Source organism: Natator depressus, chromosome 1, assembly GCF_965152275.1.
Source record: "Natator depressus isolate rNatDep1 chromosome 1, rNatDep2.hap1, whole genome shotgun sequence".
NCBI classification, from domain to species: Eukaryota; Metazoa; Chordata; order Testudines; family Cheloniidae; genus Natator; species Natator depressus.
Window position 1 is genome coordinate 182,001,898 of NC_134234.1, and position 288,358 is coordinate 182,290,255.

Below are 288,358 nucleotides of genomic sequence, written 5' to 3' on the forward strand. Positions count from 1 at the left end.
GCTCCTAGGGAACACAGGTAGTGATACTGACATCTTCCCTCTGAGCGCCACTAGAAGAAAACAACTTTAAATCAAGCTTGGCTTTACAGAAGCTGTGCCAGAAGAGGCTGCCCAGGACAGGCGCTGAGTCAGGGCGTCTCTCAGCCGGCATGGCAGCGTGAAGATGGTCCCTTTAGCTGCCCAGCCCACAAAGTAGATGAGGCTGGGTCAATATACAGGCCCACCAACAGAGCTGTGGTTGCCATCAGCTTGTGCTGCAGTGCTCTGCTTCTGGCAGACTTCCCACAGCCACTGGACCAAAGCGTGGGTTCCTGTGGCACAAATGAATCCAAATTGCTGCATTAAATTAAAATATTTAAATTATTTTTGTTGAGGTGCGATATAATGAAGGATCAGGCACACTGGACTTAGTGTGAACTAGAGAACATATTTTGAATATATTCGAATTTATCTAGTCTTCATTGTTGATATTTCCGTTGAAATTCTTAATGTTTCTATTTCATTAATAGAAAAATATGGGGAACCTGTTCACCATAACATCTAACCCCAAAAGCCCTAACAAAGGACACGGCAGACCAGCAGCCTATTACTGCAGTGGTACTCAGTTCAAATATTGTTAACGTTGCTAGGGTTGCCAGGCGTCTGGTTTTCAACTGGAATGCCTGGTCAAAAAGGGAACCTGGTGGCTCCAGTCAGCACTACTGACCAGGCCGTTAAAAGTCCAGTCGGCCCCACAGGGCTAAGGCAGGCTCCCTGCCTGCCCTGGCTCCGTGCAGCTTCCAGAAGCAGTGGCATGTCCCCACTCTGGCTCCTAGGCGTAGGGGCATCCAGGGGGCTCTGTGTGCTTACCCCACCCCAAGCTCCGGCTCCGCAGCTCCCATTGGCTGGGAACTGCAGCCAATAGGAGCTGTTGAGACGGCGCCTGCAAACTGGGCAGCACACAGAGCTGCCTGGACATGCCCCCGTGTAGGAGCCGGAGGGGGGACATGCTGCTGCTTCCAGGAGCTGCCTAAGGTAAGCATCACCCGAAGCCTGCACCCCAGATCCCCTCCCATCTCCCAACCCCCTGCCCCAGCCCTGATCCATCTCCCACCCTCCGAACCTCTCAGTCCCAGCCTGGAGCACCCTCTTACACCCCAAACCCCTCATCCTCAGCCCCACCCCAGAGCCTGCACCCCCAGCCAGAGCCCTGAACCCCCGCACCCCAACCCCCTGCCCCAGCCCTGATCCACTTCCTGCCCTCTGAACCTCTCATTTCTGGCCCCAACCCTGAACCTGCACCCCAAGCCCAGAGCCCGTACCCCCCACACACCAACCAACCCCCTGCCTCAGCCCGGAGCCCCCTCCCATACTCTGAACCCCTCAGCTCCACCCCCCCAGCCCAGAGCCCCCTCCTGCACACCAAACCCCTCATCCCTGGCCCCACCCCAGAGCCTGCACCCCAAGCCGGAGCCCTCACCTCCTCCCGCATCCCAACCCACTGCCTCAGCCCAGAGCCCTTCCCATACTCCGAACCCCTTGGCTCCACCCCAGCCCAGAGCCCCCTCCTGCACACCAAACCCCTCATCCTCAGCCCCACCCCAGAGCCCGCACCCCCAGCCGGAGTCCTCACCCCCTCCCACATCCCAACCCACTCCTCAGTTTGGAGCCCCCTCCCACACTCTGAACTCCTCATTTCTGGCCCCACCCCAGAGCCTTCACCCCCTCCTGCATGCCAATCCCCTGCAGTGAGTGAGGGCAGGGAGAGCGAGCAACAGAGGGAGGGGGGGATGGAGTGAGCGGGGGTGGGGCCTCCGAGGAGGGGCAGGGCAAGGGTGTTCGGTTTCGTGCAAGCAGAAAGTTAGCAACCCTAATTGCATTTTTAGTGAAATGTGTATTGAATTTTATGTATCATCATATAAAAATGTGACCTCTTTTAAAAAAAAGTCTTGTTAAAAAAGGATTGACCATTAAAAGGCCAAGTTAAAGAAGAGTCCTACATCTGAGAGTTCTGAACTGGATAAAAGAAACTAAAATAGTCCTAGTTGTACCTTGTTTAACTATTTAAATGTCTCCGTTGAGATTTTCAAAGTGAACTAGAGGGTTTACCCACAAAACTCCAATTGAAATTAATGGGAGTTAAGTGGTTAAATCTCCTTGTTGGCTTTGTAACTCTCAGCTCTCATTTTTATGTGGTTGAACTGTTCTTTTTTTGAACGTGACATGTGTATTTTACATATGAAATGTTTCTGATAGAAATACAGTGCAGACAACGTGAAACAGTTAAGAAGGAAATAGATAGCGAGCGGCAACTATGCACATTCAGAAGTAATCTGCAATAAATCTGGTGCCTTATTAAGCTGTGAAGATAGTGTTGATCCATGTTAATTTTTTTCAATACTGGTTTAAAACAAAGAACAAAGGGAAGACGGATTAAAAGGAAACCAAAGGAGATTAAAAATTACTTGCAGCGTTACTGCTGAAAGTAATAAAACAGGCACATGGGCCTACTACAGTGCACTCTTGCAAAGCATAAAGAACAGAATCAGCCACAAACCATTTGATGCTGCCCTCATGGACACTAGGTGATAAAAAAGGAATAAGCCATTTTTATAATACTTTAGGGCCCAACCCAGCATAAAATATATCGGGTTTTCTGGCTGGGCATGTTGTGAGACCTGATTTTTAGTGATGTCTGTGGCTTTATGGGCACTTCTGCAGTACAAAAGCTAACATATTTTTTGTTGGATTAGGCCTTTAGATAGCTATTTTTACTCTCAAAGGGTATGAAAACTGACAAGTATACAGATTACTTGCAAAATCATTAATCATTAAGAAAAAGACCAAGTTCAAAAATTGTTTCAACTTTTCCAATATCAAGAAACAAAGCTCTTAAAAATCTTATTGTTGTAAGGTCCATATACCAGCTTCAACTAAACTATATCTGAGTGGGTATCAGAATCTTCAGGTTAAAATACAAATTGGGTAGGCAAAATTAATGGTTAACCAATTACTCTGTTTGGGTGTGTGTTTAAAATGCAGTTATATAAGAATTCCATTTCAACTTAGTATGAATGAATGTCCATGGTTATCAGTAAAAAAAAAATAGATTTTTAAATTAGTAGTATCATAATAGCAACTGTGTTTTTTGTGTGTTTGCTTAAGAAAAACAGGTTTTGTAAGTTTTGACTAATTCAGGTAAAAAGAATTAAGTACTAATAAAATTATTTTTACCTAAACTAATCAAAATTTACAAAAACCACTCCCCTATCAAATAGTCATAGAAACAAAAAACGACAGTGTCTATGACAATACTAATAAAATCTAACTGTATTAATTATTCCCCCTTCAGCTTTCTGTAGGGGTTCCCCGAGCTCTATCCTTGGTCCTCTTCTCTTCTCCCTCTACGATTTTGTCTCTGCGTAATCTCATTCACAAACATTCATTAACTCATTCAGCTACCTTTCTTCTCCTTTTGGCAAATTAAAATCTTGTTCTATCTCTCAGATATCTTCTTGTACATGTCAAACCATCAGCTTAAACTTAACATGGCCGAAACAGAATTTGTAATCTTCCCCCCACCCCCAATCCCTCCCTACTCCCTCCTTTCTCAATCACTGTAGACATCACCACCTTCCTTCCTGTCACTCAGACCTGTAAACTAGCTGTCATTTTTGACTAAGCCCTCTCTCTTGAGCCTCACATCCAGACTGTGTCTAAATCTTACCAATTCTTTCTGTGTAACATCTCTAGACGATGACTTTTCCTCTCTATCTACACTGCTAAAGCTCCCATCCAGGCCGTCATCATATCACATCCAGATTGTTCCCACTGGCTTTCCAAAATCTCTTCTTGTTCATATCCATTCAGAATGTTGCTGCAAAGATCATTTTCCTAGCTCATTACCTTGACCATGTCACCCTTCTCTTTGCAACACTCCACTGGCTCTCCTTTCTCTACAGCACCAAATATAAGCTAGATGGCTCTACCTTAACAGCCCTTCATGGCCTAGCCCCACTCTGTCATCTCTCATTCACTCTCAGGATATTGACTCCCACCACCAATCAGCCAATGATGCCAGCCTCCACCACACACTGGTGGAGAAAAGCACGTTTGTGGTTTCTCCCATGCCACCCTTTATGCTTGGGAGGACTCCCCATATACATCCACAAAACTACCTTTTCCTCCTTCAAATCTCTTCTTAAAACTCTTCTGTGCTATGATGCCTAGAAAACATTTGACTATAGTTAGGCCGCAGGTGTGCTGAGACTACTGCCTACCACTTCCAATGGATCCTCATTGTTTCCTTGTACTCTGCTATGATCCACCTATTATCTCTTGTGTTATACTTAGATAGCAAGCTCCCTGGGGCAAAGAGTATCTTTTTGTTCTGTTTGTACAGTGCTTAGCCCAATGGGGTCCCAGTCCATGAATGGGGCTTCTAGGTACTACCACAACACCAAGAAATATTAACAATAAATAACTAAATAAATAAATAGTATGTTTAACTGTGAATTTCTTGGTTTTGTAATGCTTCGTCTAGGGATAATTACAACATCATTATAATGTATTTTACTCAAAATGACTGATATGTGCTCTCATCTGCAACTCTATGTTAATATAGTTATGTGATAAAGCTTAGTCCCTCCCCTCCCCCAGCAGCTTGAAATGTACTATCCTTCCCCTGAAGTATACCTGCTGGGGGGACAAGATGTCCGTGATTTACTTCCATCTTCTCTGAGATCCATCCAGCAAGAAAACCTGGGCAAGACACGATTGCTCACAGATGGCTAATCTTGACAGATCCTATTGGGCTCTGCAGTGTTCTACAACCCCTGCCCACTGGCTGGCTATGCCACTCCCATGTACACCCAGAATAACCAACATTGTCAAATTAATTTTGGGAGATTTGTGGTGGGATAGGGGCACATGACACTCACCTCCCTGATGCATCTCTGCTGGATGTCCACAGCAACCACGGTCCTGGCCGGGAGCAGCAAGGAGATGCTCAGCACCACTTGGAAGCCTATCAACTTCCCCCTCCCTCACCCAGCCGCAGCAGAGCAGGAGGGAGACAGAAAGAATAGCCAGTGCATAGGCACATCTGGTGCTAGGGGCAGGACTAGCTGCATGGGCCAGGTGTGTGTGCTAACAAATTCAACAAACAGGACATGTAGCACATCCCCACTCCTCCATCCCAGCCAAAGAATAGACAGCAAAGAAAGGGATTGGAGTTGCTAGGCAGAGCAGGAAAGGAAGCATTGCTATGGTGGGAGATAACATTATTAAATCAGGAGTCTGGAATTTTTTCTTGAAAATGGGAGTCTCCCTGACATACCAGGAGACTTGGTCAGTCTCTTGAAACCCCCCATTAGTCCTGCCCCTCACATGCTGGTGTATGATGTCACATGCTGAGAGAGGGTGCCCTTGGAATACCTGCATGTGTTAGAACCACTGTGTTGGATCACACTGAAATCCCATGCGGGGGACAGCTGTTGGAAGCAGCGGGCATGTGCTCCCATTGTGGGCAGGATCATTGATGCTCAGCCTAAGCATCACAGAGGAGAAACCTGAAGGCTGGTGATGGGAGCTGCTGCCATACCTCACAGTGGTTGTAACTCAGGTTTGCTGCTACTCCCCTCCTTCCCTGTGTCCTGTGCTTGCACTCCCACCAGAGCCCAGGCCCCAGGGAGCTTTATTTCCCATGTGTTGGGCTATGCCAGGTGGGGGTCTCACAGGTGCAGTGGAGGGGGACGGTCCCTGACTCTGGCCCTTCCAGTGGCCCTTCTCTGAGAGGTAGTAGGACCTATTCTGAGGAATATAACTAGGGTGACCAGATGTCCCAATTTGATAGGGACAGTCCCGATATTCAGGGCTTTGTCTTATATAGGCCCCTATTATCCCCCACCCTCTGTCCCTACTTTTCACATTTGCTATCTGGTCTCCCTAAATATAACATGAACCTGGCCTGGCCTGGCCTCTGGGATGGCCCTTTCTTGCCTGTGGTGATGAAGGGACCAGAGTTGGTCACTTAGGAAAAGGATTCAAGTTCCAGTCACACACATCTCTCCCTTTCTTTCCACCATTCAGGCTCCACCAGAGTCAGTGCACATTCTCAAAGTCCCGGGTCCTCTCTCCTATTTCCAGCCCTTGCTCCAGGAAGGGCAGCTGTAGGAGTGATCAGTTAACCCTCCCCAAGGATTGGAGGAGCTCAGGGTAAATGCAGATACCCCATTTCACCCCATCCCCCTTAATATAGCTTTTGTCTTGGAATACACACACACTATACATAGGTTTGGAAGGATAAGATTTTTATCGGTAAATGTCAGCAAATGTCGATTTCACTGTATGCAAACAAACTGACAAAAAATATTTCCATCAAAAATAATTGAAATTTACAGATAGTCAAAATAAGAAAAATGCTGCTTGATAACTTAGATTTTGGTTTAAGAATATTTACTTTAAATATTTTGACATATCATGGTGACAAATTGTGTTTTAACAGTTACAAAGCTTTAACTTTTTGAATCTCAATATCTACTACCATTAAATAATTATTATCTGACCCCCCCGTAATTTCTCATAACTGAAAATGTAAAGAAAAAAATGCTGAAAAATAAACAATACTATCCATTAAAAAAATAAAAATTAAATTCTGCCAGGCCTAACTATATATTCAATATATGTTTCACACACACACATAGACAGAGAGAGGGAGAGAGAGTATAAACAATAAGAATTATATGAAACAAAGTTTTCTTTGGACTGTAAAGTTTGAGGTTGAAAGCAGATTATTTGCAAGCAATTTACAGAGGCAATATTCAATCAAAACAACTACTATCAACCATAAAATACAGCATCGGCTATCTACCAGGGGTAATAACTCTTGCATATTATTGCTGGGAATTCTTCAATGCCCAAACCATTTTTAGTTTGCAAGGCTGCTTAATTTGTTTGACATGGTTGGGAAGAATCTGCAGCTCAACCAAAAATATGTAGTTTTACCCCCCATTATCTCTGCACATAAAGAGTCGTGGAGCTTCAGGCTAGAATTAACACAAGATAGGCTATTATGATTGTAAGAGCATTTAGCAGCAGTCCCTGTTGACTTTGCAGTTTATAATAATAAATATCCCCCACATAATCTCACTCTCTTTTTTTAAACTTGATGCCTTAAGGAGTTCTTGAAGCTTGTGATAAAATATAACAGCATTTGCCTATTTAGGTGATACCCTTGATTTACATTTCTCCTTGGGCAAAGTCATTTAAAGACAGTGTTTGCAAGTAAATGCCTTTAAAAATATAACCCTTGATTTTATAAATGCCCTACAGAAATATGATTTCCTACTGTACCTGGTTGCTGAAGGTAAACTAAATCTCCTTGTTCAGAACAATGGAGTGCTTTCAAAAGGATTTTTCTTCTTTTTACTCTTTTAGAATGGAAGAAACTTGTAATCAAATTGAAGGTTACAGAAAGTGCACTTTACAACCTGAGAGTTTCTCTTTCTTATTAATATTAAAAGAGGCGAGTATTAAAATAAACTATTACACAGTGGACTGGGCTGTTAAACTGTTTATAAAGCCATACCATAAACAATGAGAAAATATTATTTTTTCATGAAGGAAAGCTGTTGGCAGACTTTTGAAACCAAGATCTCATTCCTGCAGAGACTTATACACATGAGTAACTCTATGCAATTGAATAGTCCAATGAGTTCAACAGACCTACTCAAATGCATAAAGATTTGCAGAAGTGAGGCCCAAATGAACAGGGGAGTGATACATTAAAAAAACTAGAAATCACAGAGCATTGTTGACAGACCACATTAACTGAAATACCTGTATTAAACCATCAAGGTATTTTTCATCTTTGTCTTAAAGACCACTTTTGTACTCACTCGGAATTTCAAGTGAATTTAGTGGGTCTCACACCAGTTTCTAGTGGACACATGTCCACATTACAGAAAACACAATCACAACTGGCTGTGTATAAAGAGAAGACTTCAGTCTCCACAGATGTCAAATCAGTAACTATCACAAGTATTGCATTCACTGAAAACAATTTTTAAAAAATTAAATATGCTTCTTTATCCAAATTTTTATTCCCCTCCATTCTGCACATCTTGCTTTGTTATTGTAAGGCTGCTAATAAATGTTGGACTCATGTCTGTGATTCCTTTTTAGAAAGAAAAAAAGGAGCAATTAAGCATTTATCCCAAATACCTACAGTACACACACACACACATTTAATAAATTCCATTGACTTGCTAATAGATGTCAATAAAACAATCAAATTTCAAGCTCAACAACCTTACCGTGTCTCTTTAAATTACTATAACAATCATTTAAAATACTATTTTTCAGATACACCAAAATTAGTTTGAAATTCTATGTAATTTCCAAATAAATGAACTCCAGATTATTGGCCCAAATCCCATCTCATGCTGGTTTTACATTGCTGTTACTCCTGTGTGACATCAGTGGGAGTAAGAAAAGAACCAGGTCCTGTGATCCTAAGTATTTATCTTTCCAATTTAAGTTTACTTTTTAAGAATGGGTTAATGTCTGAGTATTTGGTGACCCTAACATTTGACTAAATATTTTCTTTCTTTGGTAGCTTTCAGTTCCTATGAGCTTTCATCAGTTCTTAGACACTGTAAATTTCTTTTCTGGGAAGCTGTCCAATCTGTAAGATGAGAAGGTGATGAACTGTTCACAACACTATTTGAGTTCTTAGAAGACAGATGGGAGCCAGTTTACTTAATTTTAAGCAAAGTAGGGGAAGCTTTGAAACAATACCAAGCAAGCAGTCAGTATTATGTTAGTGACAAGACTTTGGTATTTTTCCGTTAAATAAATTCAGTGATCTATCTTTAAGGTGAGGTCTCCTAACAGTTCCCCTTCTTTCAAATGTAAATGTTAAACTAATTAGTATTAAATTAATTAAATAAAGCTATTAGATGTTGTATCCACATGCTGCTCTACAGGCCCTGAGCCTGCAAATGACATCACGGCCTTCTTGTGGGGCCCCATTTCACCAAGTTCAAGGTCAATGGGCACTGAATTTGAATGAAGTTAATAAGGATTGCATAAGGCCAGGGCAAGAGAAACTTCAGAACTCTGGCAGTTGGTGGCCTCAGCATTGCTTATCTGTGACAGCCCCACACACTATTTCTTGTTTCCTTTACACCCCTTTCCCTTCCATCATCTCCCCTTCACTCCTTTTATCTCTCCTCTTCTGCTCTTGTTAACCCTCTCTTCCCATCCTCCCTAATTTCTCATCCTTTTCTCCCTCTCACAAATCTTCAACTCTCCCTGAGCCTCCCCTGATTTCTCTTCCAACGTGGTGCTGACCCCGCCGTCTTCATCCTGACACTCAAACATACCTACATTCTCCTCCCCAACTCCTTCCAATCCCCCAAACTTTAGCCCCTCTACATTTATTCCCAGCTCCTCCCCACTCTGGAACACCCACTCCATCTTAAAGTAAATAAATAAATTAAACAATGGTTAAACCTCATCCAGACAGTCACATAGGCCCCAGTTCAGCAAAGCACCTAAGCATGTGCTTAACTTTTTAGCACACGCCTAAGTACATTATTGAGCAAAAGCAGTTAAAAATAAGCACATAAAAATAAGCACATTCTTAAGTGTTTTGCTGAACTGGGGCCTGACCACATATCACTGTAACACTCTGTCTTCCCTTTCCTTTCTCTCTCCCCCTCCCAACCTGCCACTGTTTGTTATCACCAGTTATGGAGCCCTAAACATCATTAGACTACAATCCCGCAAACGTGCAAGTGCTTAACTGTATTACCACTTGCAGTTAGACTACTCATGGTAGCAAAGTAAGCACATACATAAGTATTTGCAGGCTTAGTGACTTGGGCTGTAAGCTATTTGGGACATGGACCACGTCTTTTTATTTCTTCACTTGACTCTTCAGGCACTGTATAAATAATACATAATAATATATTTATTTCACTCTCTAACCTTTTCTTTCATTCAGCTGCCCCTGATTTTCTGCTTGCTCACCTCTTTATCTCTTCCTTCTCTAGTTTTCTTATGTCTGTGGGCTCAACGGCCAGCAAAGTCTCTGCCTTTCTCAGCCACCACCCTCTTTTTATAATAGGCTGATTCACAAGTGTTCAGTCTCAAATTAGCATGTGGATATTGCATCATCTTCCCAAACCAGTTTGTGTGACTTATTTTTACCTTGCACCCAATAATTAAGAATAATAAGCAATCTCTGCTTTCTCTTTTCCTGAAACTCAGATATAGAGCCATCGGGTGAGTTATTGCTCTCTGAGTGGCTTTAAAGGTGACCTTCAATGGGCAAGGAGAGGGTGAAAGTATCCTTTTTTGTCTTTATGATTTATAAAGAAATCTTTAACATGTTTTGGGTTTGGATTTTTTTCCCCCTCCTCCTGCTTGTTTTTACATTACAAATTCAGGTCTTGTTTATGGTATAACAAGAAAATAAAAGGTGAGCTACTGAGTGCGGAAATAAATTTTAGTCAGATAGTTTAAAACTTTAGTTTTTATTAATAACTATTTAACTCAAATACCTCACAAAGATGGAAGAAATGTTCTCTTTGTGTGAGAGTCAACACAATTACACCTTCATGTGAGGGCTGAGAAAGCTTCTGATCCAGTTCTGGGGTCTTCAAATAAGTCCTTTAGCATGGATACAATATTCCTAAAAGAAAAACAAAAACAAACATAAAACCCAAGAATTTAGCATATAACTGTGTGATTTCTTACCATAAAGCACTGAATGAGCAGTTACCCCTTAATGTTAACCACATACTTAAGTGCTTTGTTGAACTGGGGCCTAGATTTACAAAATGGAGGTGGTGTTTTAAATCGATTATTTGTGTTCCTTATATCTAGATTCCATACATGTCAACAAAGCATGTGACAACATACTACCACATAGGCTTGTGGCATGAATAAATCAGTGGTTACGCATAGATACTTTAAACATTGCAGCCACCTCAAGAATCCTAAAGCCTCTTTCTTCACCTTAGCACAGCAGGACAATAGAACCATTGTGCCGAAGAAATATTGTTTGCCTGCCTTTTTCCTTTAGCTAATTTGTTTAGTTTAAAAATACCCAGTGATAAAGATACACAGCTGCAGAGAACCCAACTGTGTAGACAGATGAATGTCAATAAAAAAAAAAGGAGAGAAAGTAACTGGTTCGCTGTTGATGTATTGGAGAAATTTGAACACTGAATCCAAACAGGAAATGTGGATTTGAATCCAAGTTATGAGCCCCCCTAATCCTCGAGTGTTCAAAACCTAGGTATTGGTTTTACTCCTTATAGTGATGTGAAAATTTGAAATCAAATTCTGTTTTTTCTTTCAGGCCCAATATACTGGTTAGTTATTTTTGTTGTCTCTCATAACCAGCATGCAAATACAGATAAACACTTAGTGAAAAACTCCTGTATCTCTGCTTCCACTCTAAGTATTGGAAGGATATTAGCAGGGGTTGAGCAAGAAAATTGAAATGTGGACGTATACTGGATGATCCATTTTACCCCTCATCGTGTAGCCCTAATTGTCCAAGGAAATTATGACATTACACACAATCGAAACCCTAGCCTACTGGAAACTGTTAAAGATACTTTGTAGTGTACTGATAAAAGGCCTGGACATGTGAAGAACAATGAAAACTTGTCAGTTGTAATAAAAAAATTATTTCCAGGAAATTAAACATATTTCATAAAGTAAATTGCATGTCTACCTTCATCCATGTGTATTGTTAGGATGTGATTAAAATGTGAAGTTGCAATAGAAAAATTATTTCCATGCAAGGTTATGCAGGTCTGTTTGATTATGCTATTAGAAAACAGAAAATTAGAAAATGAATTATAAATCTCTTTCAGTGCAAGTTTGGATCTAGTGATGGAATTCACTGCGGCATTATGACAATATGTTTCTTGTTTCGAAGGCTATGAAGAAACCACTATTTTTTTTAAAAAAATCAGGAATGAAGGTATATTCATGCTATTATTCAGATCAATAGCTTAGCAGCCTGTACAGTAGCTCCAAGATCCTTTACTTTTATGTCACATACTGAGATGCTTGTCCATGATGAACACTAATCCTACATCATGCGCTAGGTTATTAAGAATTATGGATGTGAATTGTCACTGAAAAACAAGAACATTGTTACTAAGTACTCCATACTCATTTATTTTATATCTTGCAGTATGTATGATCCTCAAATAGGAGTTCATCTCAGAAAATTAGTAAATATCTTAAGTGTGGCAATGTCTAGGAACAAAGTAACTAAAATTACCTTGTGTTTGTAAAGATTTCAGACTTTTAAGTTTGTTTGTTTCTTCCATTTATTTAATATTCATATGATGTTACATCTTATTACCTTAGAGTATGATCTATATGCCAACATTGTAGGTAAGGAGTTTATAAATCATACACATGAAAGCTTTATACATGACAATATCTCAAATTTGCAACTCTTTTTTGAATTGTACACAGCTAAACCCATTGAAAAGGTATACAGACAGAAATCTATAACATGTAAAATGTGAAAATCCACAAAGTACAAGATTTGTGTTTTCATTATTCAAATAGGTCCCAAGACAACCAGGACCATTTCTGAGAGAGAGAGAAATAATGGAATGTGTTAAAAGAAAATGTAACTCTAAGGTTTAAATCAAGAAGTCAATAAGAAGTGTGATGGTGCCTCAAGACTTCATTTTGCAGCACAATGTCATTACAGTCGAGAAGCACTCTCCCCTTTTTAGTACTGTGAGAGATTTAGACATGGGACCTTTTTCCCAACCCTGAAATGATTTAGGGACCCATGAAGGTCCAGAAAGCTGTTTTTGTGGGTCACAGGATGACTCCATTCAAAAGTTGAGATGATGCTAGAAAATATCGGGATGGGTGGCAACCCTGTGTTAAGGAGAGAGTAGTGCTTGATAATTTTAGTGATAGTTCTAAAATTACCCAGGGGCAAGTCTCAGCCTCTTCAATTCTCCATCCTTCCTTTACTGCACCAGAGTGTTCCAACTGCTTCACCCACCTCTTGCCAGTGGGGCTCCCACATCTTCCATCTTCTCCCTATTTAACAAAGTAAATCAGATTGCTGCCTCTCCCAGGCATAAGTCTCAGCCACCAAGGGGTTTCTACATGAGAGTCCTCCCAACACCCCACATATGTGACTGAAAAAGTTGCACCTCCCTAGCCTCCCTTGATACAGAGGCCATCCTCTGGTTACAGACCCAGCTCTAATGTCTGAGTTCGAGACACACCTCCTTTGTTTGAGCAGGGGACCACTGTTATGGGAACGGCAGGCTGCATTTTCCTCTGGGGTCTGGCTGATCAGACAGAACCTGGTTTGTGTCACTGACTCCTCCTGCGCCCTTGTGCCCATCCTGCCCGGCGCTAGTGCACCCCCCTCCCTAACATTTACACTGGGCTGCTCATCACCCGGGGCTGCTCAGCTGGGATCAGTGCTTCACCCCCCCCAGTGATCCAGCAGCACCTGTCCTTTCCCAACATGCCTGGCTGCTGTTCTGCCCCCTATAACCCTCTGCTCTGCCCCAGCGGGTTTGCAGGCTCTCCTGTTGGCAAGAAGCTTTATTCAGCACCAAAGGGGGGGGGGGGACGGACAGTGTAAACCGAGGGGTGAAGCCTGGTGGTGGGGGTCATTTGGGGGAGGGCAGGAGGGAAAAGGAGTTAGGAAGGAGAGGAGGGAGGCGGGAGGGGGCGTGGGGGGAGGGCAGGGAGTTGGGGCGAGCTGCGGGGGCAGGGGAAGGGAGGCGAGGGGGAGCGAGGGCGCTGGGGGAGGGGATCGGGAGGAGGACGCTGGGCGGGCCGAGGAACCAACGGGCGCGGCTGCGGGCGGGGCGCTCCCTCCCCAGGCCTGGAGGCGGAGCCGGAGCCGGCGGGGCGGGTCTCTGCGCCGGGGCCGCGCCCGCCTGCCGGCGGTCACGGGAGAAGCAGGAAGGACGCGCGGCGCCGGGTGCGGCGCGGGGGCTCTGGCGGCTCCGAGTCCGGCTCTCGCTGCCCGCGGCCTGCGCTCGCCGCCGCCGCCGCCATGGCCTCGCTCTTCAAGAAGAAGACGGTGGATGGTGAGCGGGGGCGGGTCGGTCTGAGGGGCGCCGGGGTCAGCGTCCGGCTCTCGGGCCTTGTGTCCAGGGTCGGTCTGTCTGGCCGCCTCTCGTTTCCCTCCGGGTCAGGAGGGGGCCTTGTTCCTGCGGGCCGGAGCTCGCCCCGGGGGCCGCTTCCAGCGGAGCCTCCCTCCGCCCGCGGGCTCCCTGTGTCTGCTCCCGGGGTGGGCGAGTCCCCTGCACGCACCCGTCCCGGGCCGGGGTCCCACGGACTCGGTCCCGGGTGTGTGTCGGAGCAGAACGGGGCCGGGCTGGTCGGAAAACAAGGGCGAGGGAGGTGCACCGGGAGTGACTCATCTAAAGCCGTGTGTGTGTGTGTGTGTGTGAGAGAGAGAGAGAGTGAGTGAGTGTGAGAGAGAGAGACACACACACACACACACACACGTACCCTCCCCACGTACTGAAAGCGTCAGGGACCGCTGATAAGTCAGCTACACGGGGAAGGAAGTCTGTAATAAAAGTGGAACTTTTTTTTGCTCTCTGCAGCGTTGGGGGTATGTTTGCATGGGGTGACTCTTAAAGATGGTGCCTCGAGATAATAGTTAAGTCGAACCTAAAGCGAACCCTGTTTGGGGGAGGGGGGTTGGGGTTTTGTTTTTTGTCTTTTTTAACCAAATATATATTTAGTTGTTCAAAGTGATACAAAAATACCTCTAACTTAAACAATCAGCAGAGCCATGGAAACAAGTTGCTCTGTTCTCTGAGAACACTTTTCTGTTTGTTTGGTGAAGAGAAGAGCAGATAAACATTGCTACAGATTCAGTGGTGTCTAGCTGTGAGGTCTTGGTGTTCTGTAGTTATCAAATCACCATTTACTGTCTGTTGTTTGTATATATAGATTTAAAGTGTTAATCTTGCTATTTGGGGGGTAAGTTTTTCTAACTATTGAACCCAGTGCAGAAATAAGAACGTGTCCTTTTTAATACATTAATTTAAAAAGGGCAGCTTAACTCCCCTTGTAAGAACATTTCTTGCACCATCATACATTCTCCAGTAAGCAGGTGGGCTTAGCTGATGGAGAGTTGCTTGTCTGTTATCAGCAAGAGTTTTGAAACTGATTATGCAATACATTCACTGAGCAAACCATGTAGAATCTTACTCTAAAACAGGCCACAAAACGTGATGCTTTGTGTATCAGCCAATTGTATTTCATCAAGCAAAGATTACTATTTTCCATTTCTTGTCTGGAAGAGATTTTGGGCACAGAGCAGGAAGGAGGGCAGAAGTGAGTTTTGCCACCTTTTTATTTGCTTTGATCCTGAGGGCCAGTTCAGTCCCCTTGGGACAGTTGCCAGCCTAGGGTTTCAGGAATGGAAAGTGCCTCAAACATGTCTATGGAATGCACCATACATTGGGCATGAAGGTGATATGAGCAGGTGGTATAGAATTGTCCCTTTATGCTACCTGGTGATCTCTATATGCAAGAAGGGGGAGTTCCTGCTGTTTACAATCTTTTAATCCCTTTTGTGCTTCTGGAGCAGGGCCAAGGACCTCACCCTTTGTTTTATTCCTCTGTGACACTTTGCTGTTACAAGCTCTCATTTTTCTATTGGATTCTCCTTCATTTGCAGAAACAAATGAAAGTGCCTCTAGTTAGTTTAATGCTAGTTACCATGGATCGTCTATTGCTGTAGTTCTTTTAAAGTAGCTGAGAATCTCCTGTGGTAGAAGAAATATAAAGAAAATGAATCTCCTGACTTTTTCCCCGGCTTCTAACTTGTTTAAAATGCTAGTGCCTTTATTATATTTGGGTTCAGTTTCTACTCTGCAAGTTTTCTAACAAAAGGGAATATTTTCTGTAGAGTAAAACATCAATGCTAGTCTCATACATAAATATATTTGCATTACTATTTCTTCTCAGTGTTCTTAAACTGAACTATATATAGTGTAGTTAAATTTTAAATCTCCCCTCCCACCACACCCCCCAGCAAAGTCTTCTTTTTAAAGTCTTTTTGATAGAGCTCATGCTTGATGCTTGTCTCTTGAATTGCTTCCGTTGTTTCTCTGCTGGGCCAAAATACATTGTTTTTATTTGTCAGGCTTTATTTTCATATATTGGCTGTCTACTCCAATGTCCATTGTAAAGTGTTTCTTGAAAATGTTACTTGTGGGGTCTTGGGAGCAGTAACATGACTAAAATGGCCCCTTTCAAGATCACTTTTCTTTTCCGATAATTACTCCTTAGGCTTAAAACAATTATTGAGCATGAGCTTTTTGTGCAGCGTGTGTTCCTCTTAAGACTCCATTAAAATATTTTGTTGGAACCTATTACTGCTGAAATAATTTCAGACTTAGATGGCTTGCAGTGTCTTCGCACATCTGGGAAGGAAGAATCTGAATTGCTACTCTTCTTTTTCCAGAAAGATTGATGTATGCTTTAAAATGAAGACTATGGCTGCAGTTTCTGCTTATTATTCATGCTTTAGTCATCTGACAGTAATTGAGCATGTCTAGATTGCATTTCACTTGTTACCCAAGTAAATGAGGAAAATAGAAGCGTACAAGTATTAGTCTGCTTTTGTGGAATACAAAATCATGATGTAGTCTTAATTATGGGAACATTATTTCCTTTTCAGACTGTTTTAAACAGACTTTTTTAATAGATGGAGGTTGCCCTGTCTTTACAATATAAACCTGAAAAGGGTTCCTGATTTCTCATCACAGCACAACTTTCAATAACTTATTCATCTTTTATTTTGTTACGTTTAAAGGTTTGAGTTTGAAACAACAAATTTTATATTTATTATGGGATTAAATCAGATTAAAAGTCTTGTAAAGGGGCATCATTTTTTAATCTGTTTTCAAATCCAAACTTGTTTGCATGTCTTACAGTGCTAAATCAGTTAAACATATAAATCTAATTCTTATAAAATAGACTAGAAGAAGCCTTCTTACCACACCAAAAATCAACTGCCATTGGTAGTTACATCATTCGAGTAATACACTGTAGTATGTTAGGTATGCAAATTTAACTCTTGTGACTCTCGGTTCATATTCAAGCACTTTTTTTCTCTGTTAGGAAACCCAATAGCATTAAACTCCAGTACCTGCTGACTTTTTTACTCTTTAGAATTCTGCAAAATTAGAGCAATATGGGAGGCTGCTTTGAGTATGCAGCCTATACCCAGGAGAGCTATTTGTCCCTCCAACAGTGGAAAAGGAGTTCTGCTTTAGGAATAAATCCCTCTGTAGATTTTAATATTCACTGTAAGACCTATACAGCCTAACAAATGAAGACAAATCTTTAATGGAAGCTGAAATGACGGGTTCTATATCATACATTGCTTTTAATATTTACACTTTATCAAGTAAATTCCATAAGGCTTCTACATAAACAATAGTATGAAGAAACTGGTCTCTTGCACCGAGTGAAAGCAATTTGCATTATCCTGTAAGGAAGGTAGTTAAGGTACTGTCTCTGCCCTCAGATGTCATTTTCTGTTCTTTGCAGGGGCAGTATACAAATGTCATCAATAGAGCATTGTTCATATTTGTTTCCTAAATGTCTCATATTAAGTGTGATGTTTTGTTATAATGCTAACCTTTGATTTCTGTATGCCCATGCTAAAATTTCATGATCTGGGCTTAGGGAGCTTGTATATGACGATGAAGTAGTTCCATGACGAATCACATTTTGATAATCTGTTGGCAGATGGAATCATAAGACCCAAACTAGTGAGGCACTCATTGTGGAGTACCTGCAGCACCTCACAGGATTGGGCTTTTAATGATGAGTGGGTAAGATTGACTGAAGTATGTTGTTTGTCTAACTTTGAATGTGTAAAAATAGGCTTTTATTTTGTTGTGTGTGGCACTTTACTACTGAAAGTGCCCATCCTACTGGAAGGTGCTCAGGTACTATGGCGAGAGGATGGTATAAAAATCTGTATAGATATTCAATACTACCTTGGCACACCTATTGTTGATTAGGGGTAAAACATTCTAGTTTTTGTGGTAGTTGATATGACAAAAGGGCATTTTGTGGATGGATGTTAGTTTCTGATAGTCTAAGGAGATTGTTGACAGAGTATTGAAAAAGTAGTTTTTGTAGTTCAGTGCTAAATTTCTATACTTGCAGATATGAGGGGTGTTTACTAAGTTTAACCTTTATCCCCAATTCCTTGTTTTTGTTAACTATATGCTTGTAAAGATTCTTAAATTACTGATATGTACTCAAAATCAACTTCAACTTAAAGGTAGTCTAGTTTAAATACATTAAGAAAAAAAATCCTAGCAAGACAAGGGAAAAGGGGCACTTCTCCATTTTCCCTTTGTGTTACATTTAGATACGTAGAAGGGGATCTTAACAGACAGGCACTCAGCATTAGGGCTCACCTGAGTCAGTTGACCAGATCCTAGAAGGCCTGTATGTCTCCCAAGTATAAGTGTCACAGTAGTCAGAGAAACCCTAAGAGGTGCTTAGTGGGCTTTCTCAAACCTCAACCCCCATTGGTGCCACAGTTGCAGACATACTCACCTGTTAAATTCCTTTAATTTTTCTTTTCAAGTAATATTTAGAATTAAAGCTGCTGGCTTAACAGTTTTGGAAATGGAATTCCTTTCTCCTCAAAACAGGTACAGAATGTGTAAAAGCAGTGCAAGCTGCTGCATTCCATCACTGTACATCAATCTTCTTATGCCCAGATCACCTACTAAGGGGTGAGACTAGTAAGAGGTAATTCAGTGATCAATCATTCCTAGTCCATCCCCAGCTTCTCTAAGGCTGCTTATGTGAATAGACATGTCCAAAACTAGACATTGGATTGCGAGACCACTAACGTTTCCCCAAATGGATCACTGAACATCTGGGAGCAAAGCTATATTTTTGGGTGTGCTCTTAAACATTGTTCCTTTTCTGTCTGTCCTAATGGCTGGGGAAAATGTTAGCTAAATTTTAAGTTAAGCTTTGGTTAAGTTATAGGCACATCTTTTAAGTACTGCTATATATTTGTTTAGGTTGGATTACTACCTTATAGAATTGCTGCTCTCAAAGAGGGTGTCAGGAATGGATAAAAGACTTGACCAGTTTTCAGCCAATTCTGTGTCACATCCCTTGTGGCTTGACTTTTAGTTGAATAAGTGCAGCTATGTTGCATATGGGGAAGGGCAGGATTTTGGAGTGGTCTCTGTGCACCTCAGTGAGGAAGGAGGTAAACAGGGCCAGGGGATTCACATCTATGGAAGCTGCTGCCATTTCTCCCTGCTCTATAGAGAAGGTGCAACAGGAACCAATGCTATTGCTCTGTTGAAGCAGCTCTGGAGCAGTCCCATGGTTATTCGGGGGAAGGGAGGATTCCTTTACCCAACCCTATCATCACAGACCTCACGGACCTCTCCACTGGATAGCTTGGCTATGGTGGCTGAGATAAGGAGGACTTGGCTCATATTGCTGTGAAATAGGAGTTAGAGATATGCTTTTCTGCATGGGGAAGTTGTTCTTGACACTTCCTGCATGATTAAAAGAGACATGTTTATGGAATATAGAAGTCACTTGTGCCAAATGCTTCTCTCAGTTACACTGGTACAAACTCCATTGAAGCCGCTTAGGTTTCACTGGTATAAAAGGAGAACTTGGCCTATAGTGTTGAAATTTAAGACAGTATTTCAGACATGTAAATTTATATTCTAACATCATTGCATATATTTGATAGTCCCAGTGGGAGATGCATGCTTTACTCTTATGATAAAAAATCAAATTAATGAAGGGAAGTTTTCTATCATCCAATAAATTGCTGATTTTCATTACATGTTTCAATACTCTTAAGCATTCAGTCTGAAGAATTATTTTACCAACTATAAATATTTCCTTTCCAGATGTAATAAAGGAACAGAATCGAGAGTTAAGAGGTACACAGAGGACTATAACCAGAGATCGAGCAGCCCTGGAGAAACAGGAAAAACAGCTGGTAAGTAGAACAGAGAATTTTAGTATACCTTTTTAAAACACACAAGTAAGTGTTTGTTTGAAATTTTAAATAAATGGCAAGAGAATGTCTCATACCTAAATGATAGTCTTCAAAGTCTTGCTGACTTTCCCCACTATCTACATTAGTTACCTTATAGTGGGGTGGGGTTGTTTTTTTTTTTTACAGTGCTGGGAGACCTCTCTCCCAGTGCTGGTGCTGCGACTACATAGCCATGTTAAAGCGCTGCCACAGCAGTGCTTTAATGTTGCTAGTGAAGACATACCCTTAGTCTTCCTGAATCTCTAATAAGTGCAGAGTCAGAAACTGTGCTGTTTTTCATTATATAACCTGATTCTTTTTTGTCCAACAGCATGGGTAAATTTGGGCCAATGTTTCATAACCTGTTTTAAAATATTAAAACATCAGTTGCCATATGGATGAATTTTTCTGGCAGAGTTCTTTGGCAGCAAGGAAATATACTGTTGACTCAGTAGCCCAGCATTAGTGCTTTGCATTCCAATGTGAGTTGTTGGGAATTCTATCCCAGACATGACCCTTCCATTATAGATAGCAAGGGCCATGAGCTTTGGAGGCAATGCTCTAAGTTCTTGGGTTAGAAAGCAGTGAGAAGGATTAGTATATGTCATTGATGCTCATTTAAATGAACATCAGTGGTGAGGGTTTCAGAGGGAATATTAGGGCTTATCTTCAGTAGGACAGTTCATCTCAAAACACAACATGACTTAACAGCAACTGTAGACAAAGACAAGTCTAACATTGTCACCTGGATGTAGTTATTCCTAAGGTCTTCATAGAATTTCCCTACAACCAGCTGACTTTATTAAACATAACTGTGATAACTCCCTCACTGAACGCTTGATCGTTAGAACATGTCCTTTAGTTTTATGTCGCCTCATACCTATACTGGTGGAGGTATATGTCAAATTACATGCCTTGATAGATGACACAAAAACTGTGTGGAAAAATTCTGTGACAGTTCACTCCAAGGTGTAGTGGTTAATAAGACATTGCCTTGTATGGTGGCATGTCTTGTGGATATACGTTTTGGCATGAGAAAAATTAAAGCGCCTGAAAGATGACTATTCTTGGAAATTTTATCCTTTTGCTAGGGCTTTAAGATGTGTCTGATAGATTGTGTAAGTGGTTAAGCTACCATTATTTCTTTTAGTGCCTTGATTTCCATAAAGAAATTCACCTTGAAGCGTTGAATGCACTCTTGTCAGTAACTTGCTCCAGAAATATACTGTGTATTTTTTTTCTCTTGTGAAGGAAGAGGTGAAGAGAACAAGTCTTTGAAAGACTGTCTTCTGTTGTTACCCTTGCTGCTCAGACTCTAAGAAATCTGAATTTTCAAAGCCTGGTACGCTTGTCATTTGAAAAGAGCAGGAAATTGTCAATGAATCAGAACATTGTCCTGTAACAATGGTCTTTTGCTGCTACTTATATAGAGAGGCAAAACAAATATTTTTTAAAATAGATGTTGCTCTGTGATAGCATTGTTACAGTTATTTACTGTTTTTATATTTGTCTTTACTTGGCTAGTGTGGACAGTTTTGATGTCTGATCAGTAATGTATCCTGCTTACTATACTGTTGACTTGCTGAATTTTGAGTAGGAGAAAGATGTGACTGTCTTAAAATTTCTTCATAAATACAAGGACTATGGATTAATCTGGTCTTTTACTTTCACAATTAGTGTTAATTATGAATACATCGGCCATATAGCAACTTGATTCCCTGGCACAGATTCAGTTTGTAATTAATAGTTTAGTAATACTTGGCATTTACAGTTTATAATGTTTCATCTTGAAAGTGTGCTTTTCATACTATAATGAGATCTGTGGGCTACCAGAACTACTGTATTTAACTGGGAAAACTGGTGCTTGCTAACATTTGCTATTATAACATTTGGAAATCTGTGTCCAAAATATGCATTCCCATGTCACTCTTATCTTAACCACATAATATTGGAGTTATATTTAAAAAGCATGATAGTTTCAGTGATATTTTGAGCACCCTGTAAAGTGCCCGCATCTCTTATATGTAGGCTACCAAAACAGGATTACCATTCCATTTCATACCCATAATATTTTTCTATTGATCTCATGTACTTCACTTACACACCTGTATTTTCTCTGGTAAAATTGCATCTCTTACCAAATCTCTCATGAAGTTTAATTTCCTCAAAAATGAGGGATTTGTACAAAGCAGTTTCTGCCAAGCTAATGTACCAGTCTCAAAATATTATCTTCCTACGATAGTTCAGTATTTATAGTTTTCTTACACATGAGGTATCTCTTATGGTCGCAGGATGTTGTCTCTACCATAGTGGTAAAACCAAAGCAATTAGTCAGTTAACATTTGTTTTTGGAGCATCTCCTGCAGCTTTGTATCTCTTGCTGTTGGTTCCTCAGTGTCTATATGCTGTAGTCTGGTGGCCACTATTTACTATCACAGAGCAACTGGCTATGCTTCATAGCAGCCTTTTAGACATCTGTTTTAGACATCTGTTGCATTCAGGGGAGGGTAAAGCACCTCTCTTTTTCTGGCAGGTGCTTTCCCACCAACAGCTGCAGTGCTGTTATTACACACAGTTTTACTTATTGCCTATTCCCGGAGAAAATGTTGTCACAATTGGACATATGAATTGTATATGTTCAGTCAGAAACATTATGGCAAATTAAAGAGAGAAGCCCTATTTTTTTTCTCTTCAATAAAATACTTGGTATGAGGATTTTATGATAGTGATCAATTTGATCATTATGTTCTGTAAAGAGCTGTTGAGTCAGGGGTGCAAAACTTTCCTTGCCTCATTAAATTAATTAGTCTTGTATTCCCTCCCCATATTGGTTATAGAGTTATCTGGGCATAGGCTTTGCCTAGACTAGGATTTAGGGTGTGATATTAGCTTGTGGCAGTGTAGACAAGGCACACTGCATTTATTATGCACTAAGATAATTGAGTTAAATCCCGAGGGGTGGGGGAAAGCTTGGACTTCAACTGTTTCACAGGTTACTTCATGTAATCTGCCTTCCAAGAAAATAAAACTCCATAATCTTTGAGGAGAGGTGCTGAAGGGTAAAGTTTTTCTGAAAGTTACCTGTCCAGGTATGCTCTGTTGCTTAAGTGGCCACTAGGTTGCAGCGGGTGAATGCAAGAAGAGGGTCTAAGAGTAGGTCTCCAGTGCAGTTAAACACCTGCAGCTGACCTATGTCAGCTGGCTCAGGCTCAGAGTACAGGGCTGTAGATGTTGGGGCTCAGGCTGAAGCCTGGACTCTGAGATCCTCTCCCCTTGTGGGGTCCCAGAGCTCTGGCTCCAGCCTGAACATCCACACCACAATTAAACAGCTCCATAGTCCAAGTCAACAAACATGGGCCAGCCTCATGTGTTTCGATGGAGTGGAGACATACCTTTAGATTCTCCCACCTCACAGCATCCCAGAGCCCAGGCTCCAGCCCAAGCCTGCAAGTCTACACAACAGTGAAACCGCTGTACAGCCAGAGCTCCATGAGCCCAAGTTGGCTTCATGGGGCAGTTGTGGGTTCCTCTTTGCTGTGTAGATATAGCCTGAAAGACCAAGGAGGAGATGAGTTAGCAGTGGTGTTGATCACCGTTAGTTCTTAACGTGTATATTTATCAGCCTGTAAACTAAAGGATCTCTCATAAAAATACACTTTAACTCTTTATGTATGACTCCATGTCAGAATGCACAAGTAATATCTACCTCTATGTAAAAAATGGTATGTCAGAGAAGTGCACATTCCCACAGTATAATGCACGTTATTCTTTTAGTAATAGAGTATTGTCATCTATTAATTTTTTTTTCTTACGATAGACTTCTGCTAGAAAGGGAAATATTCTTGTATCATTTGTCAATTCCTTCATTCTCAAAGAAGAGGTTTGTGAACATGTGGTTAATTTATCCAATCTAGCATTTATTAAAAATGTTTAGTTGTATAACTTTATAGAATTCTTGTTCACTTAATGTGAATCTAAAAACTACTTTCTAAAACTAGGAACTGGAAATAAAGAAAATGGCAAAGACTGGTAACAAAGAAGCCTGCAAGGTTCTAGCAAAACAACTGGTGCAACTGCGAAAACAGAAAACTCGAACCTATGCTGTTAGTTCCAAAGTTACCTCCATGTCAACTCAAACGAAAGTGATGAATTCCCAGATGAAGATGGCAGGAGCTATGTCAACCACAGCAAAAGTGAGCAGTTAAATCAATATAAATATCTAAATGTAATTCATGTTCATGGACACTTTTTCATAGTGAAACTCAAATACAATAGGTAGCTTGCAAAAGTCTTGACAAGTTCAATGTTATCTTGTAAAAATTAGCTGGAGATAAATGTATTGTGTAATACTACATTTAGCAGTGATGATGCTTACAGGACGAATACTAATTTGTGTTTTGAAAAACACTAAATTAGCCATTCATATCTTGCTGGTCAGTATCTGCTATTTAAACTAGCAGGCTCTCACACAGCTGACTTATAATATCTTTGTCAGGTTTCAGAGTAGCAGCCGTGTTAGTCTGTATCCGCATATGCATCCGATGAAGTGAGCTGTAGCTCACGAAAGCTTATGCTCAAATACATTTGTTAGTCTCTAAGATGCCACAAGTACTCCTTTTCTTTTTGCGAATATCTTTGTCGTAGGCCAGAAAGCTGTTCAGTGTTAGTGTCTGGTTAATGATTAAAATGGATCCTGTAAGTCTTGATACAGAGGATAATTACAGTAGGCTAACAAACAGCTTTTCATTATGCAATGTCTTGCCTGTAAATTTTGTCTGTCATGTAACTGCTTCTAGTGGATAAAGCCAAAGCAGGGAAGACTGATTCTAGAATCAAGGCAGTATGTCACCTAGCTTTATAACTTGTGTGAAAATGAGGCATCACTTTCTGGCTGACACTTCTAAAGGGCTCAGTGAGCTAGAATTCTGCTTCACCTTCATCCTCCATACACCAGGGATATTGTGTTAAATTGTTTTGCTTCTTGTCTCATAAAACTAATGCACTGTAATTTGATTTGATGCGGGAAGTAGCTGCTAGGAAGACTTTGCTCTTAAAGGGCCACTATGAACAATGTGTTTTTAAAAAATAAAGTAAAAAAAAAACCAACCCGTTCAACCCTCTAAAGCTGTGGCTGTGCAGTAGGTCTTTTTCCTCCAAGAAATGGTACAGCTGACTCCATGATCAAGTTAAACAAGACAGTTTATGCTAGCATGCACCTCTTCTCTCTCCTGTGACCTCCTTGCCCGTCATTCATACAACAGCTTCACATAAGTGAGGAAGTTAATCTTGCTTTTTAGAACTATCGCATCCCTCCCTAGCTGAGTGTTCTTCTCTCTGGGCTCTTTATCCTTGGAATGTTTTGGATTAAACTTCTTAAAGCAAACATAGTGGTATAATCGCAGTGGTGGAACAAAATCAGCAGAAATGTCAATAAATACAGATCTTAACGGATTTGGAAAAAAAATGAAGCAGGTTCGTCAGTGGGCTATGCAACATTATGGGAATTGAAGAAGAATTAAGTTATTTTGGCCACCTAATGGTCAACTTTTTCAGTTAATGCAGTAAAAAATACAGAACTAAAAACACTGACTTAATTTTGGAGCCATAGTGTTCTCTAACCCATACCAAGATCTACAGTCATACAACATTCAGTTAAAATCAGATGCAGCTCACTGTCTAGCTGCCACAACAAATGAGATGAGTAAGCAATTTTTCAGTATCTTGTCCATAAATTTATCTGTAAATAGGACACTTACTGTTACTATCTGTCTATAAAATTAAAGCACACACTTCTATGATTGGAGAATATCCCCCCCCCCCCCCCCAGAAAAAATGTATTTATATCCACTGACAACCCTTGAATTGGAAAAGGAGAACAAAAAGCTTTTTCTCAATTTAAACAAAATTAGAAATGAAGGCAGACATTTCCCTTAAAGGCTTCAGTTTTAAGTTTCTAATATATCACTGATATCAATTATTAATGTATCCTTTTAAACTAGTTTTCCATATGTTCCTAAAGTGTATGTAGCACTTCCTACAAAGAGGCTACTTCCTTTATTTTTTGCACATATCACAATTTAGTGTTTGACATGGAAGCTGCTTTGTGGAGGCAAAATACCATAGCTTTGTATTAATGAATCAAAAAGGAAGTAATACTGGGTGAATGTGTTTTTTACACACCTGTGGTAATCAGTGCCATGAAGTTTGGTAAAATATTATGTTTAAGGTTTAGTAGTATGTGGCAGAGGTTCTCTAAGTGATACCAAGTGTTCAGCCTGTACTATTAACTTTTGAACACCCTGGCATTTGCCATCATCAGAAACGTCATACTTGCTACTACTTTATCCTAGATGGAGAAACGTCATAATGACTTCATGTCCACTTCCTACTGGTGATTGATGAGAATGTTCTTAACTTGCTTTAAACATTGCCATTTCCATCTGTCTGATAACAATTAGTTGCCTAATTATGGAACTTTTCTCCTCCTCCCCCAAGCTCATCCTGCAAGCCAGAAAAGTGACCTTAAATTAAGAAAAAAGTCTAGCTTGTTGTTGTTCTGCACTAGTCAGAGTAGTAGATTTTATTAATTACCAGACAAGGGACCAACTGGGGATTCCATGTGCACCCAGAGCTCCCACTAAAGTGGGAGTCTGCATATGCAAAGAATGCAGAACCTGGCCCCAGGTTTGTTAGACTAGAAATCACTTAACTTTGCCTAGCGCATTCAGTGTACTACACAAATTTGTGCAATTTTATGATTAATATTCTCTAATATTGTTAGACAATGCAATCTGTTAACAAGAAGATGGACCCTCAAAAGACATTACAAACTATGCAGAACTTCCAGAAGGAAAACATGAAGATGGAAATGACTGAGGAAATGAGTAAGTTATGTGTTCTAGTAAATAACTTCAGCAAGCATTGACACTATCAGTCAATTAAAACAGGTAGGCACACCTTAATCCCACTTCTGAATATTACTAATAACACATGAGATTACTATCAATAAGCAATGATTAAAGGGAAAATATTTCACGTTCGGCATGGTTACTTCGGGTATTTGACAGTACTGCATGTATAGTTGTATGAAAGACCTGTAAAAATGAGAGGCACTGAGTGGGAGAGTTGTTGAACAGGTGTAATTACCACTACTACTTGAATTGACTCAATCAAGGGAATATCCTGTTAACCTAACAATTAGAAATTCAGATCCCGGGGAATAACAGACATGGCATTCTGTTTTTCATGGATAGTAGAAACTTCGCATGAGCAAGTGGCATGGAGAGTTACTGCTCTTGTGCAAGGAAAGAGAAGCAGTAGCACAAGCTCTTCTGCTTTTTGAGAAGGGGTGAAAGACTAGAGTGCAACAGTAATATGTAGTTAAATATATTTGCTCTTGTTTACAAAGAAGCATATGTACTGGGTATGGGAATTCTAGAAATGAAGAAGGCTTTAGTGTTGGCATACAGATAAGCAACTCTGTCATCTAGTCTGGAGTTATGTCTGAGCTTTAGGATTAAATTTAAAGTTTTGGGCTTGCCTGTAGATATTTGTGTACCCTGATCTGTAAATGAGAATAGTTGAAGGCCTCTCACTTGCAGCAGTCAGGGTTATGTAGAACTTGTCAAATGTTTTGAGTAGAAGGGCAGGAGTCCTTAGAACTATCCTTCCAGCAACTGCCTTGTACATATAAAACAATAATGGACAAAATAGTGGTACAAAGCAGCCAAACACAGCCTGGAACTCTATCTGCCCACTGGGTACGAGGAGCCACCCTTTTCTCTGTTTTACCACACTGGCTTACTAGCTTGTTGGTAATTGTAAGTGTCAGTGATGCCACACTGGTCTTGCTACTGGCTACTGTTAACACAGCATTCTTCTCATCCTAAAATCTGCCACTGCATTGCCTCTGCTGGGGGAAACTAGCAGAATTTTAAAAATTATACTATGGTGCTAGGCATCAATGCACCAACCCCTCAGTTGGATTTCTGCAATTGGGGGGCAGGGAGAGAAATGAGGTCTTTAAGGGGGATGTGGAGGGGTTTTTTAATTGGTTTGCTTTTTAAATGTAACACAGAATTCTGAAACTAAATCCTTTCTGAAAAATAGTGAAATCAAACCTCTGTGTAAAGTGCTGGCACGTGAATGCATAGTGCAATTGTTAGCACTACTTCAGGGGCAAGATTTTAAAGTGCAGAGGTAGGCAGAGCACTCCTGGGTTGCCAGCATGTGGTGCTAAGTGATGCAGTGCTGTTCTGCAAATGCACACAGTGTACGTTCCTTTCTCTTGCCATCTCACGTAGTGATACTACTGCTGCATGCTAGGATTGTAGAAGAACAGTGGTTTTTAGTTATTCTCCCATTTATTCTGTGAACAATAATCTTTCTGTACTAATGTAGCTCTGGTTTTTATTTTCCTTCCTAGTTAATGATACCCTGGATGATATCTTTGAGGGCTCTGATGAAGAAGAGGAAAGCCAGGATATTGTGAACCAAGTGCTTGATGAAATTGGAATTGAAATCTCAGGAAAGGTATGGAGAAATGTTCTTTAGGGTGGGTCAAATACCTTCCTCTATTTTTTTTTTAAATGTCATCCTAACAGCTTTCATTTTGTAGTTCTGTGCTAGAAGTCAAATTGTCACAGTGTGTATTGGTTTTACTCAGTGAAGTTTGTGTGTTTCTTTAATAGATGGCCAAAGCACCATCTGCTGCCAGAGGCTTACCATCTGCATCAGCATCAAAAACTACCACCATTTCAGATGAAGAGATTGAACGGCAGCTCAAAGCTTTGGGAGTAGATTAGCCTGATGACAATACACAGCCTGCCTTTTAACAATTATTCAACTACAGACAGATGTAAAATGTACACTTTTTCAACACAACTGATGTACTTTGGTTTTAAGGAGAACTGAAGTCTTCAGAAATAAGATGATTCACACCAAAAAAGGCTTATTTCTTGCCGGAGAACCATTATTAGTGGCACTGAATTCCTGAAATTGTTTGAAAAACTACTTTATCAGATGACATGAATAGATAACTTGCATGTGGGATTTTTTGAACACCGGCTTGAGATCTAAGGTAAACAGGTACATCCATTTACACCAAGTCTGAAGTTGGGCTGTGTTGCATTCAAGATTTATCCCCACAGTTTAGTTGCTTGAGCAGCACTGGCTTTTTTTAATTTACAAAATGTCAGCTGGCAAGCAGACTTGGAAAAATAACAATTATAATATAAGATCTTCATCTGTTTAGCTTTTTTGAAATTGTCATCCTATGATTGTTGACAGCATTTCTCTGGATAATATTTGGAGTGTTTATAAAAGCACTACACATGGAAAGTTCTTAGAATATTTTTTGATCTTGTCTTTACGCTTGCTTTCAGTTTGAAAAGGGATAACCTTTTTCTTTTGGTGAGTGAGAACCTTGATACTCTAGTAAGCGTAGGCAATTATAGCTTTGTTTTTCAGGTGTCTTTAGTAAATTTGACTTGATTCATTCTTAGACAATTGTACTACTTACTGAAGGGTATGGGTGCAATCCAGCTCTTGTTAACTTCAGTGGAAGAGGCTTGAACTAAATATTTTTAGTGAATATTTTGCATGAAAGGCACTGACTAAACTGTATTGTACTGTAACATAGCTAACTTCAACAGAATTGTTGTGCCTTTGTGTATATAAAACCTTGCTATATGCGCCTGATTTTTCAAAATTGTATTAATTGTTGAAGGGTAGAGTAACTACTGTTAAGGCCGTTATTGCCAGGTACAAAATATTCTGAGAAGTGCTATCTATACTTGATAGCAGTCCATGCTGAAGTTCGTATCTAAAGGACTTCAGCACTTGCAAAAGGAATCCTGCCTGAAATCTCATTGTATATATTTTACAGTACTTATCCCCTAACAGTATTTACCCCTTAAAGATACTGCATTGTTTACTAAGGTACATGTGATTGCTTACTGGCAGGTGAAATCTAAATCTTATCAGAATGACTTGGCTGCCTTATACCTATGATTACTCCTTTTAGGTTAAAAAAAAAAAAAAGAAAAGAAAATGCTGGGTATTACACATTGTACAGTAGAAGGTTACGGTTAGACACAAGTGATTTGGATAACAGTATAATAGGAACAGGCTCTGATTCTAAGGTTTTCCATGGTCTTTGATCTGTATCATCATCAGGTCCATAGAATAGCACTGGCTTTAAGCCATTAATCAAAGAGCGCTTAGTCTCTAAGTGGGAAAGCAAGCCCGGAGTGGAATTGCTATGGTCACATCTGCCAGTGCAGGACTGAGCAGGGAAATAAAGGTTATAATCATCAGTTTGTGAGCCCAGGTCTAGGAGTAGAAATACAGAATGCTGTTTTCACTAGAAAACATGGGGCCAAACCATGCATCTGCAATGTGCAAGTGTACATACTACACACACACACGCCTGACATTTGGGGTGAATTTTCTTTGACCATTTATTTTGTAAAAATCTAATAAAAGCTTTTATTCCCACAATGGCTGTCCTGATGGTGGGGTCTTACATGTAAGTTATCTAGTAATGGATGTTATAATCTTTTGTGATGTCACTTAGGAGGGATATTAGTTGTGAATTCCATCAGTTTTGGAAAAAATTAATTGTTGCTGTTGCTAGTGGCGTTGGGGAGGTTTCTGTACACACTGAACCTTAGCACTGGCTTGTTGAGCTAAAAACAAAAAGTAGCTGAAAACTGCTGACCCTGCTCTAGTCCCACTCCCCTCTTCACTGTTTCGCCTTCCCCCTCCCACAACCCAGCCCTGCCCAATTTATTTTCACTGCAATCAGAGCAAAGAGTATGGCTGTAAGTATTAAACTGTGCACTTAATTACAATGGAAATGTCAGTGAAAATGGTCCTTTGGCAAAGCAAAAACCAGTATTTCTTGCTTTGGGCTTGATATTGCTATGTGCCCCATATGTCATCAATCATTTGTCTACAATGCTCCTTCACTGTTTAAAACAATCTCTCAAATTATTGAATTAATTCAAAGCTCAGTTGCTTTTATCATTAGTCAAACAAAATGGGTGAGGTAATATCTTTTATTGGTAGAGGCACCCTGCTGCAGCTTAGTGGAGAACTTCTGTCCCACCACAAAGTTTAATATAAACTGTTAAAAGGCATCACCTTAGCCTTACAAAGGGAAATATTAGGAGCCAAAAATACTTATGACCTGCAAAAGGGGGGGCTGGTGAGAGATGCAGCCAGCAGAAGTCAAATGCATATGGCTACCTAAAGACAGCAGCTGCTTGTCCCTCAGGTTTAAAGGATCAGGTATCAGAAGAGCATTTTCGGAAGGATGCCTGGAAGTGGGTGAAACCAGACAAGAGTGATCAGTAACCCCTAGAGATAGGAAGGTGGTGGTGGGTGTTTCAACCCTCAGGGCCAGGGATCTAGGTGTAGGACATCTTATGGCTGTCAGTCTGGTGGTCTGAAGTATTGTTTTGGTGTTTCTGTAACCCAGATGTTTTCGGACAAGCGGCTTGCTGTAGTTAACTGTTCACTCTTCCGTTATGTGAGAATGGCACAGGTTTCATTTGTTTTTCCATGTTTCTTAAAGTGTCCTTTACCCATAAACACTCTGGGAGGACAAGAGCATCAGCGTAGTGACTGACTGCTGATGCATTCACTGTAACTACTGTAGCATGCAAAAAAGAACAGGCAGCAGCAGAGTGCAGCAGCTACGGTAAAATCAGAATACTATCACAACCAAACAAACGTGAACAGTTACATTTGGTATTAGAGGTTATTTGAACAATGCTTTATTTTTGGCAAAGAGTAGGGTTAGTTTTTCATAATCCTTTTTAAACAGGCAAATAATTTAGAAAATAAATAAACTCTAAAACTGTCATCTTGCAAGTTTGACTACATATGCCTAATACACCACAAGAAACTTCAAACAAAGCAACAAAAGTAACCAAGGAATAAAATTACAAGTCATCACCTTCATTTCTCTACTCTTTCCAATGTTTTTACAACAGGCATTTCTGCTAGTACAGCATCTGTGGTTGGTGGTGAAGGCTGAGACTTAATCCCAGAAAGTGCACTCTTGCTTTGTAAAGTGGTGACTGATCTGTGTTAGTGTTGTGACAGTCTGGGGGTTAGAATAGTTCAAGTCCTGTATAAAACATGCATTAGCAAGGGGGAGAGGGATATTCTCTCCCTCCCCCGACCCCCCCCCCTTCAGTTTTAATTTAGAATCCTCTCCTAAAGAGAAAAAGAAAAGCAATAATGCAGTTCATTCATGAGGATATATTTTCTTAATACAGGAGACTATATTCCTTAGTTTAACATGCCTAGGGCCCCTTCCTGTCTGTGCTTATGTATTATTTAAAGCACACCAACATAGATATGTTCTATGTGATACACATCTTTCCTTAATGACCTCAAATATTATAACCTCTTTCTGGATCTATTATCTAGTCGTTTTCTAAATCACCATCATGCCTGCTTCACACAACTAATTTTTTATTTACCATTACCACTAATGTGCATTCCTGTAATTTTAGTCCTGGGAAAAAGCTTGAAATATGTACACATTAATTAGTATCGTAACAAATAATGGGAGCAATGTTGCTGCAGTGATCACTGGACTACCCATCCCTTGAGTGATGAAGTCACATTATTCCAACTCCCCATAATCCCTGGTTTCCTGGGAGTGGAGCTATGAAATCATTTTGTCATCTCTGTAGGACAGGAGAAGAGAGGACTAGAAATAATGATTTCTGCCTGTTCTTTTCTAAACCTCATCCTTCCCAGGGGAAAATGAGTTTATACTTGAGTTTTGATTTAACTAGGTTTAAAGCATTTAGAAAGTCTTGCTGACTTTCTGTAGCCTTTGGCGATCAGTGTAAAGGGAATGCTATTTCTGCTCAGCACCTGTCTAAATGGATTGGCTATGTACTGAGAAATGTTACACATTAGCAAAGGTGTCAGTATCTCAAGGGTCTTAAAGCTCATTGTACCAGGGCTAAGGCAGCAGCCAGAATGCCTCTGTAATGTTTCCATCCTAGAAATCTGCCAAGCTGCTACATTTGATGCTCTCTTTGGGAGGGCAGTTATTCAGTCTTTGCTTAATAGAACTTAGCCCACCTTCATGGGATTGTATTACCAGTAGACTCCACAAGAGGGAAGATGTAGAGGCCGCTTTAAAGAAGAAAGGCTGTTTGCATTAAGTAGTTTTTTAAGACGGGTAACTGTCTCAGTTACCTGGTCACCTTCCTCAGACTTCAGTGATGCTGAAGTTTAGCAGGAGGACGAGCCACTGATCTCACAGCCTCATCCCTCGGCTCTAAATGTTTGGTGCTGTGAAGGGGCACTTCTGTGGTCCCAACAGCTGTAGCTTTTCTAGGTTTGTGAAGCTCATTGCTGTTGGGTGAGTGAGGGGCATATCACACAAGTTCTTTCACATGCTACAGTTCCAATAAGTAACTTCTTTGTATTTAACACAAAAGATTTCATTCCAGATCTTTTGGGTAAAGTTCACATTAACTAGTGAGTGTATTGTGGATGCAAGAAAGGCATGGTATATGTTAAAAATTTCACAGTAAGTACTATTCAATCAACTAATGCAGATTGAATAGTTGACAGCTAAGCAACAGTCTCCCCTACACAAATACATATAGTAACAATGTTTCCAATCTTTTACATTAAAATCGAGCCCACAGAAGATATGTTACAGTTAAAATTAACTTAGAGGAAACAAATGTTTCTGTTCAAACCGACAATACTTTTAAAAAAAAAAATATCTTAAAGGCCCAGAAATCCTCAACTATGCACGAGAAACTTTACCGGCACTCATGATGCTCCTTCATAATGGAACTAAAGGTGTTCTGGTGTAAACTTGTCTTCACTCTCTTTTCCCTTTGTCTTCGGTTGCAAAACCAAACTCTCACAACTTCCTTCTCGAGGTTAAGCCCCTCAGCCATCCTCATAATCTCTTGAGAAGAAGGCTTACTTTGTTCCCCAAAGTTTCTCTCTAGAGCTTCTTTAGCAGAAATGCTGGAAGAAGGGATAAATAAAAATGCCACTGTTAGTGACTTTGGACAGACTCATGTCATGGCTGCTATTTTAGGCTAAGCTGCAATGATATGAACATTAAAAATATTGCACTAAAAAAGGCAAGAAACTGCTTTGCTTTCCCTCTCAGTAAAAACACTGAGTTTAAAGGGCATTATGGTTCCATGCTGCCATGGGCTGCAAAAATCTGATAGTATCTTTATCTTCAATCCACACTGAAAATAATAAGGACTTTATTATAATTTTAGGGGTAATGTAGTTCATGCAAGTTATGTAGCACATGGCAACCCAAGAATCATCACATGCTCCCCAAAAGTCAGTTTTAGCCTATTTGCATTGCAGTAGAACCCAAAGACGTGCTGCGGTTCAGCTGGTACAGGCAGCATAAAAGTTAAGAGCTATTTTCCTCCCATATTCAGACACCGAGGCTGAATATAGGTGAATTTTTTTGTGCTGTTTATTCTCCAAAAAATAAGTGCCTGAAATGTGCTTGTACAAAAGCAATTAGGATGAAAAGCTTGATCTTGTCACACCTAGTTTTAGCATTAGCGGTATCATTCCTTTTTGTCCACAAGAGGTCACTGTACACTTTATTCTAGATATGAAGCATGTTTATTTCTGCTAGTGAGGTTCAAGACACTGCAGTAGAAATTCTAGTACGGATGAACAACTTTGCATGTAACTTTAGATTGCCCTTAGTGTAATTTCATTAGTAATGCATTTTCTTTTTTTATGGTGGGTTATTGATGCTAGCTAGCTGAAAGCTGATATTCCATAGATGCACAGCTGTAGTAATAAGTATTTAAATAAAGTTTTCACTGGGTCAAACAGCTGAAAATAAAATATAATTTCTCACATCCATATTATGGATAGTTTGATCAGGTCCTACAAAGCTCCTGCACTGGAGTAGGCTAACTCACTCACTGTTTTTCATCTCCAGATTCTAGTTTATCCTCAAGAAAGCTACCGAACGCTTCAATGGGAGTGAAGTGCAGAGGTACTACTAAGGTACTACTCTCTTCTAGCTCATTCTTAAGGAGGTTCCCAAGCTGGGGTCCCAGGCTCCGCAAGGGATCAGTGAACATTTTCTTTCTTACAGAGTGCATCCCCCTTTCCTTGCACTGTGTGTGCATGTATACAAAACTGATCATTTATAGTGTGTAAGGAACCAGTTAGTTTTATTGGCTTGCAAATTAAAGGTGTTTCATGGATGCCATGCATAGCACTGGATGCCAGCATAACATACCAGGAGTGTAATAGTAGAATTGGAGATGATATGTCTCCTGTGAAGAGGTGTCTCTCATTGGGACTATTCCCCAATTAGAAAAAGGGTCTTTGACTCCAAACACCACTGATCTCTGAAGATGATTCCAGATGGCCACTCTCCCCATAACATAGAAATCTAGAGTCATGCTGGTTTTAACAAAAATTTGTGCAGGCCCCATTGCACAGATCAGCAGCAGTGCTGTGAAGACTGACTGCTCTTTGCAATGACACTGGGATTGTATACATGCTAATACAGGCATTGGGACAGATCTGTGCACAGGAGCCATTCCTCGGTGTTATCCAGGTCATCATAGTTTGGAACGACCTAGCCGGGGGGGTGGGAGGGACCCAGCACAGTTCTCATCATGTTTAGCCAATAATTGGATCAAAATACATATTTTTATTGATGTCTCATTATCCCATCTGGTTTTGCTTATTTATGTATGTAAATACTTTTGTTAATGACCTATATTAACAACAAGAGGGCCCATGCCTGCTCTGCTTCCAAAGGCAGAGGGGGCTGAACTCCATAGATGTGGGCCACCAAAGGTGCAAAAACAGAGAGTCAGCTCCAAGGGACATTGTCCCCACATTCTACCCTAAACCACACACCTCATACAGCGAACACGTGCTACATTCCCTCGACATCCGCCAAGCGCTGGCCTTTTATCTGCACCGCACTTGCACCTTCCGCGCTTCATCCTGCCTCTTCCTCACCATTACAGAACGCTGCTGGGGCCGCACCCTCTCTTCACAACGCCCCTCCCTCTGTATTAAGGACTGCTACGCTCTCTCTTATGTCCCCCCCCCCCCCAACCTCCCATCAGGGGTCATAGCCCACTCCATGCGTGCTTAAACTGTCATGTCGGCCTTCCATACAGAATTTGCATGGCAGGACATTTGTTGGGAGGCCACTTGGTCCTCTGTCCACACTTACTGCCCACTATGCCCTTGCACCTGCTGCAGTGACAGATGTGGTAGTCGACCAAGCTGTCCTTCAGCCTGTAACTTCGGGTGAGCCCTCATGCCCGCCTCTGCACTGAGCACAGCTTGCTACTCTCCCATGTTTGGAATCCACATATGGACCATCACTCAAAGAAAAGGTTATTTACTGTAACTAGAGGTTCTTTAAGATATGTGGTCCCCATCTGGATTCCAGTAGCTGCCCTCCGCTCCAGGCTCTGTTGCTTACTGGTGTGAGGGAACTGGAGCAGTGTCAATCCACACAGCCTCTTAAAGCCTCGGACGTGCCACGCAGTTAATGCAGAAAGCACGTGCGGGTCAACGGACACAACTCTGAACAGTTCTGGTGCACGACAGGCATGCGCACCCACATTTAGAATCCAGAGAGGGACCACACATCTCAAAGAACCTCCAGTTACAGTAAATCCTCTTCTGCCAACAGGAGCTCTAGTCAAACCCTTCCTCTCATTCACAGCCTCTCAGCCCAAGAAGCCATGGAATGCGCTTCAAAACTCTATGACAAACACCTGTTGGAATATGATCTACAGTCTAAAAACATTTTCAGTGATTAGTGTATACAGAAATTCTATAATGTATTATTTCAGTATTATGTTCAATGCGTGTGTGTGTGTGTGTATTTATATACATACACAAAAAATTCTGTTGAATTCTGTGGAAATTTTGTTTAGTGAAGTGACATTTTTGATGCCTTTTGAATGCTAAAATAGCAACATCCAGCAACTTTTCAGGGTTTCTCTGACAACTTCCTGCTATGTGGAGTTGGCAGCTCTGCACTCCCCTTCCCTCTTTCCTTACAGCCTGTGAAAGACCCTCTGTAGAAGTTCCACAGGATCCAGATCCCTGGCCAACGGAGGGGTAGATGCTCTTTGCAGCAAGCTTTCCCCCCAAGCCACCAGGACTAATCACCACAAGTTATAGCAGAAGTAATGCAATTTCTCCTGTATCTTCAAACCTCCCACAAAGGAAGTTCAGAGGCTGTATAAGGAGCCAGTGGGGTACAGAAGTTTATTACTGAGTTGAATGTCATAAAGGATGGGATTACCAGGGGTCATAAATGGGTATGTTTTTTTACAAACAAAAAGTGTGTGAGGGGGAGGTTTGTTGAAAAAATTAAAAGGCTGAAGGTTTTGGTGCAGCTCCTTAGTTGGTTGATAAATGGGGTGAAAATTTTCACAAAAAATTTGTCCCTGTTTTTCAAAATTGGATTTATTTTTCAACCAGCTCTAGATAGGGCTTCTAAGGAAAAGTATTACTTAGATTTCAAACCTAAGAAGGATCTGAGAAAAAAAAAAAAAGGACTTCTAATACATAATTTGCTGAAGTATTGTATTACCTTATGGTGGTTCTGCGCTTTCTTTTCCGCTCATTCACGCCAACTTTTTCATTGTATAAAGCTATATTAAAAAAGGGGGAGTTACCTTCCAAGATTAAAACAAGCACAATAATTTCTAGAAACCATTGATACCAGTCACGTTTTAATACCATGAACACATGCCAGATATGGTTGCTGAATGATCTGCTTGAAACATTTCTCTGTGGAAAGAACAAGGAGTACTTGTAGCACCTTAGAGAATAACAACTTTATTTGAGCATAAGCTTTCGTGGTCTAAAGCCCACTTCATCAGATACATGCAGTGGAAAATACAGTAGGAAGATTGTGTGTGTGTATATATATATATATATATATATATACATACATACACACACACTCAAACACACACACAGAGAACACGAAAAAGTGGGGGTTGCCATACCAACTGTTAAGGAGAACAATCGATTAAGGTGGGCTGTTATCAGCAGGAGAAAAAAAAAACTTTTGTAGTGCTAATCAGATAACACTGATGACATCATCATCATCTGGACCCATGGAAAAGAAGTCCTTGAGGAATTCCATCGTGATTTCAACAATTTCCATCCCACCATCAACCTCAGCCTGGACCAGTCCACACAAGAGATCCACTTCCTGGACACAACAGTGCTAATAAGCGATGGTCACATAAACACCACCCTATACCGGAAACCTATTGACCGCCATACTTACCTACATGCGTCCAGCTTTCATCCAGACCATACCACACGACCCATTGTCTACAGCAAAGCTCTAAGATACAACCACATTTGCTCCAATCCCTCACACAGAGACAAACACCTACAAGATCTCTATCAAGCGTTCTTACAACTACAATACCCACCTGCGGAAGTGAAGAAACAGATTGACAGAGCCAGAAGAGTACCCAGAAGTTACCTACGACAGGACAGGCCCAACAAAGAAAGTAACAGAACATCACTAGCCATCACCTTCAGCCCCCAACTAAAACCTTTCCAACGCATCATCAAAGATCTACAACCTATCCTGAAGGACGACTCATCACTCTCACAGATCTTGGGAGACAGGCCAGTCCTTGCTTACAGACAGCCCCCCAACCTGAAGCAAATACTCACCAGCAACCACACACCACACAACAAAAACACTAACCCAGGAACCTATCCTTGCAACAAAGCCTGTTGCCAACTCTGTCCACATATCTATTCAAGGGACACCATCATAGGACATAATCACATCAGCCTAATCACACTATCAGAGGCTCGTTCACCTGCACATCTACCAATGTGATATATGCCATCATGTGCCAGCAATGCCCCTCTGCCATGTACATTGGCCAAACCGGACAGTCTCTACGCAAAAGAATAAATGGACACAAATCAAACGTCAAGAATTATAACATTCAAAAACCAGTCGGAGAACACTTCAACCTCCCTGGACACTCAATTACAGACCTAAAAGTCGCAATTATTCAACAAAAAAACTTCAAAAACAGACTCCAACGAGAAACAGCAGAACTGGAATTAATCTGCAAACTGGACACCATTAAATTAGGCTTGAATAAAGACTAGGAGTAGATGAGTCATTACACTAACTAAAAAGTATTTCCCCATGCTAATTTCCCCCCTACTGTTACTCACACCTTCTTGTCAACTGTTTGAAATGGGCCATCCTGATTATCTCTACTAAAGTTTTTTCTTCTTCTTCTTCTCCTGCTGATAATAACGAGACCAATCGATTAAGGTGGGCTAAGAGTTGGTATGGCAACCCCCATTTTTTCATGTTCTCTGTGTATATCTTCCTACTGTATTTTCTGCTGCATGCATCTGATGAAGTGGGCTTTAGCCCACGAAAGCTTAATGCTCAAATAAATTTGTTATTCTCTAAGGTGCCACTAGTACTCCTTGTTCTTTCTGCTGATACAGACTAGCACAGCTATCACTCTGAAACATTTCTCTTTGGGACATCTGGTGGCTGAATGTTGTAATTGCACTCTTCAGGAATAAGTAAAGGTTTATGTTGTGAACAGCGCTGAAGGAACCTATCTACATTGGTTCAAAGCAGATTCATTTTTTGAGTGTGTCAGAATCAGTCTGTACATAAAAATATTTCTGGTCCAACCCCAGGTACTGTTTCTTGTTGCAAACTCATAGACATGGTTTGGATTTGATCAGAGATTGTTGTTTTGATTTGGGTTTTTTTGCAGTTTTGTGCCAGTGGGTTTAATGGTCATAGTGGGACATGTTGACATAATTTGTTCCAAGAGATGCAGTTCATTTTCAAAATGCACTGGAGAAACACCGAGTCTGTTGGCCTGGATATCCACATACAGGGCAAAAGAATTTGTACCCATTATGAGCATGTTCCACGCAGCCCTTGCTGGCTCATGAATGCAGGCTGAGCTCACACAAGGACTGATTTTGGGTGCATCTGAGACTGCATCATTGGCTTCCTCAACCATGGGATGCTGTTCCAGGAAGGAGGATTACTGGGAAGAGATGGGGTCCACCTGACCAAGAAGGGTCAGAGGATCTTCGTGTACTGATTCACCAACCGAGAGAGGGCTTTAAACTAGATTCAAAGGGGCAGTTGACAAATCCCCACAGTTAAACAGGAAAAAGGCAGATGTTGTGCAGGACATGGGAAATTACCGTAGGGTCAAAGGAGCAACGAGAGGGAAATTAATGGGGGAATTTGCTCAACGTATTAGATGCCTATACACAAATGGAAGGAGCATGGGGAACAAACAGGAACAACTGAAAGGATTAGTACATAAGCCAAATGATGACAATTGGTATCACAGAGACTGATAGGCTAAATCTCATGACTGGAATATTCGTTATAGAGGGGTATAGCTTGTTCAGGGAGGACAGTTTGCGAAAAAGGAGGTGGTGTGGCATTGTACACCAAAAATATATACACATTTATCTGAGGTTCAGAAGTAGATGAGAGGCAGACCATTTGAAAGTCTCTGGGAAAGAAATGGGGAATAAAATAAGGGTGACATGATGATATGGAGTCTATTATAGACCATCAAATCAAGAAGAGGAGGTGAAGGATGCTTTTCTAGAACAAACAGGCAAAAGGGGCAGCTGCCCCGGGGCCCAGCGATTTAAAAAGGACCCGCAGCCCCAGGCGGCACGGGCTGGGCAGCGCTGAAGGGCTGGCTGGGGGAGGCTGCCCCCTAGCCCCGCCCCTTCCGCCCGAGGCTCCGCCCTGTTAGTTGTGGTTGGGAGGAGGAAAAAGCAGGAGTGCACCGAACAGATAAAAATGTAGGGGTTAAATAGCAATGGTAAAAACTACTATAACAATGGAAGTATCTTCTTACTTACACATCATTTCTCTTCCCTTAATGATCAGTAAAGTCATTTTGACAGTGATAGAACATACATGATCTGATTTAATCCAATCTAGTGTGTACTAGGTCCTCTGTCGGTGGCACTCCAGCACATATTGCATGCCTCCGAAAGGGCAACCTTTGATTGTGAGATTAGAAAGGATCAGCCATTTGGGGGCCCGGATGAGAAATTCTGTCAAAGCTGAGTTGGATCTTCAATAGGAAGGAGTCAGCTATACTGTATATGAAAGAATCACATGCTCACCTGTTTTGGTCTTCAGAGGAATCATACAGGGGAGAGAGGCTTTGGATCTGGATCTGCTTTCTTTTAACGCCCCGGCATACCATCTGCTGACGTACAGAACCTTAGCTACATGGTAGCTCAGATTGTTGCTTAAGGCCAAGGAACATACACTGCCAGGAGCTTTTCTCTCTCCTCATCCTGAGCCAGTTATTTGCTGGGCAGGTCTTCCAATGTAATTTACAACAGCTAACCTATTCTAAATCTTGTCCTAAGTCATGCCTCTGCCACAGAATCCCAGGGGCTCGTCCAGCAGCTGGGGTTTTCAGGGCATAGGGAAGATGGCAAAGAGCAGATGTTAAAACTCCCATGGTATCCCCCCCCTTCTACTTTTATAGGGGGCATGGTGTTGGCTAGTCACATTCCTTTTCCCATTGCCACATCCCTTACACCTGTAATAGGGAGCAAGTTGGTGTAGGAGTTTCAACACCAGCGCTCTGCCATTGGAAGATCTTCTTGTACCAGTGATTCTTCCACAGCCAGCTATGCTGTCTTTCGGACTAGAATTCAATGGCAGTGCATCAAAAACCAGCTGCCCTGTACCTCAAGAGCTGGGCTAGTTTGCATGAATGGGCTTGAGGGAAATGAGGGACATATAAGAGAGCCACATCTCTCTAATTTGTGCCTGCCACATGTTTCTGGCAGGTTTGCTTCCCTCTACCCATGACACAGGCATCAGTCCTACTGAATTTAATGCATGTACTGATCCTACAGTATTTATATTCAACTTCCCCACCTGAATAAACAAAAAGCTGGACCAGTGGAAGTTATACACTACTAACCATCTTATACATTAAAGAGCTTCTTGGAGGGGTAAGACTAAATTCTAGAGGCGTTATAAATATCTACCTCCTATTTGTTCTGCTTCTTCCAGCCACTTGGATAATATCAATTTCAGTTTGCAGGCATTCTTGAAGCTTAGCTGCAAATTTTCAAATCGGCAAATGGTTGTTTGACTGAACTCAGAGCCATGCACAGCAGCCAGGGCTTCTCCAACATTTGTTTGTGTGTAGCCTGTCAAAAAGCAATAAAGAAAAAAAAAACTTGAGTAACCTAACCTGGTTTATTTACAGAAAGATACATTCCACCTTGGTCACTGCCCCCCAAAACACACTTTTTGGTAAGTTGCCTTAAGTGTTTTCTTTGATTGTTTTCGATCTGACATCAGTCTTACTCTGGTGTATCTCTCTTGTCTTCAGTGGAGATTACAAGTGTAAAACAGGTGAGATGAGCATCCGTCCCCATGTCTATCATGAGACACATGCAATTTGACCAGTATGATAATGTAGGCAGGAAGCAACAGCAAATAATCATGCAGTAATTCTGCACACAGAATTAAAAGTTTATTTTAACATTAGGGGTCTGATTTAAACCCAGAAAAGAAGAACAATTCAGGGTTCAGACTTTAAAATCTAAGAATATACTCTGATTTTTACTCACACCATTGTAACTGCTGTGACTGCTGCTTCTCACAGTAATCATTATCCTCCTGTTTAATCTCATTTACCCTCAGTTTGTTGTGTCCACCTGCTGATTCTCCTCATATACTTGGATTGTAAGCTCTATGGGGGAGGGTCTGTCTTTTCATTATGTATCTGTCCAGTGCCTAGCACAATGGGGCCCTGAGCCTTGAGCAGAGGCTCTAGGCACTACCATTATGCAAAGAAGAATGTAAACAACAAAATAAAACACAATTTCCAATCTCATTTCCAGGGTTGGGCCTCTCTCTCACAGGCCTGGGCCACACCTGAAAAATTAGATCGACCCAGCTACATTGCTCAGGGCTTGAGAAAAATGTCATTCAGTGAGCACCATAGTTAGGTCGGCCTAATCCTCACTGTAGACACAGCTAAGTCTTCTTCTATCTCCTCCCCATAATGGGCATAATCCTCAAGGTGCTGAGTGTCTTCCCCTCCTATTGACGTTAGTAGGTAGTGAGGATCCTAAGCACCTCACAGTATCAAACCCTCTGTTATTAATGTTAACATTTTGCCCTAGCAGGGCACTGTCCACTTGAATTTAGGCTGTTGGTACATCCCGTTTTTATTAATGGCATTAAGACCAATTCTGCAGTCTCTGTTCAGCCACATCTGTTTAAGTCAATAGGCGTTTTGAGTGTGCAGGAATTCAGGATCAAGCCACTGTAAATAATTACTACTGAAGTATTCATGGGCATAGGTAATCTTGCCCTTTCTATGACTGACAGTTAAATAGTCATGATATACAGCAAAACAGCACAGGTTGTAAACACTGTTTCAGACAGCATACCCTTGCTCTAGCTCTCATTTCTGTATGGAAAATGGATAGTAATATCCCTGTAGCTTTAGAGATAATACAGATGACTGTTACAGCCATATAAATTACATGCTTTTACAGAGCTGTGTTTTACAGTGGAGTCGTGCCATATTCTGTAATGATACAATCTATTGTTATAGGAGAAAATTAAAAATGACCACTCGTAATTCACAATGTGAATTTAGTATCCATGAAGGGGCTGGATTTGCAGTGTTTGACACATACAACTTCGTTTTTTTCAGTGCAGCACAGACAGGACCAAGCTTCCTCACACTGCCCCACCAGTGTGCTTCCATCTTGTCATGGAGGGAAATCTCTAGGGGTGATAGGGATAATCCAGCACCAGTGCCTATTTAATCTTTGTACGGTGCTGAGGCTGCCAGTGAGTGTGATATGGACATCTATCCACCAGAAATCAAGCTGAGATCATCCACACATTTCACATCATCCCCAAGTAGTTCTCAGATGGTAACAAACTGGTCACCACAATACTCAGCAGTGGTTAAAATGAACCTAAAACTGGAGGGGGAGCGCCTCAGTTTTGGTTGTTGTATGTTGTACATTGAGATCATTTAGTGAAAAGAAATCGCATCATCATGCGTGAAGGGACATGGCCCGGCGACAAGGGAATACGTGAATCTGAGAGAAGTCTAGGTTCCCAAAGAGCCAAACAGAAGTGCATATATGTGTGAGAGATAGGGCATGGACTTGTGGCCAATGGAAGCTGCAGGAGTGGTGCCTGCAGGCAAGAGCAGTGCGCAGAGCCACCGGGCGTACTTCTGCCTAGGAGCTGGACCTGCTGGCTGTTTCTGAGGCATGCATAGCACGGAGTCAGGACAGACAGGAAGCCTGCCTTAGCCGCCCCCCCTTCCCCCACTGCGCCGGTGACCAGGAGCCACCTGAGGTAAGCCCACACCCCAGCCCTGAGCCCCCACAAAACTTGGGGTACAATTTTAAAGAAAGGGTTGAAGACTAGAGCTGGTTGGAAATTTTCCATCTAAAATGAAAACGGCTTTTTGACTAAATAGAAATTTATTGCTACAACAGCTGCTTTCTTTTTTAAAACATGGGTTTTATGAAAAAAAATTAAACGTATGTTTTGCTGTTTTGGGCAACCAAAAACTTGGTGAAAATGAATAAAATTTCACTTTCATCAATTTTTCACAGGATAAAAATCATTTCCTGTCCAACTCCATTGAAATCATTTTAAAATGTGTCATTTTGTGTCTAAATCATACTTAAATCAGCCTTACAACTTGTACAACTGCCTTGGTGAATAATTTTTGACAGGCAAAGTATCCTTAGGTTTTTCACTATCATAGTAACAAGTAGATTTTGTACCCGGTTTGGCAAATTTCCATGACAATCCTGAAAGGCTGAATTAAATGCAACTTTACAGTATGATTTATGTGATTGATCACACTTTCCCCTAGAATACAGCTAGTCCAGGTACCAATAATCTGCTCTCAGAGGCAGACAGAAGTAGTAGATAGAGCAGAAAGTTTTAAAATCACTTACTGTTCTTGCAAAAAGTTGCAAAAAGCTTGAGGCAATTAATTCTAAACAAGTCTTCTAGGTATGGAGAAAGCTTGGTAAACGTGAGGCAGGTTTTAAATTATAAAGCATATCAGATGGACTAGAATATAAAACATACAGAAATAATTGAGCTTTCATTTGGATTTTCAGGCTAGTACAAAGCACATACCTAGCTTAATTCTCCTCAGTTTGAACTCATTGGCAAACTTTTCCAGTTCCCTGATTTCAGGGGAATCCATGTCTAATGGCTCTTCAACAGACTTGCTTTTTCTGCGGAATTCCTGCTTGAAGTCAGTGGCTGTGGGATCATCTCCAAGGATAGACTGGTGCATGGGAGTGAAGCCAGGCCCCAGAGCACAGGAACTGGCACTCAGAGCATGTTCAGGGAATTTATAAAGGCATGGGGTCAGGCCACCTGCATGAAGCCAAAAAGCACAATTTGATGTAATCATTCTCCAGCATTGCATAATAAACCTTTGTGTCAACTATCAACTGTTAAGCTTTGTAATATTACATACTAGAGAGAGGAAGGATTGTCCAGTGGTTAAGGCATCAGCCTGGCACTTAGGAGACCAGGGCTCAATTCCCTGAACTGTCACACTTTGCCTCAGTTCCTTATCTGTGAAATGTGAATAATAGTACTACATGCTATGAAGTGTTCAAATACTATGAGAATGAGGGCCATACAAGTACCTTAGATAGACTTATATTGGGACAGGTCCTCAACTGGTGTAAATTTGCATTGCTTTCATTGAAGTAAATGGACCTATGTCAGTTTACACTAGCTGAGGATCTGGCCCATAGTCTTTTTGTTTGTTTTCTGGTACCAACAATACTACTTTATAAACTACATGTGATATGCAGATTCGGTACTATATACAACCAATTTCAATGGAAATTTCCTTGAGTAAAGAGTACAGGATGAAGCCCAATGAGTGATAAGATCGTCACATTATAATTTTAGAGAGGAAAGTAATTGCACAAGGATGAACTACTTTATGCTAAATTTTATTCACTATTGGACGATACAGCACCATTTAATCAAGAGCAGGTGCCCTTTGTGCTGGGCACTGAACAAACAGAGGGACTCCCTGAGCTGCACAGACAAAATTTGATATCTTCCATTGTTGCTTGCATTGTGGTTGTAGCAATGTCACTCTCAGAATTTTAGAGAGACCAGGTAGGTGAGGTAATATCTTTTACTGAGCAACAAAAGTGAGTCCGATAAAAGATATCGCCCACCTTGTCTCTCTGAAGTGACAAGGCAGACAAACCATGGGAGGGAGAAAAGAAAAATTCTTACCCCCATTTTAGAGCTGGGGAATCAAGAGAGTAATTGACTTGCCCAGTCATGCAGTCTGTAGCCTAGTCTGGAAGTGAACCCACATCGCCAGCCCAGCATCTAAACCACAAGACCATCCTTCCTTTCTCTTCCTTCTCTTTTGTTCTTCTTGTCTTGTTCACTGCTTAGATTACATCCTCCAGAGAGCTGGGAATACAATGGAGGTTCTAACCCTATTGATATATAAAGTCACATGCAGTATGACTGTGAAAAAGGAGAGGGAGTTGTTAAATGTCAGAAGGGCAAAAGTCTAAACAAGAGAAGGCCTTGCCTTGCAGAGTGCTGACTCCATTCACCACGTTGGGATGGGGCATGCTGCAGGTCTGTAAAATGCGACTCTGGGAGAGACTTGCTGATAACATCTCTGGGGTTGCAGGCTTGATGCCTAAAAGGAAGTGGGAAAAAAGGAGAGACTGCAGTAACATGGAATTCTTTTGGTGTAGAAATAGGTTGATATTTTTGAATAGAAATCCTCCTCATCTAATGATTCTTCTTCTGTAGACTTCCCATAGAGATCTAAACAAGAACTTCTGTACCAGAGACACAAGAAGAGACACAGAAGCAGGAGCCTTTGGCCATGTGAAGAAAGAGTCTTACTTGCTGTCCCAGAAAAGTCTGCATGAGGAAACATTCACCTGTGCTGATTCATTTTTACATTTTCCCTCCTTCTCAATTGAAATAAAATGCTGTGTTTGATTTTGGATTAGTTTTGAGCCATAGTTATTTCCTGGCAAGTCTCTTCCCCTGGCATTACTACATTATTTTCCTGGTTGACACTTGACTTGAACACCTTTATACTGAACAATTTCTCTTCTCTCTTCAGTGTGGTATCTAGAGAACTGCATTGGGTGCTAAGACATCTTTACAAGTTACGTCATAAAGTCTATGGATCCTCTATGTGAAAACAGTTCATATTGCTCCATGAGATTTGGAAAAGCATAAACTGAATTAAGTGATTTCTCTTTGGCCTTCACATACATTTCCTTTCACTCTGAAGGACTGACATTCCTACATGTCAGCTACAGTATTTCTGTGAAAAGAAACCACCCCTGATGTGTTTACTCTGGTTGAAAACAAGTTGTTATTACTCAACATAAGTTCCTATTTCAAAGCTTGCCAGGCTATTATTAATCATAAAGCCTGCAACAGTCTCTGCAAGACTAATGCTTCTTATACCAACTAAACCATGTCAGGCCCCGGACATTTCCCTTGATGTTTTATAACAAGGTATAGTGGTGTCCCAGATACACTAGCCACACTATCACATAACAGTGTGATTTTAATTGTGAGTATAAGGAACAATCCTGATCGCCCATAGCTACCAGCTGTTAAGGTGTGACCTCACACTTTTTGTTTGTATCAGGAGTGACTGGGAAGGAAGAACAACATGGGGGAGGAGGGAATCCAGAAAATGCACTTTTCATTTTTTCTTCCCTACCTGCTCCAAGTCAGCTTCAGGGAAAGGAGTGGGGACTCTGGGATTGAGAAACAGAATGTTCACAAGCCAAAATCTGAGTCACAATGAACGGAATGTTTGATACCTTGTCACAAGTTTTATGAGTACCAAAAATAGCACTACATTTATTTTAGTTTCTTTAATTGATCTCGCCCTGGGTGGATTATTCTGAAGCAGCTACGTCCTGTGCTGAATTTACCTCCCTGAATTCAATACAAATTCCATAATCAGTCATAATTTTTATTATTTGTACTGCATAGGGCCCCTGAGGCCCCAAGTGAGATTGGGGCCATATACAGAAATGGCAGAAAGAGCCCCAAAGAGCTTCCAATCTAAGTGCACAAGACAGACAATGGGTGAGAGAAAGGAAGCATTATCCCAGTGTCACAGACAGGGAAGTGAGGCAGAGAAAGTAAGTGATTTGCTCAGGATCCCCAGATAGAGGCTGAGAGAGAGCATGAAACTGAACCCAGTTCTCCTGAGTCCCAGTCCAGTGCCTTAACCATAAGGCCATCCTTCCTCTCATTAACCTCCATTCCCTCAACCCCTCTGAAGGAAAATCCCCTCAAACAATCATGCCAATAACTAACCTGTTAGAGTGAATATCTCTTACCTGCCATCACCCCATAGGTAGACTGTTGGTTTCCATAATGACAGGAAGGGACTGAATAATGAAGACCTGTAGATGCGTTTCCCAAAGTCGCCATGGAGAAGTGCACGTGGGAACATTTAGGAGTATGGACCAAAGACAAAACAGACGGGACTGGTAAGAAAATGTATGAGGATTCAAGATACATCCTTTCAGTCCAGAGGTAGAGAATATCTTTGTACGTTGTTTCTGTCTGCATGCTAACTATTCTACACTGCTTTTTAACTCTCAAGGTAATTCTGTAGGAAACAGCCTATAGTAGGTGCTCATGCCTCATCAGAAAACTGGCTAGCTCGCTTTTAGCCAAGAGCAATGATTTATCTTGCCCGGTTTTTAAATTTATTATCTCAAGGGTAATAATTTAGGTATCCTGACAAGCTCTCCTCTTTACATGTGTATGAAGATCAGGCCCCCAGTACTGTTCCATCTATTTTTACTTTAATCTTTTCTAAGTTCTTGAAAAGTCCATCAGCCCCTAAAATGAAAACCCTAAAAGAAGCATATATAACCAAGAGGACAATTTTCTATGTAGAGTAAAGCCTACATTTGCGAATGCAGTAATTTGGGGCACTCACCTGGAGACACCTTAAAAGGGTCTGATTTTCAGAAGTGCTGAGCACCCACCCTCTGAAAACCAGGGCCATTTAAGGTGTCTCCAGATGGTCCTTCAAAAGTAGAGACATTCAAAACTTTGAAAATTTAGGCAACATTTTGCAATAGCAGTAGCAACAGACCCACATGCACTTTGTCTCCATAGTTTGTACAGGTGTCCGGCAGGCAGCAGGATGGCTGGCAGAAGTTTGAAGAAGAGAACAAGGAAATAGATTCCATTGTTTGCTTGGCTACACTATTATGTATCAGGCATCTCCGGAAACCAGGTAAGGGTTTAAAAAGCAGCATGACCCACAATAATAAAATTATTAGCTGTGTAGGGCAGCATTTTACACTAACAAAATATTCTGTAAAGTTTTCTGTATCCCCAAATGTTGAGCTATTCCTGGTCAATTCTGTGAATAAAAATATTAATAATTTTAGCTGACTCTAATGAAGAGATTGAAGGTTCATATCTCTGCTCTGTAATGTCTAGCATCAGCATCCCCAAAATCTATTATGCATTTCTGTATGCATGCAAAGCAGGAAGTCTGGTTTTTGAAGATTTTGTATATTAAAGATGCGTGGAGATGTGCTAAATCCCACAGAATGAGAATATATTGTCTCCCTCTAATGGCTGATCCATGAAAGAAGTTTATGAGTCTGTTGTTGCTTCCAAATAATGGATTTAGCCCTCTCCCTCAAACAATAAAGAAGCCATGCTTTTGACCCTTTCAGAAATTCACCTTGCTTCCAAATGACCCCAACAACACTGAATCCCACATCAGGGCTCGTTCAGGAACTTAGGACAACTCAAACTGGGTATTCCTAACTGTAATTTCAATATTGGTTAGTGGGATGGCAATTCAGTGGACTAAGTTAACTGAGTTTGTGGGAGTTGTTCATGTCTTCTTGGACCTGTGTCCACATCACAGAAAACCTAGTCACAAATAGGCTCCCGTGTTGGCAGCCGCAGCAGAGAGACCAAGGAAAGGTAGATATGAGAACTGCACGACTTGGTTACTATTCATGGCTAATCCTTCTACATCAAAGCTGAAGCATGTTGTTAGAACAGTCTGGAGAAATTTGCATTTCTTTCACCCTTGCTCTGGGACTAAAAGGAAAAACAGATACAAACAAGTGGATATTTTTAAAGTCCTGGATTGTATATGAATTGTCGCTAAGACTACAGAACTATGTTGGTGTCTTTGATTCTTTTGAGCTGTATAAATGCACAGAAGGATTTCTGCAGTATGGGAAAAATGTTAACGTAATGATCTGTGGCATTTTAAGAGTTTACAACGTTGCTGTTATCGTGGTCATCAAAGTTCAGATATTTAGAACTACACTTTTATAGTTTACATTCACGTTTTGCACTAGTATAACAATATTAGTTGTGGGAGGAGGCGGCCTGATTTTCACCACCAATATAGTTATACCAGTACAGCGGCTACTGTTGACACAGTTATACTGGTATAGGGGACCTTAGCTAGGTATTGCTTATTCTCCTTTCCGTACTATACTGGTAAAGCACATTCATACCAGCATATCTGCATCCACACTAGGGACTGTACTGCTTTAAACTACACAGTATAGATAAAGCTGTACAACATTTGTGCTTAGACAAAAAGTCTTTAACTAAGACTTATTTTGAATACTTGTTTACTGTTGAATTTTGCCAATCTGCAATTTGCTAATCCACACATCCCATGATTTTCAGACATAAAAGACTGACATTTCCAACTTCCTGGCAATATTTTAATAGCAGATGCAGGAGTGAAGTCTTACATTGCTAAGATATTTTTTTAAATAAAATCTACTCCAGAACATATCTTTAATAATATATATAGCATACAGATAACATATACTTGTCTAAAGTTTATGATGAGGTATCTTTGCTTTTGTGTGTGTGTGTTCACTTACTTGCCAGTTAGCAAAATTAATTCATATGCAACGGCGCTACAAGGCCCAGACGCATTGTGAGGGATTTTGTCATTTTAAAAAAAAGAATTAAATAATGATTGTGTAAAAATCCTTACACATTTCTTTCTTTGCACAAGTTCTTTACACTGACTCACCATAGCACTGTGTATTACAGTTCTTGTCATCTGTATTAAAAACTTAGAACCTTTCCCCTAATACAAATAAATGTTCTCTCTATTACTGCTTTCTTTGTGTTGTAGCTGTGTTGGGTCCAGGATATTAGAGAAACCAGGTGGGTGAGGTAATATCTTTTATTGGACCAACCTGTGTTGGTGAAAGAGACAAGCTTTCAAGTTACAAAGAGTTCTTCTTCATTTCCCCCTTTCCCAGACCTGAAGAGCTCTGTGTAGCTCAAAAGCTTGTCTTTTTCACCAAAAGAAGTTGGTCCACTAAAAGAGATTTCCTCACCCACTTTTTCTTTCTTCTAGGACTGTACACTGGCATTCTTAGGTAATAATACAATAAAATAGAATGTGATTCTGCATTTCTTATTAGGCAAAATTTCCATTGACTTCAGTGGGATTTGTGCTTTATGAAGGACTGCAAAACTGGGCCTATGATTATTAAACACCACAGCATAGACTTAGTAAAAGGATGTGGTGATATTTTCAGCCAACATGTGTTCATTTAATTCTTTACTTTGGAGCATGTGGGAAATGAAACAATTCAGAAAGTGCTACCATAAAATGGATATAGAAATTTGTCCTCTTTTCCCTAATTTAAGTTCTCTTATGTTTTTCTAACAAGCACTATGAAACATTTTGAACCCCCTATTTAATACATGCAATCATATTGTCATCAATACTCTCAATTTTCTGTGTAGTGTACTGTACTTAAGTGGTTCATTTTCCTTCCAATTGAAAGATGTTACTTCCAGTATGCTTAACAAGAGATCATCGTTTTATTGAAGACATCTAGTAAAATTCTCCCCTCCATGCAACTCAATTTGAGTCAGTGGGTTAGCTGAAATTAATATTCAGTTCTCTCTATTTCTGAAAGTTTATTTTCATTCATTCAAAAAACCAGAAATGCCAATGAGATAAAACTCCAGTTCTGTACATTTTCAGGTAGCAAGCACATTTTCTGTGGAAACATTTTGATTTTTGTTCAGTTTTAACATATAGTTGAAGTTAAACATACTAAAATTCCTAGTCAGATAAAGGTACCAAATTCCAAAATACAGAAGGATGGGTCTGATGCACTTAAGTAACTTTGAGGCTTTTGAAAATCTCACCCAAATCCCAGTGTCTTTACTCAGCATTTATTAAAATGTTAATTTTCCCATTAATGGGTATTTTTCCCAGCTAATGTCATCAGCATCTGCCTCATTTTAAGTATATCACCCATTTTAAATCATACATTTATATATTTATAAACTGCAGTTTCATAGGCAAAATATAATTTGGTTTATTTCAGGAGACGTTTGTCACTGAAGACTATTTTGTGTTACAAAAGTTTGATAGTATTTGTAGCCAGTACCTCACTGTGCTGGTCAAATACCTCAACCTAATCCCATAACAAATTTAGAGATAGCTACAAACTTGGCTAAAATGCAGACATTTTAGTCGCTCTAGATGTATTCATTTTTACATAGCCTTGTGAAAACTTTCCTGCTTTAAGGTAGTCCCCAGTCACTGCAGAGCTGATATGAAATAGCTCTGCCTGTGTTTCCCTATCTCTGTGTTAAGTTTGGCAACATTTACAGAAAGAGGGAAAAGCATTTAAAAAGAAAGTTAGCAAGAGTGTAATTGTTCTAGTAAAAAAGTACCTGTAGACACGACATTGGTAGCATGGTTGGAGACGGGCAAGCATTCTGCAGCGCTATGATGCATTATCAGAGGCAGAGCGGGAGAAGAGTCAGAATTCAAGGGGACGAAGGTGTCAGCTGAAGTAAATGCTTGGCAACTCATTCCCACAAAAGGAGAAAAGACAAAGAAACACCTTCCCCTATTTTCTAACAAAATATATCCTTATTGATTAACAGCAGTCAAACTCTATTCCAGTTCTCTTAACTTGCATATATACATAAACAAGGGCTCCAGAGCACAGGGAGGTCGTGTGCAGGTATTTATACCACTAGGAAATCCCTTTATCCATGTTAATGTTCTTTTCCCAGCAGTATTGCTATATCAGCCTAGAGCCTCCTTCCTTCCCACCCAAACATAATAGATGCCCAATTAATGCGGGGAGAAGAGGGAAACCAGAGACTTGATTTGACAGATACTTTAAATCAGGCCTTTTGTGAAAGAACAGTAATCAGGGGAAAAAAAGGTGTCTCCAAAGTTTGTAGAGGTAAGGCAGGTATGGTTAATACTGAATAGCTTTCCATAGCTAACACCTGCTCCAAAAACCTCACCCAGGAATTGTTTTGATGGCTACTTGGCAGAGAAATCAAATGAAAGTCTATGAAAGAATGTATAGAGAAATTAATCTAAATTAATCTAATGCCAAGAACTTGCACGAATGTCAGTTGACTTGTCACATTTGCCTAATTCAGTGCTATACATGATAGAATGAATATATCTAGAGGCTCTGAACTTTACATAAGTAAGCATAAACTGCTAAATGTTTATCTAAGCTAATTTATGTCTGTTATTGAAAAGCTGTGTACATAATATTTTAAGATTCTGAAAGAAAACAACAAATACTAGAAATTTAAGCGCTCATACATTTATTATTATTATTGTTATTATTTATTTGTACTATCATAGCGCCTATAAGCCCTAGTTAAGGACATGGACCCCATTGTGCTAGGCTCTGTACAAACACAGAACATAAAGATGACCCTTGCCCCAACAATTGCCTTTGCAATCTAAGGGCATGACTACACTTGCAGATGTAGACCGCTTTGAGTTAAACCAGCCTTTGTAGAGTGCAGTAGGGAAAGCACTGCAATCTGTCCACACTGATAGCTACAAGCGCACTGGTGTAGCCACATTATCAGCTCTTGCAATGGCCACAGAGAGCAGTGCATTGTGGTAGCTATCCCAGCATGCAAGTGGCTGCAATGTGCTTTTCAAATGCGGGGGTGGAGTGTGACAGGGAGTTGTGTGTATGTGGGGGGAGAGAGAGTGGGTTTTGGGGGGGGCTGACAGCATGTCAGCATGCTGTCTTGTAAGTTCAGACAGCAGCAGATGCCCCCCCCCGCCTCTCTCTCACACACAGCATTTCACAGTAATGGTTGCTTTGTCTTGGAGCAGATAAGCAGCCGGCTGTCAGAAACAGAGCTTTCAAAGGGCATATCCACATTCCTGCAGCAATTCCAAAACAATGAGAAGGGTGGCCACTTGACTTAAGGGGATTATGAGACTTTTCGGAGGTTGATCAGAGCGCAGTAATGCAACACCTCGTTCACACTGATGCCGGGGCGTTTCAGCCAAGACACAGCAAGCGTTAATCTTCTTGCCGAGGTGGAGTACCAGGAGCGCTCTAGCCCTGGAGTCAGAGCGCTCTACGTGCCTTGCCAGTGCGGATGGGTAGTGAGCTAGCTCGCAAGTGTGGCCGAGCCCTAAGTGTTTCATTAGCATGAAACTGGGATGGCCACATTACTCAGGAGTAGTAAATCCTCCAGGGATTCTGCAGACCATCCCAGAAAAAGTGTGGAGAAAATCCTTATACCATACCACACAATCCAATATTCTGTAAATACCACATTTTTATAGACAACACACTGAAGTCAATGCAGCGTGCCCTAATCCAATAGTACAGGGCTCGGAGATGCATGAAAATGTCTTTAAAATAATCATTTAAAGTAGCTTTGTGGCATCTTAAAATGCCTTGTCTTTAAAGACTGTACTCTTAAGCTCCTCTAGGGCTAGAATAAGCAAGTGTTGGGTCCCACTGGGAAGCTAGTAATCACCTCTATATTTCTGAAGAGATGATATCTAACTCTGACGTTAGGAAGTTTTTACTTTTTTAAAACACATGGATAATCTTTGTTTGCTGAACTTAAAAAAAATTAGATATGGGTGGGTCAGATCTTTCTTTTTGGATCTTTCATATTGTTTTTATGTGTGTTATGTCCATTTGCCAGGATATATTTGTAAGATTGATATTAAGCCAAATAGCCAATCTCCTGAATACTTGATATCACCCCTAAAAGTGCCTCTTTCGGGGAGGAGTACTAGTGGCACCTTAGAGACTAACCAATTTATTTGAGCATAAGCTCACGAAAGCTTATGCTCAAATAAATTGGTTAGTCTCTAAGGTGCCACTAGTACTCCTTTTCTTTTTGCGAATACAGACTAACACGGCTGCTCCTCTGAAATCTTTCAGGGGAGTAGCTGTAGTGATGCCATTAAGAATTAGAGTATGTACCAGTTCAGAGGAAGGCCATGTGGACCAAAACCCCAAAGTTTTCCAAACAATTTTATGTCTGGAGGTATCCATAGTTCACATTTTTTGTCTTCAGTGCTAAAGCATTTCAAAAGGATTATAGCATAAAGAATTATTACTAATGGGATTCAGCTAAGGTACAGAGCCATGCTCATAACTTCTTAAGCATAAATCTAAGCTTAAGCATTACAGCAAATAGTAAAATTTTAAGGACAAGTGTTGCAGAACGGTAGGACACATTGAAATTAAATGTACTGCCATCTAAGTTTATTCATTCTGGACTTGGTCCAATTTACAATTAGTCAGCGGAGAATCGCCCATTGTCTGAAAAGTGATGGATCAGGAATTTATGCGTTTTATTTCACTGCTTTTTTTAAAAAAAGAAATTTCCATGATCCACATAGACACAGGATCAGAGCATGGTGTGGTAGGAAGCTGAGACAGAAGCTAATTTACATCCCATGGACATGGCCTTAATGCTTAAAGTGGTGTTAACTGCATCAGGGGCATCTGTCATATGAAAAGTAGTTTTGACTGACTTTTTACTGCTCAGCAGTGGATGTGTAATATCCTGGCTCATCAAAACTGTTACCACTGGAGTTAATGAGGCTCTAAAACAATGTATTGAATAATGGAGAATTTATAAAATATACTTTGATTTTGTAATCATCTAGCCGCAATTCTGCTGCTTCTGTTCTCACTGACAGAAGCATTCATTTCAATATTTTATTCACTAAGCAGAAATTCGTTCCATGAACAGAAAAGCCTGAATGTTTGGGCTCTGTAGAGATGGAGTGCAAAGAGATGGGGGAGGTCAAATCCACTTCTCCTGACCCAAGTCTTCAATGGCTGTGACTATAGCACATGGGCTGGAACAGCAACCACAACCACTCTATTCCAGTGGCCCTTCATCTGGCCCATAGAATCATAGATATATAGGACTGGAAGGGATGTCAGCAGGTCATTTAGTCCAGTCCCCTGCACTGAGGTAGGAGTAAGTATTATCTAGACCATCCGTGACAGATGTTTGTCTAACCTGGTCTTAAAAACCTCCAATGGCAGAGATTCCACAACCTCCTTCAGTAATTTGTTCCAGTGCTTAACTATCCTGACAGTTAGGAAGTTTTTCCTAATGTCTAACCTGCAATTTAAGACCATTACTTCTTGTCTTGTCTCAGGGGATAAGAAGAACAATTTATCACCCTCCTCTTTATAACCACATGCCTGAAGACTATTATCTCCACCCCCCACCCCACAGTCTTTTCTTCTCCAGACTAAACAAACCCAGTGCTTTCAATCTTTCCTCATATGACATGTTTTCTTGATCTTTAATAATTTTTGTTGCTCTGCTCTGGACTTTCTTCAATTTGTCCACATCTTTCTCCAAGTGTAGTGCTCAGAACTGGACTCCCGTTGAGGTCTATTAAGTCTTGAATTACTTCTCATGTCTTGCTTACAACACTCCTGCTAATACTTCTGAGAATGATCACTTTTTTTGCAACAATATTACATTGTTGACTCATATTTAGTTTGTGATCCACTATGATCCCCAGATCCTTTTCTGCACTACCCCTTCCTAGGCAATCATTTCCTATTTTGTATTTGTGCAACTGATTATTCCTTCTTCAGTGTAGTATTTTGCATTTCTTCTTATTAAATTTCATCCTGTTTATTTCAGGCCATTTCTCAGTTCGTCAAGATCATTTTGAACTTAATCCTGTCCTCCAAAGTTCTTGCAATCTCTCCCAGCTTGGTATTGTTCACAAACTTAATAAGTGTACTCTCCCTGACATTATCCAAATCATTTATGAAGATAGTGAATACAACCAGACCTGTGACAGATACCTGAAGGACCTCTCTAGATATACCCTTTCAGTTCAATTAAGAACCACTGATAACTACTCTCTCAGTAGGGTTTTCCAACCAGTTATGCACCCACCTTATAGTAGGTTCATTTAAACTATGTTTTCCTAGTTGCCTTATAAGAAGGTCATGTGAGACAGTATCAAAAGCCTTACTATAGTTGAGATATATCACATCTACTGTTTTTCCCCTACCACAAGATTGATTAATCTGTCAAAGGAAGATACTAGATTGGTCTGATATGGTTTGTTCTTGACACATCCACACTGACTGTTAATCACCTTATTATCTTCTAAGTGTTTACAAACTGATTCTTTATTTGCTTCATTATCTTTCCAGATACTGAAGTTAAGATGACTGGTCTATAATTCCCCGAGTTATTCGTATTCCCCTTTTTATAGATAGGTACTATATTTGCCTTTTTCTAATCCTCTGGGATCTCTCCTGTCCTCCACAAGTTCTCAAAGTTAATTGCTAATGGCTCAGGGATCATTTCAGCCAAATCCTTAAATATTCTAGGATGAATTTCATCAGGCCCTGCTGACTTGAAGACATTTCACTTGTCTAAGTAATTCTTAACTTGTTTTTTCCATATTTTAGCCTCAGATCCTACCCCATTTTTGGGGGGAAGAATAGCTCGATTGTTTGAGCATTGGCCTGCTAAACCCAGGGTTGTGAGTTCAATTCTTGAGCAGGCCATTTAGGGATCTGGGGCAAAAATTGGGGATTGGTCCTGCTTTGAGCAGGAGGTTGGACTAGATGACCTCCTTAGGTCCCTTCCAACCCTGATATTCTATGATTCTACACTGATGATCCCTATGTTAGTTGACCAATTACTGCTAATTTTTTTTTTGGGGGGGGTAAAAGCTGAAACAAAAAAAGGCATTTGGGAAAAGGACCTAGGGGTTACAGTGGACGAGAAGCTGGATATGTATGGACGAGAAGTGGACGAGAAGCTGGATATGTGGTTAGTCTCTAAGGTGCCACTAGTACTCCTTTTCTTTTTGCGAATACAGACTAACATGGCTGTTACTCTGAAATCTTTCAGGGGAGTAGCTGTAGTGATGCCATTAAGAATTAGAGTATGTACCAGTTCAGAGGAAGGCCATGTGGACTAAAACCCCAAAGTTTTCCAAACAATTTTATGTCTGGAGTCAACAGTGTGCCCTTGTTGCCAAGAAGGCCAATGGCATTTTGGGATGTATAAATAGGGGCATTGCCAGCAGATGGAGGGACGTGATCATTCCCCTCTATTCGACATTGGTGAGGCCTCATCTGGAGTACTGTGTCCAGTTTTGGGCCTCACGCTACAAGAAGGATATGGAAAAATTGGAAAGCGTCCAGCAGAGGGCAACAAAAATTATTAGGGGACTGGAACACATGATTTATGAGGAGAGGCTGAGGGAACTGGGATTGTTTAGTCTGTGGAACTGAAGAATGAGGGGGGATTTGATAGCTGCTTTCAACTACCTGAAAGGGGGTTCCAAAGAGGATGGATCTAGACTGTTCTCAGTGGTAGCGGATAACAGAGCAAGGAGTAATGGTCTCAAGTTACAGTGGGGGGAGGTTTAGTTTGGATATTAGGAAAAACTTTTTCACTAGGAGGGTGGTGAAACACTGGACTGCGTTATCTAGGGAGGTGGTGGAATCTCCTTCCTTCGAAGTTTTTAAGGTCAGGCTTGACAAAGCCCTGGCTGGGATGATTTAGTTGGGGATTGGTCCTGCTTTGAGCAGGGGGTTGGACTAGATGACCTCCTGAGGTCCCTTCCAACCCTGATATTCTATGATTCTATGATTTAATAGTTTGGCCATTGCTGTGTTTTCTGTTATTGTCTTTCCCTCCTCATTGAGTACTGGGCCTACTCTGTCCTTGGTCTTTCTCTTGCTTCTAATGTATTTTAAAAAAATGTTCTTGTTACCATTTATGTCTGTAGCTAGTTTAATCTCGTTTTGTGCTTTAGCCTTTCTAATTTTGTCCCTATATGCTTGTGTTTTTAATATATATATATATATCCTTCATAATTTGATGTAGTTTCTACTTTTTGTATGACTCATTTTTGAGTTTCAGGTCATTGAAGCATGGTCTGTAGCTAAACTTCCTATCTTTCTTATGCATTAGGAAAGTTTGCTCTTGTGCCTTAATAACGTCTGTTTAAAAACTGACAACTCTCCTGAATTCTTTTTCCCTTAGATTTGCTTCCCATGGGATCTTACCTAACACTTCTCAGAGTTTGCTAAAGTCTGCTGTCTTGAAGCCATTTGTCTTTATTTTGCTGTTTTCCCTCCTACCATTCCTTAGAATCATGAACTATCATTTCATGATCACTTTCACCAAAGATGGCTTCCACCCTCAAATTCTCAACCAGTTCCTCCCTGTTTGTCAGAATCAAATTTAGAACAGTGTCTCCCCCTAGTCTTGAATAAACAGTTGTATCCAGTGCATTCCAAGGATGAGCATGTGAATTTTCTCCACCTTCTTGAACAAACAGTTGTGTTCAGTGCATTCCAAGAACTTGTTGGATAATCTGTGCCCTGTTGTATTATTTTCATAGCAGATGTGGGTAGTTGTAGCTCCCTATTTCCACTAAGGCCTGTGCTTTGGATAATTGTGTTAGTTTTTTAAAAAACAAAACAAAACAAACAAAACTCATCCACCTTTTCTTCCTGGTTAAAATGTCTATGGTAGACGCCTACCATGATATCATACTTGTATTTTATCCAGCCCACAAAGAGACTTACTCTACCAGCCCTTTAGAGGTGACCAGGCCTGTGAAGTACAGAGGATGCATGTGCATCCCTAGGTGGCTACTCAGCCAGCCAACCCCAAGCAGAGTCCCTATGCAGGGCTTGGTGCTTCTTAAGTGGAGAGCCTTGTTCTGTCTCTCTATACCATAAGTGAATTTCATTCTTATAGATCTTATTTTCAGAGCTGCTAAGCAGCCACAAATGCAACTTATGTCAGTGGGAGCTGCAAGTATTCAGCACCACTGAAAAATCAAGCATGTAGTAGATTTCACTGTACCTTGAAGGAACCACATTAAAGAGATCATGATAATTACTCAAGACTGATGATCTGAACATTACTAACACCAGGTGCTATACAGATGCTGTTTCTACAATCTCCACTCTACAGCTGTGCAATACTACTTTCTGCTATTTATGAATAGCTGCAGAAAATGTAACTCTGCAAACTCAGTGAGTTACACGAGGGACATACCTGACTTATGTATTTAATTCCACTCTTGGAAAACCTGTGTTTTTCCATTTATTTCCTCCAACCTCTTCAAGGTCATAAATTTAATATTTGTATTTGTAATATACTCCATGTGGGAGAAGAGAAAGTAACAGCACTAATACAGGACTGTGATTTAATTTCACAAGAGGTAGAAGTGGTGAAAAACCTTTGAGAGAAGTAGTTCTCAGCGAAATATAGATTCACTGGAATACGTTTTAAAAGAGTGTTTGTGGCAGGAATAATATCTGCAGATGATCATTTAGAATAATATACCCTGTCTTAAATAAATACATCTTGGACGAGAATACAAACCAGATGATCCAAAATAGGTGTCTAAAATTATGCTTCCATATCTGCATATGGATAAGTGGCCTGACGGTCAAAATTTCTGAGCAACCAGCAGCTCCAATTTACTTCAATGGAACTCTTTATAACTCAGTTGAAATCACTGAGATACACATTTCTATTTACAGTATATTAATGAAACCATGAGATCCATAATATCTTTACTATAAGTAAACAGCAGCGTCTTTTTTAGTATATTATACTTAGGTATGGGATAAGAGTACACTTCTTACTAGGTGTGTGACATACAGATTAACTACCTGTCAGTATATACCATAGATGGTCACAGCTACTGTAGCATACACAAATGAAGAGGAGAAAGGGATTAAGAGCTTTTAAAGGAAGACACTTTCCCATGGACCAACACAATGTGGTTTGCCTTTTAAAACATATAGGAGGCTTATTAGGTCTTGCTGCCAAAGTCTGGTTCACTGAGGTTTGAATAAAGACAAGCATAATTGCATTAAAGCTGACAATAGCCTTAAATCCAGATTCAAAAAAAGTAGAGCTACTTGAAAAAGGCTAAAGAGAAAATGTAAAATAATTTGTTTCCTTGAAGCACCTGCCCGTGTACTAGATTATCTCTGCTGAAAAACAGCCACTGAATGTACATCACGGACAAGAGCTATCATCTGAACAGAAAACATGGCGTTCCCACGGTTCTCAAAGAACAACTTAGTGACAGGTATGGGGTAAGCGACTAGTTCCCCACACTAGTGCCTCTGAATTCTGAATAATGGTAAATATTATAAAATATGTTTGAGATGATAGGTAGGATTTTCAAAAGAGCCTAAATGACTTAGGAGTGATTTGATTTATATAATGTGCTCTTAAAGCACTAAAGTGCTTTTCAAAATTTCACCCATTCTCCTTAAAGCATAAATATAGAGACCCTGATTCACCAGTTTTGTGCCAGTGTAACTCCACTGAAATGCAGTGGTGAATTAGTCACAAAAGGTATTATCGGGCCTAGCCAGTAGACCTATGCCTGGGATGAATTGTGCGCCCTATATCTAAAAATTATAATTAAATACTCTGCACCATTAAAGATAATAAATAATAATTAGATGCTAGTACCCTGCTATCTATGAAGCCCCACTGGAATCAGTGGGACTACTTGTGTACTAAGTGTGCTCAGCATGAGAACGGAGGGTTGGCCAAAGCTGGCCTCTTGTAGTTTAAGTAAAAAATGAATTATATAAACAAAAATTATATTATTTATTATTTGCAGAGCTGGTCAAAAGTGTTCAAATGGATAGTTTTTCTGTTGTAAAATGCTGTTTCATCTAACTCAAAGCTTTCCATGGGACCATATTGATTTTGATGAAATTTTGTTTGTTTTTTAAATCAAAACAAAGCATTTCAATAAAGTCAAAGCAGCCCATCTCAACATTTCCATAATAAAACATTTTTATTTTTTGTTTTGAATTTTATTTTAGATGATAAAAAAAAAGCTTAAAATACAAAAAAATCAAAATTAAGATGAAACATTTTGATTGACCCAAAATGTTTTTTTTCCCCCTGGACAAAATTCCATTTCACAGGAATTTTCAAGATTCAACATTCATTCTGATTCAGAATGGAAGAAAATTTTGTAATCACAGAATTTCCCATGAAAGGAAAATTCTAGTTCCCACACAGCACTATTTATTTACATTGCAGTAGTAGCTAGAACACTTCAACCAGGAATTGAGGCTCACTGGTTGCTGTACACACATATAAATGAAAAGATAGTCCCCATTAATTTATTTACTTGGATTTTCATAAACTATAATAAGAGGGTACCCATCCAGGATTCTGGACACCCTTTATAATCTTTTATAAACATACTAAATAAGTAGACTATTCAATTCATCCAGATCATTGTAGGCCAAATGTTCCAAGAAGTTGCAATCTGTAGCCTTACTAGTGTTGTTTAAAGTATAGGCAGGTTTTAAAGAACAAATGTGCAAATAAAAGCTTTGATCCCAGCTTAGTTCACATTAATAAGATTTGCAATGGTAAATGACACAAGATGAAAGTAAAAATGAGATTGGCAAGTTTTTTATTAAGTGTGAACCTTCTCTGGTTGCATCTATTCTTATAAACCTAATACTTCAAATAACAGTTTGTAAAAGCAAATTCCCTTCTTTTGACTAGAAGATCACAGAATTTGTAAGGTTCTGTAGTTCACACCAAAAAGAAAATATTACATATGTTCATCTAAGATAAGACTATTTAAAATGACAGTGCCAAGAAAATCTGTAAAGCAAATTTGTTTCCTAAATCTGGACTCTCCTATAAACTCAAAACATTCAGGGCCAGATTTTGATATTCTAACTCACACTGAGTAATACCTGTTAATAGTCACATTGATTTTGCTGGGCTTGCTCACTGAATAAGACACTACTCAGTGTGAGGAAGACTGACAAAACTTTGTCCTAAATCAGAATTTCTAATCTGATAAAATGGCTAGTGATGAGAATTCAATTGCTTCCGCATTCATAGTGCTGAATGATGAAATATTGCTTTTTCCTTCCAATATCAATGCAAGTAAAGATAATGATGCTGCTAAAAAAAAATCAAGACCTAATGGAGATAATCATATGAGGTCCTGGAAAATCCTTGTCTTCATCTATATTCATACCTGAACTTTCCTCACACACATTGCACTGATGAATATTAGTATATTAGACAGAAAAACATCATCTGTTCAGCATGGTTGGTAGTTTTGAGTTTCATTATCAAACAAAACATCTTGCAACCAAAGTGATTTCATCAGCATATTCAAACCAGAGACCAGCTTAGTCTGAAGGTCATTTAAAAATCTTTGAAACATGAGACAAAGTTTTAAGTTTTTAATCTCAAATAACATTTAAATGTATTATTCTTTAGGAAAGTCTTCCATAACTCATACTAAAAAATTAAATCCATAAAGCTCGATTAATCATTCCCAAATGATGTTAAATGTGAAAAAGTATACCGTATGATAGGAAGAATAATATGAAGAGCTCCTTTCAGAGGATATCACAGTGCTTTTCAAAGGTATCATCATCAGTTTATGGATGAGGAAACTGAAATATGGAGTGGTTAAGTGGCTTACCCAAGTAACCCAAAAAGTCAGTGGTAGAAATGGGAATAGTACTTAGGTGTGTCTACAGACACCCAGATTCTTGCTCAAAGCACAAAACTATGCAACTTTCTGCATGCATCCCTGTATCATAGAAGGACACTGAGACTGAAATACTGAGTGGACATTAATAAACAGACAACACTACCTACACTTTCTGGGGGACCATATGGGCCAGCGGATTCTGTCTGCTGTTCAGAATCAGAATTAACTACCTAAAAGTTGGAGCAAGTTAATATAATATCAATACAACTTGGCAGGAAGGAGGTTGTTGTTCTCTCCATGTAAAATATGCAAAATTGAGAGAAGTTTTTTAAAAAGGCAGTGAGAAGAGAAAAAAAAGATACTCTGAACTCCCCCCCACCCCTTTTAAAAAAAATACCTGGGGGAGGGGGGGAATAAAGCCGCAACTACCGACATGCAAAATGCACAACTATCTTCAAAATGGCCATTGACTCAGCATTTTCATGTGTAGTCTGTGTGAGCATGTGGGAATTGGTTAAATGTAAAAGTGTTCAAATATGCTCCTTCCTCCCCAAACCAACCATTTCAATGTCTCTGACTGGAATGAATGATACTGCCTTTTTAGGCATCATTACTCCAGAGATTATTCTTTTAAAACCTCCTAACACATACTGTGTTTTTGAAAGCCATGCTGGGAGGCAGGCACAAGAGAACTTTGAAACTTTCTTCCCCACCCCACCCCTCTTTAAAACCACAATGGGAAATTTTAACCTGCCAACAGGCATAGATACCACGTGGAAGGAAGGCTTCCAACAGTACTGGAAGGTGTTTGGCCTGTGGGAGAGGGATGTTTTTAAAACGGCAGCACTGTGACATTTCCCATGAGTTAACCTACAGTGGGTCGGTCACCATTAATATCTGGGGCCCGTATGCTTCTCCCTGAAAGAATAACCAAATAGAGGAGAAGAAACTCCTCAGTTTAAGCTCACATTATTTCTCAGGAATTCTCCTTCAAGGTGGGATTTGCTCCCCTGAAAGAGCAGTCAAGGGTTCTCAGCCCCTGAACCCACAGGTCCTGGGGCATCCTTTTTAGGCAAGGAGGATCCATGCAGATGATTCCTTTATCCTCTGTCCTTCTGTATGGCTCCACAAGTCCCACCAACCCTTGGACTGCAACAGGAGCTGTACTTGTAGGGGATCCCCATGACAGCATTACTTCCAGTGTACCATTGTGGATGGGGACTTCCAGAGCACAGAGTGCAACATGCATAGCCTCAGGCTATACTAACGTGTATTGTGTTTTCCCCATCAGTTTGGAGGAAGGACCTAGAGGAAACAGCTCCCTATCCCTGCACTCACAAATCCCTCACAGAAGGGCAGCATGTCACAAAAGTGGAATTCCCGCCTTCCCCAGGTGCAGACTCCCTCCACAGTGAGGGGGGCGATCTTGGGGTGATTGACAGCTATTTCCTGCAGCAGCTACATTTACATCATAAATACTGCAGTAAATACCCCCTCTCTCTCCCCTCCCTATCACTAAAATGCCAAGGAATATGAATAACTTTCATCTTAAAAAGCCATCATGACATCAGGAGATTCTGGTTTCTTTATATAAGAAGGGTACTTTAAGAGGGGTGTTCTGTACAGTTGATGATATGGAGGGCTAGACATGGATTACAGCATGTTCTGGAGATGAAGGCATAAGGAGCTACTCAACCACTTACTCTCTCTCTGGAAGAGGGAGACAGAACATGGATGTGTAGAGGTGGGGAATAGATAGAAACTTGACTCTGCTTCCCTGTCCTAGTCACTGGCCAGGGAATAGGCCAACAGCACATTACTACTCCCTGGCAGTGAGGAGGAAGCAGGGGAGGAATTGTGGCTCAGAAGAGTGTCTCTGAGTTAATGCTCCCTGGGTCCACTGCAAAGATGGTGCAGCATACACACCACTCCTTGCTCAGGGCTGTCCCTAAAGCCAAATGAAATCCATAAAACATAATATTATAAGCACACCAGTGGATGTGAGGAACATCATAATAGGCCAGAAGAGTGAAGCTTAAGTACTTTGAGAGGTCATCTGAGCCATGATATGTACTCATAGCTGTAACTGCAAAGTAACAAAACAGTTGAAGTAAATAATAAGCTGAGCCACATGTACTGACTCTTTCATGCCACAGCACCTTACAAGCCATGGGCCATATCCTCACATCTGATTACACAGGGTACAAAAGCCATAGTAGACCACAAACTGACTGTGTGAACCACACTACCACACTCTTGGGTGGTTAGACCGAATGTGTGAGGAGATTTCTCCCTCTCTTACATTTCTTGCAATCAATTTGCAAACCTCTAGAACAGTGGTTCTCAAAGTTGGTCCGCCGCTTGTTCAGGGAAAGCCCCTGGTGCACTGGGCCGGTTTGTTTACCTGCCGCGTCCGCAGGTTCGGCCGATCGCGGCTCCCACTGGCCGCAGTTCACCGCTCCAGGCCAATGGGGGCTGTGGGAAGGGAGGCCAGCACATCCCTCGGCCTGCGCCGCTTCCTGCAGCCCCCATTGACCTGGAGTAGCAAACCGCGGCCAGTGGGAGCCGCGATCGGCCGACCCTGCGGACGCAGCAGGTAAACAAACCGGCCCAGCCCGCCAGGGGCTTTCCCTGAACAAGTGGTGGACCAGCTTTGAGAACCACTGATCTAGAAGATAATAAGGTGATAAGTAACAGTCAGGATGGATTTGTCAAGAACAAACAGTTTCAAACCAACCTGATAGCTTTCTTTGTCAGTGTAACAAGCCTTGTGGATGGTAGAGGAAGCAGCAGACGTGGTATATCTATGACCTTCTCATAAATAAACTAGGGAAATGCAACCTAGATGGAGCTACTATAAGGTAAGTGTAAAACTGGTTGGAAAACCATTCCCAGAGAGTAGTTGTCAGTGGTTCACAGTCATGCTGGAAGAGCATAACGAGTGGAGTCCAGTTCTGGGTCCGGTTCTGTTCAATATCTTCATCAATTATTTAGATAATGGCATACAGAGTACACTTATAAAGTCTGAGGACAATACCAAGCTGGGAGGTGCTTCTAGTGCTTTGCAGGATAGGATTAAAATTCAAAATGATCTGGACAAACTGGAGAAATGGTCTGAAGTAAATAGGAAGAAATTCAATAAGAGCTAATGCAAAGTACTCCACTTATGAAGGAACAATCAGTTGCACACATACAAAATGGGAAATGACTGCCTAGGAAGGAGTACTGAGGAAAGGGACCTGGGGGTCATAGTGGATCATAAGCTAAATATGAGTCAACTGTGTAACACTGTTGCAAAAAAAGATGAACATCCTTCTGGGATGTATCAGCAAGAGTGTTGTAAGCAAAACACAAGAAATAATTCTTTGCTCTACTCTGTGCTGATTAGGCCTCAGCTGGAGTATTGTGTCCATTTCTGGGAGCCACATTTCAGGAAAGATGTGGAGAAATTGGAGAAAGTCTAGAGAAGAGTGACAAAAATGATTAAAGGTCTAGAAAACATGACCTATGAGGGAAGATTGAAAAAACTGGGTTTGTTCAGTCTGGAAAAGAGAAGCGTGATAGGGGACATGATAACAGTTTTCAAGTACGTAAAAGGTTGTTACAAGGAGGAGAGAGGAAAATTGTTCTTCCTAACCTCTGAGGATAGGACAAGAAGCAGTGGGCTTAACTTGCAGCCAGGGAGGTTTAGGTTGGTCATTAGGAAAAACTTCTTAACTGTCCAGGTGGTTGAGCACTGGAATAAATTGCCTAGGGAGGTTGTGGAATCTCCTTCATTGGAGATTTTTAAGAGCAGGTTAGACAAACACCTGTCAGGAATGGTCTAGATAATACTTAATCCTACCATGAGCGCAAGGGACTGGAGTAGATGACCTCTCAAGATCCCATCCAGTCCTATGATTCTCTCTCATATTCCCTTGTCCTCCCATCCTCCTTTCAGATCCCTAATACTTACCAGCCTAGAAAAGGGCAGCAGTTATCTTTTTAAATCACACATCATTTTAGTTGGCTAGTCACATCTTGCAATGGAACTTGCCCACAGCTATGTTCCAGTTTTATTAGTGTTGTCTTCTAAAATATAAAACAAAACTAGATGCAGTAAAAGCCCCTGATGATAAAAAAAAAAAAAAGTTAAAAGTTGGTGTGGCTGGAAGGTAGACATGGTTTTACCAGGATTTCTTAGCATATATAGTACCTACAACATTTTACTTTCAATGAGAAACAAAATTGTGAGGAATATAATCTGCAATCTCTTTTCTTAATGAAAACTGGAAATTAAAAAATAAAAACAGCATGCCCAGCTGTGGAGCTGTAGAGAAACCTGGAAGCCATCAACACTCTGAGCTCTGTCAGTTGGCATTCGTTTAATAGGTTAAGGGCACTCTCATTGTACTCTAATTATTATTATATAGTACTGATTATATTAACAACAATTTGCACTTCTATTCACCACTCCCTAGGAAGGTTGGTTATATTAGACCCAGATCACTGCTAATTCTGTTTCTAGTCATGTTAGAATTGTGCTAGTTCATTGGCTTTTTAAAAATCTGTCACCCAGCTCTTTGTATAATGCCGAGAGACTGGATGCATGTTCACAGTATATTCATACACAGAATATATATACAGAACACAAACTTAGACACACTTTTCACTATTCCAGAATACTTAACAGTATGTATGTGATGAATTTTTGAGTGCCCAATGAAATCACATTTGATTACTCTTTTTATATCACCTACTTCATGTGGTTCATCGATATCATTACTTATCTCACTCTACAGATATCACAAAGAGCATCAAATTCAGGAAAGCAATTCTGCTGCATGAATTAAGTCCTTACAATGAGATTCTATCAAGTTGCTGGTGCACGTTTTATAACTGAGTTAAAACAAATTATATTACCCTTGTGTTCACAAAAGCTTTAATAAAGAAAGCTTACTAAGAAATGTGGTGTTATAGGAAAAACATATGTCACTGGTAATGCCGAGAATATCCTACTGTCTGTACACAGCAAACACAGTACCTGAGTGGAAGATCTCTCCAAAGCCATCCCTTAATCTTTTTCTTAATCCAGCACTCAACAGACTCATCTTCATGTTTGCAAAACATCACCATTTCGTCCTTCTTCCTAAAATTGTTTAGAGCATATCCTTGGTACGCCAGCCATAGTGTATTTATTCTTCCATATGTACAGCACGATATATTCCAATAGCATGCCACCATTTTTTTTGAGAGGCAGCAACTTTATATAGACAATAAATAAATTTATCAAATGAATACTTCATATTTAAAGGGGGAACTGATTGATATTACTAAGTGTCTCCACCTGTCAGAGTATTTTATTTATAACATTGCTTTAAATAATCATTCACAGGAGAGGATTGTTGAAGTCACTTAATGATTTCTCCCAGGGACTTGGTTAAAAATTGCTGAAAACAGTACAATACTAAGCAGTCTTAACTTTATAGAAAACTTGAATCAATTGGTTTCAAAAGTATTGCAGATGGGGAAAGATTTTGGGGACAGTGGGATGTGTTGTTCCAGTCCTTTTCCTGAGAGCATGAAGTTATGTATCTCCATAGCACACAGCAAACTATTATGGTTAAACAGTAATTATGCAGTATTATTCAGGCTGTCATGGCCTTGAATTCCAGGGTAGACGCCTTCACTTTTAGGGTATTTTCCTCACAAAAAGTCATTATATGGCTCTTATCACTATAAAACATGTGTACCTCGCAAACCCTGTGAAGTAGGGAAGTGGTTGATTGCTGTTTTACACATGGAGAACTGAGGCACAAAGAGATTAAGTGACCGGCTCAAGGTCACACAGGAAGTCTGTGGTGAAGCAGGGACTTGAAGCTGCTAGTCCTAGGCCAGAGCCCTAACCACTACACTATTCTTCTTCTCCATTCATTAACCCAGATTGTCTTCTACCTTACAAAAGAGCAAAGCAGGGATAACTCCACTGAAGTCAATGTAAATCTGGTATAAGCAAGACGAGAACCAGGCCCACTCTCTTCTTCAACCCAGCCTCCCTGCTGCTGAGAAAGATTCCTCCAGTGCCAGCACTGTGCTAGGTGCTTTACAAACATGTACACAACAAGGGGCAAAATCCTCAGATATGGCTAAGGAAGGGTATGCATTTAAGCTCCCACAATCCTGGGGCCACTCTGCATCAATCCTGTCCCTGGACACAATTTGGAACAGGCTTGACAGCTGCTCTAACTTGCCTCAGTTGCCTATGGCCCCAAAGGGCTGTGATAAAAGCTTGGGGTCACTGGGTGTAGGAAAGCACCAGCCATGTCCCTTTTTTTCCCACTCACTCCCTCTGCAGAAGATACAAGGTGGGGAGGGTGGGATAGCACGTGAGGATCCCCTTCCACAGAGAGAATCCTCCTATGGCCAGCTAAGCCAACTTCCAGGCAGCTTCACGCTAGCAGAATAGTACACAGCTGCTCTATTGCGGCACAAGGCCCCTGACATAAAGAACTTAAAACAAAAGTGCTCAATCCTGCAAACTTTCACGTAAAGTAGTTCTGCAGTGGCTAAAGTAGATTGAAATCGGAAGGGGATCTGTCACTAGACCAGACAATGAGAAGAGAGACCAATGGACAAGCGCTGCTTACCCAAGCCAGGGAGAGGAGGTGGAGCTCCCCTCTCCTTTCAGCAGCTGTGCTCCCCGCTTCTCCAGTTACTTTGACCATGAGTAGTCACAGTGAGTTCATAAAGTTACTCACATGCATGAACCAGACTGTGTAAAATCTTACTCACGTGAGAAGTCCTTACTCATTTTAGTAGTGCAGCTGGAATGAGTAAGAACCTACTTAAGTTACTGTTGTATCAACCAGGCAAGGTACTAACAAGCTTCAACAGAACTTTATTTTCAAAGTGAAAACCTCTTTACCAAGCTGCTGCTTCACCCTCTGTAGCTTTCTCCCAGCCTCTCAACTCCTCCCCCCTCCTTCCTGTTTCCTGTCCTTTCAGACTCCCAACAGCCAGTGCTCCCAATTCTAACAATCACAAGCAACATCTAAACACCACAGTTACGTTTGCACAATGAAGCCCTAAATGTCCAGCAATATCTGCAAACAGCGTGGACTTACCAGATACCACATTGCACTTTACACTTGTGGGACCTTACCCCATTTCCCATTAAAAAATGAATTGGTGACTTAAGCTTTCCCCTTTCCACATAAATACCTGCAATCAGAACCTACTGCCTTTGTGTAAATAAATAGTAGTTTGTATATGTCGGGTTGTGTCCATATAGTTCATGTTATGTCAATAAATTTCACAGGCTAAAAACCAGTCCATTTTCACAGGCCAATAACTTGGCTAACAAAATCTACTGCATGCTGAAAAGTGAAGAACTGAATAAGATAGTCTGGCAGTGAACTACTTTTGGACATTTAAACAATATATTTGGCTCATTTTTAACTTAGGATAGCGAAGCAAGCTAAAAGTTCTAAAGATACTAGTTAAAGGTCCTGTAACTTAAAGTAACTTCTATGAAAGGAAGAGAATTATTTATTTCACACATCACTTCTGAAGTACAGCACCATGCCCACCCAAATTCTGAATAAATAAGAACTCCAACTTCTATTAGCATAACAAAATATGACAGCACTGATGGCTCATACTGGGGGCCTGATTCTGCTTCCTCTGGCCTCAGTGAGAAAGGACTGCAGGAGGAGATCTGAAATGTTTTATGATCAGAAACAAACAGAAATTCCATTTAAAAATATTATGCAAAGGATTAAAACTTCACAGAATGTATGTATGCATTTCTATACACACATACACAAATTTGTTTTTCAGATTTCCAATTTATAAACTCCACAACTGTATTTCAATAGTACAGATAAATGAACTGAAATTCCTCTCACTGAGTTTTCATAGAGAGGGTCATCACTGGCCACGGGTGCAATTAAAAAGTTACACAAGGTTTAGGCTCCAGTTCAACAAAGGACGTAAGCATGTGTTGAAGTTCATCTCTCTTCAGCAAAATACTTTAAAAAGTTAAAGTTTGTGGGACGTAAGCATATGCTTTAGTGCTTTGTTGAATAGGGATAAAATTAAGCATTTGGGTAAGTGGTTTGCTGAACTGGGGTCTTAGAGTGTGGATATTTTAATGTCCCTACAGTTTGTCCCTTTCACAATAACAGCTTTGTTTGATTCATGAAACCAACCACTGGAAAAAAAGTACTAATAATGTAATATATTTAAATAAATGGTAGCAATTTTGTGAAACAGTTGAAGAAACCAGAATGTACATAAAAATATAAATTAAAAACTGAAAAAGTGTACATAACAGCCAGTGATGAAATATATAAATTACAGTGGCATTGGCAGTGACTCCATAGTCAGAGGTGCATTTAAATTTGCACTTATAGCAGGACATCATCATCATCTACGTGCAGCCATCAGGGAAGCTGGTCACACAACATGGACTCAAGTGCCAGCAAGGGGCAAATGACACACAGTTCTATCTGTCTTTCACCATAAACAACTACACCACTCTCACCACAATCACTCAGTTTTTGGATAAGATCAGCTAATGAATGAAGAGCAGCTGGTTGAAGCTCAGCTTGAGCAAGACAGAGGTGATGCTGGTGGACAGAGGCAAGCATTGTGAAGTTTGCAGCCATCGTGCAATCTCTTTTAGGGGAAGATGACCCCATAATTTGTCAATTCAGTTGGAACTGAATAGGAATGCTTCTGGATTTCTTGCTGACACTAAGATCTCACATATTAGCATTCATGAGTAACATTTTCTATCATCTCTGGTTTGCTAAAACACTTGGTCCTGTCCTGGCAAATAACGACCTGGCCTCAGTTATATGCATCTTCATCTCCCTCTGTCTGGACTACAACACTGCAATATACTTGAGCATTAAGCCACCAGCATGTAGGAAACTCCAACTAGTACAGAATGTTACAGTGTCTCCCCATAGCAACACAAATGACCATGAATGTGTAAAACCTGTCCCCCACTCCCCACACTGGCTTTCAATAGATTATCAAGTACAACTTCGAGGAGTCAGTCCTTTTCAACAAGGACTTAATGGCCCAGGCCCAGCATAACAACAAGATCATCAGAAGCCCCGGGATGAAGACCATGGTCAACATCTCTGCTTCTCTGGCACAATGAAATTTTCTACCACAAGGGTAAAGCTTGTCTGTGCAGGAGACAGAGCCTTTTTAGGGGCTGGAATGAACTCCCACAAGAACTAAAACCATCATAAACTTCACCCCCTTCCACTCCCAGTGTAAAATGCCCTACTTTGGCCTGCCTTCGCTCGTATAAACACATAGTAGCACATACATTTAAAAACAGCAAACTAAATCCTATCAAAACATTAAACAGTCACATTCTCCACAAGCTCACTCCAAACTGCACATGCACATTTGCAGAACATCCTGCACACAAGCCACTTTTGTAAGTTAAAATCTAACATACAGAATTATTCCCTTTACCTTACTTGGCAACTGAACTTTATCAAGATTAGATGACGGATCTGCTCCATTATGTCAGGTACTCCCATTTTCCACCACTACCAGCTTGGAATCCTGAACAGAATAATTTTTTTTAATCAAAACCAGACTATTTTGAAAAGTATTGTTTCCATTTTTCATTAAAAAATGGTTTCCACTGAAATTTTCTAAACTGCTATATAATGACTTTCATTTAACGGAAGTTTGGGAAATATAAGTTACTTGGGATAATGTGGATTGTGTTCCTCTCGGTCCTTAATGGCCTGGACCCAAAATGTAACTAAAAGATCAGCTAAAGCTCTGGGATAGGGACTGTGGTCAACAACTATGCTCCTCTGTCACAATCTATCATAAGCCTGTCTGGGCAGAAGACAGTTTTCTCAGGGGAAACAAGACTGGAACAAATGCCCACAGGAACTGACAACCATCAGAGACTTCACCACCTTCCACCCCAGTGCAAGTCACACTTCTTCTTGTCTCCTCTAGCATAAATATATAGCAGCATGTACATTTAAAAACAAAACCCTACCCAAACAAAACACTACACTGCACACACAATTCTTCTGAGGCAAGGGAGAGGGAAAGAACAAACCACACATAGGACAGATGTTAGTCAATTAGCTTAATGCACTGCTAGAAGATGCTCAGATAACACAGTGATGAGGGAAGTATTAAAACCTTCATAGATAGAATGCATACATAGAAAGTGTGTGAATATGTGTGTATTATATATAAACATACACACATTACACACAAAAACATCTAGGAAAAGGCTTGAAAATAGAGGCTATGTGAAGTAAACTGAGAAATAAACAGAAAATTGAACGTAACTGTCAATTATTTTTCTCCTAGTGACTGAACAATAAAGGAGTTATAAAAAACTGATTTAAGATCTCTGCCTTTTGTGTACAGAAGTGGCTGGCAGCACTCACTATGTCTTCTGTGTGCGCTCAATAGGTTTTATGACATTGTTTCTTTTGTATGAAAAAAATAGCATAAAAATGAATTGTGTGACACAAAGAACCTAATTATGAAAACTGGTGTATACACACACACACACACACACACAGAAAAACTTCATAACTGTTCAGTTTCCATAATATCAGCAAGAATTTATGCAATACACTGGTCAAAAGAAAGTGACCTTAGTTTCAGCAAACATTTTATGTGTATATTCAGATTACAGGGGACTTGACGAACCACATCCCTGGTAGAGGACTCAGCTTTCTAAATCTCCATGTGCAGCTCCCATTCAGTTTAACAAGCGTTTTTCCCATACAGGGCTTGCAGGATAGGGTCCAGGGAGCTTTTTGGAGTACATGGTTTTCACTGATGGCCTCTTCAGATAAGGCTGAGATGGAATGAAATAATTCAGCAATATTGCAATGTTCAAACCCAATCAGATGTCAACCAACTTCATTATGTGCGCTTTCATCATCTTATATTTTAAATAAATCTCAGCTCAACACTGCAGTTTTACGTTACAACATGAAATATTGCTAAGACAGGAGCAAGGAATTCCACTACTGTGTCAATAAAATAAGCCTCAATACACTCCTTTGATGCAAGGAAATATTGTGAACTCCATTTCACAGATAGGTTCAGTGATTCAGCCCAAGGTTCACAAAGCAAGAAATTGACAGAGTCCGGATCCTCTAACTCTTTCATTCTAACCACTGCATCATCCCTCCCATTTAGCTAGCACAGTGTGTACTTGAACTAAGATATCCAACCATCTGTCTCTCTGGGCTTGTTAGCAGCCAATTAGTCAAACCAAGGTGTGAATCTACAGTGCACTAGCTTGCTGCACACTAACTTGCCGTTTGGACCTTCCTACAGTGCAGTAAAGTTCTGTAGTGTGCTTTGACATACTTCTATATGGAAGCGTCAAGTATACCAAGAAACTTTTAGTGCACTGTAGCAGGGTCCACATGTTAGTGAATTGCAAGCTAGTAGCACTGTAGAGTGACACCCTGGTTTGCCACGCATTAACTCACCATGTAGACAAGCCTTCTGTCATAATGCATGGACTCAGTCCTATTAAAGAAAAGAGCTACAAACTACAGACACAAATAAACCAACTTCCACACGGCCTAAATTCCAGTTTTTAATCTGATTCATGGGGACCAAACTATCTGTAGCTATGCAGAACACAGAGACATCTGGTGGCTGAATAATATGCTACAAGTAAACATATCATTGCACCCTTATACCTCAGCGTTTCCCAAACTGTGTTCCGTGGAACACTGGTGTTCCGCACAGTGTGAATAGGTGTTCTGTGAAAGAATCGTAATTAAAAAAAAGGGTCTTGCACTTGATTTTTGTACTACTTTATACGTGCTTTCCAGTTAGAAATTTGTTAGTTCAAGTTATTTTAAATTTGTATTTTTGCTTTGTTTTATAAAATAAAATATATTTGAGCATAAATAACGCAATTTCAGGGTAGCAGCCGTGATAGTCTGTATCCGCAAAGAGAACAGGAGTATTTGTGGCACCTTAGAGACTAACAAATTTATTTGAGCATAAGCTTTCGTGAGCTACAGCTCCTTTTCTTTTTACTGTATTCACGGGGCAGCTAGAGGAGGGAGCGGGCACCAAGCTATAAAGGGAATTGACCTGAGCTTCCAAAGAGAACTAATTTGGCTGCTCTCAAAGCTCATCCTTGGCCATTTCAATATAGCATCTGGTGAAGGAGAGATGGATTCACTTCCCCATAGACTTTTACAGGGCAGCTCCAAGTCTTGGTGACAAGGTATGTGTGACAGTTTTTGAGGTACCTAAGACTCTGATTCACCTTGTTACCCCTGCCTCCAGCTAGAATGAGTCTTCCTTGGGTAGCTGAGTGTCAGCTCTCAGATACTGTCAGACCTTCAGCCACTCAAGCACTCGCCTCTGGGCTTGTACCAATCTTAACTTCAAATTGCACATTAACAATAGATGCACCCTAAATCCCTGAATCCCTTTGAATCATTCCCCTGTGATATCCAGCCCCGACACTGGCTACTCACAGAAATTCCAGTTCTTCTGCACCCAAAGTGCAGCGTACCACAATTGACCAGTTTTACCTTAAAACTCTGCTCCTGTGAACCATACAGCACTTGAGAGTACTTATGTTAAAAAAAGGAGGTTTATGTAAGAAAGAATAAAGATGTAACTAGAAACAAGAGAGAGTGGTGGAAATAAGTGGTAACACCACAAAACAAAACATAAAATGTGAACCTGGGGCTACACGTATCAATAGTTACTTTCCCTAGCTAATAAAGTAGATTCCCCCCGCCAGTTCAGTCCATTGCAGAGCTAGCTGGTTTCTCAAGAACCAGCATCCAAGTGTTCATGAAAATACCCCCCTCCACCATTCCTCAGAAAATGGATGCAGAGTGCCTTTCCCTACAGTCTGTTCTACTGAAAACAGCCTTTTGTTTCCATTCACAGCCCAGAAGAGCCTCTGCCTCATAGAGTTTCTTTTCTACCCTTAAGTGGTTTGATTTGTTGTCATTATCTCGGATGATTTTCCATGGACAGTGGTAAGGGTAGACAATAGAACCATACGTTAATTTGCTGTCTGACTAGGCAGGGGTAACAACTCCCTGTTGCTTGAATGGGGAATCATTGAAGCACATTACTCCAGTGACTAACTTTTACTCCAAATCCCTAAAGCATCTTGTTAATATAAATACATTATTCCTTAAAGAAAGAAAGAAAAAAAAAATTTCAATATGATGCTTCATGATGGAATCCACATGGTTCATCAGCAGGGTTAGAACCAGATCCACCACACAGACCTCTGCCACTTAAGCTAATGGAGTAATTGATAGCAATAGCAGCTTGTCATCTTCTATGGGGACCAGTGCTAGAGGGGGAATGAGACATTCACTTTGCCAGTGGGTTTCACAGATATTTGCTGATGGCCAAGGAATGGTGCAAGTTAGGAACCCTAGGTTCAGTTCCAGGTTCTGGAGAGGAGTGTATTCTAATGGACACAGACTCTTCTGACTGTTCCTTCCCCAAATTTGATCGCTTCCGTCCCATCCTCTCCAACTTATCCCTGTTCTAGACTCGTCTCTATCCACCCCTCACGCCTTGTTTCAGTCCCAGTCTGCATTTGTCAGATTTCTCATTAGAGTTCTAGGTTTCTTACCCAGCCAGTTCTAATTCTCTCCTCCCAGCTCCTCGTCCTAGGCCAGGTCTAAACTACAGATTTATATTGGTATAACTACATTGTTCAGGGATGTCGGAAAATCCACATCCCCTGAGCGACACAGTTATACTGACCTAAACTCCTGGTGTAGACAGTGCTATGCTGAGAGGAGAACTTCTCCTGCTGACATACCCACCACCTCTCAGGGAGGTGGATTAAGTAAACCAACAGGAGCTCTCTTATCAGCATAGGAGTGTCTTCACTAAAGCGCTACAGTGGCACTGCTGTACCATTTGTGAAGACAAGCCGCTATTTTCCTTCCCTGGGCTCCTCATTTAATGTCAATCTCTCCCTCCATCCCTTCCCAAACTCTTGTCCTAGGCTCCTTGCCCAGTAAGTCTGTGTGTCCAGTTTTGGTCCCTTCCGCATTCAAATCAGATGGGTTCTCTATGCCGTCTGAATACCAGTAGAGTGGATCATTGAAAGCACAAGAGACATAGGCTCCCTGCTCTCAGTTCAGGTGCCTGGCCTAGAGCAGCCATGACAGGGAAACATCCAGTTTTACCCCTGTAGTCCTGGGCTGCAGCATGCTCAGTTGCTCTGTAAGGATGGTGTATATGCAGCCTAGTCAGCACTAGGAGCTGGGAGAGACTCAGTGAGAATGGACTCTTCAGAGATTTCAGTTGTTATGCTCTAGCAATGCACTGAGCATGTGTGAACTGTAATTTTTCAACTTGGTCAAAGTTGGGTAGATTTTCAGAAGGATGGCAAAAGGCACAGCCAAAGGCCGACTCCCTGCCGAATGTCAAGTTTTTGTTCCAAAGCACAAGGGCCTGAGAGCTGTTCAACAAAAAAGTCACCAGAACTTTAACAACATGGAGAAAACAACATATTCTTTTTCATAACGTTGTTCTTGCAAGTGGCTGAAATGGTTTGAAACAATTCAACCTGAGGCAGACACCAGGCATGCAAAATTTCAGCCCAAATGCTTAAAGTTTGACAATATGGAATCTTATAATGGGAATGTTGGGCAACTTTAAAACTAGACAGTCTCTCTGTCTCAAAATCTGCAGTGAATGGAATTTGCTGGAGTAAGGACTGTAAAAATTGGCCCTCTTTGGACACAGTAGATGCTGTATTCTGGGCTCTGTATTATGTCTTTGTAGGTTGTGTCCCTCTGTATTATATTGGCCATCTTTAGATTGCAATTAGACTGAGATTTTTTTAAGTTGCCTTATGGGATTTGAAAGGCAATTTCCTTTAATTTGAATGGGAATAGAACGTCCAGCTCTTTTAGGCACCATTGAAAATATCAGCATTATTGTAAAATTTTGAAAATTACAATAAATAAAATCCGGGCCCTTATAACTTGCGTAAAAATATAAGCTTAGCTGCCTATCTATTTAAATATTTTAAGACTTTCACATGATACAAAAGCTAAGAAAATAAATAAAAATAAGGCAAACTAATGCTATAACTAAAACATCCTGAAGCAAGTCCAAACAAAATAAATATATTACAAAAGAAATTACAGTCCGATTTCTGGGGTTCATTTGTAATTTGTCTTCTGTGAGAGAGCTGAAGAGAAATAAAATAAAATCTTTTCAGTGAACTGCTATGTTTGTACCAGCAGGTGGCATCACCAAACAACTAGTTCCAGCAAAACAAAATATTTAAAGTTCTGAATGGCTACAAATCTAACAATATTTATGGTTTCACATTCAGAAATATAGAAACAAATATGATTATGTCACCTCATGATTATGCTTAGCTCATTCCTCTATTTTAGCTACTGTTTATTGTTCCCTATCCTAATCTTGCTTCCTAAAAGACAGTCAGGAGACTAGCAAGAACCTAATCTATTTCTGGTCTTAAAACAGTGGTTCTCAAACCTATTTACCATTGTGGGCCGCACCCAATACTATCTGTGTGGCCCTGAGGATGTCACATGGGCCACAGCTCTGTGCTGATTGGGCAGCAAGAGGCCCGCAGGCCACAGGTTAAGAACCACTGGGTTAGAGATATATGACGGGGTCAGTATTCATTGCCAGCAGTGGCCACTGTAAAAACTTTCATCACAACAGGTCCACGCCACCCCAAAAGACATAGGTACATGCCCCAATGTTGTCTCAAACAGAATAACTAATATAAAAGCAGGACAATAACGCATTAAGGGCCTGATCCAAAGCTCGCTGAAGTCATTGGAAAGACTCTCACTGATATCACTGTATTGCATCAAGCCCCATGTACAGTACTGAGTATGGCTGGAGACATCCTCAGAAGAGACTTTTGGAGGGGGAAGATCTGTGAGTTGGTTTTTTAACAAAGAGTAGTGAAAAGATATCAGAGTGCATGTAGGCCAAAGCAATTTGTTTGCAAACAGCTGTCTCAAATCAATGCTGGCAGTCTGGGGTAGATTTCCTATTTTAATTAATGTAAAAGATAATTAATTAATGTAATGTATTAAGAAAAAATAGCAATAGTGGTATGTGTAGTCAAAGAATGGCTTATTTTCTTATTTGTTTAGATTTTAATACCTAAAACAAGCCTATCCAAGACTCTAGGCACCCTAACGCACTATTAACCACAGAATTAAATCCCAGCAGCTTCTGTACCTCCTTTTCTCCTACCATTATTTGACTGTCTATATAGATAGTAAATTTTAGGGGGCAGGGACTGTCTCTTGCTCTGTGTTTGTGCAGCACCCAGCAAACGATGCAGCCCCAATTTCCGGTTGAAGCTCTAGGTGCTACCATAATACAAACGATAAAGGACATGCTGACGTTCAGATTAGAAAAGAGCTGTAGCTGTGACCCTGACAATCTCGTTGCTCCATTCCCACAGATTTGCCAATTTATGTTGAATGAGATAGAAATGGTCATAATTAAGTTTTGTATTGCACATAATTTTCTATCTTAGTAATTTACTCTTCCTCACAGTAGGCAAAATTCACCCGCTGTCCATTAGGGCCCAACTCTGTGAGGTACCAGATGACTTCAAGCTACAACTGAAATCAATGGCAGCTGAGAGTGCTCTGCATTCTTCAGGATTGGTCCTTAAATATTTGGAAAACCATCCAGATTTTAATGGGGACCTTGGAAAGACTAGTTAATTCAGAGCTATTATTCCACTTCACTACCCAACCCACACATACCAAGTACTTTTGGCAAAAAGAATCAAAAAATATTTATGAACTAATTCTATCCGCTTTGCTGAAGTAATCAGCTTGATTGATTGTACTTTGCTTTTATAGATAATGACTTTCACTGGATGTAAATTATTTAGATAACTAACCTCAAGAGGTACTAATATAATTAAACAATTTTTTTGTTTGTTTGTTTCAATTCCATACTTCATACAAACCAATAAGCATCTCCTGTTTTCCACACAAACTAATTGGGGACACTTATATTTTAAACCAGTACATAACAGCAATCGAGTTGTTTAAAAAAAATCCTCATGAACCCTTGATTTCTCTAGTATTTTAAAACAGATTATTAATAGGATCACAGAGTTTAAGGCCGGGGGGGGGGGGCGCCACCAGATGGTCTAGTCGGATCTCCTGTATCTCACAGGCCACCACCCAGCATCCACACACTAAACCCAACCACCAAAATTAGACCAAAGTCTTACAGCCCACAGGAGAATAGACTATTATGTGCCACAGGCAGAAAATAGGAGAGGGACCAAGATGCACCAGTGCCAGATGCCCCTGCAGTGGTAGGGAAAGGATTAAGCGAGACACACCCAGATAATCCTGGCAAGTGACCTGCACATGCTGCAGAGGAAGGTGAAAAAAACCTGCAATCTGACCTGGAGGAAAATTCCTTCCTGACCCCACATGTGGTGAACAGTTCGACCCTGAGCATGTGAGAAAGAACCACCCAGCCACACACCTGAAAGAGAGAGAATGTTTGGTGCCACCTCAGAGCCCTGGGCCTCCATGTCCTATCTCTCATCTCCAGTCATGGCCATCCCTGATGCTTCAGACTAAGATTATTTAAAAAATAAAATAAAATAAAAAAACAGAATATGTCAGAAGGAAAAAATAAAATGCCTTCCTGACCCCTGAAGTTGGCTGACTGAAACCCTGCAGCATGAGTTTTTAAGACATAAGTCAGAAGCGAGCCACAGGAGCTGCTAAGCCCCACCTCCTACCATACCAACAATCCCATCATACAATTGCATTCATAAATTTGTCCAGCTCTCTTAAAACTAATTAAGTTGTTTGGCCCCATAACTCCTATTGAGAGGCTGTTCCCGAACCTCACTCCTCTGATGACTCATAGCCTTTAAGGACAGAAGGGACTATCATGATCTAGTCTGACCTCCTGCATATTGCAGGCCACAGAACCTCACCCACCCACTCCAGTAATAGACGCCTAAGGGCATGATCTTGCACTTTGTACTATTGAATTTCAACCTATTTCTGTCACTCTAGTCTTCAAGTTCATCCAGATCTTCCTGTATAACATTTCAATCCTCCTCTGTACTGACAATGCTTCCCAACTTTCTATCATCAGCACATTTCACTAGCACACTCCTGCTTTTTCTGACAAGGTCATTAATGCAAATATGGAATAAAATTGCTGACAAGACTGATCGTTGAGGAACTTTACTAGTAACCTCCCTTCAGTCCAATAATTCACCTTTCAGCACAACCCATTGCCTTCTAATGCTGGGAATTGAGATTTAGACACCTGACTCCATCTATGGGAATCATGCAGTTAAATTCTGGTTCATTGCTTTGAAAACATACTTTGTGTATTTTATCAAATCAGTAGTAGATCTACTCTTGCACATTATGTCACTATTATCCACATATCTGTAACAGACAGCCAGACAAAGAGGCACTGATAGAGTTAGAAAGCAGATCTGTTAAAGATACAGAGGCTTCCGTTCATTTCTACCAACTCCATTCCTGCTTCTTATAATTAAAGTAATGATTGATCTAGGTAACTGTGTTTCCACTTGTGGGATAAAAAAAACATTTAAAGCTTGACCTGATAAATGAAAACATAAGGGACACAAGCTATTGCAAAAAGATCTATTTAAATCACAGAACCATACTAAATAAGCACCACAAATTGCTAAGTCCTTCAAGGAGGTAAAGACACAAGAGACATTTCTTTGTCTGTCATTTAGCATAGGCCAAATCCTGCTCCCCTGCAATGCAGGAAAGTTACAGATGGGGAAACTGAGGCACACACCCACAAAGGGACTTAGGCATTGTGATGCTGAGCATTACAGTATCTATCTTTTTGGGGCATGGAAAATCACGGGAACAACACTGATTCACAAAGCCTTAGTTAGGTGCCTAGGCTCCCTAAACAATGAATGGGAAGAGATAATTGCCTCAGAATGTGATCCACAAAAGAAAACACGCTAAAGCTGGAGGCCACCTAAACTAGCCCATGGGAGATGCCAATGACAGGGGTGTGTGCTAAGCCCACTCCTCTCACAAAATAGGCCTTAAAATTGGGCCATAGCGAGGTGCCTATCTTGCTAGCAATCTACAACTGGAAACCCCTCTTATGAAATCTATCTTAGGCTCCGAAGGGTAGGTTTACACTGCACTAACATACCTATGGCTGGCCTGCGTCAGCTGACTCAGGCTGTGGGACTATCAAATTGCAGTGTAAATCTTCAGGCTTGGGCTGGAGCCCAGTTTCTGAAAGCCCTCTGCTGTGAGGTGATTTTGAGATAGCTACAGGCAGTGAGGTACTAGCAACATTGGGCCTGAAGAAGGTGAACAAACTCCATCTTCCCTGAGGAAATGAATCTAAACTCATTGTGTTTCCAGCCCCTGTGTGGGAACACACACCCAGGAGACCATTTGGTCCTGTTTCATGTCATGCAAAAGCTTAATTTACATTGATAAAAGTTGTGGTTTTTTTTTACACTGAATAGCAACAAGAAGTACACATAATTGGAACTCAGTTTCCTGCCATCAGTGTATAGTAGATCCAAAACCCAGCAAGGAGAGCGGGAAAGAACTAACCACAGAAATAGAGTCTGAGCTTGCTTTCACTGTCTTTACACTGGTGTAACTCCTCCCCAATCCACTGATTTAAATGGAATTACTCCCAATTTACAGCAGTATAAATTAGAATAGAATCAGGCATATTGCCTTTCAACTTATAAAAATCTCTTCTCTTCTTCAATGAATATTAACAAATCTTGGACTTTTCTGTCACTTTTACCTTTCGCAATAGATGAAAGGAAAATGTACCTGTTTCTTTTTAGTTGTTTGCAATGTTGTAGCCCTGTTGGTCCCAGGACATGACACACACAAGGTGGATGAGGTAATCTCTCTCATGGATCAACTTCTGTTGGTGAAACAGACAAGCTTTCGAGCTCCACAGAGCCCTCAGACCGGAAGAAGAGCTCTGTGAAGCTCAGAAGCTTGTCTTTCTCACCAACAGAAGTACATCCAATGAAAGATATTACCTCACCTACTTTAGCTCCTTTTTCAGCTGGACATTTGAAGCATAAGATTTTGTTTCAAATGTCTATTTTATGAGTACAATGTTCACTGCTTAAAGAAAAATTAAAACTGATCTTTGATGAAGTTTCTAACACCTTTCAACATTTTTAAAGTAACTTTGAGTTTAACAAAGAAAAACAGTCTCTCCACCATCCCCCCCTCCCGATTTCATCTTCCAAGTCTAGATTTTTTTTATTTTGCCCTTTCAGGTTTCTAGGTGTAAACATGTAGATCTGTGAATTCATTTACCACAATTATTCCAGTTTTTAAAAAACAGCAGCATAAGGCCAGATCCTGCTACTTTATTCATATTAAGTACTCCCTTACTGCCCAAGCAGTCTCATTGAAATGAATTGAACTACTTGAGGAATATGGTACTACTCAGCCTGAGTTAGTGTAGCAGAATCTGTTCCTTAGATGCGTCTGCTGAGATTTTTATATGTCCCCTATTCCCTTCCTTTCCTGTATTGTGTGTGTCTTGATCAAATATCTGCTGGCAATAAGCCACCACCTGGACTCAGCCCAAAGGACTCTGTTTCACATTTTTTTGCACCACCAACCTAGTGCTCAAAGATTCTGAGACCTCACAACAATTAAACAGCCCCTTATCCTGAGCCGAAATCAGCTGGCAAGCCCCAGATATCTAATCATAGCGTAGACATACCCTAAGAGGCTTATTGCACCACTGCCCCTGCCCTGCAACAGGAGACTCAGAAGCCCCCTCACTAGGGCTCGCCAGAAAACAATCATTCCATTTCATGAAAAATTTCAAAGTATCCAAATTTGTTCTGCCCTGGAATGAAAACAAGACCTTGCTACATTTTTCATGAAAAACACTAGACTCACACACCTAGAAATAGCCTGCTGTTAGGGAACTCACCTGGGACATGGTAGGTTCATATCCTTGCTTTGTCTGATTCAGAGCAGGAACTCTTCAGGTAGCCAATAAATCTGCAAAAAAACAGAGAAAGATACCACTGTATCTGTAGGGAGGCAGAGAGGGCAAAGGCCTGAAGGGAAAGGTTATTGAGGGTTAGATACAGGGATTTAAAATTCAATACCCCCCACTCAATACTTTGGGGGGGGGGGAGAAGGAACAGCTTTTCTGATTTTAATCAACATTTTTTGAAAATGTTTAATGTTGTGGATGGAGAAAATAGCCTGACAAATTTCAAGTGGCTTATTTTGGGTTCTTCAAATTAGGGAATGGGAAAATTAGCCTCATGAACAGAAGGCCTGCTCCACCCTTAAGTGTGAGTAGATGATGTGCCTCTCCACAATGAATCTGAACATAAGTCTCACTGCCCTCTGCCTGTATTTTAATATGGGAGGTAATACACTACCCAGAATGCACCTGGGACCAAATAATGGTGGTGTAACTCCTGCAGGAGCTATCCTGCCACAGAGGAGGACAGGCTGTGGCACAGTAGCCACTCGTGGGATCTGGCTCCTCTCTTCCCTCTTTCTCTGTGAATCCTCCAGATCTGTAGGGCTGGGAGGAGGGATCGGCTTAAAAAATTGACATCCTTCTGTCTCTTTCCATCAGTGATACAGTTCTCCTAGCCCTCTCTGGCTGGGTTTCCTGTGGGAAAGTCCATGTAGGCTTATGGGTTTGTTCCTTTTATTTCCTTCCATTTTGAACATGAAAATCATCTTATATATATTTTACAGATATCGTAAGGTAAAAACAATGGTACAAAGAAGAGATCATTAAATAAGGCAGAAGAGCTCAGAAGGGCATGTTTTTAAGCAATCCTACAAGGTCTTCCTGGGAATATTGCCTACAAAAGAGCAGCTGTTTTGATTGGGAACATCCAGTCATGCTCCATTTGAGGATTGTTTTTCTTCTTTATTTTTCTCTCTCTTTAGTAACACTTCCACTAAACTGTGTATCCCCCTGTTCCTAGGCATCCAATATGGAAACGTCTTGCATTTCTCTTTCTGTAAAATATACAAACTTACTTAACACTCTAAAATTAGAAGAGGCCTGCAGAATTGAGAAAAGTGAAAATGTTAAAGTAGGCGCAAAATGAAAAATCTACAGGTTTCTCTTTAATTATCTGCTGCTTTCAACAGGTTTTGGATCACATCTTTCATTATTTTCTGATGAGGAAACACTCACTTTGCTCAGGTTTCAGAGTAGCAGCCACATTAGTCTGTATCCGCAAAAAGAACAGGAGTACTTGTGGCACCTTAGAGACTAAGAAATTTATTTGAGCATAAACTTTCATGAGCTAGCTCACGAAAGCTTATGCTCAAATAAATTTGTTAGTCTCTAAGGTGCCACAAGTACTCCTGTTCTTTTTGCTCAGTCATCATGTCCCACTGCCTAGGAATATCTAAGTTGTCTCCGAATGTTAACTGTTGGGGATAGAAGAAAGTCAAATATAATTAACTTTCACAATGACTTTTAGTCATAGTAAAATAGTTTTTAATTTTCTTTTTCTTGTCTCTTCACTTTCAGCTGTGCATATACTGGTCACAGATTTAGATAAAGGGCCTGCTCCAGAACCCACTGAGGTCAGGGGGAAGTTTTTCAATTGACTTCATAGTGAGCAGACTAAAGCCAAGTGGAGTCAATAGAAGTCTTTCCAAAGCCAATTGTATTCAGTGGATCAAGCCTATAGTAAGCACAAGAATACAGAGACAGAAAGAAAGATTTACATGTTGGAGGTATGTGGCTTCTCTTCTCCAGATTGATTATTCTTAAGAATGAAGGGGTTCCCTCTAGAAAGTAGACATGATTTCCCCCAGCTTATATTACATTTGCTTTTAACTTTCCTTCTGGCTTTCCCTACACACTGTTATTTCACTTTAATTATTTCAGTTCATTAGAACTGCTTAGTTCACTGTCCAAATTGACTGTTAGGTGCTTTTTGCCATTGTATCTACTTATAAGTATTACTTAGAGGTACTTGCTTATTGTAATTGAGTGACACTGAAAATGCTCACTCCTGGAATGACATCTCATCCAGAAATAAAGTGCAGCAAAACCCTTGCTGTCAGAATTTACATACTCCAAGAAAATTAGAATTGAGTGATTGATGCACCCAAAATTACCTCAAATGTTCTCTCACGTGTCCTCATTATTTTGTAATCTACTGTCTTATGCACAATTGCATCTGTAAGTATATGATCCATTCTCTCACTGCTGATATTTTATCTGACATTTGATTATCCTTTAACAAAAAGTAATGCCCTGTGGTTTTTCTCTTTGGATGTCTTTCTAAGATACCATAGGCAGACATTTCTAATGACACATCAGTCAGGTCTAAGGTTCAGTATGCTGGTATCTGTATTTTGAAGTCATTTTAGCAGATTCCACATTGGCTAGATGGTGGCATGTTTGAAGAAGTTACAAACAGAGCAACAGTGACTCATAACCACTTCTTATGCTCACTTCCAGCACCTAGCACAGACTCAAAACACTCAAATGAGCTGAACAAATGCAAGAGAAGAGCCGATGCCACACAGCACACTCACTCCCTCCTAAGCCTCAGTGCCTCAGCGTAAGGATCTGGGGACTAGAATCCAGGTCTGCACAGCCTGGGACAGCTGATATTTCCACAGTGCTACCAGGAGAACATGCAGAAGTACAGCCAGGGAGCACGGCGGAGAGTGGGTGCTGCAGGAAATACCGCCCAAGAGGCCCAGAGTGACAGCACCCTGTGGCTCTCTGATTGGCCAAACAACCCTGCTTAACTCCAAGGGTTGCACCATAAAATTGTCTGGGCAACCATGCAGATTTCAGCCTGCTGCAATGCCAGACTTGGCTTGATCTACTGACCCCAGCCTGCTTCTGACCCTGATTCTTGCCTCCTGATTCTAGCCTGGTGCTACCTCTGATCTCCAGTCTCCAACCCCAGCCTGACTCTGACTCTTGCTTATGGGATCTGGCTCTTGTGATTCCTCCAACTCCTGCTTGGCATCTACCATCCCTGGTGTGCAGACCTCAGTCCAACTATTACTGCTAGGCCAGACCACTTACGCCCTGATCCCTTACACTCAGACAGTCCTTACATGTACATACATTTATGATTTCAGGGAGCATAGCCAGCTAGATAAGGCAGAGAGGGGAAGATGTTATTTTATGTGGCAAATCCCCCTCCCCCAACAAATCTGCACCATTTCTGGTAAGTTTAATCTTCAGTGGGTATATCCTTGCAACATTAACTTCCATTCTGCACCTTCTAACTCACTCTGAGGGGTATGGTAGTCGGCAGGTGTGGACTGGTAACCATTACCACTGTGTTGCTAGGAAGGAGGGAGAAGCATAGGCAGTGTACAGATGCACAGAGATTGACAATGTTGGGCTTCCCATGGTTCCTCACAAGGAAGGCCTTTCCTCTTACTTCTTCCCACTGGCAATGATCTCTTCCTGCAAGGGGATAAGTCAGGCTTTCTTGGAGCTGAAACTTGTCAAGCTCTGATATTACTTTTTTCTTTCTATGCAAATTTTGTACCAGTGGCAATTCTATGTGGGCCTTCACCGTGAACAATTAATTTTAAAATGCCTACTGTGTACTTGAAGTCCACGTATGAAACTTTATTTGTTGTGCTTACACCGTGAAAAATGTTACAATAAAAGTTCACAAACTACTGATAACACTCGGCCCTAAGAGAACAGAGACTCTAGGAATGTTTCCCAAATCTTGGTGGATTACCAAAATACTTAGCTAACGAAGTAGAAAATAATTAGCGCTTCAGGCAGCTGCTCTAGCTTGTAGTTGTTCTAACCAAGCTGCACCCCCACCCCCACCCCCGCAAACTCACACTGAACAGAAAACGAATACATGAATCAAGCCACAATAAGCTGACAAATAATTAGGTCTCTCACTGGTGGGAGCTGAGGAAATGGAATGGGAGAGGGATATTGGAGACATGCCAATTACGCATATATATGGATCAAGGGCCATCTAGCGGACACAAGGAATGGCTAATTGTGGGATGTGGGGCATATGATTGCAGCGTGCACCTTACTGCTGCTCCAGAAAGTAGCAATGTGCATGCTGGGTGGTACACAACGAGCTTCAGCACGTGTGCTAGCTAGGCAGCAATGAGAGCTGCAGCATTTGTGCTAACTGAGCAGCAGCACATGCCTCTTAGCTAGGAGATCATAACTTCTTAGCTTGGATGGCTGGACAGATCTTTCTGTCAACACTTCTGAGTACTAGGTAGAAATCCTGCCCTAATGCTATGAGAAAATGGGGAGAGGCTTCCAACCTAGCGCACCAGCACAGTTATGAATCCCACTCTGCTGCTAACACTGAAGGACACTCAGAGGGGTTTTTGGTTGCGGCCTGCATCACAGACAAGTCGCCAGGGACAAGAAACAGAGCTGACAGACAGAGAGTGAGGCACAGGGTGTCCTCAAAGATGCCTCTGGCATTCCACTGATCCTGGGGGGAACCAGGGGCCTTGGGGAAGGCAGGCAGCTGGCAAACCCTGTCCCCTGGCTGAACGAACAGGGGAGTTCCATGAGAGGATCCACATGGAGTATTCCTTCCCCCTTCACTGTCTGTCACTGGTTTCACCACTGGAGGGAGGAAGCAATCCAGCTCTCAGTCTTTACTCCATCTTTACTGATGCAAATCTCCCACTGCAGTCCACAAATATTTTTCTTCAGACTTCAGAATTTGGGCTTAAGAGAATTAATTCTGGTACAAAAAAACCCACTGACAAATATAAATGAAGCACTGATTAAAATTGACAGCTTGTTTTTCTTCCCTTAACATATTCCCTTAAAGCCCAAGTGGTTTCATTTCATTTCCTAATGGGCAGGTATCCAGATCACATACAAAACCCCCAACATGATTAGTGCTGGCATTCTCTCTGGCAGCCTCAGCAGAGACCCAAAAGATAAATAAGCATGCTGACTGTCCACCAAGGAGCTGTCAGTGGTCCTTTCACAGTCGGACAGGGGCATGTTAATGGGGAAAGGCTGATATATCACTGTCCATGCTTATCTAGTCTGTGGCTATTCAGAGGCTTTCAGGCTCCAAAGCTGCCAGCCCAGCACCTTTAACGTGCACTTAAAGGGAGGCAGTATGGTCCAGTGGACAGCACATTGTACTAGGAGTTAGGCATGGCCGTTATTGACCACAATGACTTACTGTGTGATCTTGGCCAAGTCACTTCACCTCTTTGTACCTCAGTTTCCCCATATGTAAAATAGAAATAATGATACTTAACCTTCCTTTGTAGAGTGCTTTAGGATCTCTAAATGAAAAGCTTTATGAGAGCTAATTGTTATTATTAAGGAAAGAAAAGGTTCAGCTTCTCCACTGATTTTCTGTAGGCTGGTTCCTCTTTTGTTGGATTATTTTCTTTAATAAGATTTTCTTTATTGATATTCATAAATAAAAATTACATGGCAAACAATAAAGGGAAAAGGGAGGAAACAAAACAAAAGCAACAAATGGATGCAAATACTGCAGTGCTCAAGGGTACTAAATTCTGAAAAGAGGAGCCTACGCAAAACAATTACAAGGAACATGATCTGAAAGTATCTCAGGAGATTGCAAAAAGGACCCCTCGAGCTCAGAACACAAGTCAACAGTAGCATCTGTAGTTTATGTTTTAGAAACTGAAAATTGTTCAAGGAAAACAGGATGAAATTTCTATTGGTGATTGGAATGATTTTTTAAATTGCTTCCAAAGGAGCAGAAAGAGGGTAAGGGATTAAAGGGAGAGTAATAGACACACAAACAGTAAATAGACACAATAGCACAAGAGCCATAAATATCAGGTGAAATGTTCAGAAGAGTCAGCAAGGTTGGAATGGCAGTTCCCGAGGAATGTTGTGCTCACGGGAGAGGATTTGTGCAGAGGGGGTGGGAGGCATGATTTTGAAAAGCTGTCAATCCAACTCCACTTGGAACTGAAGTTCCAATCCCATGATTCACAGAACATCTGTGAGTATAGGAAGCCCACTGCATGGCTCCCTGTGCCCTTCTCAGGAGCTATGCTGTGTTTTACCTACACAGTGAGAAGAAAGCACAGAAAAGGACTTCAGGCTAGCCTAACCAGCTTTACTGTTCAGATGGATTTCTGCTCAGAGACTGCTACAACGATTTCCACTATTTATGGATCCAGCCCAACAGTTTTATTCCTTAACTCTTTCATTGCCTATCCTCCATGGTAACTGCTGTGTAGCTTTAGTCCATTAAACAACATATCACACTCAAAAGGTTAACATTACTTGCCCAGAATTCGCTGCTGTTTCCCTTAGTTCAATCAAATAACTCTCTCATTTCAACTGGATGACAAACTTTACCACCATTATTTCTCTTAGTTCAATTGCTTACTTCTATAATGTCCTTTATCTGGAATATTTTGCTCATATTTTGCTCAGCACATTTTCCAAACTTTTTTCTAGTACTCACTATAAAGTTCTTTACAGATTTCAGAGTAGCAGCCGTGTTAGTCTGTATTCGCAAAAAGAACAGGAGTACTTGTGGCACCTTAGAGACTAACACATTTATTTGATCATAAGCTTTCGTGAGCTACAGCTCACTTCATCGGATGCATTCATCGATGCTGTAGCTGTAGCTCACGAAAGCTTATGCTTAAATAAATTTGTTAGTCTCTAAGGTGCCACAAGTACTCCTGTTCTTTACAGAGGCTCCTCTTCCCCATATTCTTTAATTCTGCAATACTAGATCATGCTTTTACAATTCTATCTACATTCATTTACTGATTGACAGAGAACAAACTCTTCCCTATTCCTTAGAATAAGGTCAATGTTTTGGGGAACTGAGAGGGGAAGGATTACTCTAGGAAATTTGTTGACTCCCTCCCCCGCACCCCCCAACCATTCTGATTACTAATACCTGAAAGTTCATCTACAATACCATACATCTGTCTCTTTCCTGCATCTTGTTCAATCTTACATAGATGTTCTTCATCTCTCAAAAAATGTGTATTTACAGAAGTCGATGGCCAGGAAAGCATTTTTCTGTAATGAGGTTTTTTCCCCTTGCTGCCACTTATGCCAGAGATATTGCTTTGTTTTCTGAAGTTCAGCATGCCCTTGTTAGAAAAATTATCTTCTGGTTTTTAGCCTTTATCTTGCTAAGCATCCATATTCTTGAAGGAACTGTTTATATTGAGAAACTCATCACGTAAAGAAACAACCTTGTGTTGATGATGGAGTTGTGCCATTCAACGTGCCAGCCTCTGTCTACACTGAGTGCCTTGTCATGTTTAGGATTGTGTTAGTTACCTTGATTCCTCAGGGTCATGTTCTAACATGGTGTCCTTTCCCAGAGCGGGGAAGCCCACAAAAGTCTGTAATGCTGGATGTTAGAATATGAGCTTGCAGCGCAAACAGCCTACACATCTAAACCAAAACAAACTATAGCCTTGGAATTAGCTCGGATTCTAACCAACACCACAGCTACATTAGTGACTGAATCAAGGTTAATTCCAAATATAAACAAAAAGCTTCAATCTTCCCATGCATGGAGTATTTAAAAAAAAAAAAGGTTTTAACAAATACAATGGCCTTCCCCTTTCCCAAGTATAACAACAATTCAGACTCAAACGAAAAAGCTCGCTCTCTCCTTGGGTACAAACAGCAGTGCAACATTCACCCTTTTCTTTAACCCACTCTCCTCAGGACTGGAGCACCCTACTTGCTTCCTTCTCATTTCAGCCCAGCAGCTTTCTAAATTGGCTACTAAGCCCATCTGCATATTCACCTTAGACCTTAATCCTTCACTTCCTTCTTTTACTCTCCTGCAGTTGCCAGGAAAACAGAGAGTTAGCCTGGATCCTCTCAGTTGCCTGGGTGACTCATGTGACTCAGATGATTTGTACACCCAGTGTCACACTGGTCTACTTTAGATGAATGTCTCAAAAACAGTCTAGTTCAGGGGTTCTCAACCTTTTTCTTGCTGAGGCAAGGGGGGGGAGGACTCAGGGCTCTGGGCCTGTCGGGGGGGACCCTTGGGCATAGGCATAGTTTGACTTCTATTGGGGGATGGGGGCAAGGGCTGGCGGGGCAAGGGCCAGCTCCGCTCAGCCAGGGAGGGAGCGCCAACAACCCCCGAATCACCTCAGGAGACCACCCAGCCTGTCTGGGTTGTGGGGGGACACCGCCAAAAATATAACTCAAAGGTGGGACTCAGCTCAAAAAGTTTGAAAACTGCTCAGGGTGCCTGCAGGGGGTAGCTAGGGGCTGTGTGCAGTGAGGGGAGTAGCTCAGTGTGCAGGCAGGGAGGTAGGTAGGGGCTGTGTAAGGGCAGGAGGGTAGCTAAGGGTGCAGGCAAGGGATAACTAGGCACTGTGTGCAGGCAGTGGGCAGCTAGGGGCTGTGTGCCAGGAGGAGTCCCCCTGCAGTGACTGCTCCCCAAGGGCTCTGCCAGTCCCAGAGCCAAGTCTCCCCACCCGGGCAGCTCTTACCAGCTGCGTGAGCAGTCAGAGGGGGCTGGGAGCTGAGGAGGTAAGGAGAGTGGCTGCCAGCTTCAGCCCCGTGTCCCAGACAGCTTCAGTCCCGCAGGGGGGCGCCAGGGTTCCTAGCTTCAGCCCCACAGGGGACACCGGGGCTTGCGGCACTTGATTTCAACTGCAGGGCCACGCAGACTCCCTGAAAGGGCTTGTGGATCCCCAGGGGGCTGCAGACCCCCAGCTGAGATGCGCTGCTCTAGTGTTCATATTGGAATGGAGGACCATTAATTTCTCCTGTTGTAACAGCCATTTGTCCATCTAGCTTGGGTTCCTACATATGACAGTGGCCAATACATAATGGTTCCAAGTAAGGCACTTCCCCCCAACTAGCAGTAACATGGTTGATTGTGCAATGTTGTAGATAGGATTCAGGAAAGAAAATGGGGAAGAAAAATTTCTTCCTACTGTGATAGATTTACAGCTTGTAGGATGAGATTTGATTACCCTTTCTATCACTGCTACCAAAGTCAAGAAATCCTTGTAAATGATCCCATTCTTTTAAAAATCTCTCCATGATATTGGATTCCGTCCTGTGGCAATGAACTGTAGAAGCCGACTATATGTTGCATGAAACACTATTATTTCTTTTCCTTTATTTGAAATGCGCAGCCCTTTCATATCACTGAGTCTCCTTATTCGGATGTTAGCTAACAGAGTAAACAGGAAGGACTAAACAGCCCCTACATAATTTTGATTACTTCAGTCAAAGTGCCTCTAACCATTCTCCCTTCTGGTCTAAAGAATGTAAGATCCCATCATATGTCAACACGCTTGTCACAGTCTCCACTTGTCACTCGTATGCAGTGAGTAGAAGAAAGTGCCATCATCCTCTGTTGGGGCCAGGAACTTACTTCCTTTAAATTATAATGAAATAAAAGGCAGACTGCAATATGTGATGTGTGACATCTGCTAGCTGTCTGTTAGCATTCACATGTTTTGACAGAAATAACTGACCAATTTATGGTAACTACATCTGAATACTGAGATATCTTCTCTGTTCCCTTGGTGTCAAGGATCAGAATGCCATTATTTTTCTCCTCCAACATATTTCTCATATCCTCAGACATCAAGTCAAAAGGGTCAGCATCTATGATAAAAATGACGTATGTGCAAGTGATACGTTTTCACAATAGCAGCAGCCTCACTTCTTTGTAAGTGCAGTTCATTCTCAAAACCTTTACATATTTACTGCTTGGAAACCTAGTGCTATTTAGTACAGAAGCACAGGTTTCCCTGCATTGATGACAGCACATGTTCTTCTCCTTAGCCTGGTCAATGGGAAAAAATCATTTCCCTCAACACTCTCAAAACATTTTTGATGAAGTCTGAACTTGCTCAGAAAAATTTCCCTTGGGAGTCATTTGTGGCTGTGAAGATGGAACTGGGACGGGACAGAACCCTTGGGGTCACCCCATCTCAAAGCTCTGTGGGAGCAGCGGCAGCTGCATGTCATTACCTTTTGGGATCCGTTGAAAAGGAATGAGCAAAGTCAGCTCAGTGTTACTCCTTCAACTCCTGTAGGGATACATAGTCAAAACACTATACAAGACAACAGACAGTTCAAGTAGCATCAGCATCATTGTCTTATCTCTCTCTATTGCCATGAGGCCGCCACTCATCCACCAGTGCGACCCGACTAGAAAGGATCCAGGATACATGCAAGAGCCAGGTGAGGACAAGATCATCAATTATTGAGGATCGTCAGAAATCATGGTGTTTGTTCAGCTCCCTAAGGTTTCACTAAATGAAGCCTAGATTTTTGTATTTTTGTTTATTGCTATTTTCTTGAACCATAAAACAAGTTTACCTAAAAGCCTCTAAGTCAAAGGTTTGATCACCCCTTGATTGGAGATGAGGGAGGAGGCTGCAGAGTTTGCAGGGGTATATGCCAGGAGGCTCTCTAGCAGTTGGGGTTTTGTAATGAGAGTAAGAAACTGTCAGTTTATGGGGAGCCTGGAGAGTAGATCAGATGATACACGCTTGTGCAAACTTAGCACTGCAGTTTGTTATACAACATGAAAAAGCTTACCCAAAGCATGTGTCATAATTACAGCAGTAATCCTGAAGCAATTATAGTTGCATGTGGGGAGAGCTCACCTTTAGACACTTAGGAGCTACCTTACAGAACTTGTCTTAATAAAAAAAGAACCTCCTTCCCCTTTCCCCCTTCCCTCTCCAAAAAACCACCCAAACAAACATATTGATTGCTCATCATACTTATTGAATGGAGGGTAATTCTTAAGGGTGGGAAAAGAGAAGGAGGGGCATTTTTGATCAACTGTGGTGGAGCAGGTTTGCTGGGGCACTTGTACACAGATAAACTAATGGGTGAATGGTCTGAGGGAACTGGTAAACAAAAAACATCAAGTTTTGTACTTTTTCACATTTTGCTTGTATGTCCCCTCTTTTGCTGTCTATTCAGATTGTAAACTCTTCAGGGCTTGGACCATCTCATACTTGGTGTTTATGCCAATGAGGCCCCAATCCAAATTGGTGTCTCTCTGAGCACTACTGTAATACAAATAAACCTATACCATCATCAGCTAGGAATTGTCTGACAAATATTCTGTTTATCCTGTTTAGCAAGTAATCTGTTTATCCTGTTTAGCAAAGTGGTCCCAGGATACTCCTGTCTTGATTACTCACATGTGGAAATTGCATGCAGTTATTTTTTACATTATTCAGTTAAAGAATCATAGGACTGGAAGGGATCTTGTGATGTCATCCAGTCCAGTCCCCTGCACTCATGGCAGGATAAGTATTATCTAGACCATTCCTGACAGGTGTTTGTCTTACCTGCTTTTAAAAATCTTCAATAATGGAGATTCCATAACCTTCCTAAGCAATTTATTCCACGGCTTGATCACCCTGACAAGAAGGTTTTCCTAATGTCCAACCTAAACCACCCTTGCTACAATTTCAGCTCATTGCTTCTTGTCCTATCCTCAGAGGTTAAGGAGAACAATTTTTCTCCCTCCTCCTTGTAAAAATCTTTATGTACTTGAAAACTGTTATGTTCCCTCTCAGTCTTTTCTTCTCCAGACTAAACAAAGTCCGTTTTTTTTTAAATCTTCCCTCATAGGTCATGTTTTCTAAACCTTTAATCGCTTTTGTCCCTCTTCGCTGGACTATCTCCAATTTCTCCACATCTTTCCTGAAATATGGCACCCAGAACTGGACATAATACTCCAGTTGAAGCCTAATCAGCACAGAGTAGAGCGGAAAAATTACTTCATTGTCTTGCTTACAACACTCCTGCTAATACATCCCAGAACAATGTTTGATTTTTTTGCAACAGTGTTACACTGTTGACCCATATTTAGCTTGTGATCCACCATGACCCCCAGATCCCTTTCTGCAGTACTCCTTCCTAGGCAGTCATTTCCTATTTTGTATGTGTACAACTGATTGTTCCTTGATAAGTGGAGTACTTTGCATTAGTTCTTATTGAATTTCATCCCATTTACTTCAGACCATTTCTCCAGTTTGTCCAGATCATTTTGAATTTTAATCCTATCCTCCAAAGCACTTGCAACCCTTCCCAGCTTGGTATCATTCGCAAACTTTATAAGTGTACTCTCTATGCCATTATCTAAACCATTGATGAAGATCATGAACAGAACTGGACCCAAAACTGATCCCTGTGGGACCCCATTTGATATGCCCTTCCAGCTTGACTATGAACCACTGATAACTACTCTCTGGGAATGGTTGTATTTCCGTAGTTTGTTCATGAGAAGCTCATGCAAGACCATATCAAAAACCTTACTGAAGTCAAGATATACCACATCTATTGCTTCTCCCCTATCCATAAGTCTTGTTACCCTGTCAAAGAAAGCTATTAGGTTGGTTTGACACTATTTGTTCTTGACAAATCCATACCGTTACTTATCTCCTTATTATCTTGTAGGTGTTTGCAAATTGATTGCTTAATTATTTGCTCCTTTATCTTTCTGGGTACTGAAGAAGATACCATAAAATGTAATCCTGAAAAAAAAAGATATTAATGTATTATAATACCACCGGGTTGGATTTACACAATACTTTGAATCTCCAAAATACTTTGCAATGATTAGCCAATTAATCCTCATCATCCCCTGTTTGGTATGTAAACTATAGGTATGAACATCAGCTCCTTTATTCAGATTTTTTTTTTTAACGTTTCTCTTAACATTACTTGAGACATATTGGTTATGAAACACAATTGTCCGCTTCTATCCCCAACTGGTAAATATGCTACCTATACACAGTTTAAAAAAAAAAAAAGATGCCCAGTGGTAGACCCACAAAGGCAATAGACAGCCTAAATTGTTTTATGGAGAACACAAGCAAATATTAACAAAACTTCTAAAAAGCCTGGAATGTGAAAAATAGTTTTTCATAGAGAGAAATGAAAAATCAGAATTTCCATCCCACAAATGTACGTATATCCATATATATATCTGGCCCAGGAGCCCAGCCCATAGAAGAGAATGGGGGCACAAAGCACCCAAACTACAACTCCCATGAGGAACCAAGACAACTTAAGCAGATGCAGTTTAATGTCAAACTGACCCTTACAGCTTTTTTTTAAATGGTGGACTGATATGAGTCATTCATAGCATGTTATCTCAACTATGAGTTGCAAACGCATTTCCCCTAAATAGCTGGATAGAGAAAAAGTACTTTTAAAATGGTATTTTTCTTTCATAGCCTGATACAGAAGATTTTGCTAGAGTTACCTTGATCTACAAGTATCATAAGCATTAAATAACAAAAATACCCATCTAATAGAACATTTGAATAACAGCAAACACAACAGGCACAAAGCTGACTCATCCTGTGTCACTGCTTCCTCCCTATAGGTCCATCTCAATAGCTCCACACAGTCAGTAACCCTCTTCCTTTCTCCATCATTTTATACTAAACACCAGCATAATTTGTTCATCCAGGCCATTGTCAACACTATTTAGGATTTCATTCCCTATGTGCAGGCAGAAACCCAAAAACTATTTCCAGAGTTGACCAAAGGAACACAAAAGCTCTCTCTCAGAATAAAGAAAAGGAGTACTTGTGGCACATTAGAGACTAACCAATTTATTTGAGCATAAGCTTTCGTGAGCTACAGCTCACTTTATCGGATGCATTCATCCGATGAAGTGAGCTGTAGCTCACGAAAGCTTATGCTCAAATAAATTGGTTAGTCTCTAAGGTGCCATAAGTACTCCTTTTCTTTTTGCAAATACAGACTAAAACTCTTTTTTGGATTAGCAAAAACAAGTTCAAGTTTTTAAACGTGTACTGTGTTATTTAGTGACGCTAATAACAGTTTTTTTTTCTGTACTCTGGTTTGATTACACATGCTGCCAACCAACAACTCTGCAAATCAGGAATTGGATATTTGAGTGTAAAATTCAGAGTTGGAATGTATGTAGTTTGAAGTCTGCTTTCAGCCCAAATTCAAGCAGAGGAGCTAAACATTCATTTTTTGTGAGTATTCACACTAGTAGAGCTTGAATACTGAAATGACCACAAAGTTAACATGGAAGGGTTGCAAACACAGTACGGTTGTCAATTTTGCTTGGATGTATTCCTGGAGATTTAATCACGACATAATATTTAATTAAAGATTCATCTTTAATTCCTGGAGACTCCAGGCCAATCCTGGAGAGCTGGAAATCCTAAAATACAGTCACATCAACAAGTGCCCTATTTGTCCAAGCCATAGAGCTATATGATTCATCTATGTCATGTTACTGTCACCACTCAACCTACGCACAAGCAGCGATGGAGTCAGTTCCTGAGGATGCACTTTTTATGATTCAAAGGAAGGAGGAAAAGCCTGGGGCTTCATGAAAGAGATAGAATTTTCTCAATTTGATTTGGTGAATTTTTTCCACACGTTTTCTAAAAATCAAAGTTCATGTCAGTCTGAAATTTCATTTTGGAATGTTATGTGGAAGCAACCCTGTTCACCAACCCTCTGGAGGGCTATACTTCTTTTAGTACATGTCACATGTATCACAATCACAAACCCAAACATTCCCTTTAAAAACAAACATTCCCAAGAAGGCTCAACAAGTTAAAACATTTGAAAAGGAAACTCCAGTATTCAATTTGCTAATAAAATAGTCAACAATTTCTACTCAACTCCTCTTATTCTGTATGTTTCCCAAACTGTTCCCTGACTCCATCTCATGTGCTCCCTTTAATACTCTACAGTTGGTAAATCAAATTTAATCAATTATCAAACCCAATACTTCCATAATTACTAAAATTATGGAAAATTATGCTTCTACATTCAGTGTTACAGGAAAAATCTTTAATGGTATGTTAATATTTTGTATCAACATGTTAAGTATTCATAAATAGCCCAAACAAAATCTACGGAATTACTAGCAATCTGAATTAACTGACTCACCTACATCTTAAAATGTTACAGTGCATGTGCAGTTAGATAATTAAATACAAAAACAACTATTTAAGAGCTTCCAAAGGAAAAAGATAAATTATTACACAGTTATACTGAACCAAATTCCTTCTGAATGTAATTTCATTGAAGTTACAATTATGGATCTGAAATGTTTGAGAGACCAGATGGACAAACGGCCGAAGTGTTGGACTGGGAATCTGTGCACTAAGGCCCAGTGCTCCCCTATGCTGTGTGGGGTGCGGAAGAGTCAATGCAATCAGAAAAGAGACAGCATAACTTTGCTGCATCCTTGGGCAGAATCTGGGCAACAGCCCTCTCCATAGTATGACATAAAAAAAAAAATACTAGATTCTAAGATTAAGGTTGCAAAGCTGGAAAATACCAAAATTAAGGAGAAACTGCAAAATTAAGGAAACACTGTGTAACCTTAATTCCACCCCCTTGTATTTATGCATTATGATATAGTCTTCAATTATACAATCATGTACTATTTTTTCTAAAGAACACTGCCTCAAAGTGTACAGGATGGATGGCGTTCACTAAATGAGGAGCTAGTCAATATTTTATTTTCTCGTCATTGTACAATATGTGGCCCTATGCCTAGTTTCAGAGTAACAGCCATGTTAGTCTGTATTCGCAAAAAGAAAAGGAGTACTAGTGGCACCTTAGAGACTAACCAATTTATTTGAGCATAAGCTTTCGTGAGCTACAGCTCACTTCATCGGATGAATGCATCCGATAAAGTGAGCTGTAGCTCACGAAAACTTATGCTCAAATAAATTGGTTAGTCTCTAAGGTGCCACAAGTACTCCTTTTCTTTATGCCTAGTTTGCCGCTCGATATTCAAACCCTGCTCTGAATGAAGAAAGGATTTGAGTATCAAGCCCTTACTTTCTTAAGTGCTTTGGGATCTCTTAAGATGCAAGTCTGTATGTTAATATAAGTAATTACAGAGACAGTCTGTATATAAATTTAAGCAACTTTTATTAGATATTGTCCTGTGCAATCAGTACCTGTAAAAAGAACGTCTTACTCTAGTTTGACATGTACCACTAAGGCAATTTAAATTAACTTCCTTTCTGCAATATATGCAGAGGAACCAAGGCATTTTAATGGTAATTTCACTCCCTTTTTGCCATGAATACTGTGGCAAATCATACCTTTTAGGTAGGCTTAATGATCTATGGATCTCATTTAATTATATGCAGGTGGAAAGAATGATTACTTCTCCCCTATTTGTGCTGAAAACTACAAAAAATAACCCAACCCCCCCAAATATTTCTTTTAAAAAATCAAAAAAATCAGGCGTTTAAGAAGAATTTCTCTTCTCCCACTGATTTTAAATCTCTTTAATAAACACCTTGCCTTGTATCCATGAAGCCTTGATGTTTCAAATGCAGCCTCTAGGTAAGGTGATATACTGGCAATGTTGCCTAGCTACCAGCATTTATCATTGTAAATCACTCTGCTTGGGAATTAAGTGTTCTAATCAGTCTAAACAGAAAAGAGTATCAGACTTCACTTTGTTTACTAGGGGATGAGAAACACTCAAACACACAGTTATTTCACAGTTAGGAGGGAGAGAGAAAATGATTCATCGTTTGCTTTAACGCTCCCGGCTTAATGTTTCTAGCTCTGATGGGTGCTATGGCTGCAGCTCAGGTTTTATCAGTCTTCCCATTTGAAAAATATCTGGACCCTGTACTGGTAGTTGGCTATCTGATGCAGTCATATGTGTGTTTCTGTGCCTGGTGCTGTAGCAGAAAAAAGATGGTATCATTTTCTGCTGCCTGGTGATTATAATAGTAGTGGCCCTGCAGTCTTCAACTGCCTCTCTCTCCAATTCCTGTCTGTAGGTGTATGAAGGAAACACCCTAACCAAGGAGCCTGCTCCTTTGAAAATCCAGTATACATCATATACATCATTTTTTACATAAATCTTTTCATACGATTACTTTCCCCTCATATTATAACTGCGAAACAACTAAAAAGACTCAATCTTATTTAAGGCAGACAGTCTGCTCAACTTTGCATAAGCATAAGTTGCAGCCTGAAAAAGCTCACAACCTATATCACGAACAGGCATCAAACTTATGTTTTAACATTGTAATGACCTGGCAAGAGAGGGGAGTGTGCATGCACCAAGGCCCTTTACTGGATGGAATCATAAGCAACGCCATAGGCATTATGGACCAGGTCTTCAAAGATATTTAGATGCCCAAAGATACAGATTGGTGCCTAGTGGGATTTGGCTCTTTTGAAAATCCTGTTAGATAACTAGAATTGCTGGGTGTTTGATACTTTTGAAAAATCAGACTACCTATCTAGTACCAAAGCATGGATTTAGGAGTCTAACATTAGGCACCTACTTTTGAAAATCTTGGTCCTGGATTCAATCCCTGTTGTTTTTTGTGAAATTTTGTGAAGTTCAGGTTGTGCCATTCCTACTATTCTACAATTGGCCATGGATCTATTAACATGTTGCCTGTGATTGACAGATTACTATGGAAGGGCCTTCCTTTAGTAAAGTATGTGTGCTTCCACATTGTTGCACAGGTGGTGTATACTGATGGACTAAACTATTCATAAAATCATAGAGCTGGAAGGGACATGGAAAAGTTATCAAGTCCAGCCCCATGCACTGAGGCAGGACCATGTAAACCTAGGTGTTTGCCCAACCTGTTCTTAAAAAACTACAATGATGGGGATTCCACAACCTCCCTTGGAAGCCTATTCCAGAGCGTAACTTCCATTGTAGTTAGAAAGTTTTTCCTAACATCTAACCTAAATCTCCCATGCTGCAAATAAACTCCATTATTTCTTGTCCTTCCTTCTGTGGACACAGTGAACAACTGATCTCCATCTATTTTATAAAAGCCCTTAACCTATTTGATGACTTATCAGGTTCCCCCCTCAAATTTCTTTTCTCAAAACTAAACATGGCCAGATTATTTTAGCCTTTCCTTATTGGTCAGGGGTTTATAAACCTTTTATTATTTTTGTTGCTCTCTTCTGGACTCTCCATTTTATCCATATTTTCCCTAAAGTAGCACCAAAAACTGGACACAAAACTCCAGATGAGGCCTCACCAGTGCTGAGTAGAGTGTGACAATTACTTCCCATGTCTTATGTACAATACTCCTGTTAATACATCCCAGAATGATATCCATCTTTTTTGCAACTGCATCACATTGTTGACTCATTCAATTTCTGATCCACTATAGCTCCAATTTCGTTTTTAGCAGTACTACCACCTAGTCAGTTACTCCCCATTTTGTAGTTGTACATTTGATTGTTTCCTTCCTAAGTGAAGTGTTTTGCACATATCTTTATTGAATTTCATATTGTTGAATTCAGACCAGTTCTTTAATTTGTCAAAGTTGTTTTTTGGCCTGTGTTCCTTTCCCATTTGTTGTTTCTATTAATTGTGTTGAGTATCTGGTTCCACTGACATTTTTAGTGAAGACTGAAGCAAACCAGGCATTCTTGATGTCACAGAGACTTGGTAGGATAAGTCTCATGACTGGAATATTGGGAGAGACAGGTATAGCTTGTTCAGGAAGGACAGGAAGGGAAAAATGGAGGTGATGTTGCATTGTACATCACAAATATATACACTTGTTCTGAGGTCAGAAGGAGGTGAGAGGCAGACCAGTTGAAAGCTTCTGGGTAAAGATAAAAGGGGTACAAAATAAGGATTAAGTTATGGTGGCGTCTACTATAGAACATCACATCAAGAGGAGGAGGTGGATGAGGCATTTCTAGAATAAACAACAAATATTCAAACCACAAAATCCGGTAGTAATGGGGACTTTAACTACCCAGGCCTCTGTTGGAAAAGTAATACAGCAAAACACAAAATTTCCTATCGGTTCTTGGAATGTATTGGAGACAACATTTCGTTTCAGAAAGGGAAGGAATTAACCAGGGAGACAGCTATATCACACTTGATTCTGACCAACAAGGAGGAATTGATAGTAAATCTGAAGGTGGAAGGCGATTTGGGTAAAAGTGATTATGAAATGACAGATTTCATGATTCTAAGGAAAGGAATGAGTGAGAGCAGTAGAATAGGGACAACAGACTTCAAAAACGCAGACTAACAAACTCAGAGAACTAGTAGGTAAAAGCCCCATGGGAAGAAAATCTAAAGGAAAAGGGACTTCAGAAGAGTTGGCAGTTTCTCAAAGAGACAATATTAAAGGCACAACTGCAAACTATCCTGATGTGAAGGAAAGATAGGAAAACGAGCATGAGGCCAATATGGCTCCATCAGAAGCTCTTTCATTACCTGAAACCGGGACCGTGTAGAACATTGTTGCAGCTAAGGCCCTGTAGTGGCACCAAATCTTGTATAAAGGGGGTCAAATAATATGTCTAAGACAAGGTTATGGTTTGCTGGTTATGATTATGCTATCTGTATGCATGTATCATTTTTGTACTTAAAGATACAAGTATTGGCTCTATACTGTCTGTATTTCAAACTTCTGCTATGTTTCTGGGTGCTACCCCAGACAAGTTGGTGTCAGCTCTGCCTAGCCTGCTTGATGGCCCATTAAGAACATAAGAATGGCCATACTGGGTCAGACCAAAGGTCCATCAAGCCCAGTATCCTGTCTACTGACAGTGGCCAATGCCAGATGCCCCAGAGGGAGTGAACTTAACAGGTAATGATCTAGTGATCTCTCTCCTGCCATCCATCCCCACCCTCTGACAAACAGAGGCTAGGGACACCATTCCTTACCCATCCTGGCTAATAGCCATTAATGGACTTAACCTCCATGAATTTATCCAGTTCTCTTTTAAACCCTGTTATAGTCCTAGCCTTCACAACCGCCTCAGGCAAGGAGTTCCACCGGTTGACTGTGCGCTGAGTGAACCTTTCTTCCTACCCTTTGTTCCCTGTCTTTTAACCAGTTCTCAGTCCATGAAAGCATCTTCCCTCTTATCCTATGACAACTTAATTTACATAAGAGCCTTTGGTGAGGGACCTTGTCAAAGGCTTTCTGGAAATCGAAGTACACTATGTCCACTGGATCCCCCTTGTCCACATATTTGTTGACCCCTTCAAAAAACTCTAATAGATTAGTAAGACATGATATCCCTTTACCGAAAAGATGTTGACTTTTGCGCAACAATTTATGTGTCTAACAATTTTATTCTTTACTATTGTTTCAACTAATTTGCCCGGTACTGACTTTAGACTTACCGGTCTGTAATTGCCAGGATCACTTCTAGAGCCCTTTTTAAATATTGGCGTTACATTAGCTGTCTTCCAGTCATTGGGTACAGTAGCTGATTTAAAGGACAGGTTACAAAGCATAGTTAATAGTTCCGCAATTTCACATTTGAGTTCTTTCAGAACTCTTGGGTGAATGCCATCTGGTCCCAGTGACTTGTTACTGTTAAGTTTTTCAATTAATTCCAAAACCTCCTCTAGTGATACTTCAATCTGTGACAATTCCTCAGATTTGTCACCTACAAAAGACAGCTCAGGTTTAGGAATCTCCCTAACATCCTCAGCAGTGAAGACTGAAGCAAAGAATTCCTTTAGTTTCTCTGCAATGACTTTATCGTCTTTAAGTGCTCCTTTTGTATCTCGATCGTCCAAGGGGCTCGCTGGTTCTTTAGCAGGCTTTCTGCTTCTGATGTACTTTAAAAACATTTTGTTATTACCTTTTGAGTTTTTGGCTAGCTGTTCTTCAAACTCCTTTTTGGCTTTTCTTATTACATTTTTACAATTAATTTGTCAGTGTTTATGCTCCTTTCTATTTACCTCACTAGGATTTGACTTCCACTTTTTAAAAGATGCCTTTTTATCTCTCACTGCTTCTTTTACATGGTTCTTAAGCCACGGTGGCTCTTTTTTAGTTCTTTTACTGTGTTTTTTAATTTGGGGTATACATTTAAGTTGAGCCTCTATTACGGTGTCTTTGAAAAGTGTCCATGCAGCTTGCAGGGATTTCACTCTAGTCACTGTACCTTTTAATTTCTGTTTAACTAACCTCCTCATTTTTGCGTAGTTCCCCTTTCTGAAATTAAATGCCACAGTGTTGGGCTGTTGAGGTGTTCTTCCCACCACAGGAATGTTAAATGTTGTTATATTATGGTCACTATTTCCAAGCAGTCCTGTTATAGTTACCTCTTGGACCAGATCCTGCGCTCCACTAAGGCTAGATCGAGAGATGCCTCTCCCCTTGTGGGTTCCTGTACCAGCTGCTCCAAGAAGAAGTCATTTAAAGTATCGAGAAGTTTTGTCTCTGCATTTCGTCCTGAGGTGACATGTACCCAGTCAATATGGGGATAATTGAAATCCCCCACTATTACTGAGTTTTTTATTTTGATAGCCTCTCTAATCTCCCTTAGCATTTCATCGTCACTACCACTGTCCTGGTCAGGTGGTCGATAATAGATCCCTACTGTTATATTCTTATTAGAGCATGGAATTACTATCCATAGAGATTCTATGGAACATGTGGATTCATTTAAGATTTTTATTTCATTGACCATCAGCTATACAATTGACCCATTGAGAGAAGGCAGATACACCTTGTGACTCAACAAGGCATGCAGGGACATGCCTATGGACAGAACTCTGAGATTTTTCCGTGCCATGTGATAGACAGCTTGTCTTTGGAACAAAGAAAGCAGAGACCACATGGCAAGAGAATATAAAAAGCTGCTGCAGCTCCTCCATCTTGTCTTCAATCCTGCTTCTTACCTCCGGAGGGACTTTGCTACAAACGGAAGCTCTACAGAAAGGACTGATGACCCATCCCAGCTGTGGATGTACTCCAGAGACTTGATTTGAACCTGCAGTTTATTCTATCACTGCTGCAAGCCTGAACCAAGAACTTCGCCATTACTATATGTAATTCATTCCATTTAACTGATTCTAGCTCTCATCTATATCTTTTTCCTTTTATGAATAAACCTTTAGATTTTAGATTCTAAGGATTGGCAACAGCGTGATTTGTGGGTAAGATCTGATTTGTATATTAACCTGGGTCTGGGGCTTGGTCCTTTGGGATTGAGAGAACCTTTTTTCTTTTATTGGGTATTGGTTTTCATAACCATTTCTCCCCGTAACTTGTGGCACTGGTGGTGATACTGGGAAACTGGAGTGTCTAGGAGAGACTTGTGTGACTTGTGGTTAGCCAGTGGGGTAAGACCAAAGTCCTCTCTGTCTGGCTGGTTTGGTTTGCCTGAGAGGTGGAAAAACCCCAGCCTTGGGCTGTAGAAAGAAACATTAGTGTTAATGTTTCAGGACATAGTTGTGTGTCAGTGAACTTAGATCCTGTGATGCATATTATGGTGTTTGGGTGACCAATTCTGTGTGGTGAATAGCTATTACCTTCACAACAGGGTGGCATGGGAACAAAATGCCATCTGTTATTAGCTCTCCTTCCCCACTAAGTAGAGGACCTACACTTTTCTTCATCTTTCTCTTGCTCCTAATGTATTTAAAGAACCTCTTGCTATTTTCTTTTATGTCCCTTGCTAGCTGTAACTCATTTTGTGCCTTAGCCTTTCCATTGAGTTCAGTGAAGATATTGTTGTTCTACCATGATGTGGGGGTTAGGGGGAGGATAATAAGGCCTTCAGATTTAGGTGTCTTTAGAATATTTTTAAATATTAAGTGTCTCTTACTAAAAATCAAGTTGGGGCTGGCGGATGTTTTATGTTCTGATTTTGGTGCATAAGTACCACTGTGCTTTGTCTAAGAGAGGCACTGTATCTTTTAAAATATAGCTCTATTTCTTCTTAAGACTATTACTGAATCCACAAACACAAAAAAAATTAGAATGTATGTTAATTGCAACCTTATTTTATTTTCAGTGTGACATTGTGATTCCAAAGAACATAAGTTTTGTGGTACAGTTTCACTGAACTGGAAGATTTACCTTTAGAAGAGGATTTTTATTCATTATTATTATTATTTCTTCATTGATGTATTTGGTATGCCTAAACCAACAGAAGGTACTTTGATATATCTCTGCTTAGTAGCCAATAGTCATTGTCAATTTAAAAAGTCAAGTGAGAAAGTAGAAACAAAGCATGCAAATATATTTTGCTGTGGATGAAAGTAAGAGATTTTAGAACAGAGGAAAAGTTATGAGTCTCAATATACCCTCTCTCCTATTGGTTTATCTTAGGACAGGTGTGTCAAATCCCTTTGTTGGGGATTTAATAATCAGAAGAATTGAAGGAACATTCTTCAACGAAGAGGTCAACAACAGGACAGTGTGCTGCTTTCCCAGAACCAAGACATGAGACATTGCTCAAAGATTTGATATGTTTCAAATCAACACTAATGACACTGCATCACAGAACATCTCGCAGATAGTAGATGACTTCAGGGAACTCGGAAGCATGCTGAAGAAGAAGAATGTCCAGGTGATATTCTCTGAGATTCTTCCTGTCCCATGAGTGAAGGAGGACAGAAGGCAGAAAATTCCAGAAGTGAATGGCTAGCTAGGTACATGGTACAGGGTAAAGGGCTTTGGTTTCGTGGAACACTGGCCCACTTTCTTTGGGGAGAGGGGCCTGTGCAGTTTGGATGGCCTCCACCTCAGTAGAAGGGGAACCAATCTCCTCAGGGAATGGCTGGCTCAAGTCAGGAGGGAACTAAACTAATAACAAAGGGGAGGGTAAAAAGAGGAAGTTACGAGCACTCAGCACAAAATCAAGATGTTGAGAATAAAATTAATCAAGAAAACAAAAGACATGAAAAAAAATCTTTAATTGCCCATACAGCAGTGCTAGGAGCCTGTTTAACAAACAAAAGGCATTGGAATTGCTCATTTATGAACACAAATTTGATCTAGTTGGTATTACTTAAGCCTGGTGGGATGATTCCCAGGCAAAACCAATAGTTATAATTTATTTAGGAAGGACTGAGTTGGTAAAAGGGGAGGGAGAGTGGCATTTTATGGCAAAAAAATGGAACTGCCATAAATGGAACTGATCAAAGAACTAAACATTAATGGGAACTTACGTACAACTGATCAGGACTTGATCACATTTATCACGTGCAGATAGAATGAAGTACAGACCAGCAATATATATATATATAGTTGTTGCTTTAAAAGAGGCCACTTTCACAAGCTGAAAACACGTATAAGCCCAACCAACTGGGAGGAAGAATTTAATGAGAAAAATGTGAATGACAATTCGGAATTGTTTAAGAACACCTTACCAGATGCCTAAAAAGGCACAATGCCACAATTAAGGAAGACGCTGTGCTGGATAAAAAACTGAGCTGGTGTAAAGGGGAAGTGACGGCAGCTGTAAAAAACAAAAACAATAAATGGAAGAAAGGGTAAGTTGATAGTAATATAAATCAGAAGCTAGGAATTATAGAAAAGGAAGCAGAGACACACATGGAGAAATCTAAGGCAAGAAGGGCTAAAGACAATAAAGAGTTTTTAATTATATGAAGATAAAAAAGAATCCTGACAATGGTATTGGTGCATTACTAGATGGATATGATAGAATTATCAATAATAATTCAGAATAAGCAGAAGTGGTCAATAAATATTCCTGTTTTGTATTTGGGGAAAAACAGGTGACAGTCATATCATATGATAACACTGTTTCCTTTCCACTAGTATCTCAGAAGGATGTTAAACAACGGCTACTAAAGTTAGAGCTTTAAAAATCAGCAGGTCAGATAACTTGCATCCAAGAATTTTAAAAGAGCTGGCTGAGGAGCTCACTGGATTGATCATATTGATTTTCAATAAGCCTGGAACACCACAGATGTTCCAAAAGATGGGAAGAAAGCTAATGTGCCAATATTTTAAAAGGCTAAATGAGATGACCCCAATAATTATAGGCTTGTCAGTCTTACATCGATCCCAGACAAGATAATGGAGTAGCTGATATGGGATTCAATAGAGAATAAAAGGAGGGTAATATAATTAATGCCAATCAACATGGGTTTATGGAAAATAGATCCTGTCAAGCTAACTTGATATTTATTTATAAGGCATTTGACTTGATGCTGGATGACATTTTGATTGAAAAACTAGAAAGAGATAAAAATTAATATGGCACACATTAAATGGATTAATATCTGGCTAATTGATAAGTCTCAAAATAAAATTGTAAATGGGGAATTGTCATTACGTGGGTGTGTTTCTAGTGGGGTCCCACAGGCACCGGTTCATGGCCCTATGCTATTTTACATTTTTATTAATGACCAAGAAGAAAACAAAATCATCACTAATATAGTTTGCAGATGACACAAAGATCAGGGAAATGAAGAAGAGGACAGGTCAGTGATGCAGAGTAATCTGTATTGCTTGGTAAGCTGGGTGTAAGAAAATACTATGAGTTTTAAGACAGCTAAATGTAAATGTATACATCTAGGAACAACGAATGTAGGCCATACTTACACACTGAAGGAAGCCATCTTGGGAAGCAGTGACTCTGAAAAAGATTTGGGGGTTGTTGTGATTAATCAGCTGAACATGAGCTCCCAGTGCAGCGCTGTGGCCAAAGGGGTTAGGAGATCCTTGGATCTCAAGAAGGGGTATCTCAAGAAGGAGCGAAGACGTTATTTCACCTCTGTATTTGGCACTTATGACCACTGCTGGAATACTGTGTCCAGTTCTGGAGTCCACAATTCAAGGAAGACATTGACAAATTGGAGAGGGTCCAAAGAGCCACAAGAATGATTAATGGATTAGAAAACAGGTCTTACAGTGATAGCCCCAATGAGCCCAATCTATTTAGCTTAACAAAGAAAATGTTAAGTAGAGACTTGATTATGCTCCATGAGTACCTATATGGGGAACAAATATATAATAAGACTATTGAGTCTAGTGGAGAAAGGCATAACACAGTCCAATGGCTGGAGATTGAAGCTAGACAAATTCAGACTGGAAATAAGGCAGTGAGAACATTAGAATAACTTATTAAAGGTTGTGGTGAATTCATCATCACTGAGAATTTTAAAATCAAGATCGGATGTTTTTCTGAAAGGTCTGCTCTAGGAATTATTTTGGGGAAGTTCTCTTGCCTGTGTGATACAAGAGTTCAGACTAAGTGATCACAATGGTCCCTTCTGGCCTTGGAATCTATAAAATACATGGCCTGGGGCAAGATCAAGTGCACTTGGTTGGATGAAATCCTGGCCTCATCAAAGTCAATGGCAAAAACTCTCACTGACTTCAACAGGGCCAGGGTTTCAACTGATATATGTATGTGGTTCACATGACACATTCAGATAGGGCAAAATCTAAACTTTCTTTTTTTTCCCTATTCATTATATTTCAAGGGGCCCTAGCCCCATTGTGCTAGGCACTGTACAAACACAGAAAAAGGATGGTCTCAAAGAGCATACACTCGAGGTTTAAGATGAGAGATGACAGGAGGATACAGACAGACAAGAGGGAGCACAAGGAAACAATTAGACAATTCTAGCCTTCATGGTTGCCTGCTTGAAGCAGTTACTCTTCTTGAACTATGAACTCCCCTGCCCCCTATTACCTCACTGGAGTGGCAACACTAAAGCCCAGTGAGGACACTTCATTGTCAACATTAGCTATACCATTGCGGACCATTTTAGCAGACAGAATAGGGAAGTGGCTGGGGCGAAGTCCATGCAGGGGCGGCAGGGGCAAGAACTGGGTAATGCTACAAAGAAGGAAATGCAGAGGGAAAACCGACCAGAGACACACAAAACAAGAAACAGAGAGAGAAAAAGAGAAAGGAGGGTGAGGAAGGAAGAGAAACAAAGGGCAGATATACCAGTGGCCCTAAAAGGGAGCAGGTTTTCTCAATTAGTGTTGAGTGTTTCTCAACTGAATAGAACAATAAAGCACCGAACAGAAATATTACTACTAACATTAAGTTACTACAGTAAGACTAGATTCTGTGTTTGATCTCTGAACGAGTCTCTATTGAGATCATTAGGAGTTCTGCTGGGAACTGAAGGTAGTATGGAGTCCTAAGTTTATACCTTGGTCCACTGAATATAATTAACAAGGGAATTCAGCACCTCCCAAGAATGAACTCAACACCCCCATTTTGGGGTACACCAGATTACCCTATTAAAATTCCCACTCAATACAAATCCAAACAAATGCGAACACTGAAACAGAGGTTTTCTGTGACACAAAGAAATTCCATCAGTTCTGCTAAAAAGATTTCCCCTGCTCAACATATTAGTTCTCTTCTGTATAAACAATAGCGTTGTGCTAACCACCTGCTGAAGGAAGAGAGGCGGCAGGTAAAAGGCACAACTGATGATGTTAGTAAAACAAATGCATATTGTTTTACATTTAAATAGTTCTAACAATATTTTGATGGAAAAAGATGGTGATTTCTTTGGAGCCTCCAGAGAACCAAGTCTTTATAAATATTGTGGGTTTCATGTCTCATTGTAATGACATGTCATATTGGCACATCTTTTGTTGTGTTAAACAGCATGCCAACCTAAATGGGTTTGGCAGGTTACCATGAGACTGCATCACGCAGCTGATTTAGAAGAAAAACAAAGTGTTGTCAGCTACAAACAATAATATGTTTTCAACTTTTTTATACCTCTATTCTCTGTGGACTCCTCCTTGGACGGCATTACTGAGCTAGAGTTTTCAAGAGATAACTAGTATGGTGCATTTGTGGTCTGAGAGAAGGCAAGGTAAGAATACATAAGTACAATCATTGTTGTAAGTCAGGGCAGTGAGATGTACATGGCAAAGGCTGCATATTACAGAATCATCATGTACTTACTTTGAATGTTCACAGGGTCAAGAAAATGATGTACCTATAAGTCTGGCCATGGAAAATGTTCTGAAAAAATAATCGAAAACCAAAAATTAGAACAGTTCTTCCACATGAGGTCCAGTTTTGCAACGCTTATTCCCCCTCAGTAGTCCCATTGACTTAACTGGGCCCACACACCAAGGTATGTAAGGATTACAGGGTTTGGCAACAGAGATGGCCATTCTAACAAAGATTAGTTATTAAATGGTCAAATTGTTAATATAAACTAATGAAATTTTAAGGTACATTGTTAATGTAAAATGATAAACACCTACAATATTAGTCTGTATGATTCTTTTCACCTGCCTGTTAATCAGCCATGGAGAAGTTTAAAGGTACCGCATACTCCCAACAGCAGTAGTGACTGACAGATCCAGAAAGGAACAATAAACAGAGAAAGAAAATGGGTCAAGGAGCCAAATATAGGCCAAGCTATGGTAATGGCTGGGAGCGGAGCATGGAGTGAGAGGAAGATTTAGCATCCCCTCATTCTTATCCCCCTTGACTCCCCCAGGCCAGAATGGTAGAAAGAATATTTGGGAAAATGTAGTGATCCATCCTGGTGGTCTCCTCTTCCCTCCACATCCTTCTTTTTTCTGAAGATGTTCTGGATTACTATAAACACCAGACCTGCAATAACCTCCCTTGAGCTTGTTCAGGGAAATGGGAGAACTAGAACTTGCAGAATGTTGCTTGGGAGCTCAAACATTCATTTGTGTGAGCTCTCTGCCCCACCCCCCTCACCCTGGTAGCTATGTGGCACCACGACGGAGAAGGCACAGAGCCCTCCTCTGCACCAGCCTGACAGTCTTCAGAACCAGTCAGGTAGGTGCATAGCCAGAATACAGTGGAGTAAAGGGGGTGTAATTACACCCTATTGTTGTATAACAAAGGTTCAAAATAATAAAGTTCCAGTATTGTCAAGGTAATGCTCCAGATTCCCCTATTCAGTTGACTCTGAATAGTTAAGCATCTATAGTGCTTTCATTCTAACTTGTCTTGAAGTCATTATCATGATTCTCAATCCCTAGCAGTGGAATATATTCTTTTTTAAAGTAGCGCTTTTAACAAATGCTTCCATGTTGCCTTCACACTGTCTTCCTCTCCTTGTTAGCTAAAATAATCACCTATCATTCCAAAGGAAAGAAATATCAGTATAACATGCTTTGATGCCAGCTGTGCCTATTATTCTTCTGCCCTGTTATGAGATGACAGTTACCCAAGCATAATGTATTCTTTTAAGATGTGCCTTTTTATAAGGAATCTGTGGACATCTGTGACTGTCGTTTTACTGGCTTGCTAATTATCAGGAGGGGTTGGGGGGTTTTTGGGTTGTTTTTTTTTTTAAAGCAGAATATATTTGAAGTCTTTTTTAATATTGTTTGGTAGAGAAAGGTTTTAAGTATTACTTGATTTGGTTTCTGGTGATCTCTGTTGTACAGTCATTCCTAAACAACTGAGTTTGCCCCAAAAATGTAAGTATTTTGCACAGTAGGGCTGGTCCATTCCATTCAGTCTGCTAGCACCATCTTTTGCTTTCTTCCTCACCTTCCCATACTGATTGGACTACCACCTAAGCCACCTAAGCCACAAAGCAGCAAAAGCAAGGCCTGCTTAGCAACAGTTGCTAGGCAAAGCTTGCCACGCAGTCCCACTGTGGAGGGGTCACTTCTCAAACTTCCCAATGTTATCACTTCAAAATCGAAGGAAAAAGCTATGTTTATCAAATCATTTCATGGGTTGAGCAATGTGATGAGCCAAGTACCCCTATGGACAGGCCCATGTTAACCAATATGACCAAGACACACAGGTCTAGGGATTTTAGAGACACAAGGTGGATGAGAGAATATCTTTTTTTGGACCAACTTCTACAGAGGAGAGAGATAAGCTTTTGAACCACACAGAGCTCTTCTTCAGGCCTGGGAAAGGTACTCCGAGCATCACAGCTAAATGCAAGGTGGAACAGATTGTTTAGCATAAGTAGTTAGCACACATTTTAAGGGCAAGATAGAGTGGCCTGTTAACACCTCTAAAGTCATAGGACAAAAAGAGGGGATTAGTGGGTTACAGATTGTTACAATAAGCCATCCATCCAGTGTCTCTGTTCAGCCCATGATGTTTAGTGTCTAACAGAGTTACGCATTTATCAGCTATGGAGGTGATCCTTTAGAGAAGCAGCTGAGCAGCAATGGGAGCCAGCCAGACTGGGGAACCCAGAGGAACAGCAGGCTAGATGGCATACATTTAATAGCTGCAGCTGTATCAGACAGCCTGGTGGAATAGTTGCAGATGTGTACCAGCTATGCACAGCTGAGGAATGGTGTACCAGGCAGGGGAAAAGGGAGTAAAGCTTTGAGTTGAGTAGGAGGCGCTGCACAGCTGATCATAAAATGGTGGGGTTCTGTGAAAAAGGGTTTACATTGTCTCCAAACTCTTTGATTTGACCACTCTTTACATAATCTGTAGTAATGTATTGGGATTATGGGGTTAAGTATATAGAGCAGAGTCATAACATCTGAAAGTTTATTGGTGTTTATTAGGTTGATCCAACTCTGCACCAAGTCAGGAGAAAAATAATGATAATGTCCACACTTTACAAACACTTCTATGCAGGAAGGTACAAGTAGGAAAGTTATCGAAGAGCGTGGATGATACCAAACTGGGTGGTAAAACAAACTCAGAAAAAAAGATCTAATCGAGGTAGATCTAAGTGCTTTAGGAATGTGGGTAGCCAACTTGCTTGTGAGTTTGCATTTAGATGAGTTGAATGAAGGAAAGAGATTAGCTGGAGACACACAAAGACTGTCATAATTGGAATATTACTGAAAGGTAGAGAACTGTGTTAGGAATTGGAAGAGTTTGAGAATGGAGCCTCTTCCTATTGGGTTCAGGATTAGTCTGAGTAGTCAGAGTCATTTGGGCAGGAATACCTGGAGAAAGAAGGATGGGGCCCAACAAAACTGACCAGTCCCTAAAAACCTTTAAGGTTTAGGCCAGTTTCTGTTTATTTAAATCAGTTTGCCCATCTCTGAACATTAGTGATACATCATTGCAAAGTATGCAATAAAAAAGAAAGATCGAAGAGACCCAAAAGAAACTGGAAATCACATGATTAAGTATAGCATAAATGGGAAAGATCAGAGTTGTATGAAGCTTAATGAAGCAAAGCAGGTGAATTTTGATGTTTCACCATGTTTATGAAAGGTAAGGGAGAAAAAAGTCACTGTAAAGATCATAACCAGTGCAACTCACCCAAACCCAAAGATGTTGCTCCTTATCATGATACTTGTCACTTTATTAATAGATCCATTTCACTTGTTCTAGATGAGATAATATTTTTTATCCACAGAAAGTAGGTATCATTTTGTGGATGGCCCAGGAAAGATATTCGTTAATAGGCCTTATAAACGAATATCTTTTCCAACATGTAGGTTGACTCACACACTGATTAACATTTAGCTGACTATTGTCTGCCCATATATCACTTGCTTCACAGAGAAAAGAATTATCAGAATGCCAGTCATTTCTAGAGTACAAAAACGTGTACCCTTGCTTTTAAGATTAAATGAAGAGATTTAGTGCCAGTTTTGTGCCACTTGTTTTATGGCTAATGGTAATTCATGTTTTGACAGTATGGAACACTTGAAGGATGTTCAAGTGGTAAATAATTAAGAAACATGCCTCATTCACTAAACATTTAACAAAGGAAACCTTCCATCCTTTCTGCCTTCTCAATGTGACTATTAAATTAGAAGAACTACATTTTTTTCCACTTCTCTCTGAACAGCAAGACCAGCATAGGTTGTTATTCACAAACCCTGCTCTACATAATTTTTTGGTGAGTCCAAAATATTCGATATAATTGCAAATAGGGAAAATGAAGTTTGAGTAAAAAATGCCAATTTGGGAAAGTAAAGAAACTGGATCAAATTCTATTTCATTAATGGAGCACCATGCTTACACACCAGTCCTATGAAATCAAGTTTAAATCAATGCAAGTATATCAGCAGAATATTGGAGTACTTCAAGCTTTGTCTACTTACAAATGCTTTGCCAGTATAGTTATACTGGCAGAATCCCGTAGTGTAGATGCAGCATATAAAGACAGAAGGTGTTTTTCTGCTTCCATAGTAACACCATCTCCCTGAACAATATTAGCTATGCCAACAGTAGCACTCTTCTGCCAGCATAGTTGCGCCTACACTGGGTGTTTTGCCAGCATAGCTATATTAGCTAGGAGCTGTGGTTTTTCCACACCCTGGGCCAACACATCTCTGCTGACAAAACTTCATAGTGTAGACCTTGTCTTAGTGGTGAATCAAGCACACTTTAAGTGTAAATTAAACACAGATCAATTATTCAAACTTGACAGCAAATCAAAGTAGACTGATTCCGTTTCTAATGACTTTGTACAGAATATCATGGATACACCATGAGAACAGTTAAAGTACATCCAGATTACCCAAATGTCCAGTTCCTGAATACCACTAAATACCTTTAAGTATCATCAGTGAGTTCCCAGAGGATGGAAAGGACCCATCGTGGAATCAATGGTTTAACTCACAAGAGCAAGTCATCGATGTTACCTTTGATGGACCACTAGTTTGGGACATTTTTCCCAAGAAAAAGCTGAAGGAGTATAAAAATGATAAAAACCTGCAGTATTATACAGTATCATCCCCAGTTATACCCTTTCTTTACCTGCACTAGCGAACATCCAAGAGCATTAAGAGTTATGGAACTTTTTTTCTCAAATCTTGTGTAACTATTAGAAGTTACTTTGCTCATTCATTCATTTGCCAAAATATTCAAAAGTTTCCATATTTACAAAAAACTGCAATTTATAAATATTGTTTTATCTACACATGCTGGTTTTCATTAAATGTAGCAAAGCAGTGACAGTTTTTCATCAATAATCAGTAGATCTTTTATTTTTCTTCTTTTGAATGTGGCAGGAAAGAAAAAATTCACTTATTAGTTAAAATTTTAACAATATACCTACCTACTTATCTCTTCCACAAATTGAGCCGAGCCATAAAATCTGCATAAATGATATTTTATTATTTATGAGATAACTGATGTATCCTGGGCTGCTGGTATATAGAAAGGCAGCAGAGGTGGCTTTCTAGAAAACTGAGTGCCTTAATTATGTGCATTAACTTTCAGAGCATACCAGGTATCAGTTGATGTACCTCCATAAAAGTGGCCTGATTTTAAAGGTGCTGAGCACCCGCAGTTCCCATTGACTAAGATTTGTAGATGTTCAATACTTCTGAAACATTAAGCCATTTTTATTTAGGTTCCTAAATATGGATTTAGGAATCTAATTTTAGGGACCTAGCTTCAAAAACGGTGGTCAGTATGGAAATGCCTCAAGAAAGCCACAAAATTGCATACGCTACAATAATTTCCCTCCCACCTCAGTTTATCACTCTCAAGCAGTGTGTTCCTTGTTGTTGGAATCTTTTACACTATGATTAAAACCATTGCCGTTGCTTTAGAACTTCAAATAACCCTCATTGCTGTGAATTCGTTGATTTCCTTCCAGGCCCTTGAACATTCTGAATTATTCGGGAATGGAACATTTGCCTCCCCTCCGTCACTCCGCTGAGGTTTACTTAATGAGGTAATAGCACATTTGAGTAATGTAATACTGTAGTGATGACATACCTCGGGCTCTTTCCAATTACTTCAGTGGGAACAGCTGGATACTCAGCACTTTTGAAAATCAGGCCATCTAGTTGGGTGCTTAATTAAGAACCTAAGAGCCATCTCATTTTTGAAAATCCTTGCCAATTGTTTATTCCTTTTCTTATTCCCCTCTTATAGGCCCAATCCTTCACACATCTGTGTATAACAGCAACTCTTTGTATACTCATCTCAATAATGATTTTTTCTTTAAAGAAATATACTTTGTTTAACAAAAAGTTTTTTGGGATCCCTAAATATTTGACCATGTTCTCTGTAGCATGAATCAAGTTAGTATGGTGAGAATCCAATGGAAAAAAGAACACTATGGGAAGAATTTCTTATCAGAGTCATGCAAGCAAAGGAGTCAGCTGACAAGATAGTGTGTGTCCATTCTGAAGCTCGACATTTTCCACCACTGAAAAAAACCTCACTCCATAAACTAGTTTAACAAAGAGCCATTCTGCATCTGTAACAATAGCCCATGACCACATCTGAGTTTTTTTAGTGAATAAGGCCAACAACTCTTACATTCCCTCATGCAATGCACTTCTACTTCCCTGTGCCTCAGTTTATCTATCTGTAAAATGGGAATGATACCTGACTGCCAGCAGCCTTATGATACTTAGCTACTTTAAAGCCCTTTGCCATCTCAGCTGAAAGGCATAACAGAAGTTATTTTTAGTTAGTGCTTAAGCTGATCATCAGCCAAAGTCAGGAAGAAATTTCCTTCCTCGGTACAGTATTGTCCAATTAGATATTACAGGGTGCGGGTATACAAGTATCTAACATTAACCACTGTTGGAAACAAGATGACACACTACATGGATCTTTGATGTGTTGAAATGTGGCAATTCCTATGTGCCCAATTATTCTATACTGAGAAGATACCACTTTGTGTCAACTAGTCACAAAAAATGTTCATTTATAGTGAAACATCTTCCCCTAAAAGTGCAGGAAAGTGACAAGCCATGGCTCGTTTTTATCTTTTACTTGTGGCAATATCTGTGGCCAACATAGGGAAGAAAAATGCCTATTTTTAGCTTCGCTGCCATGGTAACATGAGATGGTCCCATTTATTCCAGTTATCACAGTGCTGTTAATCCGAGGGATAGAGATGGGATGACTTTGAGCCATAATGGGCAGGATTATTTTCTCTAAATTACTGTGTAAGGAATTTGGATGTAAATACACTAACTGTTCTTGCAAATACTGGCTAGACCAGGCCATTGAAAAACTAGTTAAACTAAACAAGCTAAGCAAACTCTTTGTTCATATCACATAGTGAACAGCATAGTACACTGAAAATGTGAGACAAAAAGTCTGCTTGTTTTGGGTAGGTGGGAGTGAACTGAGTTCTCAGTAATTTACTAACTCTGTCTTACAATCCTTTCTTTACTTGATAAAACATAGCTAAGTCTACCTTCTGTCTCCCTGTATTTTTAGTGGGAGGGGGTTTCCATGGAACCATCACAGCTCATACAATTTAGCCACTCACCATCCTGACTACCAACAACCTAAAATAATAATTGTGTACTGAAGCAAAAATGTTGGGAACCCTTTAACATACCTTTGTTCTTATTTCAGTGTTTTGAACCCTACATATAAAGGAGGTGGCATCTGAAGAAAATTGCTGCAGGATATCAGTTATCCAAGGTAAAGGAAAACTATAATCGTTACTGGAAGTCAGGTCTCATATGCAGTATTCTCTGCTCTTAAAGCCAACAATATAAGAGACTGCTGGGGATGTAATGTATACCTTCGGCACATACTGCATTATACAGTAACTGAAATGCACACATTACAATCGCTAGGATCAGCAGAGGCACTTTTGTTAGCAGACCTTAGAAATGTGCTCTGGAGAACTCAAGGGCAGGGCTCTGGGTGAAGGTTCCATGATGACAGAAATCACTCCTGTCGAAGCCAATTTTTTCAGCCTCCTGAGAACTGGTGCAAGGTTTTCCTTTCCACCCAAGCCTCACATGACTAATTTAAAGTAGGAATGATCTTTCCATTCCCACTTCTCCGATTTATTTTCTTGCCATGTGAATGGTTAATTAAAAGAGGGTTGGGATTTTTCTGCTACCTATTTAACTAGCTACCCCAAAAAGTGTTTCCCACCCTTCTCCTCTGTGCAATCCATTCAGGATTCACTTAAAGTCCCCTGTTGATGAAAGAAGACTTGGTCTCCTCGCTGCCTGTGACATTTCACTTTATGTAACTGAGTGAGTTTTAGGACCCACAACAAATTAACTTGTGAGTGCTCAGCACTGCTGACAATCAGGCCCTAGGAGTCTCAAAGTATAGCATCAAAAACAAAGACAACTAAAAATGTGAGCACCAATGAAAGTTAGGCCTGAACTTTGTCCCTGAGTTTATTGATTTGTAAAATAAGTATTTGTGAGATTTAATTAATACCTGTAAGCCACTTTGAGATCAAGTGGAAGTTGCTATTCAAGTGTAAAGTATCAGCACTATCCTGTTGACCCAATTTCATGATCAGTGAATGAGTAACAGCATATGTATCAAGGTATGTTTCTTGTTTTAGATTAACAGTGTATGCTCAGAGGATAATTACTACTTTTACTGAGGATTATGAAAAAAGCTTGGAAAATTTTCCCTCCAAAGAACAGGTGAACAGAAAATGCCAATCCCAAACCCACAGAGAAGGGCCACGTGGTCATTTTGTGAAGTCAGTGCTTTATGATGTCAATTGCAATAATCAAATGTGTTATTGTCTCACTCTGGAAAAGGTGTTCTAATGTGAATGGAATGGAATGGTGAAAAGGCATGTGCTGAAAACAAAGCACACATTATTTTAAAATTAGCAAACAAAGCATGGAGATGAAATTACAAAACTTGGGGATGAAAGACAGGATAAAGTTTAATTTAGTAGATTTTCTCTGTTAAAATAGCAGAGCTTGTTAGCTTTCTTTGAATGTATTATGCCCTATGATCTTCAATAAGGATGGTAATTAGATTTTTTTAAATTCCAAAACCATACAAGTTCTTGTCAAATAATTTCTAATATAGTCAATCATCTAGCAAATACCTTGTGTTAACAGCACAACTCCATATAGTTTGATAGCAAGCACTGTAGGCACAAATATAATGATAATTAAAAAGTAGTGTATGGTAGAGATTTAACAAAAGCTTAATTAACTTCAGAAATATATGAAGTTATATGGTGTGTAGAAAGTAAATGTTACATTAGCAAACCAAAACTATGTTTAGTGGCATTTTAAGTGGCACCAAATCCTTAAAAGAATGGAAATACGATGGGGAAAGACCTGTGCATTCCTTTCCACCTTCATATTGTCTACTACATGGTTGATAACACACTGCAATGCTCCATAAGGCTTCCACATTCATTTCCAATAAATACCCCAAAGCAATACATACCCCAACTTGCATTTTAGCACATAACTTTAACCATGCTTCTTCTGCTTTTATTACAGGCAGAACTGGTAGCGACAACTGTAGCTAAGGTTGTCTGATATTTCTCATTATAAGACTATGTTTTCAGTTGTTTATAACTTAGCCAAAGTTTAACCATTCAGGCTAAAATTATTCATGCCAGGTGTCTGCCATTTTCAGAAAGGAGATTATGGAAACCTACATTTTGCCCAAATTTAAAAAATGAATCTATTTTGTTGAGGCACTCTTGAGCCTCCAGGCTTTAAGACCAAGGACTTGAATTTGGCTGGCGAGGGAAGAGGGTCATTCTGGTATCAGGTATTTGCCATTTTAAGTGCTCATATTTGGCTAAGTTACAAACATCTGAAAAGTCTCATTCACACATGCTCGGTAGAGACTTGTTAGAGTTTGGCAACCAAATTCTCAAAAGATTCTATCTGCACTAAGCATTCCCCAACCCCTCACTACTCCTATGGATTGACCAGACTGCACATGTTCCCTCCCAGGACTGCAGAGGCTGAACTAGAATTTTCCTGCAGCCTGGCTGCTGCAATGATGGGCACAGGAACTAAGAGCAAGGAGACTGTATTATGCTCTCATTGCCCCTCATTGGCTCCCGAGGAGCAATGGAGGGTGACACCTGACTCAAATGAGAGGGGACAAGCTGGACCTGGATGGGAGGACAGGGAAGAGAACAGAACAGACTGTGACAAAGAGCCTTCCAAAGAGGAAGGCTAGGACTGGGAATTGTTTGTGGGAATGTCTGGGACTGACTGGGCAAGGAGACAGCTGTAGAGTAGAAGTCTGGGAAGACAGATTGGAAGATGAGCCTGGGGAGTGTAAAAGCTCAAGGAACTAGGGCTATGTCTACGTTTAAACCACTATAACTGCCCAGCTTCAGTGCATAAGTGTGGACACTTACTACAGCAATAGGAGAAGTTCTCCCATCACTGTAGAAAATCCACCTTCCTGGGGTAGCTGGGTTGACAGAAGAATTCTTCCATCGTCCTAGCTCTGTCTATACAGGGACAACTTCTCTTCTTCAAAGCTTAGCCAGACACTTGGCCATAGAGATTGTTCGCCATTCAGGGGTGTGGATATTTTACACCCCTGAGCGATTACTCCTGGGGGAATGCTATGCCAAAAAATTAAAAATTCTGCACACAATATTTTCAAATTCTGCAATATTCTGCATATTTTATTTGTCAAAATAATACAATGTAATCATACCAATTTCAATTATTTTGGTCATTTATTTCAAAATACCTGTCAGCAAATATGAGTATAACAATACAGACAACAAAAAAGATTCAGGAAATGTTTTTTTGACAAATAGATTCCTTACTAGGCATATTAATACAGAACTCTGAGTAATAATTCATTTAAACTACAGTACAGAACTGTATTTCCTGCACCCCTCAGAAGCAGTACAAAGGCTTGGGGGAGTCAGGGGTAATGGAGGAGCTGAGGGAGAGGGAAGTAATTGCTGGGAAGGAGGTTGGGTGTGAACTTGGAGGGTTGTTGGGTATGGGTGGGAAAAGTATGGAACAGGATTTTTTTTTTGGGGGGGGGGGGGCTGGGAGGGATTGTTAGGGAGCTTCCCCCAGGCAGACTATGACTGACCCCTAGCCTCTCCCATTCAGTCACGCACATCTGCCCCTGTCCCCATGTGTCTTTGCACCCCCAGGTGTCCTTGCACCACCACCCCATCCCCATGTGGCCCTGCACACCCTCCTGTCGCCATGTGGCCCTGCACCTCCACTTCCATTCAGCCCCTGTCCCAGTCTGTCCTCCCACACTAGCCCTTATGAGCCCCTGCTTGACCCCCCCAGCAGCCCCATGCTGTCTCCCCATAGCCACTGTCTCCTGACCTGGCCTGACAGGTGCTGTGAAGAAGTCAGGCTCTCTCTCTTCCCTAGCTGGCCAGGAGCTGCTGCTCTGTTCTATTGCCACAGCGCCCTCTGGTGAGCAAAAGGCAGAACTTCAGAAACTTTCCAGCAGAAGCTTTTTCTGTGCAAAAAAATAAAAATATGCATGGTTCATTAATTATGCTCACGCACAATGGTGCAGAATTCCCTGAGGAGTAAGTGATATATTCACACCAGGGTCTGAATAGTGTGTAGTAAATAAGTCAGGGGGGCACACACTGAACAATGAGGAAAAAACAAAATATTGAATAGCTTCTAATTCAGTGATCACCATTTATCCAGTGCACTGAGTGAGCCACGGGTCCTGTGGAAGAAATAGTATATGATCATGTAACTGAAGAGTGTATCATAACTCATAAGGGGGCTGAATTATAATAGTACACATATGCACACATTTCATTACGGATGATCAATATCATTCTCACGCCACTGTCAAAGGTTTGGGTTCTGCAACTATGTAGCATCCTATAGCTGTGTGGTCAAGTGAAGGGATATGGGAGAAAAATTATAATCCCTGACAGCCTGGTTCTGTCACCATTATTCACACTGAGTAGTATTTAACCCCATGAAGTCAACATCACTACTAACAGAACAAGGTGCTACTCAGTGTGAGTAAACATGGCAGAATCTGATCCTAAAATGCCTAAGACTTCTGATTATATCTTTCCATAACATCTTAATGAAAGTTCTACTGTAGAATCAAATGAGCCCCTACACTAACTACAATATACTCATTCAGAGATCCCAACAGAAAGCTGGACTGTGTATAAAAGCACTTAGTTGGGCTATCAGCTCACCGCATCACATTCAAAATTAATTTTTGTATTTGAAGCCTTAAGTGGACTGAACAAAAAGACTACTGGATTATGTCGCTTCTAAGTCAGTCCCTCAGTCTTCTTTCAATTTTTTTTTTTTGGTGGGGGGAGGAAATCAATTCAGCTTTCTTTTGAAGCTCATAAAGTAATTATTACACAGCCTAGTCAAGCTCCATTTCTTCAGTGTCTTTTTGGTCTCTCATGGAAACACCCAACATAATTAGATAATTTTGTGCACACCTCATTATCTATAAAATCAGTCTGGCTTCATACTAGGTCACAGTTAAATATGAGACTATGACAGAAATCTGATGAGAAGTGCTGAGCTTCTGTGATTCCTACTACTGAAGGTGGTGGAAATCTTGAATTTCAACTGATTTAATGAGATTTCTGCTATTTTGTGGTCAAAAATCCCATGACAGTATCTCTTGAGGTTTCATCAACATTGAACACAAACCTAACCCTGACTGGTCCTCAAACCCAAACTCCAAGCCCTAAACCAAGTAAAATCCTGATTTGGATCCAAATGCTGTTTCCTTTCCCTACATCTGTTCATGTCCCAGGACTAGAATCCAAATTCCAAGGGGTGAAAAGCCAATACACTTAGCAACCATGCCACTTAGCTTCTTCAAAAGGCAGTGGTAAAAATATATAATTTTTTCTAAACACTCTTCCTGCACAAGATTTCCCCAGACTTTTGCCTCCCTTCCTGCAGGGTCAGCAAAGTCACACGACAAGGCTTTACCATTCACCTTCAAGAAAACCCTTTTTTTTCTTACTATTTAATCCCAATCCCTACCAAATCTGCAAACCCTACCTTAAACCCTTAGTCTACAATCTGCCCTTTAAACCCAATCTTTAATGGGTCTCTTACCTTCAGATAGTTGGGTAAGGTCTTTATATAGTTGAATACAACATTCACAAAGAGCAGAAGTTCAGCCAGACTATTCAATACCCTGAAATTATTGATTAACAAAACAGAGCAAATCACTTATCCTGCACTGTTTCTTGAATTTATGTTAGAATTAATTAGGTCATAAACTAATAATGTCATTCAATGTAACCTGTCAAATTGCTAATATGATGCTTATATTGCTGTATCTGAGGAGTACTAAATCACAGAATTGCAAAGGTCAGAGGATACGTTTTGAGTTCCATTACACGTACAATAATTTCAAGAAGCCAAATCCTGTTGGTTTATTCACTATGGACTCTCTTTGCTGCTTTCCCATGTACAAGAGAAACTCCCCATCAAAGGTTTCAAAGTCACCACCCTAGCCCATGTCTATCGTGATACTACAAATCACTTTTATCTGGCATTGAGTAGGCAAGTGGTAAGCTGTGACTTCTGCTTTTCTGTTACACTATGAATTTTATTACCACCTCATCCTCCCCCACACCCACTCTATTCATATGTTTTATCCATTTGTTGCATCCTGTCTGACATGTAGATGGGGTTCTCTGAGGCACGGAATTCACTGATACATTTCTATACAGTTCCAAGTACAAAAGGGACTTGATCCTTGACAGGATTCAAAGATGCTACCATAACAACAACAGATGCACAACAATTTACTTCAGTGGCACTGCTTGTGAGAGAAAGGTGAGTAGGATTTGGCCTAACCATATTAAATAATAACCTCCTTTTTAGTCATGCTGAAAGCAAAATTGATATGCTATCAAAATAATCAGATTTTGCTGGCCTTACCATGGGGCGAACTGAGGCGGCTGCCTCAGGTGCCAGACTGTGAGCGGGGGGGGGGGTGCCACTAGGACCCAGAGTGTAGAAAATTGTGTCTGCTGCTGGTGTATATGTATTCTCTCTGCTCTAGATACACAGAGATGGTGAGATGCTGTGCTGGAGGAAGAAGGGCACAAGCGACATAACAGGCAGGCAGGAGAAAAGGTGAGAGGGAATAACAGAAAGCGGCAGGAGCTGCAGGGAGAGAGAGGAGGAGGAACCTCTTATGTACCTCTCTAGCACCCCCAGGAGCCTGGACTGATTAACACCAGCATCTCAGGGAGCTTCCTGTTTCCTGCTGCTTCCCTGAACCCATTTGAGGAGAACAGGCAGTCAACTGAAGTAGTAGGAGCCAGTTAGGCCCTTAAGACGCTGATATCTTCCCTCACTCAGGTCCTGCTACCAGCCTGCTTATTTGTCCCCTTCAACTGAGTGTTGAGAGCCACTATAGCTGGCACAGAACAGCAGTCATGAGTGAAAGAAGAAAACGCCCCTCTGGGGCAGCATTCAGAAAAAGCAAGCAAGCAAAGGAAGCTTTTCTATCTAAGCAGGAAGGAGCTCTCCTGAGATACATAGACACAAATGTTCACAGTGAGCCTTCTGGCCCCAGTGAGGATGTGAGTGGTGAGGAGATGCTTGATCTTCCAGTTAGTCAGAGTGCAGGTAACCTGGCAGCTACTGCAGCATCCATATCTCCATCTCAAATGGATGTAACCATGCACATTCCTGAAGAAAAGTGTAGATCAGAGAAGAGTGTGGTGGAGGTGCAAGAAACAGCTGCTGCTGAGTTTAGTTCCTTAAGTCTAGATGATCCAGGACTGGGGACCCACTTGAGCAGTAGCCTGAGGGACTTCCTTGTACTGCATGGGCCATAGCAAGTGAAAAACTTCATGTTCCCCAAAGACAATGAAAATAGAAGTTTCCATCCAACAAGATTACTGGCATAGAATCACAGAATATCAGGGTCGGAAGGGACCTCAGGAGGTCATCTAGTCCAACCCCCTGCTCAAAGCAGGACCGATCCCCAATTAAATCATCCCAGCCAGGGCTTTGTCAAGCCTGACCTTAAAAACTTCGAAGGAAGGAGATTCCACCACCTCCCTAGATAACACATTCCAGTGTTTCACCACCCTCCTAGTGGAAAAAGCTTTTCCTAATATCCAAACTAAATCTCCCCCACTGCAACTTGAGACCATTACTCCTTGTTCTGTCATCTGCTACCACTGAGAACAGTCTAGAGCCATCCTCTTTGGAATCCCCTTTCAGATAGTTGAAAGCAGCTATCAAATCCCCCCTCATTCTTCTCTTCCGTAGACTAAACATCCCCAGTTCCCTCAGCCTCTCCTCATAACTCATGTGTTCCAGTCCCCTAATCATTTTTGTTGCCCTCCGCTGGACTCTTTCCAATTTTTCCACATCCTTCTTGTAGTGTGGGGCCCAAAACTGGACACAGTACTCCAGATGAGGCCTCACCAGTGTTGAATGGAGGGGAATGATCACGTCCCTCGATCTGCTGGCAATGCCCCTACTTATACATGCCAAAATGCCATTGGCCTTCTTGGCAAAAAGGGCACATTGTTGACTCATATCCAGCTTCTCATCCACTGTAACCTCTAGGTCCTTTTCTGCAGAACTGCTGCCTAGCCATTCCGTCCCTAGTCTGTAGCGGTGCATTGGATTCTTCCGTCCTAAGTGCAGGACTCTGCACTTGTCCTTGTTGAACTTCATCAGATTTCTTTTGGCCCAATCCTCCAATTTGTCTAGGTCCCTCTGTATCCTATCCCTACCCTCCAGCGTATTTACCTCTCCTCCCAGTTTAGTGTCATCTGCAAACTTGCTGAGGGTGCAATCCACACCATCCTCCAGATCATTTATGATCCCCAATGGTGACAAAGTGGAGAGGCCATGGCTTATGTACTCAAAAACCCAGAATGCTGCATACTGTTTTTGTTGCAAACTCTTCCAGTCTAATGTTCCAGCCACATTGGGTTCTACAGGAACAAAGGGCTGGAAAAATCTGGCTAGAAATCTGGCATGCCATTTGCTGAGAAGTCAGCAAATCACCAGAGAGCATTCCATAGGTGGAAAGAGCTTGAAATGAGACTAAGGTTAAAGGCCACCATAGATGATCAGCATCAAGAGAAGATTGCATCAGAGTCTCTTTACTGGCAAAATGTTCTGAAAAGGCTCATTGCCATTGTGAGAATGCTTGCTACCCAAAACCTAGCACTGTGCGGCACTTCAGATCAGCTGTATCTGCCAAACAAGGGAAACTTCCTTAAAACTGTGGAGCTGATGGCTGAGTTTGATGCTGTACTCCAGGAGCATCTAAGAAGAGTCACCACCCAAGAAATGTACACACACCCCTACCTTGGAAAAACAATTCAAAATGAGATCATACCGTTATTGGCAACAAAAGTCAAACAGAAGAATGTGGCAGATCTGAAGTCAGAAAGATATTATTCTGTTATTCCGGACTGCACACCTGACATCAGCCATACGGAACAAATGACTTTAATGGTGCATTTTGTAACAGAACCTAGTGAAAATATCCCTGCAATGGTGACTGTCAGAGAGCATTTTCTAGAATGTATTGACATTGATGATACTACAGGAACTCGTATGACAAATGTGCTTCTTAAAAAGCTGGAAGATACGGGAATTGCGATAGCTGACATGAGAGGTCAGGGCTACGATAATGGTGCCAACATGAGAGGAAAGAACAGAGGAGTGCAGACACGGATCCAAGAGTTAAACCCTTGAGCTTTTTTTGTCCCATGCAGTTCTCATTCATTGAACTTGGTGGTCAGTGATGCAGCATCAGCTTCTAGTGAGGCTGCTGAATTTTTTAATGTAATTCAAAGCATCTATGTAGTTTTCTCTGCATCAACTCATCGATGGCAAATTTTGAAGCAACATCTGGAAACATCCTCTCTGACACTGAAACCACTGAGTGTCACATGATGGGAAAGTCAAGTGGAGGTGATAAAGCCTCTCAAACACCAAATTGGGAAGATAGATGATGCCATAGTTGCCATTATGGAGGATAATGCTATGACAGGAACTGTTTGTGGGAGAACAGGGGTAGAAGGAAATGGAATCACCAGAAACATACATCACTTCAAATTTCTATGTGGTTTAGTGTTGTGGCATGACATACTGTTTGAAATAAATGTTTTAAGCAAGAGACTCCAAGGTGTTGACCTTGATATATCTGGAGCAATGGAAGAACTGGACAAAGCAAAGTCATACCTGCAGTCTTACTGGTCAGATGAGGGATTTCAAAACGTTTTGAAGAGTGCACAGAAGTTGGCAGAGGAACTTCACACTGAAGCTATTTTCCCACCCTTTCAAGAATACAAGAATCACCGAAGAAGACAACATTTTGATTACGAGGCACGGGACAATCCCATAAGAGACCCCAAACAACAATTCAAAGTTGAATTCTTTAGCCAGGTGCTAGATTGTGCAATACCGTCAGTTGAAGAACGTATCATGCAGCTCAAGGAACACAGCAATATATTTGGGATGTTGTATGATATTCCAAAACTCCTCACTATACCTGAAGATCACCTACACCAGCAATGCAGGGCACTAGAGACCGTGTTGACACATGATGACATGCGCGATATTGATGCGAGTGATTTAGGGGATGAACTGAAAGCCCTTTCAAGATACATTTCAGCAGGATCAACTCCAAAGGCTGTTCAGGAATATATGTGCACAAATAAGATGACCACCCTCTTTCCAAATGCTTTTGTTGCTCTGCGCATACTTCTAACACTTCCGGTAACAGCTGCTAGTGGAGAACGCAGCTTCTCCAAGCTGAAGTTAATAAAAACACATCTACACTCCACAATGACACAGGAGAGGCTGGTTGGCCTTGCAGCCATCTCAACAGAGCATGAGCTGACCCAGACTGTGGACCTTCAGGAAGCAGTTCTAATCTTTGCAACCAAGAAGGCACGGAAAGCACCACTTTGATTATTCAAACATAAAAATGCCAGTGTTTACTATGCAGACAAGAAAGGTTACATTTGCTGTTCAGGCCTTTGAAAGTTAAGTGTTACTTAAAATTTCTGAACAAGGCATTTTAAGTTGTTAGTTCTCCTTTATTGGGGTAGGTAGCAGAGCAGTACCATGAGAGGAGTAGAACAGGAAGAAGGCAGAATTGAGACCTTTCGAAGTTTTGGCCCAAGTGAGGGGGTATGGGGGCATCATTTGAGTGCCCCACCTCAGGTGCCAAAATGTTGTGGGCCGGCCCTGAAAATAATTCAAAATTATTGGCTACACAATGGAATTTTTCTAGCTTTACTTAATTTGTCTGAATCTTTACTGTGTTTCTGACAAGCCTATTAGCACCGTTTGCAATGCCTTAACTGCATTGCTTATTCTTTCTGGGGCTGTATGTAGCAATGTTATGCATGGCTGGTAATGCACTCCAATTTATTATGCCTTATATAAACTACATATTGGGTTTATCATGTAATTTGCAATAATGTATCTCGTTTGTGTACTTATAAGAATCTTCCTTCACTGAGATTTAAAAAAACTGAGAAGTACTTGTAGGAATTGCAGGTATATATTGGCAAATAATACTATAATTTTAGTTTAGGTCTTCATTTCAATTAAGTAATATTGGCCAAAGGCCAAGATTCAGATCCACAAGTCTCCAAGAGCCAGCTTCTTCATATTTTACTTCCAGACAAGTACTCCCTAAGGAACTCTCATAGCACTGCTCGTCTGAGCAAAATCAACATGATTTGGCCCTGAGGAAGCATAAATAAGAATCCCACTTTGAGTTTTCACAGTCACATTACTGAACACAATAGCCCTTTATGTGAATTGAAAGCTGCTGCAGCATCTATCCCATTTCATCTTTTTTTATTTCAAGTATTTAATTAAGGTCATATTATTGAATTCAGCAGCTTCCAGCAATAAATTCTGAAAGGAAAGGGACTCATCCAAGAGTTATACAACAAATGTCATCCAGGTCTTACTGTAAATATAACTTTGCATTGTAAAATAATGTGCTGCCTCTATTGTGTGGACTTCTGTGAAACTGAACTCATTTTAACGTTACCCTTCATGAGTAGCGGTGTGCATGGGTTCCACTGTTTGTTTTTATGTTTTACAGACTTTTAAAAAATGCTTTAGGGAGCCCAAAATGGTTTCAAAATAATGCAAGGTATGGTCTTTTTTTGTATTTCTGTTCCAGGACAATGGAAATAAATGACAAAACCAGACCCTTCATTATTTCAGTCCCAAATATGGTTTCCTGCAGAAAAAAAAAAAAAAAGACACGACATCCATATATAAATCCTGAAATCCCTGGGTTTATTTGAATTCCCCCAGAATCTGAATATACAACCTTACTGATGCCCATTATACTTTGCTAGAGAGTGTATGCAACATGAGAAGCAGAAAGAAACTTTATGAACTGAAAGACAAACTATTCCTTTCATATTCAAACCCTACTCACATGAATAGTCCTACTGACTTCCGGGGAACAACTCACGTGAAGGAGATGAGCAGGATTTGGCTCATATGCATTTCAGTTACTGTACCTTGTCAAACTCTAATTTATTCTCTTTATAGTCTCCCTTCCTGCATTGGACATTATCCAACTCCTTGATTATCCCACCTCTAATGTTTCTTGACAATCTATCTGACAGACAACTTCAAAAAGTGGATTAGTCAGAATTCACAATAAAAACCATCATCTGTCCATCTTGATTTTTCATACAGCACTCATCACAATACATGAGCATTGCTAGTTCAAAAATAAACACAAGGAAGGACCTCTAGCTTCACATTCCCAAAGGCACTGAGTGTTTTGTGTGTTTTACTGTGTGAAGACTGGGTCCAAAGTAATGGATTTTACATTCCATTGTAAAAGCAGTGAGATTATTGGTAGTTCATATGTTTTGTTGTCTTGAGTATGACAGATATGGATCAGTTACTAAGAAAGCTCCATCTCCCATTCTTAAAGATCGTGGTCAAGGTTGGTAGGCCTAAAATTAATCTAACTTCACTTGATTACCTTTCAGAAGGATTTATCTTTCAGACTCTCTCCTATTTCTCCATTGCTGTTTTCCCTTGAAAATATTTGAAAAATACACACTCCCAACCTATTTATAAATGCCCACAAGCTTGGTCTAAAAGCTTAAGCTAAAACACAGAAATAAAATTCCAGAATTATACTGAAGAAAACAACACCAAATGTTATTCATGAACATATTTCTTTCAAAAACCATAGCAAAATCAAATTTTTGAACCCTGATTAAAATATAACTGATATTTCCACATTTCGGATCCATTCTTTCATCTATCAAAGATAATAGGATTTTTTTCCATTAACTTAACTCTGAGAAAGATCAGGGCATTACTATACAACACCCAAAACTCCCAAGTGAAAAGGAATGCAAGATCAGTCCCTTAATGTAGAAACACCTTCTGTAGCTTATTTTACAGGATGTGCTTCTGTGGAGCATCAACCCCCTTTCCCCCTCATCCCTTTCTGGCACCAGTTCAGCAAAGCAGTTAAGCAGGTCCTTAATTTTAAACATATGCATAAGTCCTACTAGGAGAAAAGGAGTACTTGTGGCACCTTAGAGACTAACCAATTTATTTGAGCATAAGCTTTCGTGAGCTGGGCTGTAGCTCATGAAAGCTTATGCTCAAATAAATTGGTTAGTCTCTAAGGTGCCACAAGTACTCCTTTTCTTTTTGCGAATACAGACTAACACGGCTGTTACTCTGAAATAAGTCCTACTGAAGACAACACAGCTTTCACCTGGGTTCTTCTACATTTGCCATTGTTCCATTTTCCCTTAAACATAAAGATGCACCTGCCTGGCACCTTTTCTTCACCAGGAAAAGCTTCTTTTTCAATCTATATATAATTATTTTGCCAACAACAATGAAAATACTCAACACATGCTACAAAACTCCACAAAACACTATATGGCATCTGTCCCCTTCAGCCTTTGAAGTAGCATTTGATTTTTCTGCAGTGATGACTCCTTATTTGCTCTTGTCAAATTCATTTATTTAAGGAGTTAGTATTAGAAAAATCTGGTGGATTCTTTTCTTTTCTGATTAATGGCTCATTGGCACATACTTTCAGGAAAATCTTCCTCCAGTAATGAGGGTTATTCAGAGACTCTTGGATCTCTGTTCAGCAGTAAAAGCAATTATTTTATAATGCCACTTCTGGTCAGTGAGGATTGTTATGAGGTAATAAAGCTTTGGTGGTTTTGTTAAAGAACGTTGTCCCTAGGTGTCTATTCATGATTAACCTATTGGCTACTGTGTGAGGTGGTCTCTTGAGTTTCTCACTTAATTGTAAATTTAAGCAACTCATTTGCCAAAGCTTTTCTGTTCCTCTTTCTGGGAAGTTCACAGTTCTTGAACCGGCTATTTTCATTTCTGCAGCAATCAAATATATTGTCATGGTTATTTTTAGTTTTAAATATGTGAGAACTGCTCAGATGATATGGTGGTGGGGGCCATATAAGTATTTTGACAGTCACAGAACACTTCAACGTGCAATTTTATCCAGGGCTTATCTTCAAATCAGCTCTTGAATCTTGTAATCTCAAATGCTACTTGGCTTCAATAAACCCTGAATTATACTATCTGGACACCTCTGAAAATAGGGGGTTTTTTAATCCAAAAGGTTCTACTAAAGTTAACACGCTGCTGCAGTTGAGCCTTTTCAATTTGAACTGAAGATGGACCAAGGAGGAAGCGTGCTGGACTCAGGGATTAATCAGATATAGAGGTCACATTTAGGGTTAGATAAAAGGAATCCATACTTTACAAGTTGCTTTTGCAAAATTTCTACCATGTTTGGAAAAGTGACCACTTCTAATTTTGCATCTGAAAACCTGGGATTTGAATCTGAACTCCACAAAATTCAAAGAGGTTCAGCTCTGGAACGTCTATTTTTGCCCCGTCTTGATCTTTAACCCCTTCTAGCCTGGAAGAAGGTCTCATTCCAGGAGCATTTTCCCCCAACCATTTGGAAAGTATGTGCTGCTAGATTTGAATCAGTGTATTGCAACGCTAAAGTCCTCCCTTTACATACAGAACAAGTATGCTCTGTTCTCAGAGTGAATTTCAGAATTTTGTAGGCCAGCTACATCTGCAGTATCTTACTGAGAAGCAGACTGGTTTCAAGACAAAGTATTTATTATGAATATAACTATGTACAGAAATGAGGTAATAAAACCTCCTATTACTCTGTGTAGCTTCATCCTGCAACTACCCTTTGTCCTCCCGCCCCCAGCAGTAAGTATGCCCAGAAACCAAAGACTACATGTAGAGTGTACAGGAAATGTGGCATTACTACATTTCCTGTAGAACTTACTCTACCGTGCATCATCCTTTTTTAAAGATTCCTTTAAGTTTCCTGCTGAATTAAAACACTTAAACTATCAAACTATTACAAATACAGTAACCAACTTAACTCTTCAGGTTGCTTAAACACAATCCTAACATATTTCAATCACTTTTTTAGGGTGTTTCAGCAATCTTTGCAATTGGCTGTATTGCAAACACTCTTTAGTTAAATCCTCGTCTGCCATAGACTGTTGAGTCTCATGTCCAGTAGCAGAATCAATTTGTGAATTGTTTTTAGTTTGTATGTCTATTCTCTTCCCTTGTCTCAGCCAAGTTGTCCAGTATCTAGAGCCAATGCTTATGATTCCTTTGTAAATTTTTGCCTTAATCTGCAATCACTGAGTATGAGCACGATGACTCTTCTTTGATCACTGTGGCGTTGACTGATCATCTTGCCATATTGTCACTGAGTCTTTGTTTTTTAACTGTGGAAGAAATCTGACTCCTTTATTGTAATTATTTTTTTTTGTATTATTTCACTTTCTCAGTCTTTTCCTCACTATCACCGACTCCTTAGTTATCCTTCATTTTCGTCCCACATCTGGTAACCGATTATTTATATATCTGTCGTAGACAAGTTCAGCAGGTGACTTTCCACATTGCAACAATGTAGCTCTATATTGGATTAGTGCTAAATATGTATCTTCTCTTCTATCTGTTGTCTTTTAGCAAGTTCTTCACTATACATACTCCACAGTCAGCTAATCCATTGGCTTGAGGATATCTGGGACTAGATATGATAAAAGTCGTACATTTTAGCAAAGCCCAGGAATTCCCTATTCTTGAACTGTGGTCTGTTGTCAGTTATTACCATTTTGGAATTCCATGGCATGCTTGACCACTGTGCTGCAGTGGATTTAATTTGATTAATTTAAATAGCACATTCCTACTTTTTGTACCTTAAGGTTGGTTTTATTTTGTCTGTTTCTTTTGTTTTCCTTCCTCTTCCACTTGGGGGTGCCAGTCACTTGCCAGGATTATCTGGGTATATCTCATTTAATAATTTTCCTGCCATTGTGGGGGCCTCAGGCACTGGTGCATCTTGGTCCCACCTATTCTCTGCCTGTATCACAGCAGTCTAGTCTCCTCTGGACCATAATACTTTGGTCTAATTTGGTGGTTGGATTTACTGTACAGATGCTGAGTGGTGGCCTGTGATATACAGGAGATCAGACTAGGTGATCTGGTGGCCCCTTCTGGCCTTAAACTATATGACTTTTCAGTGTATCTTCAAATGTGACTACTTCTGGGAAATTGAGAAAGTGAGTTGTTCATAAGGTATCATCAGTTCTTTCTGCTGGGAACCTCTGTACTGACATGATCCACACCTGCTCATCATTTCTTCAAGGTCATCTGTGGTCAAAATACAACTTCTCTAGCTCCCCTTTTTGATTTGGTCATTTCCAGGTGCCCTTTGGGTATTTGTTCCAATATTTTCCATCTCAGCACTGTAGGAACCATGATCTGTTTTTCCTGCAAGAGCTCTCCTGAGATCATTCAAAGCTCATTTATATAGAGGGAATATGCAGGTGGGAAGTGCTGACTCTTTCCTCCTTTACTTGTCACTTGTATCACTGCTTGCAGCATTTCATCGTTAGCTGTTTCTGTCTCTGATTCATCCAGTATGTCTGGAGGTACAGCATCGTGACACTTCTGTCATAGCCACGTGCTTGTTTCCTGCTTGTTTCAGATTGTCAGGCTGTGTATTATCAGATGGAGCGTATGCTAAAGTGTGTCTGCCATTACTAAGTGGCATCCAGGCTGGAACTCCAGGGTCATGTCCAATGCTTCCTCTCTATTGTCTTTGTACTGAGCGAGCTTACGCTTGCTTAAGGACAAAATAGGGGGTTGTGTGTATAGGGGTGGCTGTGTGCAGGGGTGTGGGCGGGGGTGTGGTGAGAGATGTGCAGGAAGGGATGCCCTAGGATAGCTCCCTCCCCACTATCACATACAAGTATCTGTACCCACCATTTGCAGCCTTAGAGGCCCAGCCAGGAGCCTATGCATAGGTGTGTCAAGACCACCCCTTCCCCAGGCTGGGGCTTGAGACCTTTACACTGGGCATTCCCAGGAAGAGGCCTGGGCCACAGCTCCCTCCCCCTGATGCCTCTAGGCTGCAGCAGCTGCCACACCCCTGGAAACCAACTGCCAGGCAGGCATGTGGAGGCAGGGATTGTGCTTTATTTCCAGGAAGCCACAGCTCCAGAACGTCTGCTGACCCAGCTGACGCCACAGAACCTTGCCTGGCCCCTCACCAGGGCCCTTGCTCAAGGGGCATCCTGGAGCACCCACCTCCATCAATACCACTGCTGCCACCTCCTCCCACACTGATCCAGCGTGTCCCTGAGACCAGAAGTGTTTCCACTCTTCCTGCAGGTAGGAGACTGGGCCTCACACAGCCTGTGGGTAGGGGAAGGGAAGGGAGGAGTGAGCAGAGCAGTTTCTTAAAAGGCCACACCATGGTCTTGCTGGGGCCATGCAGGTTTCTGAACAGCACCAAGATATACAAGGTTGCTGGAAGGCTGCACGTGCATGCCGTTTACAGGGATCAGTGGTCACATTATGTTTTTGTGTTTTCAAAAGTAGTAACTATCATTGGTGGTGCAATCAGTGGTTTATGATCAGTTTCTGCTGTGAAGATCTCACAGAGAAAGTCATTAAATCTTGTACATCCATACTCCAGACCTAGTGCCTCATTTTTAATTGGTGCATACATCTTCTCTGTAGCCCTAGATGCATATGAGACTATCAACCAATCCACAATACTGTAATAGTACTGCTCCCAGCCCTTCTTTTGACATATGTATGGAAGGTTGATGTCTTTCAATGGGTCAAAAAAATGCAGCTTTAAATCACTGAACTCTCTTTTGTGCTCTGGCATCCACGCTCATTCATTGACCTTGTGGTGGGGGTATCTGAGGTGAGTTGTGAAAGTTGTATAATTAGATATGAATTTGCTGACATAATTCAACATGCCTCACAGCTTTTGAATATCCTTTTTATCTTCAGATTTTGGCATTTATTGTGCTGCTTGAATCTTTGATTCATCAGACAAGATTTCCCTCAGAGGGTAATCTCTCTCCCAAGTAGGTTATTTCTGTTTCAAAATGACATTTGGATTTATTCAGTTTAAGGTTATTAGATCTCACATTTCCCAGTACTCTCCTCAGTTGTTCCTGATCTTCAATGGCAGTGCTGCCCCAATGTCTGTCTTTTATGTCACATGTGCCATTTGTGCATATTTTAAATAGCCAATCTTTTGAGTTTTTAGCTTCCTCAGCTATTGTGCTTAAGAACAGCTCTTCCTTTTCACTTGAAGAATCCCTTTCAGCACTCTATACATGAACTTTCCTGCTTTCTCTGGACATTGTAGCATAATGGTTGGGTTTATTACAGTTTCTATATATTTACCTGAATGCTGGGCATTTTCTATACTCATGCGTGTTGCTACATTGCTGGGATGGTTTCTTTCTTTCTGTGTTTTTGTCTTCAGACAATTTGATTTCTGTGAAATTTCTGGCTAATTTAGTGATAGAACTCACAGTCATGTGCTCTGTACCTTTCTCTAGGTTTTTTATTTTTGTTTCTGCTCCCTGCTTCCTCTTCCTACTTGGCACATATGTTGCTGGACCTGGTTGCTCAATGAGCTCCAACTAACTTGACCTGTCAGACTCTTAACTCTTTGCATGTTCCTTGAATCCTGCAGACAAGCACAAAAGATGGAAAGGGCTGATTGGAGTGAAATCTTGATGCTTAGAAATTAGGTACAATACTATTGTCCTGCAGAGAATGTTGTACTCCTAAACTTAGTGGAAATTCTGTACCTTACATCCGAAAAAGTTTCCCAGTGAGCTGGATGTTTCCCCCCACCCATGGAAATTGGGGGTTTGGTCACAAAAAAGCATCACAGAAAAATTTTGTGGTTTGATTTTCCCCCCCATTTTCTGATCGAAATTGGACAAAAGTATTTCAAAAATGTTTTGAATTTTTTAAAAAATTTCAAGTTTTTTTTTCAAAATGATGAGAACACACACCTTTTTGTGTTCTCCTTTCACCTCACCTCCCCCAGTTGAAAAAGGGAGCTGGGTGGGAAGGGAAGTAAAAAAAAGTAAGAGAAATTCTGTTTCTCCCAGTAGGAAAAAAAAAGGGGGGGGGAATAAACATTCTAAACTTTTGTCATTTCAATGTATGATTTGAATTTTTCAGTAAGTGAAAAAACATGAACAATTTTGAACAAAATGAATGCTTTTTTTCCAAAATATTTTATGAAAGAAGATCAGATTTTGACAAATAAGATTGTAACATAGATTGCAAGACTAAGCTCCTTGGAGCAGGGACCATCCTTTTGTTCTGCATTTGTACAGTGTCTAGGCAAAATGGGATCTTGGTCCATGAGTAAGACTACCAGGCGCTATGGTAACACAAATGGAGATATAGAACAATGAACTCTAATTTTCAATCACTTATAACTCAGCTACTTTTAAATATTTTTTAGGTTAGCCTCAGTACTTATCCATATGCTTAACTTTAAGCACATGAATAGTCTGATGGGACAACACTGGATTGTCAGTAAATCAAAATGGTTATCTACAATTTTCATAAAGTTTCCTATAATTTTTTTTAATTGCTGATTTTTTTAAAAGAGGTTCAAATTTGATCACAAGTTTGAAACTTTTGGCAAAACTATTTCTCAACAAAGAATAAAGTTAAAACATGTATATGGCAGTGATACAGTTAGAAGGCCATTTGAGTCTCACTTTCTTAAGTTAACAATAGCTAGGGCTGTCTACATTAAAAATTGTGCCACAGTAATTACATCAATGTAGTTATACAAGTGCAAACATCTAATTTATACATGCTGCATCACTGCACAGTGGGGCTTACATTAGATACAACTTATTTCGTTATATTGTCATATTAAGCAGCACCGTTGCAAAACCTATACTGGACCAGTACAGATGTCTGCATCACTGCAGCTACATTAATGTTGTTGCACTCGTATAAATTTCCTTAATATTGATAGGGTCTAAATTTAGATCCCTAGCTAAGGATGTTTTGTAAATTGATATGCATTCTCCCCTCCCCGACATTCCCGAGCTCACTAATTAACTTACTTTCAGTAGGGAAGCATCACAGGTCTGCATAAGTTAAAGTTCTCACAAGGTGAAATTCAAAGGAATTCTAGCCCTACAATAAATATTTACACACATGGTTTCTAGCTTTAGGTTAAAACTCACTACAAACTTTTCATATTTTTGGCTTTGAGGTTATGTTTTTATAAATTATATATGAAAATACCCAGTATTTGAAACGTGTGAACGGGTGAAAATTGTTTGATGAGCAAGCTGTCATCCACAGATCAACTATTACTGAGGACTAAATGCCTGGGAATCATGGGGCTTTCAAGTTAGCAATTATTTATTTATTTACATTATCCCAAGTAAACCTTTTTGTATACCTTGGTAAAAAATCATTTTTAGTTTTAATATTGAGTGACAATTTACATAAGAACAAACAATAGAATTCAGAAGAACAACTGGAAATCTGAGCACTGATTCTTAAATCTATCTAAGCTCCCATCAGGGCAGGACATGTCTGTTTCATTCTCGATGGTAACAGGCCCCTAGGGAACATAACACCAGCTGGTGACTGCTGGAGCACAGGCTCTGCACCCAAACTACACTTCCTCCACTATCGGTCCAGCATGTCTCCTACACTAGGGGTGGTGTAGAGCTAGCGATACCAACTCTATGCCAAACGGGGATTCCCTGATGCTTTGGGGAAACTTCAGGTGCCCCTTCAGATCCATGCTGTGGTACAGCAGCTGGCCCCCCATTATATTTCTGAAACATTACTCAACGTCACTTTCACTCACATGCAACAACCATACCCAATTAAAAGCAACTGTTTGGGGTTTTTTTATTTTATTTTAAAAGTATTTTGTTGTTTCCTTACTCAAAAAGTTCATTGAGTCCAATTAAAGTCATTTGGAGATAAAGACATGTCTCTACTTTCCAGTATTCACACCTCTGTATTTGGCGGCTAGACTATTTCAGAGGCAATAATTATCTTGTTCGGTTTCCATGCCTCCCCTTCCCTGTAGCCAACCACTAGGTGGCAATGTTTGCTCTTCATATGCTATTAAAAACCATATATGTTAAACATATTAGTATACTCAGGTGAGAGTGTAACAAATTCTGTCCTCAGTATAAGTGAGGACATATTAAATGCTTCAGTTCTGCTCTTCAGGAATCTAGAATCTTCCAAATAAATTTACCAACCAGAATTTATCAGTTTTCTACTGTGCCGGTGTTTTATGAAGAAGATAGTCAGGGTCATGCTGCATTTCAACAGCTAATGTTAAACTAATATGCAGAAGGTTACATCTAATTTCCCCCCACCCCATTTTTATGGCTTTTCAGTGCCACTTCACAGTGGAACTATTCACACTTTTTCATTGATTTGTTAATAAAACGTTAAATAAAATGAAAAGATATAAGGATAAAGAAAGGAGCAACAATCAATACATCATCACACTAAATTAAAATACTGCATGGCAAAACATAAAAGAGAAGTCTCATCCAGGCATCGGAAGTCCTCTGTTTGCTGAAGTAGTTATAACCATCATAAATATGATAAAGAAAAAAGGGGCAGTATATTATAGGATGAGTTTAACTAGTTCAGGAGCTGTGCAGGCTGAAGGTGAAGTACGGAAATCTTTAAAGCACAAGACTAGGAATCATCACAATCACAAAACCATTCCCATCCCAATCATTGATTCATGATGTCATCTTGACCAAACCACTTAACCTCATTGTGTCTCACTTATGCAATATGAGGGTAAAACACTTAATCTATGTAAAGAGTTGGCTGTTTGCCATCCTTACCCATACGCAAAATACGCAGCCGCGTAGGGCACCAGGAAATTTGGGACACGCTGCTCCAGCCCCTGCTCTGCTCCAGCCCTGCCCCCACTCCACTCCTTTCCCAAAGCCCCTGCCCCACCCCAACTCCACGCCTTCCCCTGAGGGCTGCAGCAGGGGTCGGGCACCCTGCACTCACCGGGCGGCGGGAAGTGGAGCGATCCGGCCCCAATCCGCTCCGCTGGCTCGTGCCGGGGGGCCGTTCCTTCCCCCCACCCCGCACCGCGGAGGCTTGGGGCCACACACCCCGCCCTTTGGGGGGGGGGGCTGAGTAGGGCACCAAATTGCTAGGGATGGCCCTGCCTATTGGCTTCTGTGACCCGCACTACCTCCGGCTCTCCTCTCTCTTTGCTCTTTTGGCTTCTTGTCTTATGTCTGCCCATCCAGTCCCCTCCGCCCCAAACACTCTCTCTGTCACTGTCCGCCTTTCAAAGGCTTAAACAACCTAGCTGAGATACCACCTTTCACAGACTATCTTGATTGGCTTTACTGAGAGTCAGGCAACCCTCTTGTGAACATTCCCTAACCCCCAGTAAGCACCCTCACCCCTTTGTCAAGAACTATGAATTATGGACAGCAGCCCAGACCTTCTAGGACAGTTCCATTGACATATCTTATGTGAGACGGAGATGATACTTTATCCCAAACAACAGTCAGTCTGTTCTATACTCCTAAGGTCATGACACTGACTCAGTATCATACTCAGTGTGATAGGACAAGTAACTTATTACACTTGGATTACAAAGAAAGACCCCTTCGGCAAGGTGGAACATAAGATGTGCTTTAGGAGGAAGGGAGAGAACCTTTGAGAGACAAGGGGTAACATTTTCAATGACTTAGGCTCCTAAATCCTATTTTCTAAAGTGACAGGCATTTAGGAGCCTAAGCCTCATTGCAAGTCACTAAGGCCAGATTTTTAAAGGTATTTAGGCACCTAAAGTTGTAGATAGCACTTTGAGAATCCCACTAGGTACCAATGGGAATTAAGCACCTCAGCACTTTTGAAAATCCCACTAGGTTGGTCAGAAAAATAGTAAACATTTAATGGGATTTTTTCCAAAGAAAATAGGGTTTTTGAAATTTCCACCAAATGTTTCAACTATCAAAAATGCAATCAGTTTTACTGCAAGTCAAAAACATCAAAGTGCTGACAAAAATGTAATCAAAAGGTGTTTTGTTTTGTTTTTTTTTTTTTGGGGGGGGGGGGGGAGGTCCCTGTCAAAACTCAAATTTTAACTGCTATAAATTTGACATTTTGAAATATTTGACCAGCCCCACTTTAAACAGCAGTTTCTAAAATGCACTCTAGTTTAAGGTTTATTGTATGAGGTATCTTTTATTAAGAAGAGACAAGAACTCTCTCCTTTCAAAGAGAAGCCTCTGGACAATATAATCCAAATTCAATTTTAATACAAGGGTTTAAGTGAGAATAATTATTTAACCTTTCAGTTAGGTGAATATATCTGCCCAATACACTTACATTTCAAAGTACAATTAGAATTTCCAGGTTCCAGTTGAAACTCAATAAAAAACCAAAGCAACCTTCCAAGAATCTGTGCTTACAAAAGGAAAAAAAAAGAAAACAAAATCATCAAAATTCAGAATTTTTGCTGGGCTCATTTTGTAAAAAAATCATTTCCTTAAATAAAAATCTAAGCATCAAGAAAGAACCGCAAAGTATAATATTTAAATGCACAGGATGAAATATTACAAAACATGAACGTTACACTAATGTGTTTTATAATGATATCGTATATTACTGAAATCTAACAAAACCAATACTGACAGATTTATTTGCTTCATCCTATCAGTTTGAAAAGACACTTGTCCTACAGATAACAACGCTTGCTTTTTCATCCGCATAGGACTGAATTGGAGGGGAACTGTTTTGAGAATACTTTGGGCCAAACTGTGCCATTGGGGTCCAATTGTAATGGGAAAATTGATATATTCATGCTGCATACACAGATTGCAGGCACAATGCCTTAGACTGAGCTCTAAATGCATATGCTCTATCATGCTCCTTAAATCTGTAGGTGAAGCATGCAGTCCCCAAGCACCTGATAGCAGAGGCTGAAAGGAATGCATGGAGCCTAAGCCCAGAAGAATGCTGGCCACATCAGTTTAGGATATTGGAATGCCTCTGGCATGCTAACCAGCCATCAGTTGCACTCAAAGGGCAAAATCCTCATGGCCATAAAGTAGTTTTAACCCACACTGAGCTGCTTGAGGATTCCTCTCATGCAGAAGGAAGCTCTTGGTGGCATAGAACTAGCATAGCAGCTCTGTGCCAACTCTTTCCCTGTTCCCAGCATGATGAGCATGGTTGCAATTTGCTCCAGACTGTCAGAGTGGCTCCTTGTGATCAGAGGCAGCTGGGTATAACTAAGATGGCCCTAGGCCAGTCCAAAGGTCAGGGATTGAGGGAAGTGCTACAAGTCACCTTTACTCCCTACCTTCAGCTATGTATCAATCACAACTTAGTCAGACTGAAGGATCTGATTCACTGATGTCAGTTCTACCTGCGTGGATGCCCAATTGCAATTCAGAAGAAAGAAGCTCTCTGTGTTCTGTTTGCCCTCTGCCCTCATGCAGGGCTAATTAGAGTTTAACCCTAAACACTAAAGGCCAAATTCTGACCAAACATACTTATACCGGGGTGCCAGACTTCTAATCAGAGTGTTGTGTGCTCAGATATCAAAGGGTAGAATTTGACCCTAAAAATTTATGCTTTGTGTTCTGTATATGTATTCACTCTACCATCCTCTACAATCCTTTTAACAGTTGACCTATTGGTGGAATAATATACTGCCCAAAATTAAGCTTGTGTTCCTAAATTGGTTCACTGTTTTTACTGGTGCAGCAAAGGACAATTAAGTCTGATTTATGAGACATTTTGCAATGGTAAGAATATGGAAACAAGCTAGGTTTGATTCTGTGTATCTCTTTTATTGAATGATGATATTGTTTTTACTCTTATAATTAATGGGACAAATTCTGCTGTCCATCAGTGTTGTTAACTGGTTTAAGTGGTTTGAGGTACAGCAGAACCCTGTTTATCTGATCTAATTGGGACCGGGGCCAGATCAGATAATCAAAAATTCAGATAATCCGGAGAATAGGAAAGTGTGAGGCTACAGCGCTGTCTAGCTGCCACAGGAGAGATCACCCGCTTCTGGACTTGTATGCGCTAGTTTTTCTGTTAATACAGAGAACTGCATAATGGAAGGTCGGATAAATGGGTTCTAGTGTACTTATTTCACGAGTGTTATGGGTGCTCAGAAACTCACAATAGAATTTCACCCATAAATTGTATATTCTCCTGCAGCCAATGGATCAAATTCTGTAGTTAAAGCTCAGAAAAGGTATAAATTAAGACCATGTGTGTAAGTCAAAGTCGAATAGCAATTGCAGCTGGTATTCTATAATGCAGAATGGATGAAGTAATGACCCAACCCAACACATCTTTGCGCATACAAGTAGTCCCACTGAATTAAGGACTATTGACTCATTTGCTAATAGCTTGTCGTAAGTCATTTCATTAACTCCATCCGGCACATTGTACAAAATTATACTACCACCAGCATCTGAAAAGAATGACAAAACTGTGCATATTAAAATCCCATGCCAGTTACACTTTGTGTAATGCAGGTGAGCCAGACCATTATCTGTAATAACTAGGGCTGTCAATTAATCGCAGTTAACTCACGCGATTAACTCAAAAAATTAATCATGATTAATCTCAGTTTTAATCGAACTGTTAAAAATAGAATACCAATTGAAATTTATTAAATATTTTGGATGTTTTTCTACATTTTCATATATATTGTATTCTGTATTGTAACTGAAATAAAAAAGTGTACTAAAACAACACAATGTGAAACTTCAGAGCCTACAAGTCCACTCAGTCCTCCTTCTTGTTCAGCCAATCGCTAAGACAAACAAGTTTGTTTATATTTACAGGAGATAATGCTGCCCTCTTAGATTAGGGTTGGAAGAGACCTCAGGAGATCATCTAGTCCAACCCCCTGCTCAAAGCAGGACCAACACCAACTAAATCATCCTAGCCAGGGTTTTGTCAAGCCAGCCTTTTAAAACCTCTAAGGAAGGAGATTCCACCACCTCCCTAGGTAACCCATTCCAGTGCTTCACCACCCTCCTAGGTAAATAGTTTTTCCTAATAGCCAACCTAGACCTCCCCCACTGCAACTTGAGACCATTGCTTTTTGTTCTGTCATCTGCCACCACTGAGAACAGCCAAGCTCCATCCCTCTTTGGAACCCCCCTTCAGGTAGTTGAAGGCTGCTATCAAATCTCCCCTCACTCTTCTCCTCTGCAGACTAAATAAGCCCAGTTCCCTCAGCCTCTCCTCATAAATCATGTGCCCCAGATCCCTAATCATTTGTGTTGCCCTCCGCTGAACTCTTTCCAATTTGTCCACATCCTTTCTGTAGTTGGGGGCCCAAAACTGGACGCAATACTCCAGATGTGGCCTCACCAGTGCCTCCATCTGCTGGCAATGCTCCTACTTTTGTAGCCAGCATTGCAAGGTATTTATGTGCCAGATATGCTAAACATTCGTTTGCCCCTTTGTGCTTTGGCCACCATTCCAGAGGACATGCTTCCATGCTGATGACGCTTGTTAAAAAAAATGATGTGTTAATTAAATTTGTGACTGAACTCCTTGAGAGACAGTGCCATGAGAACGCTTGTTCTCACTTCCAGGTGACATTGTAAACAAGAAGCGGGCAGCATCATCTCCTGCAAATATAAATAAACTTGTTTGTCTGCGCGATTGGTTGAACAAGAAGTAGGACTGAGTGGACTTGCAGGCTCTAAAATTTTACATTGTTTTGTTTTTGAATGCAGTTTATTTTGTACCTAATTCTACATTTGTAAGTTCAATTTTCATGATAAAGAGATTGCACTACAGTACTTGTATTAGGTGAATTGCAAAATACTATTTCTTTTGTTTTTTTACATTGCAAATACTTGTAATAAAAAATAAATATTAATTGAGCACTGTAACTTTGTATTCTGTGTTGTAATTGAAATCAATATATTTGAAAACGTAGAAAACATCCAAAAATATTTAGATAAATGGTATTCTATTATTAACAGGTGATTAATCGAAATTAATTTTTTTAATTGCTTGACAGCCCAAGTAGTAACTATTGGGCTACAAAATATTCATGGTCAATAGGCTGAACTTTAACTCAGTAGATCACACATTTATTATCTCAAATCACATACCTAGTTCATTTTATAAGTGGGTGAATTGCCATAGGTGCTCAGTTTATCTACATCCTTGTTATGGCAGACTATTAAAAACATGAACTGAGTGTGTACAGTACATGTTTTTCTTTGAAGAAAATCAAATTGTTAGTTTTCTAACTCATTCCAGATGACAAAAAATGCTCTATCCTTACAGACAAATATCTCCTGCACATCAGAAGTCATTGCAGCAAGATGTAGGGGGAAAAATGCAATATACATGAACTAGAGGACCTAAAGAGAAACAAACACACATTAAGAACAATACATTACCCTTTTATAGCCCCTTCCAGATAAAAATCACAAAGAGCTTTACAAATATTAATGAATCACATTATCTTATGAGATAGGGAGGTATTTCTAGCCTCACTTAATAGATGGAGTAAACAAAGGTCCAGTAACATTAAGTAACTTGTCCAAGGTTACACAACAAATATGTTGCAGAACAAGGAATAGATCCCAGATCTCCAGTCTCCTACTTTTGTACTTTAACCACAGGACCATCCTTCCCAAAATGCAGCAATCTAGGCCTCTCGACCTAGGGTCTCACTCTGGTGAGAATTATTAGTAACCTCACTGAAGTTAATAGCATTAAACTAATATAAAACCAGGTTAAGCAAGACCGGACTCAGACACATTAGGAATGGTTGTCCTCTGCCTTGTAACTTAGCTATTTACACTGAGTTCAAGATGAGCACCTCTGAAAGAATCAGGCCCCTTATTTAAGATGTTAATTTGGATTTAGATCATTTATATTTCAAGAATGAAATCCTGGCTCCCTTGAAGTCAATGGCAAAATTCTCATTGCCCTCAGTGAGGTCCGGATTTCACCCCATGTATCAGAATCCCCATTTGTAATACTTATCTGCTTCACAGGGGCAGGATTAGAGGCCAAATGTATTAATTCTTTGCAAAATCCATTGATGGCCTTGAATGGAAAATGCCACGTAAATGCAAAGTATTAATATTATATTGTGTGTGTTATGGTCTCACTCTGGCAAGCTTTAGTTCCAGTGGCATTTGGACTTTTTAGAACAGCAAAAACAGATACTGAAGTGTTGATTTAATGCATGTATTTGTATGAGACAAGTTGTTTCCTTTATAAATTCATCTTCCTTAAATACAATTTAAGCCAAAAAAAATTTTGTTCCCAGCAAAGAATTGGCCTCTTCTTTCTAACATATCCTTTAACTATATATACCCTGTTCCAGATGTTTATAAAATTCAAAAATTCACTTAAAAGCAAGCCAGAGTATCTTGGTTTAATTTATTCTTCACACAACTTTCAGTTGAATTCCCATTGTTGAATGGCAAAAGGTGCCATAAAATGTACTAGGTCTTTGATATATTCTTCCCATTTATCAATGACTGAGTATGTTCAATAGGATTAAGCAGGCAGGTTTCTTTATCTAACCAGTGAGACGAAAAAAAGGAAATTGAATCATAAATCATGATCAGATTTTTAAACTTCTCATTTGCATCACCTCCTTCAAGTGCATGAGCGCATACAAAGCAGCAGCTATTGCAGTTTCATGGAGTGAACGCTTGTTCAATTTGTATTAACTTATACTGCTGGTAATGCAACCACATGAATATCTTAATTTCTACGCAAAGTAGCAGCCCCGGGGACAGTGAATAAAAATAACTTGTGGTTACAAACGCCCATTTGATCCTGATTATTCTAATAGCCGCGTATCATGCGTCCATTTAAAAAGATTTAAGTTGCACTGTATCCACTGGTATGGTAATGATTTCTAACGCTGGGGGCTTTAAAAAAAGAGATTGTCTATGAGGGGAAGAAAATTCTCTCTCTGATATAACCTGGGGCCAGAATTCTCACAGGAGAGGTCAGAGTCAAGATTTGCTCATTGAACACGGAAGATTCTCTTCTTTCATGTAGATAATCTAAAATGCCTTAATTAGTTTAGAGATGTTAAGTAAGTGGCTTCTTTTGTTTTGAATCCATTTTCACGCCTTTTATGATAAATCTTGCTTTAAGGTATTCTACTGTTTGGTGTTTCAGGCAGTTCATCCCCAGGAAGAAAAACAACTCCGGCAACTCTCAAGGGGGGTGCTAAAGGGCAAAATTGTTATGGGACCTAAACCACCTGCTCAGTCTCAGTCATAGCGCCTGGGCAATGTTTTCTGTAGGGCCAGTAGCACGTTAAGGGACACAGCAGCAGGCCTAAGGAGGATAAGTGAGTGGAAGGCTGGCTAGGTGGTATCCACTAAATGGAATACAATTGTGGAGAGGAATTATTTAAGCTCAGTACCAATGTGGACACAAGAACAAATGCATATAAACTGGCCATCAGGAAGTTTAGACTTGAAATTAGACGAAGGTTTCTAACCATCAGAGCACTGAAGTTCTGGAATAGCCTTCCAAGGGAAGCAATGGGGGCAAAAGACCTATCTGGCTTCAAGATTAAACTCGATAAGTTTATGGAGGAGATGGTATGATGGGATAACATGATTTTGGCAATTAATTGATCTTTAAATATTCATGGTAAAGAGGCCCAATGGCCTGTGATGGGATGTTAGATGGGGTGGGATCTGAGTTACTACAGAGAATTCTTTCCTGGGTATCTGGCTGGTGAATCTTGCCCATATGCTCAGGGTTCAGCTGATCGCCATATCTGGGGTCGGGAAGGAATTTTCCTCCAGGGCAGATTGGCAGAGGCCCTGGGGGTTTTTCGCCTTCCTCTGTAGCACGGGGAATAGGTCACTTGCTGGAGGATTTTCTGCACCTTGAAGTCTTTAAACCATGATTTGAGGACTTCAATAGCTCAGACATAGGTGAGAAGTTTATCACAGGAGTGGGTGGGTGAGATTCTGTGGCCTGCATTGTGCACGAGGTCAGACTAGATGATCATAATGGTCCCTTGTGACCTTAATATCTATGCATCTATGAATCTTCTTGGAAAATGTGAGACAGAGGGGAGTTCTCTCTCCTTGCTGGAAATCAAAAAGTTTATAAAACTGAATACTAAACTATATAATTATCCAACATAGGGTGACCAGATGTGCCGATTTTATAGGGACAGTCCTGATATTTGGGGCTTTGTCTTATATAGATGCCAATTACCCCCCACTCCATGTCCCAATTTTTCACCCTTGCTATCTGGTCACCCTAATCCAATATGAAATCAAGCAAAGAAAAAATGGCATGTAATGATAGATAAAGGATGCTTCAGACTTATGCAATAAAGTCCCAGATCTGTGAACACATATATTTGCTTTACTTTGCATGTGCATAAATGTTTGCAATATTGGGGCTTATATATGCTGCATACATTAGGCACCAATGTGTGGGAAACTCGTATGTACATACACAGCCTTATTTAAAAACAAAACATTTTAAAAATTGTGGCCGGGAGCGTAACATTTGTTTACCCATGCAACAAAAACAACCCTGGTGAAACACAAGAGTCAAGAAGAGGGGAGGAGAACAGCTGCCAGAGCAGCAAACCATGTCCTTGGTTCCAAATGAGAGAGTTTTTATTGTTTGTTTGTTTTGGCAGTTTCTGGTATGAAAAATATATTGCAGCATCAAGAAAGAAGAAAGGGAAATGATTCATTTTACCTAGATAACTCAGCTGAAGAGGCAGACAGGTCCCAAAGCAGGAAGGTATTGTAATGTACAACACTGAGTAGGCAGGACAGACTTTATACCATATTATATATTCAAAACCAGACTGCTTTACCAGTGAAGAAAACAAGAATTAAAGGTTGAATTCGAATTGCAAATTAGTTGAACTTCTGATCTTAGATTCCTCCTCATTAAACAAACTATAGACCTAGTGGTCCAAATGTAGCCCGGGTGCAAGCAGCACGAAGCAATGGAACCGCACCTGCCTACACCAGGGCACAATTCCGCTCAACCTCAACTTTCTGTGACATTCTGCCTGCAACCCACCCTCACCCCCGCTTCATCCATAGACAGTGTAGAAGCAACCAAAAAATTGTTCATATTATTTACAAAATAATTATGAGCCTCTGTCTCATCAGGGCTCAGTGATAAAGTATATTGAATGTAAAACAAAATTAATTTTAGCTCTTGTGTTAGCACACACTCTCTGTCATTATATCCAGTGATTGCTGGCCCTGAATGGGAGAAAGGTTTCCATGACTTTCTCCCATCTCCACTTTTCATTGAACCACATATGAAAACGCAGCTTTGTACTGTTTTCCAGCATAGTTCCAGCTAAAACATTTGCATGCAAAAGTTGGGCTGGACAGTGAGGAAAGGGACCAACTTTCTTAAAAACTCTTTCAGAAAACAACATAGTTTTGTCTTTTCTATATTGACCAGTGAAACAGGCATGGGACTGGTTTAGGACCTGCTTCTGAAACCCTTCCTCATGTTGAGTAGCAATTATTCATACAGGTGACCCCATTTAGTTCAAAGTTAGTAGGACTCAGGAGAGCCAGTACAACACAACCTGAGGAAGAGTTCCAGAGTGAGGCCTTTAGTTGGAACTCTCTTTTAAACTCTTCAGTTGTCCATCTGAAACCAAAAGGAAACATCTCCTTCCTCCCCTCAACAACCTACGCTTATCTGGAGGAACTACACATTTGTAAAGTCTGGATTGATAGTAATTTATTGACCCTGGATCTGCTATCCATTTATTTGGTCTCCTACAGGAAATAATCCCTTTTTTGATTCAAGCGTTCAAAGCCAGAACCTCATTTAGGAGGATATTCTAACATACATATGTCTAAATTTAAGTGGATGTTCCTGCTCCACAGAGCCTTGATTTTGGCTTCCGGACACAATACAGGTTAGTTAGCAATTCCCTAATTTGAGTTTATTCCCAAGTATGGGACAGTCTATCAGTTGAAAAATGACCCTATGTTTGAGTAGTGGCAGTTCTTTGAATCCCTTCTCCCAGTTGTCCCAGAGCCAAATCTTCTGAATTATTCTGCCTTGCAAATAGAGAAGGACTCTGAGTTCTGCTGTGCAGTGATTCTCAGATAACACAAATGGAGCTTTAAAATAATCCAGGGCACCAAGATAGGAGAGCCATCATCCCACAGTATTTATAATCACTCTAACACAAGGAAAAAGATAAAAAGTCATTTAGGAGAGGCTCTCTGCCAACCCATTCATCTTACATCACTACACCAAAACCAGACATGTCTAGTTCAGCTTCTGCTAAGAAACGTCACCTATATCTGAAGCAAAATGTGTTAATACAGTTTTACTACTTACATACCTCTGAGAGCAAAAGGCAACAATGTATAACTATGCTCAGAAGTACACTTACAGTGAGGAAATAACCCTAGCACTTCAAGGGTGGGTGATGGGGAGAACAGCTGGCTCATGTTCAGTTCCTGTAACATTTCTGCATATGACACGTCCTCATTCAGCCATTCTGAACTAGGCCATTTCTCTCAGCACACTCCTCAAGCACATCTGGAACTTGCCAAAAAATCCTTCTTAAGAGAAATATGAGGAGTTTTTTTGAAAAATAACATGGCAAGCACTGTGCAGAAAATCAAAATTATAATGCCATATCACTTCTTTTATTGAACTGGAAGTCACTGGAAAGAACTCTTGAGGAGAGTAGCTGTAAACAATTAAAGGAGGATTCTCAGATGTTTGTCAGTCTTAATTTCTGGAACATGTACTGTATATATATAAGTTCGCATATATTAAGAGAAATCTTACAGCTGATATATTGAGCAAATCCAGCCTTCACATAGACTTCAGTTGGATTTCCACTAGTGTATGGGAATTGTTCCCACATACCTCATTGAAGTATCTCACCAATTCCATCCAAGAGTCTTGCACTGAAGAACATTTTTCACAAATCACAAGGTACTTGAGTACATTCACTGGTAGAAAATGGAGACACATGAAATGCGAGTAGTCAGTCATTAGACTGAGTAAATAAACAAGAAAAGAAGCTGATCTATTCAAAATGGTGATCACCACCTAGGACCCCTTCTCATCTGCGGAAATACAATTCTCTGTGCCAGGGCGAGTGGCCTGCCAACCTGAAGAAGAACCCAGGGGATCTGCTCCCTCAGCCCATGAATCCCTCATAACCTACGTGGCTCTTCAAGATGCAAGAAATATCTATGCAGGTGCATGGATAGAAATCACACTAGAGAATGGTTCTCTTCAAAACATAATTTCCTGTTACTTTGTTAATAAGTATTCTTGGTATAACAAGAGGTGCATATTTGTATAGGGTATGTTAGTGATACACTAGTAGTGTATCTTTAAAGGAGGGTCAGTTTAAATACAAAGTGGATGTTGGACCACATTCTGTTCACTTCACTCATGTGATTTAGCTCACAGAAGGCAACAGGGCTGCTCCCATGAGAAGTGTCAGGTAGAAGCTGGATCATAACAGATACCCATATTGTCTGACCAGAATTAAGTTTGGAGCTTGTGCCTGCTCTCCGAAAAAGCATGTATCTTACAATTTAACATCTTTTCCATATGGCCATTCAAAGCTGTTTACGGAGTCTTTTGGGCTCCAATGTAATCTAATTTCCCTTTAAAAGTCAAGGTTAATTTTATTTTACTGTCCCTAATTTTTAAAGCAAATAAGGCCTTACGAGACTCAATTACCACTAACCTGATTTATAAACCAGTCAAATTTACCAGACACTTCTTCTCCCTCCCATCCCTCAATCATATTTGTTTGTTTGAGATTTTTTTGTGCAGCTGGCAGCAATCTGTGGAATAATAACCACTGTCACCAAGATAAGAGTAATTTTTCCCCTTCAACATCTAATCATTTTAAAAGCAGCCGCTAGTTTAAGCATTCCTTGCTAATGGAGGTGGCAACTTTACACAATGTGCCCACTTATATTGGATCACGATCACATAAAAATTGAGAGGAGCAGCAAACTTAATAAATTCACTCCTTTCCTGTAAAAAACCACATGTAAAAATGCTACTTCCTCTTTTATGGATCCAGTTGTTGGAAGAACACTAAAAGGTAACTTTAACGGCAAAGCTGAATAGCCTTTGGCTCTTTTGTTTGATTTTTATTTCTGAATCTCCAATATAGAAGGGTTGTGGTTAAATTTGAAGTCCAGCTTCATCTTGCTGTTCAATTGTCAAGCAAATAGTAAGAGGGTTTGAAACAGGAACACATCAGGGATAAGGTTACACTACTGAAACTGTGTTTTGTATAAAAATCCTGCATACATAATATTAAGACAATGGCAATTATTCCACTAAGCCTTCTTACAAATGGTAAGAACATTAAGAGAACTATATACTTGAACTTTACAGCAGCACTTCCATAATACACAAAACCTCCTTTATCAACATATGGATAATTTAATCAAACCAAAAGACTTCAACTGATTAAGAAAAAAGTCAAAGTGAAGACAAGTGTTGTAAACATTGTGATCATCAGTTTTTGAGATGGATAAATCAAAGATAAATTGAGAAGTAAGAATTCCTGATAAATCAGAGAGGGGTTTTGTCAGACTTCATTGCTAAGAGTTTGTATAAAATGCGGGGTAAGGAGGTTCAAAGGGATCTCCACTTTTCCAGATGTCCAGGGTCATTTGGCTGCACCGGTTCATCCCAGCAGAATTCTGGTATTTTGTATGTACATACTCATTCATGTGTTAACCTGAAAATTAGCAACTGATTTACAGCACTAACACTTGTTTGGTTTGAGAGTATCACTGGCAGAACAGTACATCCCACTGCTCTCCGTTTCTACAGAATGTGTTAATATTGTAGCCAAATATCTTCTAAGTCAATTATATGCAGTCACTTAATGCTTAACACAGGATGCTAAATTCTCAAATCAATGGAAGCTTTTTCTGAAGGTCTGAAAAAAGGCTGCAGGATTTGCTCCAGTGTTTAAAATAAAACTAATTATTACTCATAATATAACCAGCATAAAACTATCTGAAAATGTAGACAGATTTTTATAGCTTTTCCTGTGACATCTGGCTACAGCAAATGTGTCTTCTTTCACTCTTGATAACAGAGCTCTAACGATGCTACTTATATTTGGGGATTTCTTGGCTGTTTTCCAACTCCCTCTTTTTCATTCCTTTCCCTGGCTGTTAATCAGATTTAGTTACTGTGCTCAGGTCCCAGCTGACTAGCAACTTCATTTGTTTATTTTCCTGGGATTTTTGACTTGGCACATGTGGCAGTTTAAGCCTTCTCTTTAAACATCCACTTGATAGAAGCAATTTGATAATTCTCTTTCTCCAGGAGAGAATATCTGGAGCTATCAATCTCTTTCTGTTGAACTCATCATTCTGACTCTTTCCCACCTACCTCCAGCCCCTTACTGAATTCATTGCAGCACAAATTCCACATCCACAATGAAAGCGACTGAAAAGGCTCCATTGCCTTTGTGGTAAATCAAACCCTGCTTGACGTTGAGTGGGGTCTGAGAAATGGCACACAAACCATGACTAAAGCTAAGATTTTGTCATCATAATTTAATTAAAAGTCATGGACAGGTCACGGGCAATAAAGAAAAATTCACAGAAGCCTGTGACCTATCCGTGACTTTTACTAAAAATATGCATGACAAAATGGGGAGCTGCCGGGTCCCCACACCATAGCAGGTGTCCCCTACTGCCCGCTCAGAGCTCCAGGGTCCCCTCTCTGGCTGCGGCAGCTCAGAGCTCCAGGGTCCCACCACCACCCACAGCAGCTTGGAGCTCAGGGGCCCCTGCCGTCTGTGTCGGCAGGGGTGCCCCGCAGTTCCCAGCTGCCAAAAGATGGCGGGGGGACCCTGCAATTCCCAGGCGCTGTGGGCTGAAATCATGGAGATCTATGGAAGTCACAGATTCCATGACTTCTGTGACCTCCATGACAAAATTGTAGCCTTAACCATGACACACATTGTTGAGGACTGCAAAATGACAACTTCCTGGAGGTTTTCATACCTTGAACATTGTTGATAAGAATGCTGTGGCTTGGCTTGACAGGATCGCATCTGCCAAACAAACAAACAACTGAATTTACTCCTTGTCTAATTAAAAAATGTTAACCTGACATGACATACAGTGTTCAGGGCCTCAACAGCACTATTAAGTAAACTCTCTCCCGCTTTCTGAGTTAAAGCATAAGGTTCAACTCTGGAACTACAGCTCTAAAAAATGCTTTCATGGCTCGTCAAGTTCTTCAACCTACGGATCTCCTATACAGTTTCACAAAATTGTCAACGCATCCCTGCTACCCTTTAGTCTCTGCTAGTACAGAGGCTCTGTCAGGGCTTTGTTTGACAGCTGAAAAGGGACCTGCTTGTTATCTTTCGGCCAGTCTAAAAAAAGGCTTCCCTTCAGCCTAAGGGAAGATTAAACCTTTTGTAGAAAGGTCCTGGGTTATATTTTCCCCATTTGGAGGGAAAAGGAGGTTTCATTCCTGCTCTTCAGTGAAATCTTGTGCATCTTAAAGGCAAAAAATAATCTTTCGGGAAGCACCAAAGATTTAGCAATAAAGGTCAATCTGGAGAAGATACTTCTGCAGTAAGTACAGGACAGGGTTGAATGTCCCTCACTGTTTACCACACCCTCCTCTCCTTCCCCCCTCCATACAAAAGCTTTGTGTATGTACATGCACTAACATTATTTACTTCTATTTTATTTTAACATTTTGGGATTCACCTTTAAGCCAATTTTTTAAAAATTAACTTTCTTGTTGCTGGTTTTGCTCTCCCTTCCTTCCATTTTCCAGTCTTTCAACCCATGTTCTGTTCTTCTGTTGTACTTTTAGTGTCTCTTCCCATGTCCTTCAATGTCTGCCTCTGTCTTTTCTCTTTCCTTTCCTTTGACCTTCACGTATCGTGTTCTCTCTGCTTCTTCCTTTCCTTGCATTGTTTTTTCTCCCTCCGTCCCTTCTCTCCCGGGGCCTTTCAATCCCCATATTTCTGTCTCATTCATCAACAATCTTCTGTCTTCTGTTCTTCCCCCTTATTCTCTCACTCATCATCCCATCCAAATCCATATTCTTCTTCACGCAAGATATATTAAAATTAGAAAAAGTGCAGAAAAGGACAACAAAAATTATTAGGGTATGGAGCAGCTTTGATATGAGGAGAGATTAAAAAAACTGGGCCTGTTCAGGTTAGAGAAGAAATGACTATGGAGAAATAAGATAGAGGTCTGTAAAATCATGAATGGTGTGGAGAAAGTGAGTAGGGAATTGTTATTTATCCCTTCACAATAACACAAAAGCTAGGGGTCTAGGCAGCAGAGTTAAAACAAACATAAAGACGTGTTTCTTCACACAATGCACACTGTGGAACTTGTTGCCATGGATGTTGTGAAGGCCAAAAGTATAAATGGGTTTAAAAAAACACAACTATAAAAAGTGAATGGAGGATAGGTCCATCAATGGCTATTAACCAGGATGGGTCAGGGACGCAACCCCATGCTCCGGGTGTTCCTCAACCTCTAACTGCCATAAGCATCTGACACTGGCCATGGTCAGAGACAGGATACTGGGCTAGATGGACATTTGGCCTGACCCAGTATGGCCATTCTTAAGTCAAATTGTCTCCTGTCCTCCTCCTCAAGCCCGCGCCCCTCAGTTCTGCTTCGTTTCTTTGCTCCCCGGAACCACTGCTGTTCGTCTCTCCTTTTTCCCCTCTCTCTTCCTTTTACCTCCCTGTTTCCCACAAAACAAGCAGCAGCCCTTGGCTCCACTCAGGAGCAGCCCATAAATACAGCTGCCACTTCTCTCTGTTGTGGGAAGCAAGGACAGCCCCCAGCTTCACCCCCTTCTGCCCCTCTGGAAGGACACCAGTGTGGAATGAAGAGGCTGGCCTAGCTGCCTACAGAGCACAGTTCTGGCAGTTACTTTTACACCTTACCCGAACTGCACTAGATGGAACTAGAAAGCATTGTCTATGCTATGTCAGGCCTGAGAGTTTAACTGGGTCTGGAAAAATAATAATGGGACTGAGGGTGCAATCCTGAACCCAACCTGCATTTAAAAACTGCCTTCTTGCTCTGTCTGTATTGGTCTCCCAATTTTTGTCACAACGTAACACTCCTAATAAGTCACAAAACCACTGAAATTAGAGATAGAGAAGATGTACTGTACCATGTTACCGTTCCTCTTGCTACAAAGAGGAATGATCCCTAGAGTCAAATTTTGATTGCTTTGTGGAGCCTCGTGAACTTGCATGAAGAAATTTGAGAAGATTTTCATTTCTGATTTTGTCTGATGACACTAAATGGTATCTGTCACATACAACACTTAGCATCTAATGAAACCAGGATAGGACCCTAAATTAAGATTTCAAAATTGATAGTGTCGGGGGTACACGCAGATCATGCAGAATAAATGCTGACAAACTACAGGACAAGAAAATGGATAAAATCACTTGTCTCTCAACTCTACTGTCATCGATGCTATCTTCAGAATGAAACCTGAATGAAATGTTAAACTAAGCAAATGGTCAAGATGATCTCACAACTAAGCATTTGTCCTTAAAACTGAATTAGACAGCACTTTTGCTGTAATGCAGTTAAATGAAAACTGTGTAAAAACTACTTTTTCCAATAACAATGAGTGTCAGAAACCAGCAAAATCAAAGACTTTGAGGTGAGGGTGCTCAACCATTCACTCAGGTTGTTATTGCGCTGGGCATGGGGCCTACTCCTAGTATGGCAACTAGAACTGATAAAAAAAATAAAATATTTTTTCAGTGAAAAGCAGAGAGAAACTTTTCTCTTCCTTTCCCCCTCCCCCATTTTTCAATCAGCTATAGTATCAATATTCTAGGTGGAGACATACTTTGGAGTTCCTCTGATTTGTCCCAAACCTGAGATTCCCAAACCTGAGCCTTCTTTTGTAGGTGACCAATCTGAGGAATTGTCACAGATTGAAGTGTCACTAGAGGAGGTTTTGGAATTAACTGAGAAATTTAACAGTAACAAGTCACCGGGACCAGATGGCATTCACCCAAGAATTCTGAAAGAATTCAAATGTGAAATTGCAGAACTATTAACTATGGTTTGTAACCTGTCCTTTAAATCAGCTACTGTATCCAATGACTGGGAGATAGCTAATGTAACGCCAATATTTAAGAAGGGCTCTAGAGGTGATCCTGGCAATTACAGACCAGTAAGTCTAACGTCAGTCCCGGGCAAATTAGTTGAAACAATAGTAAAGAATAAAATTGTCAGAATATCAGGGTTGGAAGGGACCTCAGGAGGTCATCTAGTCCAACCCCCTGCTCAAAGCAGGACCAATCCCCAACTAAATCACCTCAGCCAGGGCTTTGTCAAGCGTGACCTTAAAAACTTCGAAGGAAGGAGATTCCACCACCTCCCTAGGTAACGCATTCCAGTGTTTCACCACCCTCCTAGTGAAAAAGTTTTTCCTAATATCCAATCTAAACCTCCCCCACTGCAACTTGAGACCATTACTCCTCATTCTATCATCTGCTACCACTGAGAACAGTCTAGATCCATCCTCTTTGGAATCCCCTTTCAGGTAGTTGAAAGCAGCTATCAAATCCCCCCTCATTCTTCTCTTCCGCAGACTAAACAATCCCAGTTCCCTCAGCCTCTCCTCATAAGTCATGTGTTCCAGTCCCCTAATCATTTGTGTTGCCCTCCGCTGGACTCTGTCCAATTTTTCCACATCCTTCTTGTAGTGTCGGGCCCAAAACTGGAGACAATACTCCAGATGAGGCCTCACCAATGTCGAATAGAGGGGAACGATCACGTCCCTCGATCTGCTGGCAATGCCCCTACTTATACATCCCAAAATGCCATTTTCCTTCTTGGCAACAATGGCACACTGTTGTCTCATATCCAGCTTCTTGTCCACTGTAACCTCTAGGTCCTTTTCTGCAGAACTGCTGCCTAGCCATTTGGTCCCTAGTCTGTAGCGATGCATGGGATTCTTCCATCCTAAGTGCAGGACTCTGCACTTGTCCTTGTTGAACCTCATCAGATTTCTTTTGGCCCAATCCTCTAATTTGTCTAGGTCCCTCTGTATCCTATCCCTACCCTCCAGCGTATATACCTCTCCTCCCAGTTTAGTGTCATCTGCAAACTTGCTGATGGTGCAATCCACACCATCCTCGAGATCATTTATGAAGATATTGAACAAAACCAGCCCCAGGACCAACACTTGGGGCACTCCACTTGATACCAGCTGCCAACTAGACGTTGAGCCATTGATCACTATCCGTTGAGCCTGACACTCTAGCCAGCTTTCTATCCACCTTATTGTCCATTCATCCAGCCCATACTTCTTTAACTTGCTGGCAAGAATACTGTGGGAGACCATGTCAAAAGCTTTGCTAAAGTCAAGGAACAACACGTCCACTGCTTTCCCCTCAGCCACAGAGCCAGTTATCTCGTCATAGAAGGCAATTAGATTAGTCAGGCATGACTTGCCCTTGGTGAATCCATGCTGACTGTTCCTGATCACTTTCCTCTCCTCTAAGTGCTTCAGAATTGATTCCTTGAGGACCTGCTCCATGATTTTTCCAGGGACTGAGGTGAGGCTGTCTGGCCTGTAGTTCCCTGGATCCTCTTTCTTCCCTTTTTTAAAGATGGTCACTACATTAGCCTTTTTCCAGTCATCCGGGACCTCCCCCCGATCGCCATGAGTTTTCAAAGATAATGGCTAATGGCTCTGCAATCACATCCGCTGACTCCTTTAGCACTCTCAGATGCAGTGCATCCGGCCCCATGGACTTGTGCTCATCCAGCTTTCCTAAATAGTCCCAAACCACTTCTTGCTCCACAGAGGGCTGGTCACTTCCTCCCCATGCTGTGCTGCCCAGTGCAGTAGTCTGGGAGCTGACCTTGTTCGTGAAGACAGAGGCAAAAAAAAGCATTGAGTACATTAGCTTTTTCCACATCCTCTGCACTAGGTTGCCTCCCTCATTCAGTATGGGGCCCACACTTTCCTTGACTTTCTTCTTGTTGCTAACATACCTGAAGAAACCCTTCATGTTACTCTTAACATCTCTTGCTAGCTGCAACTCCAGGTGTGATTTGGCCTTCCTGATTTCACTCCTGCATGCCGGAGCAATATTTTTATATTCTTCCCTGGTCATTTGTCCAATCTTCCACTTCTTGTAAGCTTCTTTTTTGTGGTTAAGATCAGCAAGGATTTCACTGTTAAGCCAAGCTGATCGCCTGCCATATTTACTATTGTTTCTACACATCGGGATGGTTTGTCCCTGTAACCTCAATAAGGATTCTTTAAAATACAGCCAGCTCTCCTGGATTCCTTTCCCCCTCATGTTATTCTCCCAGGGGATCCTGCCCATCAGTTCCCTGAGGGTGTCAAAGTCTGCTTTTCTGAAGTCCAGGGTCTGTATTCTGCTGCTCTCCTTTCTTCCTTGTGTCAGGATCCTGAACTCGACCATTTCATGGTCACTGCCTCCCAGATTCCCATCCACTTTTGCTTCCCCTACTAATTCTTCCCGGTTTGTGAGCAGCAGGTCAAGAAGAGCTCTGCCCCTAGTTGGTTCTTCCAGCACTTGTACCAGGAAATTGTCCCCTACACTTTCCAAAAACTTCCTGGATTGTCTGTGCACCGCTGTATTGCTCTCCCAGCAGATATCAGGGTGATTGAAGTCTCCCATGAGAACGACGGCCTGCGATCTAGTAACTTCCATTAGTTGCCAGAAGAAAGCCTCGTCCACGTCATGCCCTTGGTGCGGTGGCCTATAGCAGACGCCCACCACGACATCACCCTTGTTGCTCACGCTTCTAAACTTAATCCAGAGACTCTCAGGTTTTTCTGCAGTTTCATACCGTTGGTTTCATATGGTCAGACACATAGAAGACCATAAATTGTTGTGCAAAAGTCAACATCTTTTCTGTAAAGGGAGATCGTGTCTTACTAATCTATTAGAGCTTTTTGAGGGGGGTCAAACAAACATGTGGACAAGGGGGATCCAGTGGACATAGTGTACTTAGATTTCCAGAAAGCCATTGACAAGGTCCCTCACCAAAGGCTCTTATGTAAATTAAGTTGTCATGAGATAAGAGGGAAGATCCTTTCATGGATTGAAAACTGGTTAAAAGACAGGAAACAAAGGGTAGGAATAAATGGTAAATTTTCAGAATGGAGAGGGGTAACTAGTGGTGTTCCCCAAGGGTCAGTCCTAGGACCAATCCTATTCAATTTATTTATGAATGATCTGGAGAAAGGGATAAACAGTGAGGTGGCAAAGTTTGCAGATGATACTAAACTGGTCAAGATAGTTAAGACCAAAGCAGACTGTGAAGAACTTCAAAAAGATCTCACAAAACTAAGTGATTGGGCAACAAAATGGCAAATGAAATTTAATGTGGATAAATGTAAAGTAATGCACATTGGAAAAAATAACCCCAAGTATACATACAATATGATGGGAGCTAAATTAGCTATAACTAATCAGGAGAAAGATCTTGGAGTCCTGGTGGATAGTTCTCTGAAGATGTCCATGCAGTGTCCAGCGGCAGTCAAAAAAGCAAACGGGATGTTAGGAATCATTAAAAAAGGGATAGAGAATAAGATGGAGAATATCTTACTGCCCTTATATAAATCCATGGTACGCCCACATCTTGAATACTGCATACAGATGTGGTCCCCTCATCTCAAAAAAGATATACTGGCATTAGAAAAGGTTCAGAAAAGGGCAACTAAAATGATTAGGGGTTTGGAACGGGTCCCCTGTGAGGAGAGATTAAAGAGGCTAGGACTTTGCAGCTTGCAAAAGAGGAGACTAAGGGGGGATATGATAAAGTTATATAAAATCATGAGTGGTGTGGAGAAAGTGAATAAGGAAAAGTTATTTACTTGTTCCCATAATATAAGAACTAGGGGCCACTAAATGCAATTAATGGGTAGCAGGTTTAAAACAAATAAAAGGAAGTTCTTCTTCACTCAGCGCACAGTCAACCTCTGGAACTCCTTGCCTGAGGAAGTTGTGAAGGCTAGGACTATAACGGGGTTTAAAAGAGAACTGGATAAATTCATGAAGGTTAAGTCCATTAATGGCTATCAGCCAGAATAGGTACGGAACGGTGTCCCCAGCCTTTGTTTGTCAAAGGGTGGAGATGGATGGCAGGAGAGAGATCACTAGATCATTACCTGTTAAGTTCATTCCTTCTGGGGCACCTGGCATTGGCCACTGTTGGTAGGCAGGATACTGTGCTGAATGGACCTTTGTTCTGACCCAGTATAGCCATTCTTATGTTCTTATATCCCTGTACTTTTCCTCTCACAAATCTATATAGCACAGCAAACCACATGGTCCTATTACTTTTCCCTCCAAAAGAATGGTTTCAGAGTAATAGCCGTGTTAGTCTGTATTCGCAAAAAGAAAAGGAGTACTTGTGGCACCTTAGAGACTAACCAAGTTATTTGAGCATAAGCTTTCGTGCATCCGATGAAGTGAGCTGTAGCTCACGAAAGCTTATGCTCAAATAACTTGGTTAGTCTCTAAGGTGCCACAAGTACTCCTTTTCTTTTTTCTCCAAAAGAACGTAATTGTTTCTGCTCAGTTGTCTTAAGTAAGCTCCTAAATTGCAATGTCCAATATTAGTGTGTGTGTATATACCACTGCTGTTCCAAAGCATGTTTACCAAGGAGTACTGCTATGCTGCTGGCAACCACAAGGTTGTCAAAAGTTTCAGTGGTGTGATGAGAATACTAATGATGACATAAACTGAATATCCAGCCAGACCAACTGAAGAACCTAATTAGAGATTGATTCAGTGGCATTCAATCTGTGAGGAGGCTACATCCCTTGGGATTTGCCCTGATGACATGACTGCCAGCTATTAGACATAATTATGGTTGCAATTTAGTCACAGAGGTCAGGGAAGTCATGGAATCCATGACTTCCAAAAGACCTCTGTGACTTCAGCCAGCGCTGGCTGGGAGCTGCAGGGTGCCCTGCTGCTAGCAGAGGCAGGGACCTGGAGGGACCTCCACTGCCCCAGGTCGTGGGAGCCCCCCGCAGCTCCCGGCTCCCTGTGGGCGGCAGGCAGACTGCCACTCCCAGCCACCATGGGAGGCAGAGGGACCCCCAAATCTCAGAGCTGCCAGCGGAGAAGGACCCTGGAGGTCTGAGCCTCCACGGGTGGTGGAGGCCCCAGGAGCTCCCAGCCCGGGTGCAGTTGCCCAGGCTCCCCATTTTGTCGTGGATATTTTTAGTAAAAGGGACAGGTCATGGGCTTCTATGAATTTTCCATTATTGGCCATGACGTGTCCTTGACTTTTACTAAAAATATCCGTGACAAAGTCTTAGCCATAGACATAATGACAAAAAAAATATTTGAGGAGTTTAAGATGTTTGTTGTATTTTGTTTTTAGAGTTGCAAGAGAGTTTGAGGAGCTAAATAAATGGCAATCTACATAAATGTAAATTAGCTCTAATATTGCTAGAGCTGAAAAAGAATCTCTCTTCCTTTAGTTCACAAGGCAGGGCCCCATACCTTTGGAGCAGAAGGACCTTTTCTACGTGAGCTGAAGGAAAACCTTCATTACCTGTACCTAGGACTACAGTATAACATTCATTTGAGCAGAGCTGGACCAAGTAGATGGCCGGGCAGGCATATGCAATACCCTCTCTATTACACACTTTTGTACTCAAAAATGCCCCAGCCCTCTTTGCAGACTGGCTGTAGTAGTGCTCTGGAGAAGATGCTACAGTAGAAGAATGCTGGCCTGCAGCCAAAATCCAAAGGAGACTGCTGCCCTTGACTGCTTTCCTCCCCCCCCTCCCCCATGTGGTGTGGGGACCATATTGACAGGCTCTTCACTATTTCCTCTAAAAGGAGATACCTGTTTCATTTCCTCAGAGGCTGAAGCATACTCACATCCCGCAGTCTTTTAATCTGATGAGTAACATTGCAGGGGGTTGTGCCCAAAGTTGGTCAAAAAAATTCATTCGTTTCCCCCTCCCTTTAAAAATAACTGACCTTCAAAACTTTTGTGAAAAGTCAAAACCAAAACATTTTCTGTTTCTCCCTGCCACCCCCTCCTGCTCTTTGCCCCTGAATGCAAGGATTGCAGGACGAGGTACCATGTTTCCAAAGCAAAGAATAGCCTTTGGATGTGTTCTATTACTATTATCAGAACATATCTCAGTCGATGTCAGTCTCCATATTTAACTTCACAACTCTTAAAACGTAATTTGGACAAAACATTTGCTCCATTAAGGGCCAGTGAATACTAATTCTTTATTAAGTTGGTACTCCCAGACCCTCACCCTGCAGAGCATCCGATCTAAAAAAAAAAACCCTTTACATTTGTTTTGTATATAGTCACTAGATACTGTGTTTATGGGTGCCATAGAAATCCACTGGATAGGTAGTCAATCCTTAAGACTCTCTCATGATGTGGCAAGCAGTTGGTGAAGTTCCACAAATTATGATTTTGGTAATGCCCACTAGCAATGCTAAGTGAATATCAACTTTTCCATTGTAAACCTTTATTTTTGTAAGTTTATAACAGCTCTATAAGATTTATTTTTTGTCAGAAGCTTGGCATAAAACACAAGGACTTGATACCAGAAAGTTTTTTATTTATACCCTTCACAAAACAAAAATCAGTCATTTTCATGTTATAGAATATAAAATGGGTAGATATTGACTTGTCTGCTTTTGTTCAATAAAATCATTAAACGTCTTATTTCAATTGTGTAATTTAGTAACCGACTAGTACATAAATACAATCATAGTATTTAAGAGAAAAAAAAAAACCAAAAAATAGATGTGATATAAAATTAAGTTGAAAGTATACCAAATGCCCTCCTACTCCTAAGAATAGTAAAGTTCACCTCTTCCTCCCTAAGTTGATTTGTAGTGCACCTTCTGATCAATGCCCCCTGGGTTAGCCATCCTTCTAAGGATAATCACAAGCCTTGACTTTTTGCTCCTGGTCTTGAATGATATAATATATCTCTGGTTTGATCCTTCCATCTAGTGTCTGGTTGAATAAATGAATAACCATACCTCTTGTATAATTCTAATAGAACTGGTCAGGAATTTTTCAACAAAACATTTTCTGTTGGAAAATGCCAATTCATCCAAACTTTTGCTGGGAAGGTTTCTCAGGTCCAGGATAGAATTTCCACTCAAATCTACAGAGAAAATAAAACAGAGCCCACAATAGGCCAGTGGTTAGGCGACTCAGTTGGAACGTAGGAAGCCCTGGTTCAAGTATCTGCTCCACCAGATTCTGAGGTGGAACTTGAACTTGGGTCTTCCACATCCCAGCTGAGTTCCCTAACCAAAAGACTATAGAATCAGTGTTTCTCTCTCTCTGACCCAATGAACATTTTAAAAAGTGAAACAGCTCCAACAAGAGTAATTGAGGGGGGCTAGAGAGAGAAACCAATGTCTATTGCATGGATTAGCAGATGCCATGTACAGGCTACTCCCCCAATATACTTCAGGAGAACATGCCTTTCTTTTGGCTGTGTCTTGGGTCTGCAATGTAAGTGCTTCAGAGGTACCGTTGGAGTCTTATGCTGTGCTTTTTGGGACACAATACCAGGTAGACACTTTTCCTCTCCATGTAGTCAACCTCCTGTCTGTTTTTGCATTGTCCCATTCTACATTCCTCCATACGGTAGAACAGAGCGGAGATTAATGCATATTAAGATAAATTATATATCAAATCCACTTTCGAAGCAGTCACTTCCCTAACGAAAGTGTTCTTTAAATTATAAATCCACTGTTTTATTTTAAAATTTTAATCCACTTAAAAAAAAAAAAAAAAGAAACAGACTGCTATTGATACCACACCAGGTTTTGTGTGTGTTTGCGCTTATATCCCATCTCTCTCCATTTTTTATTTTGTTTTTGTTTGGAGGTATTTCATAAGGCATACAAAACATATGGAGGCAGTATCATTTATTCCCTACATTGACAGTCTGTTGAAAAGGCCAAACCACCCTGAGTTATGAACAATAGTAATTAAAAGGTCACCTATTCAGCGCTGAAATGGTGTCTGGAAGAGGCAACATTTTGCATAAATTAGGATTTCTGAAACTGGTTTTTAATGTAATGCATCAGTTCATTCATTCTATGATATTATATTCAAGGAAATAGATTGTAGATAGAGCTTTAATTATGCAATACATTTAAATACAAGCCAGATTTGGGGGATGTGCTGAGTTATTACATTGAAAAATAATCTGTTTCTTTTTGTTCCATGTCCGCATGGCTTTATATAGGAAAATAACATAAAACCTATTAAGTTACCAAAGAGCTTCATTCAAATAATGTCAAAGATCCCACTTAAACCTATAAAGAGCTAAAGCTACCACTACAGAAATAAGCCACAACTGAGTTGTGAACAGGCTATTAGTGTATGCCACAAGTCTGTCTACCTCATGCTTTCAGCCATCCTATAAGTGTAGCAGCAGCCTACGTGAGAGGCTAATGGCTATTAAAATATGGCTAACAGTGATTTGTTTTTAACTTTCAAAAAAAAAAAAACTTTCATTATAAGAAGATACATAAAAAACAACCTGTCAGTATGAAAAGTGGCTCCCAGTCAAATTAAGAGGAAATAATAGGAAAAGTTTATAGATACCTTTTTTCTACTATTTTGAATTTCTCTCTTTCCCCCCTTCCAAAGTCCCTTGGAACCAGTTCTATTTGGAATATTGTAAAGCTCCCAGTTCAGCTTTTACAGTAGAAAGTTCAAAAAATGACTCAATGGGCCATGCACTGGCAGAAGTGCAACTCGGCACTTAGGAGGAAAGGGTAGCTCACAAACTGACACTTATTCATTTCGCTCTTCTTTTCCCCCCACCCCCTCCTACCCCACTGATCTCTTTTGACCCTTGTTAAACTGTGAGATTTATCTTGTACAAATTAAAAGGGATAATTCAGGGAATTAAGAATATTTTTCTAGTAGTGCCATCCATGCCCTGAAGCCTCTTGCATATTTTTGCCCATGAAAATATAAAGGGTGATTTGCTCTTTGAATTTCTCCCTCTTTGGAGTACAATGCGTTTAAGAAGATGTTGGTTTCCCACTCCCCAGCCCTATTGCTTTCATTTGTTACAATTTATCTTTCTGGTTTTGCCAAGCAAAGCAGCAGCAAACCCTCGACATCCAAATGGGAAGTGCTGCCTATGAACACTCCATGTGGAGTGTGAGCTCAAACAGCCCTTCGGTTTTGACTGAAAAGGGGGATTTTCTTTGAAAAAAATATATAACGAAATGTGGAAATAGTTTAAAGAAAATCCCTTTTCAGTCAAAACTGAAAAGCTGTCTCAGCTTCACCTCTCCTCTGGCAAACGTTTGCAGGGACATTTCCTGCTTACTCACCAGGAACTGGAGTATCATTAAAGACCTTAGCTTTTACTATAAACCACCAGCCCACCCCCTCCACATGCTCACACACAATCACCATGTACAGTGAAGTGAAGGGGTTTTTTGTCGCACTTCAGTTCCTGAGGCAGCAGAAGAGAAGAAAAGAAAAGGAAAAACACCTTCCAGGGAAGGCAGAGAGGGAGAAGTGGAGAATTAAGGGAAAAACTGTTTACAAGTATAAATACCTTTGGATAGTTTTTTTAAAATCACTTTAAAAAACAGAGGTAGAGAAAGGTATTAAAAAGCATTTTCCTCCTTTCTTTGCCCCACCCATTAAACAAAAAAGGGATATTTTTGAGTGATAGGGTTCCCAGAGGTGCACTAGTGCAAGTTGGCACACGGCCAGTTAGAACTCAGCTTTAGACAATCTGTATATCCAGTCACATACTGCCATTCTTGTGGACATGTGCTTTGGCTTTCAAGTCACATCAGCTGCACAGGCTTCAATGAAGTTAGGTCATGGATGACTAGGATACATGCAGATTAATCGAAAATGTGCCTGTGCACATATTTCAAGCTATTTTATCTTTTCCCCCTTTTATAATCCTAAAGCTACAGAGAGTCCATTGTAATATAAAATAATATATTCCTTAACATCAAATAAACTATAAAGAAACACTAGTATACTGTACTTTGAATCAAAATAAATACCTATGGAGATTGACAGTAAGCCTGCATTCTACCATTTCATCTTAATATTCTAGCGACTTAAAGGCAAGCCAGTTTTGGAAAATGTTACTGAAAAGGAAAGGGTGTAGCACACTAGAGCCTGAAAATTAGATACAAGATCAGAAATCCTTTTAATCTTTGAGATGATCACTAATAAATCATGAGCTTATCTGTCCAAGTGAATCTTGACTTGAGCAGCTGAATGATAGGCCTACAAAGTGAATGGCTATTGAGATTCTATTGTGTGTATCTCATGTGGTAATGTAATTAAAGTCCTGGGGAATCAGCATTTGTGGACACCTCATATTTAATCCTTGTGGCTCAAGAATCGAGGACACTGATTATGGTACGCTCCACAATAACCATTAGTCAAATAAAAGATTGTAAAACTGCCGACTAGTATGTTACTTGGGGAATAGAAATAAAGTGAAAAACAAAGACAACTGTTATTAGAAGCAAAATCAAATTAAATTAAAAATAAATTAAAAAAGGGGAATAAATTAGGGTGGAAACTAACAAAGAATAGAACATAGGACTATGAAGGTTATCTATGAAAAGGAAGCCTGCCAAAGCTGCCCAGTCCAATGACAATAGTTCTCCCTCATGAGATTGTGCACATATACATTCCACTGCAGGTGTACTTTGCCAGCAGTACTTCTAGCCAGCACGTTCTCCCACTCTCCTTGTGCTCTCAGGCAAGGGCATAAAAAGGATACGTCTGCTACCTCCCTCTCCGTTCCCTCACAACACTGTATGTAACATCCAAAGCAGCAGGGAATGTGGGACGGTTGTGGAATGTATATGCGCATGACATATCTCAAAGAACATTTACTGTACAAGTAACTATTTTTTCTCTTTTGAGTGATTGTGCGCACAAACGTTCCACAGCAGGTGACTCATCAGCAGTTCCCTTACAGGTAGAGAGAGACTTTGGATCTTCTGAACAGAGATTGTAACACCAACTCACCAAAGCTGGCATCACCACGAGAGACTTAAGTGATGGCGTAATGACCGGAAAAGATACATATACATGATCATTTTGCTGCTTTGCAGATAGCAACTATTAGGATATTGGTTAAGAAAGGACTACGGAAGTGGATTGAACCCTGGTGGAGTGAGCCATTATTCTTGGTGGAAGAGAGATTTTAGCAAGACTGAAGCAGAACTTAATGCAATCAGAAATCCAATGCAATATTTACAGAGCTGACAGTGATTAACCCTTTACTCTCTTAGCATATGCTACAAAAAGCTGGGAAGAGGTTCTGAAGGACTGAATGCAGTCCAGATAGAATGCCAAGGTACGAAGACTTTCTTCAGCTTTGGGAAATGGGGTTTTAGGAAAGATACCAGAAGATTAATGGCTTGATTAAGATGGAAAGCTGACACTACTTTAGGCATAAAATTAGGGTGTAGTCTATGGGCAATTGTATCTTTTTGGAAGACCATGAAAGGAGGAGAGCTTCAAGTTCTGAAACTCTCTTTGCAGAGAAGTGACTGCCACCAGAAACGCTGTGCTCTTAAACAAGCAAGGTAGTGAAGTTGTAGCTCTAGGCTCCAGGGGGGTGGGTCATATTAGTTTGGAGAGGACTAGGCTGAGATCCCATATACGTACACAATCAGACACAGGAGGGTGAACACTGAGTAGACCATTCAAGAATCAGGAAACGAGAGAGAGAGAGAGAGAGAGAAAATGGAAAAACCCTCTACTGGTGGATACAGTGCAGAGGTGGAAACCAGGTGGACTCTCATAGAACTAACTGAAAGCCCTGGTGATTTCAGATGCAACAGACACGCCAACATACGTGTAATCTTTTTGTGATTGGGTAATAAACTTTGAGATTGTGCCCAAATCTAAAATCTTCCACTCTGCTGTATAGCTAGCTTTAGTGGATTCTTTTCTGCTGCTCACCAGGATGTCCTGATCCATTCAGGAGAACATTTTCTCATGAGAATTCAACCAGAGATCATCCGTGTCATGAAGTGGAGAGATTGGAGGTTGGGATGTAGAGACTTGCTCTGGTCTGATACAGGAGGCCCTTGAGTAGAGGTAAAGTTATTGGTGAGTGGATGGAGAGTTGATGTATGTCTAGGAACCAATACCCAATACTGCTTTGGCCACAAGTGCCTCAAGAATTAATGTTGCTTTGTCTCTTTTCAGTTTCCTGAGTACTCTCAGAATGAGAGGAACTGGAGGAAATGCATATAGAAGATGACTGGACCAAGGGAGAAAGAAGGATTCTGTGATGGAGCCAAGGCTGCCGCCCACCCTGAAGCACAATCTCGTGCATTTGTTGTTCAGGTTCATTGTGAACAAGTCTAGTACTGGGTAATCTCAGTGGTGGAAAAATCTAGATGAGAAGATCCTCTAATTGACCACTCATCTTGGTCTATGGGGGTTGGACCTGAGGCTTTCAGAAAGAAAGGCTATGGAAGGTAAGCCATGGTGGTCAGGGTTGAGATCTGCTCCTATGAAGGTCATGCCCTTGTTGATTGCAGTTGTGATATGTCCAGCTTTAGTTTCAGGCCCAAATGAGAGAACAGCTGCCTGATGACAAGGATGCTGCTTTGGACCTGGGTGCTTAATGTTCCACAAACTAGCCAATCATCCCAGTAAGGAAATATTTGAACTCCAGAAGGGTGGAGTTCTATCGCCATGCACTTGGTGAAGACCAGTGGGAATGATGACAGCCTGCAGGGAAGTATTATGCACTGGCAATGCCTGTTGCTTGTTATGCATCAAAGATATTTCCTGTAGCCAAGAGGTATAGCCACATAGAAGTACGCATCCTGAAAACTGAGGGCAGCATATCAATCTCCAGGAAAGGGATAACAGAAGCAAGGGTGACCATCCGGAACTTGATTTTTTTTTTTTTTTTTAATGAAAATGTTCAGCTTTCTTAAATCTAGAATGGGACAGACCACCAGATTTCTTTGGGACCATGAATAGACCCCTTTCCCTTTTTGCTGGTAAGGAACTTCTTCTGTCACTCCCAATTCCAAAAGAGACTGTAATTCTTGAAATAATACAATCTTATGAGAAGGGACCCTGAAAAGGGATGGGGAAAGTGGGTTGAGAAAAGGGAGTGAGGTGAAGTGGATAACATATCCCTCCTTTACTCTGCTGAACACCTACTTGTCTGTCATGATGTTTTCCCAAGCATAGTGAAAGAGGGAGAGGTATGATCCGAAGGGAAGATATATGTTAGCGTGCTGTTCTTAATCAAGAAATCAAAATGACTACTTGGAGGTTGCCGTTGTCTGATTAGAAGGGCCTCCGGTGGACAAAGATGGCTGGTGATGTCAAGGAGGTCTTCATCTTTTCTTAGAAGCATACTGTGACCTCTGTTGGAAAGGGGGTCTAGAGCAAGAGTGTGGCCTGAACTACTGCTTCCTTGTAACTGAACTGTAAAGTCCTAGTGAATGAAGCATTGCACGGGAGTCCTTCACAGTTCACGTAGTATCGTCTGTTTTGCTGGAAAAACAAGTTTAGAGCCCTCTAAGGGCAAATCTTCTGCTGTGTTTTGCAGCTCCTTTGGCATGCCAGAAGCTTGCAGGCAGGAAAAATGCCTCATGGAAATCACAGTGGCTACGGAAGATGAGGCTGCATCAGCGGCATCAATGGCTGCTTGAAAGGATGGGCTGGGAGATGTCCCTCTGAAACTAAAGCCAAAACCTGTTCCTTATAATCGTCTGGCAATTTGTCAGCAAATTTAGAAATTGCAGAGAAATTAATAAAAAAGTTTATTTAAACAAGCCAGGCTGATAATTAGCCACTCTCATTTGAAGAGTAGTGGTGGCATAATTCTGGTCACATAAATCCAGTCTCTTAAATTCTTTATCCTTGGGAGTAGCTTCATGATAAAGTTGACAAGACCACTCATTAGTTGCTGTGACCTCCAAGGAATCGGGAACTGGGTGAACAACAAAAAATAATCAAAATCTTGATGTGGGACTTGGTATTGTCTGTCCACCCACTTTGCCGTAAGAGGTATACAGGCTGGGGCCTGCCAGAGGATGCATCACCTCATTCTTGAGGTGAACTTTAAGTCAGAAATCTCTCTCTGAGCCATGGTGGGGAATGAGGTACCTGGCCTTCACCAAGACAAATCAAGCAGCTCTTGTGCCTACTCATGACAAGGATTACAGACCTGCACATGGCACAATGCTTAAGACCTGGGGATTTTTTCCATAATAAATATTCCAGGTAACTACTAAAACTATAACTAAATAAACTAACTAACTAAGCTATATACACTACAGAGTGTTGAAATGCTGGCTAACCAAAACAAATGCTAGCTCCAATTCTTGCCACAGGTGGTGAGAAGGAACTGAGAGGGATGTGGTGGACACACCCTTTTTATGCCCTCACCTGAGAGCATGACAAGAACAGGGTTTCTCACTTAGTCCTTAACTGGGCTCAAACTGTCTTACTAAGAGTTCTTGAAATGACCTTGAATGAGTAGAAGAAAATATAAGAGGAAGTTGTGCTGTCTCCTTGAAAGCTGGTGTCACATTTCCATGTTTCCACAGAATGGGTAATTGTGAAGTTCTGGCTTCCATCTTGGTTTGTGAACCTTTTAGGGTTCTGGGGGCATTCTTTTTTGCATAATTTCTGCAATATTACAGAGATGCTTTATGCAGCTCAGAGTGTGAATCCCCACTACCTGAACAAATTTGCTGCACAAACTTAACAAATTTTAGTGGAACTTTCCATCTCTTCCATTTTTTCTTCCAGGTAGCCAATGTGATTAGGAGTGTGCACTTTTTAGCTACTGCTAACCACCATAAATTTTGGTAGAATCATATTCTCAGCTGGTTTGTTGTTTTCTAACAACCTTTTATCTTCACTGCACAGCCAAAACAAATAGTTTTTGTATTATCATTTTGTAAAATACAGTCTTAAAGCTGAAAGTGCCAGCTCTGTGCTTTAGTGATAAATTAGGAAGTGTGGTTTGCTTAGAAAGAAGGAAAGTTTTTCAAGCGGATATGAAAAGAAAACTAAAAGATAACAAAAATTACTTGAAACGTTACGCTCCTGGAACAACCGTGCAAAATGTTGGCCTTGGCAGCAGATGCTGACCTTGTTGGGTGATGCTAAGTGAGACTAGCTGAGTCTCCATAGCAGGTAGCGCTTGTTAACGCCATATTGGATATGGCCCTTCAGTCAGTGGAATCTAGGATCCTACACTCAGCAGTCCTAGGATAGAGACCCTAAGAACAATCAAGCTTGGAGAGAAGGTTAGGGAGGGAATTTGAATTAACTTCTTAATACAGCCATAACAGGTAGATGTTCAGATACAAAGTGATGGGTAGGTAGAAAGATGGCAATGTGGTAATTTTTGACCCTACATAAATCAACTGTGTTTTAGAGCAGGGTAGGAGTGCCACCAGTTCACCAACAAGTTACAATATTTGGCATAGAATCATTCTACATATACAAGTACCTACTTATGTATAAAAGTAGGTACTTGTATATGTAGAATGATTCTATGCCAATACTGTAACCTGTCAGTGAACTGGTGGCACTCCCTCTCTGTGAGTGTGAGATATGTCTTTCTCCAATTGTCTTTGTACACTCGATATCACAATTTTGGAATCTCAATCCACAGGAGTACAGATAACATTTAGTGTGCTGGCTGATGCGGTTATGTTATAGGCCTCCATCCTGTACATTGTTTTTAACTGAAGTAAAGCCAGTTTGGAAAGTCTATTCCTTCTCATCAAGCATTTCTAAAAAACATAATATTTTAGCAGTCCTTCAAAAACAAGATTTCCATATCAGGATTACTTCCTGCTGGTACGAGGTAGTTATTACAAGAGCATCAAATGATTCAAAATAAGCATTCGTATTGCTAGCTTCATGAAGAACCTGGAAATGTAGGACAATCTACTGCCCTCAATCCTTCCTAATGTGCCACTCCCACTAATGTCACTGGCAGTCTTTAAACTTTAATTTTAAAGTGTAATAAAATATGATTCAAATTAGTTTTCCATAAAGGTCAAAGGTTTGCCTTAGCACTTGGATTTACCACAGTGGCAAAGCAATGAAGCACAGCTATATACAGGGTGGTGTCCTATGTGAAAAACAAGGGGGGAAGGTGTTTATAGTAGGAATCCTGCGAGTTTCAAAGTGATGCCTTTCAAACAAAAATCTAATAATTAAAATAGGAAAGTGAAAGAAAATGCCACTGCCATCAAACTCAGCATTTCAATCCAATATTTTATGGTAAGGTTAACTCTGCAGTATAGATAAAAATGGATAATAGAAATTAGTTTGTGAAAAATGAGTTAAGTCCTGTGGTACAATTTATCACCTGCTGGGAGAATTGCAGAAACTTCTTGGCAGTCCTCACACACTATCTGCCAAGTAGCACAGATTTCCAATATGAATGACATGGATAATGAAATCAATGGAAATCCAGCACACACTAGTCAGTAAAGAGAGTTTCTTGTCCTGTTACTGAAGACACATGCTGGATCCCAATGCTCCGTGTCCCTTTGTGAGGCGGTTTCTAACGGGTGCAATATGTACAGGAACAGGAGAAATACACAAATGATTAAGTTGTGTATAGATGTACACACTGTTTACATGTTGGCAGAAAACAGCAATATTTAGGTTTAATTTTGCTTGTGCATGCCTGTCAATGCTGTCATATGACCAAAAAGCCAGCTCCTGACTCTGCTGTGATGAAGGCAAGAGTGTCAAAGCTACTCCCTTCACCTGATGTTCTTAACCTTCACCTCTATAGTACTCACTCACATAACCAAGGATGCTTTACAGAAGGGCAAGGAGCAAAGAGAAGAGGACATTGAATGGGGATCAAAGGAAGGATCTCAGTACACACACAGAAAAATCACTTTTAAATGCTGAATGAAATGTCTCTCTCATTTAACCTGTCTGGGCCTCATTTCCCTGTCTGTAAAATGGGAAGAATAATGCTTCCCTAGTGAGGATAAATACATTAAAACATGGTGAAGCGCTTTGAGGTATACTGATGAAAAGCGTGATGTAAGAAATTGGCATTATTATTATTATTTGTCCAATGCATATCAGTGTTCTACATTTTCTAGTGAATGCTGTAATTTGTGGATTATTGAAGCAGTGCTGCAATGTTATGTATCCTCTTAGAGGCTTTTATCGTATTATAATCTGCTCTTCTTGTTATTACATTACTACTACTGGCCACCAGCTGCTTTCTCACAAAAAGTTAATAAAAATGGGACACACGTTTCATTTTCATATTAAAATGCCTTTCAAGAAAAATACAACCTTTCAAGCTTTATAAAAACATGCTACAGTATTCTATGGTGATAGTTCAAACCCTGCCATCCTGTAGCAATGATGCTGCCATGTTTGGGGCTATTATTCTAGAATACCGGTGAGCTTTTTTAAGGACATGATGGCTAAATGAGCTTTATTTTGACACTCCCATTACCTTATTCTAACATGGCACACTCTTCTACCCAGCATTTCAAAAGCAGAAAACCATCACCATGGTGTACCTGTGAATGAGGGAAGCATACTAGGTTGTTAAGGTGAGCACATGGTTTGGGGGGAACTTGGAGCTGGTAGTGTGTTGGAGTCATTTCACTGGTTATAACTAAGGAAGCCAGAGTGGGGCTGTTGGGCATAGACAGGCTGCCGAACCAAAGCTATCTAGGATGCAGACACTCCAGAAAATTCAAAATGGAGAAATGGAGACAAATTGGAGAACTGGTCTGAATTCAACAAGATGAAATTCAATAAAGAAAAGTACAAAGTACTACACTTTGGAAGGAAAAAAAATCAAATATATTAAGGGCAGCTATAAAGAGGACTGTGATCAATTGGTCTTCATATCCACTGAAGGTGGGATAAGTAGTAATGGGCTTAATCTGCAGTAACAGAGATTTAGGTTAGATATTGGGAAAAACTTTCTAACTGCAAAGGTAGTTAAACTCTTGATTAGGCTTCTAAGGGAGGTTGTGGAATACCCATCTAGAGAGGATTTTTAAGAACAGGTTGGACAAAAACCTGCCAGGAATGGTGTAGGTTTACTTGATCCTGCCTCAGCATAGGGGCTGGCCTTGGTGATTTCTGCAGGTCTCTTCCAGCCCTAATTTTTATGATCCTATGCTGATCCTACAGCAACCTTTCATGTTCCTGAGCTTTTTCCCCCTTATGTTTAGAAGCTGCTTAATATTTACTTTACTTCATAATGCATCAAAATAATAGAAAACAACAAAGAAAAGAGATAACAGAATTCATCCCTCATTGTTTTTGTAATATCCTTCATGCTCCAGTGCCTATGTCTGTTTGACTGGATATACAGGGATCAACAATTCATGAAGACTCTTTTCAGTAACTACTTATAAAATGGTTGGCAAAATCAACAATTTCAGAGCAAAATATCCAAAAGGGAAGATAGAAACATTTCCCATGTCATGCACAACTATGTACCTGACTGCATCTTTTCATATTACAACATCAGCATTTGTTTAGGTGGCATTCAATTCTATCAGCCTTACTTGTGTAGTAGTACCTTACCTTACTCTGCAAGTATTCCCATTTACTTCAATGGGTTACACAAAAAGTACAGTGCTATTCAATATATGAGTAAGGCTGCAGAAAGGTACCTCAGAATGATCACAGCAATTTAAAAATTACTCCATGGTTCAGCCTTGTATCTTGTCAAAGCAAGCGTGAGACACTTTGAATGCTACTAGAAGAACAAGGGGCAGAGTTAATTCCATAAGTGTGTGTAAACTGGACAGTTTCTCGCCTAAGATGAAAAAATATAGGCCAGCATAAGTGAACGTAAGTGTCATGCTCCCAACCTAGTGTGTGTGGAGTCTGGGGGAAGGAGGGTCTTAAGTCAGCTTTGTTTATTTAGTTAGGCTTTACCCTGTCGCTCCTGACAATTCCTGATGCTTTTCTTGTATTTTCCAGAGACCACAAGCTAGCTTTGTTCTTCCATTCAGCAGTGAAATCAACAAGGTTGGACAGATGTAACTGAGGGAAGAATCAGACTCCATGCCTTTTCTGTGATTGAACAAAGTTTTGTTTGGTTTAGAATCACAGAACTGGACGGAACCTCGAGAGGTCATCGAGTCCAGTCCCCTGCACTTGTGGCAGGACTAAGTATTATCTAGACCATTCCTGACAGGTATTTGTCTAACCTGCTCTTAAGAATCTTCAAAGATGGAAATTCCACGACCTCCCTAGGAAATTTATTCCAGTGCTTAACCACCCTGAAAGTTAGGCAGATTTTTCTAATGTCTAATCTAAATCTCCTTTGCGGCAATTTAAGTCCATTGCTTCTCGTCCTATCCTCAGGTTAAGAAAAACAAATATTTTTAAGAAAATATTTTTCTTCCTTCTCCTTGTAACAACCCTTTTACATACTTGAAAACTGTTATGTCCCCTCTCAGTCTTCTCTTTTCCAGACTAAACAAACCTATTTTTTTTCAATCTTCCCTCATAGGTCATGTTTTCTAGACCTTTGATAGTTTTTGCTGCTTTTTTCTGGACTCTCTCCAATTTGTTCACATCCTTCCTGAAATGTGGCACCCAGAAGTGGATAGAATACTCCAGTTGAGGCCTAATCAGCACAGAGTAGAGTGGAAGAATTACTTCTTGTGTCTTGCTTACTACACGCCTGCTGATACATCACAGAAGGATGTTCGGTTTTTTTGCAACGGTGTTACACTGTTGACTCATTTAGCTTGTGGTCCACTATGACCCCAAGGTCCCTTTACACAGTACTCCTTCTAGGCAGTCATTTCCCATTTTGTATGTGTGCAACTGATGGTTCCTTCCTAAATGGAGTACTTTGCATTTGTCCTTATTGAATTTCATCCTATTTACTTCAGACCGTTTCTCCAGTTTGTCCAGATCATTTTGAATTTTAATCCTATCCTCCAAAGCACTTGCAACCCTTCCCAGCTTGGTATCATCTGCAAACTTTATAAGTGTACTCTCTATGCCATTATCTAAATCATTGACGAAGATAATGAACAGAACTGGACCCAAAACTGATCCCTGTGGGACCCCATTTGATATGCCCTTCCAGCTTGACTATGAACCACTGATGATTACTCTCTGGGAACAGTTTTCCAACCAGTTTTGCACCCACCTTCTAGTAGCTCCATCTAGGTTGCGTTTCCCTAGTTTGTTTATGAGACGGTCATGTGAGACAGTATCAAAAGCTTTACTAAAGTCAAGATATACCATGTCTACTGCTTCCCCCCCACCCACAAGGCTTGTTACCCTGTCAAAGCAATCTATCAGGTTGGTTTGGCATGATTTGTTTTTGACAAATCCATGCTGACTGTTACTTATCACCTTGTTATCTTCTAGATGTTTGCAAATTAATTGCTTAAATATTTGCTCCATTATCTTTCTGGGTGCAGAAGTTAAGCTGACTGGTCTGTAATTCCCCGGTTTGACCTTATTTCCCTTTTTATAGGTTGGTGTTATATTTGCCCTTTTCCAGTCTTCTGGAATCTCTCCCGTCTTCCATGACTTTTCAAAGATAATTGCTAATGGCTCAGATCTCTCCTCAGTCAGCTTCTTGAATATTCTAGGATCAATTCACCAAGGTCTGAGGAAATGCAAGACATCTAATTTTTCCAAGTAATTTTTAACTTGTTCTTTCCCTATTTTAGCCTCTTCTGATCCTACCTCATTTTCATTGGCATTCCCTATGTTAGGCATCCAATCACCACCAACCTTCTTGGTGAAAACCGAAACAAAGAAGTCATTAAGCATCTCCGCCTTTTCCACATTATCTAATATTTTCCCCCCTCATTGAACAACAGGCCTACCCTGTCCTTGGTCTTCCTCTTGCTTCTAATGTATTGTAGAATGTTTTCTTGTTACCCTTCATATCTCTAGCTAGTTTGATCTCATTTTGTGCCTTGGCCTTTCTAATTTTGTCCCTACATACTTGTGTTATTTGTTTATATTCATCCTGTCATTTGACTTAGTTTCCAGTTTTTGAAGGACTCTTGATTTTTAGATCATTGAAGATCTCCTGGTTAAGCCAGGATGGTCTCTTGCAATACTTCCTATCTTTCCTACGCAGTGGGATAGTTTGCTCTTGTGCCCTTCATAATGACTCTCTGAAAAACTGCCAACCCTCTTCTATTGTTTTTCCCCTTATACTTGCTTCCTATGGGATCTTACATACCAACTCCCTGAGTTTGCTAAAGTCTGCCTTCATGAAATCCATTGTCTTTATTTTGCTGTTCTCCCTCTTACCCTTCCTTAGAATCATGAACTTTATCATTTCATGATCACTTTCACCCAAGCTGCCTTCCACTTTCAAATTCTCAACCAGTTCCTCCCTATTTGTCAAAATCAAATCTAAAACAGCGTCTCTCCTAGTAGCTGTCTCCACCTTCGGAAATAAAAATTGGTCTCCAATACATTCCAATAACTGATTGGATAATCTGTGCCTTGCTGTGTTATTTTCCCAACAGATGTCTGAGTAGTTGAAATGCCCCATCACCACCAAGTCCTGTGATTTGGATGATTTTGTTAGTTGTTTAAAAAAAGCCTCATCCACCTCTTCTTCCTGGTTTGGTGGTCTGTAGTAGAGCCCCTATCATGACATCACCCTCGTTTTCACCCCTTTTATCCTTACCCAGACACTTTCAACAAGTCTGTCTCCTATTTACATCTCAACCTCAATCCAAGTGTATACATTTTTAATATATAAGGCAACAACTCCTCTCTTTTTTCCCTGCCTGTCCTTCCTGAGCAAGCTGTACCCTTCTATACCAGTATTCCAGTCATGCGTATTATCCCACCAAGTCTCTGTGATGCCAACTGTGTCATAGTTGTATTTATTTAATAGCATTTTGAGTTCTTCCCGCTTATTCCCCGTACTTCTTGCATTATTATACAGACATCTACAATACTGATTTGATTTCCCCCCCACACACACAGTTCTGTCTTGTCTTGTCTCTCCTTTATCCCTGCTATAACAGCCCATGCTCCCCCCCAAATTCCAAAACTGCTCCCAGGTCTCCATGTTCTTGACTTACCTGTGAGCTTTGGGCACCTGCCCCCTTTGAACCTAGTTTACAGCCTCCTCAGTAGGTTAGCCAGATATATTTTAGATATATTTTCTGCCTCTTACTTTTTTTTAAGCATTGCTGCACCCATTCCATTTTTCATCTCATCTACATTTTCTCATCCATCTTTGTTGTTCCTAACATCCTATTCTCTACACTATTCTTTCTTTGCTCCATTTTTCCCTCCTCTCCTAAGCACAGGAGTTACTAGAGTCCTTCACAATGGAGCAGAAATTAATATATGGGTGAAATCACTGTATGTAAATTAATTATATGTTCCTAATACAGTTTTCTAGTAGTTTGTAGTAACTATGTGGCTGATTTTTCTTTCACTTGCACCAGTACAAATCAAGAGTGACCTTTCTGAAGTCAGTGGAGCTACCTGGCGAAGGGGGAAGAGAACTGGGCCCCTGTATTAAATTTGTTTGAGATTTCTGTGGTCACATATGTTCAAAAAACTAATTGAATTTGGGTTCCTTAAGCACATAAGAGACTCAGCCTTTGTATTTTGATCAAATAAAATTCCACTACTGAAATGAATCTCTTAAGGTAAAACAGGAAAACAAAAATTAAATTGGAAACATAACAAATCTCAGTCTAACATATGGTGCAACAATGGGAGAAGTTATACAAATATTTCTCAGATGCTTTCTTTAAGAGCTATTCAAGTATTTTATACAAAGTGGAACAGCTTCAACAGGAGAGTGAGAGACTTCCACCCCAGCATATGCTATAGCCCAATGATTTGGGCACTCACTTGCCATGTGGGAGACAGAAATTCAAATCCCTGCTCGGAATTAGAGACATTGTGGACTTTAAACAAAGGCCTGGTCCACACGGTGGGGGGGGGGAGGGGAGGGCACGGCGGGGGGGGAATCGATCTAAGTTATGCAACTTCAGCTACGTTATTAAGTCGATGTACTTAGATCTACTTACCGCAGTGAAGACACCGCGGTAAGTCGACAGCTGACGCTCTCCCATCGACTCCGCCTGCGCCTCTCGCCCTGGTGGAGTACTGGGAGTTGACGAGAGAGCACTCGGTGGTCAATTTATCACATCGCTGGATTGATTGCTGCCCATCGATCCAGCAGATAATGTAGACAAGCCCAAAGTCTCCTACGTCCGAGGTGACGGCCCTAACCACTGGGCTATAAGACATAATGGCAGCACCACCATTTTTGTGATTGGTGCCTAAGTCCTATTGTGAATCTAGCCTGAAAATTTTGATTTTGTCTGAAATTTGGCAAATTTGTGAATAGTTTTGATAAACCTGAAAACTGCATTTTTCAGCAAATAAACCATTTGCTTGAAAATAAATTTACACACATACTTCAGCCTTTGCTGGATTGGTTCCTAAATAGTTTTGTGGTAACAAAGGGCTCAAACCATTTAACAAACAGGCTCTTCACCTGTTTTCCCATTGAAACTTCACTGGCCTCTGACTTCACCGCTACATCATCATCTGTCCTCCCAGACTGCCAAACACCACAAAAGCCAGCCCAAAGTCTTTGGAGCAGCTCATGCCTCACCCTACAAAGACATATGTTGTTCCTTCCCTCACCTTATTAAGAGATTGACTTATAGGAATTAATACCGGGAACTCATTTATGTAAAAACTTTGAACACCTTTCCATATTGGTCGGCAATTGTCACATGATGGCCAGGAGAAAGCTTATAGCTTCCAGCCCAGGCTTAATAGCAAATGGAGGAGGGCAAGGCATGAGGAGACTACTCTGGAAGCAAGGTAAATTTGTAACAAGTATTCAGGTTTTGGAGACTTTTACCACTACTCCATTTGCTACTGAGCAGGGCATAGGTGCCAACTCCAGGGGTGCTCTGGGTACTTAGCGGCCCCACAGATCAGCTCCTGCCCCTCCCTCCCAGCACCTCCCCACCCACCATGATCAGCTGTTCCGTGGTGTGCAGGAGGCGCTGGGAAGGAGGGGGAGGAGCGGGGATGGGGTACACTCAGGGGAGGGGGCGGAACTGGGTGGGAAAGGTGAGGTGGGGGTGGGGGCTGGGGAGAAAGGGTGGAATGAAGGCAGGGTCTGGGGTGGAGTGGGGGTGGGAAGAGGCAGGCCAGGATGGGAATTTGGGGGAAGGGGTTGGGTGGGGACAGAGCGGAGGGTTGAGCACCCCTGGGGCCTGGAGGAAGCCGGCACTCGTGGAGCAGAGGAAAAAAACCAGTCTTGCACCAAAACATCTCCCTGGGCTAAGAAAATGTGGTAGCAGGAGTCCCTGATAATGGTCTGAAATACTATTGTGCTAATTAGGCCACCATCCCAGAGTGTGCAACAAATATGACTGTTGTTTCATAGCTCTACACTAGTGAGCCTATATATTTATTATTCATTTCCTACTCATTCATTTTAATTCACACTTTTTATATCCATGCCTATCCTACACGCTAGTTGTCTGTGATAAAAATGTACATAATACAAAAGACATATAGATCCAGTAGCTAACACCCTTCCCCTTCCCCTCCCCCCCCACTTCAAATATGGCATATATATAGTCCTGACTGGGGAAGGTGTGATTGTATTTTAGATTTTACTCTTTGGCAGGTAATGGGAGGAATTTGGAGGTTGAAAGCAGAAGTATTTTATGGAAGAACCAAGCACACAGCAATAGACTATCCTACAATCAGAGATCCATACTGGTAAGTAAGTACTGGAGAGAATGTAATATTATATCATGCAGTCTGGAAACTTTCTTCACCATGATGATTAGAAGTGGGCCTAAAACCCAAGTTCAGACAGTTTGATGGTGGTTATATAGAGTTTGATTTGGTTAGGTTAATTTGGTTTGGTTAGGCTAATCAGAAATAAAGGTGGAAGCGGGATTCAGGTGGGGAACCTTCACAAAGTCTGAAAACATTTAATTCCAAGGGTTTAGTTTCCAGCCCATCCCTAATGAAGAGGCTTGTGTCCCTTTTTCAAACTCCAAATCCACTCCTTATAACTGCTTATAACATCCCAGTTAATAGCTTCAGTCATTTCTCTTGTGGGAGAGCCTAAGAAGAAACTAAGTGCCACATCCAACCCTCCCCCCTAGTCAAACTGAATTTGCTCATAGTATGAGATAAAAACCAGGCCTATAATGTGCCAGCCAGTAACTTCAGTTTGTCATTGACTTCATTATGAGAAAAAGTGTGGACAGACAACACAAGCATCACATAGCTCAACAGCCGCACACTAGGAGATCTAGTTTTTGTTCATGACATCACTCTAAGGGACAGCTCAATCAACATGCAAGCAAAGACGAGAAGACTGTGCAATATAGCAAGAAAGATGGTGTTAATCAATTATGAAAAAAATATCTAATGGGGACCCCAGCAACTCCCAATTCAACCATTGCAAAACAATACAAGAAGTGAGTCAATTCACATACCTTGTCAGGAATGTGGAAGCCAGAGAGGATATTCAGAAGCAAATGTCATGAATTGGTGACAGCTGCATTAGCCAGCTTTAACAAAATTTGGTTGTGGAAAACCTACAATATCCAAGAATTTATTGGATAATCCGTGCCCTGCTGTGTTCATCTTCAACTCAGATATCTTAACAGATGGACGTGAAAGTTGGAAATCCACCAAAGATACACACAGATGTCGAAGTGTCTTTGAAAGAAAATGTCATGGAAAAAATACTAGGTATTCAACGCATGAATTTGAAAGAAATGCTGAATTTGACAAAGAATTTAACTCCTCCTCGTCTCCCCTGGGCCACGGGGCAGCTGGAGAAGAACACAAAAGGACCCCTCCATCAGACACTACTCAGAGAAAGAAAATTCATGGACTCAACAAATAGAAGACATGCACAGAGCAACACAGTATAAACAGGGATAGTGGAGCCCTGTTTGTTCCCTATGCAACATCTGATGGCATGGGAAAACTTCAGATTCAGAATAGCATCAGTCATTTCCCCTGTGGGAGAGCCTCAGAAATGAAGTGCCACATCAGAGCCCATCAGATGTTGTCACTACAAGACCTAACAATTTCAGACTGATTAAAGTATCATTTAGTTCCATCAGACTCCATTCCAAAAAAGGAAAATCATGAAGGAAGTTATACTGCATACATGCTGGCCATAATTTCTACTACAATTTTGAATATAATACTCCCAAAAAAGGCCTTCAGCTTTTTCTACAAGCCTACATGATATGCTTCAGAGCACCTGCAATCGCTTGGCATTTCCAGCATTTATCGGACGCTGAGGATAAGTCTGATGTGTGCTGTAATTCATAATTCGTTTGATTTCACTATTTCATAGGATTTTCTCCTGTGCTTCCTAATCAAGTTTGCCACTAATCTGCATATCAAAAGTATTTCAGTATATTTATAGCAATAGCCTTTAAACACTTGAAAAGTATTAGCATGTTGGCATTAATATAATCAATTTTTTCTGGCATTTCCCCTTCTCTCTCCTCCCAACCCATTCATTTTACATACGTTAACAAAAATACACATGTATGTTTGGCTGCTAATTATTTTCCATCTCTGAATACATATTAGGCATCCATATATAAAATGTTTATCTTGCTTTTATCTTCCTTACCTCACACTAATCTGATGAGTGAATTTTTCCTTGACATCACCACCACCGTAAAGTTGCATGAAAATCTGATCACAAACACATGCACACATTCTTATCTGTAGTGTTATAAACAACTGCCACAAAAATCTGTGCTGATTTTCCAATTTGTCATGGAAAAAAGAAAAATATAAAAAAAATTTTAGATTATCTAGTATAAGTGGTCTTTAGACATTTTAAATCAAGTGTTTCATTCAAATTGCACCCATTTTGGAAATACACATTTCCAAAAAGTTGATCTTGCAGATAGTGATTCCTCCATCTTTCTCAGGCTGCCTATATTGTATTTATCAGGCAGATGCTATTCTCTGCATACTCAATACTATTTTCCCAAACTTTTGAAGTATGTATATCGTGATGTGATATGCTCAGTGCTCAGTTCCCATTTCAGTACCTAAATGAAGGTGCCAGAAATCCTTCATGAAAACCCTGCCCATAACCTTTCTAATATGTCTATTGCAAAGGAGAAATACAACTTAAACTGGATCATATTGCTGAGAGTAAGTGCATTTTGCAGCAAGCCTACATCATCTGTGAAACTAAATATTCTCAACGGTATACATGCCAAGAAGGTAAATTACAAATAATCCTATGGTGGAGTAAACAGTTTCACCTGTTCCCTCTTGTCCCATTCAGAAGCGTATTCAGTGTAATTGCTTTTCTATAAAGGAGACGTGGGGTAGCTCACACACTGGAAAAGTAAATGTTTAGAAATCAACACTCCCTTTTAAACAATCAGTCTTTGCCTTTTGTAAATTATCATGAACATATGCAGAATTCTTTTCGGGGCACAAAAACTCAGTACATATAATACATTGACATTTAAAGTTCTGTAACACCATACACCCACTTTGCATCTGTCTTCTACTGATGCGTCTCTTCTGTCAGCCAGGGAATCTCTAGACTCAAGCAAGTAGAGCAGGCATTAACTTTATCTCAAGTTTAAATGCTTTTCATCTAATGCATGAGGAAATTCAATGTTACAGTTGCAAAAGTAACTGCAAATCGACCCCATTGCACATATATTGACATATTTAAGTGCGCAATACTATTATTCAAAAAACGGTCTTACACCAAAGTCTAGCTCTCCTGAATTTTTTTTAATAATTTCAAACACTGCATTAACTGTTGGTTTGGGGGTTTTTTTGCAACGGTATTATAAGCATTCCAAGAGGTCAGGTTAGTTTTAGATTCAAAAAGAGGTTTTTTTTCCTTCTTTTTAAAGATTGGGGGGGAGGGGCAGAGAAAAATGGCTAGACACAGATAGAGAAGCCATAAATTACCCAGATCTAGCTTCTACTTACAAAATGTAGTAAATCTTTTTAAGATGGGTACAAATAGCAAGAACAGCACCATCCAAGTCTATTTATATGACCAACAGCTAAGATCTCCTCCTCCGAACAAATTCTACTCTTTATAATCTCCATACAGAAAATATCACCTGCTGCTCAGTCTGGTTCAATTGTGTTTGAAACCAAATTTACATTCAGTCAGTTGCAAAACTGGGTGTGCTCTCTGCTGGTCATGCTGCCTTTCAGATTCAGGGATTATGCAAATAAATTGTCCTACACTCTGGACTGACACTAGAAGGTGTCAAGTTGTCTTGCCCAAAAAAAGGGACACTCAGTCAATTGCCTGCATTTCCCCATCAAAAAATCAAAGGCATCCTCCCTTATCCTATTTTAAGGTGTCCTTAACCAGGTACCATTTAAACATAACTTGTTAGTGAAGAAATTTTCTTGTTCTGTCAGTGAAGTTGGGCTCTGGACCATCTCCAGGAACTAAGAGGTATATTTCCATCATATAAAACCTGCTGGAAAAGCATTTAAAAGTTTTATATTATTTGTCACCATACTAAAACATTTCCCATGATCTGATTAATGTTTTACAGTGCTAATGACTTTCACATCTATTGATTGGAAAATAATTAAAGATATTGACAGACTGTCCGGCATAACTGCCCTTTCCCCTTCCAAAAATATTTCTTCGCCTACATTATCTCACTAACTTAAAAGCTGATCATTTTCCATTAGGGATAAGATGGTCATGGTTGAATGAGAGACTGAAACAGAAAAGGAATGAAGGAAGCACCCTGAATAATCAAGTGTCATCATTTTCACTTTCTGCCTGGATATCTTTAAATGACTCATGAATCTTGAACTGGGGTTCAGTAGTATATAAAATTTAGGTCAAATTCTTCCCTCAGTCATACCTATACCTTGGGAGAATGTTGCCCTAGTTTAGACGCAAATAAATTGTCTGTTAGTTCATTCCGATCAAGCAGGTCATCAAGTACTCAGAAGCTGCAATATGCACAACATGGATTTCATTAGCATTGCAGAAGGCACATTTGGTGTTCCATGCCTTTGATCAAAGCTGTTTGAGCATTAGAACATGGGATCTGGGCACCTATTTTGACTTAGGCAGCCAAATATGAAAACATGGCCCCAAAAAGGCATCCACTTACACTGAAGAGATTTTTAACAGAACCAGTTTATAAAAGTTATGCACGTTTACTATTCTGGAAGTGCAATTTTCTCATTGCAATATACTGAAACAATCTGGACTTTCACTATATCCTAGTTCACTGTAAGCAGAATTCACTATATTTGCTACCAGAAACTATCATTTTACAACCCTAACTAAGCATAAGCTTTTAATAGATATGTACAGTTATTCGCCCTTTAATGTTTCACCAGATGCTGCAGAACAGAAAAAGGACCATACTAATGAGAGATTTGCTGCAGTAGCACTTCCTTGAAAAGCTTTGGCAAAGTAACAGTGTCAGCAGTGACAACTATGATATTTAAATATGCCGGAGATCTACGGAAAACAAATGTTATCAAAGATGGAAACAAGCAGACACCACATTTTAGGGCATAATTTCAACATTTGTCTATATTGATGAATATGTTCCATAGACAGTAAAAAAACTGCAAGGCATTATTACAGTAACTGTTTATATGCTAGACATACTGCAGGACAACTTGTACTTGAATTCACTGATACATACATATCACACACACACACACGACATCTTGCACTAATTACATTAATCAGAAATCTCAATCAATTCTAGAGCCCAACTATGACCAACTATATCAACAATTACAATCAAAAGAGTAGGTCTATGCTGCACACTCCCAGTGAGACAGAATACACACACTGCATGCTTGACCCTGCAGAGTATAAATAGCTGTGTAGCTGCTGAGGCAAGTCAAAGTGTGTCTGAACCCTGTTGGTATGCACCCTATGTGGCTCTCTTCACACCCAACCAGGGCTTCCCACATCTACACTATTTTTAGCAGTGTAAGGCCCTGCTGCCAGGGAAAGGCTCCAGAAGCAGGGAAAGGCTCAGCACTTCCCCACGACGGAAGACTTTCCCCAGCGCCTGTGCCTGCAAGGGTTTTTCATTGCTATGTGTCACTATACACTGCCGCGTGGACGCAGCCCCTGGTTTGCACTGCAGCATGTAGCTACACATACCCTACATACCACTGCCCATGTAGACGAGGCCCAAGAATTTAGTCTCTTGTTTCCAATGGACAGCAGGGTAACTGGAGGCTGAGAAAAGGGGGGAAAAGGAGACAAACGCAAACAAAACAATTAGAAAATTCTGAGGCGTGTCCATGTCTGGACAGCGCCAGGAAGGATACTCTGACAAAATGTAGAACCATAAAGGAAATTTTAGCACAGTTATTTAAATAAATGATTTTCTAATAAAAACAGTCTTTAGAATAGAGTCTTTGAAGGTCAGTTATGGAAGCATTATTGGAGACTTCTAAGACAGGCTAGAATAATATCACTCCTGAGCATTTGAGTACCTATTCTCAAGTGCAAACTACCATATGACATCACTAGCTTTAACAACATTCACAGGCAAAACCAGAAAACCTTTCCCAGTACCCAGCAACTCAGCCCCATTTTATTCAGGAAAAAAAAACCTTTCAGGTTTCAGATTTTATCATGGAGGTTTCACACAGATGTAGTCATGGATACAACAAATGTTGTCTCTGGAAGAGCCATATGTATATGATGACTATTCTCTATTCCACATTTTTACAATGCAGTTCTTCGAAGTACACAGCAACATGGTGATCAAACTACTGAATCAGAGTCCCAAATAATGCTATCATCATTATGAAGTTCTGGGAAAGCAGCAACATAATAGCAATGCTAAGCCCTCACAGCAGAGAAACAAAGATTGTGATTTAGAGCAATTAAATCAACAAGAAAGAAGCAAATGAAATGGTCTGCTAAACCTAACATTTACCTCTTTCATCAATAGGACATCAGTGAAATTAAACTCAGACTGAATAGTGACCAAAAAGTCATCATGATCTGGTAGTTGTTCTGTGGTTGTGAGTTGGTACTACTGATCCCACAAGTTTGGTATCCATGTCACAAATGTGCACCATCAGGAGCCTCATTAACTAATATTCTTATTGGCAGACTCAAAAAAGAGCTCTGGACTGAATAGACATGGATCTTCAACTACTCTCTCACATCTGGAAGTAGCCCCACTAGCCCATTACTGAGGCACACTGTACAAGGTTGTGAGGCAGAACCTACCACTGCCACTTGCCATGGTGTACAGGTTCTATGGATAAACTGAGACTTCAGTTTCCCGCACTATCCCATTTAGTACTTTTCATAAGCACCACCATCCATCTAAGAAAAAAATAAATACAAGTACATTAACTTAACATGATTTAAATATGTATTGCTAACAGAATGCCACAGGCAGAACTAACCCTTTAAAAGAATAGCTGGCACGAAATAACCATTAAAAAACTGGGATAATAAAATGTACTGGGTGAAGTTCAACACTGACAAAGTTTCAGTGAAATTACTCCAGGGATGAACACTGCCTCCTGAGTGTAGCTAAAAATCTTCTTGCATATCTCAAGACAAGGGAGATCATTTTTTTCCTGAGGCAAGGGAGTGTATAACCAAACTATCATCATTTTGCTCAGTAGTTATGTGCTAATGTTTCCAAACTTTATGCAGATGCAGAAAACTTTTGGCAAACAATGCAAACAAAACTTCCCATTGGAACTAGAATGAGAAAAATTGACTGAAAAGAAACCATGCCTATACACCCTATCAAAATTCATGTCCAGTAACAACAAAGATGGCCAATTCCCCACAATTTACACAAATCACTCCCTTAGAGGGTCTGCAGCTAGTCTACCATATGAAAATGGTATTGAAACAAGACATATTGTGAAAGTCATGCAAATGAGTCCAGCACAAATAGTTTTATTACAAGAACAAATTTACAACCAAGACAATGTTTCAATAACATAACTGGAGCTAAGAACAAAACCTGAAACAAAGAAATTTGATTTATGCTTCATCCACAACCTGTCCTGAACACAAAATGTTCCTATAAATATTAATCTCAAACATGAATGCCTGCATGAAATGAAATCAAAACAGTCAATGTACATTTTTTCTACCCAATTGCTTTAAAAGTAGCTGATCTGAGCCCATTGTCAGATTCTCAGTGCAACCTACTCTGTGCGGTCATTGAAGTGAAATAAACTGAGCTGCAAACCACTCTGTATAATGAATTGCCTAAATATGAGAAATATCTGAACTGATGATATTTTCAAATAAAACACCTACTGTTTCAATGCATTTTCTCTTTAATCTTGTGGTATAACAAGAATAAATATTCATATTGATGGAACATGCTTTTGCATGGAACCTAGACAGCTTTTGTGGTTATCAAATGCCGCCGCTGCACCTCAGCATTCCATTTCCCTGAAAACATTTTTTACTTTTGCATTCTCAAACGCGAGTATTATTCTTCATGATTTTATAACACCAAGGAGTGTTGGGTGCTTCACCACCCACACGGTTCTCTGCGGGACTGGAGTGAGCCTAACTTGTAGATGCAAAAAGATAAGTAAGGATGACAGACAGACAATGAGGATAGAGATGGGGATTTAATCTTAGCACATTCAGTAGCTCTCACTGAGAATCAGATACTAATATCTTCATTCCATGTGCAGAACTGTCATTAGAGTCAATGGGTTTTGCATAAAGATGAAGAGTGGATGATGACTTTGTGGGTTTGATTTAACTTTATGATGGAATCTACAGCTGGAAAAATACTACTAATTATACTTTATCTGAGCCTAGAAAGAACTAGCATGCCATGCAATTCAATTGCTTTAGAAGTTGTCGATTTAAACACTTTAGTTACAGTGTGATTAAATACACTTATTACAAACCACAAAAGTTATCCTTGAAATGACTTCTTCAGAATCCTTTTTTCCATATAGAATTTTAACATTTATGTAAATGGGCCCAATTCTCCACTGCCTTGCTCTTTTATAGTTATTTACACCTGGGCAGGGTGGGCAAAAAACAATGTCATCCTAAGTTAGCAGCATTTTACACCCACATTTCACAGGTGCAAAATAACAAGATTACAGAGAAACAAGCTTGATGGCTAGTCCTGGGAACATGAAGACAAATTTGGTTTCATTTCAGGTTGTTTGGTATGTATTTCCCAATCATTTTTTCTAGTCAAATATTGTAGCACTCACCACTTAATCTATACATCATTCATACTTTCAAAGTAAGAAGATTGTGTTTTCCCAAATCAAATCATGTTTGTGGTACCGTATTTTCCAAGCTGTAAAACACTTAAGTCCTCTCTGCTGGCTCCTTTCTCTGATCTGCTCTGCTACTCTGCCTGAGCTCGAAAAGCTGAGCTCTGCCTCTCTCTTTCTCCTACACCTCTGTTCCTTGCTTCCCTCCCCTTCTCTGCCCAGAGAGAGAAGGAAGTGAGGAATACAGGGGCCCATCTCTTCCCTTCTTGAGGCTTGTCTCTTCCCCCACCATGGGGACTGTGAAGAGGTTTTTAACTCGCTAGAGTTGGTCATTGACTCATTGGGCTCATGCTGTACTGTTGTTGCATGAAAAGTTATGACAAGCTTTAACCTTGAAATACTTGCACCCTGTGTGATGACAGAGACAGGTGAGAAAAAAAAACATTTTATCAGAGAGCAACGTACCTTGAACAAGCATTTTATCATTTTTTAAAAAAGTATTTTGATAGATGAAATAAAAAATGGAGAACTGTCAGGAAGCCAGAAATCTTCTTGGGACACCAGGACACTGAATAAAAAGTGGGATTATCCAAGGTAAAAATCAGCATGTGTTGTTTCTATGTTTAACTAGTTTGGAAAGATCAATCAATCATCTCTTTTTACTGATAACAAGTTTATGTGCTTCTAACTTAGACTGTGGTTGGTCACAATGTGTTCATTTGCCAATTTCTTCCCCTTCAATATTTCAGACTTAGGCTTTGAAGAATTCCATTTTTATTTTAATAATTTTGACAGATAAAAATAAAAATAAATTACAAATATTGATATTATCAATTTACATTTATCACCGTTACAGGAAATTAGGGGTGGGGGCGGGGTCAGACAATTATTTAACACCAATGTTGTAACACATTTAGGTGGGACTCTAATATGTTCCCAAGCTCCATTTTTCTTACTTTGTTTATCCGTGCATTTCAACCAGGGCCGACTCTACAGTTTTGGCTGCCCCAAGCAGCGAAAAAAACTGCAGACAGCAAAAGGAAGAAGCTGCCACCGATTTGCCGCCGTGGCTGCAAAGGAGAGAAGCTGCCGCCGAATTGCCGCTGTGGCCAGAGGAACTGCCACCCCTTTCCAACTGCCTGCTTGGAACGCTGGGGCCTGGAGCCGGCCCTGTTTTCAACTAAAATCGATGGACATATTTTTTCATCAGTTTGTGTGTAAAATGAAATTGACATTTACTGACAAAAATCTAATCCTGCCAAGCCTACACATGACTGTATTTTCATCAGTCATGCTAACAGCAAAGCTAGCAATGTGTTTTTAAACTTTACAAGGGAAAAGGTTTTATATAATACCCTCTCAATGCATATTGCTGTTTGCGACAGATAAATGAAATGGCCAGAAAATAATACAATTGACAATCTGAGAGTCAGCTGAACAAGTCTTACTATCAATACATGAATAGCTAATCAGCTAGAGGAAAAAAAGAAATCAAATGGTTTGTAGACTGTCTGCTACTGAGAACATCATCTGTCAGCTGTGATTTAAATGCAGCATCAGTGGTGCTACTTAAATGCAAAAGATTTAAAATATGATCTGATCTCAACCCAAACCACTCAGGACTCTGGTTAGCTTGCTCAGGACAGCATGGCCAAGGAAGTCAATGGAACTGACCTTTCTCTTACTTAAGCTGGAATAAATCAGGAGTAACTCCACTCTGAAGTTTCAGTGGAGTTCCACGAGCATATGGAGAGCGTGAGAGAGGGGATAACTAGGCACACAATGCCTCATCTTTACTGAACAGGTCCTTTCAAAAGGATTCTGTCTTAAGTTCAAAATGCTGCTTCTAGTCTTTGACTCCGCATAGACTGGCTCTATTTAAAAATCAAAAGCACATCTTGCACTTTAAATGTCATTACCATAGGTCTTACAATACTGTTTAAAGTTGAAAGCAGCAGGTTAAGTAATAGCTTATTTCTGGAGGGTTTGTTTCTTTTGTTCCACTAAAGGTTTATTTAAATTTTAACCCATAGTAAATACTGATCATCAGTCTGTGATCCTTGCTCAGCTATTCAGTCCTTACTCAGACTGACCCCCAACTAACATCAGCGAGAGTCAGCCTGAAGGAGGACTGAGAAGAAACCCAAAGTAAAAACAACAAGCCAAACCCAAAGGGCCTTTGCTCCTTTCAGGATCACTGGAGTGTGTGTGGATGGCTGCACTGCAGCCAGAGTACACAGAAGAATTGGCTGACTGGCTCTGTCATAAATATAAAGGGAAGGGTAACCACCTTTTTGTATACAATGCTATAAAATCCCTCCTGGCCAAAGGCAAAGTCCTTTCACCTGTAAAGGGTTAAGAAGCTCAGGTAACCTGGCTGGCACCTGACCCAAAATGACCAATGAGGGGACAAGATTCTTTCAAATCTGGAGGTGGGGAAAAGGCTTTTGGCTGTCTGTGTGATACCTTTGCCAGGAACAGATCAAGGATGCAAGCCCTCCAACTCCTGTAAAGTTCGTAAGAAAATGCATTAGGTTTTCTTTGTTTTGGCTTGTGAAATTCGCTGTGCTGGAGGAAATGTGTATTCCTGTTTTTGTGTCTTTTTATAACTTAAGGTTTTGCCTAGAGGGATTCTCTATGTTTTGAATCTGACTGCCTGTAAGATTATCATCCATGCTGATCTTACAGAGTTGTTCTTTTATCTTTTTTTTTGTTCTTCTAATAAAGTTCTGTTTTTTAAGACTCTGACTGGGTTTTTTGGGTCTTAAAAATCCAAGGCTGGTTTGTGCTCATCTTGTTTATTCTCAAGCCTCCCCAGGAAAGGGAGGTAAAGGCTTAAGGGGATATTTTGGGGAAATAGGAACTCCACGTGGTCCTTTCCCTGATTGTTTGTTAAATCACTTGGTGGTGGAGGTGGCGGCGTTTACCTAATCCGAGGGCAAAGACTTTGTGCCTTGGGGACGTTTTAACCTAAGCTGGTAGAAATAAGCTTAGGGGGTCTTTCATGTGGGTCCCCACACCTGTACCCTAGAGTTCAGAGTGGGGAAGGAACCCTGACAGGCTCCGTCAAAATTCCTTCAGGGGTCTTCTGGGTAGCACAGCCCAGCGTGGCAGCATCCCCTCCCTTGGATGCTCCTTCTCTCCCACCCATTTCAGTGGCTGACCACTATCTGGGCCTGTGCAAATCCCTCAGCATTTGGCCCATTTATGAGAAAAGGATAAAACAGAGCCCCAAACATCTGGCCTTGGCTGCTTCAGTACATTGCATGTACAGTAAGCTACATAAACATTATCAACTGCCCAATAACTGTACTAATGATCTCCAAGGAAGTGATGGTAGCCATTGTCTCTGAGTCCACTACACTGGACAAAACACTTGAACATACCAAAAAGAACTTCCTGCTTAGGCAGAGGAGGAGGAACTCTCACCTAATAAGTATTTTCCATCGCTCATAGCTATGACTATATTAAATATAAACATTTCTTTAAACTGATCATTGGGAGCTGTGTATTGAAGAAATGACAGAGCATTTACTTAAATTTCCTATCACAATCCTTAGCTTTTATTACATGAAGGAAAGGTTCAGAAGTTTGAGAAATTGAGAGAGCAAGAGAACTATCTTCCAGGGAGTTCTCTAGTAGCTTTCTCTACATAGCAAAGTTCACTGTCAGTATAGCTTTTTCTCCACATGTATGCATGGAACATTCTGCCAGCTGGTGAGACTGGAAGACGGGGGAGGGATCACTTGATGACTGCCCTGTTCTGTTCATTCCCTCTGAAGCATCTGGCATTGGCCACTGCTGGAAGACAGGACGCTGGCTTAGATGAACCATTGGTCTGACCCAGTATGGGCATTCTTATGCTGCAACAATGTATTAGTATTTGTTTGTTCCACAGGCATTTCTAGGCAATAAGAACACAGCAGACAAGTGTCTCAATTAACCCATGTGCAAACAGTCTCAGAAATATTTAATTCCTTTGTTGCTGGATTAAATACTGTGAAGAGTACATAATGTATGTAACACCACAGATTCATTCTCAGGAAAAAAAAAAACTAGCTCCTGAATTTTCCCCCCAAGGATTTGCTCCTCTCTACTTATTAGATCAGGAGGAAAAGCAGCTTATTAACAATGCCAATATTTATACAGTATCTTCACACTTGAAGATTTGATCTTCTTAAAATTAAAACTCTCTCTTTAAAGGCCTGAATCTAACCCCAATGATGGAAGCAACAAAACTTCCATTGAGATCACAATACTTTTTGGGGGGAGGGGCGAGGAATCAGACCACGTATTGCCAGTTATTTAGATATCTAAAATATCCACTTGGCCTGACTTCAAGCACCCTTTTTTGAAAAATGTTTGCCAGTATGGTTGTCAGATTTTTAATCTAAAGACCTTCCACCTCCCCTATATTTATAGAGCTCAGATCATCTTGTTTTAAAGATTTTTTTCCCCCAATCTATTTAATGATGTGCAATTTCATTCATGAATCTTTCTAATTTTTTCTTCAACACTGTTTGGAAATAGATTGGGTTTGTCCTTGTGATTCGTAAAAGGATTATTCCCTATGCATCAGATCTGACTAACGCTTTAACAGTCAGACCCTCTGAAGTAACCTGGGAAATGCAGCACTTTCAGCCTTTTCACAGTGGCTGAAAATAGCAGAAATTGTAAACTCCCTGAATCAGAATCCTTGAAGTCAAGCTGAGATAACTTTCCAAGTGTTTTAGGGCAAGATATTAGATTCATGAAGATCACTTCAGTGTCCTCACAAGAAGCTCTCCATTATGTCAAGACAAGGTAATAAGTATGCATGAAGAAAGGAATTCTTTGGCCTAACATATTTTAGGCAAGTCATTTGGACTATAGTGAGGATTTCAAGGGCCTGTTTGGTGAAAAAAGTGAAGGTTTCCTCCTACATACTGAACATTCCAAGAGCACAGCTGCCCCTTAAACAACGCATAGGTATCACAATCACAATTCTACAGAAATGTTAGGAATGACCATTTCAAGTTTTTATAATTGGAATTGCATGTCATGGTACAATGGAAAGTATCTTCTTGTTTTACCAACATTTATTTCTTTAACAGGCTAATTTCCAATATAGTTTTTTTTTTATTCTGAAAAACAAATGACTGTAATGATTTCTTAACTTATTTTAAAGAGCTTCATTGCATCGCACCAGAATCTGACCCTACATTCTTCAGGATATTTCCCTAACGCCATCTTTATGTAGGATCATTTTTTTTAAATTTAAGCTAGAACTCCTGCTTTGTATAAAAACAGACCAACCACTTTTCTAATGTTTCAGAATCATACCAACATATATTGTTACATTAAGAAATTCACTTTCACCTGACAAAGTGATTATTTTATTTTATTTAAAAAGTAACAGAGCTGACAAATAAATTAAAATCTGGAAACCAGCTTGTCATGTGTTAGCAAAAAAAAAAAAAATTTACAAATAACTAAAAAAAAAAAAAACCACACACAACACACAGGAATATGGTTTACCTATCAACACTTCCACACACTGGCGTACCCTTTTGAGCAGAATTCCATTCAGGATCAGACCCCAAAAGAAGGCCTGATCTTGCAAGATGCTAAAAAGTGTTGGTTGAAAAATGGAGAAAGTTAGTCAAAAAGTTTGATCACTGGTTGAAAAATACCTCACGAAAACCAAAACCCACATTTGGGGGAGATGAAAATTTTCTAAAATGGCAAAGAATGTCGGAATTTTGAAAGTTTTCTGCCAGTGATGGTGTGGAGCACTCCTATAAGGTGCTAATTATCCCTCACCATCTCCACTGCTAATTACCCTCCCACTCCTAGCAAGCACTTGCTTGTGTAGTTTAGTATTCTCTTCAAAAAAATTGTTCCAGCACCTCCTGAGTAATCTGAATACAGCAGAGTATCTTTCCTCAAAAGAAAGAGCCCCCTTTGACAGTGTCAGTGTGGAGTAATATGCCCGATTTTGTACTTCAGGTTCTTTCTGGATTTTAGAGCACTTAGAAGAGCTGAGTTTTTAAACCGAAAGCTGGTCTTAACCTTAACTATAGCAGAGTGACCATATCAGAAGGACGACTGGTGAGCGTAATTCCATCAGCACCTGTGTAACTATCAGACCTGCTCCTAGCAGCTATCTGAACAATATCCCCAAATATCACTCCTCATATGAGGTACCTCTTGACCCTTGTCTCCCCATCTCAGGCAGTTCTTTCCTCTGGAAGTTTTAATTGGACCCTGAGACTAGTACTGCAGAAGGTTGCTTTTTTGGTGGTTCAGGTTCTGTAGTTTCTGCATCAGAGTGTTGCTCTTTTAAGACTTCTGAAAGCATGTTCCACACCCTGTCCTTCTCAGATTTTGGAAGGCACTTCAGATTCTTAAACTTTGGGTCAAGTGCTGTAGCTATCTTCAGAAATTTCACATTGGTACCTTCTTTGCGTTTTGTCAAATCTGCAGTGAAAGCGTTCTTAAAATGAATAACTTGTGCTGAGTCATAATCCGAGACTGCTATAACATGAAATATATGGCAGAATGCAGGTAAAACAGAGCCGGAGACATACAATTCTCCCCCAAGGAGTTCAGTCACAAATTTTATTAATGCGTTATTTTTTTAACGAGCGTCATCAGCATGGAAGCATGTCCTCTGGAATGGTGGCCAAAGCATGAAGGGGCATACGAATGTTTAGCATATCTGGCACCTTGCAATGCTGGCTGCAAAAGTCCCACGTGAACGCCTGTTCTCACTTTCTGGTGACATTGTAAATAAGAAGTGGGCAGCACTATCTCCCGTAAATGACAAACATGTTTGTCTTAGCAACAGGCTGAACAAGTAGGACTGAGTGGACTTGTAGGCTCTAAAGTTTTGTGTTGTTTTGTAAAGTTATGTAACCTCCCCCCCCCCCCCCCCCAAAAAAATCTACATTTGCAAGTTGCATTTTCACAACAAACAGATTGCACTACAGAACTTGTATGAGGTGAACTGACAAATACTATTTCTTTTATCATTTTTACAGTGCAAATAGTTGTAATAAAAATAATATAAAGTGAGCAGCATATGATTTGTATTCTGTGTTGTAATTGAAATCAATATATTTGAATATGTAGAAAAAAATCCAAAAATATTTAATACATTTAAATTGGTATTCTATTAACAGTGCGATTAAAACTGTGATTAATCGCGATTATTTTTTTTAATTGTGATTAACTTTTTGAGTTAATCACGTGAGTTAACTGTGACTAATTGACAGCCCTAGTGTAGACGCTTACTGCTGTAGTAAGTTGATCCCCCTCAAAAGGCAGTAATTAGAATTCCTCCATCTACCTAGCTGAGTCCACAGTGAGGGTTAGGTTGATCTAACCACATTGCACTGGGTGTGACATTTTTCACAGCCCTGGGCATTATAGCTAGGATGCCTTAAGTTTCAGGTGTAGCCCACGCCTCAGAGTCTTGATCACCAAGTCTTTATTTTAAATGCCTTTGGCATTGGAACTGGGGTTTCCCCTCAAAATGGTATTTCAGCTTCACTGGGCCCATCTCCCCCTACTTCTATTTCAGCTGACACTTGTGTAGCAGAGGAAACAGTGTGATATATTTGATGGATCAATTAAAAAAAATCCTCCCAGATCACTGTTGTCTTTGCTATTCCATTCACACTTTCTTTCCTCCCTTTCATTAGATGTCGTGCTTAAGGGCAAATGAATGTCACAGCTCCTTATATACCAGTACTGATATTAGTCCACAGACTTTAGTCGTACTAGGAAGGGAGAGCTGCCAAAGGTTCTGTGAGAAAAAGCACCCCAAACTGTAGATGTTTTTATTTCTACCATATCCAAATCTCTTCGTGTATGGAACTGGGCTAGAAGTCTCATAAGAAACTCTTTTCAGCTTTCTGGTACCCTTTCTGCTTCGAGGGAAGTCACTAACATTGGCACTTCTATTTCCTGGCCCAGCTGGAGTCAAGGTGCATAAAGAGTTCAAAAAATAAAAATAAGGAGGGGCAGTGGAAACTTCATCAGACCTCAAGAAGGATGAATCCATGCTTTATTTTCACTATGTTTTAATTATATGCTTTTCCTCTATTTTTAATCATCTTTCACATTAGGACTCTGGTCCAATTGAACTGTGGTTGATGCAAGAGCCAAGGTGGACTTTAGTTCACTTCTGAGGACCTAAAATCAGTTCTTAACCAGGGGTATGCATACCCCTGGAGCTACTCAGGGGTCTTCCAGGGGGTACATCTGCTCATCTAGATATTTGCCTAGTTTTACAAACAGGCTACATAAAAAGCACTAGTGAAGTCCGTACAAACTAAAATTTCATATAGACAATGACTTGTTTATACTGATCTCTATACACTGAAATGTAAGTACAATATTTATATTCCAGTTGATTTATTTTATAATTCTATGGTGTGATACATGAAGAGGGTGAGAGGAGTAGCTCCCTTTGATGGGCACCCAGCCAGCCAGTTAGCTGTAAAATCCCTCTTGGTCTGTTCTCTGCTTGCTTTACCTGTAAAGGGTTAACAAGCCCACAAGTAAAAGAAAAGGAGTGGGCACTTGACCAAAAGAGCCAATGGGAAGGTAGAACTTTTTAAAATTGGGCAAGAAAATTTCCCTTTGTCTGTTGTTCTCTGGGCTGCAGGGATGGAGCAGCAATGCTGTGTAAGGCTTGAACCAGGTATGAAAATTCATCTTCCATACATAGAAGAAATTATTTGGATAGGGAATGTTTAGACAGACACAATCAGGTTTATTTTGGCTTGTGGATCTCCTCTGTGCTAACCCCAGATGCTTTTGTTTGTTTGTAACCTTTAAGCTAAACCCCCAAGAAAGCTATTTTGGGTGCTTGATTTTTGGAATTGCTCTTTTAAAATCTAGCAAAAGCCTAAGTCTCAGCTGTAATTTTTTCCTTTTTGTTTTTAATAAAATGTACGTTTTTTTTAAGAACAGGATTGGATTTTTGGTGTCCTAAGAGGTTTGTACGTGTTGTTTGATTAGCTGTAGCTACAGCTAATTTCCTTTGTTTTCTTTTTCAGCTCTTCCCCCGGTAAGGGGGCAGGGGGGTGAAAGGGCTTGAGGGTACCCCACAGGGAGGAATTCTCAAGTGCTCCTTTCTGGGTTCAAAAGGTTTTTGGGTTTTTTGGCGTGTTTTTGTTTTTTTGCATTTGGGGCGTGGCAGTGTTTACCAAGCCAAGGTCAAAAAAAAGCTGTATCCTTGGGAGTGTAATACAAGCCTGGAGTGGCAAGTATTAATTTTTAAAATCCTTGCAGGCCCCCACTTCTGCACTCAGGAGTGACAGAGTGGGGATTTAGTCTTAACATATGGTAAAAATGAGAAGTAAGCAATATTTCAGTAACAGTATGTTGTGACACTGTTTTGTATTTTTATGTCTGATTTTGTAAGTAAGTAGGTAGTTTTTCAGTGAGGTGAAACTTGGGGATACGCAAAACAAATCAGACTCCTGAAAGGGGTACAGTAGTCTGGAAAGGTTGAGAGCCACTGCCTTAGATCATCTGGCTCAACACAGACCCAGTCTACCATAAATCAACATAGCCTAAAACTTCCCAATGAGCCATTCCAGCAGACAGCGATTGCTCAAGCAGAAAAATGCTTTAGCTAAACCAGGAGAGAGCTGGCATGTGAGAGGAATCCTCTGTTGTCCAGATCCACCCCATCTAGGGCAAGCTTTATACCATTTTATATTTGACATCGTTTTAAGCTAAAGAGTGGTATACACAATATAGAACCACCATGGAAAAAGATAAATGACCTTTTTCCTGTTCCCCTCTCATATTTTAGGACAAAATAAAAATATTCAGGAAACTGGAAGACTAAGTATTTGTTCTGACTCATCTTTAATGCTCTCTTTTTATCATTTTTAAGACGGATAATTGTAGCGTGTAGTGAGTCACTTCGAACTAATAATCTTTTCACACGGTTTTCTTTACCAGGTCAGATTAACACTTAGTCCGATTTGGCACTCTAGTACCCGTCTTCCTCACTTAGACACAGTATGAGTCAGATTCTGATCTCTCTGGACCAGATGGTTTTCACATGTCTCAAACTGTCAGAAATGAGAGCTTGACAACAACAAAAATGGCACCCTAATTGTGATGCAAACATGAGAGCAAATCCACGCAGAAGAACTTCACCTATCTGAATGTTTATAAATATTTTGCAAACCAGCCTTTCAAGACAAAGGAGAGGCTCACCAAAATTAGGACTAACCTGCAAATTAGGAAATAGAAACCTCTTATTTTATGTTGTTTAGATACATGAGTCAGGCTGGTTGGAGAAAAAGCACAACACAACTTCCAGAATAGACCCTTAAGACGGAGTTTATTCTCATTAGATACACATCAGCTGGTCTGAGTGGTCCTTGGTTATGAATTAAAAGGCAAATGTCCCAGTTACTATAAAAATGGGGGCCATCTAAGTACCTGAGATACTCCTTTCTCAAATGTATCTACAATCCTTTCTTCTTCTGAAAAAGTATTATACATCTACAGAGTTGTAGGGCTTGCCATGTGGAGAAACACCATAGCCAACAGGTTAGGCGCTCACTCTCTAACCCTTGTGATGATAAAACATTCAAAAAGGTTGCTTAAACAGATGCTATTTTCCTACAAGGCTTCTTTTCAAATCCAAGTGTGTTGGAAAAAAATAATTGCTCCCTTTTTGGTTTAATACAAGTTTGACACCAGGTAAGGGGAAGCCAGTCCTCAGGAATAAGCTGTAGAGATGGAACAGTACTTTTATTACTGCATGACAGTTCAGACTGGTTCTGCTCAGACCTCTGGAAACAACTAGTTCACACTGGCCATGTTTGCAGGCTTTACCTATTTAATGCATTTGCTTTCAGATGCTTCTATGCAGAGGGGAAATCTCTACTTAGGAACAGGAAGGCTTCCAAACACACACACACACACACACACACGATATATAAAAAGCAATCAAGAGCAGTCTGACCCTCATCCTGTCCCTAACTTGTTTAAAAAAAAAAAGGTTAAAAAGTATGCCAGCTGTGTACTTTAATACATAAGATATTCATCCTTTGCACTTTAACCATTCATTTCTGATGTATGTTGATGGAAGACAATATCATTATGGTGGAGTTCTGCCAATCCAGCTATTAAAGTACAGTGGTTGTAATCAATCACTTTAATGCTACTTGCTTCTACAGGAGTAATGACTCCAACTGAGTCAGCAGCTGGTACCCCATTGACTATATGGCACCCAGTGAATCCCAAGCATTGGGGCACCAAGTCTGGTTGAAAGCTACCAGACGGAAAATAATATTTCAACAACAAACTGCTTTATGAAGCTGCGCTTAATGGATCCTGAGAGGTTACTTTGGAGTTCATTTCATGCAATATGTAGGAGTAACTTCAGAGGCTGGGTGGGACAGCTCCATGGAGCGTAGGCCGTGTGGCCTGAAGCCTTAGAAAGCAAAGTGCTCTCTGTTGTCACTTGTTGATGAAGTGGGAGAAGAGCAGCGCAGAGCTGCTTAAGAACTACAGAGGTGTAGGAAAAGGAGCTCTCTGCTGGCATCCATTGGAGAACATGGGGAATTGACTGAATGGGACAATTGGGGGCATTTTGGTTACAGCACAGTAAATTTTGAGTCTGGAGGCAAAGAAATGCTATTGACCTTTGTGGGAAATACATACAGACAATCAGATGTGCCTTGGTTCACAGTAGGGAGCCCACTCACAGGTTCTTGGCATACGAGACAATTTGGTATATCTGAGAACAGTGTGGGCCTGCCCTCACCTACGTGATGCCACCAGTGTGACCTCACATGCACCTTGCATGCAAGGTCATGCCTGCAGAGGGTGGAGCAGCACACTTTTCAAAATGGCATCTGGTTCGGTCTCAGTACCAGACAGGGGATGAACCTTAGAAAAGTAGGACAGTCTAGTTGAAAACCAGCTGAATGGCCTGCCTAGTTTACTCTGACCGAGACTGCTGTTAGGCACAGTTGGGTGAGGGAGCTTAGTCAAAGCTGAGAAGATGGAGGGAGAAAGAGGTTCCTACCTTCCACTGGGAGTGCCTCTCTGGTGGTGAGAATTCTGTTAAGGGTCCAGCCTACCGCTGAACCCTCACAGAAGAGCTGAGCCTGCTACAGAACAGTGGGAGGTAGAGCTAAGGGTGGCTTGGAAGCAATAGACAGTGCAGAGTGACAGTAGCAGCTTTGGGGTGACTGATGGACAGAGCAGCCGTGGCTGAGAATTGCTGAGGAAGCTTTGGCTGAAACCACGGAGTATGTCTAGGACCCTGGGAGGCTGGAGATTCCCTGAGCCCAGAAGTCTACACTGCAACAAAAAACCCCGCAGCCCAAGCCCAAGCCAGCTGACATGGGTGTCATCGGTGTCTAATTGCAGTGTAGACATACCCAGAGAGACCAGCAGCCCAACTAAGGGACCCTAGTGCAGGCCTCCCTGCCAGAAGTTGAAGCTGAAATCACCCCAGTTGAGCCAGGTGGTAGAGCCCCCAAAGCAGTCCAGGACAGCTAACAGTGAGTGGGGAGCTGGGAAAGAGGAAGGTGGCTGGAACACACCAGCCACTCAGTTGCCAGCGGAACTGAGGTTGGGTCTATGGTTAAGGCACCTGCGGGGGAGGGGGAGGGGGGGCACTCTTACCTCATAGAACTGGGGGGGGGACGGACAACAATTTAGTAGATCAACCAAATTCATTCTGTTCTCCCCTCTTTTCCCTCCCCCACCCCTTAGGGTTCTTTGCTGTAATCCCTGGACTAAATAGGGAAGTAGTGCCTATCCAGGGCACTCAAGATGGCACATAGTTTCCCAGGTTTCTAGGTGGAAGCTCTAGCCAGTGTTAATTAAGTCTTTAAGAAAACAACTAGAAAATTGAACCCAGCCTTCTTTGCTGCTCTCAACACCTAGCAGAACGGTTACATAGGTAACCATTACCACCCTATTCCCTTTATTACAAAAAGGACATTGTTTATGGATGGTTTAGAATCCACAAAACACTTCCTTTATGAGTGCTTTAGCCAGAAGAGAGCTGGCAGCAGGTAATAGGCAGGAGAGCTTTCCTGCCAGCTCTCTAACCAGTCAGGGCTGTGAGGATGGAGAGGCCAGTGTTTCAGTATCTGTTCATCCTTTAGCCAATCCAGGCTCCCTGGGTAGTGCCAACCTTCTCAGCATTGCTGTTGATCTGTGGAGTGGGGGCTTGTAGCAAAGTGCTGAGCACTCACCACTGTGGCACCTCCTACTGGTCATCTGGGAATTAGCTCTTTTCTAACCTCAGCACGCCCTCTGCTGGCTGGTGTCTCACCTGCCTCAGGCTCCCATGTCCCTCCCAGACCCCAGTGCCCCTTTCCTTGGGGTGCCTGCCACAGCAGCACCCCCACACGCTGGGTCTCCCCTCCCAGGGGAACTCTCTACGCCCACCTTGCCTGAGTGGCTACTGCCAGTCATCATCTAACCCCGTTTCCCTGGGGCAGACTGCAGTCTATAATGGCCACTCATCACTGGCAAAGGGGTAGGACCTGCTGCCTTTGCCTATCCCTGGGCTGCCCCTCTGCAGCGCCAGTACCTTTTTCAGGCCTTCAACAAGGCCTGCAGCCTGGGGGTTTACCAAGCTGGAGCTTCCCAGCTCCCTTTGCCCTTCCCCAGCCCTGCTCTGCTCCAGGTATCTTGCTCCCAGGTAACTAGCCCTTCCCACTCCAAGGCTAGAGTGAGACTCCTCCAGCTCCTGGCCCCCCAGCCCTCTTATCAGGGCCAGCTAGGCCCCGATTGGGAAAGCAGCCAAAGCTAGGGCCATGCCCAATCAGCCTAGCTTGGCTGCTTTTAACCCCTGTTCTTCAGGAGTGGGGCAGCCACCCCACTACAATGGCTCAACAAATGAAAAAGTACAAGCCCTTAAAATAACTGCACAGAACACACCACAGATATTGTATTTGTAAAAATGAGTATTCCCTTACAGGCAAGGATGGAGTACACTCAAAGCATTGGCTAGATTCGTTCTGAGGTGTTTACTACATATTAAGGCCCCAAATGCCTTTTCTAAGGAAGAAGAGCACTGCACATTGCTAGGGGTTTAACTTTGGTACAAAGGGGCCCATTTTAAAATGAGTGTAAACAATGCTCTACAGGAATTAGGGAGCAAAGAAACCTGAGCTGTCAGATCAGGAGAACTTTACAGTAGTGATCAGCTTGCCATGCTGGCAGATGGAAACAAGAGATCTATACATCAGCGTGTTAATTGCGCAGATCTGGTAATGACTTCATCTGGATTAATCTGCTTAGTTGCCTCACCCTTCAAAGCCAATGTGGCAAGACCCCTCCATCTGTCTTCGTATGTTGTATTTTCATAAATATATTCCCATACTTTTTTAGTGCATAGTTTTTATGGATAAGCTTCCATGTAAGCTATTCGGAGTTTGATTTGAAAGTGATTCATGAATGTCTATGTAAATTCTGTTCACATTGTTTGGCATGCCAGGAAGTTCAGAAAGATTTATGCTCACATATACCCAATTTTGCCACAGAAAATTTTGTTGTGATGCTACCACACCAAATTCTCCAGACTTGAAAGTGGGACCACACCTCAGCTCTGGTGCAACAATGAAACTCTGATCTCAGAAAAGTTAATTTCCCTTTCTAAAAGTAGGCTATGTGCAAGACAAACTAAACAATGAGAGTTTCCAAAAAACTGGGGAAATACAAAATGTTGGAATACTTAGGGCATTGCCAGCAACATAAAGATTAGGATAAAATAAATAACTTAATCAGAAAACTCAACTATAATACATCCTCATCCTCTGAGAAACTGCATGGAAATAGCTTCAGCTGAGCTGGTAAATCTTCCTTAGCACAGGAGATAGGTTTAACTTATCAGGGACATAAAAGAAATACCAGGCAATTTGATTTTCCACATGTTCTCTCCCAGAAAGCCAGGCTTGGAGTGGAAAAAAACACCCTAAAAGAACAACCTGAGATAAAGTCTGAAGATATCCAGATAGAACAAAAAATAGTTGAGGAGATTATTGACAGTTTAGACACGAACATTTGTTGCAATGCTATTCAAACTAGCCAACCGAGACCGAGTACATACTTAGTTCCACGCAAATGGTTCCCACTGCTCTTATCTTTATATTTCCTTTTATTTCCAAGTGCAACCAGCATGACACAGTTATGGCTTCCACAAAACAGCCAGCAACGTTCAGCATTAAGTTCTTGAGTCTGAAGTTGGTTTTAAATTCTAGTAGGAAGTCAAAGCAGGAACACACTTAATAAAGAGTGCTGAATCTCATCATAACATTTAAGAAGCTCTGAGCATTAGGTATATCTTTGTGGTCAAAGTGAGAGAGGTAACAGGGAACAACAAGTATAAGTACATCTGAGAGTCTTCGATCTCTTTGGCCCTGAACCTCACATGGAGCATGAAAAAGGCCCTTTGCTCATTTCGGATATCCATCTGTGGGCTTACTTTAAGATGTACATTTGTCTCTCTTTCAGTTGCTTAGTATGTACCAAAGACAGTGAAGAGGCTGTATATAAATCTGGTACATAATCAAATCCTACCGCTGAAGAAGACTGACAAGGGTTGTCAGGAATAAGATTTAGCATCCAGAACAGTCCACACAGAGTATGCAGAAAAGATGGTCTTTACTCCTAAATGTTATTAAAAGGTGACTCCTCATGTTAACCCCATCATATGCTTGGGCAAAAAAGTTACAGTAAGCTCTAAAACACCAAATCTTTTCAAAGTTTAAAGTGATAGTAATACAACTGTTTGCATGCAATTTATCTGCTTTGACAGATTATTAGAAAACCACCTCTAGTGCACAATTATGGACAAACAGAATCAGATATCAGTCCTCATTTATTTCTGGAAAAATATAGCTTGACAGTCATCTGCTACGGAACATAGTTTGACTTATTGGCTTCCTACACAATTTTCTGTTCTACATGCTGCTGCAGGCTAATCAGAGTATTTTATGATTCAGCAGATCATATTAGGTAACTTTTGGTAGAACCATATTTACTGACTTGGTGGACACTGTGCAATTTCTTACTGAAATCCAAATATTTCCTAAAGCATCTTTTAGAATTACTCCCTTCATTTTCATCATGAATATGGAAAAGAAAACCTCTCTTCTCCAAATGAAGTGTGACTTCAAGGAGTCTCCTACAATGCATTTTTTTTTTAATTTCCAGATCTTACTCTTGTCCATCTGAACCTCCCTCCTTCTATTTTTATGCACCCCTGGCTGACACTGCACCACTCTGAGTGTGAAAAGAACTGGTTTGTGTGACATTTTCCTTGTTCTTAATCCTAGGGTACAAATAATTGAATTGGAAATGTTTCATTAAAACACTGCCCTAGCCATGGATAGACCAATGATAAATCAAACAGAAAGCATACTGTTTTTCATGGATATATTCCAACCATCAGAACGTTGCACCCCACAGTGCAACAGCAAAATTAGTCAGATAACATCTCTTGTATTCACAGATTTTTATGGCAAGCAGCAACTATAATGATAGCCTAGGCTGACCTCCAGCAGAGCATGTTTGTCCCTGAGATCTACCAGAGAATTAATGACATTATCAGGGAGTGACAGGATCAAACCTACTGAAGACCATATATTTTCCTGAAAACTATTTCAAGGCAAATGGTACTGATGCTAACGTCAGGTTCATCATCTGTAACTGAGGAAGCATTTTTGAACCAATTGCTGTTCAGTCACTGCAGCCTTCCTTCTTCTTTCTGTATTTTGACCTCTGAGAAGGTACAGATCTTAGGAGGTCTGTACATAGGATTTTCAGAAGTGCTCAGCTTGGTCCCATGGGAGTCAATGGGAAAGAGTTAGGCCAAACACTGAGCATACTTTTGAAAGTCCCAACTCATATTACTAAAGTGTGGGCTTAAAAGAGGATTTATTTCCTGCCAATTTGAAACACTCAGTAGCTTTTTTTTTTTTGCCCATTGCAGTCACATTTTTCCCCAAAGAGATTTTGCCTCAAGTTTTTCTTTTTTTCCTTATTTGTATTTATTTGCTGTATTAACATTAACTAACTTCATCTGTAACTGAAGATCACGAGTTTTGGGTTGAGGTGATGCTCTGCTGGATGATGAGGCGTGGCCAAGAATTCCTCAGTTTGCCAAAGACAAAACACAAAGCACTTCATCTTAAATTCCCAATCCCAATGTGAGGAAGATGATGGACATTGTGCGGAGGTTGACTTCTGTGTTCAGTACTCCCAATCTAGAGGCACTGCACTACACAAATGGGAGGCAGGGGATGGAGGATATATGAGGAGAGCTAGCTCAGTTGCGTCTGTGGCACTTGCTCCTTAACCAAGACATTGGCAAATAAGAAGCACCAAGTCCAAAGGTCCTGGTTAATGTGAAGAGAGCGAGTGGGGCAAGAACCTTGGTATGCAGCATGCTGTTAGCCAGTCTTAGGTAGAGGGGGCTGCTGCTCCAGTTTCTGATGTAGCCCTCCCTGCTGAAGAGTGCCATCTTGAAGAACCACCACAGATGTGAGAAAAATCAGGCAGGAGGGGATTCTTGGATGCGGGAGGAGGGTGTGGAGGAATTTTATTTTTCTTTGGGGTGTCTGCATCACAGTATGATATATGGGTGCTATTAACCTTGTCTCCATCCCTGTATAAGAATTATTTTTAGGTTCATGAAGTGGAAATGTTACTCAGGCTTGTGAATGGCTTATTGTGATCTTTGAGCATTTACTATTCACACTCCTTCCCTTACTCTCCTGGGTCTGAGACAGACACTGAGAGATTACAAGCCACTTCTCCCAATTATTCCCTCCTTGCCAGAGAAATTTGGGCAAAACTGAATCCACTGTTGCCAGCTGGGAACACTGGCTTAAAATAAGAGGAGAAATGTGTTTGATCAGAACACAGGAAACAAATTCAGGAACTAAAACATCACTGTTGCCTCTCTCATCAGAGCAAAACTTCCCAGATTGCAATACATATTGTAAAATGACTGTTGCAATTACTAAAGCCATTCAACAGGTGTCCCTTAAATGAAAAATTAACATTATAGTTAATGCTTGTTTTGATGGCTGCACCAGCATCCAAAAGAAATAGCTTCCAAAATTGCTTTACACAAATCATATGCTCCTCTGCCATCTGGAAGCCTTCCCAAGTGACTTGCTATTAGCATTCTGGGTGGCTGGCAGGTCAGGATTACTCTGTGCGAGGTGTATGCTGGTTAAGTGGCACCATTTGCTTTGTTGATCAATTATTTCTCCCTGTTTCCACTTGACTCTCTGAGGCTCCCTTCCAAAAGTGTGTATTATTCAGCATCATTACCTTCCAGCTCAAATCCATTTTTTATAAAATCCTTTTGTCTTTATTAATTCACTTCACTTCTCCATTTTAATTGAGAACTCTCCTGGAAAACTCACTTTGTCAGACTCCCCATTCTTAGTCCCATGAGAAGAGCAGAATAGACACCATGCACTCATTGAGACATACACAATAGCATTGCTCCAATCCTCTCCCTGCATAAGCTTATGCTACTTCCCCTGAAATAGAGTCTTCCAAATAGCTTTGCTCATGCCTCCATAGCAGATACCAAATACCAGATAAAATGTCAAGCCTATATACAAGGATAACAGATTTATTTGGTAGTATTTAACATTCATAACTTTCATGACTCTGCCCCATTTTTACTAGATACAATAGGCTGATCTGCCAAGAAAAATATATTGTAAGAAGCACTTACTGGACTTATAGAATTACTGTACTGGTGTAAAATAAATGTATCTGATCATACATTACCCGGAAGCAGTACATGTAGTTAAAGATTATAGCAATCCTGTTTCTGTAACTGGAAGAATACTATACTATAAGAATGACAACACAGGGAATGTAAAAAACTGAAGTATTTTTGTTTATCCTCATTACTTCTCCAACCTAAACTCCATTATGAATAACTAAAGTAAAGTGCCCAAAATAATGGATCAATGTTGTTATAATCTAGAGAGGTCAGTATTCAAGGAACAAGGGACCTAAATCCACATTTACTGGCCTTCATGAACACAGCAAGCCTTAAGTATGATGTATGCTAATACTGCTTTGCCTTTATTTTTCAATGCTTTCATTGCACTATTCATCTCTGGCACAAGGCATCGAAGTCCCAATGAAAGCACCACTGGGCTTACTGTTTTCTACAATACCTCTAGTATACTTTTGTAAAGGGGAAGAATTACATATCACTCCCTCCAAATGCCATCCACAATACTCTGGATGGGTTTGATGGGGTGTTAGGGAGTGTCTTGCTTTGTCTAGTGTGTCTAACACCAAGACTAGATGAATTCCTTGCGCAACACCTGCATCCTTGGTAAGAAACCAAGCCTCTGTCTTGAATTATGAATTCCTGTGTAACCACTGGACTTACCCTATCTTCCAAGGCTAACTTAGAAACATTAGTCCCAATTCAAAAGCAATGAGTGTGGTAACACGCTAGACTGACGGACTTAATTCCCTTTCACATGGGGACAGCAGGTGTAAGTAGAACTAAGGACGTTTGGATTTGTTTTTTAAAGCATAACCTGAATACTACAGTGCCCAGAGGAAAAAAAATTGTAGGTTATGTAGGTATCACTGATTTTCACTGTCTTATTATTGAAGTGTTTGGCATGGTTTAGTTTTGAGGGATTTTTGTTTTGAACATTCAGAATTTTAGTAATAGGTTTTCATTCTTAAATATTATTGACGTCACAGATTGTAAGAGTAGAACCTTTGGGTTAGGATTATTGAATAATTTTAAAAAGTATCCCATGGATTTTCCCACATGAATCCTGTATGCTCTAAAAGGAGCACATTTATCTCGCTCATGCTTCCTTTTATGATTTATATGTAGACATCTGAAACAGATAGTGAATTTCAGTCTGGAACTGGAAGAAAATTGCTGTATTATGACAGGTGTTGGACTTCACTCCCAGAACTAGTTACATGGCCTTCAGCAGTTGAGAGCCAGCTGAGTGCTAAGTACAGCACACGTCTTTACTCACACTACAGCACACTAATTGAATTTGTGTAAGACTCCCTAAGGAAAGGGAAGCCATGCTGCACATATTTTTACATTTAGGGCTCCTGCAGAAGTAGTTCTGATGAGTGATTAATATCAGTCTTGGGAATTGTGTTACTCATTCATTGCAGTGCATTGGACTCTTTTGCTTTCCTGCATTTCCAAAGGTCATTGGTGTCCATTTGTAGAAGCCCCATGAATTTCAAACTTACTCTCACCTGCTAATCCTGATCTGTGACCCAATATCCCACTGGGCAGACCGATGGGTTAGATCTTGCTCCACACAAGAGGTCCAAAAGCAACTCTGTGTTGCCCCTCCCACCAAGTAAGTGCTTCCTCCCCATCCACCTTGTTCCAGCAGACCCAAACCATTGTTGTTTCCCTACAAAAACCCCTACTCACACTAAAGTAAGTGGTCTGATGCCTGGATCCAAACTCTGCATCAGTTCCACTGGGAATTCATCTTCTCCTGACTGATTGTGCTGGGGGCTTTGCCTGCCTCCAGCACTCAGGACCCTGAGCTGCCACCATCACCTGGGAACCCCAACCAGTTCAAGCTTTGTGGAGTGGTGAGACCCCAGCTCTCTCTGTTTTCTTTTCTACCTCACGTATAACTTTTTAATGCTGACTTGTTTGATCAGGTATAGTTTTCTATATCCGACTTTAGTAACCTTTAATAATGTATCTGTTTGTTTAGGCTCTCCTTGTGTGGTTATCACTATTACTCAATAAATAACTTTTATGGTTAAGCTGGTTGCGTCCCTCCCTCTCTCTCTCTGAACTTTACTCCTTTGTGTTTTTGGCTTCCCCATTTACTCTGCAGCAATCCTCCTATTACCCAAGCTAAAGATCCCTGTAGCGCCCACAAATACTGTGGGGTTTGATCATCAAGTGGGTTACTACCAGAACAATTGTAATGTGAAACTGGGGATAGGGATGTGCTGAACCTTTGACATATGAGGGTGGCAGCTTGGAAGTGTTGCTTGACCCAATCCACCAAGTCCAGGGGCATATAAGGGTGGAATCCTGGAAGTACTGTTCGACCCAGCCTGCTCAGGCTTACTCTATTCCGGTGCGGTACCTGTGGCATATAAGGGTAGCAGCTTGGAAATCCTGCTCGACCCAGCCCACTGAGTCCAGGGACATATAAGGGGTCAGCTTGAGAGTGCTAATTGACCCAGTCTACTCAGACTTGCTCTATTAATGTGTGTGCGCGCACACTGTGCACACGTTTATCTGATTCTGGGGCTGGAGGAACCCAGCCCTGGGGAACCTAGGTCCTGCAGGATAGCTCCATTGGGAGGGGACTTGCTGAAGGGAGAAGTAGAGCTCCGTATGAGAGCACACGGAACATAAGCAGTACATTGATAGAATTACAGAAAGCACCCCCCCCAGAAGAGTAATCCTAATAAGTAAGTGTACCCCAAAGTAACAGGCAACTCTGGTAACACATCAGATGGCAGTCCCAATAGGGTCCATGTGACCGAACCCATCACACCGAGTATCTCCACAGCTATAGAGAAGTCACAAATGTGAATTTCAAGTGTTAAGCTACTGAAAGTGAATTAGATTGTCTTGCAGCTGAACAGTCAGTTTTAGGCACGGGTGGCATATTGGGTCACCCTAAAAATCATGGTTTTTTTTAACAAATATATTTTGTGGTACCTCTGCTCCACCAATGTGGACTAATAGGGTAAGAGTGACCATGCCTTTATCACTAGCATACAGAAGGGAGCAAATGACTGAGTCAGAATCACTAAAACAGTCCTAATGTGAGCACCACCTGTGAAGTCACTTATGTTCATACAGTGTAGCATGTCTGACTTTAATACTTCATAGATGCTGAGCACCCATAACTCTAACTGAACTAAATGAAGTTGCAGGTGTCCAGCATCTTTGCAAATTGGCCCCAAAATGTATCCAATTTGGCACTGAAAAATCAGTGGCCGCTTTTGAAAATTTTGGCCCAAAAGATGAGTGAAAACAGTGAACAAATGTGGAAGACACCCCCTTAAGAGACACAAAGAAGAGCGTGCATTTTCTTCCAGGATACCCAGCAAATTAAATGGGACTAAATGAACATGGAGGATGGGCCATTCAAGCTGAAAAAATGGTGGGCACTTGATTTCTGTTAATGCCTCGTGCTTACCAGTCTAGAAGAGGAGTACTCTTTAAAGAGTTGAGTTATTTAAATATTCCACCTTGCTTCTGATCAGCATAAGAAGTGCTGCATGCCATCTGAGGCTTTAGACATGATTAAAACTATGCAGCAGTTCTGACTGAACTGGAGGTGACTGGTTTTGCTATTCTAACTGAAATAAGTTCTAAAATGAATATGAAACCCTAAACAGTTTGATGGATTAGGGAAGCCGATTGTATCCCATAGACTTTCCAGAATAAAATAAAAAACCCTTAGGAGATGTTGGGATGCTTTATTGCTATTATATATTCTAGATTAAATGAGCTACTATCTATGTAGAGCAGGAAACTGGATCAATTTCAACACGGCAGAGTGAATGTGACAGTAGAACTGTCAACTGTATACCTATTAAAGGGTTTTTAAAAGTCTGTCTCATCATTTTAGGCAAAACAGTCTGTTATAGATATTACTAGAATCAATTTACCTACAAAATTACTTTATTATGCAGTCATGTTTTAAAACTTAACCAAGAGCAAGTCAAAGGAAGAAAGAAATGAAGCACTAAAGTAAAATAGTTAAGGTATTCTGGGGAAGGAAAAGGGTCAAGTTCTATTATAAATCTGTAAATCTAGAGTAATTACAATAGTGTTGCTCCAGATTTTCACTGTCTTAACTGGAGTAAAATTTGGGCCATGATGTTGGATGAGTACTGCATGTAACACAAGTAATGTTCAGAAACAGAGACCCCCCCCAGGGCCAATTCTGCCCTCAATTACAGCAACGCAAGGAGCAGAATAAGAGCAGTTTCCTTACTATCTGGTTCCCTGTTATACCATTTCCTCCATGAAAATGTTCAAAGGGTTTTAGGTTTGTTCTGCACTGGAACAAAAATTTTGAAACATTGAAAAGTTGTAGCAAACTGGTGTTGTCCTCTGGTCAGCTCTGTTATTTTCCTATGTAACCTCACTATACGTTTGGAAAAGACGCATAGCTGGAGTTTCAAAAGGAGTCTCTTGGAGTCCAGCCCCCAGCTCCTGCTGAAATCCCATGAAATTGGGCCACCTAACTCATACCAGCAAATATTAAATCAAAATGTTTGCAACAAAACTTCAAGCCACCACTACTGCTGTCCATCCTCTGCCTGCCATGTGACTAGATAGGGCTTCAGTCTCCCCTGTCACAAACACTACGATGAAGCAAAAATGCGAGAGAAAGGGGAAAACAGCATTTGATATTTTTATGAAATAATGTTCAAGCAACATGATGATTTTGGATCTGCTGAAGGAACTGTCATTTCACTGATGTCACTGGAGTTGCACTTGTGTGACAAAGCAGAACGCGCCCTTTTTAAATTATAACCTACTCCAAGACCATCCTTTACACAGAACGAGCTTGGCTTAGAAACTATTAATAGAGAATAATGGGAATCTCCTCTAGTATGCTTGAGAGAGCTTTTAGGAGGAGAACACAGGGAATTAACATCCACAAGAATGGAACAGTTTATGCAAAGCAGTTCAAGGAAGGGCATGTGCTGACGTGGAAAATGAATCACAAGAATTATCAGCAATTTTGATGAAGCAGATTTAGTCAAAACTTTCACTTTCAAAACACAAAACATCTTCACACAACACACACAATCCTGCAAAGACTTATAATATTTTTAAATTTCAGAGAGATGCAACTCAAAAATACATGCAATTAATTTCAGAGGTAAAGACTTAAGATACACTAGACTCATGAGAATGATGCACTCTATTGAAGCAGCAAAGCAGCTGTGTTGTCTCTAAAATAGTGCTGACATTTACTCCTCCACAGGGTGTGTCTTTTGTTGGTCAATGCTCAGAATTAAGCTGTTTACTACCAAAAGAAGCCCCCTGTTACAGACAGACAGATACAGCAAGTTGCTAAGGAAACACATAAAATTGTTCAGGTTATAATATAAGCCTTCTTGCCAATGTGATGAACTAATTTATTGGCTTTACAAGGCAAAGTGGGGCATTTAAGGAACAGAATCGAAGAAGTGAGATTATTGCTGTTAACTCTAGATCTGGTGTTTTTATATAAAGGAATTAAGAGCACACCACCTGTAATGCTAACAGGAGGCATTATGTAACTAATTCCCCATGTCCTATGCTGAAAATCTATACTGAGGAAAAAATCTGGTTATAAACTTCAAATAGAAAGAGAAAAGGAAGGAAATGTCAGAATGAAACTGAATTAGGAGAGAAAATTCTTCGTATCCATCTTTCAGAATATTCAAGTTTATTCATATTCAATATTGAATTCCCCTCCCACACTATCATGTCTCATGCAGAGCCACTCTTGACTTTATGCAGGGAAATAAGCATAGCTTAAATGGGAAAAAAATAGCTTCCCCTGCCCAAAACTGAGGATGCAGACTGCAGCTCAATCCTTGCATAGCCTTCTGCAGCCTGTGAGCTAAAATAGTGGCTACTGACTCCTGACCACTTTCAGTGGCCTTTCTCTGGAAGCCTGCACCCGATGTGCTGGCATGCTAGCATACCTCACTGGTGAGTGTGTTACAGGTCCCCCTCTATGCTAGTACACAGAGAATGCAAGTCTGTTATAGTCCCCAGCTAGCAAGCCTTGGCTCTTTAGCTGAAGCAACTCATGCTTTTAGCCCTGGAGGACCCTCCCACATCATGTCCTTACCTGTCTGCAGGCGTGCTGGCCTCTAACACCCAGACAACACTGGAGAAAGGAGACTGGTGAGAGCGGTGGCCAAAGCAGCCATCAGAGTTCTCAACTCCTTGCTCTTTTGCACTGAGGAAGGTATAAGCCCACCTCATCCCCTTCACTCCTACTACTTCCTTTGAAGCAACGCTGGAAGGGAAGGCAAAGCCAAAACACAGTCTGCATACCCAGTCTCCTCTCCCCACTTCAGGGAGTAGTGAAAAGAAAACCCACCTCTGACTGAGAGTGAGGTTAGCCAGACACACGCAGCCCACGGCTCTGCTTTCTTTTCAGGAGTGCTTCGAAGGGGGGGGACTGTCCACCCCTAAAAGTGGAGAAGCTAAGGCAGTCCTCCCTGCCTCCAAGATATAAGAAACCAAAACCCTGGCAGCTCCAGCTCTCCCTGCTCACCTCTCCACTGGTGGCTATACTGGAATTTTGGGGCGGGGCAGAAGGAGAGCACATACTCCCAGACATGCAGATATGTGATTGTTGAAGAACGGGTGGTCCTGGTCCCTTTTTCTGCTTCTCTCTCTGGAGGCACCTGTTCCCTCTTTCTCTGCATGCCAAACCCAGGCAGAAAATGTAAGTTACTCAGTTGTGTCCATCAAATGTAATGCTGAATTAACATTGGTTTCCAGATTGCATATGTAGTCGTTAGTGACTGCCGGAAATACACGGGTTAAATAAGCTTCCTTTTCAATCAGTTCCATAATAAGTAAGATTGAATTCAAACACCAGCTAGAGAAATCTTAGCGGAGAGATTTGTCAATCATGCCTACTTTCAGAGACGAGGATAGCAAGCGCAAAAACCATAGGGCTAGATAAAAGTTCATCACCAAGCTTAAGAGGACTGTACAAAGACTTAATGCTCACACTGAGGGGTCTAAGGCAAAAACCAAACCATCAAAGTTTTTCTTGCATCTCTCTCCCCCCACAGGTGGCCAGACATATTCGTTTGAACTAGTGTGATGATATAGAGAAAACAAAATGTCTGGCTACAGATCTTCTCTGTAGGAATACTGGAGAATAGGAATTGTGATTCTGTATCAGGCCAGTGGCCCATACACTCTGGTAACCTTCTCTGACTTTAGCCAGCACCAGACACTTCAGTGGGAGGTGCAAGAAACCCCAAAATGGGGACAGTTATGGAATAGTCTGCTCATAGGAGAAAGTTCTTCCTAGCCCTGATAGCGAGCATATGGCTTATGGTCTGCAACATGAGAGTTTCTTGCTCTCCCAAAATTTAAAAAAAATCCTGTCGCTTTAGCTTGTTTTTGTATAAACAAGTGTCCAATACTTTTGTAAACCTTGCTAAACTCTTGGATTTAATCCACACACACACACACACACACTTTAGTAAATCAGCCATATATAGCCAAAGGGAAAGCTGATATTCCTCCATGTATCGCCATAACTGACATTCTTCAGGAACTTTGCCAGTACCCTCGCAGAATGTGCTATACGTACATATCTCACGCAGGGTTCTCTTACAGAAACTCAGCACCTTCAAGTAAAACCCATGCATTTCTCTAAGAGATTTAAAAGGATGAACATAATCCCTTCACATCAGAGACTTGGCTGAACCACAAAGTTCAATTCAAGATGCACATCCAAATGTTCCCAAAATTTGAGACAGTTCAGATTTGTGCTTTTGGTTCAGCCCCTTAGAAACTGCTATCTAGTTTGTATTCAGAGCTGCATGCAAACCTCAAAGATCATGGGTATTGGATCAAGGATTTTGACCAGGGCCCACATTGATTGAAAACTGCATATATTTAAGTCAGGGACTTAAAACTCCCACCCTGAAAAACATCTCTTTCTGAAACCCGGACATGTTCTGTACTGTGCATTCACTTCCCATTTTCGTGTTTAACTCCTAACATTGATCTTTATGCAAGAAGTTTAAGCCAAAATCCAAAGCGATTGTACAGCATGTGCAATATTAAACCATGGGAAATCATTTCCTTTCATTGATGGTACTGTACATAAAAAAAAGGAGGGTTAAAGGCCTTACCTTGACAAAGAGACAGACATACAGAGGCATGGTGGAGAAAAGGCTGGAGGCAAGTTTATCATGAACACCATGACTGATGCCCAATTCTTTAATTTACTCCTCTGGCATGGTCTTAAACCCCTACTCCTTTAATAAAGTCTTGGGTACCTTAAAGGATTAAATGGCTATTTGCAGATTCTAAAATATTAGGCAAAATTATTTCATGTTTTAGGACCATAAAATATCTCTCTCAAAGAGACAGTGGCCCCCGGCAAAAGTGCCACTATTACCAGAGCAGGAGAATTTCTACCATATTACACCCTTCAATTACAGTGATATTTGTCCATGGTTCTTCCTGTAGGAGAGGCTAACAGATAGAATTCTGTCTCTGAACTATTGGGCATAATTACTTACACCTTGTAATTGTAACCGCACTAAAGAGAAAGGATAGTCAGAGCAAGGTTTCCATTGTCTATCGCTTGGCACAAGAGACCAAACTGCTGGGCTCTACCTTTAATGTCGCTGTTTTGGCTGTGAATACTACACCGTTCCTGAGATCAACAGAAAAACCCTGCAAGGAGTTTGGATTATTTCATTTAGTTATGATTCTCTGTAGCAAAGAAAAATCAGGACAGAGACATCTGCAGGTGTCAGGCTCAGGCAGGCACTGTGGCATGATAGGAGTTCTGAATACTGATAAAGTTATTCTAAAATATTGGCAGGTTATTCATTGGCAGACTTCCAGCACCACATCTGTTTCATGCATTTAATCTGTAACTAGTCTACAACCAATACTGAGCTGTTGGCTAATAATCCCATTGGTGTGATTATCTGCAGGATGTCAACTGATTGTAATTCTAGAACGAAACTTGCTGTCATTCTGAAAAACCATAGAGCAGAGTTCAACTCAAAGCCACACTATTGATTGAATCCTCAGGGACACTGCCACTAATGTTTAACTACCTGTATCTGTACCAAGCTGGAAGCATAAAGCCTGAAAAGTCTTCTGTCCGCACTTGCGTAATGAACCCATACAATGAAATAACTTGGCGATTCAGGATTTCATTAGATTGCAATATGCCTTGTGCTGAGTCAGTTAGGAATGCCTCATTTTCATTACCTGAAATGACTGAATACTCAGTTTGTTCAGTAAGACCATAAGGACAGTAGCAAATACTGGCATCAATTATGTATTCTAAATGTGGCCTTCCCTGACTGGTGTTTATAACATTGTACCTTTGCTCAATATTTCATGGATACACTATGCACGTCCTGTACCAGCACTGCCACTCTACAGTAGTCTGTATACCAGTCACTCTCATTCAAAACAAAGAGTAATTTACTAAGCGACATGGCTAGAGACCCCATCTTCAATAAGCAACTACATAAGTTATCCCCAAGCATTTTATAATTGAACTAAGCCACCTCCTTTCCACGATTACAAGAGCTCCATCTGGCACAAAGTCTGGGTGATCAGCACTCTCTCCTAGGAGACCCACTTAACCACTTTGTACAACACTGACCCTGAGAAATAACACTATATTCACACAGCTTATGTACAGGAAACTTTGCATAGTTCACTACATTGCTTTGTGGTTTTAGACAAACATCTTATAGAAAAGTAACATGTATTATAACTGCTATTTTAAGAATAAATGCCAGAGAGGTTAATCTTTCAGCTACAAGTGACTTTTTATTTATTAAAACCTATAGTTATTATGTGCCAAGTATTTTGTAAACAATAAATTAGTTATACTATTTAGTCTTCTATGGGAGTCTCTACAGTTCTTCAAGTAAAATTTTCAGTGACCTTTATTATTAAAAGACCACCTCTTACAAGAGATCACTTCTTGTCAGGCCCTTGGACAGCCACTTAACACAGGCTTCACTGTATTTCTGACTTCAAAAAAAGAGGCAACTGACTTTCATTGCAAGTTTCCCCTGTGTTAGGGTGATTATGGCAAGATGCTAAACCCAGGGTTGTGAGTTCAATCCTTGAGGGGGCCATTTAGGGATCTGGGGCAAAAATTGGGGATTGGTCCTGCTTCAAGCAGGGGGTTGGACTAGATGACCTCCTGAGGTCCCTTCCAACCTTGATATTCTATGAAGCGATAGACCATGTTTGGTTTTCCGTGACACTGTTCTTTCCAAGTCAAACTATTGATTTTGTTTGAAGAGCTATTCTGACATTAACTTTTGGGACTGCATCAGTTCTAGCCTACGAGCCAAACTCTGCTCTCAGTTACACCAATGTAAATCCATAACGTCAGTGGAATTACACTGGATTTACACTAGTATAAATGAAACCAGAATTTGGCTCCATGAGTTTAGATGAATTGCAACTCCAGCTAAATACCTAATATAGATTTTTCTGTAACATTACTTAGAAGATACATAAGGCTGCACAGAGTCAACAGCTGGTACAGAAGTAAATGAGAAACTATCTGTCCTCATATTATCTTAGAGATAACGGAACAGAGAACATAAGAATGGCCATACTCGGTCAGACCAATGGTCCATCTGGCCTAGTATCCTGTCTTCTGACAGTGCTCAATGCCAGGTGCTTCAGAGGAAATAACCAGAACAGATAATCGAGTGATCCATCCCCTGTTGCCCATTCCCAGCTTCTGGCAAACAGAGGGCCTTGAAGACAAGATGGGGCGGGAGAACACCTAGTGTGTGAAATAACTTTGACTGTCCCCTAAACATTAACTTTAGGTTCTGCTGAACCTATGAAATTGGAGAAACTACTTCTAGAGTTGAGGGCCTTTAAACCTAGTGACTGTATATAAGAGCATCCCAGCTGACCCGAGCTGTAGAGATGGCACACGGGGAGAGAGGCAACTTCTCAAGTAGCTACTGCAGCATCCCAAACCACAGAAGACTTCACAGAACAACATCAATACTCTGAATTGCACCCCAAATAAAATAAGAAGCCAGTACAGATCTCAGAGAAGCTATAAATATTTTCTCTCTAGGGCTACCACTGCTGAAACTAGCAAGCAGCCACATTCTGCATCAGCTCTGGGTTCTGATTAATCTTCCAGGGTAGCCTGTAGGGCCTGAAACCACAGGATCAGACCCATCAAGCACATTTGTTGAAACAAATCAATTTCAAAACAGACCCAACCCCCAACACAGCAAGGCCTATCAGAAGGGGAGAAAAAAAGTCAGACAACTCCAGGATGCCCACTAAGGACTTCACTATTGCTAACCATTTTACAGAGGTGCTGAGATACCATAGTGATGGGTGGCAGTATAAAACCAATAGACAGATAATGTGGAGATTATAAAGGCAGGGATATTTATTGTAAGGCTCACACATCAGAAAGGAATTGCTTAAAATCAGCTGATTAAATTTTCCTGTGTATTTTATCTCCAGTCACTGATGGTGTGTGAACACACACATCAGCTGCAGAATGACCCAGAAGTAACTCCAGTCAGAGAACCTCCACAAACAAATGATGAGTAAACCCTCTTTATAATGGGGCCTGATAACACACCCACCACATCTTCTAGGTTGTTTTGTTATGGTTATTATATAAGAAACAAAACTAGGCTCAAAGACACGAAACAAATGTACCATAATTCTGAGAGCCATCTATGTTTGCAGAGCTGAGACTATATAAGTGTTTTTACAGCTGGTGGGAAAGTGTTGAAGGGGGTTTTAAATTGCATCAGTCACATGACTGGTGATTTAGGCAGAGATTTTCCAATTTGCCTAAGGGATGCAGGATCCTAGTTGCCACTGAAAGTAAATGGGACTTGTGTTCCTCGCTCCCTTAGATGCTTTTCAAAAATCTCCTTCTAAATGATGCATGGTAGGGCAAGAGGAAGGAAAAGTGCTGCTGTTTTGGACTATTTGTGCTTTAACTTCTTGAGATTTATAAACACAATCGTATAGGGCACCCATAGGTTTGGATGGACACGCTTTGATTTGGAGTTTCTTACAGACCAAAATCTAAATAAAATAAATAGCACTGGTCTCCAGCTTAACAGACCATAGCAGTCAGCCATTTAAGTTTGCTGTATAATCCAGCATCCTAACTCACTTTATAGTCACAGTATATTACCGTATATCCCACACTATATGCCACATTGCTGCTTTTCAATACTATTGAAGTTAACTGAAGCACCCCGACAGCTATTCATGTTGAAAAAACCAGGAAAAGTTGAAGTCCAAGGTATGTTCTCTGTGGAAATCAGACAATCATTGCATGCTTTGTTCAAGTGGATGTGATTCTCTTGTTTCCTTCCCTGCTATTGTCAATCTGGGCCTTAGTAATGAATTCAGTACAAAAGCAGAAAACAGGAGCTAAATTTTGTGGCATCCTTCTCAGCATGACACTGTTACATATGAAAGCCCCATGCTTTAACAAGGGGAAAAAATAAGTTTCCTTCTGTAAGCAAAACGCCTTGCCAATTTTCTTTATATGTGATAAATAGATCATTCATGAGCTAAAAAAAAATAAAGCTTCCTAGCGTGGAAAGAAATCACATCAATATTTTAATCTCTGCCTGGCTTCCTGATCGGTAGGTGCATCACTTAACAGTTGAAAGGAGAGATATTTGTTAACATGTTTTAATTTTAAAAGGCATGCTGTCTGGAAACAGCATGATTTATTCTAAGTTAAGGTGTTCTCCAGCTCATGTCAGGGTTCTTCACTAATAAGGTCAGTAAATCTGCTGTCACCAGTTTCATTAATGCACACCTTTCTAGATAACTTTTAATAATTGGATTCCCAAAGAGCTATCCAGACTATGCTTTGCTTGCTCATAATTGCTGGAGCCAAGTCTGCTCCCATTGCAGCCAATAAAGTTAGGTACTGAGTTTAATTAAAGAAACAGGGTTGGGCCCCATAGGACTTACTCTAAATATCTGCCTTTAAGGAAAACATTGATTGAATTAGATTTCTACAGAGTTTCAGACAAGTTCACGTTCACTTTGTCTTTAAAGGCATAACCCTGTTCTCTTCAACAAGTAACTTGCAAAACAATTCTGAGACGCATAAAACCTGCGGTATTGGGAACTGTACCTTTACTTCACTTAGGCCACATCTACACTAGCAAACTTACAGCAGCGCAGCTACACAGATGCAGCTGCACTGCTGTAAGATCGCTCATGTAGCCACTTTATGCCGACAGGAGAGGGTTCCTCCGTCGACATAACACCGCCTCAATGGGCAGCGGTAGCACATAGCACTGTGCATACTACCACTTATGCTGGCAAAATTTATATTGGTCAGGGGGATTTTTTTTTCCCCACACCTTGAGAGACATAAATGGTAATGTAGACATGGTCTTAGTGTCAGAGACAGGAAGTTTGGGGAGGGTTGCTGCAAAATACTGTGTTCTATTATGCAGAGGCAGTTGGGAAACTATGACACTGAATAATGAGGATCTCCTTCATGCACCTTGGATGCAGAGGGATTTCCGAGCACCACAGAATGTAAAACACCACATGCAAAATTGAGACAGAATTCACAGTTGCATGAAAGTAAAATAACACACTTCTTGAGATCCAAAACTTTTCATAAAAAAGTATTGTGGCAAGATTCAGAAATGAAAGGGTCTACTTTGGATGTCAATTTTTGGTTACTCAGTTTGAGGACACCTTTAAAGGGGCCTGATTTCCAGAAAGTGCCAAAACACCCACCCTTTGAAAATCTGGTTCTCTTAAGGTATCTCAAGGTGAATACTCAAAATCATTCACTTTTGAAGAATTAGGCCCATACTTTAATATTTATACTCACTTGAAGGACAGAGGACAGATTAACACTAAGAACACGAGTAAATCAGAGAAGGAATATTACCATTGCTATGCATCCAAGACTGCACTTGCCTGGACAGTTTTGTGTCTCAAACCAGAGTGCGTGTGCACATACACATGTGCGCATCCAATCTCAGGCTTTAGATGCATTGCATGTTTTCTTTTTTAAAGAGACTATACTTGGTTAGGCACAAAGGAAAAAAAATCCTTCCCAAAAAAAAATAAATAAATAAATAGTTTATATATTGGTAACACAGGACTAAGTTATCAGATATGGCATGCAAGATGAGCCTAAAATACATACACAGGCGGAATGGGCACTTGTACAGCCAAAAACCCTTTTCCATACACAATTACTAATTTTCCATGTGCAAATGCAGGGTTATTGGGCACAAGTACAGCTGGGTGAACTTTTTCAGGCAAACAGTTTATTCATGGATTATGAGGGTCTTCTGTCTTTATGAAAGGAAGGGAGAGATCAGTGGCTTTTATATTCTGTTTTATCAACTCCCTTTCCTCATTTATTCTCAAGTCAAACCAACTGACACTTTGACACTAGATATTTTCCTGTGGGAGAAACAAGTTGAGAAAAAAAGTCATACTCAGATCTGCCTGTCACTGCTTTTCAGCTGTCCTCACCAACAGTGTACTTGGCTGCAGTTGCTGTCATTAGGTTCTTGTAATTTATGGGTACAACATCGCTCCATAAATTACTGGGGATTAGGTGACATCCCAGTTTGTGAACTGGGTAATTTCTCATACCGGCTTGCAGTGATATTAAATCAAATCTTTGTACTATCGTACAGGTTCCATACACCTGGTAAACGTGTATATTGCAATTGAGAGGGGTGACTGCAGCACATGTAGACAGACAAGCAATAGTAGGCTGCTCCAATATGCACCCAAAGGTCCCAGGTGGGCGGACTTAGCCGTGCAGCCACAGCTTCACTGCTAGATCAAAACTAGCTCCGGTATGTCTACATTGCAGCAATTACAGACATACACCATAGAGGCAAACTCAGCAATGACATAATAATTGCGTAAAATAAGCATTAGATGCAAGCTAGTTAGAACGTGTGTGCCTGATTGGCAAAGCAGTATCATTTACATTAGCCTGCTACACTGAGGATGTGTAAAAGATACCAAATTGTATGTTCTGGGATAACGTGATGGCAAACTAACAGGAATGTAGCATGCAAAAGGGGAAGCAGATGTTTTCTCTTCTATCCTCCAGTTAATTGCTTTTCCCACAATCCTCCCCTACTGCTCCAATACCAGGCAAATTGGTTCTAACTATAGTTAGAAACAGAATGATCAGACGTGTCAATGATCACAATAGGTAGGAGAAGAGTCAACATGGCTTTTATAAAGGGGAAATCACTCCACACCAATCTATTAGAATTTTTCGAGGGGTTCAAATGAACATGTGGACAAGGGGGATCCAGTGGATACAGTGCACTTGGACTTTCAGAAAGCCTTTGACAAGGTCCCTCACCAAAGGCTCTTAAGCAAAGTAATCAGTCATGGGATAAGAGGGAAGGTCTTCTCATGGACCAGTAAGTGGTTAAAGACTGGGAAACAAAGGGTAAGAATAAATGGTCAGTTTTCATAGTGGAGTCCCCCAAGGATCTGTACCGGGATTTGTGCTGTTGAACATGTTCATAAATGAGCTGGAAAAAGAGCTAAACAGTGACTTGGCAAAGTTTGCAGATGATAAAATTATTCAAGGTAGTCAAGTCCAAAGCTGACTGCAAAGAGTTACAAAGGGGTCTCACAAAACTGGGTGACTGGGCAACAAAATGGCAGATGAAATTCCACATTGATAAATGCAAAGTAATGTATAATGGAAAACACAATCCCAACTGTACATACAAAATGATGGGATCTAAATTAGCCGTTACCACTCAAGAAAGATCTTGGAGTCATTGTGGATAGTTCTCTGAAAATATCTGCTCAATGCGTGGCAGCAGTCAAAAAAGCAAACAGAACATCAGGAACCATTAGAAAGGGGATAGATAATAAAACAGAAAAGTCCATAATGCCACTATATAAATCCATGGTATGCCCACATCTTGAATACTGTGTGCAGTTCTGGTCACCCCATCTCAAAAAAATGTGTATTCGAATTGGAAAAAGTACAGAGAAGAGCAACAAAAATGATTAGGGGTATGGAACAGCTTCCATACTAGGAGAGATTAAAAAGACTGGGATTGTTCAATTCAGAAAAGAGACAACTAAGAATATGATATGAGGTCTATAACATCATGAATGGTGTAGAAAAAAAGTGCTATTTATCCCTTCACATAACACAAGAAGCAGGGAGGTAACCCAATGAAATTAATAGCTAACAGGTTTAAAAAACAAAAAAAAAGGAAGTACTTCTGTACATAACGCACAGTCAACCTGTGGAAGTCACCTGTGGCAAGATTCAGAAATGAAAGGGTCTACTTTGGATGTCAATTTTTGGTTACTCAGTTTGAGGACACCTTTAAAGGGGCCTGATTTCCAGAAAGTGCCAAAACACCCACCCTTTGAAAATCTGGTTCTCTTAAGGTATCTCAAGGTGAATACTCAAAATCATTCACTTTTGAAGAATTAGGCCCATACTTTAATATTTATACTCACTTGAAGGACAGAGGACAGATTAACACTAAGAACACGAGTAAATCAGAGAAGGAATATTACCATTGCTATGCATCCAAGACTGCACTTGCCTGGACAGTTTTGTGTCTCAAACCAGAGTGCGTGTGCACATACACATGTGCGCATCCAATCTCAGGCTTTAGATGCATTGCATGTTTTCTTTTTTAAAGAGACTATACTTGGTTAGGCACAAAGGAAAAAAAATCCTTCCCAAAAAAAAAAAAATAAATAAATAGTTTATATATTGGTAACACAGGACTAAGTTATCAGATATGGCATGCAAGATGAGCCTAAAATACATACACAGGCGGAATGGGCACTTGTACAGCCAAAAACCCTTTTCCATACACAATTACTAATTTTCCATGTGCAAATGCAGGGTTATTGGGCACAAGTACAGCTGGGTGAACTTTTTCAGGCAAACAGTTTATTCATGGATTATGAGGGTCTTCTGTCTTTATGAAAGGAAGGGAGAGATCAGTGGCTTTTATATTCTGTTTTATCAACTCCCTTTCCTCATTTATTCTCAAGTCAAACCAACTGACACTTTGACACTAGATATTTTCCTGTGGGAGAAACAAGTTGAGAAAAAAAGTCATACTCAGATCTGCCTGTCACTGCTTTTCAGCTGTCCTCACCAACAGTGTACTTGGCTGCAGTTGCTGTCATTAGGTTCTTGTAATTTATGGGTACAACATCGCTCCATAAATTACTGGGGATTAGGTGACATCCCAGTTTGTGAACTGGGTAATTTCTCATACCGGCTTGCAGTGATATTAAATCAAATCTTTGTACTATCGTACAGGTTCCATACACCTGGTAAACGTGTATATTGCAATTGAGAGGGGTGACTGCAGCACATGTAGACAGACAAGCAATAGTAGGCTGCTCCAATATGCACCCAAAGGTCCCAGGTGGGCGGACTTAGCCGTGCAGCCACAGCTTCACTGCTAGATCAAAACTAGCTCCGGTATGTCTACATTGCAGCAATTACAGACATACACCATAGAGGCAAACTCAGCAATGACATAATAATTGCGTAAAATAAGCATTAGATGCAAGCTAGTTAGAACGTGTGTGCCTGATTGGCAAAGCAGTATCATTTACATTAGCCTGCTACACTGAGGATGTGTAAAAGATACCAAATTGTATGTTCTGGGATAACGTGATGGCAAACTAACAGGAATGTAGCATGCAAAAGGGGAAGCAGATGTTTTCTCTTCTATCCTCCAGTTAATTGCTTTTCCCACAATCCTCCCCTACTGCTCCAATACCAGGCAAATTGGTTCTAACTATAGTTAGAAACAGAATGATCAGACGTGTCAATGATCACAATAGGTAGGAGAAGAGTCAACATGGCTTTTATAAAGGGGAAATCACTCCACACCAATCTATTAGAATTTTTCGAGGGGTTCAAATGAACATGTGGACAAGGGGGATCCAGTGGATACAGTGCACTTGGACTTTCAGAAAGCCTTTGACAAGGTCCCTCACCAAAGGCTCTTAAGCAAAGTAATCAGTCATGGGATAAGAGGGAAGGTCTTCTCATGGACCAGTAAGTGGTTAAAGACTGGGAAACAAAGGGTAAGAATAAATGGTCAGTTTTCATAGTGGAGTCCCCCAAGGATCTGTACCGGGATTTGTGCTGTTGAACATGTTCATAAATGAGCTGGAAAAAGAGCTAAACAGTGACTTGGCAAAGTTTGCAGATGATAAAATTATTCAAGGTAGTCAAGTCCAAAGCTGACTGCAAAGAGTTACAAAGGGGTCTCACAAAACTGGGTGACTGGGCAACAAAATGGCAGATGAAATTCCACATTGATAAATGCAAAGTAATGTATAATGGAAAACACAATCCCAACTGTACATACAAAATGATGGGATCTAAATTAGCCGTTACCACTCAAGAAAGATCTTGGAGTCATTGTGGATAGTTCTCTGAAAATATCTGCTCAATGCGTGGCAGCAGTCAAAAAAGCAAACAGAACATCAGGAACCATTAGAAAGGGGATAGATAATAAAACAGAAAAGTCCATAATGCCACTATATAAATCCATGGTATGCCCACATCTTGAATACTGTGTGCAGTTCTGGTCACCCCATCTCAAAAAAATGTGTATTCGAATTGGAAAAAGTACAGAGAAGAGCAACAAAAATGATTAGGGGTATGGAACAGCTTCCATACTAGGAGAGATTAAAAAGACTGGGATTGTTCAATTCAGAAAAGAGACAACTAAGAATATGATATGAGGTCTATAACATCATGAATGGTGTAGAAAAAAAGTGCTATTTATCCCTTCACATAACACAAGAAGCAGGGAGGTAACCCAATGAAATTAATAGCTAACAGGTTTAAAAAACAAAAAAAAAGGAAGTACTTCTGTACATAACGCACAGTCAACCTGTGGAAGTCATTGCCACAGGGTGTTCTGAAGGCCAAAAATATAACTGGGTTCAAAAAAAGTTCATGAAGGATAGGTCCATCAATGGCTATTAGCAAAGATGGTCAGGGATGCAAACCCACCCCCTAAACCTCTGATTGTTAGAAGCTGGGACTGGACGACAGGGGATGGATCACTTGATAATAGTCCTGTTTTCTGCATCCCCTCTGAAGCGTCTGACAACAACAGTCACTGTTGAAGACAGAAAACTGAGCCAGACAGACCATTCATCTGACTCATTCTTATGGTAACTGAAGTTCACCCCTGTGTACAGGGGCTGCTCAAGGACTTTACCCATTTTATGGATGGAAGTAGTGCATAGGCCTTGTGCAGATTCTTTGCACAGATATATTGCTCTTATTGAATTCCAAACTGATGCAAGTCCCATGACTGCCACATCCGTTCATTTTATTATCTGCTTTCACCTGAAGTCACCTTTAGATTTCGCCCATTGACTTCAATGAGATTTGCACCCACTTCCCTTGTATGGCCCAAATGCAGTATGCCTGAAGGAAGTAATTAAAATAGGTGAATCAGAATGATATTGCAGTCATTGGACTCTACAATAATATTGTCCCACATTTTCCTCACTGAAATGTGTGTCAAAAATCTAAGAGCAGGGGAAATGAAAATTAACATGAACTTCCAGTGCAATGCTGTAGCTACGAAGACTAATGTATAAGCAAAGGAATACAGAGTAGAAGGAAGGTGTTATTGCCACTGCACACCGCTTTAGTTAAACCATGAATGGAATACTGTGTCAAGTTCTGGTGTCTACATTTCAGAAAGGGTGTTGAAAGGGTTCAGAGAAGAGCTACAAGAATGATTCAAGGTCTAGAAAGTCTGCCATATGGACAAGATTAAAGCTCAATCTCGGTTTGTCCAAGAGAAGGTTGAGGGGTGACAATCATAGTCTATAAGTATCTAAATAGGGAAAAAATTTCTGAGAGAAGGGTTTTTAGTTTAGCAGACAGATCCAATGGCTAAAACTTGAAGCTAGACAAATTCAGGCTAGAAATAAGCTGCACATTTTTTAATAGTCAGGATAATTAGCCATGAGAACATCTTACCTATGGATATGGTGGATTCTTCCTCATTTGAAGTCTTTGCATCAAGACTGGATGTCTTTCTAAAAGCTATGCTGTAGCTTAATTGGAGGTTATGGCCTTGACGCAGGAATCTTGTGGTGAAATTCTATGGCCTGTGCGATGCAGAAGGCCAGACTAGATTACCACAATGTTCTCTCTGGTTTTAAGAGTCTAAGAAAATTCCACAATTTAATAAAATAATGAAGGGCTTCTAACCCAGGCTCATAGCCCTGAGTTCAGAGACCAGCCTTCCCTCAGGCAGTCTTTCATCCTGTTCCTGGAGCTGCTGCTTCTGGTCCCTCCCTGGAGCACCTGTGTAAGCAGCATTATTAACCCCTTGTTTTTCAGAGACAGGGAACTGCCTCTACAGCTTGTCATAGTAACCTAAAGTCCTCTTTCAACAATAATATCCCTGTCATAAATATAAAGGGAAGGGTAACCACCTTTCTGTATACAGTGCTATAAAATCCCTCCTGGCCAGTGGCAAAATCCTTTCATCTGTAAAGGGTTAAGAAGCTAAGGTAACCGCACTGGCACTTGACCCAAAATGACCAATGAGGGAACAAGATACTTTCAAATCTGGGGGGGGGGGGGGGAAGGCTTTTGTCTGTCTGTGTGTGATACCTTTGCCTGGAACAGATCAAGGATGCCAGCCCTCCAATTCCTGTAAAGTTAGTAAGTAATCTAGCTAGAAAATGCGTTAGATTTTCTTTGTTTTGTCTTGTAAATTCGCTGTGCTGGAGGGAATGTGTATTCCTGTTTTTGTGTCTTTTTGTAACTTAAGGTTTTGCCTAGACTACCATAGACAGATTCTCAAAAATGCTCATCGACTAGCAGCTTCTGTGGAGAATTCAGTAATCTATCCACTATTTCTCCAATGCCATCTTAGCAAATATCAGAGATGCTGCACCTCTGGCCACATGCATTTTCGCTGGCTCACAATGAACTCTCATGGGTAGTTTCTATTTCCCCACGTTCACCATAAGGAAACCCCCAAACAGTACAGCAGCTGCCGCAGAGTACTAGCATTCTTATGAGCAGACCTTGAGACAAAAGATGTAGACCCTTATGGAACAAAGGGTGTTGAGAAAAGTGTTAGAACCAAATGACAGGTTTAGCAGGGCGGTGTCAGTGAGAAAACCACACGTGGGTCTGCATTGATCCTAAAGGCCTCGTTAGACTCAGAGCACTAAAAACACTCCCAAGCACAATTCAGAAAGAGCCAGAATGTAGGGGAGTAAAGGTATAAAAGATGACAGCAAAAAAAAAAAATGTTTGCAAAGAGTCATAAAAACACAGGAGCATTATTAAGCCCCATCAGCAGCCTACGTGGGAATAGAACTCGGGAATTCCCAGCTCCCAGCCCAGCTCACTAGACCACGCTGCTGACAGACACTCAGAAGACTAACCATTCACAAGTGCATATTTGAGGAAAATTAGCTTTTTGCTTTATTGCAGGAAATGTCCAGCCCCCTACATTTGATGGATGTTAATGCACAAAAACCAAAACAGCAAAAATTTCCCATTAATTTTATCTTTATTAGCCAGTTTTAGCAAACTAGTTATTACCTGAAGAGCCCCTGTTTAAATACCAGTGATGGGAATTAAACCTTTACCCTCCTTATAGGTGGGCAGAGGGGAGCATGACAACATGGAAATAGGATAGCAAAACAGCATCTCTGTTGCATGTGCTCCCCTTCCCCTAAACCAGCAGAAGCCCCTCTGCTTAAGCTCAACATGGTCAGAGACTCGGACTGAAGAGGGAGGCACAGGATCTGCTCTCCATGCGATGAGCCCTTGAAGCACAGATAGAATCCCAAGTAGAAATCTGAACAGTACTTGTTTTGAATGAGAATAAAATAAAGCTTCAGGACTGCCACAGCCAAGGCTATGACAATAGCACGAATATGAAGGGAAGAAGCAACAGCATCCTGGCAAGGATCCTTGTGCTGAATCTAAGAGCTTTCTTCGTTCTTTGTGGCTGCCCTTCCTTCGACCTGGTTGTGTCAGATGCAGCATCATCTTCTTTAGATTCAGTATCTCTCTACAGAGTACCGCAAAGGACATGCATCCTGTTTTCAGGATCAGCTATCAGGTGGAAGATCCTCACGGACCTGTGCTACGCCCCAGCTTTTAAACAATCCCATCAAGGAACCCCTTCAGTGTGTCATACCCTTAAGGGGCCCCACTCTTCCTTAAGGGTAGGGCACAGTCTACAGGGTAATGCCTCCGAGACTGAGCCTCTGGACTTCAGCACTCCTGTTTAACACCATGAGTTCGGTCTCAGTTGGCCTCACTGAGACAGACACCTGTTTCACCTTCTTCAGCAATCAATGCACCTCTGTGAGTATTTGCAGTGACATGAGCAGTCTTTTCAAAACAGAGTAGGGTTTATTAGGCAACTGGAGCACAGTGTTGGGAAGTCCTTAGCTTAGTATAGAGAAGCTAAGGTTAAGACATAGCCCACATTGGCCAAGCCAGGGTTCATCGAACCATGTTGCTGAAGGAAAAAACAAAACAAAACAAAAAACCTTGATTTCTGCTGTCTCTGACCCAGGGTATGAGACAAACTATCGAGATGATGCTGGCAGAGCCATACATCCATAACTATGCTAGAATACCCTTGTAGCATAGTTGCAGACTACAGCAACAAAAGGGGTTTTTCCTGTTGGGATAGGGACAGGAGCTAGGTTGATGGAAGCATTCTTCTGTAGCCAGCTGCATCTATGCTAGGGTTAGGTCAGCACAGCAATGTCAGAGGTGTTTTTTCACACCCCTGACTGACCTAGCTATATCACTCTAATGTAGACAAGGCCTCATGCCATGTGTACGCTACAAACTTTGGTCAATACACATTAAGTTGGCCAAAAGCTACCACACTTAGTATAATCCGTGATATGCATGCATACTCACCAGGAGTGCTTGTGTTGACACAAAGCATGGTGCACCATGGATAAGTATCCCAGTATGCTATGCACCACTTTGGCTTAATGCCTTCGAGAGAATTTTCACCATGAATGGTGAGGCACATGAGTCATGCAGGGAGGGCTGGGAGCAAGGGGTCAATTGCCCCATCATACAAATTTCTCCATCCCATATTGCCATCTATATCCCATAATTTTTGTGCCTTTTTTTAAAAAAGATCCCACAAACCTGTGCAACCCTATTTGCTATCCACCATCTCTGACACAAGCATTGAGACTGCACAGCTCTACACTAGTCATGAGCATTGCGAAACACAGGACAAACAATCCTCCAGTAATTGCAGAAAGTACTGCAACAATGGGGGACATGACTTATTTGAGGACAGACTGCTCTCGGACACAAGGAAAAATAATTCAAGGCTGTTGGTAGCAGTCATGGAACGGCTGCAAATAAGGGAGTGCTGCTTCTGGGCCCAAGAAATGAGCATCGACTGGTGAGATCTCATCATCCCAAACTTTCATTATGATGCTCAGTAGCTGCAGAACTTTTGGATGTACAAGACCACATTCCTGCATGTGTGTGCTGAGCTCGCCCCAGCCCTCCAGAGTGGACACCAGAAGAAGAGCTGCACTGATTGTGGAGAAGTGAGTAGCAATTGCACTATGGAACATTGCAGTGCCAGATGGCTATTGGTCCGTGGGAAATCATTCTGGAGTTGGAAAAAATCAGCAGTGGGATCTGTTGTCACGCAAGTGTGTGGGGCCATTAATCATATCCTGTTATGCACGGCTGTGATCCTAGGCAATATGCAGGACATTGTGGATGGGTTGGCAGCTACAGGGTTCCTGAACTGTGGTGGGGGATACATGGCATGCACTTCCCTCTTGTGCCCCCAACCCATAGTGTCACAGAGTATATCAACCAAAAAAAGCTACTTTTCCATGGTTGTGCAAGCACTGGTGGATCACCAGAACACTTAATCAACATCAATGTGGGCTGGTCAGGAAAGCTACAGGATGCTTGCATCTTTAAGAACCAGGACTGTTCAGGAAGTTGTAAACAGGGATATTTTTTCCCATCCAGCGGATTACCATTGGCCATGTTAAAATGCCAGGAGTGATCCTAGAGGACCAAGCCTACCCCTGGCTCATGAAGCTAGAGCTGTCAAGGTGATCAGTGTATAAAGGAAAGACTTAGCTATAGGCTCAGCAGGTGCAGAATGACCGATAAATGTGCTTTTGGTTTAACAAAGGGACACTGGCTGTGTTTACTCACTAGATTAGATCTCAGGGAGAGAAATCTCAATGGTTATAGCTAAGGCTATGTTTTAGTCACAGGCATTTTTAGTAAAAGTCATGGACAAAAACAAAAATTCACGGCCTGTGACCTGTCCATGATTTTACTATATACCCCTAACTAAAACTTGGGGGAGGGGGCTGCAGGTGCTGGGGGAGGTGGTGGCCTGGGCCCCTGCTGGTGCTGCAAGGGGGGGGGGCCCAGCTGAAGCACATGGCCAAGGACCCTGCTGGTGCTGCGGGGGGAGTGGCAGGGGTTCCCTACCCAGCTCTGCATGTCCCTGCAGCTCCTAGGCAGGAGGAGGAGCCGGGGCTGCTGTGCGCTGCTTCTGCCACAAGTGCCAGCTGCGCAGCTCCCATTGGCCAGGAACTGCAGCCAATGGGAGCTGTGGGGGTGGGGCCTGTGGCCATAGGCAGCACGTGGAGCCCCCTGGTCCCTCCACCTAGGAGGAGCTGCAGGGCCGGGCCGGGCCAGGCCAGTGGGAGATAGGGAGGCCCCCCCACTCAGAAATAAGCACCCACGGTCTCCCCTAACCTCCTGCCCCTAGCCTTGAGCCCCCTCCCACACACCCAAACTGCTGCTGCAGAAGTCTCAGAGAGTCACAGAATCGGACTTATGACCTCCGTGACAGACTCGCAGCTTTAGTTATAGCTGCCGCCTGTCTCCTGCATAATGCCTGAGAAGCAAAGCAGGGGGAAGTTGCTGTTGGGGTGGAGAGGAGGGCAGCGGTCTGCTGACTTTTAACAGTTAGATACAATGGCCATTACAAGAGCTTAATAGGAGCTATGGGGCTAAGGAAGGCCTCAAAAGGAGCACTTTAAACAGTCAGCTACAGTACTATTCTGGATCGCGCTCTACTTGGCCCTGAAGATTTCAGGGTTGTAACAAATTGCGTAGTACTTGGCATACGTTTATGAACATCACATGGCCTTTTAATGAACCTATGAATTATGCTGTGCATTTTATGACTACTACACTGGGTTTTTCACTGAACCTGGGAGTTCTGGGCTCCTGTTCTATTACAGGTAACATATACTTTGAGTGCAACTAGACATTCTGCACGTGTGCTATGAAGATGACTTTCCAGAAAATGAAACCAGCGTGTATAACAATGCAAAAATAATGTGCAATTAAAAATAGTACAAACACAGAAGATCAAGTAATGAAGCAGAACTTTAAAACTAGAATAGCAGAAAACATGTGTCCATTTCACTCCATTTCTGCCAATCATAAACGAACACTGGCTCTCACAAAGGCTAGTGTAGGTGAAGCAGTGGTTCCCCTTACTACCCCTGGCATGGGGTGGCAGGGGTAGGATGTGGCCCATGATGAGACATGGAATGCAGGGGGGAAAGAGGGAGTTAGGGAGCTGCTGAAATGGAGTTCTCCATTGACTGCAAAGGGAGACAAACTCATAGTTGTAGGTCAACAAGTGACTGCAGCATTTGTGTTGGCTGGTGAAGAAGTCCCATTACATCCTGGTGCATCTCTTTTGCCTTTTCCTGCTGGGACTCCTAAGCCTTTCTCCAGTCCCTCTGTCCATGGTCTGATACAGCACTGGCTTGCAGGATCTCAGTGAACACGTTCTCCCTAGTCTACTTTTCTCCCCCTCAGAGTCAGGCATTCTGCAGGGGTGGAGGGGCACCCCTCAAACCCACAACAGCAACAGCCATAGATCAGATAGATGCATCATATTTATGGTCACCATTAAAAGCAAAAGATAAGGGAAGGGAATTCTGAAACTTATGGGAATAAGTTTTAAATAAGATTTGCTTATTGACACTTCAGCAATGGAGCACCTTCGCCCAGCATTACTCTCCAGCCAGGATAACTATGGCCCACCAGGGGCAAGGATGGGTGGAGGGTGTCAGAAATCAGGAAGGAATTGTTCAGTTGCATAAAACCAATAAAAAAAACTTTGGTCCCTTATCTACATGAGTATGAGTACAGGTCAATGACATTAAGTACTGGCACCATTTACCACAGGCAGTGAGGATTTTAGCTGATATCTCATGCCTGAGGGGTCACAAAGGCACAGAAACAGCTGCTGCTGGCCTCCCAAAGTCACACAGGCCCTTATACTGCTAGCCTGTTTACTACGTTGGTGCCTGTGGACGCCATCCTGGAGTGGTGTGGGAAAGCATCCTACTGTGGAGGAAGAAACAAGGCCGCCATGCCTAAAAACCTTCAGGAGAGGACTTCCATGAAAGTCTCATTGAGATCTCCCAGGAGGCACAAGGAACATCCCTATGTACATAAACTGCTCTGCATGCCCCCACTCCGCCCCGCCTAATCCTACAGAGGAATGAAAAAGCAGATAATCAACTCTACCTCTTTTTGTTGTACTGCTACCTCTTCTCATAGCAGTAAAACAATGAAAAAGTAGATACTTGTGTCCTGCCAACTTGGGGTTGGGTGGGGTTCCAGCTTCACATTTAAACACTGTAAGGGAGAATGCATGCACACACTTACCGGAGGTTCCTTCTCCTCAATTGGGCTCGTCTATGCTCGGCTGGTGAGACTAGCTAGACTGCAGTAGAGTCAGGATCTGTTTGAGACTTGCAGCACAGTTGGACACCCCACCCCTGTCACATGTTTCTCTTCCTCCTCGCTTTTCATGGCAGAGGTGTCTGTATCAGGTTCTACTGAGGTATCCATCGTGGTCTGGGGGTACTGGCAAGGTCTCTGCCAAGGATGGTATGCAGCTCATTGTAAAAGCAGCAGGTCTGTGGCTCAAATGGATTTCCACTGTTGTGGAAAACGAGTCACACCATCTGTTTGGTTCAAACAGTCTGAGGCCCTTTATTGAATACAAGCATGCAGGGAGAAGAAGACAGAGATGGTCACAAGCAGGTGCCACCCTAGTCTTTCTGCCCTGCCCCTATACCACCAGACTTATATAGGCCCAAATTCAAGCCAAATGATCCATTAATTCCTTAAGGCTTTATTAATAATGCTTGAGTGGTAAGGAAATGTAAGAGCAGTTTCACAACTAGCACAGTGCTGACACACCATATTATCAAGATCTGTGGTTTGCTGTGGCAGCATTTTGACTAGGGACTTTTGGAGGGTGCATATAATGGACAGCTAGGGACTCTTCCGGAGGCCCTTTTGGTTCTTTTCTAGTTAGAGATTGGCCTAGTCCATTATATGGGTCAAGTGCCACAGCCTAGCATATGTAAATGCTTTAGCTTAAAGCCAAGTCTTACAGGATACAGGCCTGTACGCCTCTTGCTTTACAGCTTTTGCATAGATTTTGCCGCAGAATGGGACGAGGTCAGTTTTAACAGCAAGGTTAACAGCAATTTCCCCCACACCACCTAATCCAGTAACATTTGCAAACTACCAAATATTTAGTAAATGCTTCTGAGCATATGGAAAGCATGGAAACAGTAGTTCAGCAACTCAATTAGTGATCAGAAAAAGATGGAACCACCACTTTGGCATAGACATAACTCCAAGTTTCATGTGAAGGGAACAAAGGCACCAAAGTTAATTGATATGAAATTAAACTGAATTTGAGGTAAAATATCATATAGGTGCATGGGTCTTTTCCACTGTTATGTGCTTGGAAAAATATACTCCTTGTCTAAGTACCTAAGTATGAACCAAAATAGCCCAAGTAAGCGTGACTGATTACAGCCTGGTGGTTTACCTAAAAATGCAAATTTCTCTCCTGTTAAAAATAAGGTAGAGGGTAGGGAGTTACAGTTATGATTAAAGAACAGGCATTTTGAAACTGTAAGTACTTGTTTAATAATTGGCTGAGGCTTCCTTTTCAGAAATGTCATATGTCAGAGGATCCAACTGTCATGCTCTGTTGGCAGGATGATTCCTCCCCTTCAGCGAGTTTCATTACTTAATAGGTTAACTGCAAAACAAATGAAAACTTAGGAGGAGCAGGAGCGGAGAAATGACATTGCCCACCTCTACGCAGCTTTCCCTCTGGATCCTGCACTGGAATGAAAAGGAAACTCAAAGGGACACTGGAGTTTCCTGCCCTCTCTGTGGGTACTGCTACCAAGGGTAACAACCAAGGTTTGAGTTAGGCCCAGTATTCTTCACTGAGCGTTCTGCTCTGCAGCATATGACAGGCATTCAGCACAGAAGGAAGTTTAGTTGAAGCTTTTCAGCCATGGCCAAACTCACTCTGTGAAATCCTCCTCAAACTTCCTGGTTCACAACCTCAGAATATACCTCACTGAAATGTCACAAGACTGGCCTAACGTCTGCTATTTCCCTCTTCAATGCCCTTTCATTCACTGAGAGGGTGAAATGGCAGAGCCTAGTTACACATTTTGTAGCTGATATCTTAAGGGAAAATAAATGTTTTACTAATCAGCAACATTTTTACCCTGCCCCCCAATGTTGCAGTCTAATTTGAGCTGACATTTTCTTAAATATCAAGTGTATTTAAGTTAGAACTCAAGACATTTAAGCTATCTAGAGTTGGTCAGAGAATTCTACAGGAATTTTTACTTAAGTGAGGATAGGAAAACTGGGTAGACCTGAAGTGCAATATTTAAAGGGACCACTGATCATGTGCATATCTAACCCACTGGTAAATGTGTTACAGATCTCCAGCTCACATCCTCTGTGGAACAGGTAGAGTCTGTTACAGCCCTAGCTACAGACCCTAACTCATTAGCTCAAATTGAAGTAGCTTTAACACTGGAGGTCACTGGTTTAATCCCTGGCAGAGGTGCTGACTTTGATTTCTCACGGGTGTTTGACCGCCACTGTGCCCCAGGTCCTGCCTCCACTCCAGCCCTTCCCCCAAGGCCCCACCACCCCTTCTTGCCCCCTCCCCCGAGCGTGACTCGCTCCACCTCTTCCTGCCCCATCACCCCCAGTGCCTCCTGCCCTCTGCTGAACAGCTAATCCTCAGCAGGCAAGAGGCGCTGCGGGAAGGGGAACAGGGAGGAGCTGATTGGCGGGGCCCGCCAGTGGGTGCTGAGTGCCCACTTCCCCCCCCCCTTCCTGTGGGTGCTCCAGCCCCAGAGCACCCACAGAGTTGGCACCTGTGATTCCTAGTGTATCGGCCATCACATATACATCTGCAGTGATATGTACTGGTAATAGAATTTTTCCCCATGCAGTAAACAGATTGAGAGCCCATTCTGTATCCAGTGAATGTATGTTTTTGTAAATTCTCTTCCTTTTTGTAAATGAACACGATGTCAAACGAGGGAGGAAATAATTTACAAGATAGAATGAAAAAATCTGCCCTGTGTCAAAGAAAAAACTGTGCCAAAGCACTGATGAAGGCTTTATATTTATTCATTTCATTGTAGCTAGGCCACAAGAGGAGTTTCAAAAGAGGGCAAAAGACTAAAAGTTCAATGTCAAACATTGCCACCCAACAGTCTTAAAAAAAAAAAAAAAAAAAATGCAAGGACAGACTAACCCATCTGAGCAGCACATGTTTTCTAAAGTAAAAAGTTTAACTAGCTGAATCAGAAGAACAAAAATCCTAAAAGAAGCAAACAGCCCTGGGGCTTTGCCATCTAAACAGTGATATTTTCAGCCCTAAGATGCAAAGTGATTGAACATTTATTAGGAAATCACCAAATCCTAGTTTAAAATTAGAGAGACCTATGGGCTGGATTAAAGAAGGGATCGTTCCTTATCTATTTTAGTGGCTAGCATAACAATGAGAACTGAACACAGGATTTTTCCTATTTTTGTACTGTGCAGATATCTGTGTTTGTGTCCATGCCTGGGATACTCTGCAAGAGAAAGAAAGATTCTTAGGAGGAAGAGGCGTTACCATTTCAAGGGTTAACTACACTTTTTGACCTCCTTTCTGGTCTCCCTTGAGGGTACCCATTTATGGTTTCCAGCTCCCAGGCATCACCTCTGACAGAGATCTGTATTTCCCCGCCTCAAGACCTTGGGTTTAGGCTTAAGGCCCTCTGCACCTCACTGTGGTTTCCCCAGCAGGGTGAAAACATTAGAGAAAACAAAAACAAAAGCCCTACACACATGCTAAAAGCTCACTAGAGGTCACCCCAACTCCAACCTAGAGCTCTGATAGGTTGAAGTCTCAGACCCCCATAGCTAGATTTGTCCTGTTGGTTATGAGTTCATGTCAGTTTTTAGATCAGGAACCAGAAGCCTCATCTAGACAGTTCGGCTGTTTCTTTATACAGCTCAGGCCTGAGACCCAGTCTCGGGGAACAGAATCAGAGAATCATCAGGCAATGGCCCGCTCCTCAGGGCACAGATTCAAAAGGCTGGGGTATGGGGTTGTTGTTGGGTTTTTTTTTTTTTTTGGGGGGGGGGGGGGGTTAAATATAGCCAAAGTTGTGAATTTGCCTTAACGAATCCTCAGGGATTCCCCTGCTTATCACCTATTGTAGTGTCCCAAAAGCCTGTCCGATATATCTCAATATACTCTTTTTTTTAACTCCTAATACTTCCCCAGGACTCACATCTGTCACAATGGGCATGCTATTAAAACTTATTCCCACATGTGGGGGAGCGGGGTTCCTTAAATTTTACCATACAGTTTTTGAAAATGGATTCTAAGTAGCTAAAAACACTACAGGTGTTAATACATCTACACACAATCCAGCTTATGAAATAGTAACCAATAGCACATAGGACCCGGTTATGTAAGTCCTTTAACAGGAAAAGCTCTCATTCATGTTAATGGAAGTTTTGTCAGCAGGATTGGTCCTATAATGTTGAAAGGGGCAATATGTAGACTGCCTGCATTTTCATATTCTCTTTCAAATCTTCAACATACACTTTTCAGAAAAAAAATTAATTAGCATTACATTTCTTTCTTCAGGCTATGGAACAGTGGACATTATCTGCCATGGATTAAACCCTCTGAACAAGCACAAAGCTCAAAAGGAGAAGAATGTATTAAACCTGTGCTTTCCAATCTAGTGTCCTTGCTTGGAGGAAGCCTGAAGCGGGTACTAACTTCAGGAGCTAAACCTGCTAAAAATTGTGCCTATGCACAGGGAAATGAAGATGCAGTAACTTCTACTACCCCAGCAAACCCACACAGCAGTACAGGACACCCTTCCAATGTGTAATTTCTAAGAGAGGTCAGGGCTAACATGCCTGGGCTAATACGCTGGGCTGTACTCCACAAAACCTTAAAGGGGTGTAGCCTAAGGGTCAGAGGATGCAGTCAGGCCACTTCTCCAGCTGTGCATATGCAGTCAATAACTCCCACTGAGGGACTGGATCACACTACTCCATTATGGAGAAGCAGCACTTGCATCTAGAGTGCACTTCCCCCTTAATCTCCCTCGGCCATTCTGCCACACACTATCACCCATTTTCTGACACATCCCAGTAAAAGGTGGGATTTTTTCCCTAAGGCAGCTATTTCTTAAAACAAAATTATACAATCATTTTTTGTCAGTGATAAGATTATTAATGTTTGAGGCTCAGGAAGATTTCTAGGAGAACTGTTGACTTATGAGGAGAGGCTGAGGGAACTGGGATTGTTTAGTCTGCAGAAGAGAAGAATGAGGGGGGATTTGATAGCTGCTTTCAACTACCTGAGAGGTGGTTCCAGAGAAGATGGTTCTAGACTATTCTCAGTGGTAGAAGAGGACAGGACAAGGAGTAATGGTCTCAAGTTGCAGTGGGGGAGGTTTAGGTTGGATATTAGGAAAAACTTTTTCACTAGGAGGGTGGTGAAACACTGGAATGCGTTACCTAGGGAGGTGGTGGAATCTCCTTCCTTAGAAGTTTTTAAGGTCAGGCTTGACAAAGCCCTGGCTGGGATGATTTAATTGGGGATTGGTCCTGCTTTGAGCAGGGGGTTGGACTAGATGACCTCCTGAGGTCCCTTCCAACCCTGATATTCTATGATTCTATGTTGACCAAATCCAACTGAATGGTAGTTTTGCCCCAAAACAAGAACAGTTTTTTCCAGAAGTAACAAACAAAAAGAAAAAACCACCTATGAAAAAGGCATAGTATTATCACGTGTTTCTGCTTCACGTCACAGATGTATTTTTCACAGTAAGTGAAAGTGAGGATCCAGGGAACTACAGGCCAGTCAGCCTCACCTCAATCCCTGGAAAAAATCATGGAGCAGGTCCTCAAGGAATCAATTCTGAAGCACTTCAAGGAGAGGAAAGTGATCAGGAACAGTCGGCATGGATTCACCAAGGGCAAGTCATGCCTGACTAATCTAATTGCCTTCTACAACGAGATAACTGGCTCTGTGGAGGCGGGGAAAGCAGTGGACATGTTATTCCTTGACTTTAGCAAGGCTTTTGATACGGTCTCCCACAGTATTCTTGCCAGCAAGTTAAAGTATGAGCCGGATGAATGGACTATAAGATGGATAGAAAGCTGGCTAGATCGTCAGGCTCAATGGGTAGTGATCAACGGCTCCATGTCTAGTTGGCATCTGGTATCAAGCAGAGTGCCCCAAGGGTTGGTCCTGGGGCTGGTTTTGTTCAATATCTTCATTAATGATCTGGAGGATGGCATGGACTGCACCATCAGCAAGTTTGCAGATGACACTAAACTGGGAGGAGAGGTAGATATGCTGGAGGGTCGGGATAGGATACAGAAGGACCTAGACCAATTAGAGGATTGGGCCAAAAAAAATCTGATGAGGTTCAACAAGGACAAGTGCAGAAGGACGGAAAAATCCCATGCACTGCTACAGACTAGGGACCGAATGGCTAGGCAGCAGGGCCGGTGCAACCACTAGGTGAACTAGGCGGTCACCTAGGGTGCCAAAGTGGTTGGGGGCGCCAAAAAGCATCTGCTTGCGCGGATGAGCCCCAGCCATGGTGAGCCCCAGCCCCATGGTGAGCCCCAGCCATGGAGGAGCTGGCGCGGTATGGGGGGGGCAGCAGCCCCGCAAAGGCGGTGGTGCCGGTAGCAGGGAGCAGCTGTGCCCCCCGCCCCTCCTGCCCATGCTGCAGCCTGGCGCCCCCTGGGGGGCTCCTACAGGCCGCAGCAGATGGGGTCTGGTGCCAGCCCCCGTATGCCCCGCGGCTCCCCCCTTGCCGCGCTCAGGCTCTGTGGCTCCTGAGCAGGTGAGGCGCTGCTGGGGCACAGGGCCCTGAGACTGCTCCAGGAGGGGCAGCAGTGGTGGCAACAGCTCACACTCCCAGGAGCTGCAGAGCCAGAGCCAGAGCGCAGTGAGGGGGGAGCTGGGAGGTGCATGGGGGCCGCCGCCCGCATGCATCCGCTGAGGAAGCCCCCAGCTCCCCCCTCACAGCGCTCGGGTTCTGCAGCTCCCGGGAGCGTGAGCTGCCACTTCCCCTCCGGCTGCCTCAGCGCTCTGCATGGGAGGGGCCGTGCGCATGGCGGCATGTTTGGAGCCAGCGGCTCGGGCATGGTAAGGCAGGTCAGGGAGCAAGGGGGGTTGGATGGGGTGTGGATAAGGGTTGGGGCAGTCAGGGGACAGGTAGGGTCCTAGGGGAACAGGTAGGGTGGGGGGGGTGTCTCAGGAGGGGGCAGTCAAAGAACAAGGAGAAGGGGAGGGTTGGAGGTTGTGAGGGGGGCAGTCAGGGGGTAGGAAGTGGGAGGGAGTGGATCAGGGCAGGGCTCTCCCCCCGTCCTCTTTTTTTGGTTGTTGAAATATGGTAACCCTATGGGGGGGGGGGCTGGGCTGCAGCCTGGGCAGGAGGGTGAGGGAGTGCGGCTGCTCCCCCCGAGCGGCACCGCCGCCTTTGCAGAGCTGCTGCCCCCCTGCGCCGCGTCGGCTCCTCCATGGCTGGGGCTTGCCATCACTGCAAGCAGGATGCTCTGGCTCTCCGGAAGGCAGTTCCTCCCTGCCGAGCTGCTGCAGCAGCCCAAGCCCAGCAAAGCCAGTGAGTGGACTCTGGGCAGGGGCTGCCAGGGTGAGGTGGGCTCGCAGCAGGGCTGTGCACCATCCAGGGGGCAGCGAGGGGGTGAACCTGGTCTGGGGAGCAGCCCCTGGGGTCTATAAAGGTTCATTGGGATTTGCCCCTCGATGAACTGATGTGCTGGGGAGGGGGGCACGAAAGGTGGAAGTTTTGTCTTGGGTGCAAAATATCCTTGCACCGGCCCTGCTAGGCAGCAGTTCTGCAGAAAAGGACCTAGGGGTTACAGTGGACGAGAAGCTATATATGAGTCAGTGTGCCCTTGTTGCCAAGAAGGCTAACGGCATTTTGGGCTGTATAAGTAGGAGCATTGCCAGCAGATCGAGGGACATGATCGTTCCCCTCTATTCGACATTGGTGAGGCCTCATCTGGAGTACTGTGTCCAGTTTTGGGCCCCACACTACAAGAAGGATGTGGAAAAATTGGAAAGTGTCCAGCAGAGGGGAACAAAAATGTTTAGGGGAGTGGAACATCTGACTTATGAGGAGAGGCTGAGGGAACTGGGATTGTTTAGTCTGCAGAAGAGAAGAATGGGGGGGGGGGGCGTTGAAAGCTGCTTTCAACTACCTGAAAGGGGGTTCCAAAGACGATGGGTCTAGACTGTTCAGTGGTGGCAGATGACAGAACGAGGAGTAATGGTCTCAAGTTGCAGCGGGGGAGATTTAGGTTGGATATTAGGAAAAACTTTTTCACTAGGAGGGTGGTGAAGCACTGGAATGTGTTACCTAGGGAGGTGGTGGCATCTCCTTCCTTTGAGGTTTTTAAGGTCAGGCTTCACAAAGCCCTGGCTGGGATGATTTAGTTGGGGATTGGTCCTGCTTTGAGCAGGGGGTTGGACTAGATCAGTGGTTCTCAAAGCCGGTCCGCCGCTTGTGCGGAGAAAGCCCCTGGCACACCGGACCGGTTTGTTTACCTGCTGCATCCGCAGGTTCAGCCGATGGCGGCTCCACCGGCCGTGGTTCGCCACTCCATGCCAAGGGGCTGCGGGAAGCGGTGCAGGCCCAGGGATGTGCTGGCCACCCTTCCCGCAGCCCCCTATAGAGAGACAGACATTGAGATTAGAAGTTCTTGCTGCTTAACAGCAAGGTTGAAATATTTCATTAAATGACAAGGGGAAAGGGGGAGTTCAAATTCTCAGATTTGCTGTATAAATTTATCATGGGTGCAAAGAAATTGCCAGACTGCACATGTCTTTCACAAACAGGAAAAAAATTACAGGTTTAAAATTTACAAACTGTTTTGAGTAGCATTTCTCTTGTTTTGAAGTGATTTACAATACTAGTCAATTAAGATGACGGCTTGATCATATATTGGGTGAAATGGTTCAGAAAACTTACATTAGTTCCACAGTAAGATTATTCATAAGACCTTTAAATCTTCATGTGGGTTCTAATCACCTACTTGGAAGGTTAATATTAAAATAGCATTGACATTCATGTTATGTATAACTAACCTACAAGATTTCAATTTCCATATATTTCACTGAACTTCGTAGCTGTAACTAAAAGCAATTCATCCTCTCAGAAGGGTAAATATTTAGCACATTGCTCCTCAGTTTAAAGAGAGCCACATTTTAGACAGCACAGGATGCTTTTCTCATCCAAAAACAACTATAAATGGTGATTAAAGACCCCAAGACCCTTTTTGCAAGACAGAGTTCAAGTGTCCTTGTCAAACTGCAGTCTGAGTAATTAAACTCTAGCTTCCCAAACTCCCTTATCATTTCAGCTGAATGAGGCAGAATGGAAGCCATTCAAAAAAGTCAACATTTGCCCATTACCATGCAGCTAACTGTGACTGACCCCACTACATGGTGCGAGTAACTGCTCTGTTATACCACTCCCCACTAGGTGTCTGGCAGCATGCTCTGCATACCTCAAGGTTGGAGGTATGTGCGGCCGTCATTTCAAGCACTAAGCTATTCATGTGCTAGCGGTCGATGGGTCCCCTAAACACTTACATTTTGTGTGAGTGTCTTTACTACGACTACCAGAAACAAAGGTGGCAACTGCCCGAGGCACAATTGCTGTAAATTGCAATACAAGATTACCCTAGTCCCTACTGGCAGTCCAATACAGGAATATTAAGGTAACAGTCTCATTGGGATCCTCTCTACACCATACGCCTGCTGCACACGTGCAGTTGCTTCCACATCTCTTAACAGCAGGCCACTGTGCTACATCCTCCTATTCTAGTTACTGCTGCCCCTGCCCCCCATCCATCAGCAACAGGCTGCTCTTCTCTGCCCAGCACTCAAGCTACCAGCCAACCAGCCTTTCCTTCAGTCTCAATTCCCAGACTGCTGCTCCTGCTCTCATACAGTCTGGACCACTCTGATTACAGGATGTTACCTTTCACCTGTACCCTAGGGCAAGAGTTCGCACACAATGGTACTTGTACCATTGGTGGCACATGAGCTTGTTGGAAGTGTAGCAGGGTGGTCTGTCCCCTTTAAGGGGTAGTGGGGCACAGGACCATCCAACTCCTGTTCCATGACCCCTTTAAGGAAAGGCATTGAAAGGAGCAGCAGACAAGCTGGGGAATGGAACCAGGTGTTGATCAGGTAGCTACATCTTTATCATGATTAAAACCCAGCTGTTAGGTAACTCCCAAAAGGAGAGAGAGCAGGCCGCTTGGAGAGGAGAATTATGGGATCATCAAGTCAGGGAGAGGCTCCCTGGAATGGGAACTAGAATGGTGAGCCAGGGAAGCCTGCCTGTATCTCACCAGAGCCCCAAGGAGGAATCCCTTAACCAAGAGGAAGAAGTTGTGACTTCAGGGACCAGAGCAGATGGGGAAAATTCTGAGAGGCCAAGGGATTTCATAGAATATCAGGATTGGAAGAGACCTCAGGAGGTCATCTAGTCCAACCCCCTGCTCAAAGCAGGACCAATCCCCAATTTTTGCCCCAAATCCCTAAATGGCCCCCTCAAGGATTGAACTCAACCATGGGTTTAGCAAGCCAATGCTCAAACCACTGAGCTATCCCTCCCTGGCAGAGGTACCTGGCTCCAGGGGAACTGGGAACCTCTAGTCTTGGGACAAGAGTGAATTGGAGCAGAAGCTTCCTGGTGCCAAAGTAACCAGCTGCCCATTTACAGCAGAGACTTTGCCATCTCTCTCTCTCTCTCTCACACGCACACACTCCAGCCAGAACTCATTAGATCTATGCAGAAAATAGTTTCCCCATCTTGTGAAATTTTGCTATTTCCATACCTCATCAGGATGAAACTTTCTCTGTAAATAACTTTTTAAAAAGTGTAAGAGACACTCACCCACCTGAGAATAGCATGGTGGTCAGGTCACTCACCTGGGATGTGGGAGAGTTGCATTCAATCCCTAGGTCTGCTTGATTCAGGTCAGGTTACAGTGCTCTCCACTGACTAGCTCCTTTCCCTCTACTCTGGCTGAGCAGGAGGGAAGGTACCAAGTAATAAGAAACTAGGCTCATTACAATGCAGATATCACCTATTCTGTGCACAGGGGCAGTCTCAGAAACCATAAGCTAGACACAGAGGAGAGTGAGGGGAAGGGATGATTTCTCTACAAAGGGAAATTGAAAAGAAATTCTGCAGCATTTTGGGGCAAATTGCTTTTAGCTGTCTGTCTTGTCTTTAGATTGTAAGCTCTGAGGCAGGAACAGTCTGTCTAGTGTTGGGTACAGTATCTACTGAAATGGGGCTCGTAATCCCTGGTTGGGACATTTAAATGCTACTGGAGTACAAATAAGTAATCTATAGTCACATCAGATACCATTGCATAAAAACTGTTAGCAAATGCTATTTTAAAAAAGGCAACTATTGTGGTTTTTCTTCCACTTCAGGTCTTAAAACTGTTGCTCTCTTGCTGTCACCTCCCACTGCAATGATGTATTTTCAGGCTGTGTGAAATGATCCCCACTATATGCCATGCACAGTATGAAAAGTTGCATTACGAGTATTTCTTTATTTTAACACACACACAGAAAAACATGAATAGGATTTTGCTGAATACTGAATGTCAAAGTACTAAATTTGTCTATTCTAGTGTGTTATGGAGTTTTAACTTCAGTTAATGGGTTTGGAAGGATGTTAAGAGAAGCACTCCAGAGACCAAAACCAAATACTTTAAAAAAAAAAAAAAAAAAAAAAAAAGAGAAACACCAACAGGTGACAATATGAACTGTAGATTGTTTGCTACATAAAATATTCCAGTGAGAGCTTAATAGAAATAATTTTAATGACATTAGAAGATAAATGCTTAGTTTTTGCATCTTCTTACAAAAGAGATGCATTAAAAGAACAGGAACACTTGTGCAATTGCAAAGCTTAGAAATATAAAAATCAAGATGCTATAAAGTTATCATGAGCTGGGCCCCAGTGTAGGAGCTCAGCTGTGTGTGGCCAGCTACAGAAAGGCCAGTTAGTAGCTACTCTGTACACCAAGTTCCAAAGCAGCATAACCAAGAATGCAAAAAGAAAAGGAGTACTTGTGGCACCTTAGAGACTAACCAATTTATTTGAGCATGAGCTTTCGTGAGCTACAGCTCACTTCATCGGATACATCTGATGAAGTGAGCTGTAGCTCACGAAAGCTCATGCTCAAATAAATTGGTTAGTCTCTAAGGTGCCACAAGTACTCCTTTTCTTTTTGCGAATACAGACTAACACGGCTGTTACTCTGAAACCAAGAATGCAAAGATACCCAGAGCAGCTGTAGCTGCCCCTCCCAGGCTTTAATATGCTAGACCATAAGAATTATGGCCATAATGGGTCAGACCAATGGTCCATGTAGCCCAGTATTCAGTCTTCTGACAGTGGCCAATACCAAGTGCTTCAAAGGGGATGAACAGAACAGGCAATCATTGAGTCATCCATCCAATCATCCACTCCCAGCTTCTGACAATCAGAGGGTAGGGACACCCAGAGAATGGGGTGCACCCCTGACCATCTTAGTTAACAGCCTTTGATGGACCTCTCCTCCATGAAGTTATATAGTTCTTTTTTGAATGACAGGGAGGACAGAGGCATTTAGTTGAGAGCTAACCAATGGATAAGTCAGCAATGTAAAAAGGCTGTACTGCAGGAAGCCTGTGGGGATGCAGATAGTTTAAGGTCCATGGGAACTGACCCACTTGGTCTTGTGGACTTCTGTCTTCCATGAGCAGAGGTGACACACTGGGGGCCATGTGGGGTCACATGTCCCCTGGCCCTGATTTGCTGCTTGGCTTGTACCGAGTAACACTGCTGAAGCCAGCTGCCCTCACTCTGCGCCCCGCCCCCACCCCACTATCGGCAGGCATGAGTCTTCTCTGCCCATGGGTCACACCTAGTAGCAATTCTGCTGTGCCATGAACCATGCCTCCATTAGGGGAGGACGCAGCAGAACAGAAGTAACTCAGTAACCCTGGATCTCAAGCGCAAGTTCTCCCCTTCTATCTCTTTCTGTGGACAAATGGAAGAATATATGCCTGTCATAAATATAAAGGGAAGGGTAAACACCTTTAAAATCCCTCCTGGCCAGAGGAAAAATCCTTTCACCTGTAAAGGGTTAAGAAGCTAGGATAACCTTGCTGGCACCTGACCAAAATGACCAGTGAGGAGACAAGATACTTTCAAAAGCTGAGAGGAGGGAGAAAAACAAAGGGTCTGGGTCTGTCTGTGTGATGCTTTTGCTGGGGACAGAACAAGAAATGGAATCTTAGAATTTAGTAAGTAATCTAGCTAGATATGCGTTAGATTAGGATTTCTTTAAATGGCTGAGAAATTAAGCTGTGCTGAATAGAATGGATATTCCTGTCTGTGTGTCTTTTTGTAACTTAAAGGTTTTGCCTAGAGGGATTCTCTATGTTTTGAATCTAATTACCCTGTAAGGTATTTACCATCCTGATTTTACAGAGGTGATTCTTTTTTATTTTTTACTTCTATTAAAATCCTTCTTTTCAGAAACTGAATGCTTTTTCATTGTTAAGATCCAAGGGTTTGGGTCTGTGGTCACCTATGCAAATTGGTGAGGATTTTTACCAAACCTTCCCCAGGAAGTGGGGTGCAAGGCTTGGGAGGATTTTTGGGGGAAAAGACGTTTCCAAACAATGCTTTCCTAATAAATGAACCGAGATAAACATTTGGTGGTAGCAGTGGAAGCCCAAGGGCAAAAAGGTAAAATAGTTTGTACCTTGGGGAAGTCTTAACCTAAGCTGGTAAAAGTAAGCTTAGGAGGTTTTCATGCAGGTCCCCACGTCTATACCCTAGAGTTCAGAGTGGGGAAGGAACCTTGACAATGCCTAAAGATAAAGAATGGGAACTGTGTGTTATAGGACTTGAGCCAAAAAGGCCCTAAAGAAGAGCCATGGTTTGAGGGAATGGCAGAGGCGGAAGGGGAAAGGGAACAAGACATGATCGAAAATAGACAGACACTCAGCCACGTGAAATAATTATATATTGCACTATAAACTCCATCAGAATTCATTTTGTATGCTGAATTGCTTCCGCCTCATGTTTAGGAATACCTGATCATCAAGCATAACTGCCAATAAATATACCATGTTGTGGTAGGAAACAGTGGGCTGAAATAATTAGATTCTGGTGCAGGTGCAAAAAGACCATATTAATTGTGCAACATTTCAGATAAACAGATGACAAATCAATTACAGTAAGTAGCTGTTTTCACATGCTATAGTGCAAATAAATCAACACATAGTACTTTGATCAATTAAGATGAAAGTATGATCATTTTTGATTATTCAAGTTGAATTTTATCCATTGAAATGAAAGGTGGGTAAGGAATTGACGGACTGAAGTGTGGTTTTTTTTGTTTTGTTCCAATACTAATACTCCTATGAGGTACTATTCCTTTGTTCTCAACCTAAAAGGTCTGAATGGGTTTCAGAGGTTCATGACCACAGTTAGCATATAAACCTAAGGCTTCAAGTGTCCCTCATGGTTATGCTAAAATAATTGTTGGTATATAAGCAAAACTATCATGAAGCTTGCAAAAGTAATGCTAAGAGATAATAGAAATCATTAACAGATAAAAGTTAAATTGCTTTAGAGTAAAAATATAGAATCATAGAACCACAGGGTTAGAATCTCCCATTGGTCTGACCCAATAGGACCATTCTCATGTGCTTAAGTGGTCTATAAAAGATCTATACCGATTGTATACCAACTTGGACCAGCGTGGGCTGCAGGTGCTGAAATCCCCACTGGTGAATACCACCTGTTTGTCTGTGCTGATAATCAAAGATTTAACATCCAGAATTTAAGAACCTAAGAATGGCCATATTGGGTCAGAACAATGGTCCCTCTAGCCCAGTGGCCAATGCCAGGTTCTTTAGAGGGAATGAACAGAACAGGGCAATTAGCAAGTGATCCATCCCCTGTTGTCCGGTCCCTGCTTTGGCAGTCAAAGGTTTAGGGACACTTAGAGAACGGGGTTGCATTTCTGAGCATTTGATCAAGAGCCATTGATGAACGTATCCTCCATGAACTAACTTAATTTTTTTAACCTAGTTATACTTTTGGTGATCACAACATCTGGCAATGAGTTTCTCAGGCTGAATGCGCTTTGTATGGAAAAAGTATTTCCTTATGTTTGTTCAAATCTATGCCTATTAATTTGGTTGGGGGACCCCTGTTCTTGTGTTATGTGAAGGGGTAAACACCACTGTCATTCACCTTCTCCACACCACTCATGATTTTATAGATCTTATATCCTCCCTTAGTCATCTCTTTGAAAAGGCTGAGACTCATCAGTTTAAAAATCTCTCCTCCTATGGAAGCTGTTCCATCCCCTAATTTCCCCCCCCCCTTTTCTGTACTTTTTTCCAATTCTAGTTGCATCTCCAAAAAAAAAAAAAAAAAAAAAAAAAAAAAAACCTGAACAGCATGCAGTATTGAAGGCTGTATGTGTGCCCGCATGTGCGCATCCTGATTTATATACTGGCATAATGAGGTTCTGTTTTATAATCTGTCCCTTTCCTAATGGTTTCTAACATTGTAAGCTGTTTTGACTGCTACTACACATTGAGCAGATGTTTTCAGAGAACTATCTACAATGACTTCAAGGTCTGAGTGATGATAGCTAATTTAGACCCCATCATTTTGTATGTATAGTTGGGATGTTTTCCAACGTACATTACTTTGCACTTAACACAATTTCATCTGCCATTTCGTTGCCCACTCACCCAGTTTAGTAAGATCCCTTTGTAGTGCTTTGCAGTCACCTTTAAAAAAAAACTAACGATCTTGAGTAATTTGGTATCCTCTGCAAACTGTGCCACTTTGCAGTTTACCATCTTTGAGATCACTCAAGAATATGTTGAGCAGTACTGGTCCCAGTAGAGATCCTTGGGGGATCCCACTGTTTACCTCCCTCCATTCCCAAAACTGACCATTTTATTCCTACCTGTAGCAGGGTGCTGGTGCAAAAGCACCTAATTAGCCCCCTGCTCAGCCCGCTCCAATCAAGAGAAATAGATTGGGGCTGGTGGAACAGGCCTGATGCCTGGCCTGGGGATTGGCCCCACCTGCGGGCCTGACAAGCCAGCAGCTATAAGGGCTGGGAGCCAGTATAAAGGGTACAGCCAGAGGGAAAGGTGAGTCTCCTGGCTGCGGGCTGCCTGCTAGCCAAAGAGGGAACTAACCCTGTAAGCCTTGTAAATAGCTCAACGTTGGTGGTGGGAGAACTGTGTATGTAAATAAAGCCACAGGTGCTGCATAACTGGAAGCCTCTCTGAACATTATTGGGGCAGTCAGCGGGCCCCAGGAGGAGGGGACAGAGCTTCCCGGGCAAAGGACCTGTCACACTACCCCTTGTTTTCTTTCCTTTTGTCAGTTACTAATCCATAAGACCACCTTTCCTCATATCCCATGACAGCTTACTTTGCTTAAGAGCCTTCAGTGAGGGACCTTGTCAAAGGCTTTCTGAAAGTCCAGATCTACTCTATCCACTGGATCACCCTCATCCATGTTTGTCGACGCCCCAAAACATTTAATAGATTGGGGAGGCATGATTTCCCTTTACAAAAGCTGTGTTGACTCTTCCCCCAACAAATCATGTTCATCTATATGTCTGATCATTCTGTTCTTTACTATAGTTTAAGCCAGTTTGCCTGGTACTGAAGTTAGGTTTACCAGCATGTGATTCAGTGGTAGGATACAGCCCCTACCCCATTTAGCATATGAATATAGGAGCTATGGACTGTATCCTACCACTGAATCATAAGTAGGAAATTCCTATGTTAAATCACACATTTACCGGTTTAATTCAAATCTTGTTTATGTTTGTTACCCAATGAATGCAGGTGGTAAGAATATCATACACCCCTTGGCTCACCTGTTTTTCCCTAATGGAGAATACTTATGCAGAATTTTTTTTTTTAAAACAAAGTATAGGTTCATGCCCTGCCCAGTGCCACTCATGACGTGTTCCTTAGGATATACCCCTCTACCTCTCCACTGCCCCTTTCCTAGGTCTGCAGAGTCCATCCATAAGCTATAGTTTTCCAGCCTGACCAAATTGTTTTACTATCCAGCTTGTTCAAGAATATGCTTGAAGTAAATATTTAATTTTATTTCTACTTCATATTTCCTGAAAGCACCAGTTCCAGGGACTCCAGGCCTGAACAAATGTTTTAACAAATATACTGAAGGGAAAACTTCAATACCAGTTCCTTTGTAAGCCTGTTGACCAAAACTCCTCAAAACTGCATCCCCTACCAACTTAATTTCAGCCCACACCATGCATAGAAATTCAAGAAAAATAAGTAAGCATGGCAACTAGAATCCCACTACATCCTTAGATAGCTTGGACATTATATATAGGATTATTGCTTTTCACAAGATGGCGTCAATGCAGAAGGTCTTACTAATTTTGTGTATCTGGCTAATCAGCTAGTTCTTGACAAAATGCTAGGTATCAGATGTAGTGCATTATTTTTAGAAGCTGAATGTATTCACTAGTGGGAACTACTCTGTCAATCTCGCTTGCTAAATCATTTTTGTTATAGCTACTGGCTGCAAGCTATACCCACACAAGGAAACAAAATGTTACATTGTATTTCTATTTTGTAGTGCTTAAGAACCTCAGCCAAAGGAGCAGTACCTTACTGTGCTAGGCACTATGCAGACAAGACAATAGAGTCTAAGAGCCAGTGTACCAAAACATGACAATCTTCTGCAAGAAAGAAATATTTGTGAGCTAATTTCATATAGCTATAATATCTTTAGTGTGTTTTCTATTCTGGAAGCTATCTTGCAGTTAATCTATTCCATGAGGATTAATTATATAAACTAAATACCTTTGTGCTTCTGAGACAACAATACCGACAGAAAATTCAGCAACATTATTAAAATGAAAGCATGCTCTCTAGCCAGTTGGTTTCAAAGGGCTGAACCCATCTGGTTCATATTTTAGGATGCAAAAAATCATACTTCCACATTTTGTTAATTATAAATATGTTTAATGCACACCCCTACCTCTCACTTCAAGAACAACCACAGGATTCCACCCACCAACCAGAACTCCAGAGGGTACCAGGCAAAGGAGTACACCTAGTACAATATGAACATGCTACAGCCACAAATCATTTTAGTAAGCCTGTAAAACACTTTTCCCACACCCTCAATAGAATATACTACAGATACCAGCATGTTGCAGCACCTTCCAAAAGCAGCACTGAAGTGAGTCAATATTAAAAAAAAACAAAAAAAAAAAAAAAACCAGCTTTCCTATAATCCCATCCACGAGACCTCATCCCTCTAACCTCCATGATGAGGGAGAACAACTGGAGCCACATTGACCTAAGGGGACAGGAAAGATGTTGCCAGTTCCTGCCCCTGTTCCTCAGAGCTAGAAACCTCCCAATCCCCGCACTTCCACCAGGGAGCATGCAGGACTGGAGACAGTCCAGACTAGCTTTAGATACTTGTATTGAGCCGGAATTTATGTCATGGGTAGGCAGAGAGGAAGGAAAGCACATGGTATATCAATGGCAGAGCAGATTGACTGGGGCATTGTGCAAAAGGGAAGAATCAGACAGGACAACAAGGAGAAGAAAAACAGTTGTACCGAATATCATCTCAGACATTTGACTTGTCAGCTGTTCAATTGTAATTTCTTTGGGGCATGTTATTCAACATCAGTGAAAACCCTCAGGCTTCACCTCATCCAGCACAGAACACTACATAAGAAATATACATAAGGAGTCAGAAAGCCATCTACTGGCTGTGGAAGAGAAGAACAAACATTTCTGCTCATGCAGTTGGCAAGTAAGAATAGCCCAACCACTGGGCTACCCAACTGATTGGCCAAAGCAACAGGGCTCTGTGGTATTTAACCTGATTACAAAAGCCAGTGCCACTGGCCAGTCACAGTTTGAGAGAGGAGTGAGTTATTTTCACAGCCTCCAAACACAGCCCAGTAAGAGCATCAGGGCAAGTTACAGTATGGACAAATTTTTCACAATGCTATCCTCTAAGTGAGAGCTGATAGGATATTGTAGGAGGTCAGAATAGAGGTGTGATCACAATAAACAGCTTTCAGACAGTTTAATATGTTAGACTGATGTTAAGCGTCTTCAGTGACTTGCATTAGCAACTTAGTTTCTTGCAATGTAAGCTGACACCTTTATACACCAGCATTACTGAACCTCAACATTTTTAATATGTAGGAAGAGATAGGATGGATAAACAAAGGAGCATTGACAAACAGCAGTAATTACTGTAGTTTGCTTTTCTCTCTCATGGAAATAAGTATTCCATCCCATTTTGCCAGCACCCTGGAGCATGTCATCTCCACATCCACATGTTGCAGATACTGCACGGTGTCAGACAGTTGCATTGCTAAGAATATTCATTCATAACCCATTATGATTCACCAGCTTTAAAAAAAGCTAACTTTTTAAAATATTTGATTTGACAGAAGCAAAAAACTACTCAATGTAGATTTTGGACAAATTTCATTTGATCTATTGCACTTAATATCTGTTGATGCACCATTAAAAAGAGCTTTGGTCCATTAATACTACAGTACAGTATTTGGATATTAAAACAGTGGAGAATTTTATCCTGACACCAAATGCTGTCCTGATCTTATATTTGTCAATATTATGGAGCAACAAGATGAGAAATTTCACTGATAATCTTAGGAAAAGAAAATTTTGCATTAACTCATTCCCTACACACACTTTATAATATATAAAACCCAACCTTTTGCGTAGATTTTTTTTTAAAAGCTTTTGTTTATGTCTAAAGATTTTCCTCTGCTCCTTGAAATGACATTGATTACACTTAGGAACAACTTGCAAAAGTTTTGTTTTGTTTCGTTTCATTTATTTATTTAATGCTATTTAGCTCCTGTGTCTTTAAAAGCCCTAGCCTTTATATTGATAGGTTGGTGTTGCCAATGTTCTCTTAGACCACAGTGACCTGTAACAGTGGCTAAAGTATCAGAAATAGCAGGGTGAGAATCACTATGAGGACTATCACTAGGTTTGGAGACTCCAGGAGCACTCAAGGAACAATATCAATGACCACAATAGCGTTCACAAGTTATCATCCCTTATTATGCAGATTATATCTGTAGAATTGACCAATACATCAATTAAGATGAAGAGAAATCATAAAGTGTCCACATTTTCATACTCACATGAGTACCCTAGAGATGGGTGGATCTCCCAAGAGGTGGCCATCTGTGGAGGGTCTCCTGATGGGTTCTTCCTCCCTTATTCATGCTGGGAAACTCCTTTTATCTTGTGCTACATTCACACCTATAACTCTTATAAATATGCTTGAGGGTTCCAACCCTTTTTCCTTATCTGGACTACCATACCCCATAAATGTTCAGGTTCATTTTTATAGGCTATCCTCCTAGTTCCCCCCTTACTACTTTCATTAACATTCATATCAACAAGTCCCCATGGTAACTTGCAGTCATTGTAGCATCACGGGAAATTCTGCAGTCAGGCATCTTGCAGCAGGGACAGACGTATTGTGGTACACTTTCGCAAACATCACCCATTTACTGATACAGAGTTATGTCAACTTCTGTCAGAACTAAGGCCTAATAAGGTTAAGCTGAAATTTGACAGGCCTCAGGCTGGTGGACCTTGCTTTAGATCCTTATCTTATTTGTATACCTAAGCACACACTTACCAATAATATATACTTATCAACACGTTTACCCCTATAATACTATCCCCTACATATTTCTACACTAATGCTTACAACTTAAAGCTATTCATCACACAGTAATTGCGTATGGATTAATCACAACAATAGATAATTAAATTATATAGGATTAGCTACAAAGCTTTTTTAAAGAGAGCAGTGGAGAGCTCTCCTTAATACGGGAGCCTTAAGATAACTGGGATCGTTGGACAAATAAGAGACTTGGTTTAGTTGAAAGAAAGGGATAAAATGCATTCAGTTCTACCCCTAGTCTCGGGGCCTCACTATGCTCCCATTAAGTCAGTCGCAAAGTCCAGATGACTTCAGTGGCAGCAGGAGCAGTCCTTCAGCAGGTTTGCAAATAAATTCTGGACTGCAGCTATTATACCAGGATTAAACAATGGTTCAAATATGGGGCCATACATATCCAGTAAGAAGTTTCTCTCCGATGATGTATGTAGTTACCAGAATGCCAAGGCATGGAATGTGGGGTTACATAACAGCCCATCACAAGGTTCAATATCCATACAGGTTTTTATGTCATGCTCATCACCATAGCAACCTGACCTACATCTAAACCCTACATGTAATATTGCTCCCTATCACCCACTCTCATCATGGCTGCCTCCATTAATCCTCCCTATACCACTTTCAAGCAGACCCACTGAAATCAAGGCCTATTATGAAGATCTGCAGAATTTGTTATGAGTGATGTCCTATACAGTTGTCATAAACAACTGGAGCATCTTATTCTCCTCCCACACCCCACCCCTCTCCTGGTGTAATTCAACCTGTCTATATAGCTTTCATATTTTAATGCCTCTATGAGGTCTCCTATTTATTCCTACTCCAGGTCAAACACTCCCAATATTTGCACTCATTCTTCAACAGAAATTTTTCCATGCCATTAACTTTTTGCTGTTCCTGTAACGCCTTCACTATTTCTCCTCTATCACTTAGGAGATAAGCTGACTAGAGCTGCACACAGCATTCCAAGTGGGGGAGGGGAGAGCAGGGATTTATAGAATGGTACTTCAGGTATTATTTCCTATCCTATTCCTTATGCACGCTAATATTTTGTTCACTTTTTAAGTGACAGATGTTCTTCCTAAGTAGCTAAAATTTCTAAATTAAACGTATATAAACAATTCAGAGTAATCCTTCCAATGTTTGTTAATAAATGCAAGCTAATGATCAGTTTAATCTATCATCTGCTGCCCATTTCATCTTGTTTTTCTAGATTCCTCTGAAATTCTTTGGTATTCTCTAGATTTTTATTATTTGTATTACAATAGTGCCTTTATTTAGTGCCAGTCATGAATCAGGATGCTGTTGTACTAGGCACTGTACAGACACAGAACAAAAACTCTAGTTTGTTGGAACATACTCATGTGAAAGATGAATGCAAAAATGTGACACTGAGGAAGAAATTGGAAAGCAAGGGAAAGCAGACAAAAAAATTCTGCAACAAAGCAGAAGCAAGACTTCAAGCAGTTGCATCATTGAAAAGGAAATGCTTAAAAAAAACCCTCAAGGCCGTGGGGAGGGCAGTGGGGGAGATTATGTTTTTACAAAAAAGGAAGAGTGAAAAGGTGCTAAGCCAGCAGAGACTGAGAAGTAATTGCTAGTGGCAAAAAGACAAAGGAAAAATTAAACTGCTCTTGGTTGTGCATTAATAGTACATCTAGCACAGGAAATGTGGTGCTTTCCAAGTGTTACAAGGCACATTGCTACCACCTGCCCTTAGCATGAGGGAGCCTTGTCTGCGCCTGCCTGGGGTCAGCTCCCAACTCCACTGGTCATGGGCAACACAAGCACTCCCCTCTAGGCCTCACAGACCCTGCGGTCACTGTACAAGGTTAGCAATAGACACACTCCAACCCCAGGGCCCTCCAGGTGTCTTCCTGGAGTGCCCAGTCCTGGTTCTACTAAACGCTCCCAGTATTCACAAATCCACTGCTTCCAAAGCAGCAGTACACCAGCTCACCAGTTCCCTGTCAGATCACCGCTCTGCTTTACACCTGGCACTTGTTTACAGTGAAATCAAGTACAAAAAAGTCTATTTAACCAAGCACAGAGATTAAAATAATGCAAGTCCTGGAAACAAATGGTTCTATATAAAATTAAAGCATAACATACATTCCAGAACCTAGACTTAACTAACTAAATACTCTTATGCCCTGTAGAGTAGTACTCACCCAAAGCCCTTGCAGCTTGTAATAGCCAGGCTTCACTGTGATTTTTTTTTTTTTTTAAATGAAAGGACACTGTCAGCTTGTCTCCTAGGTGAAGGACCTAGTGTATTCCTTTGTCCCCCAAGACCCTCCTGCCCAACAGGCTATAAAAACTCCATGGCCCACCTGTGCCACAACTGTTTTTCTGCATATAAAAACAGGGCTGGTGTTAGGGGTACCAGCCATGGCAATTGCCCATTGCCCTATTCCACAGGGAGCCCCATGAAGCTAAGTTGCTCAAACTTCGGTCCCACTGCAGCTTCGGCTCTCTGCCTAGGCCTCTGTGAGGCTAGTGCCAGCTCAGCTTGGAGAACCCCCTGAAACCTGCTCATGGCCCCCCAGGGGACTTCATGGACCCTCAGTTGAGAGCCACAGCCCCAAGACAGAGTCCCAACTTTTGCTTTCATTCATAAACGTGGCAAAACATGCTGTTGTGTCTCCTCCTGTAGATTTCACAATCTTTCAACTGGCACCTGTCTTAGTATACAAACGGGCCTCCATTGTGAGTATTAATCCTGTTCCTGGGGTGTGTGTACAGAGTTATCTTTTATAAAACCGCACTCACCTGCCTATTTATAAGTGCTGTGGCAAGGCACCTTCCTTGCCTCCACATTTCTCTCTGGCAATGGGGGGGCCTGGAGTGAATCAATCCCACTCTGGCACCTATTAAATCTTTTCACAGATTTATTTTTCAGTATTTACACAGTTAGGAGCAGTGGTTCTCTTAAGCCAAACAAAACCCAAAAACTTATAACATAAAAAACAATGCCTCACCTGGTCGCCCCTCTGGGGTGTTGCCTTATTGTATTGGCTTCTGGTTGCCAGCCCTTCCCTAAACAACAGTTAACTTGGATTTCTCACTATAGGGAACAAAGCAGCCTTCCATCCAGGAACAGCCTTTTCTGTCTCTTGCTACTAACCCTGCTGCAGTTTGTTTCTCACCCCTCCTCTCTGGGGAGGTCACTGGCAGGCCTTAATTGGCCTCAGGTGTCTCTCTAACCTGAGATACCTCCTTTCAGCTTATAGGGAACACAGCCCTCACCATTCCAGGGCTGATATATCTGCATTCCACTACACTCCTAAAGCTGTCAGGTCTGATTGTCAGAGTGTATGTTAAACCAAACCGGCTATATTTGAGACCACATATAAATGCCCCCATATTTCACTCTATACTGATGCAAGCAACACTAGGATTTCACAAGCATGAATACTCCTGATAAGTGCAATGAAGTGGATCACTGCATATAGATTCCCTGCTCTGGTAAGTGGCCATCTGGTACATGCACTCTTGATGTCTGTATTCCACAGAGAAGGCATAGAACACAGCTGCTCTTTTAGCATTATGTGAGCTTGTGTCTCTTTTGTTGAAGATATTTCAACTGAGGAAGCTGGTAGCAAGGAGAGGGGAAAAATTAATTCTACTATTAAGCAGCTTGTGGCTTCTTCATTTCTTTGAATGTGGTTATACTACTTGCTTCATAAACACATTTAAGGTTTGTTTTTGGAAGAGTCCAAGTTTTTGTTTTAACTCTTGTGACTAAATTTTATCATTTTCATTAGTAAACCAACCCAAGAACCACTTTCCTAGCAAGCTCTTGAAACTTAGGAATTTTGTGACTTTTCTTTCCCAAAAGCACTGGAACTACCTCCCTCTTTGCAATCATGAAACATCTAGGTGGAAAACTAGCATTAGGCACATTTTTCATGTATCCTTAATGATCTCTTAAATGCAGTTCAGTAGATGAAAATAAGGCAAAAGAGCCAGCACAACAGACCTAGACAGCTTTCTGCACCACCAGCAGTCCACAGACTGGGACCTCTGTTGCTAGAAAATATTGACACTTAACCCAAGTGGTGTAGTTAGGTTCCCATGTATCTTATGTCACAGAGCAGCCATTACAGTATTTGACTGTCTTGAGCAGAGGACAAATCATCACCTCTGCATTAGGAGCAAAGATTAAGAGATCCCCTTAAACAGACATTTGGGAAAGCTGTCTAAAGAGCAAATAAAATAAAAAAAAAATCAATCCTTGACTCTAATCTCTCAAAATGTCCATTTTGCCATTAGAATCTGGAGAGGTTCATTGAAATTCAATTGTCTGGCAAAGAGCAGAGATACTGAATAGATTCAATTGTTCTTACCACCTCCAATGTCTTTTTGGAAAAAGCAGCTGAAAAACAGATAGCAAGCAAAAAATCCAAACAGTGATGGGAACAGATGTCTTTTACATTTTTAGTCTGCATACATTTTTATTCTTTGAGGACAAATCCCACCAGCAGCTGACAACCCACTCTGTCAGGCAGACATCCAGAAGAGATCTAGAGGTGTTTGTAGGGAATTGTCAAGGATGATCTCCCTCCTCCTCCTCAATTCCCAGGCCACTCTGCATCACTACAGCCTCAGGGCTGCAGGCTCCCAGAGTCCCTGCTCTTCCCCTTGACAGAGGAATAGTCAATGGATCCATGAGCCTCACCCTGCTGACAACCCTGAAACACACATGCTCAGGCACAACCCCTAAGTCATGTTCTCCCAAAAGTCTCCCCCCACTCACACAGCAAAATGAGTCTTGGACTTTTTTCGGGGATTTATTCCCTATGTGCACCTCAGAAGAGACAAAAATGACAGTTCATTTACAGTTATCTAGTCATAATTCAGGAGTTGGGTGTCACATCTGATTCAATGAATATTCCATTATTTCTAATGTGAACATATCAGTTACAGGTCAGATTGTCACAGACCCTTATATGGTGCGTGGTAGAAGGAGCACTCAAAGGGGGTGCCCCTCTCCCCCGTGCATGACCTGTGCAGTAGAATACAAGGACTGCTCTTTGGATGCAGCCCCAGTGCACATAATGCCCCAAGGGGGGAGTGAGGGCACCAGTCCTGTTCTCCACACCATAAGGCTAGCTAGCTGCACTGGGGGAACAGATACTAACCCTTCTTTTAGGATGCTGCAGCCTATCAGGCCACTCAGGGAGGTACTGTACGCAATCCCTTCTCAAGCATACTCTGTGTCCTACTCTTGTCACTGGCAGAAATCTGCCGTTTGGCCCCGATTTAAAATTAAGTTGCATAGTAAATGAAGTGGTAGAGAATTGTTATAATAGAGCACCATTAGGTACATTAGTACTATGGGCTCATCTGCATGAACAATTAGACTGCGGCAAACTAGGAATCTACCTGAACTAGGCTGCCACATTTTAGCTGTCCACATGCACCCAGCTAATGTGCATTAACAAGTCGGTTAGGACACTTTGATCTAGTCCTGTTTCAAGGAGGACTAAGCCTTGGTCTACACTAGGCATTGAGGTTGAATTTAGCAGTGTTAAATCAATTTAACCCTGCACCCGTCCACACAACAAAGCCCTTTTTTCTGACTTAAAGGGCTCTTAAAATAGATTTCCTTACTCCACCCCCGACAAGGGGATTAGTGCTGAAATCGGCCTTGCTGGGTCGAATTTTGGGTACTGTGGACACAATTAGATGGTATTGGCCTCTGGGAGCTATCCCAGAGTGCTCCATTGTGACCGCTCTGGACAGCACTCTCAACTCAGATGCACTGGCCAGGTACACAGGAAAAGGTCCGCAAACTTTTGAATTTCAATTTCCTGTTTGGCCATCGTGGCAAGCTGCAAGTGAGTGCAGAGTTCATCAGCAGAGGTGACCATAATGGAGTCCCAGAATCGCAAAAGAGCTCCAGCATGGACTGAACGGGAGGTACGGGATCTGATCGCTGTATGGAGAGAGGAATCCGTGCTATCAGAACTCCGTTCCAGTTTTCAAAATGCCAAAACATTTGTCAAAATCTCCCAGGGCATGAAGGACAGAGGCCATAACAGGGACCCGAAGCAGTGCCGCATGAAACTTAAGGAGCTGAGGCAAGCCTACCAGAAAACCAGAGAGGCGAACGGCCGCTCCGGGTCAGAGCCCCAAACATGCCGCTTCTATGATGAGCTGCATGCCATTTTAGGGGGTTCAGCCACCACTACCCCAGCTGTGTTGTTTGTCTCCTTCAATGGAGATGGAGGCAACACGGAAGCAGGTTTTGGGGACGAGGAAGATGATGATGAGGTTGTAGATAGCTCACAGCAAGGTAGCGGAGAAACCGGTTTTCCTGACAGCCAAGAACTGGAGCCAGTACCCCCCGAACCCGCCCAAGGCTGCCTCCCGGAGCTGCCAGGCGGAGAAGGGACCTCTGGTGAGTGTACTTTTTAAAAATACTATACATGGTTTAAAAGCAAGCATGTTTAATGATTAAATTTGCTCTGGCATTCGTGGCTCTCCTGGATGTACTCCCAAAGCCTTTGCAAAAGGTTTCTGGGGAGGACAGCCTCATTCAGTCCACCATGGTAGACACTTTACCACTCCAGGCCAATAGCACATACTTGGGAATCACTGTAGAACAAAGCATTGCAGTGTATGTTTGCTGGCGTTCAAACAACATCTCTCTATATATTATCCTCAGGAGAGTGATATAATTCATGGTCACCTGGTTGAAAGAGGGTGCTTTTCTTAAGGGGACATTCAGGGGTGCCTGTTCCTGCTGGGCTGTTTGCCTGTAGCTGAACAGAAATGTTCCCCGCTGTTAGCCACGGGGAGGGGGAGGGATGAGGGGCTAGCCACGTGGTAGGGGGAGGCAATATGTGACCTTGGAATGAAAGCACATGTATGTAATGTTAACAGCAAGGTTTACTGTTAAAGAGTGTACCTATTGTTCTATAAAATGTGTTTTTAAATACCACTGTCCCTTTTTTTTTTCCCCTCCTCCACCAGCTGCATGTGTTTCAAGGATCACAGGATCTTCTCCTTCCCAGAGGCTAGCGAAGATTAGAAGGCAAAAAAAAAAAAAAAAAAAAAACGCACTTGCGATGAAATGTTCTGAGCTCATGCTGTCCTCCCACACTGACAGAGCACAGACGAATGCATGGAGGCAGACAAGGTCAGAGTGCAGGAAAGCACAAAATGACTGGGAGGAGAGGTGGTGGGTTGAAGAGAGGGCTGAAGCTGAAAGGTGGCAGCAGCATGATGAGAGGAGGCAGGATTCAATGCTGAGGCTGCTGGAGGATCAAACTAATATGCTCCAGCATACGACTGAGCTGCAGGAAAGGCAGCTGGAGCACAGACTGCCACTACACCCCCTGTGTAACCAACCGCCCTCCTCCCCAAGTTCCATAGCCTCCTCACCCAGACGCCCAAGAATGCGGTGGGGGGCCTCCAGCCACTCCACCCCAGAGGATTGCCCAAGCAGCAGAAGGCTGGCATTCAATAAGTTTTAAAGTACTGTGTGGCCTTGTCCTTCTCTCCTCCACCACCCTTCCTGGGCTACCTTGGTAGTTATCCCCCTATTTGTGTGATGAATGAATAAAGAATGCATGAATGTGAAGCAACAATGACTTTATTGCCTCTGCAAGCAGTGATTGAAGGGAGGAGGGGAGGGTGGTTAGCTTACAGGGAAGTAGAGAGTGAACCAAGGGGCGGCGGGGGGGTTTCCATCAAGGAGAAACAAACAGAAGTTTCACACTGTAGCCTGGCCAGTCATGAAACTGGTTTTCAAAGCTTCTCTGATGCGCACCGCGCCCTCCTGTGCTCTTCTAACCGCCCTGGTGTCTGGCTGTGCATAACCAGAGGCCAGGCAATTTGCCTCAGCCTCCCACCCCACCATAAACATCTCCACAATATCTGTGAGTAAGGGGGAGCGCACAGCAAGCAGTAATAACAGTGGAACTATTGGTTTCGCTGAGGTCTAACCGAGTCAGTAAACTGCGCCAGCGTGCTTTTAAACGTCCAAATGCACATTCTACCACCATTCTGCACTTGCTCAGCCTGTAGTTGAACAGCTCCTGACTACTGTCCAGGCTGCCTGTGTATGGCTTCATGAGCCATGGCATTAAGGGTAGGCTGGGTCCCCAAGGATAACTATAGGCATTTCAACATCCCCAACAGTTATTTTCTGGTCTGGGAATAGAGTCCCTTCTTGCAGCTTTTGAAACAGACCAGAGTTCCTGAAGATGCGAGCGTCATGTACCTTTCCCGGCCATCCCACGTTGATGTTGGTGAAACGTCCCTTGTGATCCACCAGTGCTTGCAGCACTATTGAAAAGTACCCCTTGCGGTTTATGTACTCGTCGGCTTGGTGCTCCAGTGCCAAGATAGGGATATACGTTCCGTCTATGGCCCCACCACAGTTAGGGAATCCCATTGCAGCAAAGCCATCCACTATGACCTGCACATTTCCCAGGGTCACTACCCTTGATATCAGCAGATCTTTGATTGCATTGGCTACTTGCATCACAGCAGCTCCCACAGTAGATTTGCCCATTCCAAATTGATTCCCGACCGACCAGGGAAGCTGTCTGGCTTTGCAAGCTTCCACAGGGCTATTTGCCACTCACTTCTCAACTGTGAGGGCTGCTCTCATCTTGGTATTCATGCGCTTCAGGGCAGGGGAAAGCAAGTCAAAGTTCCATGAAAGTGCCCTTACGCATGCGAAAGTTTCGCAGCCACTGGGAATCGTCCCCGACCTGCAACAGTATGCGGTCCCACCAGTCTGTGCTTATTTCCCGAGCCCAGAATCGGCGTTCTACCGCATGAACCTGCCCCATTAGCACCATGATGTATGCATTGGCAGGGCCCATGCTTTGAGAGAAGTCTGTGTCCATGTCCTCCTCAATCACGTCACCGCGCTGATGTCGCCTACTCGCCTGGTATCGCTTTGCCAGGTTCTGGTGCTGCATATACTGCTGGAGAATGCGTGTGGTGTTTAATGTGCTCCTAATTGCCAAAGTGATCTGAGCGGGCTCCATGCTTGCTGTGGTATGGCGTCTGCACAGAAAAAAGGCATGGAACGATTGTCTGCCGTTGCTCCGACGGAGGGAGGGGCAACTGACGACATGGCTTACAGGGAATTAAAAATCAACAAAGGGAGTGGCTTTGCGAGAAACAGAATGGCCCCCTCAAGGATAGAACTCAAAACTGGATTTCGTGGAGGGAGGGAGGGAGGAGAAAATGAATACAAAACAAATCTGGTCTATTCTTTGTTTTGAGCCACTTCATCTATCTTTATATATCTTGCTGGCAGCAGACTGTGCAGTACGACCGCTAGCCATCGTCATCTCCTGGGTGCTCGGCAGAAGACGGTGCAGTATGACTGCTGGCCATCATCTTCTGCTGGCTGCTGATTAAAGGACAGTGCACTGCTGGTAGGACTGAATCTCCATGAAACACAACTTAAAAGGGAAATGACTTGGCTGAATTACTCCCATGTTAGCCCAGGCACCCCAACCTCATCAAGGTCACCCTGGACTAAGTCGACGACGGCTACCAGTCACACTACACTGTCTGCTGCCAAAAGGCAATAAACTGTTGCTGTGTAGCAATGCAGTACCGTGTCTGCCAGCACCCAGGAGACATAGGGTGACGGTTAGCTGAGCGGGCTCCATGCTTGCCGTGGTATGGCGTCTGCACAGGTAACTCAAGAAAAAAGGTGCAAAACTATTGTCTGCCCTTGCTTTCATGGAGCAAGGGAGGGAAGGGGGGCCTGACGATATGTACCCAGAACCACCCGCAACAATGTTTTAACCCCATCAGGCACTGGGATTTCTACCCAGAATTCAAATGGGCGGCGGAGACTGCGGGAACTGTGGGATAGCTACCCACAGTACAATACTCCGGAAGTCGATTGTTGCCTTAGTACTGTAGACACACTCCACTGACTACATGCACTTAGAGCATTTATGTGGGGACACACACAATCGACTATATAAAAATGCTTTCTACAAAACTGACTTCTATAAATTGGACCTAATTTCATAGTGTAGACATACCCTAGGTCAAAGCACTAATGCACATCAGTAAGGTGCAAATGGACAGTTGGTATGTGGCAGGCTCCTGTGGGGTCTATACTCCTGAAGGAATTCTGCAAACAAGATTTTAAAATTCTGTAAACTGCATATTTTGTCAAACTACCACAATATAAATCACTCCCTTTTTAATTTGCTGACAAGTATTTTGAAATAAATTACCAAAATAATTGAAAATGTAGAGATGGTGTTATTTTAACAAATAAAATATGCAAAACTTTTAATTTTAATTAAAAATTTTAATTTTAATTTAAAAATTTTTTAATTTTTTGCCACAGAATTCCCTCAAGAGTACCAGGATTGTGTGGAGCAATCTGGGTGTAGGCAGCTTGGTGGGGGTCTGGGTGCAGGGGGGGACTCTGAATGCACAGGAGCTCAGTGTGGGTTTCTGGGTACAGGAGAGTCCAGGTGAAGGTGGTTAGGGCTCAAGGAGGGGGTCTGGGGATTGGTGGGAGAGGGGGGTCAGAGTGCAGCTTGTTGGGGCTCAGTGGGGTGGAGAGCTCCCAATAAATGAGATGAGGTTTGACAGAGTGGGGGTTTGGAGGCCTTGGTGGGTGGCGGGGGTCACTGTATGGGGAGCTGTCCCCCATCCACCCAAGCCCTGTGCATCCAGGACCCCTCCACCCCACCCCCCCTGAGTCTCACCCTCCCTTGTACCCAGACACCATCCCATCAGCACCGCCCCCCATGGTGCAGAGCTTCTTGCAGCCTTGGGAAGTTTCTGGGGGTTGATCTGACCCAGCCCTGGCTGCTCTGTGCACAGAAGGGAGAACTAACATCCCTGGGTGGCTGGGGCATCCCCAGACCCCCCCCCCCTTCTCAGTGATTTACCTCTCCCCCAGCTGCCCAAACAGATGCATCTGAGCTGCCAGGGAGGGGTCAGTTAGCACTGGTGCAGCTTCTCTTTGCTTCCCCATAGAAACCATTTTCTGCAGAAAGTAAAGAGAATCAGGGAAGAGGGGGCATTTTCTGTTGTACCACAGAATTCCCCCCAGCAGTAAGTCTAATTGTTTATGTAGACAATCCATAGGAGCACATTATCTGCTGAAAACTCCCTGTACACATCCTCTTCTACTTAGGTTTTATACCATACCCATCATCATGGGATCAGAGTGCCTTCCAGCTTACACAGAAAGAAAAATCCAGACAGACAGTTAGAATTAAGTCCAGAAAGCCTTCATATTCAGCTATCAGTTCTTAGCATAACTAGTGAATTCAATGGAGGACATGTGTGTAAGGGGACTGTTGCCCCCTTACTAACATTCAGTGGGGGTATTTTAGTTGCTAGCTCCCAGTGCTAAAAAGGGGAAGGGTCAATGGGGAATCAGGATCCTGAGACTGACAGCCCCCAGGAACAATGGCGAGAGGCCAATGCTCCAGCTCAGCCTGAATGATAGGGCAGGCAGGCTAATCAGAGAGTCAGGGAGGTCCCGTCCTCCGTGTGAACTGGAATTGCCTGGGTCAGACAGAGTGGGGCCAAGCTAAGGAGAAAGCAGGGGTCCAAGCTGAGCTGGGGAGCAGAGCTGGGCCAGATCCAGAGAGAGCAGACCTGTCGCAACCAGAGGAAGAGGGGCCAGAGAAGCAGCCCAGGGAGCTGAAGGCAGAGCAGCGACAGAGTGGTGCAGCTGGGGCTGGAGCTGGGTGCGGTGAGCAGCTGAGGAGAGTGAGGGGGACCCTGGGCAGCGGGCCCAGCACAGGGAGACGCCTCAGCCAAGAGGCTCTGCAGGCCAGGCTTGGATCGTAATCCTGACAGGGCGGGGGCGACACTGGGAAGAAGGGTCCTACCACTTAGAGCCTGAGAGCGTGTGGCCACCATCAGAGCAAGTGTCCAACCCACAGCATCCCTGCAGCACAGCCAGGGCCTGATAAGTGGGCCTGGGACTTACTGTTTGTGATGTTCACTGCCACAGAGCAGGTTGATGTGTTTCCTTTAACCTTTCCCATTTTTCCTTATTCTTCTTAAAATAAATGGTTGATTAAATAACTTGCATTTGCTTTAAATTGTGTGTAATGGTCAGAGAAGTGCCCAGTGCAGAGAGAGTACCCCGGAGTGGGGACACCGTAGCCCCTGTCCTAGGTGAGCACAGCAGGGTTGGGGTTTGAGCCCCCCAGGAATCCTGGGCCCAGCCTTGTTGGGGTTACAAGGACTCTGCCAGACAGGAGAGTGGAAGGGGAGTCCTCAAGGGCAGGGAGGCCACTGGGTAAGGGAAGTGGGAGTGAGGACTCAGATCCTTTTGCTAGCCCACTTCACCGGGGTAGTGCAGAAGCCAAGAAATTTCCCCAGAATAGCGGGACTATTCCCCCGCTTACATGTGCGTGAATCTAGGTATCATAGATACTTATATGACCTCATAACTGTGGTATCGGAGCACTTCACAATCTTTTCATTTTATTTATCTTCAAACCCCTCTCCCCCCAATAAAGTATTATCCCCATTTTACAGATGGGGAACTGAGACACAGGGAGACTAAGTGACTTGTCCAATGTCACACAGGAAGTCTGTGACAGAGCAAGAAATAGGACCCGTGTCTCAAGTCCTAGGACAGCACCCTAACCACAGAACTAGGACTTCCTCTTCTCAATAGTGGAGCCCTTAAAATTGTAACACTGGAAAAAGAGTGGAAATCTGAAATAGCCATACCCTTCGAACACTTGGAAAAGCATCCATTTGGTTAAAATAATTTCCAGGGTACAAAGAGAAACAAATCACAGGGACACAGTTAATATTATACAATAATAAGAGAGAATTTGAAATAAACTATTCTGACAAATAAAACCACATACAAAGATGAGATAGTAACATCAGAAGTCACTGGAGTGCAAGAAATAGCCATATGGACATCAAAGATCAGACCTAACTTAATGACTGAGGTTTACTCAGAGTGCACAAAAAATCGTCCATTGAAAAACTACACCGGGGGGCGGGGCAGGGGGAGAACAAAATGATCTTACATGAGCAAGAAAGCAGATCTTCTGGGAGGTGTCAGCAGAAACCTGTCTGACCCTTGAGTCAGTTGGTAATAGAAGCAAGTTGTCTGTTAAACTGATTCCCAATTTGCAGCTGCTGATTTTTGTAGCAGATGTCTCAAGAGAAGCTCCTGCTAAAAATAGATCTGTTAGAGATGCACCAGTATCATCTGGAGCATCATAAACAGCCACTTTGGTTAACTCACTTTTAGGCTTCACAGCTGAGAGGCACAAGACCTATGAGTAAGGCTACGATTCTGTCACGGATTCTGTGATTTTAAGAGATGGCTGCGAGTTCCTGAAAATTCCATTAAAAGCATTGGTTGAGAAAAAACAAGAGATCGGTTATTTCCTTTAAAATCTGCAGTACACATGTTGAAAGTACTGTTTTGTGCACCACTGTTGCTTAGCCAGTAAGATTTGTTGTAACTGAACAGTCAAATATGAGGAGCATGCGTGAGGTTTAATTAGAGTGAGGAAAAAATGGCAATGCCAAGAACACTGAGGAGCAACTGGCAAACATCACTGCTCACCAGAGGAAGGAGCATTCCATGAACATAGTGGATTGATGTTTTGTACAGCATGTAATGTTCCTGTGTAGATCACAAGCAAAAAGCAAACTTGCAAACATAGAAAGTCTGTTATATAAATGTAAGGCACAAGGCCTTGAATGAAGTGTGGGTGAGAAAGCTAAAGTACAAAAAAAGGCAAGTGAGCCGTTTACTGAAAAGACTGAAGCACAGAGAATTGCAGGTCAGAAGTTCACTGACTTTCAGAGTCTTTCTGCACCGTTGGCATTTCACTATATGCCCTAGACAATCCTGATATGTTATACCTACCTCAGGTCATCTCTGAAAAAACATACTTGCCAAAGCTTTTTGAAAGACATGTAAGTGACCTGAAAGACCTGCTGAATCAATGTTTTGGAATTAGTCTCGTAGCAGATGAAACTACTGATGCCGAAGGGTGCAACATACCGAACATCCTGGCAGTGCCCTGATAGTCTTTTACAGACATTTCAAGCTGACAGGGAAAAGTAGTTTGGAATTGAAGTCTTTGCTGATGGAGCGTGTATGTTTGGAGACTTTAAACTTTAAAACTAAGTCACGCAGTGGTGGAAACAGTTCAGAAATATCAAATTCCTTTTGATAAAGTCACTGCTTGTGTGTCACTGACAATGCTGCAAATATGAACAAAACCTGGGAACAAAGTGTCAAAGTGCTTTTTCTGAATGCAGCGCATGTAACATGCACTGTACTTCTTCACAACTTAGTGGGCGATACCTGGAGAAAAAAACATTTGGAAAAGTAAATGAACTTGTCATTGCAGTAAAACATGCATTCACTGCCTGCCCACAAAGCATGGTTTCATCAATTGTGTGTGTGGGGGGGGGAAAGAGTGCCTGCAATTCCAGCTTCACTGGAATCACATAGTGGAACAGCTGGTTTGAAGTGGTCCATTTTCATACCAGTCACCTGCAGGATTATGTGGATTTAAAAAAGATACAGCTTTGCTCCCACTCTTTTAATCTGTTGAAGATGTAGTCACTAAGTAAATCAACAGAAATAAAAGCAGATGTTGCAGCAATAGAAGCATTTGTACCAAGAATAATGGCACCTGTCACTGCTTATATTAAAAAAAAAAAAAAAAAAAAAAAAAAAACACAACACACAACACACCACAAACCAGAAATCAGATAGTGTAAAGTGGCAAAGGAGTTGGCCAATTTTGCCAGTTGGACAAAGTCCTTCAGTGGCACAACTGAAAACCTGTTATTTAAGAAAGTACTTTGCAAAAACAGCAAACAAACAACCACCACCACCGAAGCCTACATGACTGGATCTGAATGGTTTTGTTTACACTGCCAGTTTTTTGAAAGCCTGCTGAGTGTTTGATTCCAATCAGGCCAAACTTCTTGGCCTTGCATCACTAAATATGTTTGAGTCTATTCCCATGTTTGAAGTCAATGCATTGGCAAAAGCAGAGTTTTGTAGCTACAGCAGTACAGTTTTGAAAGGAAGTGCCTTGACTTTGTGGAATTTCAGTGCAATTTAAAAGATCACTTTTCAAGTCTGGCCATAATAGCTCTGAGGTGTTTATCAGTCCCCGTTAACAGTGTTGACTGCAAGAGATCATTTTAATCTTACAAAGATATCTTATGAGATGACAGACAGTCAATGAACGATGACAACCTGGCAATGTACAACATGCCGTTTCAGAATTGTGGAAAGCTCTAACTGTAAGTACATGACCTTTTTACACTCTAACAATTAATCTTGTCAGTAGTCAAAATTATAAGGCTTAATTGGCAATTTAAAAGCTTCTGTATTGATTTAGTGAAAACTGCACTGTGTGTGTGTGTGTGTGTGTGTGGTGTGTGTGTGGTGTGTGTGTGTGTACACATACATTTCCATGATTTATTGTTTATTGCCTGCATCCTGTCCGTGACTTTTACTAAAAATACTCATGGCAAGATTGTAGCCTTACTGATGGGATGTTAATACCCAAAAGTGAGTGATTTTAAAGCATGATTCATTGTTATATGTTCAGTTACACAGCAATAGAGTTGTAGCAACTTGAGGAATCCTTCACCCAAAGCAAAATTCACCTTGCACATATGTATAGCTCTAAGATGAGGTGTAGGAAAGGCTGGGAAACAGAGGGAGAACTCCTGGACAAATACACTTTGACTAAAAGGTATTCAAGCATAGATTTAGACACTGCAAGTTCTGTTTTTATCTGGGGAATCTCTTTAAAGGCATCACTGCTACAAAATAAAGCATATTCAGTAGCTGTAGGGTACTCAGATATTTAAAAAGTGTTGGAAAGGGTTTGCCATCAGAGATAGAACGATTAAGGTAAAGCCCAAGTCAGATCATTATTTATATTGCAGTGGTATTTAGAAGCCAGGTTGGAGCTCCATTATGCACAAATTCACAGTAAAAGGACAGTCTTTACCCCAAAGAGCTTACAATCTAAAGCAGAGGTGTGCAAACTATGGCCCGCGGGCCAGATCTGGCTCATCAGGGTTTCGGATCTGGCCCGCGGGATTGCCACTCCCGTGGCGCTGTGGACCCTGCGCCACTGCTGGAATCGGCCAGCACCACGTCCCTGCGGATCATGGGATAGGGGGGCAGAGGGCTTCCTACGCTGCCCTCACCTCCAGGCACTGCTTCCCACAGTTCCCATTGGCTGAGAACAGGGAGCTGCGGCCAAGGGGAGCTTTGGGGGAGGTACCCGCAGGGGAGGGCAGCGCATGGAGTCCTCTGCCCCTCCCCCCCCGGACGTGGTGCCGGCCACTTCTGGGAGCAGTGCAGGGCCAGGGTAGACAGGGAGCCTGTCTTAGCCCTGCTGCTGCCACCTTGGAGCTGCTCCAGGTAAGTGGCACCAGGCCAGAGCCTGCACCCCAACCCCCTGCTGCACCCTTCCTGCACCCCAACCCCCTGCCCTGAGCCCTACGCTCATGGCCCTGCATGCAATTTCCCCATCCAGTTGTGGCCCTCAGGCCAAAAAGTTTGCCCACCCCGATCTAAAGTATCAGACATCAGATATAAAATAAGGGGACTAAAGACCAGAAGATGGAGATGTGAACTTTTTCAGGTTGGAATGGCATTGAGTGGAGCACTTCAGACAGAGTATTGAAAACATGATGTCCAAGTTTGCCCATGAACAAAAGATCAACAAGATTTTAGGACTTGAAGGAGGTTTAAGAAAAGAAACCTGTTTCAGCAATGGCTCTAATTTAAGGCTTTCAAAAAAATTAGTTACCTGTGGGCTGATGATTCCAAAAGCAGGTGCCATCACTGCTGCCCACAGGAAACAAAAATAGGGCCGGGGTGGGGGGGGGGACCCAGAAAGTTAGAGCATTGCATCATGCTATGTAGGGTAGGAGTTAGGAGAGGCACACTGTCATCACAGATTCTTCATATTTGAGCAAAATATCAGATGCTGACTGCATTTTTTGCAGTTGATGGAGCAAGTTCACATTAGAAAGGAAGGCCACAGCATAATTTAAAGCAAATTAGTGGGCTCCATCTCACTGGTCTTGACTCAGGTAGGAAGTAAATGGAAGCTTTGTCTGAAACAAAAACTGCAGAATCAGTCCTTATGGGTATGTCTCCACTGCAATTAGACACCCAAAGCTGGCTTGGGCCAGATGACACAGGCTCACAGGGCTCGGGCTCATGGGCTGTTTAATTGTGGTGTAAACATTCAGGCTTGAGCTGCAGCCTGAGCTCTGTGACCCTCCCACTTCACAGGGTCCTAGAGCCCGGGCTCCATTCTGAGCCCAACTGTCTACACTGCAATAAAAACAGCCCCTTAGCTTGTTTCAGATGGCTCGGGCCATAGGTTTTTAATCCCTATATAGACATACTGTATGTTTCCCTCCCCTGCCCCTTAAGAAAAAAAAAGAAGGGGGGGGGGAGAAAGAAGAGGACACTTTTCCTCTCCATTATGGTGACTTATGCAGTGAATTGTTAACTTTAGATGAACAGAATACATTTGGCCAATGAGCCCACTCTGCCTTTTGGGGATTTTTCTTCATTCCTACTTCTCACTCACCATACCTCCTCCCCAAACGAATGCTTCATGGGGGATCGGAGCCTGCATTCCTACACATTCCAAATTCCTTCTGTTGTCAGTGGGGTCCTTGGGGAGGCAAAGAAAAGGGTATTTGGGGCCTTTTTTTTGGAAACAACATACGTTTGTCCCTCCATTAACTTCCCCTTCAAACATAAGATTCCATGGATTTGTTATCCTTCCTCAGAAATGGCTCTGGCTCAATTCCTTGTTTCTTCTTACTTTCCTCATTTTTATCTTAGGGTGTCCCTAGGTTCTGATCCCTCTTGCTTTAATAAAAAAAGCAGTATCAACTTTATCTTTAAAAAAGTATTTGAATTACTTCTGAACATTGTTTTTCAGAATCATTACTAAATTACAATTCCCAAAAAATCCCCAGCATCTTGCAGTGGTATACTCCTAAGGAGTGCACACACACACAACCTCCAAACCCTTGGAAGAGGGAACTTACATTGGAAAAATCATAAGACACCATAAAGGGTCTCAATGTGCAAATGAGAAGATGGTACAAGGAGATTAGTCACTGTTGGTCTTATTGGAAAGGGATGCCTATGCGTAAGGGATGGGCTCCCCGTTAACTAGAGTGTAACTGTCACCATAGCAAATTAACAAGGTTTGGGTGATTATTGAAACTAAGAGCAGGAGGAAAGCCAGCAGGGGAGCACTTTAGCCAAAGACCTGGTAGAGCTCTCTTTTCCCTTGCAAAAAAAGAAAAAGGACCGAAATTACTGCCGACATGGAGGGAGAGGATGAGATCAGAAGCACATTGTGGAAAGTAATATGGTGTCAGTCAAAGAATAGGCACACAGCCAAAACTAAAAGCTGCATCTGTATACCACAGAAAGCAGCTAGAAGACAAAAGTGGGTGGAACTAAGAAACCTGGCATTGAAACAGAACCTCAACATAATAAACATTACTAAAACATGTTGAAATGACACATCAATAGTGTCCTCTAGCTCCTGGATTTAAATGATATAGGAAGTCCTATACAGCAGATGTGGCAAAGTAGTACTATACTTAAGATTTCTCTGACTAATATGATCAAATTCCTGAATGTAGGAACCACACAGTATCTGCAGATACATGAATTCCAAGTCATAGCATAAACTAGAATGATTATGCTACTGACCTTCAGATCAGGAAACAGTATGTGCAGCATGGAAGATGAAAAAGCAACAAAAGTGTAATAAAACAGCAATAATGGACTAGGCTACTTACGCGGACCATAATAGAATCACAGAAGGCAAGCATGCCCATCAACAGAAAAGGAAGTAATACGGCAAGAATAATACTATGGCTAAATGGCAAGGTTCGAGAGGATTTTCAAGTCATGTAGTCATCCATCAGAAAATGGAAATCCAGCCTAAGCGAAGCTAATAGAAAGAAAAAAGAGCTATAACTGTACAACGTAACAGAAATTCAGAAAAAATTTGAAGAGCAAGTAGCCAGAAAAGAACAATATGGAATTTCTTTAAGTCTACCAGGGCTCTGCTGGAATACCAGGGAGCAAAGGGAACATCTGAGAAACTAAATAATTTCTTCACCTAATTTCGGCACAGAGGATGTTGGGGAGATACCTACTCTTTTCAGGCAATAAAGATGAAGCATTGCCAGAGACCAAGATTGTGGGATATTAGTGTTAATCACATCTATATCAAATAAGATCACTGACCGAAGTGATATTAAGATTATAAAAACGTGAACAGTTTAAATTCAGATGCAAGATAAAGAGCAAATTGAATCCAGGTTAACACCTTTACCCAGGACAATTAGCCTGTAAAAGCACAATCCACTGGAACAATTTACCAAGGGCTACGTTGGTTCTCCATCACTGTCCATTTTTAAAATCAAGATTGGATTAAAAAAATATAGGCTCTGCTTCAAAAATAAATTATTTTAGTTCTCTGGCCTGATGTTGTACAGGAAGTCAGACTAGATGATCACAATAGTAACTTTAGACTTCGAAATCTATGAAAAAAGTCTTTAGGTTAATGCAGTGGATCTCAGCCTTTCCCATACCATGACCATGTTTTACAACTGAAAAGTTTCAGGACCCTCCATCCAACTAAACATGAAAAAGGGGATGTTGATTGTGATTCCACCCCCCCCCCAAAACCCATCTGCACTCTCACCTCAGTCATGGCTCTTACAGTGAGAAGACAGACTAGAACAAAAAGCAGAAGGCCCTTGGACTGTGAGATGCATATCTGGAAATAAAATAGGATAGGGCTCTTTAAAAAGAGAAAGAAAAGAAATCCACAAAACTACACATTTCTGTGCTTCAGTAGAACTTTCCAAGCTGTGAATTGGCACAAGGAAAAACAGGACGAACTATTTATCCAAAGCAATACATACATTCCTCAATGGATATGAATACGAGCAAAGGACACATTACAATGGAGGTGTTCAGCTTTTCAAAAGTCTGCAATACTAATCAACATGTTTTTCTGTATTTTGAGATAATAAAACTTATTCTTGGTATTTCAGTGAGAGTAGCATCTAGGCTGTAAAGTATGCAAATAATCACCAAAATAAATTTCACGTCCAATGATGGGGGAGCATCAAAAATCTCCCCAGAATAGACATTTCTGCCAATATCGCTCTAGTGAACTGTGACTAGATAGCACGACTTTGCATACTTTTGTAAATACAGATTTTTCAGTCCAGTGTTTTCTTCTTGTGCTATGCACAAACTAAATCACAGTTCAGTAAGACATGAGAATGGACAGTACAACACATGTACCATCTTTATTAATTTTACTTAGCGTTTTGATTAAAGATACACATGCAAAAGTATTTACTAGCTCATTTTTCCCTCCATTAATTGGTTATTCCTAGACCTGTGCTGTACAGAGGGTAGGAAAATATTATAGCCGAGTCCAGTGCAGGGTGTCACTGAATGCTGTGATACCCCAGACACCACTAGACAGCTTGCTAGTGTGCACTGTGTACCAGGAGGTTGAAGGCAAGTGCTATAGGTGCTCCAAGGTCTGGGTACAATAGGCTCTAGCCCTTCGGGGGTTCCCTTAAATACACACTTTCACATAGGGGATTATTTTACCAAGGTTACCAATAAATAAACAGAGCAAATAAAGGGTACACAGTGACTTCCAGTTACTATGAAAGTTCAGAATAGTTCTTATTCCAGCTCTCTGAGGCAGTCCAGTACAGATCCCATGAAACTCCTCAAGCCTAGTGCCTAGGGTACTTCCCACCAGTCCATCCCTCTGCCATTCAAGCCCTGGCCTACAGACTGCACCAGCCAGAGCTCAGCTCCTTGCCTGTGATTTTGTTGGGCCCCTTCTGGTATCACACCTGCAGTTGTCCCATGCCTCCCTTTTGAAGGTGTGGCACTGTATCCTGCTGCTGTTGCTGGTCCTTCCACCAGAAACAAGCTGGTTCTCTGCCCAACTCTTGGCTTTCCACTCACAGCTCAGGCTGTCTGCTGCATGAAGCTTACCGCTCCATGTCACACACATTCCTTCCTCTCTCCCAGGCCTGATCCCATCTGATCTAAGGAGGTTCCTTTTCCGGTACTGTAGGATTGCGGGGCAGGGAGGGTCTCAACCACCTTGTCCTTCCTGTGTTGCTAAGTGTGGGGGAGAGGGTTTCTACCATGGAAAAGGTTGAGAACCATTATTCTGGGTATTATGAAGCCCCAATCGACTAAATGTTTAACTGGCTAACAGCCCCCCTCCTCATTAGATCCTTTCCTTTCAACGCATTCTAGTTGGGGGAAAGACCACAGTAATGAAGCAGCCAGTTCATTTTAAAAAAATAGTTTATAATTATATATATGGTAGAAGAGGCCCCGAAAAACTGCAGAGGGAGGAGAGTAGCAACACTCCCTTTCCCTCAAACTGCAGAAGTCTCTCCACTGACTGTGGGGCTGTTGTGTGTAACATTTCTGGGCAGGTAGAAGTTTGGACAGAAATCTGTCCTGAAGTCAAAGCTGACACTTGGTACTCCACTCAGGCACAAGATGCAGGCATCGAGAGGTCTTGTCAGCACTGGCACAGCTTCCCAAGAGAGCCATCCTACAGAGATGGTGGGGAGAGGGCAGCCATTCCCTCCTCAAGCACAGGTTGTGATCCCACATGGTATCACCCTTTACTGTCGCAACAGGCCCCTAGGAACTGTTGACCTTACAAGCCCTACCCCTATCCTCCTCTGTAATCTCAGAGAGAGAGAGAAAGAGAGAGAGACACACACACACACACACACACAAACTAGGAGTAAATTCAAAGTTTTTTTTCCCCCCTCACAGGTTTTTGTCCCAGAAGAGCAGCATGGAGGTTTGTGCTCCCCCTGTTACTTCTGGGGATTTTACTTTGGTTTAAACAGCATACAGGGCATGATGGACATTTGTCTCTAGAGAGTCACATATTCCCCTTAAACACTGGCCTGATTTTGTGTCTCCCCAGCCCCTCCCCCTGTTTTGTAACAGCCCAGGATAACAGAGTGGATGGATAACAGGCAGAAGTCTTAAAAAAAATAATAATAAATAAAAAACCCACAACACACAACCCACCACACAAACACTTAAGAATATGGTCATTTTGGAGATAAATAGACTGGAACAATGTTCCACCACCCACAGCCATTATGAGGAAAGAATACATTTTGTAGCATACTGTATTTTTATAAAAATTTAAACCAGCCAGGCAAGAAATGTAGTTTAAAATTAATGTTTGTGCTCAAACACTCTCCAGCTAAGCACTTTCCATTTCTACAATGAGCTGGTCTTTTTACATTCTGATAGACTGTCACAGATCAAATTGTTTTCAAAACTCAAAATAAAGGAAATAATGGTAGTCTGCTATCAATCACAGCTTCCCTTTTTACATAAGCACATTTGCAGTATGGTTGGTCAAAGGTGTGGTTATGTACAGGTCTGACACACACAGAGGTGTTCATGCACTCAGACTGGTACTTTTGTAAAAGTGTGCACAGAGTAAAGAGAAAAACCCTACCTTTTAGGGAAATCACACACATATCTTGAATAGCAGATGGTTGGTTATAATTCCAATGGAGCTAAATAAAGTTAGTTTGCAAAATTATGCAGCATTCAATAACTGGCAGAAGTTAAGGTTTGCCAGCCTTTGCAAAGAGCCAGCACAAGAGCTAGGCACACTTAAGCGGTCAAATTAGTTTTTAACTGTGATTTAAGAAATGCATAGCTAGCCTCATTGAACCCTTTCCCAGTAGGACCAATACCCACTACGAGAGTGGAATATTTAAGGCAAAAACTGCCAGCTTGTGACTGTAAAGACAGACACTCAATTTATATTCAAACAGGAATGGATGAAGATTCATCTCTTCACAGAGAAGGAAAAAATAAGAACTCCAGGACCAGCAAGAAAACAGAAGGAACTTACATTTGCTTTGTGTGTGGTTGTCTTCACCACACAAAGTACAAGTCAAAGTTGTAAATGTGATTGCTATGCTTAGAAGCATTCCAAATAATTTGGCTCTGACTCAATGCCATGAATTCATTTTTATTACACTGGTAGAGAGAACGCTAAACTGAGATGCCTTTGGCAACATTCACATCTTAGATTTACCCACTGTGTGTATAATATCAAGAAACAAGCAGTAAAAAAAAAAAAAAAAAGGGGGGGTGGAAATTATCCTGTTTTCAAAGTTTATTAACTCAGTATTTCAATATTGGATGTAAGAATCATTTGAAGAAATCCAACTCTAATCATGCATCACAATTAATTTTTGGACTAAATCTTTATCAGCTATTTACTTTGATCCAGGACAGGAATCCTAATGGCAAAGATATTTTCTGTCAAAGTCTCATTGAGAATGCTTCATTGAAAGAGGTAATTTCAGCCCAAAAAGGTATTCCTGTAAGAAGATGATATTTTCCTCTATTTCCACTACAGTTGGGTGATTACTGCATAAAGTAGTATGTGTGAATGTTCAAATAAAAGCTGGAAAATTCACTAACTCCCCTCCCCCACTTTTCACAAATATGCACCTGCGGGAGAATTTGTTCACAGGAATGTCCAAGGAAAGGAGAAGTGTGACTAGTAATCCTGTGAACAGGGTTTCAGATCAAATATCTCCAAGGCAATCGTGTGTGCAGTTTGAGGGTTTGGGAGTCAAGTCAGGGAGCAAAAATACCGTATTTCTTCAATAACCAATCACTATGCCAGCTAGCTATGCCAAAAGTAAGTCTAAGCAGAGAGAACATGAGGAGATTCATCTGTCAGAACTCAGCTCTCTGAGTATTGCACCTGTATTGGTGGTGAGTCTGCCAGCACACTGGAAGGCCCTCCATTTTGTAGTGTAGTTTCAGTTCACGATGGCTGCTGTTAGTGAGGCTCACACACTGTGCTCTTTCATGGAGAGACTTTACACTTGCTCCTTGGTTTGTTGTTTTCTTTAATATTGCAATGAATCCGCCAAGCAGTGAATCACTGGTTTTCTCCCCTTTCTCAAGGGGATACTCGGCTAGTCATAGGTGAGCAGGGAAGGAATTCACTTTGGGGGCATCCAGCAGCAGCCTGAGAGTTGGGACAAAGAGGCTGGGAGAGAGGCAGAGACAGCAGGGAAACAGGCTGTTGGCACGTTGTCAGCAGCAGCTGAATATAAGGGAGGTGGCCTGTAAGCAAGTGGTATGAAGTAATAAGCTTGGCTGGATGACAGGAGAACAATCCTGAGGGCCCCAATGAGACTGAAGATGATAGCATTGAATCCTGATGGAACCTACAGGCCAGTATTTAATTGTCCTCCACCACCTTCCTCTCATAAATCCTTCTCAACACCTGCCTCTGCTGGGAGCCTAGCACTATTAGCCTGGTGGCCATTTGCAGCTACCATAACCACTAACAACTGTGGCAACTATCATATGCTCTGACACCACTCATCTATGCAAAAACACCCATCTATTACCTCTCCCATGCTCTACCACCATTTGCAATTTCTTTATCCACCTATTGAGTCTTGTCATAATTAGAACAAGTTGAAATGTTTCATGCATTAATTTTTCCCCTGAAAGATACAATTTCATCAAAACACAAGTGTAGGCTGGTGGGGCCGTCCCTCCATGTCTGCATGTGGGGGGAAGAAGGCATGCCTCCCCACGAGTTTGGTCTGCAACAGCCTTCTCTGAGCAGAAGAAGAGTAGGGGAATTAGCAACTCACACGGGGCCCTGTCCTTCAAGTGGGACGGGATGTACATAGTCTGGGCTCTGGCTGGCGCCCAGGGGGAGCTCCAGCTGTCTATTCACCCAGCTTTTAGGCAGGCAGTTAACAGTCAGGGCTCTGGCCTGCAATCAGGCAGATCTGTAGCCCCCCATCCAATATATGGGCCATGGGTTTGGGGCAAGCATCACACACAGTCTAGGGGGCTCAGGTTTGGGGTTGAGCTGAGGAGCACAGGCCTCCTAGAGGTCTACAGAGGAGAAGTACTGCCATCCCAGGGGTGGGGTGGCAGGAGGGATGCAGGCCTACCCAACTCCACCACATCCTAACCCAGGGCCCTATCAGTGGCAGAGCAGTCTGCCACTGGGTAAGCGAGGATCCACCCACAACACACTGACCTGGTTTCCAGCTCACTCCCCACCAGACTACTGCCTGTTTCCCCTGGGTTACTTCCTTCTCTCCCCCTCGGGCATACCAGGATCCAGAGGTTGTCTTCAATCTCCTCTGGGTACACTGCCAAGGGTAGTGGAAGGAGCTCCTTGGTGTCAAGGCTCCCTGGAAGCTCCAGCTGGTCCCTGGGGCAGTAGCAGTTCTCCTTGGTGCTCGCCTCCAGCGATGGGGAAGTAGTATCTATCACCTCCAGCAGCTTCTCTCCAACTGAGTAGCTGGGCCGGCCTTTTATAATTCCCCTTCCTGTCCCGCCCCTCTGTTTCCATGAGGGAGCATCTACGCTATTTTTAGCCCTCCAGCCTGAACCACACAAACCAGTCAATTGACCCAGGCTCTGGGATTCAGTGATGCGGGCTTTTCTTTGCAGGGTAGATATATCCTCAGAGACCTGAGGGAACAACCACTAGGGATTTTGGAAGCGTGGAACTATCTATCAGTTTTAGGGTTTGCCTTTTAGAATAATAATTTTGTTTCTTTCCTTTGTCCCTTTCTCTACAAATGTAATGCCCTAAAGCTTCCCAATAGGAGTTCTTGGAAAATATAGATAAGCATTCACTAGGGCGTTGACTCCTTACTGTAAATTACAATATGTTGCCTATTTTATATACATCCCCATTAGGGCTGGAGCCACTGAAAACATGACTAACTGATTATATGAGATCCTATAGACTATGAATAGACAATATTACAGTCAAGGTCAGTACCATCCTGACAAAATGATCCTGACTCTTTTCTACATATCCGCTAAGGTCACATAATGGAAGAATTACTACACAGGTTTCATTTCTATAGTTTAAAAGTCACCATTTATGTTGCATTTAAATTAAAAAAAAACAAACTCATTTTAAACACCTCTTATTCATTCTCTCTTATTCCCCGTCCATCATTCTTGTCTCTTTTCTTTGAAGTTACACCTGATCCTTCATTATGTATGGACATTGAAGTTACACCTATCTTTTTTCAATTTCAGTCCATAAATACAGCAAACTTAAAGAGTTATCTACATTTCTAAAGCTTCAGCCATTGAAAACATTAAGATACTTATTAGATGACTCAGTCTTAGTACTTCAGACAGGACTGGTGTATTTAATCTGCTTGCTTGAATCTTAAAATAGCACTGCTCCCTTGATCAGAATCTGTTGGATCATAAAGCAACTTCTTTCATGTACCATAGATATCAGAAGGATAAGCAAAAAACATTTTGTCCTGATTTTTTTTTGTCCTATACAGTTACATCCCCTCCTTTAAAACAAAATAAAGCTTCAGAAGTCCTAAGCAGCATGATGACGAGGTGTGCTTTTTCAGTTACGTATTCCCTACAGAATGTGTAATTATTTTCACAAAGCCTAATGTTTAAAAACCTGAATTTTAAACTGGGGGAAGAGGGAAATGGTTAAATTTTTCCTGGTCAAGGAAAATGGCTCTATTGCCTGTGAAATTCTGAACTCACAGAGGTGAAAATGGGACATTAAATAGCAGTTTGCAAATAAAAGATGTTTGAGTCATTGCAGAGGGCAAAGAAACTGTCCTTCAGTCTGATAAAGATATACTCAGTATTGAGGATGGGGGAAAATCCCAAAATTAGTTAATCTTAGACAACCAAGAGACACTTAAGTCTCTTCCCTCACTTTGATTTAAGATTCCCAATGGAAGGAGATAAGGGTTTAAAAAGGAAAATCCCTGGTGTTGCTCTACCTTTTCTTCATGGCATCCAGACATCTAGAGCTTAGGGACCATACCCTGGCCCCAGCAGATCAAAGGTACCTCTGCATTGTCACTGGTGAGAATTCCCCTTGTGTGAAGGAATCCCCCATTCATAGGAACAGCAACACCCTTGGTATGAGGAAGAAGGGGATCAGGGCACACTGTATTTCAGCTTACCCCAACTGGAGGACAGCTCTGTGGGCTCTAAGCTCCCTTGAGGTCAAAGCCAGTATTAGGTCAGCCAAGGACTGGGGAGCTTCCCCATGCTCTGCCACTTCCAGAGACTGAGCAGAGCAAAAGATCTGGACCACAGAGTGCTAGAGAAGATCTCAAAGATAATGGACAGTAAGTTTTAATAACTCACTCTACCTTATCCTTCAGGGAAGGATTTTTTCCATATTATAAAAGCCTGCAACTACTTTTCCCCAACACAATTTCTGTCTAATCTACTTTTAGATTCATGTTCCCTCATGCTTTTAAATTTCTTGTACATAATAATCAATACCAAACCTAAATTTGATTTCACAGGTTAGAATCAGCAGTAGCTCCACGGAAATCAGTGGAGTTATACTGGAAAACTAGCATAAAATCTGAGTCAAGCCCTAAAATTAATAATTTTCTCTACACAGCATTACCATGCAGGCAAATCTGTGCAATCCTCATTAGTTGGGACAGACAGGAATCTGACTATCAGACCCAGTGCCTAAGCAAACCTCATGTTTTACACTGGCAAGAAGTCAGAGAATTTTCTCCGCTATGGTGTAATCCAAGAAGTCTTACAGTTTTCCAGGCATTTCACAAGGGTGAGTGTAGAATAAGTTGTGGTGACTAGAGGAGAACTAACACTCAGAGTTCAAGTAATATGAACTTGAACTCCTGTTAAGTGCTATTGTAGCCAATGAAGATACAATAAGGCTAAAAAGCAACTCTTTCAATAACAGCCGAATGATTGGTGTTTTGAAAAAAAGAGCTTGGTGTCAAAGGTATTTCTTCTAGCAATGGAAAACTTGATCTTATAACAAAGGAAAGAACATGTGGGATATTTAAATATTTAGTACTGTACTGCAATAAATCAAGCTTTTTTCAGCATTAATTGAGGTGTAGTACTTCATAGGCTTAGAACTTTGTAGCATGATATAACAGAGTGCTGGCAGTTGAAAAGTTAGTACTCATTTCATAGAACCTTTTAATTTTTTTCTTCTTTCAATCCTTTGTGAACACTGGAACTGACAATACAGTAATTCCGCAGTGTGACAAAGACAGTTACAATATTTAAAGACACAGACGACCCTTATCAAGGGTATGTACTTTCATGGTAACTCTGCTTCAGATTTTGATGGTGGAATGTAACTCAAATTTCAAAAGTAGGTGATAGAAAATTCAAAAGAACCACAGTAGCATTACAGCACTGACTCCAATGCTTCAAAAATGCAAATTAAAATGCACAGTCTTCAGTGTGCATGTGATTCCATCAGTGTGACTTGGATCTATGCTGGCATTAAGTTAACCTGTATGAAAAATACAACACATTTTAATAGGGGGAATGATATGAAGGGGAATGATATTTAGGCTTCTTTTGTCATGCTAATGGCTGTGAAAAAACAAAATGAAGCTATTAACCTCTTAGTGGAAAGTTCAGATTTTTTATTAGACATCTTAGAAGCATCACCCTCAAAATCTGTTGTATTAACCTTTCAGAATCCTTTTGATTGTTGTTGTTTAAAAATGTCTTCTCAAAACAGTACTTCAAAGCACTATATGGCTTCATTTCAGAAAGCAGAAGTACTGTATCTATCACCAAGGATAGAGACAAAAAAAAAATCAAGAAACATGGTTACAGCCATATCTTCCTCCAATGGCAGTTATAATTCAAGGTAAAAAGTGGGTAAGCCAACTAATATAGTATTAGATTAGATAATACAAAAAAGACAAAATAACATGAGACAGTAGAATATGTACATGTGACCATACAGTGGGACAATGGCTAGCCACATTATATAGCACTGCTTGAAAAAAAAATGCACCAAAAATGTCTTTATTTTCTAAGTTGTTCTGTATTATAATAAACCAAAAGTCTGCAACAGATGCTGTTTATCCTCATCATATGACAAAGAATAAGGTTTTCAGTTTACTCAAAGTTTCTTTAAGAAAAATAGAGTAATTTGGTATTTATAGAGTGAATGTCTGACACTAACTAGTGACAATTAGGAGCAAATTTTCAGTGGCTAGCACCACCTGCCATGACTCATGGATGCAAATCTTAGCACTTTATAGGGCTGGATGGAAAACTGAGTTTTCAATTAAACTAAGTTTTTCAGATAAAATGTCTGCTTTCCACACAAAATTTAAACTGCTTGCTAAAACCGGACAGCTGGAAACCAAAACATTTGTGGCCAAACCCAGAAATAATAAAATTTTGAAGTGCCTCATGGGAGTTGTAGTTCAGATACCTCACATGCCCCCATTCTCTCTTTAGGCCAGGCTCCCCAGGCTGACTTCCATTTCCTAGGATGCACCACAATGACTCTTCGAGGGGGGAGCCTGTGGTGCATTATGGGACATGGAGTACAGCTAGATAGCCACTTTATAGAGACAAATAGGAGCATGAGGCACACATGCTACACATCCCATGAAGCACCACAGAGACACTTCCTAATTGAAGTATTTCATCTTGGGTTTTGGCTGAAATATTTCAGGTTTTTTGTTCTTCACTAAAAAAGCTGAAATTCCCTCCCCCTCCCTTCTTCAATTTTTCTTGAAACTTTCTGACCAACTTTTGGAGCAGTGTTTATATCGTTTACTACCTGACTGCAGGCACAACTCAAGTAATTAAAGGTGTAACTAAGGTATGAACCCCCATTAATTGTTGGTGCAACTTGCACTAGCAATCAGGGACATAGAGCCTCAGGGCATCTGAGAAATTAGCACAAACAGTGCAGGCAGATACTATACAAAATTCCTAATACCGCTGCATTAATACAATTCAGCCATAACAAGTCCTTTCCAGTTCTAATAATCTGTGGTGGCAGCTTCACCCATCATGCTGAATTATGTCATTTGTGAACTGGATCAGTAATTAAGCCTCTCTTCTTGCTCTATGAATTTACATTCTCCACAAGGCTTGTTGAAATTTTGCCTCCCTCAGTGAGCTATTTTCTAGTGCATCAGCTTCTTGCAAAGTAGTCCCTTG

General features: G+C 41.4%; 2 protein-coding genes and 1 long non-coding RNA gene across 7 annotated transcripts; 1 reads left to right on the top strand and 2 right to left on the bottom strand.

Annotated features, from left to right (window-relative positions):
- Nucleotides 1–8,095: 8,095 nt before the first annotated feature.
- Nucleotides 8,096–14,453, bottom strand: LOC141998781 (uncharacterized). Of its 2 annotated transcripts, XR_012641924.1 has the most exons (4): nt 14,317–14,453; nt 12,964–13,077; nt 10,548–10,678; nt 8,096–8,155 (listed from the first exon to the last, which is right to left on the bottom strand). It is a non-coding gene; the product is annotated as an uncharacterized LOC141998781 (long non-coding RNA). The 2 variants fall into 2 exon arrangements; XR_012641923.1 differs by lacking the exon at nt 14,317–14,453 and having other exon boundaries at nt 12,964–13,414.
- Nucleotides 13,938–30,144, top strand: CHMP2B (charged multivesicular body protein 2B). Its single transcript, XM_074971765.1, has 6 exons — nt 13,938–14,090; nt 19,944–20,035; nt 24,073–24,267; nt 26,856–26,958; nt 28,500–28,606; nt 28,765–30,144. Exons 1-6 carry the CDS (start codon nt 14,057–14,059, stop codon nt 28,876–28,878), a joined length of 645 nt encoding a protein of 214 aa, XP_074827866.1. The 5' UTR covers nt 13,938–14,056; the 3' UTR covers nt 28,879–30,144.
- A 1,808-nt stretch (nt 30,145–31,952) lies between these two features.
- POU1F1 (POU class 1 homeobox 1) lies at nt 31,953–184,500 on the bottom strand. Of its 4 annotated transcripts, XM_074971757.1 has the most exons (9): nt 184,421–184,500; nt 112,771–112,830; nt 85,048–85,118; nt 48,566–48,631; nt 46,768–46,881; nt 45,324–45,569; nt 42,173–42,337; nt 37,695–37,755; nt 31,953–34,093 (listed from the first exon to the last, which is right to left on the bottom strand). In XM_074971757.1, exons 4-9 carry the CDS (start codon nt 48,570–48,572, stop codon nt 33,880–33,882), a joined length of 807 nt encoding a protein of 268 aa, XP_074827858.1. In that variant the 5' UTR covers nt 48,573–48,631; nt 85,048–85,118; nt 112,771–112,830; nt 184,421–184,500; the 3' UTR covers nt 31,953–33,879. The 4 variants fall into 4 exon arrangements, with proteins under 4 accessions (XP_074827858.1, XP_074827862.1, XP_074827852.1 ...); XM_074971761.1 differs by lacking the exon at nt 85,048–85,118; XM_074971751.1 differs by lacking the exons at nt 85,048–85,118; nt 112,771–112,830; nt 184,421–184,500 and adding an exon at nt 52,944–53,085.
- Between the last annotated feature and the right edge of the window lie 103,858 nt (nt 184,501–288,358).

What these genes read in the sequence shown, in the direction of transcription:
- CHMP2B (XM_074971765.1), top strand. Translation starts at nt 14,057, where the DNA reads ATGGCCTCGCTCTTCAAGAAGAAGACGGTGGATG. An exon ending in GGAAATGACTGAGGAAATGA is followed by an intron (nt 26,959 to 28,499) that starts GTAAGTTATGTG and finishes TTTCCTTCCTAG; the next exon opens with TTAATGATACCCTGGATGAT. An exon ending in GAATTGAAATCTCAGGAAAG is followed by an intron (nt 28,607 to 28,764) that starts GTATGGAGAAAT and finishes TTTCTTTAATAG; the next exon opens with ATGGCCAAAGCACCATCTGC.
- POU1F1 (XM_074971745.1), bottom strand. Translation starts at nt 53,085, where the DNA reads ATGAGTTGCCAAGCATTTACTTCAGCTGACACCTTCGTCCCCTTGAAT. An exon ending in TACCTATGGGGTGATGGCAG is followed by an intron (nt 46,882 to 48,565) that starts GTAAGAGATATT and finishes ACTTCCTTTTAG; the next exon opens with GCATCAAGCCTGCAACCCCA. An exon ending in AGAAGCAGAACAAATAGGAG is followed by an intron (nt 37,756 to 42,172) that starts GTAGATATTTAT and finishes TTTTTAATATAG; the next exon opens with CTTTATACAATGAAAAAGTT.